We start from the raw sequence: 280,820 nt of genomic DNA, 5'->3' as shown, positions 1-280,820 counted from the left end.
GAAATAGACATGCAAGTCCAGGAAGCACAGAGAGCCCCAAACAAGAGGGACCCAAAGAGGCCCATTCCAAGATATATTGTAATTAAAATGCCAAAGAAATAAAGATAAAGTAGAATCTTAAGAGTGTCAAGAGAAAAGCAGTTAGTTACCTATAGGGGAGTTCTCATAAGACTGTCAGCTGATTTCTCAAAATAAATGCTGCAGGCTAGCAGAGATGGGCAAGAAATATTCAAAGTCATGAAAAGCAAGGACCTACAGCCAAGATAGATCTACCCAGAAAATCTCTCATTTAGAATCAAAAGGCAGATAAAGAGCTTCCAGGACAAGAAAAAAACTAAAGGAGTTCATCATCACCAAACCATTGTATGAAATGTAAGGGGGACTTATTTTAGAAAAAGAAGATCAAAACTATGAATAATAAAATGGCAATAAATACATATCTATCAACTTGAATCTAGAAAACAAACAAAGCAAACAAGAATAACAGAGACAAAAACATGGGTACGGAGAGCATTTTGATTGTTGTGAAGTGGGAGGGGTGTATGGGGGAATGGGTGAAGAGGTAAGGGGATTAAGAAGTACAAATGGGTAGTTACAGAATAGCCACGGGGATGTAAATTACAGTACAGGAAATGGAGTAGCCAAAGAACTTATACACATACCCATGGACATTTACGAAGCTGTGGGGATTTCCTGAGCAAATAGGGGGTTCTGGGTGGAAGGTGACAAAGGGGGAAAAATTGAGATAACTGTAAATAGCATAATCAAAATATAATTAAAATAGTATAAATAAAATTGTGGTAAAATACATATAACCTAAACTTTATCATTTTAATTGTTTTAAGGTAATAATTCAGTGGCATTAAGTATATTCACAATGTTGTGCAACCATCATCAGTATATATATCCAGAACTTTTTTATTATCTCAAAGTGGAACTTGTACCCATTAAACAATTACTCCCCATTTCACCCCTCCCCCATAACCTCTACTCTTCTTTCTGTCTCTGTGCTTTTGCTTTTCTAGGTATCTCATATAAGTGGAATCATACAGTGTTTGTCCTTCAGTGTCTGCCTTATTCCACTAAACATGTTTTAAAGATCATCTGTATTGTGGCTTTATCAGAATTTCATTCCTTTTTATGATTGAATAATATTCCACTCTATTGATCTATTATACCACATCTTGTTGATCTATTTATCTGTTGATAGGCACTTGGGATGTTTTCATGTTTTGGCTACCATAATAAAGTTACGAACATTGGTATACAAATATCTGAGTCCCTGCTTTCAATTCTTTGAGTATATGTCTCAGAGTGGAATTGCTCAATTATTAATATATGGTAATCTTATTTCAGGTGTTTGAAAAACTGCTACAGTGGTTTTTCCCTTTTTCCGAATGGCTGTACCATTTTACATTCCCATCAGCAGTGCACATGGATTCCAATTTCTCCTCACCTTGCCAACACTTATTTTTTTCTTGATTTGTTTTTGTTTTAATAACAGCCATCCTAATGGGTGTACAGTATATCTCATTGTGGTTTTGATTTGCATCTCCCTGATGATGAATGATTAATGATGAGCATCCTTTAATGTGCTTATTGAGAATTTGTGTATCTTCTTTGGAGAGATGTCTATTCAATAACTTTGAGTTGCATTTGGTTGTTGTTGTTCAGTTACAGGAAGTCAGTTTTTTCTATATTTCATATATTAACCCTTTATCAGATATATTATTTGCAAATATTTACTCCCACTTGTAGGTTTCCTCTTATTATTTTCCTTTTTCCCAATTAATTAGTAATTTATAGGGAGATGCTTAAAGATCATATATATATTCACCCTCTTTCTTACCAAGCTTTCACTTGCTAGTTTAAGCACTTATTAATGATTCTTTTTCAAATCAGTGGCAACTTTTTTGAACACCTACCATGTTCCAGCTGCTGCTGTAGGTGGCTAACATGTATTATTTCTATGTCACAGATTAGGAAACTGAAGCTGAAAAGGTGAAACAATGAGAGGAGGACTCAGTCAGCAAACAGTGGAAATTGGAAGTAGACTTCAGAATCATCTGCTTCAAGTTCACATGTTACAGGTTGGGAAGCAAGTATTAGCTGGAAACTTGGGACTCCATGCATCATGTCTATTGAGCAACCTGTTTCTGATGTTCCTCCCTTGTGCTTTCCAAACAACCCCCTACTTAGAGAGGGGGGTAAGGCAGGCAGACTTCAGGGCTGTGGGCTGGGAGAGGCTGGGTGTGTTCTGCAGTCAGGAGGCTATTCCCCACAGACAGTACCAGCTACTCAGACTGATTCCCTGTTTGCAACTTCATGTGCCACTTGTATCCGCAGTGCCCTGCAGGCATGGCTGGATCACTAGCTGGGTTCATAGAACCAGAAAGCCTAAGCTGTCTTTTCACAGGGCAGGAGATAGAAGGTCAAGACCTGGTAACCTGGCAGGTTCTGGGTTAAACATCCCCATTCTTCCCTCTTGTGGGTCCTTAGCTGAGGGGACCAGAACATAGGCAGGGTGGGGCCCAGGGCCAAGAGCCAGAGCCCTGAGTCATAGGGATACCAAAGAGTCAGGGCCAGGGCAAGACACGCTGAGCCAGAAAACCTGGAGGAAGGCCATGATATGAATGCTGCAGGGGAGGGAGAAGTCACCAGATGCAGGCAAGGTCACAGGAGGGGATAACAGTCAGGACTGGAGCAAAGAAGAAGCTGTAGCAGGTCAGGATCACACGGGGCTGCTATAGGAGATCCTGAACCTGTGTGTGGACATTGCCAGTGCTGGAGGCTTATTCTCCGGGCTGACAGTGCCTAAGCCTGGTAGATTGGCCCAGGCGGGGGATGTACAAAGCCAGAAGTATGCATTAGTTGCGGGAGCCCTCCTGGATCAGGCTTTGAGGTGGACATTCATCTCTTCAGTCACGATGGACATCTCTATTCCCACCTCAGCTACCTGGGGGTGCAGCCTCTGTGTCCTAACAGCTGGAGTCACCTAGCTCAGCACCTCATCTACTGTGATTATTCAGTCAGGCCCTGACCCTCGCTTTGGGTGAAAACTTCATTCTTCTGGAGCTTTAATCTGAGACTTTCCACATAGTGGCTCTTTTCTCTTTAAGCTATCTGGAAATAATTTCAAACTTACAAAAAGCTGTAAAAATAAAAGCAGCACAATATAAAAATACAGATTTTCCCCGAACCATCTTAAAGTGAGTTAAGTAGACTACAGCCATTTACCCCTAAATACTTCCCTGTATACAGCATTTTGCTGTGTATAATGCACACCCACATTTTTGGCCCAAATTTTAGGGGAAAAACTTTCATTTTAATTTTTAAATTCTATTTATTTATTTATTTATATTTAGAAACAAAACCAATTATATTCCAGGGCATTATTTTGCATATGGATATCACTATTGCTTTCTAGACTTACACTTTTAATGCATAAGCATCAATAAAAGAATTAAAAACATTTATATAGATATGGAATTAGTACGACCCATGTATAATGTGCATCCTTATTTTTCCCTCAAAAATTTAGCAAGATGTATGCATCATATGTGGCAAATATGGTCATCATCACTATTTTTTCTCCCTTGTAACTAGTAAGCAGCATGTGGAGACCATGCAAATGTTATGTTCTTTATCAACATGGCCCCCGGTTCAGCATCCCCTGATGATTGTTGCCTATGCCAAGCTTCTCAAACAGTGATTTGCTCACTGCAGGACTTCTCCATGCTTTCCATTCTGCCCTCAGTGTTCTTCTGTGAATGAGAGACCTTCTCCCATTTATGTATTTATACACTCATGGTATGGCCTCAGGAATTCCTATTTTTCCCATGGTTTACAATTTAATACTTAATTATTCTGGTGTTTAAATTGCCCCATATTTGCTAGTGGGAACTCTTTTGACCTTTCTCCTTTTTAAAAAAAGTTTATTTATTATTGATATTTAGCACTTCCTTACTTTCTGGTATAACAAGGAATTCCAAGCACATCTTGTACTAGCTCCAGACTCAGTCATTCCTCTGAGGAGCCTGATCCTTTTAGTGGTGATGGTATTCAAGATCAAGTCTGGGGTAGTAGGTGTCCTCATTGTTACTGAAGTGTCCTCGCTTTTTTGCTCTTTTAATGGACAGATCTAGGAAATGTATGTATGAATACACACATGTACATATGTGTATATATTTGCATATTCATAAATAAATGTGTGACATAAAACATGTCTATACATATTCATACACATCTTTTAGAAATCATGAATTTTCCCTGATACGTCCTCACAGGGTTATTTCTTGCCTTCCCCATTCCATATTTGTATGCCTCCTCTTCCTCAGTGAGAACCCTGGCCACCTAGCATAGCAGTACATTCGCTCAATTCTATGTTACATCTGAAACTGTTTATTGTATCTAAAATGGTTTCTCAGTTGTCCTCCCCACGTCATTACAAACAGCAGACCTACTAAAAAGAGTTCAGGATTTGCTTGTAATCCCTTCCCCTCCTCACCACATCTCTGTCCCCAGCTGAGTGAGGGTATGTTTCGTCAAATATTATTGTGTTCAATTTAGTCAAATTAGTTATTTATTCCTTCTTTCATTGTGGTTATAGTACTTACTTGAAATACAATTGGTTTCATTGTTTCAGTTTGCTTTCAGTTTTAACTTGCCTCCTTTCCATTCTTGTTGATTTAATTTTATATTTGGATATGTGGAATATAACCATACTTTTAAAACTATACAGAAAGGTATGTGCTCAGAGAAATATCATTTCCACCTATTCCTCTCTAACCCTTGTAGATAACCAACTGCATTATTCTCTGATTTATCCTGTTCATGTTTTATTTTGTAATGTTTAGCAATTATAATGGGTATATATTTATATTTTCCCTTCTTTCATGCAAAAGATAGCATACTATTACATGTATGGTGCAATAAGCAATACATTTGATCTTTGTCCTTTGTTCCTGGCACAGAGCCTCTTGAAACCCTTGGAATTTCCTGAGGGATGGCAGTGTCTTTAGTTACTCATATGGAGGGCCTCCTTCCCTTTAAAAGGGTTTTATTTATTTATTTTTAGAGAGGAAGAAAGGGAGGGAGAAAGAGAAGGAAACATTGATGTGCAAGAGAAACATCAATTGGTTGCCTCTCGCACGTCCCCAACTGGGCACCTGGCCTGAAACCCAGGCATGTGCCCTGACCAGGAATCGAAGGGATGACCTTTCACTTTGTGGGATGATGCTCAACTCACTGAGACACACCAGTCAGGGCAGGAGCTCTTTTTGAGCACACATGAGTTTATGCTAATGAGGTGACTTAATGTGGGGCCCTCAGATGGCCTCAGGATGGGTCACCAGAAAGACCAAGTGATTAGAAGTTTGGAAATTTCAGCCCCACCCACAGACCTCCTGAACCATGAGGTCAGTTGAGCTTGCTGGGTGGTGACTGTGCCCACATGACAGGACAGTGGCACACCCCAGTCCATGGGAACAGAGGCTCCTGTGCTTGGGACCTTCTGGACCTCACCCTACATACTTCTCATCTGGCTGTTCATCAGTATCAGTTATAATAAACTGGTAAACATAAATGTTTCTCCAAATTCTGTGAACTACTCTAGCGAATTAATCAAACCTGAGGAGAGGGATGAGGGAACCTCAAATTTAAAGCCCACTATGTGGGCTTTACCCAGTTTTCTGCTCAAAATATCACAAGAGTAATGTCAAGATGCGGCTGGGTTCTTACCTGGAGGCTCTAGTAAGAATTCACGTCCAAGGAAATTCAATGGCAGAATTCAGTTCCTAGGACTGAGGTCCCCATTTTGTTGTGGGCTCTCAGCTTCTAGTGGCTGCCCCCCATTCCTTGCCAAATGGCCCCTCCATCTCCAAACCAGCCACAGTGGGTCAAATCATTCTCACTTGGAATCTCTCTGACTTCTGTCAAAGATAAACAAAGGTGGATACTAATTAAAGTGTTCAGGACAGATTTTAATCAGTACCAACTATTGCAATAGGGAATAGAGTCCACCGTGAACTGAACTCAGCTCCAATTTGTACAGTGGGGATGGGGTTCTTAAAGGGAGGATGTGGCAGAGTGATGGGAATGAGGGTGTAAGCAGGGTTCGAGTAGTGTCAGGGAAGTAAAAAATTGCAAGGGGTCAGTTAGTGTAAATCAGTTAGACCAGCTATGCCTGCTAGCCGACAATTATTGACGTTGAGATTCTATTCTCCCAGAAAGACTGGGAGAGAGAGGCTCTACTCTCTGGTATTGGCTGAAACAAATAATTAATTCTTTTGGCAGGCTTGAGCTGTCTTGGGCAGGCACTTCAAGGGTGTGTAGGGTCATCCTAGGGATGTGGCCTTGAGCTGTTGGGAACTATGTTAGTGTTTGTTCAAGTCTTTGTAGGCCAAGGTTAATGCCTACTTCAGAGGAGGCTCAGTGGAGCATGGCTGGGCCTCACTGGATAATGCCCCTTTTTGTCATACAATATCATATAATCATGGGAATAACACCAGGGGGCTAAGTTTATAGGAACCATCTTAAAGTTCCCTCCTAGTAATTGCCCTGGCCAGCCCAGGATGAGAGGTCTAAACTGTCTGGGGCTCTGAGCAAAGCCACGGCTCACTCAGTCTCTGGTTACCATAAATGGGAAGAGCCTTAGGGTCCCAACAGGAACTTTTTTGGCACTTACAGTGTGGGAACAGTGATGGAGGCTACATATAATGTCTTAGAGAATGAAAGGGAGCGGAATCCCCATGAATTAAGTTAAGTAAAGGACAACTTCTGTGTGGCCAAATCCTGTATGTGCTTTTGTGCAAGAACATACACCTACCTCACATGGCCTTTAATGCTTACTTTGGTTTCAACCTTCTTTGAGTGACTTCTTGGCCCTTGCTTTTGGAAGCTACACCAGTGTGAGTGGCTGATAGGAGCACAAGCTGTAGGTCAGATGAGTCCAGACTCTGCCATTTGCTAGCTGTGGGACTTTGAAATGACTTAACTTCTTTGTGTATTGACTTATTTCTTCCTTTACAAAATGTGAATAATTATACTAGCTACTTCCTGGGATAGCTTGAGGGATAGAATGAAATCATGTTCATAGAGTGCTAATGCATTCCTGGCACATAGTAAATGCCTGACAAATGTTAGCTGTCTGAATTTGTCACTCTGTCTTGCTCATTTGTGGCTCTGTACCCCAAGTTCTTTTTGGCTTTTCTATGGTCCTTAGTGTTAGTCTCTGGATTCCCTCAGCACAATGGCTCTTGGCTCCTAAGTGTCCTGTCCTGGAGCTTGCCCTACTCTTATACCTGTTAAGGGTGGGAGTCTAAAAAGAAAGTACCCTGCATATCAGACGTCTGCTTTACGATAACCAGACAAACCCTGGCCAAGTAGCTCAGTTGGCGAGAGCATTGTCCTAATATGCCAAAGTTGTGGGTTCGATCCCCAGTTGGGGGATATACAAGAATCAACCAATGAATGCATAAATAAGTGGAACAACAAATCGATATTTCTCTCTCCCTCTCTCTCTAAAAATCAATAAATACAAATTTAAAAGTAAAGATACCCAGACAAGAAGCAACCCTCTTAGAAACTTGCATGGCACTGTCTGCTTAACTCAGTTCCAAATTCAAGAAAAGGCATCTCTTCTGTTTATTATTATGTAACAAAATACTTCAAAACTTGGTGGCTTAAAGTAACCATTTTATTTTTATCATGTTTTTGTGAGGCAGGAGAAGGTTTGGTTGGGTGGTCCATCTCCAGTCCACACTGGGGCAGCTGGGGCTGGAGGATCCTCTTGCAAGACAGCTTCTTCACTTCCATACGGAGCACCTGCACGTGCTGCTCCATCCTCCAGGGCCCTCAGGATGCTTATGCTTCTCACAGCATGGCTGACAGACTTCTCCCATGGCACCTGACTCCTGTGGAGTGAGCATTTCAAGAGGCCCAGGTAGAAGCCGCAAGACCTCTTATGAACTGCGCTCTAAGTTCGAGAACATCATTTCTGCTGCATTCTCTAGGACAAACAAGACTACAAAGCCAGATTGGTTTCTAGGGGAGGGGAATTAGATTCCACCTTTCAATGAGAGTAGCAAAGAATGTGTATGATCTTTAATCCACCATAGCCTCTGATGAGTGGAAGCTAAATCGCACCTGGAACCCTGCTTCAATGAGGCCTGGGAAATGTAATTTTAGGAGGATTTCTAGTCCCTGCAGCAATAAGGGGGATTGGGCACTGGAAGGAGGGTGAGGCTGTCACCATGGGCTCTCAGATCTCAGTATTCAGTCATGTTTTAGTAAATCAGATCCTGTAACCAGCTTCCCTTCATCTTTGGCATAGCATCCTTGAGTTCAAAAGGTCATCAGGAGCAGTCACTCCCTCAGTCTAGCCTGTTCTCTAGATCATAGTTTCATTTTTTTTTAAACTGAAACTCACAGTAATAAATAAATAAATAAATAAAAATACAGCTTATATCCATACATGGACATATGTATATGTAATTGAAACAAAAATTTCATGAAACAATCCTTATCTTTACCATGTGTGATATCCTTTTATAATTTTCTCTTCCATTTTATTGTTTTATTGTATTCTATTTCTTTGAAACAAAAATGCTGGTTGTATCACCACTAAATTTCATGACTCACTAATGAGTTGCCACTCATATTTGAAAAGTACTGCTGAAGACTTGGGTCTCTTCATTTAAATAGAGTCAAAGACTGAAAACTGAAAAGAAAGAAATGAGTCAATAAGAAAAAATTATGTAAGAACAAAGAAAAGTCCTCAAAGTAAATTTACTTAATTCAACAAAAGTGCAGGAAAGTACATCATTGTTTTACAATGACTCATTCCCTTCCCTATAAGGCAGTTACTCATACCCCGTCACTCAGTTCCATTGTGACGCTGAGCTATGTGACTTCTTTGGCCTTTATCACGTCTGAGCAGAGACTTTAAATGCCATTGCATGTTTTGGCTTGATCTCTAGTCATTCTGCCCTCTGCTGTGGGACCAGTGTGTTCCAGACAGGTCTGTTCCTTCGGCCTGCGTCTCTGAGTGAGAAAATGCACGGAACCAAATGCAGCCTTACCCTCCGCCTCCAAGTCACATGAGAAACAAATATTTGTTGTTATAAGCCACTGAGATCCAGTGTTGTTTATAACTGCAGCAAAAGCTGACTAATTTAAGAGGTAACTTAATGAAAAACAAACAAAAACTCAAAATACTCTTTTGAACATTTAAACAGTACAGAAGTATGTAAAGCAAAACATCCCGTTCCCCTGGGCCAACTCCTTGCTCCTTCAGGAGTCACCTTCGATGGCATTTTGGTGCATATTCTTTCAGAGAATGACATTTTTGAAATGGCTGGTTTCTAATTTTAATGCAATAAAATTAGTACGTAATGTTTCACAAATAAAGCTTTATTGAAACACAGCTAGGCCTATTGTTTATTTATTGCTTATGGCTGCTGTCACACTAATGCAGCAGAGCTGAGTGTTGCAACAGAGACTGTAATGTCGGATGTATTTACTATCTGGCTCTTCACAGAAAGAGATTGCTGACCCTTGATGTAGGTCTACTAAATGTTAATATTTACTATTTTGTCACGTTTGTTTTATTTCCCTCTCTTTTTAAAAATAAATTTCTTTTATTGATTTTAGAGAGTGGGAAGGGAGGGAAAGAAGGAGAGAAACATAGATGTGAGAGAAAAATATCAATCAGTTGCCTCCCACATGTACCTACCTGGGGACTGAACCCCCAACCCAGGCATGTGCCCTGAGTGGGAATCGAACCCATGAGCTTTCGGTCTGCAGGACAACACCTGACCAACTGAGCCACACTGGCCAGCACTGATTTTCCTCTCTTTTATATACGGATTTTTTTCCCAAAGTACTTAAAATGAACTGTAGATGTCATGACACTTTTATCTCTATATATTTCAGTATGTATCTCCTAAGAATAGTACTCCTCTCCATAAATGACATTATAATCATCACACCCAAAGCATTTAACATTAATACAATTCTATTAGCTAATAATTAAATTTCAAATTGTCTCGGAAATGCCCTTCATAGCCTTTTCCCTCTTAATTCAGTATGTAATAAAGATTTTCAATGCACTTAGTTATCATGTCTCTTTGGCTGCCTTTAATTTTAGAACGTTTCCTCATCCTTTTAGACTCTCATGAAACAAATGTTTTTGAAGAGTCCAGGGCAGGCTCTCAGTTTGGGTTTTTCTGTGTTGCCCCCCAGTATTAGATTCAGGTTAACCATTTTTGGCAAAATTCTACATACATGATTATCAGGAGGCTCATAATATCACTTTGCCCAATTATTTGTGATGTTTTGTCACCTGTTTATGTATTGTCTGCCAAATTTCCCTGCTGTAATGGTCATTTTTCCTCTTCATAATTAATAGGTGATCTGTGGGGAAATTCTTTGAGCTGTGTGAATAATGTATTTCTCAAAAACTTTTGCCCTGAGGTTTTAGGCTCCATGGATAACTCTTTCCTGAATCAATTTGGTCGTGGAAGATGTAAATGGCCATCAGTATTTTTTAAAATTGTCCTCAAGTGATTTTAAAGTACTGCGGGGTAGGGAGTGGGGGGGGGGGTTGGGGAGTGGGTTGGGAATCACTAGACCAGGGCTTCTCAATCCCTGTTGACAAATCTCCTGGGGATCTTATTAAAATGCACATTTGGATTTGGCAGGACTGGGGTGAAGGTGAGATTTAGCATTTGTAACAAGTTCCCATGGACCACCCTGCATCAAGGAGTCAGTTAAACTCCAGACAGCATCTACAATTCATTCTAGATACAATACCTGTCTTCCCTAATTTAGTTTTGTCTAGTCTATCGGTCAAGATCCTCAGCTACAAACATCAGAGCACATTCGAGTTATTCTGCACAGAAAAAGCATTTATTAATGGGCATTGGGGAGCACTCAGAAACTCTTGGAGCTGATCTCCCAGGAACAGTGACCAGACCATGTTATAAAGCTGACCTAAGGAGGAAACCAGTATTTCCCTGCCAGGCGCTGAGCCCATCTGCACTGATGCCAGGGATGCAAACCAACTGTACCCACAGCTGCCACCAGCACCAATGCCACACGTGCTGGAACTCAACCTCAGAGCTACCGCCAGTCCCCAAAGCCATTGTCGTTGTCTCCCTCATCAGCAAACCAATGTCACACAGAGCCCAGTTTTTCACGTTGTTTGTTTCTAAACTAAAGTTTCATACAACTATGTTGGATTGCTGGAACCTAAGTCATATCCCTATTCTTTAGCTGCAAGGGAGTCTGGGAAATCACATTTTTCTGGCTTCTCTCGTGGGGAATGGGGAAGGAGCAGGATTCATAAGGCAGAAAATGCTTCATCCCTGGTTGGTGTGGCTCAGTGGATTGAGCACCGGCCTGCAAATCAAAGGGTCATCGGTTTGATTCCCAGTCAGGGCATATACCTGGGTTGTGGGCCAGGTCCCCAGTAGGGGGCACTCCAGAGGCAACCACACATTGATGTTTCTCTCCCTCTCTTCCTCCCGTCTCCTCTCTAAAAAGAAATAAATAAAATCTTTAAAAAATATGCTTCAAGTGTCGCAGGTTCGATTCCCAGTCAGGGTACATGCCTGGGTTGCAGGCCATGACCCCCAGCAACTGCACATTGATGTTTCTCTCTCTCTCCCCCCCCCCAAAATAAATAAATAAATAAATAAAAATATGCTTAAAAAATGCAGCTCCAAAACATGACCAGTACACAATTCTTTGAAAGAATAAGACTTTTGAAGTAATGACTGCTGAGAAATCTATGAATAATAATAATAATAGAGACTTTCCCTCTTATATGGAAAATATACATATACTTTTGGGGGAAAATAGGGTTTAGTACTCAGACATTACATCAAAATTAATAATAGGTAGATTAAAGAGTTAAATTGATTTTTAATTCACTAAAATACTAGTGAAAAATATCATATTTCATGGTGGAAATGAACATTCTAAATTTAATAATATTGAAATAACTCACAAATAAAAATAGCTTTACTTGCATAAAACATAGAACTTATATATGTAAATAAATCACATGGGAAACATGTACAATAAATATAATAGATGCAGAGGCAATACTTTAATATATAAAAAATTTACATACATTGAAAAGCTGCTAAGAACCAATAGGTAAATAAGTAAAGGATATAGCTAGACAATTCATCAATAGGAATATACAAATCACTAAAGACATATATAAACTTTCAACCTGATTAGGAATGGGGGAAAAAAGCAAATCAACACACAGATGTCATTTAAAAAAATTCATCAATAGAACAAGAAAATTGATTGATACAGAAACAAAACTGATGGTTGCCAGAGGGGAGAGGATTCAGAAGTACACATTTCCAGCTGTGAAATAAGTCACAGAGATGTAATGTGCAGCATAGGGAATAGAGTCAATAATATCATAATAACTATGTACAGTGACAGATGCTTACTAGACTTATTGTGATGATCACTTAGTAAGGTTACACCTGAGACTAATATAATATGGTATATTAAATACAATTAAAAATAAATTTTAAGAAAGTTTCAAAACAAAATATATTTATTGATAGATTGATATAAATTTTTAACAAGAATATCCAGTGTTAATGAGAAAAGAAACAAATGGATTTTTTCACACATTGCCTGTTTGAAATAGTCCTATTCGAACTAAAAAGGGCACAATTTTGGCATTCAAGAAAATAAGGACCACATTTGCCCTGGCTGGTGTGGCTCAGTGGATTGAGTACTGGCCTATGAACCAAAAGGTCACCAGTTTGATTCCAGGGCACATGCCTGGGTTGCGGGCCATGTCCCCAGTAGGGGGTGGTTGAGAGGCAACCACACATTGATATTTCTCTCCATCTTCTTCTCCCTCCTTTCCCCTCTCTCTAAAAAATAAATAATAAAATCTTTTTTAAAAAAGACCACAGTGGGTTGATCCATATCAAGAATATAGTAACCTAAGCATTAATAATAAATATTTAAAAAAGAAAAGTAAAGTGTCATCTTTTGACATTTCTAGGATATCAAAGCATTCTGAACATTTGGTAAAGGAAGGAAAGAATTAGCATTTATTCTGCCTTTTCTTCTATAATTTAGGATACCCAAATGTTTGATGAAATAAAGTTTATATTTTATTTATTTTTTGAATTTGTATAAGAGTTTATTTGAGCCAAACTGACAACATATGCCAGGGAACAAGCTCTCAAATGTTTTAAAGAAAGTTCTTCTTTTAAAAGAACTACACTAAAGGAATTATAGGATTAGGAAAAATTTCTGTTTGCAATCTCTAATGAAATAACAAATTTAGTCAGTCATCATTAATGACTGACTAACACATTAGGTGGAATGTTGGTGGGAACTTTATAATGGATAAACCAAGCTGACCCTACTGGTCAATCTTCACATTGCCCCAAGGATGGACAAATGTTCTGGCCTTTTGCTGTGATACAATAAGAAGCATGCCATCCCCATTGAAATACTCTTGCCCCCACATGACCCCCCTTCAAAAAAAACACTGGTTGTGTTAATTTAATCAAGCATCTATTTGGAATATCAGAAAATATGGAAGCTAGAGAAATGTGTTAAATATCATAAGGATGCAATCAACCAATGCACAACTACATCAGAATTACAACTAAACTACAGGACCATTATTAAGAATCACCAGAAATTGGCCCTGGCTGGTGTAGCTCAGTGGATTGAGCTTGGGTTGCAAACCAAAGTATCGCAGGTTCGATTCCCAGCCAGGGCACATGTCAAGGTTGCAGGCCATGGCCCCCAGCAACCACACATTCATGTTTCTCTCTCTCTCTTCTCCTTCCCTTCTCTCTCTAAAAAATAAATAAATAAATCTTAGAAAAAAAAAAGAATCACCAGAAATCGAGCTGAATGTAGGTCCTACAACTATGGAATTAAAGAAGAAGTCATATTGAGACTGGTAGGATGGGCAGAGATGCAGAATGGGCTGGTTCCACATCCATGTGTGGCAGATAAAAATCAGGAGGAATATCTTGGGGGCAAGGGGTTTCAGCCCCACACCAGGCCCCCAAGCCCAGGGTTCTAGTACCAGAAAGATAACTCCCCATAACTTCCGGCTATAAAAACCAGTAGAGTTTGAGTCTGTGGAAGACAGAAGCTTTTGGATTCCCAGACAGTTCCTCTTAAAGGGCCCACGCACAGACTTACTCAAACTCACTCCCTCTGAGTTCCAGCAGTAGGGAAGCAGCTTGAAAGGCACCATAGGAATCCAGGAAGGAACTGAATTGTCTGGCGTGAGGGTGATAGCTGAGAGGCAGCTTTCTCTCAGACAGAAGTGCTGGCAGAGGCCACTGGTTCTTTTCTGAGGCCTCTCCCCACAGAATGGGCAGGTGAGCCCCATATCTGAAACTCCATCAGCTTGGCTCACACTGTTTGCCCCACCATGGTGATTTCCTGAGGCTCTGTGCCATCCAACTTTTGAATGCACACAAGCTGTTTCCAGTACCTTTTCCATAAGAATCGCTTGTCTTGGCTCATGCTTCCAATTTTCCCAAATCCTCTCAAACAAGCAGCATCTGGCCTCAGCAAGCCTGGTACCTCTTGCTAAGTGGCCCCAGGCATGGCATGCACAACAGTTGGCTTCAATTCACAGCTTGGCCTTTCTTGGGCACCTCCACGCCCAGCATAAGTAGCAGCCATCTGCAGATCATTTTGTAGCTAATGTCAATAGTCCCAGACAGAACACAGGTGGTGGCTGACCTTGGCCTGCACTTTCTGGGAGTCCAGAGCCAGTGTACCCAGTGGAGAGCTATAGACCATGTCAGAGCACCACTACCCAACCAAAACTCCAGAAAAAGGACTAAACAAAATGAAGACAAACAATCTACTGGTTGTAATGTTCAAAACACTGGTTATAAGGAAGCTGAATGAACTTAGAGGAAGAGCAGATGAACTCAGAATGTACTTCAACAGCATGAAAAAGCATGTGGAAACCATAAAAAAGAGCCAGTCAGAAATGAAGGATACACTAATTGAAATGAAGAGTAATTTACAGGAAATCAACAGTAGAATGTATGAAGCCAAGAACCATATTAGTAATGCGGAACATAAGGAAGAAAAAAAATGCCCAATCAGAATAGCAAGAAGAAGAAAGAATCCAAAAAATATGAGGACAGTGTAAGGAGCCTCTGGGACAACCTGAAGCATACCAACATTCACATCATGGGGGTAGGTGCCAGAAGGAGAACAGAGAGAGGAAGAAATTGAAAACCTATTTGAAAAAATAATGATAGAAAACTTCCTTAACTTGGTGAAGGAAATAGACATTCAAGTCCAGGAATTGCAGAGAATCCCAAACAAGATGAACACAGAGAGGCCCACAAAGAGAGAATCTTAAAAGCACCAAGAAAGAAGCAATTACCTATCTACAAGGGAGTTCTCATAAGACTGTCAGATGATTTCTCAAAATAAACTTTGCAGGCTAGAAGGAACGGAGAAGAAATATTTAAAGTGATAAAAAGCAAAGATTTACCATTAAGATTAGTCTATCCAGCAAAGCTATCATTTAGAATTAAAGGACAGACAAACAGCTTCTCAGACAAGAAAAAGCTAAAGGAGTTCATCGTCACCAAACCAGTATTATATGAAATGTTAGTCTTCTTTAAGAAGAAGAAGAAGAACAAAAATATAAACAATAAAATGGCAATAAGAACATATCTATCAACAATTGAATCTGAAAAACAAAATAAATAAGCAGAACAGAAACAGAATCATAGATATGAGAATGTTTTGGTGGTTGCCAGATGGAAGAGGGTCAGGGGAATGGGTGGAGAGGTGAGAGGGTTAAAAAGTACAAATTGGTAGTTACAGAATAGTCATGGAGATGTAAAGTGCAGCATAGGGAATATAGTAGCCAAAGAATACATATGTATGACTCATGGACATGGACAACAGTGTGGGGATTGCCTGAGGGAGTAGGGAGGGTTTGGGTGGAGGCGGGCAAAGGGAGAAAAATTTGGACAACTATAATAGGATGATCAATAAAATATAATTTAAAACATAAATAAAATAAAATATAGGAAAAATCTTTAAGCATAAAGATATCAATCCCACCAATATTATGAGTGCCGAAATGAAGAACAACCTAAATAGGGGAACAACTCTGCAAACTAGTTATGTTTTTCATGGGATGATAACGTGGCTGTTAGAAATGGATGTTTATGAAGAGTTGTAATCATATGACAAAGTGCTTATGTTAAAATATTAAGTGCAAAAAAATAGGTCACAGGATTTTATATAAATCAGTATGTAAGTCAGCTTTTGTCATGTAACAATTCCAAATTTAGTCAGTTAAGCAATAAGTACTTATTATTTCCCTTGTTTTGTGTATCTGGATGTTTTGTGGCAGGGTCTGGATAGTCTGGAATGACCTCACTCACATGACTGGTGATTGCCAGGCTAATTGGTATAATTGCTTCATCTGGGACAGTTTATCTCTGTTTCATGTGATCTCTCATCTTCCAAAAGACTTCTCATCGAAATTTCATGGTTCCAAAGAGCAGCAAAAACAAGCACCAAGGTACAAGCACTTTTCAAGCCTGTGCTTGTCTCACATTTGCCAATGTCCCATTGGCCACAGCAAGTCAGAATAACCAAGCCCAGAGTCAGTATGGGAGGGCATTAGACAACAGCTTGCATAGAGCTGTGATTTTTTTTCAACCTTTTTCATCTTGTGGCACACATAAACTAATTTCTTAAAATTCTGCAGCATATATACATGTATTTTTTCTTTGCTGCTCTGACAAAAAAATAGGTATAATATTGATTCAGTCACACAAGATAGCTCTCGTTGTGTTGGCTGTTGTCATTTTTTAAATTTGACAGTTTAAGGGAAAAGAGGTGAGTGCCCTCATTTTTAATTACAGTTTACTTTCAATATTATTTTGTATTAGTTTCAGGTTTACAGCATAGTAGTTAGACTATCATATACTTTACAAAGTGATCCCCTCAATATTTCCAGTACCTACCTGGCACTATACATATTGTAGTTGTTATAATATTATTGACTATATTTCCTGCACTGTACTTTATATCCTCATGACTGTTCTGTAACTACCAATCTGTATTTCTTATCCCTTCATCTCTTTTAACCAGTCCCCCAGTTGTCAGAGCACAGACTGATCATCTGCTGGCAACAACCAGTCTGTTCTCTCTCTGTGTATGAGTTTGGTTCAGTGTTTGTTTGTTTGTTTTTGTTCCTTAGATTCCACATATAAGTGAAATAAAAATGTTATTAAGTGATTGTCTATGAGATATTTTTCATTTAAATACTTTGCTGTGTATTCTAAACTATTTATGGTAAATATATATATATATATATATATATATATATATATATATTAGCATTAGAAAAAATAAAGTTAGAAGGAAGAGACAGAGAAAAAATGAGGATGGAGGGAGGGAGAGAGAGAAAAGGGAGGAAGGGAGGGAAAGAAGGAAAGAGAAGAGAAAGGAAGGACTCCTGACACTGATTATAGCTGGAAAGCTGGTTGTTTTCCAGGGGCTAAATTTTCCAGAAAAGTGAAACTGGGAAGTGCAATAAAATCTAAGTGGCCTCTTTCTTCTTACTCTCTTACTCCGGGCTTGTTAGATGTGCAGAGGGCCACAAACAGCATCCAGTCCAGTTCTTGTCTTCAGCATCACTTGAAGAGACTTCTGCTCAGAGCTCTATGTGTTGGGGTGTTGTTGTCCCCCAGAGCTTTGGATGTACTTATTCCAATCCAAGCTCCAAGGCTGGAGAGTTGTGCTGATAAAAGAATCCTTTTGTTTGGAGCTGAGTGTGTGGGAAATGCACATCTTCTTCTATAAAATTTCCTCCCAAAACATCTCTTTAAATCCAGTTGCCAATCTTTTTATACCTTTGTTGGGGCAAGAACTTGAGATTCAAGTAACTCCTGTTCAGAAAATTTATAAATTCTGCATTTGGTCTAACCTTAGAATTTCTCTACCTCAAAGCCACACACATTTTGGGCTGGATAATTCTTTGTTGTGGGGGTTATCCTTTGCATTGTAGGATGTTTAGCAGCATCCCTGGCCTCTACTGACTATGTGGTTAAACCTTCCCCTTCCCCAGTTGACAACCAAATGTGTCCCTGTACATTTCCCATTACCAAATGTTTCCTCAGGGTGGTGGTGGCCAAATCACTCCAGGTTAAGAATCACCTGGCTACTGAAAGTATGGATCATGGAACAGCAGCATATCACCAGGGAACTTGTTAGAAATGTAAACTGTCAGTCTCCACCCCAAATCTGCTGAATCAGAATCTGCATTTTAACACGATGTGATTTATATGCTCATTAAGATAAAAAGCCTGTGATTTGGGTGGTGGACACATAAGACAATATACAGATCATGTGTTTTGTACCTCTGAAACTTATATAATTTTATTAACCAATGTCACCTCCGTAAATTCAATAAGAAAGAAAAAAAGATGACAGGCCTGGTCTAGCACGCCTTGTAGAGGTAGCTTCTAATGTATTTTGGTGACTCACATGAAACTGACGTTTTTAACACAAAACAAAAAATAATCAAAGCTATGGTCTGGCCCCATCAACACATGTTCCTTTGCACTGCCCCTTAGCTCAGGGCATGCACTAGAATCTCCATCAACTTTCTCGATACATATGGGTCTGGGCCCCAGACTTTCTGGTTCTACAGGTCCAGAATGGAGGTCTAGGGTCTATGTATTCTGAAATGTCTCTCCAGGTGATGTGCTCCTAGTTAAGAACCCTTGATCTAACAGTACTGGATACTTAGCTGACTCATACCAATTATTCACATTGCAAAATCTCCTGAGATGAGTAATTGGATTTAAAAAATGAGCTATGGCCCTATTTGAAAAGTACAAGGGGAATGGGGTCATATTTGGATTCTGGAGGTGGATTCTATTCTTTGGCCTCCAAATCTGGAGGACTGTGGTCTCTGGAAGTGACCAGTTGCTGAATTTACCCCCTCTCTTACCTGGAGCTGCCCTTACTTTCATCACAACCTGCATTGCACGCACCCCTGCTGAAACTCTAACCACCAAGCTCAGATGTAGCTTCCCTTTCAAGAATACCCAAGCTTGCTTATTTTCCTCCATGGCCTCAAACAAGAATGGCTGGAAAAAGTGACAGGGCAGGGTTTCTTGGAAAGCAATCTGGCCTGCATCAGCATTAATGATTAAAATGTGTCCTCATGTGGTTATTCCCAACAGAAAGCACATTCCTAAACTATTGTAACTCATCATTTAGAGATTCTACTGTTACTTTCCTCAGTTCTTGAGCTTTAAATCCTTTTTGCCCTAGAGAAGCAGACCCAGACACCACTGACTACAGGGTTCTGTAAGTCCTATAGAATATGTATGTGTGTACGTATATATGTATGTATATATGTATCTGATACCTATCATCTCTCCTTTATCATCACACCATCTCTCTATTATCATCTAGATATAGCTAGATAGTTGTAGAGGTGTTTCCATTACAAACAAATATAACACAGACTTAGAAAAGTTTGGAACATAATGAAGCTTTTACAATCCTGTTAAAGTTTAGTGGCTAGGATGTTCTTGAAGTTGTCAGGGTAACATAGAAAAGGCCAAGAACAGGCTGCTCTGTAGAATATTAGAAAACTTGACTGGCTCTCCTGTGCTCTCAGGGCCCTGGAAGCAGGCCATGAACCATTTCAGGCCCCGTCCAAGGAATGCACTTTCCTAGAATCTACAGTGTCCTCCATTTTCCTACACAAGTAGATTTTTTACTTCATGAAGAACTACAAAATTAACTAGTTTCAGTGTGATGAACATCTAACTTAAAGCTAAAGATTTACCAATTTGAGCCCAGCTAATTATTCCCATTTTTGTGTCAACTTTAAGTTTATGAGATCTGTTTCTTCTCACTGATCAGTACCTTCATTTGCATATTTTCTATTCAATTAAATATTTAAATAATGACATCAATTGCTATACTGATAATGATGACTATCAGTAAATACCGTTGGCAGCTACATAGCACCCCAAGAGTTAGCCTGAAATCATCCTGAATTAGTTGAGAGTTAAAAGTTCACATTTGGCCTTTGAAAAGTGCACTGGGAAAGTAAAAGAATGGAAAAAGATATTTCATGCAAATGGAAACAAACAAACAAAAAACTGGGTAGCAATGTACATATCAGACAAAAGAGATGTTAAAACAGTGGTGTCCAACCCGTCCGTGGCTCTTGAGCTGCATGTGGCCCAGGATGGCTATGAACTGAGCCTAACACAAAATCATAAAGTTACTTAAAACATTATGAGATTTTTTTTGTGATTACATGTTGTAATATCATGTAAAATAAATGTACATATTCTCTCACTATTTGTACACATGCATGGCTTCAGTTTTACGGCGGTGTGCGGCTTCCAGTGTGTTATCTTCCAAGCCCAGGCAGCAGAATTGACACCATCAGACATTACGTGTGCTCGTGGTGACTTAGCGAGGCAGCGATTATCAATAATATTTCAACCTGCCATTGCAATGTTAGGCATTTAATGTTATTTAGAAGTCAGGTAACCTTTCTTATTTGATTATTAAAGATATTTCCACACCTCAGTGGTGCCTCACACATCGCCTGCTATGCTTTACAATCACCCCCCTGACCCCATCACCCTGCAGGGAAGCCGGGGGGTTGTGGAAGGGCCCAAACCTTGCTTTCTATTTTCCTGTCAATTGATTTTCATAAAGTAAATAACGTCCCTTATCTATTATTATTTTTTAATCCCAGCATAGCTTCTACAATGTATCAAAAGAAAAAAGAACCCCCCAAAAGAAAAATTATGGATAAAGGAAGATTGTTCAGTGAAAAGCAGACAGATGACTACTTTTTTGTCAAGGCAAATGGTAAAGCACTCTGCTTAATTTGTAGGGAATTTGTACAAGTTTTCAAAGACTAATTTGAAAAGGCATTATATGTAAAAGCCTACTGCCAGATTCAATGCATATGAAGGATTGTGTCATAAGGACAAAATAACAGAACTGAAAAAAAGTCTGTCTTCTTAATAAAATTTTTTCAAAAAGTTACAACTCAGGCAGATTCCATTGTAAAAGTTAGTTATGTAGTAGCTTTTGCTAATGATGAGTTTATTAAGCAATGTACAGAAAGCATGGCAGATATAATTTGCCATGAAAAAAAGGGGGATATTTCTAAAATCAGTTTGTCTCACCAGACTATAGCCAGGAGAATTGAAGAAACTGGGTAATTTATTGAAAGAAGTTTGGAGAGTAAAGCTGCTAATTTTAAGTTTTATGCTTTGGCGATGGGTGATAGCACTGATGCTACAGATACGGCTCAACTTGCTATTTTTATTAGAGGTATTGATGATGAATATAATGTCATTGAAGAAATGGCTTATTTAGTGCCATTGAAAGACACAACTAAATCAAGAGATTTATATGAAGCAGTAAAAAATATGTTAAAGCAATTTTCTTTGTCTGTTGTCCACATATCTGCTAGTTACCAATGGTCCCCCGGCGAAGGGAGGTAAAAGAGAAGGACTTGTAAAATTAACAAAAGACATGCAATTGCCACCCAAAACTCACATTTGATGAAGTATCTTTGCATAGTACAAGAAAATGAATGCACAAAAGCTTTAAAAATGGATAACATCATGCAAATCATCATCAAGACTGTGAATTTCTTAAGAATCAAGGGATTGAATCATTGCCAATTCCAGGAATTCCTTAAGAGCATCATGCCGACTATGGTGGCATCATTTATTTTTTTGGAAGTAAGATGGCTAAGTTGAGGCCAAATGTTGAAAATATTTTATGATTTTTGACATGTTATCAAGTCATTTATGGTATCAAAAAACAAATACGTGTCGGAACTTGATAATGAAAATTGGTTTACAGGCTTAGCATTTTCAGTGGATTTAATCACTCATTTAAATGGGTTAAACATGTGGCTTCAAGGTGAAAACCAACTTACCAATACCATGTTTCAAACCATAACAACACTCCAGATGAAACTGAAATTATGGCAAGCTCAAATTAAAGCAAACAATTTTATGCATTTCAACACATTGGCTAAACACAGTCCTGTGAACAGTAAAAAATATACAGTCTTGCTTTTTTAATTGATACAAGAATTTGAAAACAGATTTCAAGATTTCTGGGAAAATAACCAATATTTTGCTATATTTGCAACTCCATTTCAGTCTACATAAACATGTTACCTGCCAATTTTCAAATAGAATGCATAGAACTGCAATCTGACATTCAACTTAAAGAAAAATTTGATTGTGTCTTTGTACTGTACTTTATAGGTCCCATCTTCCCAGAGACAAATACCCCTTGCTTCACAATCATGCCTTATTCATGTCATTGCTATTTGGCAGCACTTACATTTGTGAACCACTGTTTTCAAGAAGGAAACACATTAATAGTAAATTAGAACCAAAATATCTGGTGACACCTTTAGAACTCAGTGAGGCTTGCAACTACTTCTATCAAATGAGATATTGATGCACTAGTTTCTCAAATTCAATGTCAACACCCCACTTGTTTTATGTTGCCCTCTTTTCTTTTACTTTTATAATAAAATATTAACAAATCAATAAGTTTTATTGATAAGTTTTATCAATATCTAAGTTTATTACTTAGAAATATGTGTTTTCTATATTAGTGATCACAAACTTGGGGCATGCTTGATGATTTTAAAAGATTATTGAAAGTACTGCTGCATAATTAGGGTTATTATGTGAGGACATTTTTGCTTATCTGTGCTGCCAGATATCATGAAAATTATGCAAAATTATGCACTTTTTTTGAATGTCAGTTTTCATTAGTGTTTGTGTATTTAATGTGTGGCCCAAGACAACTCTTCTTCCGGTGTGGCCCAGAGACACAAAAAGATTGGACACTCCTGCTTTAAAACAAGGTTATAATATAATAAGAGACAAAGATGGACATTACATAATGATAAAGGGACTGATCCAATGAGAGGATATAACTTGTAAATTTTTATGCACACACTATTGGAGCACTTAAATATATAAAGCAAATTTTGACTGACATGAAGGGAGATATCAACAGTAATACAGTGTAATAGGGCACTTTAACATCCTATTGACATCAATGGATAGATCATCCAGATGGAAAATCAACAAGGAAACATTGGCCTTAAATGACATTAGGCTAGATGGATTTAACTGATATTTTTAGAACTTCACTCAGAAGCAACAGAATATACATTCTTTTCAAGTGCACATGGAACATTTTCCAGGATAGACCACATGTTAGGACACAAAAAAAGTCTCAATAAATTTGAGAAGATTGAAATCATACCAAGCATCTTCTCTGATCACAATGGTATGAAACTAGAAATCAATTATAAGGAGAAAACTGAAACACACACACACACACATATGAGAAGAGCTTTGGGTCTGTCATTGTGTAGTATGTGAAATGTATGAAGGTGTAGACTTTAAGACTTGAATTTAGCAAAGCCGAGGACTGTCTGTATCACAGTATCTTCAAATCTTCCTTCTAGCCCTGACTAGTGTGGCTCAGTGAGTTGAGCATCATCGTGCAAACCAAAAGGTCACTGGTTCCATTCCTAATCAGGGCATATGCCTGGGTTATGGACCAGGTCCCCAGTTGAGGGTGTGTAAGAGGCAACCAATATTTCTCTCGTGTTCTCTCTCTCCATCCTTTCCCCTCTCTATATATGTAATAAATAAAATCTTTAAAAAAACTTCTTCCTTCTATTCTCCTCAAAATCCATAGCATTATCCTCCTATCACTATAACACCTCTTGCATCATAGTGTTTATAAAGAGAGGCAGAAGTGGTGAAGATTTTTATTAATCCTTTTGAAGTCCCATCTTGTTCTTGCCTCTTATTTTGAGTCCCCTTGGCATAGGTAGCACTTGCCAATTAGGCCTGTAATAGCCTTAGGGTGATCATTTGGGTAATTTAATGACAAATATGGTAATTAAATTCTGCCCAAAGTTTGGAATCCAAACATAAAAATAAGGCAAGTTTTTACATTAGATAAATTCTGCATTTAAAAAAAAAGGACAAAGAAGACCACTTCAGCTTACGTATACCAAGCAGATAAAATTCCTGCAGAGAAAGGGAACAAAGATTATATCTGCTGGTGACTGGCCTGTGTTAGACAAGGCTCTGCCTAACGCAGGGGTGTCCAACCTTTTGGCATCTCTGGGCCACAATGGAAGAAGAGTCATCTTGGTCCATACATTAAATACATTGCAACACATAATCACACACACACAAAATCTCATAACGTTTTAAGTAAATTTACAATTTTTTGTTGGGCCATGTTCATAGCCATCCTGAGCTGCATGTGGCTTGTGGGCCTCAGGTAGGACACCCCTGGTCTAGGGGCACCAAAGGGAGTAGAGCACAATCCAAACTGTGAGCCCGTTAAAGCCAGGTGTCCAGGCTGGCTCACCTGAAATCTATTTGAGAATATGGGTTTTTAAGACTATTCAACTGCATTAGTTAGGACTCTTGGTTGTGAGTGATAGAAAACCAACTCATACTAGTTTTAGCCTAAAGGTGGGTTTATTATAAGAAACAGTGGACCTTTGGAACCTATGTATCTCTTAGATCATGGGTCTTGGAACCCATGAGTAAGAATATAGTTGTGCCTCAGAAATTACATGGAGTTAGAGACTCAACCACCACCAGCCTCTCTGTCTTGACTCTGTGCCTCTCTGTACTTCACCCCTTTTTCTAGCAATGCATCTGCTTCCAATTCTCCAGTCCATATTACCTAAAACATGGTTGTAGAGCTCCTAAATTTTATATTTTAACAACTTCAGACACCAAAATGAGGGCCTGTTTCACCTCTGTTTCAGCCTTTGGTCCAAAAATCCATGAGAAGGCTCTCATTGGATCAGCTTTGTGTCTTCCCTTAAATCAATCAGCTGTGAGCAGGGGCCAAGGTCATGTGATAGCCTGGCAGCTTGGAAGCAGAAAGCAAGGTATGGGGGCAGCAACTAGAAGGTGAGTAGTGTCAGCCAGTCATTCCCATGGGCGTCCACTGAGTCAACAATGTCACCTTTAAAAAAAAATATATATATATATATTATTGATTATGCTACTATAGTTGTCCCATTTAGTCCCATATAGTTGTCCCATTTTCCCCTGCTTTATTCCCCTCTGCCCTACACATTCCCTCTCACCTGCATTCCCCCACTTTAATTCATGTCCATGGGTCGTACATATAATTTCTTTGGCTTCTACATTTCCTACACTATTCTTAACCTCCCCCTGTCTATTTTCTACCTACCATTTATGCTACTTATTCTCTGTATCTTTTCCCCCTCTCTCTCCCTCCCAATCCCACACTGATAACCCTCCATGTGATCTCCATTTCTGTGATTCTGTTCCTATTCTAGTTGTTTGCTTAGTTTTGTTTTTTTTTTAGGTTCAGTTGTTGATAGTTGTGAGTTTGTTGTCATTTTACTGTTCATAATTTTGACCTTCTTTTTCTTAGATAAGTCCCCTTAACATTTCACATAATAAGGGCTTGGTGATGATGAACTCCTTTAACTTGACTTTATCTGGGAAGCTCTTTATCTGCCCTTCCATTCTAAATGATAGCTTTGCTGGATAGAGTAATCTTGTAGGTCCTTACCTTTCTTGACTTCAAATACTTTTTTCCAGCCCCTTCCTGCCTGAAAGGTTTCTTTTGAGGAATCAGCTGATAGTCTTATGGGAACTCCTTTCTTTGTAGGCAACTCTTTCCTTTCCTCTTGCTGCTTTTAAGATTCTCTCCTTATCTTTAATCTTGGCTAATGTAATTATGGTGTGCCTTGATGTGTTCCTCCTTGGGTTCAACTTCTTTGGGACTCTCTGAGCTTCCTGGACTTCCTGAAAGTCTATTTCCTTTGCCAGATTGGGGAAGTTCTCCTTCATTATTTGTTCAAATAAGTTTTCAATTTCTTGGTCTTCCTCTTCTCCTTCTGGCACCCCAATGATTCAGATGTTGGAACATTTAAAGATGTCCTGGAGGTTCTTAAGCCTCCCCTCTTTTTTTTTGAATTCTTGTTTCTTCATTCTATTCTGGTTGAATGTTTCTTCCTTCTGCTTCAAACTGTTGATTTGAGTCCTAGTTTCCTTCCCATCATTGTTGGTTCCCTGTAGATTTTTCTTTATTTCACATAATGTGACCTTCATTGCTTCATGGAACTTTTCTATACTGTTGAAGTACCCAGTGAGTTCCTGGAGCATCTTGATAACCAGTGTTTTGATTTATGTATCTGATAGATTGGCCATCTCTTCATCGTTTAGTTGTATTTTTTCTGGAGCTTTGAACTGTTCTTTCATTTGGGCCTTTTTTTTTTTTTTTTGGTCTCAGTGCTCCTGTTACTAATAAGGGGCAGAGCCTCAGGTGTTCACCAGGGCAAGATAACCCACGTGGCTGGATTGTGACACTGTATGTGGGGGAGGGGTCTGAGAGGGAACAATGCCACTTGCTCCACTCTCTGCCAGTTTTCAGTCACTTCCCCCATTTCCCATAATAAAATCAGGCCCTTCTGGTGCTGATTCCTGGTGGATGGGCTTGTGTACATTCTAGGACCCTGTTGGTCTCTCCAACAAACTCTCCTGTGAGGCTGGGACTTTCTCTTGCTGCTGCCTCAATCCCCACAGGTGTTTTCAGTCAGAGGCTTTGAGGTTTTATTTCCCCGCGCTGGAACCCTGGGTTGTGCAGTCTATCTTGCTCCCTAGTTGTTCCTCCTGGTTTATCTGGACGTGAATGTGGGACCACCTGGTCTGCCAGCTGCCACCTTGCCTCGAGTCCTCTCCACCTGGCTTCCCATCTCTACCCCTCCTACAGGCCTGGATGAATATTTCTTCTTTAACTCCTTGGTTTTCAGACTTCCACACAGTACAATTTTCTGTTAGTTCTGGTTGTTTTTGTTTTTAAATTTGTTGTTGTCCTTCTTTTAGTTGTGTGAGTAGGCACAGTGTATCTCCCTGTGCCTCCATCTTGGCCAGAAGTTCAATTTTGTTTATTAATTAATTTACTCATTCAAAAATATATGAATGTCTTCTGAATATAAGAGACTCATCCTAGGCCTTTTTTTTGGTAAAAATTGATGATAATTATGCTTTGATCAGCACCCCGCTCAAGTGAACAGAGTTTAGTAGACTCCAGCAGGATCCAAGTGTGAGGTACCAGCAGTTAATGCCACCTTTCTGATGTCTTCTTTTTCATTCATTAATCTGTATATGAGTCTGGAGAAATATACCATGTTCATGGATTAGATAACTCAATATTGTAAAGATTAATTCTCCCCAAATTGATATCTAGATTATATATAGCCCTTATCAAAATCTCAACATGTTTCTTTATAGATCTTGACAAGATGATTCTAAATTTATGTAAAAGTGAAAAGGACCAAGAATAGCCAATATACTGGCCTATACTGGAAACTCTGGTCTATGAGATGATCCACTTCTTACTCAAGATGTGATTTTTAAAAAGCTAGAAAGAAAGAAAAACTAGCAGAATTCTACCCAGTTTTTACTCAAGAAATTCCTATTTGGCCATATAGCAGCTTTCAGTTTACTGCCAGAGCAAGGAAATTCACTCATCAGCTTTAGGTCTGTTTTAGGACAAATGGGGTAATTACCCAAAATATCCAGGATTTGGTCAAGAAACATTTGATGGGAACACAATGCGTTGCCCTACCTAAAGGAAAACTATTTCTCTATTCACCACACTTCTGACACATTATGTGTGGGTTTTCACACCAAGCAATTCTCCCATTCTCTATAGACAAAAATTGGGTGTCCTATAGTTTAATTCAGTTCTGACACTAACTACCTGGAGTTAGTGCAGATCCCACACATTAAGGGCTCAGTCCCACAAGACAGATCTCCATTTCAGACACCACTTTCGAGTCTGGGTCTTCCGTACTTCTGATCAACTGGCTTTTGATGATGGGTTTCCACAACCCCCTGCTCAGGTTAGATAACTTGCTAGAATGACTCACAGAACTGCAAGCCAAAATTAAGTTTAAACTATAATAAAGCATAAAAAAGCATTTTTATGAGCAAAAAGAGCTGCATCCCAGGAGACACAGATTCAGCTAGCAACCTAAATTGTGCTCTGCCAAGACAAAGGGGAGGCCACTTTTTACAGAAAGTTTCTGCCCAGGTTCCCAATTAGATACATTTTATGTAAATGAGGTACCCTAATTAGTACAATTCCAATTGGTCTGAATCATACAGTCCCGACTGGTCAGCATTATGCTTCCTGATTGGTCATTATGGAGAAGTTCTGATTGGACAGGGAAGGTCTGAGTACATTGGTCAAAAGGGGAAGGCAGGAACTCCCTCATAATAAGTCACTCATTTGGCATAAATGAGCAGGGCATAGTGAGGAAAGCCAAGAGTTCAGTCTGAGGTTCTTACCAGTATACAGAGTATGAGAGAAGCCCCTGTCAACAAAGGGTCGCTAGGTTCTTATTATGTAGGAAATTTACACCCTCAGTTGACTACGAGGAGTCCATGTCAGCAGATAAATTGCTTCTTGGGGTTCACATCAAATGAATATTTTTCATAGGGTTCATATTTCCTCCTATTGGTTGAAACCTATCAACAGATGGCATTGATGATCAATCAGTTTTGTCTTAGATGTGTTTTATCCCATGTTGATGCCAGAGCAGGTCCGGCTACCTACTCCAGGTCCATCTAGTCCCTCAGTGGGACTCTCACAGGTGGGCTATAGCCAACTGAGCAACTTGGGCTGTCTACATTTAAGGGTTTCCTTAGGTGCCTATTAAATTTGGAAGATTTCTGAGGCAGAGTTTGCAATGAAGTGTTGAATTAGTGAAGTTTTAGCAAGACCTCTGAACAATGTCCCACAAATGTCTGGAATAAACGATACAAAAGAAGTTGAAAAACAGTTACAGGCATTTATTTTGCAAATATGGAGTAAATCATGAACAATTGGCAAAAGACAACCAGACATAAGAGCCTTCATCTTCTTAATCCAGATGGATGTTCAAGCAATTTATGTAACAGAAAAAGAGTTCAAATCATTATGAATTAAAAAGAGGTAGTGACTTGGTGGATCATTTGTATTCTTTGGGCAAACATTAATTGAATCTTTATAGGGGGTTTTAGGCACCTGGTAATATAGAACATCAACAGCCTGACAATGAGGTACACAAAACAAATCAGGAAAAAGATGAATAGAACAATTTGCAGTCCAGACCTCAAAATAACCCTGAGCTCAGTTTAGAGCAAGGTGAAAATATGAGAAAATTTAAACCCTAAGAAGTTAAGGTACTTGTGGCAAAAGTAGAATGTCCCTTAAGAGATTTTGCAAATTTGAGAAATTTGGTTGTTTCTAATTCTGCCTAGAAAAAGGTGTTTAACCAGGGTCAGCAAGAGGTACTAGCCATGGCACAAATTCTGAGGGCTGCAAACAAATAATCTAAGTCTACCCTGTTGTTGAGGACTGCTCAAGCCAGGGGTTTCTAAAGAGCTTTGTCGAATTTGGATGGCTCTAGCGGCTGAGCAGGCTTTTTTTGTTAACTTTTCTGGTTAGGTTTCACATTGTTATATCTAATTTAGCGGTGCCAAGGCCAGTCCATAAGCCTACAGTTCTAAGGAAGTGATTGCTTCCATACTAATCTCAAAATTCTAATCTTGCAATGATCAAGAATTAGCTACCTCTGAGAAGAGGTCAAAGGAATGGGACTGACAGAAATCAGGAGCTGAAAAGGTACAGTATTACATACTTTCTATTGATGGCATTTCAATTATACAACTGTACTTATTTGCTGTATACATAAAATAGTGTTAGAATTGAAAAGAACCACTTATATCCTCAGAAGCACTAGAATTATATTCAGAGTTACAGAGACATAATAATCTGTTTCCTATGCAAATAGATGTTTGTGAAATTGTAATGGTTAATAGAACAAAATCCTATGAATATAGTACTAATGTGTAGCAAATTACATCAATTAAGTAAACAGCTCAAATTCATAAGGGTAAAGACCTAATATCCCTCAATTTCTAAGCAGCATTAACATGGTTTTACCTAAATCTTACTCCATTAGAAAAAAGATTTTAAATGTTCCGCCCTTTCCAATACATAACCATACTTTCACAGAGAAAAAGAAAACCATACATTTCTTTTCCATTCTTGCCCATTTTCATGAATCTGATATGGGGTTTTTATTTATTAATTTTAGAGAGAAAGGAAGGGAGGGAGGGAGGGAGGGAGAGAGAGAGAGAGAGAGAAGGAGAGGGGGGAGAGAAACATTGCTTTGTTGCTCCACTTATGCATTCATTGGTTGATCTTTGTATGTACCCTGATCAGATATTGTACCTGCAACTTTGGCATACAGGACAATGCTCCAACCAACTGAGCTACTTGGCCAGGGCCCTGTTATAATGTTATTATAGTGTTCAGGCAAAGGTAAGTGCTTTATAAGATCCAGTGAACTGAATCTTTAGGCTCCAGAACAATGATGGTATTGTACAATAAGCCTGTTTACCAGAAATTCGTGTCTTTGGTTGAAATATATTTCCTAATCAATGATTGAGAAGGCAAGACCAGCTGCCAATGAAGTCAGATTGTTCCGTAATTGTCAGATAACAGTTTGACCTTCTCTACTGAACTAAAAAATTTTAGTGGATAGGACCAGGTCTCATTTTTTCCCTATATCCTCTATAGCACCTACTAGACCATTGGACAAAGATATATTCTCAATGAAATAATTAATGATAAGGGCAGGTGCTGAAACAAGGGTGAATGTGGTTGTTGTGAACCTTTACTTCACCCATCACTCAAAGGCAGTCACCAGAGGAAATCTCTGATGTTGTCACTGAAGAGCCGATGGTTGCCCCCTACCCTTGTCTAAAGAAAGAACAAACCACTTGGATCTTTTTCTTTCTTTTTTGAGTCACTAAGAGATTATGCATGTGCACGAGTACCATAGGTCTATTATGTGAAGAAAAGGGTTTTTCTACCTCAAAGAAAGCACCAATCCATCCCATAGCACACTTTAACTCCAATAATACAATTTGTAGAATTATGAACTTTTAAAATTATGTTAAATGTTATCCATGCTAAGAGGTTTTTTTTAAATGGCAAGCTTATTCTTGTTGATATCACTTTAAATACATTAAAATTTTAAGACATTGACATGAGATAGAATACAAGGAACTCACAAAGGGAGGTAATCTTCAAAACACTGAACTTCTGCTCAATACAGTTAGCCCTGAGAGAGAAGTAAGAAAAGTTACAGGCTTAAGCTGACAGACTATTTACTGTCGAGATATTACTTCTATTTGCAAGAAATTTTTTTAGTTTTAAAATTGCCCCTTTTGTTTCCTTTTCATTTTAAGATATTAGAAAAAGAAAAATACATATTTGGAAATATTTTTAAAAAGATTTTACTTATTTATTTTTAGGGAGAAGGGAGGGGAGGGAGAAAGAGACAGAGAGAAATATCAATGTGTGGTTACCTGTTGTGTGCCACCAACTGGGGACCTGGCCTGCAACCCAGGCATATGCCCTGACTGGGAATTGAACCAGCAACTCTTTGGTTTGCAGGCCAACACTCAATCCACTGAGCCATACCAGGTAGGGCCACATTTGAAAATATTAATAAAGATTGCACAGGGGAAAGGAAAAGTAGGCTTATAGCTGTGAGTATGCAAAACACAGAGGTTATCCTTGTATTATTAATTATTAATTGTTGTATTATTTTCCATATGAACAGCTGTAAACCTACTTTTGCCTACCCCTGTATATAACAATGGCATATTACTCAGCTGTGAAAAAGAATAAAATCTTACTATTTGTGATGACATGGATGGACCTAGAGGGTAATATACTAAGTGAAATAAGTCAGGAAAAAAAGAGACAAATACCATATAATTTCACTTATATGTGGAATCCAAAAAACAAAACAAACAAGATGAAACAGAATCAAACTCATAGATATAGAGAACAAACAGATGGATGCCAGATGAGATGGGGATTCAGGGGCTGGGTGAAAAAGGTGAAGAGATTAAGAAGCACAAATTGGCAGTTACAAAATAGTCATGGGGACATAAAAACTACAGCATAGGAAATATCATTAATAATATTGCAATAACTACAATATCAGGTAGGTACTAGACTTACTGCGGGGATCACTTTGTGGGTTTGTGTGGATCTCTAACTGCTATTCTGTACACCTGAAATTAATGTAATATTCAATGTCAACTGTAACTGCATTTTTTTTAATTTTTAAAGAAAAAAGATTGTACATAACAGCTTTTCTTAGTCATCAATTTTTACTTTACCATGTTTCTTTAAATCACCTCAACTGAGATACAGGTCCTTTCCCCTTGAATATCCAATCAGATACCATTTTAGAGGTCAACATCCTTCTAGCATAAAAAGATGCTAGAAGGTAATGATTCTAGCATCATTACCATTTATCCCAAGATAAAAGGAATGATTCACATTTTAAATAATGTACTTTTCACAAAAACTAGCAGCACTTCATTTTACCAGGACATACAAATTTGGCTTTTTTGACTAGTCAGAAACAAAGGAAAATGCATGTAGATTCCAAAAAGCTCCTTGTATAAGAGAAATATTATGATAATTTTTTTTACAAAACTCAGAGGGTCTCTGTAATAAAACAGATTTATACATTCCCTTCTCTAGTCTCATAGGTTTTCCAGTAATTAGTTATAAAAGACACAATCAATGCTTACCAAAGAGAGTAGTTCTTGGGTTGAGCAATACCAAGGGAAGGGCTTTAGGCCAAGGAAGGTTAACAGATTCAATAAGTTTTGCCAGTTGAGCTTGACCATTTCATTGGTTTGTTCTACAAAGCCAGAGGACTGGAGATCAGTGCAATGGAAATGCTGCAATACTGGCCAAATTTTGTATATCTGGTTTAGAATTTGTCATGTAGGATGGGTTCACAGATCACTGTGAAGCTCTGTGGGGATTCCACCAGCAAGAAAAATGTTTTCTAGATGTATTATAGTGACTACTGGAAAGCATCATTAATACATACATATATCCTTGAGAAGGGGGCAATTGGATAAACTCTATTTTCCAAACCTCAAAATTCTAGCACATCAAATAGGCCTAATTAGTTTTATTCCTCCCTTTTTTTTAATGAGAAATTCCCTTACTTTAGTTATCTATTTTCTCATGGTAACAAAGACTTCACAAATACCAAAATAAATTGTTGGTATCAGGGTGACCACTTTGTAAATTATATAATTGTCTAACCATTATGCTGTATACCTAAAACTAATACAAAATAATACGGAATATCAACTATAATTAAAAAGTTACATTAAAAGTTAAATGACCCCTGGTTGGTGTAGCTCAGTGGATTGAGTATGGGCTGCAAACCAAAGGATCGCCAGTTCAATTCCCAGTCAGGGCATATGCCTGGGTTGTGCGCCAGGTCCCCAGTGGGGGCCACGCAAGAGGCAACCACACACTGATGTTTCACTCCCTCTCTTCCTCCCTTCCCCTTTCTAGAAAAATAAATAAATAAAACCTTTAAAAAAGACTTTTTAAAAAGTTAAATGACTGGAAGCAAAATTTATTAAGATAAATTATTAAGATGAATATTAAGAAGATATGGTTTAACCAAGTAATCAAAGATGTGATGATGCAAAGCACAGGAAATAATTTTAATAAAACATATGACTTTAATTTCTCTTTACAGTTTTTTATTAAGAGAATACCAGTAATATAGGAAAATTTATCCTTTTAACATAGAGACAAAACCAAATTTTAATTTTATATTATGTGCTCTTTATATTAAAAGAAAGTTAACTTAAGTAAATTCTTTCCAATCTTAGTTTGACAGTACATAAGCTCTCTTTTCCAAGATTCCTTTTCCCTAAAATTCTACAACCTTTACAACCCTTTCATATTTCATCCTATCTTTTTCCTTTCCTATTCTGGAATGATCATTTTGCTTTAGGACAAAACTACTTTCTTCCCCTCCAACAAATACACATTTCTATTTTTCATACCTTCTTTTACCAAGCATACATGCATTTTACTTTCTATTACAACCACCCTCAATCACATAGGAAGCTCCAGGTTGGCGTTTAACATAAAGACATGCTAGTAAGGGGATTTGGCCACACTGTTTATAGTGAGAGAGGAGTTACTTTGGTGTCTTTGAAAATCCTGCCATGAGGGTGGGCAGAGAGAGAGCTGGGCTGGTCTGCCATGGGGTAGTAAGGAAATAACAAGCAGCTGTGCCAGTCTGTAATGAAGAGGGCACCCATGTGAGTCAGAATTCAGCCCTGCTGCCTGTAGTGAGGGAGGAGCTATGTATGCTCCTTTGGGCAGGTAGCCATGAGGAAGAAGAAATGATGAATTTGGCCATGAGATCTGAGAAAGAAAGCCACAAGCAGCTATGCAGTTTGTAGTGAATCAGTCCACCATGAGGGCTGGTGTGTAAGGTAGAAGCCATGCTGACCAGGAGTTAGGACTCGGCCATGTCGCCTGTAGGGAAGGGAGGGAGGAACTATGTCTGCTCCTCCTGAGCAGGCAGCCAAGGGGAAATACAGCCATGCAGGCTATAGCCATTTGAGCTATAGTATAGGAAGCAGGCATGCAGTCTGTATTTAGGAAGGAGCTGGAGTAAGGAAAAGGAGAGCCACTGGGAAACCTGCCTGGAGAACACAGTGGCAAAGCAGATGGAGCTGGGAGTTGTGAGATCCTGCCTAATCAAGCATGGATTCATGGGGGAATGCCTCCAATGCTGAACTGTAAATGGCAAATGCCCCCAAGATTGTACACTTTTGTTTTTATGAAGGACATATGGAAAGGCCACTCTCTGTGTGCCTTCTCACACTTCACCATGATCCAGTGCAACACAGCACATGTTTTCCTGGACCTTTACATGAAGACTGAGGACAATGTACCTCAGATCCTAAAGGAGATAGCTCCTGTGAGGGGATGGTCATTTCAAACCCAAAGTGTACTTTCCAGGGAGGATGGAGATATGATTGCACAGCCAGCTTAAGAACAGATAAGGATATGGGGAACTATTGGGCTTGCTTTTGGCTTATAGCCTGGTGGGGAGCAAGGGTAGTGCTGGGATTCTTGGGAAAACAAGGCTCTGAGCAGGAGTGCTCCCAGCCCATCCCCCCAGGTTGGAATCTTGTAAATAAAAACCTGTTTCCCTCAACACTAATTGTTGAGTCATGCATCAAGGTGCCAAGTGCATGAACCCTGGTTTGCTCAGTTGCAGTCGTACCAGTCAGTATTCCCATCAACAGTGCACTATGGTTCCCTTTTCTCTTTCTTCTCCAGCACTTGTTTGTTGATTTATTAATGACAGCCATTCTGACAGGTGTAAGGTGATATAAATGATTTTCAGTATCCTGGTATTTCAGCATCCCTATACATTAATATATTTAAATAGAGTGAATGGTTTACAGAGAGATATTTGAAGTTATTTTCTCACCTTCTCCTAACAAATGAAGGATCAGAAAAACCCTTTCAGCAGCTGGAAATATTGCACAAAAATTAGGTTACAACTCCAGATCCTAATTATATTTTTAAATTGCTTTTAAAAAACCAAATAATATTATTTCATGATTAATGTTTCATGATTGTTTAATCTATTTTGTGTATTGTACCAACTTGATTATTTTAAGATAGTGCTTAATTTTCCTTACAGTAATGTGCTAATAATTTGCAGTAGAAATATAATGTATAATTAGTGTTGATATTTTATTTGATATTTGATAGTACAATATAACCACAAACTTCTGTATTAGAGATGTACTTGAGTAGTCTTATTTTTAAAAACCATTTTATTTCCTAACAGCTTGTAAAATACTAGTTGTATTAGTCATAGTTCATCCTCTCTCCAAAAATGTATGTGTATTTTTAAAATAATGTATTTGTGAAGGATTGCCTTATGCAGTGATGGGGACTGGCTAAACAGTCCACAGAATGGCAGGGAATCGGGATGCAAGGGTCAGAGGCAGACTGGAACCCCACAGGCACTGGTGGAAGCTTGTTCACAGGGAGAGGCGGGAGCTTGGTCACAGGCACAGGTGGAAGGTTGTTCACAGGCACTCAGGGAGGATGATCCAGAGGGATGAGAGAACAATTGCATGAATCACTAGAAGAAACTGTACTATGCTACAAAATGCTGCTGCCATCCTTCAATATTCTGACTCTCATGAGAGAATAGGCTTGTAGCCCACCCTAACTGGAATCACATTAGAAAGGGAATTATGGGGCCTGTAGCCTAGCCAAGTTACCACATCACACATCCAGCACACCAGTGGGAATGCAAGTTTCATAGATAATGCCATGATATTATATGGTGGACAGTCAGTAAATGTCAAATGAATGACTACAGCATATGCACACATTTTTGTAGTATGTATATGTGTTATATTTTGAGTGTGTGTGGCAAGGGAAGACAAAAATGTTTGGGTAGGGCCAAAACAGCCATCAGAGACTACTTTAATGACTTCTAACCACTTATATAAAATTTATTCAGAGAAACATGTGAAAAGTTAACATTGTGCAGAATGGAAGAGAGTACATGGATACCTCCTGTAGTGGGTTGAATGGTAGTCCCCCCAAAAATATGTACTGATTACCAGAACATGTGAATATAACCTTATTTGGAAAAAGGGTCTTTGCATATGTAATTAAGTTAAGGATCTCACTATAACATCATGCTGGATAATCTGGGTGTCCCCAGGATTCTTATACATTTCCTTATAAGACCTGGCTAATGTGGCTAAGTGGATTGAGTGCCACCTTGTGAACCAAAAGGTCTCTGGTTCAATTCCCAGTCAGGGCACATGCCTAGGTTGTGGGCTAGGTTCCCAGTAGGGGGTGTGTGAGAGGCAACCACACACTGATGTTTCTCTCCTTCCCTCTCTTCCTTCCTTCCCCTCTCTCTAAAAATAAATAAATAAAATATAGTTTTAAAAGATATTCTAAAAAAACAAATAAACAAAGTTTCCTTAGAGAGGAGAAGGCAATGTGAACACAGTGACAAAAAATGGAGAATGTTGTCAATAAAGGCAAGAGATGCTGCAGCCACCAGAAGCTGGAAGAGGTGAATATGGGTTCTCCTTAGAGTCTGCAGAAGGAGCACAGTCCTGGTGATACTTTGATTTCAGACTTCTGACCTTCAGAACTGTAAGAATAAATTCACATTATTTGATGTCACCTAGTTTGCAGTAATTTGTTATGGCAGCCACAGAAAACTAATACACCTTCTATCAGGCATTCAAGAACTCCTGGCCAACTTGTGCAGAGCTGTGTATGTCCTGTGGGTGTACACCTTCAACATTCCACCTTCTACTTCCTTGACTGGAAGCCCAGAGTTTTGTCCAACAGCACAGCAAATATATGCAAGGAGCAGAGCAAATAGGCAAGGGGTGTGTGGGGAGCCTGGCTAGAAGGGCCAGGCCAAGCCAGGCCCAGGTGGCTGGAACCCTTCAGATTCACTGGGCCTCACTGGGCCCCTAAACATATTCTGGAAATAGTACTACTGGGGCATCTCCCCATCACCCTCCACCATCTCTTTCTACCCCTCATCATCAGGGGCCACTAGGGAATAAGGAGAAAAGGAAAGTCCTCCTGTTTCCTGCAAGCTGGCCCTTCTCCAGAGCATGACCCTGGTGAAGGGCCAGCCCTTCTGGGGAAGCCCTGAGGTACCTGGTGGCAATGAAAGGGTGTGGGGTGCCTGCCACCCACAACTCAGTGAACTGCAGCTCAGCTCCCAGCACGGCATTCAGACAGACTTCCCTGCTCTCTGCACAGTTTTCTGTCCCAGTTGCTTTTTTTTCTCTGTCCAACCTGGCTCTGTGATCTCCAAGGCCTCAGCCCCTAGACGCAGGCCAACTGTACTTTCCTTGAATGACTGGCATGCATAGCAGAGCCAGGCAGAAATCATCATCAGACAGGAAAAAGGATATTTCCACAGTCTCTGAAATACTAATTTTAACAGATTACTTCTAAGTTACAAAAGGAAAAATGGTAACTTCACAGTGGAGAAAACTGGTAGACACCACCCTAACTAGATGATCGATCGACATTAACATCACCCATTGCTGATGGAACTGACCTGTGTGCCTCCTGCTGTGATGTACTGATAAAGGCACAACACCACTTCTGGGGCATTACTGTCTCCCAAATGCAAAACCTGAGACAGCAGACCAACTCAAGTTGATGGCTATTTTACAAAAAACTGGCATGACCCAAGAATGAAAGACAGAGAAAGATTGAGGAAGTATTCCAGATTAAAAGAGACTAAAGTGACATGATATAGCAACTAAGAGAGAGAAGAAGGGAGAGGAAGAGAAACATCGATTTGATTCTTATATATGCCCCGACTGGAGAACCAAACCCACAACCTTGGCATATAAGGACAACGCTCAAACCAACTGAGCTACCTGTCCAGGGCATAATAGTTTTGAAGGAAAAAAATACTAGGTGTAAAGGACATTTGAAAAAAATCTGAATATGCACTGTATATTAGATAATAATATTATATTGATATTAAGTTGCCTTCATTGGATCATTGTGCAAGAAAGTATCCCTGGCCCTGGCTGGTGTGACTCAGTTGGAGCATCGTCCCATACACTAACAGGGTGGAGGTTCGATTCCCGGTTGGAGCACCTATGAGAGGCAACCAATTGAAGTTTCTCTCTCACATCCATGTTTCCCTCGCTGTCTCTCATTCCCTCCCACTCTCTCTCTCTAAAACCAATAAACATGTTTTTTTTTTTTTAAAAAAAAACAAAGTGTCCTTGTTTTTAGGTGATACCAGTGAAATATTTAGGGGTAAAGGAACAGAAGACACAATGTCTGTAATTTATTCTCAAATGATTCAATAATAATACTGATAATTATACCTATCTATATATCTATCTATAGAGAGATTAAGCAAATGTTAATAATTGTTGAATCAATAGTTGGACACTTGGAGAAAGGTATATATATTGGAGTTAATTGTACTATACTCACTATTTTTTTTTCTATGTTTAAAAAGTTTCAAAATAAAGTTTAAAAAATCTCATAGGGCTTTTTCTATGAATTACAGAGGTGTAGAACAAAATGTCCCATCATTCAAATTGATCCATCTGAATGAACATTCAAAAGCCTCTTATAGGCCCAGAATAGTGTTGGGTCCTGCAAGGAACATGCAGGGAGTAAAATGCCCTTCCCCACCCAAGCAGCTTCCTTTCTCCTGGGGGTGAGGGAGGAGAAAGAGGTGAATACACAAAGAACAAGAATGCGAGGTGGAGTGGGAGAAGTGCCTTAAGAAAGGTGTAAATTGGAGCACAGGTCACACAAGTCACAGAGATGAGACCCTTTTGAGTAGAGTTGGCATTTGCAGTGTGATGTGAAAGTTGGCAGAGCTGGGTTGAGTTCAACACAGGTGGAAAGCAAAAGGAACAAACATGGAAACCTGGGCATGAAACAGAGTACAGAGCATGTTCCCCACAGCTCTTGGTTGAGGGAAGGGGAGAAGTGGATGATAAGGCTTAAGGTGATTTTCATAACAGTGGCAAGTGGATAGCCTTGTCTCCCTTGAAGGGAAGCTGTGCTACTGCCCCAGACAAAAGGTGCAAAAGGCTAGTACCTGACTTTAAGGGAGTATCCTGACAAATGATGTAGCCAGGGGAGGCAGAAGCCCCTGGATCACTGAGTCATTCTTGCCTTGACTGGGAATGGCAGCCCATAGAAGGTAGAAAGATAGAGAGAAACTGGCAAATGTAGCTCGTTGTGGGAGGAGTCGGAGATGAGGTCATGCAGGAGGCTGCAGGTCAGGATTTAAACCAAGAGGGGCAGCCATGAGGGGATTTGGCCATGCGGTTTGGAAGGGAATAGAAGAGCCATGAGGGAGGAATTATATAGCAGCCTTGTGAGACTGAGAAGTAAGCAAGCAACTATGTAGTTTGTAGTCAGGATGCGGTCATTCAGCCTGGTGTAGTAAGGAAGGAGACACGATGCTGCTCTAATTGTGCCCTCTCCAGCTGACTCCGAAGACTCTCCCTTGCAAGATGCTGACCTGCTGCCTTGCGAACCCAGACTCTATTTGGACTCTCGGGAATTATGACTTTCCTGAACTCCACCATGATCCAGAGCACCATGGCACATGCTTTCCTGGACTATTACATGAAGGCTGATGACAACGTACCCCAGATTCTGATGGAGAGAGCTGCTGTGAGACCGTCTGTGCAGCCAGCTTAAATTCAGATAAGGAGATGGGGAACTTTTGGCACTTTTGGCTTACAGCCTGGTGGGGAGCAAGGGAAGTGCAGGGTCTTGTGGGAGAAAGGGGCTCTTATCTGAAATGCTCCCAGCCACCACCACCCCAAAGTTTGGACTATTGTAAATAAAGACCTGTTCCTTCCAGCATTAATTGTTGAGTCATTCACCAAGGTGCCACATGGATGGACCCCTGTTTGCTTGGTTATAGTCACACTGTATGGTGAGCAAGTCTTCATTGCCCGAGTGCTTTTGTTAAGTACCATATTTTTCGGATTATATGACACACTTCCCCCCCAAATTTGGGAGGAATAATGGTTGTTAATGCTGCTGTTGAGTTCTGTTTACATTTACATTGGTGAAATATTGTGTTATTTATGATATTATATATTTTACCACATTTTTTGCTTCAAAATTTTTTTCCCTATTTTCCTTCTCTACAACCTATCTTATGGTCTGAAAAATACACAGTATATGTAGGAAAGGCAACACCTGTTTTCTGCTCTTACATTCAGTGGCCTGGCCTGAGAAACTAACAAACAACAGATTTACAGAGAAAAGATTAATGGCCCAGGAGCACAGGAAGTAACCAACAAAGGAAATATCTGGCTCCTTAAGTGGTTAGTTAAAGGTTTATATTCCTAACTTAATAGGGGAAAGGGAGAAGATTTTTGGCTTGTAGGGACTGTACAGAGTGGTAAATGCAATATATATGGGAAATTGTAGGGTCAAAGCTAGACAGGGCTCTCCTGCCATCCCTGATGAGGGCTGGCCAGAGGGCCCCTGGCCCAAAAGAATGTGTATTGTCTTGAGCAAATGGATTGTAACTCCCTCCCTATCACCCCTGGGGATCCAGGTTTCTTGCATGATGACTGCTTCTTGACCTTTCTGATGTAATATAGGTTAAAGCCACATGAAAACCTGTGCAGCTTGAACCCCTGCTGCCTTTGTCTGGGACCCCTCATAGTGGGTCTCGGACTGGGGAGAAGTGTGTTCCTGCTTTGCAGACCTGCCACCTTCAGTGCCCCCTGTAATGTGAGTAATAAGGGCTGTATCTGCTCCACCAGGTTCTCCTTATGGGTTTTTTGTTGGTTTTTTTTTTTTGGTTTACCTGAATGAGCAGTTGAGATCCCCAAGTTTGACTTCCTGCATTACAGAAACTAAGAGAAAATGAGGGTTAATTAGCAAGGTTTTTCGACATAAGAAATGTCCAAACCTGTAGAGAATTTTTATGAGTTTATTTGAGCCAAGCTGAGGACAATTTCCAGGAAACAAAGTCTTAACAGATTGAGAAAATACTCCAGAAAAATAGCTGTTTTACCACTTATTTTATACATTAGAATCAAAGGAGAAGACATTAGGGGGTCACATGAAATCCACTGGTGATAGATTAGGGAAGTGGGAAAAAGCAAAGTGGGGAAATCTCTGGGACTAGACAAAAAGTAAACCAAATATACACATACTTCTTGTACATTGGTGGTTATAGGATAGTTAACAATGAATGTTTACAGCACAGAGAGATGGTACACATGAGAACAAGATAACAATGAGGGGTTCCTGGTCTCCTCTTCCAGTGGGAGACTGTGGCCTGAGAGATCTGGACGAAAGGGATTACTCTGACATTCCAAAGGCATGTTGTCGTAGATTCAAAAGCACAATAAACAGGCTCAGTGAAGCAAAACATTGACCTTTGTCAAGGAAGATTCCGGCCTAGGACATGACTACCCCTCATGACTAGCTTTTAGTTAGGAAGTTTTAATTTCAGATCATCCTATGTGGATACTTCAGGTCTCTGAGTTTGTAAGGCCCACTATGCAGGCCTCCCCTGAGCTTGTCAGGGTTAGTGTGAGGCCCCTTTGTTCATCCACAGTTTGTTATGCAGCTTCAAGTGGTGATAGCTGATACGAATTATCTCCAAATTATTCTCCTCTTCCTGGTGAGGGGGGGGCACCTTTGTGTCACCTGACATTGAGTTGACTCCTGGTGGCTCTATGAATGATGTCCACAGTGTCCTATCCTCAGCAACCCAGCTCAGCTCCTGTACATCAATGTCTATGGCTTTTTTAATGGAGTCAATCCACCTCGTATTTGGTCTTCCTCTTTTCTTTTTGCCTTCTATTTTTCTCAGCATTATTGTCTTTTCCAAAGAACCCTGCCTTCTTATGATGGGTCTCAAGTAAGATAATATCAATTTTGTCATTTTTGCCTACAGTGATGTTGCAAGCTTAATTTGCTCTAGGATCTACTTGTTAGTCTTTCCATTGCTCCAAGGTATATGTGATGCTCTCTTCCAACACTATATTGCAAATGAATCAACCGTTTTCTTATCAGTTTATTACCAAACAGGGTACCTGGCCCTGAGTGGGTCTGCCTAGGGCCAGCTGTAGTGCGTGGGTTCTTGACTTCCTGTAGGAAAGATTTCACAACATGAGTCCAGGTGACTATGAGGATCCATTTATTAAAGCTGGGGACAGTGAAACAAGGAAGGTCCTGGCATAGAAGAAGCAACAGGAGAGCCTAGGCTGGACTGCCTGAGCTCACTGGGAAGTCAGAGAAAAGAAGACCTTAGGATATGTTCAGTGGATTAGCCTGGCATGAGCTGCTGCTGCCCATTGCTTCCCTAACTGCAAATCTTGGGGTTCCTTAGGGCTTAGGAGATGCACCTGTGGGGAAAGAAGTGGGGGAAGAAGAAGAGAATGGGAATGGTGTGGGCTACTGCCCAGAGGGAAGCCGTGCAAGGCTCCTTTGTCTTGTCTTGGGGCTTTTATCTCTCTCTTGCAGGCAGGAACCTTAGGGGTGGCCTCAGGGGAGGGTTTCAGTAGAATATTCATTCTCTAGGTCTGCTCTTTCAGGGTCATGGTCTCCACTTATCCATCAGTGACAGGGCAGGGGGTTGTAATTGTACTTGGTCCTGACATAGCCCACTTGGTTTTGCCACTTTTCTGGGCCTGGAGCTAAAATACAACCGGGGCCTAGAAATTATCTCTAGAAAGGTGACCCTGTGTATCTGACTGTAAATTGCTTGGACAGTTTGTTCAGCTCTCTGTCAGGTTCCCTGTTTTACCTGCCAAGGAATTTTCCTAGCTTCTTACTATCCTACCTCAAGCTCTCTTCACTGTCCAACTTTCACATCTGTACATAGTAACTGGGAAAATGAGGGTGCAGGTTATCTTAACCTTGGTATCTGATGATACCTCTTTGCTCTTGGTGGTCTTTTCCAATACTTCTGAATCTTAGCCCTCTCTTGATTTCTTGGCTGCAGTCTCCATTTGAATTGACTGAACCAAGGTAAACAAAATCTTTAACAATTTCATTGTCTTCATTGTCTATGTTAAAGTTGTGTGTTTCCTTTGTAGTCATGATTTTTGTCTTGGTGTTCAAATGTAGTCCTGTTTGGCACTTTCTTCTTCCACTTTCATCAGAAGTTGCTTCAGATCATAGCTCCTTTTTGCCAGTAAGAAGAACATATATGCATGGCACAGTGTAGTGATGTCCCAAGGGAAGGAGGGAGTGAGGGCTGGGTGGAGGCTGGCAAATGGGGCAAAATGGGGACATCTGTAATAGTGTCTATAATGAAATAAAATTTAAAAATGGTGTCTATTAGAAATGCGAGAGAAACAGAGGTGGGAGGAACCGGATGATCTAATCCAAGTGCCTTATTTGATGCTGCTATTACAGGAAGGCTGAGTTGGGATCAACTGCAGCTCCCAGTGAGGGAGGGGGGAGGCAGGAATGGAGTTTTTAAAAGAAAAAGTGTGGGGTTTGTGAGGAGCTAGGGGAGGGGCTATCTTAGCCTTGGTATCTTAGTTTCTTGTTCTTCCAGGCAGGTGCTTCAGAGTTCCAGGATGTGAGCTGGGACAATAGGTTAGGTAAAGGGCAGCGGTTTCCAGGTACAGAAGGGTTAGTCTGACCGCCAGTCACTGTGGTGGGCGCCAGGTGTCTATTGTGCACAGTGGGGGAGAGTTAAGCCTCTGGCTATTAATTGAGTGGAGATAACTGAGCCCTGGGCAGTCCAGCGGGTTGGAAACTGGCCTGACTGGGTCATGAGCAGCCTGGCAGGCTGGGAAACTGGCCTGACCCTTTCAGTATCATCTGCATATCTAAGTTATTGACGTTCCCTTCACCAATTTTCACTCCTTTCCCTGAGTCTAGCTCTTTACAAATGGAAACTTTCACGAAAGAGAAATTTATGCCTTGCACCAGGCAGAAGGACAAAGACCTCCTCCTGTGTTTTCTGTTTCTTAATTGCCTCCAGCTCAAAAGAATCCTTATGCCACAGTGGCATATTTTGAGGTGGAGAATTCTGATCCCCTTCAGTTGTAATTAAATGCCAGGCTCTATATTATAATATAAAAACCTATCAGTGCAGCAGGGACTGACTTGTTCACTGCTCTGTCCTTTGTGCCTAGAACTTGCCTGGTTCGGGATATTGGCAAATCTCATGTGCTGGAGTCACCCAGATCCTGCCAGGAGTAGCATATCCTCCATAGAAGCTGCTTTCCTTGGGAAAGGGACCTGAAAGGGTGGCTAGAATTTGGTAGCCTCTGCAGTCTCTTTAATCAGGGAGGGAAACCAAACCACTGGAGAAAATTGCCCTTTTGAATCAGGTCACAGGGGGCCTGGATAAGCTCTGTGCAAGAGGTGCGGTACAGGAGAGATCACTAGGCTTGGCAGCTGTTCCTGGTCTGCACTAGTACCACTAGTCAGCATCTGTGGGCAGAGAAGGGCTCCCTGGAGTACTTCCCCTCCCAGTCCTTCCCCTCCCTGGAGCTTGTCCCCCATATAGGCCAGACGTTTGCCCAAGAAGGGAGACAGACACCTGCAGCAACTCCAGCCCATACTCAACAGCACCCAGCACCTCTAGTGTATCCCAAGGCTCCCATCCTGGAGCTTTGACTCAGTGGTTCTCAAACACTGCCGGGGAGCAGAATTTACAACAAACACAGAAAAGTGCACATGTGTGAACAGTGTGATGAATTTTCACAAAGTGAACAAACCGGGTAATTCCCAGGACAGGAAACAGAATATCACCAACTAGCCTCTCTGAAGTCCTTCTCATGCCAACTCCCAGTCACTACCCCCTACTTGTCCCACGGAGTTTCTGCTTTATAAAACTGATGAAAAGTTTGGTGTCTAGTTTACAAAGCTGCACAGGTGGTTTATATGCATAGCTAGATTTGGAAACTACTCCTGGAAGTTATATAATCTCTTTTGTCATAAGTGGAGCTAGAGGATGCTTTTCTCCCAGTCTTAGGCTCAGCACCAGTAGCTGTCTGGCTGTGCTTACCCACTGAGCAAGAGGGCATTTCCTGTATCTGGGGTCTGCTGAGCATGTGAGTGCAGCTCCAGGGCTCAGGAAGCCCTACTGGTTGGTCACAGCCTGGGCATGTGGCCCTTCCTCCCTGGCAGGAGTTGGATGAAGAGGTATTTTTGGAAGGTGCAGGAATTCCGTAGCCATTTGGAAAATGCCTGCTCAGAGGCTCAGCTGGATTCTCATTTTAATATGATGATGTGGCTGAGGGGCCTGACCTAGTCAGTTTTCCTGGATCTAGAGGTGGGGAAAGTAAGGAGGCATGCTCCTTTCCCCCTGATTTTCTTAAAATTATATCACCATTTTCTTTTTGTCTCAAATCCCTTTATCCCACAGGCTTTGAGAGAATTGTGAGATGTCTCCTGAAACTCATTGGCTCTTTGATGCTGTTTTCAGGTAAGTGTTTAACTTGCTCTAAGTTAGCCAGGGCTTTTGTGTCACTTTAAGTCAAGCAAATGTTTAGTTTCAGTTCCCCAGCACGTATCTTTTGGCCCTGCAGCCCTCACCTGGAGTCTGTCTCCCTGCTTTTCCAGGCAGGACCCTAAGCACCCTGTTATTCTTTTCCCTGTGTCCCTTGCTGCTTTGCTCTGGTGGCCTTCATGGATAGTCACAGCTTTTGCTAATCATCTCTCCATTCATTCACCCGTCCATTCATTTAATTAGTGCCAGGCCCTGTGCAGGGGAAAGGATGGAGGTACTGGCAGATAAACCATCTCCTGTCATCATTATTTCTGCCCTTACCTTCAAGAACTTCCTTTTCCTACTTTTCCACTTCCTCTCACAGCCATGCCTGTGCTCTCTGAAAAATCTCTGCTCCTGTACTTGCCTTTCAAAGGTAGTCTGTCTATTCCTTTTTTCTGTGTCCAAACCCCTTGCTTCTAACTCTCATTTTTAGCTCCCTCAGGAAGCTAGAGAATAAAAAAATTGGACCTGGCATGATTCTCCTTCCCAATTTTCTGTGTCTGAGGGCTTCCCTGTCCCTTCCACCTCCACACCATCCTTATCGTCTCTCCATGCCAGATGTGGGAATGGAAATGCCATGACGGGAGATCTGCTGCACTTCTGTCCTTCCAAAAACCAAAGCACAGCCAACAACCCCTCAAAATAAAAGTGTGGGAGAGCTGTGCTTCCTCTTTAGTTCTCCTCAAAGCCTTAACATTCTTATGTGTGTTGCACAGAGACACACTTTCCTTCAGGAGGTGAGATCACTGTAGTAAGGGGTCTTCACTTACCCTTGGCCAGGCCTTCTTCCTGGAAGATGAATCCCCAAGGCAGAAGCTGCACAGAGGTTGGCCTAGAGGGCAGCGGCTTCCTGGCTCTCAGTAGGGTGTTGGTACTTGTCCACTTCTTCTCTTTTTCTTGAGGCTGCTGGGGCTGCTGGGCTGTTTGGAAGAAACAAGCTCTGAGCCCTTAGAATTGCCCATTGGTCAGGGGGCAGAGCTGCCTTTGCCCTCAGATGAGGTTATCCAAATCTGACCTCTACCACCTGGAAAAGGTAAATCTTGGGAGGGAAAAGAAATGCAGAGTGTTCAGAATATGTGTACTCAGTATGAGACATTAAACTACACGGAGAAGTACAAATGCCATGTGAACCACATGTCGGTAGAGGCTTAAACAGTGAGTTCTCCAGGAGAAAGTTTTTTATTAAAAAAATTAAATATTTATTCATTTTGAATAGGTAATCCAAATAAATGTCTCACACAAAATTTCAAAGGATACAGTGAAAAATAATTATCTTTCCCACTCTTGTGCTTAAGTCCTTCAGTTTTCCTCCCAGACACAACCACTGTTGCCTGTTTACTGTGCATACTTCTGGAGATCATCTCTGAAAATCAGGCACAGGTGTGCGTACATGTGTGTACTCAAAATACAATGGGCATATCACATACACTATGTTTAATTTTTTTATTTTCACCTAGAGTATATTTTGGAGTCTTTTTTCTTATTAGTTCTGTGAGGGAGGGGGAATTTTTTCTCTGAGTTCTTTTGGCTGGTCTAGTAATCCAATTGACATGAGACAGATTAACAGGAAAAAAAAACAACCAAAATTAATTTTATAGGAGAGTAACTTAAGAACATGGGGCCTGAGGACAAATTGTGCAGCTGAAGCTTATTTGCCATTTTGAGTTAAGGTGCTGGGGGGAGAGTTGTGGTTTGGGAATTCAAATGGGAAGAAGGCAATTCAAGTGTTCAGTAAACAAATGTTTTCTGGGCCATCTTGAACAATGGCACACAAAGAGATCTTTGATCAAAGGTCCCTCCCTGTCTATTACTTACTAGTTCGTGTGTGTGTGTGTGTGTGTGTGTGTAATTCTCACCCAAGGATATGTTTATTGATTTTAGAGAGAGAAGGAGCAGGAGAGAGAGAGTAATGCTGATGTGAGAGAAAAACATTGATCAGCTGCCTCCAGTACATGCCCAACCAGAGATTGAACACACCACCTAGGCATGTGCTCTGACCAGGGATAGAACCCACAAACTTCTGGTGTACAGGTCAACACTACAACCAACTGAGTCACCTGGTCAGTGCTATACTAGTTCATATAAAACTGTAGTTATCTATGATGATAGCTTTTTTCCTGGACCTATCTAACTTCTTTTAGGCATTTGATGGGAAGGTCAAAGTTTCTTTCTGAGCCTTTGGTTCTTAAAAATAACCAGCTTAAAATAATAAATATTGTAGGCACGCTCTCTGTCTTGGGAACATGCCTGCATCTTTCCCCTTCTCTCCTTCCCCCATAGGCCTGCATCTCCTAAACTGTAAGGGACCCCCAGAGACTTGCAACCAGGGGAGCAATGGGCAATGGCAGCTCCTCCTGGGCTAACACCCTGAACCTGCCCCTAAGGTTCCCTTTTCTCTGACTCTCCAGTGAGCTGACAGCAGCCCTGCTGTGGCTCACTTCTTTCCCATAACATTTCTAGAGAGCCAAAGCAGCCTGCTTAGTGTCTCTCCTGCTGTTTCTTCTTTCTTAAGCCCTTTCTTGTTTCATTGTTCCCAGCTTTAATTAATGTACTCAAATAAAAAAATCAATATCCCATAAAAGGCATATTTTGTTGTAGCAAAATTCTGCTCCTCTCAGTACATATACTATAGGGATTGGGGGTAGATTTAGAAAGCAGAACAAGCTTGTTTCCAAGTGACCCTGGGCTTTGTTTCAGATCAAGCTTCTGGCTGCTTGTGACAATGTGGCCCTGGAGCCACCTGAAGCTGTCTTGCTCAGGGAGACAGACATCCTGCCATGTGATGGGCAGGGAGCCAACCACCCTGCCAAGTTTTACTGAAGGGATTTGTGTACTCTGCTCTTGCCCTTATCTGGAATTTGTTCTCAGTTTAATACATGAGGTATAAGCGCTAGCCTCCCCCAACCCCACCTGGCTACTCAGTTCTTTTTTGAGATGTTATAGGTGGGCAACACATTTTCTAAGCAGTGCAGAGGTCATCTCAGAAAATTGTATTTCTGGTTTGTGGAGAGAGACTGGCAGGGGCTGTGTTTATGTGATTAATGCCCATTAGTGCTGGCAGTGGCTTCAGCTTACTCAGGTCATGGTGAGCTCTTTCCTTGAAGCATCTGGAATTTGGGAGGTGGCATGGGTCATAGCCCTTAATGATAAAAGCTGGTTGAATGACTTTGGATCCATTCATAATTACCTCGTAAAGTGCTATTTCCTTCCTTCCTTTCCCTTGCTCTCGACTACTGACCTTGCTCATTCTCTTTTGATGAATGTGTAATCCCCAAAATAGCTTGTGTCAAATCATCTTCATTTGATTGAGGTGTTCCAAAGAAAACTATCATGGTGAATATTTCTTTAAATTTCCTCAGATTTCAAACTGCTTACAAGATGTTGCCAGTTGAATAAAGAAAAAGACAAAGTTAGATATACTGAACCCTTGTTCTTAGAAAGTCACCATAGGCAGGGGCTTTCAGAGGTTTGTTAGCTCATCTGATCTTAAAAAACAAAAACAAAAACAAAACTCAGCTTTATTGAGATATAATTCACACACCATAAAATTTACCTACTTACATAATTCAGTGGTTTTTAGTATATTTATACAATTGTGCAATCATCACTACAATTGGTTTTAGAATATTTCATTAACCACCCCAAAAGAAACCCTATTCCCATTAGCAGTCACTTCCCATTTTCCCCCTTATCTCCTCAGCCTAAGGCATCTCCTACTTTCTGTCTGTATGGATTTGCCTATTCTGGACATTTCACATAAGTGGACCCATAATATGTGGTCTTCTGTGACTAGCTTATTTCACTTACTCTAGTATTTTTAAGATTCATCCATGTTGTAGCATGTATCATAACTTTATTCTTTTTCATGGCTGAATAATATTTCATTGTATAGGTATGACATTTTATCCATTAATTAGCTGATGGACATCTGGTTTGTTTCCACTTTACTGGCCATTATGAATAATGCTGCTATGAACATTTGTGCACATGTTTTTGTGTGGACTGCATTTGATTTTTACAGTAACTTTCTAAGGTTCATATTCTATAGACCTCATTCTGTACATAACAGGACATCCAGAATGGTAGACATCAAGTTTGAACACTGCTGTGAAATTCCTAAGTGCATGCTTTCTTTAGTGTATGTTCATAGAGTTGAAGAATTGCTTTAACAGAACCTGGTGTGGCCATGCCTATAAGAAGTGTCAACCTTAAAAATAAGGAGGTTATTTTACCAGTAAAATGGGTTTATTTGGGAATAGTAGAGGAATCTCAATCCAGGACATGCAAGCTATGGCAAACCACTGGCAAGAGAACAAAGAAGAAGAACCTTATAAAGGAAAGGAAATTGGGAGGGATGCTGTGAAGGAAAAGTCCATTGGAAGAGAGCCGGAGGTCAGGGTGGTGATGGCTACTAATTGGATGGGTTGTTGCTGGATAAGAAAATCTTCCTCCTGCTGGATTAGTAAAGTCAATTTCTTCCCTGTGAGAAACATTTTTTCTTCCTCTGGGAGTCTACAAGGTGCAATGAGTGATTAGTGCCTGAGCACTACCTCTTCAGGGTCTCCCGACTTCGTTTTAGATGAGATTTCCTTTATTCATTTTCACAGGAGTTATAAACTTGAACAGTTAATTTTCAGTTGTGAAATTTCAGCTCCCCTCCACCTCCACCCCATGTCTCCCTTCCCCCTCTGCCCTTTTCTCCTTTCCTAGTTTTCAGTTCTTTTTTTTATTCTTCAGGAATCAGTTCCCCATCCTTGTGGTGGAATTTACTCATTTACAGTTTTGTGTGGCGTAGAATATTGCTGGCATCAATTTTCATTTGAGTTATCGCCAATGAGATAAAAGCTCCTCTTCTGGTAGCGGGCACAGGGTTGGTATTTGAAGCAGTGAGCAAAGAGGGTGAACTTCCCGAAAAAGCTCATTTTCTTACCCTATTCCGGGGTTTCACGGATGAAGGCCATTCACGTGAATGGTTGGGGCTGAGCGCAGCCAGCCACCTCCATGTGGCTCCCCTCCATCCAGGCCACGCACACCTTTGCTCGAGCAACAACCTGCCCAGGCAGGTGGCACCCCAGTCCCTGCCAGGAGTGTTCGCCCTCTTGAAGCGGGTCGCCCCCGCCCCAACCACAACGTCAGACCCACCCCAGCCCCTCAGCGTTTGTGGGACAAGGCGCAATTCAGGGCCCCGCCTCCCTCAGTGGGGAGCCTGCGGAACCCACGAATCAGAGAGGCTGACTCATCGCCCGGGCCGGGGGCCGGGCAACCAATCCCCGCAGGCGTGTGATTCTACGCCTGTCTGGGAGGCTGGAGGCAGTCACCGAGGCGGCAACAGCGGGAGTCGCTGTTGAGGCGGCCGCTGGTGCGGGTCTGTTCTACGCTGCTCCGTGGGGCCAGGCAGGGCGGGCAGCTGCTGGCGTCTGGCCGTGAGGGAGGGCTCTTGGGGTGGGTGGAATGGCCCCCACCTAGGCGTTGGGAGAAGCGGCTGAGCCCAGGATGCTGGGGAGGTGGCGCGGTGGCTCCTCACTCATCCCAGGTAAGGGGGACGCCGCTTTCGCTGCGGCCCGCTGCCGGCCCGCCGCCGCCCACCTGGCTCTGAATCCCGCTGGCTCCGTCCTGGTCCTGGCATCCCTTGGCTCCACATCGCCTCACCCGCCTATATCCCGGTTTGCCCCTGGGCAGTGGTCCTGCCCCGCCCCACAAGCTCTGCGCCTCACGTTGTGGACAGGCCGACCCCTGCACGCACCCCACTTCCCCCAACGCCAGCGTTTCCGGGTCTCGGGGTTTGCGGTTGCCCAGCTCGCCCCCCGCTGGAGTCGGCCTCTTGCCCCCTCTTTGCCTCTCCCGTTTCCCTGCGTTGACACTACGTTTCAGCCCACCGCAGCCCTTCGGGGCGCCTTTCCCGGATGAGACACCCCACCCCCATCCCATGGGGTTAGGTCTTTTGCCCTTACCTCTACCTGGGTTTCGCTTCTGCAGGCTCATCCTCATCTCTGCCCCTTGTACCTCGTACTCTACATTTCAGCAACCCCCTCCCCCGCCCCGCATCCCCTAGGTGTCCAGGGTCTTGCCTGTTTGCTCCCAGATGCCTTCCTCTCCAAACTCACCTCTTCTCCCCTCTCTTTTCATCAACCATCGTAGCTAACACTCTCCTTTACACTAAACTTTCAGATACTAACTGTCCTGTATGCCACATCTACAGTTTTGACATCTTAATTTGTCTTTAAGTGAGCTGTAGCTAATATGTAAAGTGCCTTGCCTGGAGTCTGGCACACAGTAGGCCTGGCACATGGTGGATGATCACACATGTTAGTCTTTTAGACTTCCTTCTAGGCTTTGTACTTATTCTCCAGATGGTGGTGGCAAGAGGTCTAGTATCCAAAGGGATTACCCACTAACTTAGAGTGGTATGAGTGATAGCAAGATGAATTTGTGAACTCCAAATGTGATAAGGGGATTAAATTGTCAGTTATTTACTCACTGCATATATTCAGAAGAATTGAATAAATCTTTGTGTTATGTATTGTTCTAAATTTTATATGTATTGTTTTGTGCTATTTTATATTAACTGGCTTTGTTAGCCATTTTTAGTGAGATTTGCAGTATAATTACTCCCTTATTCCCCGCCTCCCCACCCCCATCTTTTTTAGGAAAGAGCTCCTACCTCTTAACTGAAATAGCATTGTATGTAAGAAATGTATAATGTGTTTGTCTCAGCTGGATAGTCCAGTCCTGCAGTGAATTTTCATTCTTTAAGAGTTAGGAGGAATCAGGTTTAGATTTCTTGGAATCAGCTACTGAAGGGATCAAAATTGCTTAGGAATGATGGTTTTGACAAGTTGTCTGAGAGTGAAAGAGTAGTAGCGGAACCCCTTGCCTCCACGCCTCCAAAACAGACTTGTCTATCAGAGGAAAGAGCTGCAGTCCATTTCCCAAAGAGTAATATAAATTTGACTTTTCAAAATTATAAAAGCAATGTTACTGGCCTCAAGCCATTCTTGCCACATTTGCTGTGATGGTCTCCAAGCCTGGATGAATCAAACAGTTGGCTTTTTTCCTGCTCTGGAATCTCCGGAGCAGGCTGGAGAAAATCATGTATCTCAGCTACTGGTGCGATTCTAAACTGGATTCCAACTTTACTCTCAATTGCCTGGACATGCTTTGACTTACCCCCTAAATTCCTCTTATGTACTAAAAACCTAAATGAATGTTTATAGATTTTCAGCATCTCCTCTGTTTGTCCTACTCTTGACTTCTTTTCATTGTTTATTTTGCTCCTACTTCACAGAAGAAATTGGTAGGCATGAGCCCTGAACCCTTAAGGGTCTGTCATTTTTTTGTGTGTGCCTGTATCTATCTGATTTCTGATCTTTTCTTTTATCAGAGTAAGTCCTCCTATCTAAGGCTAACATCTCTGATCTCCCTCTATATTCTTATTTTTTCCCCAGCCTTCATCCATACTCAGCTTTCTACCATCTGAAACAAAAATAAAAGCCTTCTCTTGATGCTTCCCCTTTTTCCCCTCAGATTAGTCTTTAGAGTTTCAGTAGTAGTCTTTAGAGTTTCATTTTTGGTTCTTCTGTTCTCTATAATTTCCTTATCTGGTTACACTTCCTCTCATGGCTTCAAATAACACCTGTATATTTATGGTTTTCAAAGATGTGTATCCAGTCCTGATTTTTTCTTGGACTTCAGGTGTTTCTTATTTTTATCTGTCTATTAGATAAATATACATGGATACTTGGTACTTCAAACTTGGTTATCTTTTCCTTTCCCTTCCCTCTACTCATAGCTCCCTCAAGCGTGTACACACGACTCCTTCTATTTTAAAGTCTGCTCTAGAAAGCTTAACATCCTCTTCTCTTCTGACATTAAGACTACGGTAGATCCTATTGTTCCTACCTGAAATCTTTATCTCTTCATTGCCAGAAGATTGGTTCAGGCCTGCACTATATTTCCCGTAAATATTGAGTCAGTCATTTTCAACCCAGACACTACTTTAAAACACCTTGGGAGCTTTTAAGAAGTAAGGATGAGCCCTGACAAGTGTAGTTCGGTTGGTTGAGCATTGTCCTGCAAAACAAAAAGTCACCTGTTTGATTCTGGTCAGAGCACATGCTTGGGTTGCTGATTCAGTGCCCAGGCACAAGCACGTGTGATGTTTTGTCTCCTCTATTTGTTCTTTGTTTCCTTCCTCCTTTCCCCTCTCTCTAAAAAAAATAGTAATAATAATAATAAGGATGAGGGGATCAAGGGACCCATAGAAGTTCTGATTCACTTGGTCTGGTGTGGGTTCAGACCTTGTCATTTATTTATTAATAAAAGTCAAACTCTTAATTTTTAAAAATTTTTTTCCATTACCGGTTATCCCCCTTATACCCTTTCCCACCTCCACCTATCCTGTCCAGACCTTGTCATTTAAAAAATACTTCCCATATGATGGCAATATGCAGCTAGTGCTGAGAACTGGGCTGAGCACTTGAAGAGGGAGTAGTAGAATCCTAAGGAATTTTAATATTTAACTCATCCTTTAAAAATCAGGATGAGTGCCACTTTGTTGGCATGGTTTGTTGCTTACTTTCCTGGTGCTTTGTACATGTACCTTATTAAAGTGCATGTATTTTTTATCACATTCTTTGTAAATTATTTCTCATGGGTCCATTTTTTCTCAAGACTAGGAATTTCTTGAGGTCTGGGACTATGCCTAAAGATAAACTACCATTTCTTCTACACTACACACAGCTTCTAACACAAAATATGTGGGTCTTCCTTTTATATTAAGCAAATCTTCAATTATCCAGACACCAACTAGATGTCCTACAATTTAACTCAATTATGATGCTACATTGAGTTAGTACAGACTGCACAGATTAAGGACTGTCAGTCCCACAAGACTGTGCCTCACTTAAGATGCCAGTTGCAAGTTCCAGGTTGTGACCTGTGCTTTAATTTATACCAACTCGCTATAAATTGGGGCTTCCCACAACCTCCTCCGCAAGTTGGTAATTTGCTGGAATGGCTCACAGAACTCAGAAAAGGTTATTACTTATCATTACTTGTTTTTTTATAAAGGCTGTAGCTCAGTAATAGCCAAATGGAAGAGATGCATAGGGCAAGGTATGCGGGAAATGACATGGAGTTTCCATGCTTTCTCTGGGCATGCCATCCTTCCAGCATCTCAGTGTGTTCACCAGTCTAGAAGGTCTCCAAAATCCTTCATTTAGGGTATATATGGAGGCTTTATTACACAGGTCTAACTGATTAAATCATTGACCACTGGTAATTAACTTAATCTACTGCCTCTTTCTCCTTGGAGGTTACCAACTCCACCCTCTAAAATATGGTTGAAAGAGGCTTATTATGTATAACAAAAGATGCTCCTCTCACCCCTTTCAAGAAATTCCAGTGATTATAGAGCTCTGTGCTAGGAGCCAGGGATGAAGACCCAATATACCATATATTCTAATCTATAATAATTATTGTATTACAGTATCACAATGCCTTATTTATCTCTTTGTCACTTTTTTACACATTTCTTGGTATATTTTAGAAATGATAAAAATTGGTTAAATGAGTCAGTTTGGTAAATAGTATAAAGCAGATCTTGAATTCACGGATTTGCAAGCTGACCAACTGTATCTTGGCTGCTTGACAGGTCACTCATACTTGCACAGTCATTCATTTTTTAAATGATTTTATTTATTTATTTTTAGAGAGAGGTGAAGGAAGGGAGAAAGAGAGGGAGAGAAATATTGATGTGGGAGAGAGACATCAATCGTCTCTTGTACATGCCCCAGCCAGGGACTGAACCCACAACCTAGGCATGTGCCCTGACTGGGAATTGAACCAGCAACCTTCCAGGTTGTGGGATGTGCCCAACCAACTGAGCCACACCAATCAGGGCTGCAGTCATTCTTGCCTCTTGGATGTCTTATCCATTTACATTTAATATAATTACTTGTCCATTAAGATTTACATTAGCCATTTTGCTATTTGTTTTCTGTATGTCTTACATCTTTTTAGTTCCTCTGTTCTTCCATTATTGCCTTCTTTTGTATTAAATATTTTCCAGTGTATATTTTAATTAGTTTAATATTTCTTTTATAATTTTCTTTATTTTCCTGGTGATTATAGTTAATATTTGAAAACCGTTTGCTTCTGATTTATACCAACTTAATTTCGGTAGTATGCAAGACCCTTGCCTAAATACAGTTCTGTTAATTATTGTCATTCAATAATTACATTGTCATTCAAATTACATATTTCACATTAAAAGCCCATTGACAGTTTTAAAATTATTGCTATATGCAGTTATCTTTTAATTCAGATAGGAACAGAAAAGAGTTACAAACATATTTATACTGTCTTTTGTGTTTGCATAGTTATCTTTATTGGTGCCGTTTATATTTTTCATGTGAATTTTGGTTACTGACTGGGGTCTTTTCATTTGAACCTTAAGGACTCCCTTTATTTTTTATATAACAGGTCTTTTCAGTTTTTACTGGGGGCATCCTAATTTCTCCTTCATTTTTAGAGGATAGTTTTGCTGGATATAGAATTTGTGTGTGTGTGTGTGTGTGTGTGTGTGTGTACGATAATGCTCCAACCAATGGAGCCAGCCAGCCAGGGCATGGATATGGAACTCTTGATCAATAGTCCTTTTCTCTTAGCACTTTGGCTATGTCATCCTACTACCTCTGGTCTGTTTTTTTTTTTTTTTAATTTTCTTCTTTTTACAATTATTTTTAAGTATATTTAGTGATTATGCTATTACACTTGTCCCAGTTTTTTTTCTCCTCTTTATCCCTCTTCTGCTCTACCCTCATTCTCTAGCATTCCCCACCTGCCCCTTACTTCATGTCCATGGATTGTACATATGTTCTTTGGCTTCTTTATTTCCTATACTATTCTTAACCTCCCTCAGTCTATTTTATACCTACCAATTATGCTTCTTATTCCCTGTAGCTTCCCCCCATTCTCCTGCTCCCCACTGATAACCCTCCATGTGATCTGCATTTCTGTGATTTTCTTCCTGTTCTAGTTGTTTGCTTAGTTTTTGTTTTTGTTTTTATAACAGTTGTTGGTAGTTGAGTTTGTTGTCATTTTACTGTTAATAGTTTTTGATCTTCTATTTCTTAGATAAGTTCCTTCAACTTTTCATATAATAAGGGCTTGGTGATGATGAACTCCTTTAACTTGACCTTATCTGGGAAGCACTTTATTTGCCCTTCTATTCTAAATGAAAGCTTTGCTGGATAGAGCAATCTGGGATGTAGGTCCTTGCCTTTCATGATTTCAAATACTTCTTTCCAGCCCCTTCCTGCCTGTAAGGTTTCTTTTGAGAAATTGGCTGTCAGTCTTATGGGAACTCCTTTCTTTGTAGATAACTCTTTCCTTTCCTTGTGCTGCTTTTAAGATTCTCTCTTTATCTTTAATCTTGGGTAACTTAATGATGATATGCCTTGATGTGTGCTTCCCTGGGTCAAGCCAATTTCTTTGGGACTCTGTGGGCTTCCTGGACTTCTGGAAGTCTATTTCCTTTGCCAGATTGAGGAAGTTTCCCTTCATTATTTGTTCAGATACGTTTTCAGTTTCTTGCTGTTCCTCTTCTCCTTCTGACATCCCAATGATTTGGATGTTGGAATGTTTAAAATTGTCCCTGTTCCTAAGCCTCTCCTCATTTTTTTGAATTCTTGTTTCTTCATTCTTTTCCAGTTGAATGCTTATTTCTTCCTTTTGTTTCAAATTATTGATTTGAGTCCTGGTTCCCTTCCCTTCCTCTTGGTTCTCTGTGTATTTTCCTTTATTTCACTTTGTATAGCCTTCATTTCTTCCTTCATTTTGCAACTGAGCACAATCAATTCTGTGAGCATCCTGATTACCAGTGTTTTGAACTCTGCATCAGATAGGTTGTCTGTCTCCTCACTGCTTAGCTGTTTTTCTGGAGTTTTGATCTCTCCTTTCATTTGAGCCATATTTCTTTGTCTCAGCATACCTGTTATGTTGTAAGGGACAGAGCCTTAAGTATTTGCCAGGGTGGGGCAACCCTCTTTGCTGTGTTGTGGAGCTGTATGTGAGGGAGGGGTCCCAGAGGGAACAGTGTCACTCGCTGCACTCTAGCTCCACTTTCTGTCACTTCCCTCACTTCTTACAAGCAGATTGTGCCCTTTCAGGTGATGATTCTCAGGCTGGCGGGTTTGTGTACATTCTAAGATACCTTGGACCTCCCCAACGAACTCTCCTGTGAGACTGGGAGTTTCTCCTGCCTTCACAACCCGCACAGAATTTTACAGCTAGAGGTTTTGAGTCTTTAGTTTCCCAATCAGCCAGCCCCCACCTTGCCCATGTGGTCTGCCGCCTTCCCCGGCTGCCTATCTCTTCCCCTCCTACCAGTCTGAATGAATCTTTAACTCCTTGGTTGTCAGTGTTCCATGAAGTTTGATTTTCTGGTAGTTCTGGTTGGCTATTGTTTTTAAATTGGTTGTTGTCCTTCTTTTGGTTGTGCGAGGAAGTGAAACATTTCTACCTGCACCTCCATCTTGGCCAGAACTCTCTGGTCTCTGGTTTTTCATGAGAAGTCAGTTGTTTGTCGTATTGAGGATTTTATATGTGATAAGTCACTTTTCTCTTGGTGCCTTCAAGATCCTCTGTCTTTGGCATTTAACAGCTTGACTCTAATGTGTCTAGGTACACATCTCTTTGAGTTTATCCTACTTGGAGTTTATCTAGTTTTTTGGATGTTTGATGTATTTCATTGAATGTAGGATGTTTTCAGCCATTTACTTATATAAATTTTACCTCCCCCCCTTCTGTCACCTCTGGGACTTCTTCATGCATATTTTCATATGCTTGATGATATCTCACAGGTCTGAGGCTTAGTTCATTTTTCTTCATTTTTTTCTTTTTGTTCTCCCTACTGAAAAAGTGATCTATCTATTTAAGTTTGCTGATTTTGTTCTGCTGCTGAGCCTGTCTGGTGAATTTTTCATTTCAATTGTACCTTTCAAATCTATAATTTTTTGTTGGTTCTTTTATTTGAAAGAACTAATTTTTATTCCTATATCAGTATTTCCTATTGGTGAAAAATTATTCTCATAATTTTCTTTAATTATTTAGACAGGGTCTTTGTTAGTTCTTTGAACATATTTACAGTAGCTGATTTAAAGTTTTTGTTTAGTAAGTCTGGCATCTGGACTTCCTCAGGGATAATTTATGTTGACTACCCTTTTCCCTCTGTGTATGGACAATACTTTCTTGTTTCTTTATGTTTCTCATAGTTTTTTTGTTGTTGTTGTTGAAAAATGACACTTTAAATAATATAATGTGGCTACTCTGGAAATCAAACCCTTCTCCTCCAAAATTTGTTGTTGTTGCTATTTGTTTTGTTACTTTTTGGATCTAACTCTATAAAGTCTGTATTCTTTGTCCCATGTAATCACTGAGTCTCTGCTTCATTAGCCTAGTGGTCATCTAATGATTGAACAGACTTCCTTGAATGTCTCGAAACTATACATCCCCTAGGTTTTGCTGAGGGGCTGTGTGTATGCATGTGTTTTGACTCCCTTCATACTCCACCAATTTATACTGTATCTTATCCTTCACTTCCTGCTTGTACAGAACATCATGGTCAGCCAGAGGTTAGAGGTGAGGGCCTTCCCAGGTCTTTCCTGGGCATATGCATGCCTTTTAGATTATCAAGAATATATTGGAGCTTTTCTAAGCCCTATATATACAATTAATCCTCAGTGTTTAATTTTAAGTTTTGGTCAATGTTTTGTTAGCTTCAACTATTATTGTTATTGAAGACAGCTAATTAAACAATTGTCTCCGTGTCTGGTCAAGATGGCATAGTAGTTAAATGCCTCCTCCCATGACCACATCAAAATTACAAATAATTATAGAGCAACCACCATTGAGAACCACCTAAAAACTAGCTCAACAGAGCTCTTATAAGTGAGGATGTAAAGAAGAAGCTATGTCAAGACTGGTAGGAAAGATAGAGATATGAAATGGTCTGGTCCCACACCCACATGTGGTAGTTAAGATTTAGGAGGGATATCTTGGTGGTGGAGTTACGCTCTGAGGAGCTAGGGGTCCCATCCACACACTGGGCTTCCCTGTCCAGAGCACCAGTACTGGGAACAGGAATCCCCATAGCATTTGGCCATGATAATCACCAGGGATTCCATCTGGGTGAGATAGAGGGCTTCTAGAGACCCAGGTGTTCCTCTTAAAGGGCATACACATGGACTTACTTAGTGACAGATGCACTCACTTTAAGGTCCAGTGCTGGGCAGCAGCTCAAAAAGCACCAGGGACATACTGGAAGAAACTTCATTGTCTGCCTATAGGGCAAGGGCTGGAAGGGCAGCTCCCTCAGCCATTTTGTTCCTTTCTTGAACCCTCACCCCACAGAGCTGACAGGTGCAGGTAGGCTCCAAATCTGCATGTCCATCAAACTCCCCACACTCTGGTGATTCCCTGAGAACCTGCCTCAACCAACTCATGCATAGGCTGAATCCTTTTAAGTGGCTGTTACAAATGGTGGCCTGTCTATACTTCAAATCTCTCAAAGTTTCATAAACCCCAAGCAGCACCTGGCCACAGCATGCCCTCTACCTCTTGCTAAGTGACTCCCATCTGGCACTAGTTGCAGCCAGCCTCAGATGGCAGCATAGCCTTTCTCAGGGACACCCAACTACCAACTACCAACACAGGCAACTACCAACTTCATCTGACTTTGTAGCTTCTACTAGGTGGCCCAGGCCAGGCAAGCAGCAAGAAGCAACTAATCTGGGACTGCACCAAGTTCTTCCTAAGAGGCCCCAGAATCAACAAACCTGGTGACTGGCTTCAGACCTCACAAGAGCACTATCCAATTAGCTCCACAAACAACACACACACAGAGTGGATTCAGCAGGCACCAGAGCCCTGCAACAGTGAATCCCACTTTGTGGAGTCAGCCCCCACACAACAACTCAACCATTATAGTAATGGCCAGTTCTCATAGCCAGTCGGCCTGAAGGTCAGTTGTACCCACTGATGTGCCAACAGCAATCAAGGTTCAACTACTACAGAAAGGTACACATAACCCACAGAAGGGGCATCCCAGAGCACCTTGCTCAGGTGACTAGGGAGACTGTACTACTGGGCCACTAAGGACACCTAATTCACCTAAGACTTTGAGATTTAGTAGATCTACTTAATATGTAAAAATAAAGAGAAGCAGCAAAATGGGGAGGCAAAGAAATATGTCCTAAATGAAAGGACAGGAAAAGAGATCTTGAAAAAGACCTAAACAAAATAGAGGCAAGCGATCTATCAGAGGCAGAGTTCAAAACACTGGTTATAGTTAACTTAGGGGAAGAACAGATGAACTCAGTGAGAACTTCAACAAAGATATAAAGATTATAAAAAGGACATAGAAATCATAAAAAAGAACTAGTCAGAAGTGAAAAATACAATAACTAAAATAAAGAATACATTAGAGGGAATCAGCATCAGAGTAGATGAAGCAGAGGATCAAGTCAGTGATTTGAAATAAAAGGTAGCAGAAAACACTCATTCAGAACAACAAAAAGAAAAAAGAAGAATAAAAAAAGGATAGTTTAAGGGTCCTCTGGGACAACATCAAGCATACCAACAATCTCACTGTATGGGTAAGCAAAAGAAGAAGAGAGAGAACATGGGATTGAAAACCTATTTGAATGAACACCTAAGGCTCCATCCCTCACTACATAACAGGCATGTTAAGACAAAAAACAAACAAACAGAAAAGGCACAAATGAAAGAACACATCAAAACTCCAGAAAAAAAGATAACTAATTGATGAAGAGGTAGCCAACCTATCAGATGCACAGTTCAAAACACTGATGATCAGGATGCTCACAGAATTGACTGAATTGGTCGAAAATTAGATGAAAACATGAAGGCTACGATAAGTGAAATAAAAGAAAATGTACAGAGAACCAATAGTGATGGGAAGGAAACTGGGACTCAAATCAATAGAGTGGAAAAGAAGGAAGAAAGAAACAACCAACCAGAAAAGAATGAAGAAATAAGAATTCAAAAAAATAAGGAGAGGCTTAGGAACCTCCAGGACATCTTTAAAGGTTCCAACATCTGAATTATAGGGGTACCAGAAGGGGAAGAGAAAACAACAAGTGGAAAAGTTATTTGAACAAATAATAAAGGAGAACTTCCCGAATCTAGCAAAGGAAATAGACTTCCAGGAGGTCCAGGAAGCTCAGAGTCCCAAAGAAGTTGGACCCAAGGAGAGACACACAAAGGCACATCATAATTACACTAGCCAAGGTACAAATGAAGGAGAGAATCCTAGAAGCAGCAAGAGATAAGGGGACAATCACCTACAAAGGAGTTCCCATCAGACTGTCAGCTGATTTCTCAAAAGAGACCTTATAGGCAAGAAGGGGCTGGAAAGAAGTATTCCAAGTCATGAAAGGCAAGGACCTACATCCAGGATTGCTCTATCCAGCAAAGCTTTCATTTAGAATGGAAGGGCAGATAAAGTGCTTCCCAGATAAGGTCAAGTTAAAGGAGCTCATCATCACCAAGCCCTTATTATATAGAATGTTAAAGGGACTTATCTAAGAAAAAAGATAAAAAACATGCACAGTAAAATGACAGCAACCTCACAATTATTAACAACCACACCTAAAACAAAAACAAACTAAGCAAACAACTAGAACAGGAACAGAACCACAGAAATGGAGATCACATGGAGGGTTAGCAACAGGGGAGTGGGAGGAGGAGAGAGGGGAAAAAGGTACAGAGAGTAAGTAGCATAGATGGTAGGTAGAAGATAGACAGGGGGAGGGTAAGAATAGTATGGGAAATGTAGAAGCCAAAGAACTAAGTATGACATATGGACATGAACTAAAGCAGGGGAGGGGGGATGTAGGTGGGAGACGATGTGCAGGGTGGAGGGGAATGAAGGGGGGGAATTTTCTCCCTTCACTCCCTTCCACCTTGCACACCCTCTCCCACCCACATTCCCCACCTTTGGTTCATGTCCATGTGTCGTAAGTTCTTTAGCTTCTACATTTCCCATACTATTTTTACCCTCCCCCTGTCTATTTTGTACCTACCATCTATGCTACTTATTCTCTGTACCTTTTTCCCCTCTCTCTTCCTCCCACTCCCCTGTTGCTATGTGCATATTTTTTATCTTTTTTCTTAGATAAGTCCTTTTAATATTCCATATAATAAGGGCTTGGTGATGATGAACTCCTTTAACTTGACCTTATCTGGGAAGCACTTTATCTGCCCTTCCATTCTAAATGAAAGCTTTGCTGGATAGAGCAATCTGGGATGTAGGTCCTTGCCTTTCATGACTTGGAATACTTCTTTCCAGCCCCTTCTTGCCTATAAGGTCTCTTTTGAGAAATCAGCTGACAGTCTGATGGGAACTCCTTTGTAGGTGATTGTCCCCTTATCTCTTGCTGCTTCTAGGATTCTCTCCTTCATTTGTACCTTGGCTAATGTAATTATGATGTGCCTTTGTGTGTTCCTCCTTGGGTCCAACTTCTTTGGGATTCTCTGAGCTTCCTGGACCCCCTGGAAGTCTATTTCCTTTGCTAGATTTGGGAAGTTCTCCTTTATTATTTGTTCAAATAACTTTTCCACTTTTTGCTCCTCCTCTTCCCCTTCTGGTACCCCTATAATTCAGATGTTGGAACCTTTAAAGATGTTCTGGAGGTTCCTAAGCCTCTCCTCATTTTTTTGAACTCTTATTTCTCCATTCTTTTCTGTTTGGTTGTTTCTTTCTTCCTTCTTTTCCACTCTATTGATTTGAGTCCCAGTTTCCTTCTCATCACTATTGGTTCTCTGTACATTTTCTTTTATTTCACTTATCGTAGCCTTCATGTTTTCATCTAATTTTCGACCAATTCAGTCAATTCTGTGAGCATCCTGATCATCAGTGTTTTGAACTGTGCATCTGATAGGTTGGCAATCTATTGGTTGCTTAGTTGTATTTGCTGTGGATCTTTGATCTGCTCTTCTGTTCGGACCATTTTTTTTTCCTTTGTCATGCCTGTTATGTATGAGGGATGGAGCTTTAGGTGTTCACCAGGGCAGGGCAACCCAGTTTGCTGGGTTGTGATGTTGTATGTGGGGACGGGGTCTAAGAGGGAACAATGGTGCTTCCTCTAGTCTCTGTCAGCCTGCAGTCCCTTCCACCGCTTTTCCCAAGCTAACTGGGCCCTTCTGGTGCTGGTTCCCATGTGGGTTGGCTTGTGCACATTCTAGGACCCCGTGGGTCTCCCAACACATTCTCCTGTGAGACTGGTAGTCTCTCCCTGTGCCTCAACCCCCACAGGTGTTTTCAATCAGTGTCCCGAGGTTCTATTTCCTGGTGCTGGGACCCTGGGTTGCACGGTCTGTCTTACTGCCCAATTTTACCTGGTTTATCTGTGTGGGAATGTGGGATTGCCTGGACCTCCAGGCACCTTACACACAGTGCCTTGCTTCACAGTCGCCACCTTGCTAGGCCTGGTAGCTGCCTGTGTGCCCAGAGTCTGCCTGCTGCGATCATGTACCTGGGATGCCTTACGTGCCTGGGATGCTTTATGCACGGGTGCCACTGCTTTTGTGCTGCAACCACTCTCCATTCTTCCTACCGGTCTGGATGAATGTGTATATTTTAACTCCTTGGTTGTCTGACTTCCATACAGTTTAGTTTTCTGTCAGATCTGGTTTCTGGTTATCTTGTTTCTAACTTGTTGCTGACCTTATTTTGGTTGTGTGAGGAGGCACAGTGGGTCTACCTACACCTCCATCTTGGCCAGAAGTCCCAGTAAAATATATTTTTAAAAAAGAAAACCTATTTGAAGAAATAATAATTAAAAATTTTCCTATCCTGGCAAAGGAAATAGACATACAAGTCCAGGAAGCCCAGAAAGTCCCAAATAAGATGAACCCACAGAAGTCCACACCAAGACACATCATAATTAAAATGCCAAAGGTTAAAGACAGAGAGAGAAACTTAAAAGCAGTAAGAGAAAAGCCGTTAGTTATGTACAGGGGAGCCCCAATAAGACTGTCAGCTGATTGGCACAAAATATTTAAAGTAATGAAAAGCAAGGAAACCAAGATTCAATCAAGATTACTCTACCAAGAAGGCTATCATTTAGAATTGAAGGAGAGATAAGAGCTTCCCATACAAGAAAACAAAACAAAAAAAACTAAAGGAATTCATTACCACAAAGCCAATATTTCAAGAAATGTTTAGGGGCCCTGGCCAGGTAGCTCGGTTGGTTAGAGCATCATACTGATATGCCAGTGTTTCAGGTTCAGTCACTGGTCAGGGTATGTACAAGAATCATCCAATGAATGTACAAATAGGTGGAACAAGAAGTCAATGTTTCTATCTCTTCCCCTGCCCCCTGTCTCCCACCCTCCCCACTTCTTTCTTCCTCCAAAATCAATAAGTACATTTAAAAAAAATGTTAAAGGGACTTCTTGAAGAAGAATAAATGATAAAAATATGAATAACAAAATACCTGTCAGTACCTATCAATACCTACATACCTATCAATAATTATTTTAACAGGAAATGCATTAAATGCTCCAATCAAAAGACATTGTGTGGCTGAATGAATAAGAAATCAAAACCTATACATATGAATTCAAACAAAAAAGTTTTTGCACAGCAAAGGAAACCATCTACAAAATGAAAAGACAACCTAAAGAATGGGAGAAGAATTTAGCAATGATACATCCAATAAGGGGTTAATATCCAAAATATAGATGGAACTCATACAACTTAACCCCAAAGACAAACAATCCAATTAAGAAGTGGGCAGAGGATGTGAATAGACTATTCCAAAGCATACATGCAAAATGCCAATAGACATGAAAAGATGCTGAGTGTCACTAATCAGCAGAGAAATGGAAATAAAACTGCAGTGAGGGATCCAAGATGGCAGAGGGGTAAGTGGAAACTACACTAACCTTCTCCCATGATCAGTTTTGAATTACAACTAAATTGTAGAGAAGTCATCCTGAATAACTAACAATACTAGCTGGAGAGAACCTTATAACCAAGAACAGACAGAAGAAATCACTTCCTCACAACATGACTAGTAGGGAGTGTGGAGAAAACATGAGAGGGCTGGCTGGGATCCACAGGTGGCAGCTAAAATTCCAGAGGGATATTTCAGTGGCAGGGGGGTTCTCCCTGAGAAGTGTGGGGTCTAAACCTCAAGCTGGGCTCCTCAGTCTGCAGCACCAAAGCCAGAAGGGAACCCAGATAACATCCAGCTGTGAAAAGGGTTTCTGTCTGTCAGGAAAAGATGGCTGGAGACTCAGAGAGTCTCTTCAGGGCCAACATGCAAAATTTCGTTTGCAGCCACTTACCCTGGGCTGTGGGAGAGTGAGTGCAGAGCAGATTAGAGATGCTTGAGAGGAGTCTGGGGCTGGTGGCTTAGGGGAGCAAACTGAACAAACAGCTATGAGGATTCCTGTGCTGAGTCATTCCCCATACTGCGGAGACCATCTTACTCAGGCAGAGCACTACTCTCTAAGTGACATCAGCCTGATGGGAAGCATTAGCCCCACCTGCAGGAATTACTCTGCCCCACCCCAGTTACTCAGTGGTGCTTAAGCTGGTTGCTGATTGGTTTAACAACAAAGGTGGAAAATACAAAGAAGCAGTCAAAATGGAAAGACAAAGAAACAGACCCTAAACGAAAGCACAAGAGAGTTCTCTAGAAGAACTAGATGAAGTGGAGGCAAGCAATTTATCAAATAGAGAGTTTAGAGTAATGATTGTAAGGATACTCAACAGCATGAAAAAAAAGACATAGAAACCATAAAAAAGGATCAGTCGGAAATAAAGAATGCAATACCTAAAATAAATAATACCCTGGAAAGAATAAAGAGTAGGTTAGATGAAGCAGAGGATCAAACCAGTGATTTGGAAGCCAAGGTAGAAAAATACACCCAGGCAGAGGAGCAAAAAGGAAAAAGAATCTTAAACAGTGAGAGAGCTTAAGAAACATTTTGGACAACATGAAGCATTAACAACATCCACAACATGGGAATACCAGAAGGAGAAGAGAGCAAGCAAGGGATCAAAAACCTATTTGAAGAAATAATGACCAAAAACTTTTCTATTCTGGTGAAGGAAAAAACAGGTCCAGGAAGCTCAGAGCATCCCAAACAAGTTGGACCCAAAGAGGCCTACACTGAGAGACATCTTAATTAAAGTGACAAGGCTTAAAGACAAGGAGAGAATCCTAAAAGCCACAAGAGAAAAGCAGGTAGTTACATACAAGGGAGCTCCAATTAGACTGTCATCTGATTTCTCTACAGAAACATTTCAGGCCAGAAGGGAGTGGCGTGAAATATGCAAGGTGATGAAAAGCAAGAACCTACAACCAAGGCTACTTCAACTAGCAAAGTTATTTAAAATAGAAAGAGAAATAAGGAGCTTCTTAGACAAGAAAAAGGGAAAGGAGTTTGTTAACACCAAGCCAGTACTACAACAAATATTAAAGAGCTTGCTTTAAGAAGAAGAAAAAGAGGAAGGGTGGAAAAAAAAAACAGAGGAAAACAGTCTAACAATACAATGGCACTACATATGTATCTACCAATAATCACCCTAAATTAACATGGCTTAAATGTTCCTACCAAGAGACATAGGGTAGCTGAATCAATAACAAAACAAGACCTCTATATATGTTGCCTCCAAGAGACCTATCTCAGATTAAAAGATACACACAGACTAAAAGTAAAGGGATGGAAAAAGATATTTCATGCAAATGGAAAGGAAAAAAAAAGGTAGGGTAGCAGTACTTATATCCACCAAAATAGACTTTAAAACCAAGGCTATAATAAGAGACAAAGAAGGATACTGCATAATGATACCGGGAACAATCCGACAAGAGGATATAACCCTAGTAAACATTTATGTACCCAACATAGACCACTTAAATATGTAAATCAAATCTTGATGGACAAAAGGGGAGAGATCAACAAAAATACAGTCATAGTTAGGGATTTTAACACCCCATTGACTTCAACAGATAGATCTTCCAGACAGAAAACCAGCAAGGAGACAGATAATCAACAAGCCTTAAATGACATACTAGATCAAATGGATTTAATTGGTATCTTCAGAGCATTTCACCCCAAAGCAGCAGAACATACCGATTTTGCCATGTATAATGCACACCCATGTTTTGGGCCCAAACTTTCCAGAAAAAATATTTTGTTTTAATTTTTAAATTCATTTCTTTCTTTCTTTATTTATATTTAGAAACTTTTTTTTGTATTATAAAGGAATTTTAGCATTTAGTTTTGAGCCTATGATGGTATTAGAAATCTTATGTAACAGATAATTACAAAACACAAGAACAGATACAAAGTAAAGAAATTTTATGTACTGGTAACAAACTTACGATATTTATACATAATAGAAGGCCAAGAACTCTTCATCGCTATCAATATTAGAAGTATCATGTTCAATTTCTACTTTATCAGTGTCTTCTAAAGAGTCACTCTCCTCATCCTAGGAAATTTCATTGTCCTCAGTTCCATTCATAGCTTTGCTGATGCTGCATTTTTAAAATGATTTCACAGCCACTTCCTTTTTGACACCATTCCATGATCTTAGGATCCAATCACAAACCTGGGTGATGGATGCTTTCTTGATCCTGCCTGTAGGTGTTAAATCATTACTCGCTGACTGCATTCACAATGTTCACTCTTCATTTGGGCCTAAAGGGATTGTTTACTGACAACAGGTTGTAGTTTGCTGGTTAGCTTACCAGGTATCAAAGCAAGTTAGGTTTTCAAGTCTGTTGCCATTGCTTTTGTACTTTATGTTGCATGGGCTTTGAAGTGATCAAAAACAAGCAAAGCTGTTTTTTTAAGTAATCCTCCAGGGCATCATGACCAGACTTTGTTAAACCAGATTTTCATGCCTTCTTCATTCATCCATCCTTTTTCATGCACGTGGACAATAACTTCACTTGGAATCTTTTTTTCTGAAACATTTTTCTTTTAAGGCTGATCATAGGTGGTAGCTTTGTCTCATTTGAACAACAGGCAAGAACAACAGTGAATGTGTTTTCACATGACCATTAGTTTTAACAGCCATGGTCTTTGCTCCTTTGACATTCACAGTTCTGTTGGATGGTATATCAAATATGAGTGGGATCTCATCTATATTCATGATTTGGGACAGCTCAAAGTTATAAATCTTTCAAAGATTGATAACATAAGAATGAAATTCCAAAACTTGATTCTCATAGGCTGCTGGAAGCTTTTGGGCAAATTTTGTTCATGTCCTCATGCTAAAACCTTCTCTTTGTGTGAAGCTAAAGCACCACTTAGGTGTCCCTGAGAAGTCATAATTTTTTTTATTGTGCAATGCTTTTACCTTTTTTGGTACCATCTTAGTCAAAACAGATATCCCAGTTTGACACTATTCCAGAATCCAGATCTTTACCTCCTCCACCTCTGGCCGCTTTGGAGATTCCCTTCCCGTTGTCTTCTGTCTTGGCATCTGAAGAAGCTTTTCTTCCTGTTGCCTCCACAATCTGATGACACTATCCATGTGAAGAGGTTCAAAGTGTTTCTCAGCAGCTCTGTTACCATGCTTTTTAGCATATTTAATAACTTTTAGCTTAAAGCTTGCAGTGTACAAAAACTGTCTTGACATTTTCCAAAAATTTCTCCTGCCTAAAATGTACAAAGAGAAATGTTGCATTGTTCACACTATGGTAATAAAGTACGAATCACCTATCTTACCAAGTGGATAAAAATTGGCATCATCAATCTTATCAAATGGATAACAGTCACATCATCTATCTTACTCTGTGGATAACAATACACAGCTCTTTGTTTCATTTCTTTGAATCACTGGCAAAACTGCTTTTGTTGCAAGTTTGTTGTAAGTTCAACAAAACTGGTTATTGTATTCCAGGGTATTATTTTGCATATGGATATCATTATTGCTTTCTAGAGTTAAACTTTAATGCATAAGCATAAATAAAAGAATTAAAATCAAAATGTGGAATTAGTACTACCCATGTATATTGTGCATCTTTATTTTTCCCCTCAAAGAATTGGGCAAAAAAGTACATGTTATACATTCAAAATACAGTACATACTTTTTAAGTGCACATGGAATGTTTTCTAGGATAGAACACATGTTAGGACACAAAACAAGTCTCAGTAAATTTAAAAAGATTAAAATCATATCAAGCATCTCTACCACAATACTATCAAACTAGAAGTCAGTCACAAAAACACTGAAAAACACACAAAGACATGATAGCTAAATAACATGTTATTAAACAATGAGTAGGTCAACAATGAGATCAAGGAAGAAATCAAAAGATACCTTGACACAAATGAAAATGAGGACACAGCAATCCACAATCTGTGGGACACTGGGAAAGTAATCCTAAGAGGGAAATTCATAGCATTACAGGCTTACTTCAAAAAACAATGAAAAGCTCAATAGTCTAACTTCATGACTAAAGGAACTTGAAAAAGCAACAAACAAAGCCCAAAGTGAGTAGAATGAATGAAATAATATCAGAGCAGAAATGAATGAAGTAGAGTAAAAAAAGATATAAAAGATTAATGAATCCAAGAGCTGGTTCTTTGAAAAGATAAACAGGATTGACAAACCTTTAACCAGACACATCAAGAGAAAAGACCCAAGTAAAGACAATCAGAAGTAAAAAAGAAATAACAATTGACACCAAAGAAATACAAAAGATTGTAAGAAAATATTATGAACTACTATATGCCAACAAACTGGACAACTTGGATGAAATGAATAAATTCCTAGAAACACACATTCTTCCAATTCTCAATCAAGAAGAATCAGAGAATCTGAATAGACAGATTACACCTAGTGAAATTAAAGCAGTGATAAAAAAATTCCCAACAGACAAAAGCCCTGGCCGGGGTGACTTCACATGTGAATTTTACCAAACATTCCAGGAAGAACTAACACCTCTCCTAAAACTATTCCATAAATATCACAAGGAGGGAAGGCTCCCAAACTCACTTTACAATGCCAGCATTATCCTAATTCTAAAACCAGATAGACACTACAAAGAAAGAAAATTATATGCCAATATCCCCAATGAACAAAGACGCTAAAATCCTCAACAAAATATTAGCAAACTGAAAACAGCAATGCATCAAAAAGGTCATATATCATGATGAAGTGGGGTTTATTCAGGAAGTGCAAAGTTGATACAACATTTGCAAATCAAATGAGATTCATCACATAAACAAAATGAAAGAAAAAAACCACATGATCATATCAATAGATGCAGAAAAAGCATTTGATAAAATCTAGCACCCATTTATCATAAAAACTCTCAGCAAGGTGGGATTAGAGATAACATACGTAAACATAATAAAGGCTGTATATGACAAACCCACTGCCAGCATCATATTCAATGAGCAAAAACTACAAGTGTTCCCTTCAAGACTGGGAATAAGACAGAGATGTAACCTTCACCTCTCTTATTCAACATAGTATTGGAACTCCTAGTCACATCAATCAGACAAGAAGAAGAAATGCATCCAAATTAGAAAGGATGAAGTACAACTGTCATTCTTTGCAGATGACATGATACTAAAGAACCCCAAAGATTCCACCTAGAAACTACTAGAACTGATCAATGAATTCCCCAAAGTAGCAGGATACAACAATTAATATCCAGGAATCAGTTGCACTTTTTAAAATGTATTTTAACGATTATGCTGTTACAGTTGTCCAATTTTTTCCCCTTTGTCCCCCACCCCCAGTACCTCCTTTCCCTCCAGCAGTTCCCTCTTAGTTCATGTCCATCAGTCGTGCATATAAGTTCTTTGGCTTCTCCATTTTCCATAGTATTCTTAACATTCCCCTGTCTATTTTGTACCTACCGATTATCTTTCTTCATCCTTGTACCTTTTCTCCCATTGTACCCCATGTCCTTCCTTGCTAATAATCCTCTGTGTGATCTCCATTTCTATGATTCTGTTCCTGTTGCAGTTGTTTGATTAATGTTTTTATTTTTTTAGATTCAGTTTTTGATAGTTGTGAGTTTGTTGTCATTTTAATGTTCATAGTTTTAATATTCTTTTTCTTAAATAAGTCCCTTTAACATTTTATATAATAAGGGCTTGGTGATGATAAACCCCTTTAGCTTTACCTTGTCTGGGAAGAACTTTATCTGCCCTTCTATTCTAGATGATAGCTTTGCTGAATAGAGTAATCTTGGATGTAGGTCCTTGCTTTTACATCACTTTGAATACTTCTTGCCAGTCTTTTCTTGCCTGCAGAGTTTCTTTTGAGAAATCAGCTGACAGTCTTAGGGGAACTCCTTTGTAGATAATTCTCTTTTCTCTTGCTGTTTTGAAGATTGTCTCTTTATCTTCAATGTTTGGCATTTTAGTTATGATGTACCTTGGTGTGTCCTCTTTTTGTCCAATTTGTTTGGGACTCTCTGTGCCTCTTGGACTTGTATGTCTGTTTGCTTTGCCAAATTAGGGAAGTTTTCTTTCATTATTTTTTCAACTTCTTACTCTTCTTATTCTCCTTCTGGCATCCGTTATGACTTGGATGTTGGCACATTTGGAGATGTCCAAGAATCTTCGTATTTTTTTGACTTCCTGTTTCTTCATTCTGTACTGGTTGACTATTTATTTTTCCTCATATTCCAAATCATTGATTGAACTCTGGCTTCCTTCCCTTCACTGTTGGTTCCCTGTGGATTTTTCTTTATTTAACTTAGTGTAGCCTTCATTTCCTCTTTTATGCATTTGCCATACTCCATGAGATTTCTAAGCATCTTTATCATCAGTGTTTTGAACTCTGCATCTAATAGGTTGGCTATCTCCATTTTGTTTAGTTCTATTTCTGGAGTTTTGATGTGTTCTTTCATTTGGGCCATATTTCTTTGTCTCCTGAATTTGGTAGCCTCCTTGTCTTTGTTTCTGTGTATTGGGTAGAGCTGCTTTGACTCTGTTTTGGTATACCTGTTATGTTGTGAGGGGCAGAGCATTAGGTTCTGTGTATAGGGCAACCCTCTTTTCCACTTTGTGATACTGTATTGGGGGAGGGATCTGAGATGAAACAAAGACACTTACTTTGCTCTCACTCTATTTCCACTCACTTCCCCCACTTCCTGTATGACCTTCTAGCTGCTTCCCTGATGCTAAATCCTGGAGTGGGAGGGTTCGGGTATGTTCTAGTGCCATGTGGTTCCTTTAAATGGACTCTCCTGAGAGACCAGCAGTTTCTTCTGATGCCCCACCCCCCACTGATTTTTACAGCTAGAAGTTATGAGGCTTTATTTTTCTGGTGCTGGAACCCTGGCCTGCGTCATCTGACCTGAAGCTGGGATGGTACACTCCCCAGGTGTCCCTTCCAGTTTTTATCTACCACATGTGAATGTGGGACTGCCTGTTCCATTGTCTGCTGCTCTCACTGCTTCACTGCCACTGCCATACCATATCCTCTCCACCCCGGTTCCCCAGTTATACCCCTCCTACCCATCTAGATAAACATGCTTTAAATCCTTGGTTGTCAGACTTCCATAGTTTGATTTTCTGGCAGTTCTGGTTGTATTTTGTTTTGAGATTAGTTGTAATCCTTCTTATGGTTGTTTGAAGAGGTGAAGCTTGTCTATGTAGCTATGCCTCCATCTTGGCCAGAAGTCTCAGATGCATTTTTGTATATCAACAACAAACTAACAGAAAGGGAAATTAAGAAAACAATCCCATTCACAATTGCTTCAAAAAGAATAAAATACCTAGGAATAAACCAAACCAAGCATGGAAAAGACCTGTACTTGGAAAATTGTAAGACACTGAAGAAAGAAATAGAAGAAGATACATGTAAGTGGAAGCACATACCATGTTCATGGATAGGAAGAATTAACATCATTAAAATGTCCATACTACCAAAAGCAATTTATAGATTCAATGTAATTCCTATCAAGATTCCAATGATGTATTTCACAGAACTAGAAGAAATATCTTAAAAATTCATATTGAACCACCAAAAGTCCCACATAGTAACAGTGATCTTGAGAAAGAAAAACAAAGTTGAAGGAATCATGTTACCTAATATGAAACTATACTATGAGGCCATAGTAATCAAAACAGCATGGTACTGACATAAGAACAGACACACAGAACAATAGATTGGAATAGAGAGCCCAGAAGTAAACTCACACCTTTCTAGTCAATATTTGACAGAGGAAGCAAACACACACAGTGGGCTAAAGACGGTTTATTCAATGAATGGTACTGGGAAAAATTGAACACTTATGTGCAGAATAATGAAACTAGACCACTTTCTTACACCACACACAAAAATAAATTTTAAAAAATCAAAGACTGAAATATTAGAACCATAACCATAAAAATCCTAGAAGAAAACATAGGCAGCAAAATCTCAGATATTGCTCATAGCACTATTTTATGGCATATATGTCCCCAGGCAAGGGAAAAAATAAATAAACAAATGGAACTATATCAAACTAAAAAGTTTTTGTACAGCAGAGGAAATCATCAACAAAATAAAAAGAGAACCCATAGAATGGGAAAACATATTCACCGATACATCTGATAAGAGGTTAATATCCAAAATTTGTAAAGAACTTACAAAACTCAATACCAAAAATATAAACAACTGAATTTAAAAATGGGCAAAGGGCCTGAATAGACACTTCTCCAAAGAGGACATACAGATTGCCAATAGGCATGTGAAAAGATGCTCAATGTCACTAATCACCAGAGAAATGCAAATAAAAACCACAGTGAGATATCACCTCACACCTGTCAAAATGGCTGTCATCAATAAATCAACAAACAACAAGCACTGCTGAGGCTGTTGAGAAAGGGGAACCCTTTTGTACTGTTGGTAAGAATGCAGATAGGTGCAGCCACTGTGGAAAGCGATATGGATATATCTCAAAAAATTAAAAATGGATTTGCCTTTTTACCCAGCAACCCCACTTCTGGGAATATATCTGACAGAACCCAAAACACTAATTTTAAAGAACATAAGCACTCCTATGTTCATTGCAGTGTTATTTACAATCACCATGATATGGAAGCAGCCCAAATGTCCATCAGTAGATGAGTGGATACAACTATGGACATTTACACAATGGAATACTACTTGATCATAAAAAAGAAGGAAGTTTTACCCTTTGTGATAGTACAGATGGACCTGGAGAAGATTATGCTGAGTGAAATAAGGTAGTCAGAGAAAGATAAATACAATATAATTTCACCCATCTGTAGAATCTAATGAACAAACTGAGCTAACAAGGAAAATAGGGACAGGCTCATAGATGGAGAGCAGGATGACAGCTATTGGAGGGGAACATAGTGGTTGGCGGGATCAAGCAAGAAGGAAAAAGGATTCATGGACATGGACAACAGTGTGGTGATTGCTGGAGAGAGAGGTATAAGGGGACTAAATGGTAATGGAAAAAGTAAAGGTAGAAAATTAAAAAGTAAAGAAAATTTAAATAACTGCAATGGAATATCACCTCACACCTGTCAAAATGGCTATTATCAATAAGTGAACGAAGAACTAGTTCTGGTTGAGGAGAAAAGGGAACCCTTGTGCACTTTTGGTGGGATTGCAAACTCGTGTAGCCACTATGGAAAACAGTATGGAGGTTCCTCAAAAAGTTAAAAATAGAACTACCTCCTGGCTGGCGTAGCTCAGTGGATTGAGCGCAGTCTGTGAACCAAAGTGTCGCGGGTTTGATTCCCAGTCAGGGTACATGCCTGGGTTGCAGGCCATGACTCCCAGCAACCGCATATTGATGTTTCCCTCTCTCTCTCTATCTCCCTCCCTTCCCTCTCTGGAAATAAAAATAAAAATAAAATATTTAAAAAAAGAACTACCTTATGACCTAGCAGTTCTACTTCTGGGTGTTTATTTGAAGAAATCCAAAGACACTTATTCAAAAAGATACATGCATCCTATATTTACTATGGTGTTATTTACAATAGCCAAGATATGGAAGCAACCTCAGTGTCCATCAATAGATGATTGGATAAAGAAGATATGATAATATATATAATGGAATATTACTTAGCCATAAAAAGAATGAAATCTTACTATTTATGACAGCATTGATGGATCTAGAAGTTATGGAAATAAATCAAATAGAGAAAGACAAATACTATATGATTTCACTTACATGTGGAATCTATAAACCCCAAATGAACAAACAGAAACAAAGTCATGTTTGCCAGATGAGATGGGGTTAGAGGGATGGGTGAAAAAGGTGAAGGGATTAAGTAGAAACTGGCAGTCACTAAATGATCATGGGCATGCAAAGTACACATAGGGAATATAGTCAATAATATTGTAATAACTACGATATCAGGCAGGTACTAGACTTACTGGGACTTCACTTCATAACTTATGTAACTGTGTAAACACTATATTATATACCTGATACTAATATAATATTGAGTGTCAATTGCAATTTAAATTTTAAAATTTTTAAATAAAAAGTTCAACATAGAAAACATTGCTTCTTTCCTCTCTCTCTCTCTCTCTCTCTCTCTTTCTCTCTGTCATATAGACATAGATATATACACACACATATACCTACATACATATATATGTATATTTTAAAGATTTTATGTATTCTATTTTTAGAGAGAGAGGAAGGGAGGGAGAAAGCGAGGGAGAAGAAACATTGTTGTGAGCAAGAAACATCCATAGGTTGCTTCTTATACGTGGCCTGTCCTGGGATTGAACCTGCAACCCAGGCACGTACCCTGACCAGGCATAGAATTTCTAACCTTTTGCTTTGCAACTTTGTGGACAATGCTCAACTAACATTGATATTAACATTTAATATTTTTAACAAATGTCCTGCTCCTATTCAGGTCCAATAAAGATAAGCCCTGAGAATGCAGCTTTTCCAGTGAGCAGCTAGATAGGTTAGTGATAGTTCATTGAAATAGGGTTTGGGGGAGCTCCTAAGCTGTTCTTTCTTAAATGCCTGCTGGGCTGCCATTGTTCTCAGCCACCATGTTTGCAGGTTGCTGCTTTCCAAGTCTTCCACAGAGTTGGGCAGAGGAAATAGGGAGAATTAAAATGCCATAAATCTCATTCTACTTACTGAAAGTCAGCTGTTTTTCTTGGACAAGTGTTTCTTGGATTGTTTTAAGTCTTTAGTTAATTTCCAGATTTCTGAAAAAGTTGATTCCGCCTTTTGTCAGTCTCCTTATTACTTTTATGGAGGATCAGACTTTTGGAGTTCCTTGCTCTCACATGCTGGATATACTTCCTTAAGCCTTCATTTTTTATGTAGTATAAGGAGTTTGTACATTAAATTTTAGCAGATTGTTTAGGTTACTGAGAACTCTAAGGTTATATAATTATGTTTTCACAGTTTTATGTGCAATTCCCCTGTACTCTAGTTAAGTGTATTGCTTAATATTTTCTGAATACATGCTATCCTCTTCCACTTTGAGGCTTCTTGTTATCTTATTTTCTCTGCTCAAAACACTCTTTTTTTCCCCTCACTCCCACAATGGGAGTCCTGCTTATCTTCTAAGATTCATTCTGATATAATTTTCTTTATGTAGCCTTTTATGAGCCCATGGATATAATCCTTTCTTGAAATTCCTGTATGTCTTTTTTTTATACCTTTTTGTATGACTATCTTATTGTTTCATCATGTAGTATGTATAGTTTCTTGTCTTCTTCCCCTGCTAAAGTTGCTAGGTGTTTGAAGGAACATGATGAATCATACCCCCTTATATGCTCAGTAAACTTTTGTTCATTGAAATGTAGGAGTAAGGTCATAGAAAGAATATGTGATATGTTAGGTATTATTAATGGGGATTGCATTTTATTCATCTATTATTGAACTGGAGGAAATTGTATACTCTGGAAAAAATTGAATAATAGTATACACACTACATTATATAATCATTGGAAAGGTATAGGAAGATAAAACAATAAAGACATAATTCAGTTTTTCCAATAGAGATTGTTATAATAATGGTTTTGTGATCACAGATTTGATGTCCAACTTTTGAGAGAGATCACAGAATTTCAGCTCTGCATAACTGTGTGAGAGGCATAATTTCTCATAAAGTGGGAACTTCCTTATATGTGAGAGTGACTATGCTAAAGCAAGACTAAACATAAAGAACACAGAAAAGGTCAAACTATGGTCCATGCTTATTTCCAGCCTCCTATCTTGTCTATTATCTCTTGGGACCAGATCTAGTTCTCCATTCTTAATCCCATCTAGATGAGATCTTCAGGGACTTGACAAAAGTGTGCAAATATGCATGCTGCTCGTTTATGCAAATAAAGCACAATGCATATATGGATTAAGAATTTTTCCCATCAGTCTAATTAGATCTGAGATGATCATAATAGGATAATTTAAAAGCTAGGTATGTTTTTTGGCTCCACACAGCCCCAGCAATGGACACTCTCATAGCATACATCACTGCCAACCAGTATCTGCAGCAGGTTTAAGAAACAATCGACACCAGAGACCAGGCATCTTGTGTGGAGCTGGTCTCTTTCAAGCATTGTTGTGTTGCCAGCCCATGGTTTCAGCTGGCCTCACCAGAAGAGAAGTGCCAACAAGCTTTGGAACCCCCTTATGAGGAAATGTCTGTGACTCATTTAAGGTTCACTTATAGGTTGGGGAACCATGACTTCGTAGAGGCATACAATGACAGACTGTCTTCATTGAGTCATTCTTGCAGGCATTTCAGGCCCACAAAGAAGAAAACTGGACTCTGCCTGCCATGTATGCAGTAGCACTTGACCTTCAAGTATTTGCTGGTAATACAGATCAGCAGTTGGTAAAGAAAGGAAAAAGCAAAGTCAGGGACATATTGGAAAAAGCAGATGAATTTTTAAAATTGAATTTATTATAAAGGTTATAAAAATAAGCTTTAATATCAATATTAAATTGCAACATTAAAACATAATTCTTTTTCATTTGTTAAAAGGAAAAGTTTTGTTAGTCTGTTGGTCTGGACTTTAGAGATTATAGAAGGTTTTTCTTTTATTATATTTTTTTCATTACCATTTATTCTCCCTATACCCTTTGCAACTTCCACCCACCACCCTCCCCCCTGCAATCACTACACTGTTGTCCATATGCGTGAGTTCTCTCTTTTCTTCATTCTTTTCTGCTGAATCCCTCAAAAGCAGATGAATTGATGAGCTGTTTTCTTGTCCGTGACAGTGACACTCGAGCTAGTATAGAGGATTCTAAAAAGTGGGTGATGCTGTTTTTGGTGAATCAGTTATTCAAGATTTACTTTAAGAGCAACAAACTCCGCTTGTGTAAACCCCTTATCAGAGCTACTGACAGCTCAAACCTGAAAGATGGTTGATTATAGCATGGCACAGAGGGTGACATATAGGTACTGTGTTGGATGAAAGGCCATGTTTGATAGTGAGTTTAAGCTGAGGAGTAGCTGTCTTTTGCATTTGAGCACTGTTACTTACCATTTAAGTCAAAAGAACAAAAGGATGATTCTGATATATTTAGTTTCAGTAAAAATGCCACTGAGTCATATTGAGCTTTTGAAAAATTATCATCTCATGCAGTTCGTTGAAGTAACCAAAGCTGTAAGTGAAGGCAGTCTCCTATTGAAAGAGGCTCTGATGAAACACAAGACCTTTTTGTATTTGCTGTGGTGTGTTCCTTATCCTTGAAAAGCTGAAGATCACCACCGAGAGGAATTTTTATAAGAAAATGTACTTGTTAAACATACCAGTTATTTTTGGATGCTTTTCTACTTGTTTTGAATTCATGCAAGTGGAAGATGTGGATATCAATGAAGTCCAGTGTATTCTGGCCAACCTGATATGCATAAGTCACATTAAAAGCTATATATCACATCATTATCAGAAGCAAATTGTTAGCCAGCAAAGCCCATTTGCTTTACTGTCTACAGTGTGTTGAATGTCTGAACAGTCCTGAGAAGGAGTGTGTTCTTGTAGTTTTTTATTGTACTGATGAAATAAGCCCTTTGCTGTGATGCTATTCTCTGCAGCCAGAATCTCTTTGGGGGCTCTTTTCCCAGGGATGTTGAGACTGAGTTTGCCAGCACACACAGATACCTTGAAATCTCTGTCATCACTCATAACGAATGTTGACCTCACAGACACCTGAAATTCCCTTTTTAGACATTGCAAACCCCTTCTTAGGCTCTAGAATGTTGGTAAAACTTCTGTGAAGGAGACTTTCTCCAAGGCAGCTGTAGTTTACTTCTCATAAGTGTTGTTTATAAATGCATCTTTGTAACTTTTCATATAACTCTTTTTATAAAAAAGACATCCTGAATTGAAAAAAAAAACAAAAGCTAGGTATATTTTAAAGCCATATGCTAATAAAAGCCTTATAACAATATCAGATAGTCTTAAATTCACCTAATTTGCACCATAGTTGTTACATACATGGTTTTTGGTTTATGCCAGGCCCAATTTCTGGGAAGTACCATGAAATAGCCATCATGGTTTTAGAATCAGACTGGGATTCTGTCTTGACCAACAATTTGCCAAGTATCAATACCTTAAATGAGCTACTTATCCTTTCTGAACTTGAATTTCCTCATATGTAAAGTGATTATAGGACAAAAATGTTTAACTTCTGATATTGTTGCAGTGAGTGCAACAAATTCTGATTCATTCATCAACTAGAGTGTGAAATGGTGGAGACAGATGAAATAGATCAATAAAGAGAGTAGATTAGAAGAGGTCCCTCTGAATCCACTTTCAGAGGATTCAGAGGGAGAGAAACAGGAGGTGAACTTTGTACTTTAGCCTTTCTAAATATAGTCAACCAATATTTTAACACTGGAATCAGGGGGGAAGATCATTCATTATTCTGATCATAGGAAAGTGTTAGCTCTCTGAAGTTTTAGTTGGAGTTTTAGTGGGGCCACTCAATGTGTATTATTGAGTGCTCAAAATGCATATAGCATTTTATGCTACATGCTATGGGGAAAACTGAAATGAATAAGATGTAGTCAATGCCTTCCAAAACCTCACAACTGATTACAATCATAGAATATAGTTACATTAACTTATTAGTAATCAAGAATCCATTAACACATTCAAGAGCTCCTACTTTCAATAGTTCACAATCTACTGAAAAAGAAACTTAACCATAAAATGTAAGAAGTAATATGATATGGGTAAGTACAAGGACAGTGGGAAGGACACTTGTGTCTTACAAGGCAGAAAGCTGTCAGGAAAGCTTCCTAGAAGAGATCCCATTAAAGCTGAATGTTGAAGGGTGAGTGGGAGTTATGCGTAAGAGATGCTACAGGTTGTTCAAGATGAAGGCAGCACTGGGTGAGTATGTGTGTGTATGGGGGCGCTGGTGATGGGGAGTGATCAAAGGAGAGGTTCAGGGGCAGGCAAGGGCTGAATTATGAAAGACCTTATATGTTATGGTGAGGATTTTTTTTCTGAGAGAAGTAGAAAGTCATTGCAGGGTTTTAAGCAAGGGAGTGTCTTAAGTATATTTACATTTTAGAAAGATCACTCCTGAAACAGGATAGTGAATGAACTGATTGAAGGAAGTCAGAGGCTGTGGAGTTATTCTTATGAGAAAGAATAAAGCTGAGGATTCATGCCAAAAGGGAAAGAGAAGGGAGGCAAATAGATTTAAGCCAATTGAAGGAGGAAGCACTAACAGGACTTCACCAGTTGCCTATGGAGAGGTTAATGGGGTGAGTACATAAAGGCTCTCAGATTTTTAGCCTGGACATCTGGGAGTACCAGTAAACAGGAGGAAAGATTTTTCCATTTGGTGTTTTTTTTTATTTTAACATGCTAGTGGAACATCCAGATAGAGTTCTTCCTTGGCCTTTGAATAGTCAGGTCTGAGATCTGGGACAGAAGTCTTGGTTGCAGATATATTTGAGAAGCATCAGAATATAACTAGGAGGTGACTGTAGATGAAGCAGGGTGAATGTAAGAGTGTGGATGTGGGAGCCCAATGCCTTCAATTCAATATTCTTCTGTGTGATGTTGGCTTTTGAAACATATTACATTTGTATGCATAGTTAAAGCTGTTTCCCCCCCTCTCCCTGGGCTTTCCACTATGAGTATCACAACCATTAAAATATTTTTGTTAATACTTTAATATGGGTATGTCTCTTTTTCCAAAGCCTTAGCAAAATTGTTTTTTCCACCTACTATACATTTTGTAGATTCAATTTAAAAAATCCTTTTGGGATAATATTGAGATTGCAAATTTTTTTCACGGTCTCCAGATTTTTGTTTTTGTTTATTTGTAGTTCCTTGTTTCATTTGACATTTTGTTTAGTATTGGCTTTGTTTCGGATGACTCTAGGTACTTTAAGGAAATTTAAGAGAGAAGATTTCACTAGGTGCTTATACATCTGTAAGTTCTTTACTTTATATCTGATATTCATGCACATACTGCATGGATGATGAATAGGTTATCTGTGCTTTAAAGGAGTTTATAGTGGGGTAAATTAACCACAATACAGTGCATGAGTGTGCAGACCAATGTGTTTTTACCAAATACTTGAGGTTACAGGAGACAGAACAGTTGGTTTCTGGGGGGAGGGAATTGGGAAAACAGCACTGAGGAGGTGTGTGTAAAAGGGAGAAAGAGCCATGACACAGGAGGCAGTAACATGAGCAGAGTCCAGGTGTGGAGGTACTTGGTGTGGATGGGAGTGTCCCTGCAGGGGACAGGCTGCTCAGGTGGAGTGCTGAGAGGTGAAGCTGGAGAATGAGCAGGAACCAGTGTGTGAAGGATGCCATAGGCACCTGTTCTTTAAAAGTGCTTTCACATGTTATCCACTCAGTTGTCATAGCTGCTCTGGGAAAGAAAAGAGAACTTGCAGGTGTTCCTTTATCCTTTGCATTTTTTCTCCACGTTACTTCTTTTCATAATTTCTACTCTAATTACATGTGAAAAAGTTTGATTATCATTTTTCCTATTTTATAGACAAGGGAACTAATGCTCAGTGATTTATCTAGATCAGTGATTTTCAATTTTATTAATCTCATGGCACACGTGAACTAATTATTAAAATTCTGCAGCACACCAAAAATATATATTTTTCTGATCTGATAAAAAAAGAGGTATAGTTTTGATTCATTTATACTGGACAGTTGTTGTGTTGACTGTTGTCATTTTTTATTTGACAGTTTAGGGGAAAAGAGGTCTGTACCTCTGACTAAATAGTCAGGTATTGCATGTTTTAAAATTTTTTGCAGCACACCAGTGCGCTTCTTGCAGCACACTAGTTGAAAATCACTGATCTAGATCCACATGGCTAAGAAAAGACTGATTTTAGACTAGAACCCAGGTCTTCTGACTAGACTTCTTTTACATTAATTCAATGCCATCTTCCTTTTTCCTTTTCCCATTCCAGTTATTTTAATTCTAAAACTTAAGAGAGTATATAATTTGAGTAAATATGCTTTCTTTTCTTTTTGTTTTCTCTCATGGGTGGTTTAGACAATAAACATTAGTGAAGAATCTAGAAGAGGAATGCTTAGCCTACCTTGACCCTCTGATTTGCAGGTCTGAGAAGGTTAGAACTTGGTAACTTAAGCTGGTTATTTTGTTTTATTTCACTTTAACTCTTTATTATGAAAATTTTCAAACATATCAAAAAATAGAGAAAATTAAAATGAACCCTTAACAGCTTCAACAGTTATTAATTCATAGCCACCCAATTTCATATATAATCCCCTCCTCATACACATATCTGCTTTCAAATATATTTGAGATAATTTAATTTAACTTGAACTATTAAAAAAGTTATGCCCGAGTTTAACTTGAACTCTTATCTCTATTTGTGTCCTAGGCATTAGGTCCAGTTCTTAGTATTTGACCAGCTCTTTTCCCTCCTGACCATGGTATTTATTGAAAATAAAATCTCAGTATACTGCTTCTTTAAGAAGATGTGTCCCGGCAGATTCCTGAAGATCATCAGTTGTGTATAACACAATCTTCTTGCCATTTGCTATTTATTGTCAGCGGTTCTTGTGTCAGCCTCCAACGTGTAGCTGGAGAAAGGTGTTCCCATGTTTGTACTTTGACCATGAGTTGACATAAGTATTATCTTGCAACAGTGGATTTATTTGAGGTTTTTACTGATTGGCAAAGCTGTCATTCAGATTAACCCCTGGGCACATTAGTTGGCAAATTCAGCATGTGATACAATTATTTTTCCTTTTTTAAAAAACTAGAAGTGAATAGAGAAAACAGCTGTACAGAGTGAAGCAAAAGTAGGTTTACAGTTGTGAGTATGCAAAACAGAGTTTATTTATTATTATTTATTAATGAATTTAATAATACTTTGTATTATTTTCCATATGAACAACTATAAACCTACTTCTTCTCCACTGTGTAGATTGGACTTTAGACAGCAGGCAAAGTAGCATTGGCTGTTGCTATTTGCCACATAGGTTGGCATCATGAATAGGCATGGGAAACAAGGAGTTAATGATTAACAAAAGAAAGTTTTTAGGGGATTGTTACATTCCTATAACTTATATTTTGCTGGAACATTTACCCAGCATCTCTTTGCACCTAAAACATGGCCAGTTTCAAGATTATAAAAGCACAGTGTGATGCATGTGCTCATAACTGCACGTGCCTAGACCTGTGTGTATGCACTGAGTATTGCACATCATCTTGCTGACTACCAAGCTCTGTACCCCTATGTTTGTTAAGTGATAATGAGTTTTTAAAATAGAAATATGTATAAAATTGGAAAAGATGCAAGTATGGAGGTATAATGTCAGCACTCTCTTCTGTAGAGCATTTGACTGCTGAGAAAGAGCAGTGCTATTAATAATGATTTCTCAGATATATTTGTTGTAGTGTTTCAATGCTTTTTGTTTCCCCTGGAGATAAAAACAAGACTAAAGTTTGCCATATTCCCTTCTAGCTCAGCCTTAGCTCTGTAAATGTCTCAGTTGAGAAAATATTGATACTGCTTGCCTGCAAATAAGTGAAATGGAATTTAAGGTAATGCAAAGAGGCCCACATGTGTGTGTTTTTATATGTGCACATGCATCTTCTTAGTGGTTGAATATATAAGGGTAATGGTCAGACCATCTTTTCCTGTAGAGTACTTCTTAAATTACAGTACACATTTTTTCAAGATTTTGAGGAGAGTTAGTAACAAGGTGTGAGTGGAGACCACAAGCTCCACAGCATCCCTCTTCTAGAGGCATATACTTCCCAGCTTGGTTAGTTTACTGAAGGCTCAGTGGACCTGGTGACCTGGTGCTCTGTTAAGCATGCCATGGTAGGGGAAAGGGATAAGATTTGTGAGCTTCAGGAACATAAAATCTTTTTGAGTAAGTAAAATATACACGATAAAATAAAAAGTGACCTTTGAAGAATAGGTAAGATTTAGAGTGGTGTGAGGAGAACCAGTTTGTATACCTACAAAAATGAGAATATTGGACCAAATGATTCGAAGGTCTCTTTAGCACTGATAATCTATGTTCTGTGATTTTGGATGTTTAGAAACATCCAAAGAGAGAATATTAGGCTTTTTAAGCTTAGTGAAAAGTAATGTGAATGTTTCTGAGGAAGGCAAAATCTCCTTCTTTTCCTTTTTAATATGCCCTCCAAGGCCTTTGATCACTGTCATACCTGCTTTTGAACATCTTGAAGGACTATATAGCATAATCTGCTGCCCTAAGTATGTTGGAAGAGACAGTGTTTAATTTAAAATACAACAGATATCAGGACTTCTGGTCAAGATGGAGGTGTAGGCAGATACACTTTGCCTCCTTGCACAACAAAAGGTAGGACAACAACAAATTTAAAAACAAAAAAATAATGAGAACTGCTAGAAAATTAAACTGTATGGAAGTCTGACAACCAATAAGTTAAAGAAGAAACATTTACCAAGACTGGTAAAAGGGGTGGAGATAGGCAGCCAGGGTGGAGAGGACTCATGACAAGGTGACTGGAGGACCAGGGTGGGCAAGGTGGCAGTTGGTGGACTGGGTGAGGCAATGGCTGGTCAAGCTGATGGTCCCACATTGGCATGCAGATAAACTGGGAGGAAAAACTGAGGAGAGAGACAGACCATGCAACCCAGGGTTCTAGTGTGGTGAAATAAAGCCTCAAAACCTCTAACTAAAAAAAACCTATGGGGTTTGAATCAGCAGGAGAAACCCCCAGCCTCATTACAGGAAAGTTCGTTGGTGAGACCCATGGGGTCGTAGAACATACACAAAACTGCCCACCTGGGAATCAGCACCAGAAGGGCCCAATTTGCCTGTGAGTAGTGGGGGAACTGACTGGGGAAGTGACTTGCCTGTGGGAAGTGGAGGTAGTGGAGGAAGTTGGCCCAGAGCTGAATAAGCAGCATTGTTCCCTCTCAGACACCTCCCCCACATACAGCACCACCATGGAGTGATGTGGTTTGCCCCACCCTGGTGAATACCTAAGGCTCCACTCCTTACTATGTAATAGGCCTGCCCAGACCAAAAAAAAAAAAAAAAAAATACGGCCCAAATGAAAAAACAGATCAAAGCTCCAGAAAAAATACAACTAAGTGATGAAGAGATAGCCAATGTATCAGATGCAGAGTTCAAAACACTGGTAATCAGAATGCTCACAGAAATGGTTGAGTATGGTCATGAAATAGAGGAAAAAGTGAAGGCTATGAAAAGTGAAATAAAGGAAATTGTTCAGGGAACCAACAGGGAAGGAAACCAGGACTCAGATCAACGGTTTGGATCAGAGGGAAGAAATAAACATTCAACCAGAACAGAATGAAGAAACAAGAATTCAAAAAAATGAGGAGAGGTTTAGGAACCTCCAGGACAATGTTAAACATTCCAATATCCAAATTATAGGGGTGCCAGAAAGAGAGCAAGAAATTGAAAACTTATTTTAAAACATAACGAAGGAGAATTTCCCCAATCTGGCAAAGGAAATAGACTTCCAGGAAGTCCAGGAAGCTCAGAGAGTCCCCAAAAAGTTGTACCCAAGGAAGCACACACCAAGGCACATCATAATTACATTACCCAAGATCAAAGATAAGGAGGGAGTCTTAAAAGCAGCAAGAGAAAAGGAGACAGTTACCTACAAAGGAGTTCCCGTAAGACTATCAACTGATTTCTCAGAAGAAATCTTACAGGCAAGAAAGGGCTGGAAAGAAGTATTCAAAGTCATGAAAGGCAAGGATCTATTTCCAAGATTACTCTATCCAGCAAAGGTATCATTTAGAATGGAAGGGCAGATAAAGTGCTTCCCAGATAAGGCCAAGTTAAAGGAGTTCTTCATCATCAAACCCTTATTGTATGAAATGTTAAAGGGACTTATCTAAGAAAAAGAAGATAAAAAATATGAACAGTAAGATGACAGCAAACTCACAACTATAAATAACCAAACCTCAAAAACAAAAACAAAAATGAACTAAGCAAATATTTAGAACAGGAACAGATTCACAGAAATAGAGATCATATGAACGGTTAGCAGTGGGGTGGGGAGAGAATGGGGGAAAAGGTACAGGGAATAAGACATAAATGGTAGGCACAAAGGAGACAGGAGAAGGTTAAGAGTAGCATGGGAAATGGGGAAGCCAAAGAATTTATATGTATGACCCATGGACATGAACTAAGGCGGGGGAATGCTGGTGAGAGGAGGGGATGCAGGGTGGAGGGGAATAAATGGGAGATAAAATGGAACAACTGTAATAGCATAATCAATAAAATAATTAAGAAAATAAAATACAAGCCCTGGCTGGCATAGCTCAGTGGATTGAGCACGAGCTGCGAACCAAAGTGTCTCAGGTTTGATTCCCAGTGAGGGTACATGCCTGGGTTGCAGGCCATGACCCCTAGCAACTGCACATTGATGTTTCTCTCTCTCTTTCTCCCTCCCTTCCTTCTCTAAAAATAAATAAATAAAATCTTAAAAAATAAAATAAAATACAACAGATATCAAAATTTGAAGATGGAGACACAGGTAAACATGCTTTGTCTCCTTGCACAACTACAGAAAAATTACAACTAGACTACAAAACAAATATCACCCAGATTTTTCAGGAAATAGAGCTGTACGGATGCTCAGCAACCAAGTATTTAAAGAAGGCACATTCAAACAGATGGGTAGGGGGGTCAGAGATGGGGAGATGTAGAGAGGCACAGAGACGCGGAATGGTCAGTCTCACATCTACATGTGGTGGATAAAAATCAGGAGGGACACCTTGGGAAAGAGGGATCCCAGCTCCAGACCAGACAACCAGCCCCAGGTCCTTGCACCAGGAAGATAAGCTCCCATAACTTCTGACTGTAAAAACCAGTGGGGGTTGGGACAGTGGAAGAAACTGCAGGATTCTCAGTATACTCCTCTTAAAGTGCCCACAATGCACTAAAGATTTACACAGACCCATCCCTTCTGGGATTCAGCACCATAGCAACAACTGGAAGGGCACCAGTGGCATATGGGAAGAAATTGAAGTGACTGGCAATAGGGCAAGTGCCAGGAGACAGCTTCCTCCTGGGCAAATCTCCAGAGGCCAGGCAGCAGTATTATCCCTTCTCAAGCTCTCCCCTACTTAGAGCCACAGAGATGTGACACAGGTTGCCCTGTTCTGACAATTACCTAAGGCCCTGACCCATACAACTTACAGATATGCTTTTCTACAATATGCCACACTATTAAGAAAGGGAGACTGCCAAATTGAAGAGGCAAATGAAAAAACAGAAGAAAACTCCAGAAAATGAACTAAATGAAATGGAGATAAGTAACCTATCAGAAATGGAGTTCAAAACACTGGTGGTAAGGATGCTCAGAGAACACATTGAGTATGGCAATGGCATAAAAAAGGCCCAGGCAGAAATGAAGATTGCATTGAATGAAATAAAAAAAAAATCTACCAGGAACCAACAGTGGAGGGGATGAAGCCAGGAATCAGATCAACAATTTGGAACATAAGAAAAAAGAAATCAATCAGAACAGTAAGAAGTAAAAAGAAACAATGAGGATAAGGTAAGGAGCCTCTGGGACATCTTCAAATGTACCAACATCCAAATCATGGGGGTGCCAGAAGAAGAGGAAGAGCAAGAAATTGAAAACTTACTTGAAAAAATAATCACGGAAAACTTCCCTAATTTGGTGAAAGAAATAGAAATACAAATCCAGGAAGTACAGACAATCCCAAACAAATTGGACCCAAAGAAGGCAACCTCAAGACACATCATGATTAAAATGTGAAAGGTTAAAGACAGACTCTTAAAAGCAGCAAGAGAAAAGCCATTAGTTACCTACAAAGGAGTTCCCATAAGACTATTAGCTGATTTCTCAAAAGAAACTCTGTAGGCTAGATGGTACTGGCAAGAAGTATTCAAAGTGGTGAAAAAGCAAGGACCTACAACCTTGATTACCCTATGCAGCAAAGCTATCATTTAAAATGGAAGAGCATATAAAGTGCTTTCCAGATAAGGTCAAGTTAAAGGAGTTCATCATCACCAAGCCCTTATTATATGAAATGTTAAAGGGACTTATTTAAGAAAAAGATGACAACTATGAACATTAAAATGACAATTCACAACTATGAACAATTATATCTAAAAAACAAGGTAAGCAAACAAGCAGAACGGAAACAGAATCATAGATATGGAGATCATTTGGATGCTTATCAGCTAGGAAGGGGAAGGAGGAGAATAGGGGAAAAGGTGCAGTGATTAAGAAGTACAAATTGGGGTATGAAATAGAGAGATGTTAAGAACAGTATAGGAAATGGAGAAGCCAAAGAACTTATATGTGTGACCCATGGTCATGAGCTAAGGGTTAGGGGATTGCTGGAAGGAATGGGGGTACCAGCTGGAGGGGGCAGAGGGGGAAAATTGGGACAGCTGTAATAGCATAGTCAATAAAGTATATTAAAAAATAAATAAAATACAACAGATGTCAAAACTTAAAGAAATCACCAAAAATTGTGTTTACACAACTTTCAGATATGCTTGGGAATATGGTAAGGTGTTCTTTTCCCCTGAATAAAGAGAGTTGTCTTCATTTGAGTCCTTATGAAAACATCTAATGGTAAGAGTTGCCCTCTCAATGACTTTACTTTGAACAACAGACATTCTTTTGGGGATGATGATATATTAACTTGACCTCAGTCAGTACTACTTTTGATACCTATAGAGATTTCTTGACAGATCAATAAAATCAGGGGGGAAAAGACAGAAATTTAACACAGATTTAGCATTGTATATCTTAAAATAAACTTTTTAAAGACTACTTTGAAAAACAATACCAGGCTTTGAGCAAAGGAATATGTTCTGACTTATATTTTAAAAAGATCCTTCTGGCCGTTCAATTTGAGAATAAATTCTAGGAGGGCAGGAATGGAAGTAAGGATTCTTTTCAATATTCCTTGTGAGAGATGCTGAGTTGCTAGTGAAAGTATTGAGAAGTGGTCAGATTCTAACTATGTTTTGAAGGTAGAACCAATAATTTTTTTGTCATTTTTGGATGCAGGGTATGAAAAAGAGATGAATCAAAAATGTATTAAATGCTTCAAAATCAAGCATACCCAACACCCGTTGACTTAGCAGTTCCTCTTCTAAAACTTTAGTTTAGGAAAATAATGTGTGCAAAGATGTTTGTGTATATAAGAATATCTCTCATGGTGTTGTTTATAGTTATGAAAATTTAAAAACAAGTAAATAATAACAGAGAATTGGCTAAACATTGGTAGATCCTATCAGTAAAGTATCACGCAACCATTCAAATGACTTATAAGTCTGCTTCTGGACAAGGAACTTAAGTGATCATATATTTTCAGTTTTTGTGTTTTTATGTATTTTATTGGGAATTTGGGGCATTTTAATGGAAGGTTATCAGATACTATTGGTTGCTGCTATAGTAAGTTAGAGGTTAACTTTTGACTGTGAATATTTTATATCTGGTATAATATCTTAAGAGTCTCTACTATATCATGGATACACTTTCCTGCATAGATATTTCAGTGCTGTATTGCTACCAATTATCTTAATGCTTTTTGTGCAGCCTTTTCTTATTAAGCTGATCTTTTCATCTCAATTTATTCTCACTTTGTGGTTCTTGGTTGCAGCTTTAGAATAAAGTACAGTACCAAGCACAATAATATGTTCAAATATGTAACTAAAGAAATGAATACATAAGTAAACAAAAAACAGATCTTGGTCGGTGTATCCTACTGTGACTATCAAAATATTTTTCTAGGAATGTATTCATAAGAAAAGAAAAAAAAAAACAGCTGTATTGCCCTGACTAGGTGGCTCAGTTGGTTGGAGTGTTGTCCCATATACCAAAAGGTTGAGGGTTCAATCCCCAGTCAGGGCACATATCTGGGTTACAGATTCCATTGCAGTCAGGGCACACATGGGAGGCAACCGATCTGTTTCTCTCTATCTCTCTGACTTCCTTTCTCTCTAAAAATCAATAAATATATCCTCTGGTGATGATTAAAAAAAAACAAAGAACAGGTATATTGAGGTATAACTTATGCACCATAAAGCCTACTCATTGTTAGGATACAATTCAGTGATTTTTGGATTTTATAGAGTTCTGCAACTACCACATCAGTTCATGTTTAGAACATTTCCATCACAGCAAAAAGTCCACTCATGTCTGTTTGCCTTTAAATTCCTGCTTCTACCCTCTGCTTTCTGTCTCTGTAAATCTGCCTTGTGTGGACATTTCATATAAATGTATACTGGTGTAGCTGCTCAGATACACACACACATGCAATTATTTTTATTTTTTTAAACATAGCTCTCTAGGGTTTTCTCCCTTATCTGTGTAGTTTAGGAAACAGTAGTTATGCTCAAACACCTTGAAACAGTAAGACTTTCCCTGTGCTGGTGGATCTGCATGTGGGTGGATAAGCACATTCAAAGTTTAGGCCATTTTCAAATCTGCCCTGACATTTACTTTCCATTCAGTCCTTTCATGTTTCTTCTTTGCCTATTTGCAGCCTCAGAATTGACCACAAGCTTGCCAACCATGACTTTAACCTTATCCTATTAGAGTTGTTCACCTTCCTTGCTCACCTGTCCCCTGGAACATCACTTACACTGACAGCACAGTACTCCAAATTGAGTGATCTCCCTTTGATCAAAAGCTGCCAGTCCTCATAGTTTGCTCTGCCTTGCCCTGACCTGCAAAGCCTCTGTACCTGGTAGGTGGGTGGTGAGGTGGGAATAGTCTCAGGCAAGAATGCCAGACACTCTGACTGTTCTTACTCAACATTTAGCAATTTTTCAAATGTAAATCCTTCTTAGGTTATTGTATTCTGGTAGATTTCCAGAAGACTGTGAAATAGTTTTTTGTCCATTTTATTCTACTTTATAATTGATTTTTTGGGAGAATTGGCTACCTTCTCACTAGTCCAAAGCTAGACATCCTGACTCTCAGAATGTATTATTTTGGTCATTTCCCCAGGTATACTTACTGTTAGTCTGTGTGTGTGTATTGTGTATATACACACACATACTTCGTATTCATATTGCATGGCCGGACACTTTCTGGACAGACCATACACACGTATGTGTGTGTATGTGTGTACATATACACATACATACCTGTGTATATGTGTGTGTGTGTGTGTGTGTGTATATATATATATATATATATATATATATATATGAGATTTTTATTCAGAAGTCAGTGGCATTTATATACACCAACAATGAACTATCAGAAAGAGAAACTAAGAAACAATCCCATTTACTATAGGAACAAGAAAAGTAAAGTACCTAGGAATAAATTTAACCAAGGTGGTAAAAGACTTATACTTGGAAAACTACAGAACACTGAAGAAAGAAAGTGAGGAAGATACAAATAAATGAAGTTTTAAGGAATTGGTTCATGAGATTGTGGTACTGGCATTTCTAAGATCCATAGAACAGCCAGGCAGGTAAGAGTTGATGTTAGCCTTGAGTCTGAATTCTGCAGGGCAGCAGGCAGGAAACACAGGCAGGACTTCTGTGTTGCAGCCTTGAGGAGAATTCCTTTTTCTTCAAGACATGTCCTTACTTAGTCTTAAGGACTTCAGTTGTTGGATGAGGCTCATTTATATTATGGAGGGTAATCTGCTTTACTCAAAGTCTGTTGATTTGTTAATTATATACAAAAAATTCCTCCACAGCAACATTGAGTGTTTTACCAAAAACTGCATGCCATAGCCTAGCCAAGTTGACATATAAAATTAATTATTACACTTGCCCTCTGAGGATTCAGGGTAAGTTTTTTTTAGTCTGTGTATAGTCTGCTTTCTGTCTACTTTGTAGCATGTAATCTTGTTTGAGTTAAGCTAGCAGTTCCATAGTATGTATATTTTATATAGGATGTATATTTTACGTACATGCTCTGCTTTTACACATTCACATCGTTGGTCATCTTCAGCTTAGAATGCTCTGTGTGCCCAAATCTTATCTGTGTTTCTGAAGGCTAGATCACACACACATACATTTTTCTTTGCACTCTATACACCAGTTCTCCAGAACTACTTCTTGTTAATTAATTACGCCATATTCTGTCATGCCATTGTGCTTTTGCACACAGGTTCCTACTGCTTAGAACAGCCGTCTCTCTTACTTTCTGTAAGGCCTTTATAGTGTTCTGAGGTAGATAGACCTATTTGTTCCTTTTTATTATACTCCCATTGTCCCCTGTGATTATTTCTACTAAGGTTTTTATCCCATATATTGTCATTGTTTGCATATCTGTCTGTTCATAAGACTTTTTTTCCTGAGAGCAGAGGTCACTGCACTCCTGTCCTTTTCAAAGCTTATCCTTAGCCAAGCCCAAGTATGTGGCCTGTAGTACCTAAGTAAATGATTTGCAGGATGAATAAACTGAATATGTGTTAAAGATTTAGAAGTTGTATTTCTTCTGTAATTTCTTTTTCTTGTAGAATGTGGAGATAATGACTTCTTGGGGATGAATCAAATCTAACTGTCAGAGAAGAGCCTTGGGTTAGACTCCTTATATCCTTGGGCACACTAAATATTCACTTGACTCATTGATAGAAATAGTTTTATTTAATTTTCCATTTTGTGCATAGCTTCAGAATTGTTAAGCAGGTGTTTTTGATTAGAAATGTTGATTTATTTTTGCTTGCATTTTTGTATATTTGCATTGTATGAATATCAAAGCATCTAAGACAGCTTCATATTCTTTCTAGCTAAAATGTTATAGTGATAACTGATGACTAATTTGTAAACAATATTAATGATGGTAAAATAACTTGTTCCTTTTCCTATTAGATGTTGATCATCTTTCTGAAGTAGAATCTCCATGGCCTGAACAGTTTCTGAAAATCATTTTGAGCAAAATATCTGTTTAATAGAAAGATAACCACATCAAGATGGTTGGAAAACTGAAGCAGAACTTACTATTGGCATGTCTGGTGATTAGTTCTGTGACTGTGTTTTACTTGGGCCAACACGCCATGGAATGCCATCACCGAATAGAGGAACGTAGTCAGCCTCTCAAATTGGAGAGCACAAAGACCACTGTACAAACTGGCCTGGACATCAAAGCCAATAAAACTTTCGCCTATCACAAAGATATGCCTTTAATTTTTATCGGAGGCGTGCCTCGGAGTGGAACCACACTCATGAGGGCCATGTTAGATGCACATCCTGATATTCGCTGTGGAGAGGAAACCAGAGTCATTCCCCGAATCCTGGCCCTGAAGCAGATGTGGTCACGGTCGAGTAAAGAGAAAATACGCTTGGATGAGGCTGGTGTCACTGATGAAGTGCTGGATTCTGCCATGCAAGCCTTCTTACTAGAAATCATTGTTAAACATGGGGAGCCAGCTCCTTATTTATGTAATAAAGATCCTTTTGCCCTGAAATCCTTAACTTACCTTGCTAGGTTATTTCCCAATGCCAAATTTCTCCTGATGGTTCGAGATGGCCGGGCATCAGTACATTCAATGATTTCTCGAAAAGTTACTATAGCTGGGTTTGACCTGAACAGTTACAGGGACTGTTTGACCAAGTGGAATCGTGCCATAGAAACCATGTATAACCAGTGTATGGAGGTTGGCTATAAAAAATGCATGTTAGTTCACTATGAACAACTTGTCTTACATCCTGAACGATGGATGAGAACCCTCTTAAAGTTCCTCCATATTCCGTGGAACTACTCCGTATTACACCATGAAGAGATGATTGGGAAAGCTGGGGGAGTATCTCTGTCAAAGTGAGTAGATGTCATGTTTTCTATTTCGACTCTGTTCAGCTAATAAAGATGTGTATGTGTATATGTATATATGTATATGTATATCTTAATATGTGTGTATATATGTATGTGTGTGCGTATAAACTGCAGACCTTTTCTTGAACAGATATAGCTTCATCACTGAGTTTTTTTTAAAAGTCTTTAGCCAATTTATTATAGACCCTTTCAATTACTTAATTAATTTATGAATTGTGGTTCTTTTTATTAGTTTAATGAAGGCAAATGCAATATGTAGCAGTGACCTTTATCATGGACCTCAGGCTTTAATGCCCATCATTCAATTTTAGTGGCTTCTGATTTCTAATTTCTAGATATTTTCATTAGTAAGAATAGTTGGCTTTTGCATAGATTAGGGTAAATATCAGGAGAAGCCTCTACCATGTTGGTGAGCATGTAGTAAATTCTGAGCATTTAGGAATTTTTAGTGATAAAGAAAAAATAAAGCTAAAATGATCTAACACAGTCTCTTCATTTTACAGATAGGAAGACTGAGTCAGAAAGATCAAAATGATTTACTCAAATTTAGATGTCAAGGCCAGAATCAGAGTCCATGCCTTGGTCTCAGTGGTTTAGTGCTTTTTTTGTGGCATGTTATTATATGCAGTGCTTCTGTTGTCACCTGGTGGATACTTCTTTTGTTCTTTACAACAAGCTGAAATTTGAGAGCTTAATCTATCATCCATACAGGAAGTTCCTTAGAATCAAATACTTCTAAAGCCATTGCATTTTTTTCCTTTCTCATGAAGTGATGACTAGTGTATTCTTACTTAATCTGATAACCTGACTTACATATCTAGAGTGAGGATATAAAAATGGAGACTACTCTCTTTGTACAGTAGTCTGAAAAACTGTTTTTTTTTCCCCCAGCAAGCCCATTGCTTTTTCTGAGCAGCTTGAGCTCTTTTTGTAAAATAATCTAAACACATTATTTGCATGCTATCTAAGAAATAAAAAATTCAGAATCCTTTTAAAAAGAGGAGAGTACTGTTAAATTCAGGTAGCATTTCCTTGTGAAGAAAAGTTGGTGAGAACAATTTTATCTCTTATTTTGTTATTTATAAAAATAATATATACCCCCTGTAAAAAACAAAAACAAACAAACAAAAAAACAGAAAAAGTGGTATACTTCCCTTGTGTAGCCTGCTTGCCCCTATAAAGGAATATCTTGATTTGTTTCTAATGTATAGAACTTGTACAGTAAGTATTGATTCTTCTTTTTATTTTCACATTTTTTATTGTTGTTCAAGTATAGTTGTCTCCGTTTTTCCCTCACCACTCCTCCCTACCCCAGCCATCCCCACTTCCCACCCTTGATCCTACTCCCCTTTGGTTTTGTCCATGTGACCTTTACATATGTTCCTGAGAACCTGTCCCCCTTTTCCCCCCATTTTCACCTCTTACCTCCCCTCTGGTTGCTGCCAGTTTGTTCTTAATTTCAATGTCTCTGGTTATATTTTGCTTGCTTGTTCCACTTATAGGTGAGATCATATGGTATTTGTCTTTCACTGCCTGACTTATTTCACTTAGCATAATGCTGTCCAGATCCATCCATGCTGTCCCAAAAGGGTAGGAGCTCCTTCTTTCTTTCTGCTGCATAGTATTCCATTCTTGAACAGATGCGTAAATGTACCATAGTTTTTTGATCCACTCATTTACTGATGGGCACTTAGGTTGCTTCCAGCACTTGGCTATGTAAATTGTGCTGCTATGAGAATTTTGAAAAGAACAGATACCTTTCTGCACCTAGCTTTCAGTTATTGATTACAGACTCCTAGGTTAATACCTATCACTCCAGTGGCTCTATGTTATTGGTATTGATTCAAACAAGTTATGGTTCTAGTTATTGTCATCACAGTTTATTGCTTTTTCCAGATAATAAACCATAACTAGTTTCTAATCACATGTATTCTTAGGTAAACATTTCACTTTGTGTGCTTATGTGTTGACATAGAGATTCTGATGCTAGTTCCTTCTGTTAATATAAAGTAAGTCTATTAGACCCCTCAGTCTTTCCAAGTAGGGACTAAAGAGGTATGATAAAGTTATATGTGGTAAAAATCAGGGAAGGATAATTTTGCATATATACTTACTATGTTTAAGTCAAACATGAAGACCAATAAAATTCATAGAAATTTTGAATTCATTGATTCCAGAAGGGAAAGAGACCTTAGCATTTCATATATGGTGTGAACATCCAGTGAGCTTCTATGCTTTATCAAGAAATGACAGAACCATGACTGAAATTTCCAATGCTTATTCCCAAGACATACCACTACATGAGTTTGTAAAAATTAAGGTATAACAGTGGATTGAACATGGGCTGCGAACTGAAGTGTCGCAGGTTCGATTCCCAGCCAGGATACATTCCTGAGTTGCAGGCCATAATCCCCAGCAACTGCACATTGATGTTTCTCTCTCTCTCTCTCTCTAGCTCCCTCCCTTCTCTCTCTAAAAATAAATAAATAAAACCTTTTTAAAAAATTAAGGTATAACATATAGTAAATGTGTAAATATTCAGTGTACAATTTGATGAATGTTTACATCTATATACATTTGTGTAATCATCCATAGCAAGATACAGAAACATACTAGCACCTGGTATGGATGCTAGTGAAAAAGGAGGCTCTTTTACACTCCTTATTCAATACCCTCCTCAACCCAAAAGTAACCACTATTCCAACCTCTGTTGCCAGAGGTGAAATGAAGGTTGTATGTGAAGTTCAAGAACAATCAATCTTGCTTGTTTTTAAACTTCATATGAATGCAATCATAACTATTATTTTGTGCCTAGCTTCTTTTATTTAACATGAGATTCACCTATAATATAGTAAATAGTAATAATTCATTCTTTTTCATTGCTGTGTTTTTTTAAACTTAACACAATTTATCCATTGTTCTATTGATGGACATCTGGTGGTGTTTCTAGTTTCTGGATATTATGGGTAAAGTTGCTAAGAATATTTTTGTACATTACTTTTGGTGGATATAAGCATTAATTTCTTTTGGGTATATACCAGTGAGTAGAATCACTGGATAAGATGTCTGTATATCTCTACATCTAGATCTAGATCTGTGTATCTTTAACAGATACTTCCTGTTTTCCAGAATATCTGAATCATTCATGTATGGCTGTACCATTCATGTATGTCTAGATGATACATTAATGTGTCCTAGTTGTTTCACAGTCTTTGCCAACACTTGGTATTATCAGTCTTTTTAGTGTTAGTGCGGTGTAAGAATTTTTTAAAACTTAAAAACAAAATAAAGTAATAGCACTTCAAATCCTGTTTGAAACAGTCATACCCAGAATTCCAATAAAAAATAGATAAGAGCAGAGCTACTTTGGCTGAGGCAGGTCTAATTTAGACCTTACTGCCTCTTTTAAGATGGAGTTCCTGCTCTCAAATAAGAGTTAATTGGGGAGTAAGGCAGAAACATATAAAATTATTCCATTAGTAAGTACCAAGTTCTTACTAATATTCCATGTTAGTTAGAATCATGACAGTAGGAATTTGCAGCCCTGAGTTGATGATCCTTTGCATTTACCATTCTATAAACATTTTTATTCTGGAAAAATTATTTAAAATAAGTACTTTAATACTTATTTTAGTATTATTTAGTACTAAAATACTGAAAATAGTCAGCCTTGAAGGCTTGAAAAGGTTACCAGACGACTCAGGAATGGTCTGTCCAGAAGGTATCCAACCATGTAATATGAAAAATAGGGATATGTATTGAAGAAGATACAAGATACAAAAAACATTGTACATAGGACAATGACACCTCAGTCCCCTTTCAAGTAGGCACCTTGGGACTTTACACAGTTTGGACAATCTCCATTAGCTGCCCCATCACATTTGCCTGAATCTCATGGAGGGTCTGAAATCTCTAACCTCTCAAAGGTAATTTTAGTTTTAGAAAAAGCCAGAAGTCACAGGATGCCAAATCTTGGCTGTAGTGGGGTGGGGGTGCTGCATCACCTGGTGATTTGATGTTCTGCCATAAAACTCTGCACCAGAGTGATGTCCTGATGAAGCTGCCAATCACCAGTGGCCCATAAATGTGGCCTTTTGAATCACCTGAATAGTTTTCATGAAGGAACATTCAAGTTTCACACAAAATTTGATGCAGATTCATTGCTCTCCTCGCTCAGTCAGTTTGAATGTGAGGGCTACACAGTACACATGCTCATTCAGTGGTATCTACCACTCCCACTGACTAGTACAGTGAAGTCATCATTGTTCACTCATGTGCATTCTAGCCCACTCTCCTTGGCTGCCAGTTTACATCAATGTCATGCGAGCCATCTCATTATATTAATGGTTGGCTGGACTTTTTCTGGACAGACCTTGTATATGCAGAAGTTGTTGAAGACAACAACAAGGAGGGTCTTCACAGTTCTACCTGCATTAACTTGTTAAGTATGAAACTTAAGCTTTTCTTGTGAATTTCCAGTTATGTTCGGTTTGGTTGGCACCTCTTACTTTCCTGGTCAGTTCCAGTTACAGAATAGTAGGAGGCATAGGGTAATCACCTATGAGCATGTAAATTCTATGAAAGAATTTTGTACAAGAAAACATACTTTCATTCTGGGGTGGTCCAGAAAGTCTTCCTTACAGACTAGTGTATATAAGCCAGACTTTTTAAAAACTGAAAATTGAAGCAAAGAATTTAATGAGTGGAAAAAGGAATGAAAACAGATAGCTTAAGCTAGCTGATAATTTAGTTTTAGTTCTACACTTAGGTACAACAATGGAATTTTAAATATACTATTTATCCTTCATGTTTTTAGGTAGTTATTTAAAGTCCAGTAGTAGCTCTAGTTTTTCCAGTGACTGGCCTTATAACTTTGATATTTTGAATATCATGTTCTGTTTTAATAAATTATTCAACCATTCTGTTCAACTTTACATTAAACTGAGTCATAGTCTTAAATATAATGGCTTCAAAAATTGATACAGAACTCACTAATCTAATTCTTCCAAACTAAGAGAGATTAGGGGAAAAAATCAAGGCATTTAAAAATGTGTTTTTTGCCTTTATCTTCCAAGATATGTTTGTGTAGAGGGCTTCCAGTCAGGATGGAGGTTTAGGTAGACAAGCTTCATCTCCTTGCACAACCACAAAAAAGAATTACAACTAAATCTCAAAACAAATAACATCTAGAACTGTCAGAAAATCAAACTATATGGATGTCTGACAACCAAGGCTTTAAAGAAGTCACATTCATCCAGACAGGTGCCTTTTACAGGGAGTCAAAGCAGCTTTACCTAATACACAGGAACAAACACAGGGAGGCTACCAAATTGAGGAAACAAAGAAATATGGCCCAAATGAAAGAAAAGAACAAAACACCAGAAAAAAAGTAAACAAAACAAGATAGCCAACCTATTATAGGCAGAGTTCAAAATACTGGTGTCAGGATGCTCCAAAAACTTATTGAGTATGGCAACATTGTCATGTTTTTCCCTTTTTTTGTTTGTTTAGTTTGTTTGTTGATGACTTTACATAAATGGCATCACAGTCTGTGTTTCTTTCTGTCAGTTGTCTTTTTCCCTTTTGCTTAACATTATCTTGAGATTTACCTATTTTGAAGTATATAGCTATCATTAATTTGTTTTTATTGCCACTATATTATAGGTATAATATAGCTTATTTATATATTTATACTGTTGCTGAACATTTGAGCTGTTTTTCGTTTGGGGCTATGCACATTTTTTAAGGTGTTCTCTTTAAGGGTTTCTCTAAGATATGCACTTAGGAATATAATTGCTGGATCATGGGAAAAGTACATAATTGAACTTCACTGGGTAATGCCAAATTGTTTTCCAAAACGTTTGCAGTAGTGTGTACTGCTACTATCAGAGTATAAAACTTTTATAAGGATCCATATTTTTACCACTAGGCTTTTCTTTTTTTCACTGTTAATATTTGATGTTACTTTCAGTTACATATATAAATATAGACATTTTTAAACTTTATGTAAATCAGCATCATATATTTAGATAATAAAAATTGGGATCATTTAGTGTACAGAATTATAATGCATTTTATAACCTTCTTAATTTAATTATATACTATGGCCTGGCTTTTTAATTTTTCTAATTGGGTAAGAGTAAATGATAACTCATGATTTTAATTTTTAATTACCTTATTAATGAGCTTGACTACTATATATTTTCACTGGCCATTTGTGGACTCTTCTGTGAAGTCTTGTTCATGACTTTTGCCCGTTTTTCTGACTGCTAAGGTTTGTCTTTCTTTTGGTAGCATTTATCTGATATATATGTTATAAATTGCTTATCTCATTAACTTGTCTTTTAACTTTACAATCTCTTTGATGAATCTAAATTTTTCCTTTTTATTAAATTTATTGGGGTGACTCTAGTTAACAAAACAATACAGGTTTTAGATGCACAATTCCATGATATAACATCTGTACACTGTATTGTGTATTTGTCACCCCAAGTCAAGACTCCTTCCATTGCCTTCCCCCCCCCCATAAGTTCCCCCACACCTCTCCTTTCCCTGGAAAATCATCACACAGTTGTTCATGTCCATGAGTTTTCTCTCTTTTTTTTTCTTTTGCTTAATCCCTTTACCCCACACAGAGCAAGCACCCCCTGCATAGCTGTCAGCCTGCTCTCTGTCTATGTATGGACCTGTCTCTGTGTCACTTGTTAGTTCCTTTTGTTCTTTAGATTCCATGTGTGAGTGAAATCATATGTTACTTGTCTTTCTCTGTTTGGCTTCTTTCACTTAGCATAATGCTCTCCAGGTCCATCCATGCTGTCACAAAGGGTAAGGTTCCCCCCCCCCCTTTTTTTCTTATGGCCGAGTAGTATTGATGAATAGAAGATTTAAACTTGTTGCATTTATCACTCTTCCATTATGGTTTTTGTGTTTTGTAAAGAAATTCTTTCTTATTCTAAGGTCATAAAAATAGTCTCCTATATTTTCCCAAAACTTAAAAAAAGTTCCATTCACAGTAATCAATCCAAAATTTATTAATCAGTGTGGAACTTATTTTTAAAAGTGAAATACATATTCATTTTCTATTTTTTTTCCTTATAGACAGCCAATTTCCCAGAACTATTTGTGGAGTAGTTACTTTTTTCTTAGTAATGTTTAGTACCAGCTAGGTTAAATATTAAATATCCATATATGCATTATTCTACTAGTGAGATCTCTCTCTTCAATTTTACTCTATTTGGGGGGGTTCATAGTTAGAAATGCTTTTGTTTTATTTTTTAAAGATATTTTATTGATTATGCTATTCCAATTGTCCTATTCCCCCCCTCCCCTTTATTCCTCTCTGCCCTGCACCCTCTCCTCCCACCAGCATTCCCTTACCTTAGTTCATGTCCATGGATCATACATGTAAATTCTTTGGCCTATATATTTCTTAAAATATTCTTAACCTCCCCCTGTCTATTTGGTGCCAACCATTTATGCTTCTTATTCCCTGTACCTTTTCCCCCTTTCCCAATCTTCCCTGCTGATAACTCTCTATGTGATCTCCATTTCATGATTCTGTTCCCATTCTGGTTGTTTGCTTAGTTCATTTTTGGTTTTTTGGTTTTTTTAGGTTCAGTTGTTGATAGTTGTGAATTTGTTGTCATTTTACTGTTCATATTTTTTATCTTCTTTTTCTTAGGTAAGTCCCTTTAACATTTCATACAATAAGGGTTTAGTGATGAACTCCTTTAACTTGACCTTATCTGAGAAGCACTTTATCTGCCCTTCCATTCTAAATGATACCTTTGCTGGATAGAGTAATCTTGGAAATAGATCCTTGCCTTTCATGACTTTGAATACTTCTTTCCAGCCCTTTCTTGCCTGTAAGATTTCTTCTGAGAAATCAGTTGATAGTCTTACGGGAACTCCTTTGTAGGTAACTGTCTCCTTTTCTCTTGCTGCTTTTAAGACTCCCTCCTTATCTTTGATCTTGGGTAATGTAATTATGATGTGCCTTGGTGTGCTTCCTTGGGTCCAACTTCTTTGGGACTCTCTGAGCTTCCTGGACTTCCTGGAAGTCTATTTCCTTCACCTGATTGAGAAAGTTCTCCTTCATTATGTTTTCAATTTCTTTCTACTCCTCTTCTCCTTCTGACACCCCTTGATTTGGATGTTGGAACACTTAAAAAAGTTGTCCCAGAGGTTCCTAAGCCTTTCCTCATTTTTTAAAATTCTTGTCTCATTATTCTGTTCTGGTTGAATGTTTATTTCTTCCTTCTGGTCCAAATCGTTGAGTCCAAGTTTCTTTCCCATCACTGTTGGTTCCCTGTACATTTTCCTTTATTTCACTTTTCATAGCCTTCACTTTTTCCTCTATTTTGTGACCATACTCAACCATTTCTGTGAGCATCCTCATAACCAGTGTTTTGAACTCTGCATCTGATATTTTGGCTATCTGCATCTGACACACTGCAAAATGTCTTCATTGCTTAGTTGTACTTTTTCTGGAGCTTTACTCTGTTCTTTCATTTGGGCCATTTTTTTTTTTTTTTGTCTCAGCAGAGTCTTAGGGGTGGAGCCTTAGGTATTGGCCAGTGCGGGGCAACCCACTTTGCTGCTTTGTGGTGTTGTATGTTGGGGAGGAGCCCAAAAGTGAACAATGCTGCTTGCTTAGCACTGGGCCAACTTTCAGTCATTTCCCCCACTATCCATAAGCAAATTGGCCTCTTCTGGTGCTGATTCCCAGGTGGGTGGGTTTGTGTATGTTCTAGGACCCTGTGGTTCTCTCCAATGAATTCTCCTGTGAGGCTGGGAGTTTGTTCCGCTTCCACAGCCCCCACAGATTTTTACTGCCAGAAGTTTTGAGGCTTTATTTCCCCACGCTGGAACCCCGGGTTGCATGGTCCATCTTGCTCCCCAGTTTTTCCTCCCAGTTTATCTGCATGCAAATGTGGGACCACCCGTCTGCCAGATGCCACCTTGCTGTGAGTCCTCTACACCCCAGCTGTCCATCTTCACCCCTCCTACCAGTCTGGATGAATATTACTTTAACTCCTTGGTTTTTGAACTTCCATACAGTTAAATTTTCTGGCAGTTCTGGTTGTTTTTTGTTTTTAAATTTGTTGTTGTCCTTTTCTTGGTGGTGCAAGGAGGCACAGTGTATCTACCTACTCCTCTATCCTGGTCAGAAGTCCAATTTTATTCTATTTTAATTATTACTATAGTTTTGCAAAACATCTTCATATCTTATAGAACACTGCTTAGTTCTTCCTTAGGATGTCTTGGTCCATTTTAGCCCTTTCTTCCTCCATATAAATCATACTTAAAGGTAATTTTGAGAACAATAGCCATTATTATGATATTGTCTTCCTACCAGTAACATAGTATGTTTCTCCATTTATTTAGTTATTCAGTATTTTTATATTATATAATGTTGTTTAGAAAAGAAATATTTCTTTTGATTAATTATTAAGTACCTTCTTATTGTTGTTAATGTAAATAATGTATGTGTTGTTTTTAAATTTTGTTAGTCATTCTTATATAGAAATGCAGATGACTTTTGTATACTTATATCTTGCAGTTTTCCTAAGGTATTGTGGTTTTGCCAAAGCTAGGACTTCTAATAATAACAAGCAACCTTGTTTTAAAGCAATAGGGGTCAATTTGCTCCCTGGGAGACATTTGGCAATGTCTGGAAATTTTGGTTGTCACAACGGTGGGGTGGTAGCACTACTGGCATCTAATGGGTAGAGGCCGGGGATTCTGCTGAACATTCTACAATGCACAGGACAACCCCCACAAAAAAGAAGTTATTCAGACCAGAGTGTCAGTAGTGCTAAGGTTGAAAAAACTAAAAATAAGTTTTTTCTTAAATTGTGAAAAATTTCAAATACAAAAATTATAATGGTATACAAAACCCCAATATATGACCACATACAATTATTACTGTAGGCTGACATTGATTGATTTAACTCTCTCTTTCTTCCCATTTCTGAATTATTTTAGAGAAAATCCAAGATATATCATTCATCTTGTTTTTAAAAATTAATGAATGATTTATTCAAGTAGACATCAAAGGTCTTAAATCAGGCAGTTATTTAAAAATAAAAACAACATTCTGATTGTAATTCACCTAAAGCTTTTTCCCCAATAAAGTATTTTATGTCATTAGTTCCTGTGAAGACATATTCAGTGAGTAAAATGGTTAAGATTTTGGTTTCTTAGTCAAATTTTCCTGGTATTGTCACTCTTGCTCCACCCACAAAGATAGAAATTGAGAGAGGAGGTGAGCCCTGGCTGGGTGGCCCAGTTGGTTAGAGCGTCATCCTTACATCTCGCTCACATCAATGTTTCTCTATCTCTCCCCCCTTCAAAATCTATGGAACATACTCTCGGGTGAGAATTAAAGAAAACGAGAGGAGGTGAAGCCGATTTAGAAGGAGAGGTTTACTGAAAACAAGATGGAGGGAAAAGAAAAAGGGAGCGAGCTTGATCAGTCAAGGGAGTGCACACTAAGAAGGAGAGTATGACTCCCTGAACTGCTGCCAGAGTCTGCCTTCTATTTCTTCATGCTTTCCAGGTTCTGCGTGGGCTGCATGCCCAGGTGCAGAGTGGAGCTCTTTAGGATGTGCCTAAAAAGAAACTTTAAACTTACCTTGGAGAAGCTTTAAAAAAATAACTGAAGAACATTCCCCTCCATTTAAGAGAGGCTCTGCCTGTCTCAGTTTAAATCCCAGCTCTGCCACTTACAAGTGGTGTGAACCTACACAAGTTACTTTATTTCTGTGAGTCTTGGTTTATTTCTTGTTTAAAAGGTTGCATCTAAGAGGGAAAACCTAGAGGCATTCTTATAAAGGCTACAGATGAACAGTCAGATAAAGAAGTACAATGGATGGGTCCAGAAGGGTCCCAAGAGAGACAGCTCTGGCGTGAAACTGGGATGCCCCAGCCCCCCAGCATGTGGATATGTTCATCAACCCAGGAGCTCCTTAAAGTGTAGTGACCTAAAACAGCAAACATTTTTTATATCATAGTTTCTATGGGTCAGGATAGAAAGCACAAGGGGAAAAACATTAGACATTCTTTGATTAAGTGCCAGTCAGATAGGGGAGTGTAAACTAGTACAGCCACTTGGGAAAAGTACTAGTTATAGCTACTTGGCAAAACTTATGCCTACCTTATGACAAGTCAGATATTCTCCTGGGTATACAGGCAACAGAAAAAAGTTGTGTGCATAAGAAAATTATACCAAAAGACTTATCCAAAAATATTTATAGCAGCACTATTTATAATAATAGCCAAAAGCTGGAAACAAATCCAGGTGCCCATCAACAAGGAAATAGAAAATGTGATATATTCATACAGTGAGTTACTACTCAGCAATAAAAAAGGAACAAACTTCTGGGACTGTTCTCTGTCTTCTTCTGGGTGGTAGTTACATGGGTGTATAAATAAAACTTTGAGTTAAACACTTAAAAAAGTTCCTGTTCATGAAGTTCTGTGTGTATTCCATCATATGAAAGAAAAGGTTAAGATCTTGAAGGAATATGTATCTTTATTTCTCTGTCAGTGTTGTTCAAATCAGGCATAAATAATACCATGTAATTAAAATCATTGTGGAAGGAAGTTCAACCACAGTTGTGTTGTTTCTAACTGCTAAAAACCTTAATTAAGATATAATATGTTAAAGCTATTTACTTTTGAGAAAAAAAAACATAAAGCCAGACCTAATGATGAATGTGTTGATTACAGTATTTGATTTTAGGTAATATTTTAATATTTCATAAATGTTATTTTGAAGTCCAGATTAAATAAGGGCAATTATTAGCAACATTTAACCATCTATGGGGTTATCTCATGCTGGAGATGAAGGTGGAATGAGCAAGTGAGGGGACTTGTGAGAAATTGAATGCCAGTGTTTTTACAACTACTTGTAGGCCATAAAAAAGAAATGAAATCTGTTCCTTGCAAAGAATGCAAGGCTGGCCAAACACCAAAATGTTGCTACACAGAGAAAATAAAACAAGCAGAGACAAAACCACAACAGAACTGCTTTCATCCCAGAATGTTTAAGGAACTGAAGAATAAGGAAACTGAGACATGACCAGGGCACAGGGGAGAGGAAGGTTAATCATGTGAGGAGAGAGATTTTTTTTCTTGACCTTGTACTACTAACTATTAAAGTTAGAATTAGAAACAGATTTCTCCTGCTTATTCATTTATTCAGCAAATATTTCTTGAACTTCTGCTAGGTGGTTAGCACCATTGTAGGCACTTGTGATACAGTAGTGAACAAGAGACAAAAATTCCTGTTTTTGTCAAACAAATACTGGAGATAGGAGAGGGGCAGGAATGTACACACACATTTTATATGTTGCAGTGAGTTTACATTAACTGGCTACTTTCTTGTTTATTGTTCTTGGTATTTGGTATGATGAGATATCATAGGGTCAGGTCAAATCAGGAATCAGTAATTTCTTCAACATGGCTTAGTTTCTCTTAGAGAAGTATGGTATTTCAGGACCACTGGATCAGGCTATCCCAGTCCTTTTTCAGTGCCCCCTAATTATTTTAGATGTCTGCAGCTCAGCTTTTAGTACAGGGATTGGCAAACTGTGACTCGCCACCTGTTTCTGTATGGCCTATGAGCTAAGAATGGTTTCTACAAAATTTTTAAATGTCGTAAAAGTAAGAAGGATGCGCAACAGAGACTAGCTTGAAAGCCACAAGATACTTGCTGTCTAGTCTTTCACAGAGTTTGCTGACCTGCATGCTAGTAGATTCTTCAGAACGTGTCTGTGGAAACAATATTCCCTGATTTCTTAATTTTGATAATATCTCTGTGCCCTTTGTACCTCAAAGTTAGTTTTGCTGGATATAATTTTTTGGCTCAGTTTTCCTCTATATGTATATTAAATAGATTGCTCCATTTTCTTTTGGCAAAAACTATTGATGTTGAAAAGTCTGATATCTAATTTTGATTCTTTTTAAAAATTTCTTCTTTTATTTTTCTCCTATAAAGCACTTGCCACTTTTGCCTAGATGCTCAAAGGATTTTTTTCCCTTGAAAGTCCCATAATTTTAACAGAATATGTCAATGTTGGTCACTATAAAGCACACATTCTGAGGAGGATTGTGCACTCTGTTAACATATACCAAATTGTTTTTTAAAGAATGTTTTCTTTGAATTTGGTTTTCAGTATCTCCTCTGTTACTTAAATTTCATTTTTATCCTTCTTCAGAGACTCTTATTGTTCATATGCTGGGTTTGTTTTGTTTTGTTTTGTTTTTGTTTTTGTTTATTTTGGCTTTAATATTTGGTCACTTTGACTCGAATTCATTTTATCTCTTAATTTACTTTTTATTTCAAAATGTTTCTTCTATTTCCAATTATTTTAAATCAGAAAATTCTACTCCATTTTTAATTTATTTTAAGAGTATCTGTTATATTTATTAACTCTTTTCTTTCTTCCAAGTTAGTCTTCATTTCTGAAATGATTTTTTTCTTTTGTTTCTGATTTTTTCCTGAGTTCTGTTATTTCATTTCTGAGTTTTTGTAATTATGATTTACAAGGTCTGTCCAGACAAAGTCCAGCCATTGTTAATATAACGAGAATGGTTTGCACAACACCAGTATAACCTGGTAGCCAAGAAGAGTGGACTGGAATGCACATATGTGAACAATGATGACTTCACTGTACTAGTCAGTGGGGGTGGTAGATGCCATTGAGTGAACATGTGTACTTTGTGGCAGTTACATTCAAGATGACTGAGTGAACAGAGCAACAAATCTGCATCAAATTTTGCATTGAGCTTGAACATTCCTCTATGGAAACTATTCAGATAATTCAGAAGGCCACAGCTGTGGGCAACTGGTGATTGACAGCTTCATCACGACAATGTGCGCACTCATGCATCACATCTCATGCAGTTTTTTGGGCAAAACATCAAATCACCCAGGTGACTCAGCCCTCTTACAGCCCAGGCGTGGTGTCCTGTGACTTCTGGCTTTTCCCAAAACTAGAATCACTTTTGAAAGGTTAGAGATTTCAGACCATTGATGAGATTCAGAAAAATATATGACAGGGCACCTGATCACCACTGGAAGAACTGTGTGAGGTCACAAGGTGCCTACTTGGAAGGGGATTGAGGCATCATTGTCCTGTGTACAATGTTTCTTGTATCTTGTATCTTCTTGAATAATGTCTCTTTTTCATAGTATGTGGCTGGACATCTTCTGGACAGACTTTGTATGTTCTTTTATGTCTTGTATCATTTTCTTAATATCTTTTAGCTTGTTTTAAAGTAATAACTTACTATTTTAATATGTTTTGTGGGCATGTCTTTCTGGCTGCTTTCCTTATCCCTAGGGAGAGGTTTTTTTTTTTTTTGCTTTTTTTTTTCCAAATTATAGAATAAAAGTTTCAGGGTGTGCAAAGGCATCTGCAGGCCTGTGGGGACACTGCTGACTGGTGTCAGAGTGAGACCAGTGTTAAGCAGGGGCCAGGTCATCAAGGGTCTCCATGGTCCTCCTTGGAATTTGGGTTTGTCCCTGAAAGCAGGAGGGAGCCTTTCTCTTCAGTAGAGTGACTTGGCTCAGAGTTTTATTTTAGGCGGGTCACAGTGGACAACTGATAATGCGCCCAGGGACTCTTTTTTTTTTCCTCATAATGACTTTGTATGAATTTTGACCTTATACTTTTCCTTACTTATTTGTGCGTGAAAGTTTTCTTGAACTTTCAGAAGGAGGAATGGTCCAGGATATCTTTATTAATTTCACAGATCTTCCTTTTCTGTTTTCTTTTTCATAAAGTATTAAATAATGGTGGCTTGCTTTCTGAAATTTTCTGGCTCTGTCACCTCCCTCAGTTGTACTGGCACCTTCTCCTTTGTCTCTGTCACTATTCTGATTCTACTTCAAGAAGTTTCTACTAAATATGATGCCCTGTCTTGGAAAGGAGCTTTGACAGGTTGGTTTCAGGGGTTCATGTTTCCCAGCCTTCTCTGACTCCTTTCAGACTTTACCCAGGGCCCCTTGAACACATCTTTTGGTTTGGTTGAAACCCATTCCAATTTCAACTGATGTTCTCAAGTAGGTCTGCTGTGATTTTTACAGTACATCTGTCTTTCAGAAGCCCTGTCACTTTCTTCTTCCACACAAACATCCGTTCTATGCAGGTATCATGGTTATGTTGGTTGCCTGCCTCTTGAACTTTGGGGTCTGTGGGGCTACTTTGTCACCTACTTTTGTATTAAATGTAATTATTAGTTTTGCTCTCTGGTTTTTTTATTCTCACGGAATGATTTGGTGAGATTCCTTCTCATTTTCAGAACTTGAACTTGAAACTCCTGGGAGGTGTTGCAGGATTTTGAGCAGAGGAGTGACATGATGTGACTTGTGTTTTTAAAGGCTCTGCCTGGCTTATGTACTGAGAGTAGACCACAGGGATGTAAAGAAAGAAGCAGGGAGGCTATTCGAATAATATTGTAGAAATCCAGGTAAGAGATAATGTTGGCTTGGACCAGGGGAATGGCAGTGGAGTTAATGAGAAGTGATAATATTCAGATATATTTTGAGGTATAGTTGATAAGATCTTTGAAGGATTAGATGTGGAGTATGAGGCAAAGAGAGTAGTCAGAAGACAGTTTCAGTTTTATTTTATCCTCTGCAGCCAGAAGAATGAAGTTGCTTTCAACTGAGGTGGGGAGGGCTATGGAAGTAGTAGATTCTGGAGGTAAGATCAGGAGTTCAGTTTGGACGATGTTGAGCTTCACAGTTTATTAGTCTTCTGAGTGAATCTAAGAAAATAAAAATCACTCTTAGTCATATCACTCTCAGTGTCAGCATTTTCAATATAAGTCTGTGCATATATGTATATATATGTAACATGTATATAACATTTTACAAAGTTGAATTTCTGTTGTGTGCACATTTTTAGATCCTTTTTCACAAGACATAACCTGTGTGTTTTCCAAGAGTAAAATAATCTTTGAAAACATGACTTTTAATGATATTTCATCCTTTTTACTGTAATATGTCTAACCACATAGATTATGTCCACTTTTACACATTCCTTTTAGCATGTCCATTCCAGTCCTGATGCTTTTGTCCAGAGGATTTGGTTTCCTGTAGTTGCTGTGTACCACAATTCCCACCTGTGGTTTGGCAGCTGGCCTGGATGTAGTGTTTAAGACTCATGGAAGATCATGCTTTTAAAATGAGTGTCTTGGAGGATTATATTCACCACAGTCATTCAAGACCTTGGCATTGTCCCCACTCTGTGAGGAGGAGTGCCTTCTATTATGAATGCTACAGTGAAAAGCAAGGGGAGAACCTGCAGATTCATAGGTATCTTGCCTGCAGTGCTGTGCCTGAGTTGTAGGTTTTGAAATATACCAGTCTGTCATGTTTTAAGGCCCCAGTGAGACTCGAGGCTACTGGAATGGTAACTAGTTTATACTTGAGTACAGTGATTTTCAACCAGCATGCTGCAAAAGCCACACGAGTGTGCAGCAAGATTTTTTGAAACATGCAAAACTGACTATTTAATAGGCGTACTGACCCTTTTTCCCTTAGACTGTCAAATAAAAAAATGACAGCAGTCAACACAACAATAGCTGTCAGTGTGAATGAATCGAAATTATACCTATTTTTTGTCATATCAGCAAAAAGTATATTTTTTGGTGCAGAATTTGGGGCTGCAGAATTTTAGTAATTAGTTTATGTGTGCCATGAGATGAAAAAAGTTGAAAATTGCTGCCATAGTATACTTCAGAACTAAATGCTGGTTAATTTCTTAAAGGACCAAAGGAATAAGAGAGATTGGATGAACTTCATCCAGTCTGCAGGTTGTTGTCAGGAAAGAAAATCAGGCTGTCTGGACCAGGCTCATTTCTCTCTAATAGCTCTATCCTTTTACCCAGAGAATGACAAACTTCCTGTAAAAGGTCAGACATATTTGGCTTTACAGACCCCATGATTTCTGTTGTAACTTATTCAGCTCTGACATTGTAAAACTAAAACAGCCATAGATAGTGCAGAAACAAGTGGGTGTGGCTACATGCCAGTAAATCTTAATTACAGATCAGGCAGCAGGTCAGATATGGGCCATTGATTGCCTATCTCTGCTTTTGAATAATTTTTTTGAAACTGTGCCTCTACCTGTTGGTGGTCATTACCCCCAGTCTCTGAGGACCAGTTTTCTTAGATCACAAAGCTAGGTCACACAAGCCCAACTTCCAAGCCCACATTAACCCTACTACACCTTGCTGCCTCTTAGAAAAAAAGCAAACTAAATAACTAGAACCCGTAGGAAGAAAGGAAAGTGAGCACAAATAGCTTCAAGAACTAAGAAGCAACTCGTAAGAGTTGAAAGAGTGAGCCCTGGCTAGTGTGCTCAGTGGGTTGAGCGCCAGCCTGCGAACAGAAAGGTCACCCATTCCATTCCTGGTCAGGGCACATGCCTGGGTTGTGGTCCAGGACCCTTTTTGGGGGCATGAGAGAGGCAGCCAATTGACGTTTCTCTCGCACGTTGATTCTTCTCTCCCTCTTTCTCTCCCCCTCCCCTTCTCTCTAAAAATAAATAAATAAAATATTTTTTTAAAGTTTAGAGTGAAAAACTTGTGTAGCTCACCAACAGTGACCTCCCACAGGATTGTTTTTTATTTTCTATTTAACTTTATTTTACTTATCCATTCTCATAGATCAGCAAATACCTTTCTTGAACCTGATAAGTGCAAAATAAACACTATTGTTTGTATATTTTCGCCCTCACTCTTCCCACCCAAGTAGCCTCAGTACATCTTTTACTCTCCTCACGTGCCATTTCTCTGAACTTGCTGGGTTCTCTCTTGGGTGTGAAAGTTGACTTGGCCCTTCTGTGAGGAAAGACATCAGCTGAGTCCCTTCCCCCTTTCACCAGATCTTACATGCCCTAAAGATACAGTCTTAGATTGGGGTTGACAGATTTTTTTCTGTAACGTGCTACATAGTAAATCTCTTAGGTTTCAGGAACCATGTGGTCTTTGTCTCAACTACTGACCTCTGTCCTTGCAGACAAGAACAGCCATAGACAGAATGTAAACTAATGAGCATGGCTACGTCCAGTAAAACTTACGACATTGAAATTTGATGTCATATGATTTTCATGTATTATGAAACGTTATTCTCTTGCTTTAAAAACTATTTAAATATGTAAAAGCCTTTCTTAGCTCAAAGGCCAGACAAAAACAGGCAGTGGACTAGCTTTGGCCTGTGACCCATAGATCGCTACCTTGCCTTAGCTGCTAGGTAATTTGCCCTGACACACATGTTCCCCGCCCTGGAGAAGAATTACCCTAGTTCTGTCACCTGCATTCCCATAATATGGTTTCTAACCATTGTCATTACATTTATCATGCTACATATTAATTACGTGTATATGTTATCTCCCTTACTGGACTTTGAGCTTCTTGAGAGGAGGGCTGTGGCCCTAGTTAGTCATCTTTGCATCTTCAGGATCCTGTACTTGATCTGACATTTGATAGTGGGTATTCAAAAAGTGTTTAATTTGAATTTTATGCTCACTAAATATAAAATGCCATTACTACTGTCTTAAAGAGAAGGACCTGATTGATATACAGTAGGTTTTCCAAGTTCTGCACCTAAGGAGTCCATAGCAACTGCATTTGCTGCCAGTGGATCTTGTAACTCAGTGGTTATATAAAAAAAACCTTCCACATTCTTTCATTTTAGAGTTCTGTCTTTCAGACAAGCGATGGTTGGACTTTATCTTTAAATCATTTCTTCAATCATAATGTAAATAGTGGCTTTCACTTTACTTATGAACCAGTGCTATAATCTGGATGAAAAAATAACAAATAGCTATTGTTTACTGAACACATACTACATTCCAGTCTCTAATTTTTCTGTAGACCTTTGTTAACCTTCTGACTACTAACAATTTACCTCATTTTCTTTTTTCCCTACACCTGAAAAAAAGCAAAGCAACATCATGTTTTTCCTCCATACTGTCTGTTGTAAGAACGATAACATCATCTACTCAGTCCTTCAAGACAAATCTCAATTCATCTGTCCCTGGCCTGGTAGCTCGGTTTGTTAGTGTGTCATCCTGATATGCCAAGGTTGCAGGTTGGATCCCCAGTCAGAGAACATACAAGAATCAACCAGTGAATGCATAAATAAGTGGAACAACAAATTGATCTCTCTCAAATCAGTCAATAAAAAAATTTTGAAAAAACTAAAAACAAATCTGATTTCATCTAGACTTCTTCCTCCCATGTGTAATTGACCACTAATTCTAATCAATTTCTTCTTCTTTTGTTTAATCTATGGAGCTCTAACTGGTGTGGCTCAGTGGGTTGGGCATCGACCTGAAAACTGAAAAGTTGCTGGTTTGATTCCCGGTTGGAGTACCTTTCTGGGTTGCAGGCCAAGTCCCCATTTGGGGATGTGCAAGAGGCAACCAATCCATGTTTCTCTCTGTCTCTTTCTCCCTCCCTTCCCCTCTCTCTAAAAATAAGTAAATAAAATATTTTTTAAAATCTGTGGAGATTTTCTTCCTTCTATCTCTATCTCGTTTGCTCTAGTTGGAACTTTAATCATTTCTCAACTCTTCCAATGTACAATTGAACATCTTTAGTATTTTTTCTGACTCCAGTTGTCCCATCTTTCAGTGGACTCTTCCCATAGTTATTAGCATTGAATACTGATAATGATATTCTGATCATATCACTCTAGTAATTAAAACCCTTTTCTTATTCCCCAACATTTTCAAGATAAAGCCAACTTTCCAATCATGACATACAAGACCTTATGTGTGACTCCAGTGCTTAACACAGATGTGTTTTAGAATTCAGAAAGTTTTGGATTTTAGAAAGGTCATATTATATACATATTATATAATGTATTATTATATAATACTATCTTCTATTTGTTCTGGATTAACACTCTATAATCAAACACATTAATATTTCCTCATCAGAGAGTATGATTGTTTATACCATGTAAAGACTATACATAGATTTTTATAAGTTCAAGTCACATTTTGCTGCTAAACAAGTTATAGGAATATGCTTAGTGTTTTTTTTAAGATTATATTTATTTATTTTTAGAGAGGGAAGGGAGGGAGAAAGAGAGAGAGAGGGAAACATCAATGTGCGGTTGCTGGGGGCCATGGCCTGCAACCCAGGCATGTGTCCTGACTGGGAATCGAACCCGCGACACTTTGGTTTGCAGCCCGCGCTCAATCCACTGAGCTATGCTAGCCAGGGCAGAATATGTTTAGTTTTTAGAGCCTTTTGGGTTTCAGAATTTGGAATGAGAGACTGTGGCCCTGTAGATGTTCAGTTGTCTGCTGGAGTTGGCTTGCCCCAGCTACAGAAAGCTCATTTTGAACATCTCTTCCCAACTCCACAGTTGGTGACTTCATGTTGGTAGCTTGAAAACAGCTTTGGTTGCAGTTTTTGCATCATAAACATCAGTAAATGCAACAAATCCTGGCATTTCTTCCTTGGAGAGCAGGTTGTTAAATGTTACCAGCACAGCACTTCAAATACGTGTTATGTGTATAGTACATTTATATGTTTTTACCATTGTGGCAACCAACTTGCTCACTCTGTGCAGGGCAAAAGGCCAGCATTTTCAGGGAGGCATACAATGGAAAGGTGGAGGTAATCAATATGATGGCAATAAAGAAACTGAGAAAAAATGGGAACTTTGAAGTCAGACAGACATGGGATCAAATTTTAACTTCACTATTTCCAGACTGTGTGACCCTGAGTAAATCACTTACTTCCTCTGGGTCTCAGTTTACATATTTGAAAAATGGGGATGTATGTCTTTCTCTAAAGGTTGTTTTAAGGATTAAATGAGGTATCATATAAAAAGTGCCTAACATAGAATGAAGAGAAAATGTTATTGTTTGATTACTATAAACCTTTTTAAAAAATTCTGGAGATGTGTCTGCAGACACGGCTCTCATTCTCCAATATTCCTAATTCACTCACAGTAAATTCCATGCAGTTTGTACCTGGATATTCTCTAGTTATTTCATCTTGTGTCAATTGATCTCCTTATGAAGGTATCATTCTTGACTTCTCTTGAGCATGTTTGTATAAAATAACTTTGTAGGGTTTCTATTCTATGAAAAGCTCTTATTTATTTAATAAACTTGTTTTGAGTATCTGTTTTACGGCCATGGCTGGGTGCTGGTAATAATGAGATTAATCAGGCATAGTTCCTCCTTATATTCCAGTGGAGTGATAGGTAGTTGGGCCTGAAAGCCAAATGTTTAAATGCAGTGAAATTAGGAGGCTTTTGTAGTAATCCAGGTGAGAAATGGTGGTAAAATGAATGAAATTAGCAGCAGTAGAAATGGAAGAGAGATGGTTCTACTCAAAGTCTGTTGAACTGGACCTAGTTTTTCTCTGTTCCACCCTAGATCCTGGATTTGCCTTGTGGATAGGTGGTGTGCCATTTATCAAGATAAGATGAACATGAAGAGAGGAATGAATTTTGAGCAGATGATGATGGTTCCAGTTTTGGGCCATCTTAGTTCTGTGGTGTGCATAGAGTATATGAATAGCATGACCGTATAATTTATTATACAGTTTGGACATTTATGAGAGTGAGATATACTATATTAATAATTAAGCTGGGGCAACAGGTATAAACAGGACCTGTCCTGGACAAACCACAATGTTTTTTACGCAGGTAAAAAAAAGTCAAGCAAAGATTATTAGAGATGAAGCCATCCAGGGAAAATGTATAGAGTGAAGAGAGCAATGTGTTAAGTCCTGGATGAAATTTTTAAGTTTATTTTATTGATTATGCTATTACAGTTGCCCATTTTTTTCTCCCCTTATCCTCCTCCCCTCCTCACTCCAGCATTCCCCCCTACCCCACCTTCATTCATGTCCATGGGTCATACATATAAGTTCTTTGGCTTCTCCATTTCCAAAACTATTCTTAACCTTCCCCTGTCTATTTTGTACCTACCATTTATGCTTCTTATTCCCTGTACCTTTTCTCCCTTTCTCCCCCTTCCTCTCCCTTGCTGATAATCCTCCACATGATCTCCATTAATGTGATTCTGTTCTTATTCTAGTTGTTTGCTTAATTTGTTTTTGTTTTTTAGGTTCAGTTATTGATTGTTGTTTGTTGTCATTTTACTGTTCATAGTTTTGATCTTCTTCTTTTTCTAGATAAGTCCCTTTGACATTTCCTATAATAAGGGCTGGATGATGATGAACTCCTTTAACTTGACCTTATCTGGGAAGCACTTTATCTGCCCTTCCATTCTAAATGATAGGATTGCTGGATAATCTTGGATGCAGGTCCTTGCCTTTCATAACTTTGAATACTTCTTTCCAACCCTTTCTTGCCTGCAAGGTTTCTTTTGAGAAATCAGCTGACAGTCTTATGGGAATTCCTTTGTAGGTAACTGTCTCCTTTCCTCTTGATGCTTTTAAGATTCTCTCTTTCTCTTTAATCTTGGGCAATGTAATTATGATGTGTCTTGCTGTGTGCTTCCTTGGGTCCAACTTCTTTGGGACTCTCTGAGCTTCCTGGACTTCCTAGAAGTCTATTTCCTTCACCAGATTGGGAAGGTTCTCCTTCATTATTTTTTCAAATAAGTTTTCAATTTCTTGCTCTTCCTCTTCTCCTTCTGGAAATTCTGATTCAGGTGCTGGAATGTTTAAAGTTGTCCCAGAGGTTCCTAAGCCCGTCCTAATTTTTTTGAATTCTTGTTTCTTCATTCTGTTCCAGTTGGATGTTTATTATCTTCCTTTTGTACCAAATAGTTGATTTGAGTCCCAATTTTCTTCCCTTCACTGTTGGTTCCCTGTATATTTTCCTTTATTTCACTCTACATAGCCTTCAATTTTTCCTCTATTTTATGTCAGTACTCAATCATTTCTATGAGCATCCTGATTACCAGTGTTTTGAACTATGCATCTGATAGGTTGGCTATCTCTTTGTCACTTAGTTGTTTTTCTGGAGTTTTCATCTGTTCTTTCATTTGGGCCATATTTCTTTGCCTCAGTGCACCAGTCTAGATGAATATTTCTTCTTTAACTCCTTTGTTCAATTTTCTAGCTGTTCTGTTTTTTTTTTTTAAATTTGTTGTTGTCCTTTTGGTTATGAAAGGAAGCAAAGCATATCTACCTACACCTCCATCTTGGCCAGTGTATACATTTTAATAGAGGAAAAAAGAATGTGGCTCTTGAGTCAGGAAGGAAACCTGGAGCTAGTGGCCTCACAGAATTCCAGAGAAGAATAAATTCATTTTCTCCTATCTGTTGTTTTAGGCAAGAAGTCTGTTTGGAGGATTCTTCATCAGATAGTGATAATTTGCAGTGAGAGTCACATACTTAAAGAAAAAGGATTTTTACCTTTATTAGAATACTATGTTTGAATGATTTATGTATTATGATACAAAACACTCTTCAGCACTTTTGTTTTACAGTCATTTGGCCAAAATCTACTAATTCAGAACCGGTTTTTATCTAGATGTCATTTCATGTTATATTTTTTTCCTAAACTTATGAGTTATTTAGTCAAATATAGTGAATATAATTACTACAAGCTAAAAGTAAATTTCTAGGTTAAAAGATAGACTACATTTATTCTGTAATATTGAAAGTCATAAACAGCACTTTTTCTTCCTTAGAAAATAGAGTTCTTCAGGCAGTCAAGAGAAAAATAGAACAAATGAATATTTTACAAGTTTAGTAGATTATGGTTAGCTGTTTTTTCTTCAATATTATGAAAATTTGAAATTAAAAAAAAAGAAAATTACATCCACTATCTTATACAATTAAAATTTACTTTTATACAATTAAGGCTTTGCTATATTTGTGCTGTCACGTATTTGTTCATCTAGTCATTCATCTGTCCATCTTATTTATTTTTGATGCATTTCAAGTAAGTTGACTGGTTATTTTACTAAGCAGTTGTATTTTTTTCAGAATGGTATAGTTAAAATGTTAATACATTTTGTGAAGATGGTGTCAACTGACCCTTTCTCCAATTTCTAGAAATCTGAGGTTGCCAGTAATTACTGTCAAATTTAGAACATTAAAAAATGTCTGGTAAATAGTGCTAAGCCTGATGAGTGGCTTCTGTCTCAATAGCTTTATAATTGAGACACTTACAACTTTTGAAGTTTTCAAAAATAATTTTCAGTGGCCTTTAACACTAGTTTTTGGTATTCTAAATAAATGTTTACTCATATTATATCGTTTTCAGAGTGGAGAGATCAACAGACCAAGTCATCAAACCAGTCAACGTGGCAGCGCTATCAAAATGGGTTGGGAAAATCCCCACAGATGTTTTACAAGACATGGCAGTGATTGCACCCATGCTCGCCAAACTCGGATATGACCCATATGCCAATCCACCTAACTACGGAAAACCTGATCCCAAAATCCTTGAAAACACCAGAAGAGTAAGTGAGACTTTTAAAGGGAGTTGAGAAACCTGAATATGAAATTTGGATCTTGAAAAGTTTTTATTTTTTAAATTTTGTTTCTTGCTTTTTTTATAATCAGAAAATTATTTTAAATTAAAAAAAACTCTATTTGTAGAATTCTTTATCATCATATGTCTTCCACTGCATTTTAAGGGAAATTGTGGCTCTTCCCAGGAACTATGGGGACCATTTTTTAAATATATTTTGCATAATTTCTGGGAATAGTGCATATTGTTGGGGAGATTTTTCCTTATAGCTGATTTACCACAAATTTGCTTAAATGCCAGAATTACTACCAACCTCACTTAATTCTAGTTTTTGTTTGAATCTAATGACTATACATTTAAGTCTTTGTTTAGATTAAGAATGATTTCTTAATACTTGAAAACTAAACATTGGCTACATTAGAATTATTAAACAGGTGCAATAAATTACCCTCTGACTGAGAAAAAGTTGCTATTAAAGTGTAATTATAGCTTTTCTTTTTAATAAGTTATACTCATATATTTATGAAATATTATTTTAGAAAAGATGAAAACTCAGAAAGCCAGTCTGAATATATTTCAACTTTACCAGTTGAATCTACTTCAAATCAGACCTTAATGCATTTATACTTTTGAAAAATTGTTATAAAATACACACAATGAAAGGGTTCTCAGAGAAAATTCCAACTCGTGTGTGGAGGCTTCCCCAGACCACCAGCCACTTCTCTGATGCCAAAGGGTGTCCAAAAATGCAACTCAATTCTGGCACCATCTATCCAGAGATAGAATCAGAGTCCACAGGTAAAGGGCTCTTTGCCACAAAACCACCCTCCAATTTAGATACCAGTTGCAAGCCCAGGTTATTCCGAACAACTACAAATCAGAGGTTCCCATGACCACCACCACCCCCAGGTTTGATTAATTTTGCTAGAATTAAATTCACAAAACTCAAGAAAGTTTACTCACTTATATTATGGATTTGCTACTAAGGACATTAAAGGATAGGAATGAATAGCCACAAGAAGAGGTGCATAGGGCAGGGTCCCTCATAAAGCAGTTTCTATCCTCATGAAGCTGAGGTCAAGCACATGGTAGTGTTCTGTGGTTCCCCTTGGTGGAAGCTCTCCAAAAAAAGGCCTAAGAGCTGTCCTTTTGTGTTTTTATGGTAGCTTCAATAGTCATGATTGACTAAGTCTTTGGTCACTGCTGATTGATTCAATCTTAAGCCCTCTCCCCTCCTTGAAAGTTAGGGTGGGACTGAAAGTTCCAAACCTCAGACCACATGGTTGGATCCTAGTGGCACCCAGCCCATATCCTTGGGTTGTGTCCAAAAGTCACATCACTAACATAACAAGAGACACCATTGTTCCTCTCATCACTTAGGAAGTCCCTAGGAATTGTGGAGCTAAACTCTGGAGGCAGAGGTTTGGTGAAAAAGGAGAAGGGTCATTTATTCAAAGACTACCCAGTTTTGAAAGAATGGTAGGTTCTGCTTCAGAGCCTATTCCCTCTAAAATACCCAAAGAAAAATAACCCTCCCAACTTTTAACAGATTAGTTTGAAGCTGAACCTGGAATTCCTTCTTCCATTTAAAATAGTGTCCCTTGGGAAATGCAAGTGACTGTAGCACCACCATCAAGGTGGCTTAGCTGGTTCCTGGTTGCAGTCCAGCTTCAGGCATCTTTTGGAGTCTCTGCACCCTGGTGGCCTATTTGCTGTGCACTGTTCTTTCCTCTGTGTCTACCCGCTGGCCCAGTGCTTGCACCCCATCCCTCCTGCCATTGGTTAGACAGTATGGGTACACCTGGTGGAGCAAGACTGTGCAGTGCAGCACCAGTCGCCTAGGCTGCCGCATGCTGGGAGGGGCACAGAGTCACCACCAGACCATGGTTTCCAGGGCCCACTGGTCGCAAGGCTTTGGCCTCAAGGCTAGTCTGGGAGGTCTGCACCTCCCCCTGACTGCCACGACAAACTCAATAGTACACATGCTGCTGTGACCTCTCCAGCTCATCAGCTCATGCACACTCTGTGTAAGCCTCCTCCTGCTGTGTCTCAAGACTAGCTAGTTTGTTTACCCTTCCCCAGGGGTTTGGAAATCTATCACACTCTGGCTGTAACTTCAGTCCCACTGCCTCTGGCACTTTCTGACCCTTCTCTTCTCCAGGGCCTGTGCAGACTCTTGCATTGCCTTGAGGGTCCCTCCCTGTTCCCCCATGATCTTGCCAGGTCCCCTGTAACAAAACTACAATATAAACAAGAAAACTTTGAGCATAAGTTCACTGATCAGTTATTCAATTTCAAAATGAAAATTTCTTGCCTTTCTTTGGCATTCTCATTTATGTCAGTGATCTCCCTACAACCTTATAACTACCCAAGCCTTTCTTCTTAATATTTACGAGCATTTTCTCATTGTGCACATGCTTTTTAAACATAAATTTTCATGGTTATGTGATATATCATTACATTAGCCACCTTAAGTCTTTTCTGAAAGAGTGAATAAGTGAGCAAATAAAATGTTTGTCTAGTATATGTTCTGTAGCTCATTTTACCATTTTCCTTTTGTTGTTTAAAGTTTTCTCTTTGACAAATTATGCTACAATGAATGCATCTTACATTTTAAGGTGTGTTTTTTTTAGGTTAGACTAATGTAAGTGGAATTAAACCAGGTCAAAGTACTTGATATTTTTTAAGGTGTTTGATATATGTTGATAAATTTTTTAAAATCTAACAACCAGTATAATATTCATTTTACTTTAGATGCTAAAGTAAATTGTTGCTAATTTTAATAGGTTTCATTGATTAATGTAATTGAAACTTCTGTAGTTTTACCTATATATTCTTTTATGAACCATCTTTTAAGTTTTAAAAAAGTTTTATATGTTAAAGCTTTGTGAGCTACATTCTTCTAAAGATTAATTGCATATCAGCCTAGCATCCATTATCACAGTGCTTGATTGTGTCTTGCTAATTGGTAATTCATAGCTTTTTCCTTTGTACAATACTGAAATGGTTTTTTATAAACCAAGCTGCATGTATAAATGATATTTAGAGGTTTCCCAGGCAGTAGACATGATAGTTTTCCTGCATTCAAATTGGCTGGCTAGATTATTCTTGGCTTGCTTGAGCAGTAGTTTGGGAAGAATGCTGTGGCTTGAATCCATGTGACTACAGAATTTGTTTCATACACATTGTAACTTTTAAAAGTGTTTCAAAATGCACACTGGAAAGAAAAACGTTCCCCCTTTCCCATCGCTGTCTATCTCTAAGGTGACAAATAATTTTGAGGAAAAAAAGATAAACTGTGAACCATAATCACATTTTTGAGCTCTTTGTGATAATTCTTGTTTTGTGGAGCTGGATTTCATAGCACTTCTTGCAGTCCAAATCCTATGTGTTTTCATAGCTTTTTTTTTGCCTGTAAAAACTCAGATGGTAAAAAATATTAATGATCATGAAGTTTCATAAAGTAATGCTTAAAAAGTGACCTTTGGTCGTGAGCTGTGACTTGAGATAGACTCCGGAGAAAGAAGGTGGCTGAGGAGATTGTACCCTTTATTTATGGGGTGAGAGTGGGTATAAAGTCATTTTTTGACTAGGAATATAGAATCCAAAACTCCAGGCTTATAATTGCTCATTTTTAATACAATTCTGGATAGTCTAGAAGTAGTGGTGTCTAAGTCAGCATGTTCTGAGGACACTCTGCCCAGGTTTGAGTAGAAATCATGTGCTTCATGGTTACTATGACTCAGATGGTAAACTGGAAATGAAATGCTAACACATTTCATATTCTTTCCCACTGTAGACTCTTAATTGTAGTATATTTCAGGGAATAGTGCCCTTTGGGTTGCATCTTTATTAGCTATCTCCCTACACCACAGGTTTTTAGTCTTTTTAGGTATACAGATATATTTGAGAATCCAATGAAACCTGTGGATCTCTACTCAGAAATACAGACACACGTATACACAAAATTTTACATCCAAGTTCCCTGGATTTATAGATGTCCCTGAACCACATCAGATTAATGACCTCTGTTTTATAGTCTCCTTGATCAAGCTGCATGGGCAGCTTGATTACAACCTATTTGCTGATGATCATAAATCTGTATCTCTCACTGGGTCTCTATCCTGAGCCCCAGGCTCAGAATTTCCAACTGCCTTCTGTATATTTCCATGTGGCTGTTCATGAGGACCTCAGACAATGTCCCAAATTGAACTTACTGTCCAAACTTCCCTGATAGGTAGAAACTAAATACTAGGATAGTAGAGTAGAAATGAGATAAGGCTGCTCATCTATATTTTCATGGTGTCTGACCCAATGAGCAGATAGAAGGAGCGGAGTCCTCAGTGCACATGGATCAAGAAAAAAAAAAACAACAACAAAAAACAGAAACAAAAAAACAAGTTCAAAGACCTGTTCACTAAACCTGAAGAGTGAGCTGAAAAGCAGATCCAAATATGAATGGAATATCCCATTAAAAACCTGAGTAGAGATTATCATGCTAAGTGAAATGAACCAGTCAGAGAAAGACAAATACCTTATTATCTCACTTACATGTGGAATTTAATGAACAAAATAAACTGACAAACAAAATAGTCTGTTCCATGTGTCCATGCATGGTAAGACTGTCCCAGTCTTACTATTATACATGGAACAGACTGACAGATCACAGAGGGGAGGCGGGTGGGGGAACTGGAAGAGATTATTAGCCAAAGAACATATATGCATATATGCATAGCCTATGGACATGGATAATAATGTGGTGAAGGCCGAAAGGGGGTGTGGGGGCTAGGTGGAGGGGGGCAAAGAGGAGGAAAATGGGGAACATGGGTAATACTATCAACAATAACAAAAAGAAAGGAGGAGAAAAAAGAAAACCTGAGTAGACAGCAAGTTGTCAAATGGGAAAGACAGGTATCAGGGTACAGAACCCATGGTAGGAACTTGAAGGATTAATCAAGTGAGCTCTGAGAGGTAGTTGGGTTAAATCCATGAACCAAATAGTAGGAAGCTACAGCAGTCAAAATTGATGCTTTTACATTAAAGGGAGAGTCTGTAATGCACACTTGTGATTTCTAGTTCTGATACACAGCAAAAACTGCTTCTTCTTCCCTGGCTGGTGTGGCTCAGTGGATTGAGTGCTGGCCTGTGAACCAAAGGGCCACCCGTTCAATTCCTAGTCAGGGCCCATGCCTGGGTTGTGGGCCAGGTACCCAGTAGGGGGGTGTGAGAGGTAATCACACATTAATGTTTCCTTCTTTCTCCCTCCCTTCCCTCTCTAAAAATAAATAAATAAAATCTTTTTTAAAACCCTGCTTCTTCTGGTTTCTTTTTTTCCTATCTCCATTCATAGCATTCCTATTTAGATCACATGTAATTAGTTGGTCACCAAGTCTCTTGATTCTACATTTGAAAATACCTTGATTCAATTGTATTTCCTTTCAACTGCCTTAAATCAGTTTCTCCTCATTTCTCCCATGAATTATGACTTATTTATCTTTTTGTATGTGAATGTATTGAGGCATTCTTCTAGTATATTTTTATATTCAATGAAAGTTATTTTTTAAAATCTCAATTCTGATGAATCATTCCCTCGTATAAAATCCTTGAATAGCTCCCCTGGTACTCCAGGATAAAGCCCAGACTTCTTTGAAAGACATTTACTTTTTAAATATTTGAAGATTTTCTAGTTATAATTTCATATAGCCAGGGGACACATTCAGTATGATTTCAGTCCTTTGAAATGTATTGAAAATTGCTTTATGGTTAGTATGTGACCTCACATCTTCACTTGTGAAAATGTGTATTTTGCAGTTATTGCAGAGTGTTTTAAATACCAATTAAGTCAAGTTGTTGCATAGTGTGGCTCAGATCTTTTCATTCTTATTGATTTTTTTGGTCTATTTTAACAATTTCAGGGAAAGTTGTGAATGTGTCTTTCTCCTTTTATTTCTATCAAATTTGCTTCATGTGTTTTGAATCTACATTATCAGGAGCATATCTTTTTACATCTTGAGGAATTAACTCTTTTATCACCATGAAATACTCTCATCATCTGATATTACTCTCGTGAAGTCTACTTTGATATAAACATAATCATATTGTTTTTCTGTATACTAGATACATGGTACATTTTTTTCCACCCTGTTACTCTCAATCTGCATCTTATATATGTACTTAAAGTATATTACTTATAAACAGATATAGCTGGTTTTGTTCATCGCATTTTATAATTTCTGGCTTTAAATAGAATATTTAACCCATTTACATTAATGTAATTACTCACATGGCTGGGTTTAAATCTACCACCTTGCTGTTTGTTTTCTGTTTGAACCATCTGTCTTTGTCCCTTTGTTTCTCTTTTCCTGCCTTCCTTTGCATTACTATATGAATATGTTTTACTTATTTATTTATTCACCTGAGAACATGCTTATTGTTCTTTGAGTTTTTTTTAGAGAGAGAAGGGAAGGAATAGAGAAACATTGATGTGAGAGAGAAACATCATTTAGTTGCCTCTTACATGTGCCCAGAACAGTGAACAAACCCACAACCTAGTGATGTGCCCTGACTGGGAATCAAATCCATGACCTTTCAGTTTACAGAATTACACTCCACCCAAGTGAGTCATATGGGCCAAGGCAATACTAATATATTTTAGTATTCCATTTTATCTCCCCTTATTAGCTATACTGTACCTCTTTTTTTGTTTGTTTGTTTATAGTAGTTGCTGTCTGACAAGAGCTGCACACTTTTTCTGCAAAAAGCCAGGTAGTTATGCTGTATGCCTTGTTGCCACAAATCTTTCCTAAATCTTTCCTGAAGATCCAAATTATCATCTGGAATCATTTCTCCCTCAGTCTGATGAACATCTTTTATTATTTCTTATAGTAGTTAAGAATATGCTGGCTACTAATTCTCTCAACTTTTATTTCTTTGAAAATGTCTTTATTTCTCCTTCATTCTATGAGAATATTTTGCTGGGTAGAGTTCTAGGTTGACAGATTTGGGGGATTTATTTTGTGTGTGGGGATATTGTTTCTTTGTTTACTTTTAGCACTTGAAAGATATTATTTTATTGGCTTCCATTGTTTTTGATGGAAAGTCATCTAAAATTCTCATGAATATAATAGTTTCTGTTTTGACTGCTATAAAATTTTTTGTTTATCTTTGGTTTTTCAGGAGTTTGAATATAATAAGCCAAATTCATTGATCCTGTCTTTTTACTATCTCCAGTCTGAGTCTCAGCTTTGACTAGTTTTTAATTAATCTACCTTTGAAAGCATTGATTCTTTCTACTATGTTACATCTGCTCTTGAACTCATCCAATGACTTCTTAATTTCTGATAATTTCTTATTTAGTTCTATAATTTCTGTTTCTCTGCTAGAATTCTCCATCTCTTCACCCCATTCTGTTCATTATTTTCTTCTAAATTCTTTTACCATATTTATAATATTATTTTAAAATTCTTGTGCATGGGTCTCTCTTGACTTTTTTCTTATTTATGAGTTATACTTATTTACTTCTTCATGTATCTTAGAAGTATTTATTTTATACTGGAACTTTTGTATAAAAGAAGAGTAGAGAATGAACTAGATAATATTTTTGTTTGTTCCCACAGGGAGCATATTCTTTCCTCTCTCAGGCAGCTAGGGCAGCTGGGTGGTCAGGCTGAACTGGGCTGAGCATGGTTTTAATTACAGTTTACCTCTAGATTTAAATGAGATTATGGAGATTTTACCTTTAGCCCAGCCCACAGCTTCCTTTGTGCTGTAGATAAAGGGTTGATTTCTTTTCTTTTCTTTTTTTTTCAAGATTTCAGCTGGCAGGGAGTTGGGTTAATGCTTTAATTTATTTTACTCCTGGATTGCAGCTGTAGCAGGTCCCTGAAAACTAAGTACCACATACGATTGGGAGGTCTCTCTGCTTCCTAGCTCTGCTCCCACTGTCTCTTACTCAGAAAAGTTCCCTTGGAGTATTTTTTAAAACAGTTTTCCAATTTTGTGCTCACTCTCCTCTTTCTGGCACCCCATTGATGGGAATGTTGGAACACTTAAATTTGCCCCACAGGCTCCTTATACCATCCTCATTTTTTTAAAGTTCTTTTTCTTTTTGCTGTTCTGATTGGGTATGTTATGCTTCCTTATATTTCAAATAATTGATTTGATTCTCATCTACTGTTGATACCCTGTAAATTATTCTTTTTTTCAGTTAGTATATCCTTCATTTCTGACTGGTTCTTTTATATGGTTTTCATGCCCTTTTTTATGCTGTTGACGTTCTCTCTAAGTTCATCTACTCTCTCTGAAGTTCATTGAGCATCCTTATAACCAGGGATTTGAATTTTACATGCGGTAGGTTGCTTGTCTTGGTTTTCTTTAGTTCTGTTTTGGAGTTTTGTTCTGTTCTTTCTTTTTTTTTTTAAGATTTTATTTATTTATTTTTAGGGAGGGAAGGGAGGGGGAGACAGACAGACAGACAGACAGACAGACAAAGAAACAGAAACATCAATGTGCGGTTGCTGGGGGTTATGGCCTACAACCCAGGAATGTACCCTGGCTGGGAATCGAACCTGGGACACTTTGGTTCCCAGCCTGCGCTCAATCCACTGAGCTACGCCAGCCAGGGCTTGTTCTGTTCTTTCACTTGGGATATGTTTCTTTGTGTTCTCATTTTGGCAGTCTTCCTGTGTTGTTTCTATGTATCAGACAGGGCTGCTATGTCTCCCAGCCTTGGTAGAGTGACCTAATATAGTAGGTGTCCAGAAGGTCCAGTGGCACAGCCTCCGCATTCATCCAAGCTGGGTACTCCAGGTGTACCCCCTCCACCATGTGGGCTATGTATACCTTCCTCTTGCAGGTGATCTTTAATTGCTATTGACCTGTCAATGGGAGGGATTTACCCCAAGGCAGATTGACTGGGAGGATTGGCTGGGACCAATGAGGAAGATCAGCTGTGCAGTGTCCCATCCCACAGAGCAGGACCTATTTCATTTGGGTTCTGGTGCCTGCTGAGTCCACCCCTTGAGTGTGGCACTTGTGGAAATGGTTGGGTGGTGCTTCAATATGGTCTGAAGCTGTCCACTGAATATGCTGACTCTGGGGCCTCCTAGGATGTACAGGCAGAGATCAGCTACTACATGTGTTCTACCTGGGGCCACCTGTCATGAGCTACAAAATGATCTGCAGATGGCTGCTACTTGTGCTGGGCTTGGAGGTGCCCAGGAGAGGCCAAGCTGTGAACCAAGGCCAGCTGCTGCTAGTGCCAGGCCTGGAGCCACTTAGTGAGAGGTACGGGACACAACAAAGCCAGTTGCTGCTTGTTTGAGATATTTTAGGAATGTCTCAACCATGAGCTGAGACAGGACATTCTCATGGAAAGCCTTTGGAAACAGCCTGAGTGGGCCCCTCAAGTTGATAGGGCATAGTCTCAGGGGATACCAGGATGGAATGAACAGTGTGAGCCAGGTTGATGGAGAGCCAGATATGGTATCCACCTGCTGGCTCTGTTTGGTGGGTCGGGGGTGTCTCAGAAAAGGAATGGTGCCCTCTGCCACCATTTCTGTCTGGGAGAAAGCTGTTCTCCAGTTATCCCCCTGATGCCAGATACTTTAGCTCCTCCCCATGTGTCTTTGATGTCTTCTGAGCTGCTGTCCCAATAGTGGAGCTCAGAGTAAATGAGTCTGAGTAAGTCTGTGTGTGAGCCCTTTGAGAGGAACTGCCTGGGATTCCAGGAGACCTAACTCACTCAGCCACAATCCCAACTGGTTTTTACAGCCAGAAGAACTTCACTCTCTGGCACTGGAACCCTGGGCTGAGGGGCCTGGTGTAGAGCTGGGACCCCTCATTCCTCAGGGGAGACCTCTGCAGCCAAGATATCCCTCTCAATTTTTATCTACCTCATGGCCCCAGCCTGTCCACATCTCGGCCCTTCCTATTAGTCTTCATATGGCTTCTTCTTTATATCCTTAGTTGTAGAATTTCCATTCAGCTAGATTTCAGGCAGTTCTGAATGATAGTTGTTCTGTAGTTTAGTTGTATTTTTTATGCTGTTTTGGGGATATGAGTACCACATTTTCCTACGTCGCCATCTTGACCAGAAACCGATAGATTTATTTTTATAATTGGGCTCTTCCAAATTCTAGCCCATCATACCAGCCCATGCTTTCATTAAGAGTTCAGCTTTTTTTTTTTTCCTTTCTTAGCTTTTTTCCTTACTGATGGTAAGCCTGCTTTTCTGTCCATGTATACCCAGACTAGGATAAAGGCTCTTTGATTACTTTTGAAGAACTTATCTGTCTCTGGAATTTGTTTCATTTGGACTTCTTTGTACCACTACTCTTTGATGGCTCTATTTTAAATAAAAATATGAAGTTTAGTTTATCTAGTATTTTCTTGTTTTGATGAGAGCTTTGGTCTTTGGAAATCCTTTGTATTCTAATCACAATGAAACTTCATAGAATAGCATTAAGACTTTTTTATTTTATGCTTTCAACCTTCCTTTTCAACCTCATCTCTTTTTATTCTTCTAGACACAACACACTACCTGCCTTTCATTCTCATGGCACATTTTTATACTGCCATACCTTTGCACTTGCAGTCCCTTCTGCCTTGGTTGTCCTGCTTCTCCTTCTCTTCATCTTACAGCTCTGTCCGTTAGGACCCCGTTCAAATGACACCTCTTCTACTCCAGACCTTTGTGCTATCCTTTGTACTGACCTTTATTCTTGTAGTTAAAACACTATATGATGTTTATGTATATTATATGCTTCTTTTAGACTAAGAATTTTTCAAAGGTAAGGACCACATCATATGCATTTTGTTTCCTAAGCACCAAAATTAATAGTACTTGACAATTAGTAGATGCTCAATTAAAATGATTTAATTATTATTTATTATTGTATTTTTACATTATCATGTATGAAAATGGCTGTAATTGGCAAAATAAACCTTAGACATAGGAAGAAGAATGTTTCTATAATCATAAATGTTGTATTCTGATGTGAGGCTCTTGTAAATACTAGTTGGAGTTATTGGCTCAGTTCACATGAGTTCTGCCTTATGTGAGAAATGCCCCGTTACATAGCAGTGAGTCTCCAGTAGCTGTGGCAGTGCCTTGACTCATTAGTCTGTGTGCACTTGAACAAAGGGAGATGGTGGATATAAATAACATAGGAGTGAGGGGTTTACTATATTCTCAAGGCTTACACAAATGTGGGAGCACTGGGAAAGTGAAGGTCTGGAAATTTTTTATTATATACTGGACATCCTGTTTAAAAGAAAAGTAGAGGATAAACTAGACATAGCTATTGTTGAAATGGCAGAAAAATAGGCATTCATGACTTAAGCCTGAAGTAGGTAGAAGGCCAGAGTTGTCAGAGAAGTCCCAGAAATGGCATCTTGCTGTCAGAGTGGGCCCCCAGTAAGGGAGCCTAAGGAAGGGCCTGTGAAACATGCCACATGGATGATGTGGAGCTTTAGGAGAGGTCTCTAGAAGCATAGCATCTCTTGAGAATAATGGCTTCTGCTTCATTTACACTTTTCAAATCTCATGTAAGTTTCTCTTATTGGCAGCCTTTTACTCAGAACCCCGCAGGAAAGGGAATTATGGGAGACCTAATTTCCTGCCCTAGACAGGAGTGGTGGCGCTGCCAGTTGGCCATGGACAGTCCAGCAAAGTCCATTTCTTTGCCAACCTCACAAACATACATACCCATTTTAACCATATTTTTCTTCCACATAAGACAATTATGCTTCCATTTAACATGATGCAGTGATCCCTTAACAGAATAGTTTGCTAGTATTTTGCTGAAGATTTTTGAGTACATATTCATAAGTAATATTGGTCTTTACTTTTATTTCTGGCACTTTTGTCTATCTTTGGTAATGCTGTACTTTCTGTTTCTTAGGAGAGTTTTGAGTAGGATTGTTAATTCTTCTGTAAATATTTCTTAGAATTTATTAGTGTAGACATCTGGTCTTGGGCTTTTCTCTTGGGAGATTATTACTAACTCATTCTCTTTACTTGTTACATGTCACTTGAGATTTTGTATTTTTTATGAGTCAGATTTGGTGATTTATTATGTGTTTTTCTAGGAATGTTTCCACTTTATCTACATTATTTTGGGACAGATAGTTGTTGTTATTTCCTTATAATACCTGTAATTTCTATAAGTTCAGTAGTATTGCCTCCACTTTCATAGAACATATAGAAACAAGTAGAAAAATGGCAGAAGTAAGCCCTGTAGTGTCAGTAGTAACTTAAAATGTGAATGGATTAAACTCATCAATTAAAAGATGGAGAGTGTGACAGTGGATTGAAAAACATGGTTCAACTATTTACTGCTTACAAGAGACTCACTTTAGATCCAAAGACACAAATAAGTTGAAAGTAAAAAGATGGAAAATATATTTTATGGAAATATTAACCTAAAAAGAGGTAAGGTTGCTGTACTACTATCAGACTAAATAGATTTTAAGTAAAAAACAGTCACTAATGACAAAAGAGAATATTATATATTGATAAAAGTTCATCAAGAAGATATAACAAGTATAAATGTATATACATCAAACAACAGATTCCCAAAATATATGGAGAACACATGGACAGAATTTCAATTTCAAATAGAACAACTGGACAGATCAATGTGGAAATACAGGACTTAAACAACACTGCAAACTCCTGAGACCTAGTAGGTGTACCCAGAGCACTCCGTCCAGTAACAGCAGGTTCTTCTCAAGTATACATGGAACATTTTCCACCACAGACCATATGTTAGGCCATAAAATAATTCAGTACATTTAAAATAATTTAAATCATACAAAGTATCTTCTCTAACCAACTGTATGGGAAAACATATTTGCCAATGATACCTCAGACAAGGGTTTAATCTCCAAAATATATAAAGAACTTATACGACTCCACTCTAAGAAGACAAGCAACCCAATTAAAAAATGGGAAAAGGACTTGAGCAGACACTTGTCCAAGGAGGACATACAGAGGATCCAGAGACACATGAAAAGATGCTCAGTATCACTAACTATCAGAGAGATGCAAATTAAAACCACAATGAGATACCACTTCACACCAGTCAGAATGGCCATCAAAAGCAACAAACAACAAGTGTTGGAGAGGTTGTGGAGAAAAGGGAACCTTAGTGCACTGTTGGTGGGATTGCAGTCTGGTACAATTATAGAAAACAGTATGGAATTTTCTCAGAAGACTAAAAATGTATCTGCTTTTTGACCCAGCAATTCTTCTGTTAGGATTATATCCTAAGAACCCTGAGACACTAATCCAAAAGGATCTATGCACCCCAATGTTCATAGCAGCACCATTTACAATAGCCAAGCATTGGAAACAACCTAAGTGCCCATCAGTAAATGAATGGAGCAAAAAACTATGGTACATTTACACAATGGAATTCTATGCAACAGAAAGAAAGAAGGAGCTCCTACCCTTTGTGACAGCATGGATGGAACTGGAAAGCATTATACTAAGTGAAATAAGCCAGGCAGTAAAAGACAAATACCATATGATCTCACTTTTAACAGGAACCTAATCAACAAAACAAATAAACAAGCAAAACATAACCAAAGACATTGAAATAGAGAACAGGCTGACAGTGACCAGAGGGGAGGGAAATTCAGGGGAAAAGGGGGAGGATTTGCAGGGACAAGTATAAAGGACACATGGACAAAAATGAGGTGGGGTGGAAATGGGAGGGAGGTGGGGAGAGCTGGGGGGGTGGGCTGGGATGGGAGTAAAAGGCAGAAAACTGTACTTGAACAACAATTAAAATTAAAAAATAAATAAAAAACAAAGTATCTTCTCTAACCACAACAGGTTGAGACTAGTAATTAATAACAGAAGGAAAACTGGATATTTTTCAAAAATGTGAAAATTAAACATTACACTCTTAACCAAATAAATTGTTAGGAAATTAGAAAATATTTTGAGATGAATGAAAATGAAAACAAACATACCAAAACATGTAGGATTCAGCAAAAGCTGTACTGACAGGGAGATTTATCTATATGTCCCTATGTTAAAAATGAAAGATCTGAAACTTAACACCTTGAGGAACTGGGAAAAGAACAGAAAACTATATGCAAGGCCAGCAGAAGAAAGGAAATTTAAAAGATTAGAGCAGGAATTGATGAAATAGAGAATCAAAAAAATAGAATAAACAAAACTAAAATAGGTTATTTAAGATGATGAAAGAAATTGTGCCTATAATGATGATTTCTGTTTCATTTATATAATTGGTTTTTTTTTCCAGTTTTGCCTGTAAAGTTTCTTAGTTTTTTTTAAACTGTAAGATAAGAAATGTATGTTCTAGTTAAGCCACCAAGATTGTGGTGACTTGTTTTGCAGGAATAGGAAACTAATACAGCATATTTCAAAGAGAAGAGGAAAATTTAGTGAGAAAAAATTGGCCTTATTTTACATGTTTGCAAATCCCTTTAATGTCTGATTTAGTGGAGGACAGCTGGATTCTTTTATCTCCTGTATTCAGTATCTTCAGATATCATACATGATGTAGCCTCTGGAAAATTCCACTGTACAGTTTTTTAGATTTTTAAAATCATCTTTTCGCTTTGCTAATTTTTATCTATTGTATCTGTGCTAATTTTCTATTTGATTGATTTCTACTTTTATCTTTATTTCCTCTTTTTATGTTTTTGGGTTGAATATGCTATTCTTAGTCTAACTTCCACCACTGGGTGCTTACTTAGATCGTTGGTATTGCCTTTATTTTGTTCTTAAAAATTCATTTAAGGCTACAAAGTTCCCTTTCAGCAAGGCTGTATCAGCATCCTCGCTGTTTTTATATGTAGTATTTTTTGTTGTTATTTAGTTTTAAATATTTGGTAATTTTCATTTTGATTGTGTTTGTCTCATGGACTATTTAGATGTTTATTCTTTAATTTCCAAGCATTTAGGAATGTTCTGGTTATGTTCTTGTAATTAATTTCTACCATAATATCAATATAACCAGAGAATCTTTCACTATTTTGGGGGGGTTTTTAGAAATTTATTAACACTTGCTTTTGACTGAACAAATTGGCACCATATTTTGCTGTGTATAATGGGTTCCCATGTAAAATGTGCACCCACATTTTTGGCCCAAACTTTCAGGAAAAAATCTTTTATTTTAATTTTTAAATTCAATTTATTAGTTATTTATATTTAGATAATTTTTATATTACAAAGGAATTTTAGCATTTATTTTGAACATATTATGGTACAAGAAATTTCATGTAACAAAAAATTACAAAACACAAGAACAGATGCAAGGTATTTCAGGTACTACCCATGTATAGTATGCATCCTAATTTTTCCCTAAAAAATTTGGGCAAAAAGTGTGCATTGTACATGGCAAAATATGGTAATTTCAGAAAGAAAATATCAATAGAATTAATTAAAATTCTAAGTTTCAGAAAGAAATTTTCACTTTATGATTTTAAAGGTTTTATTTACTTATTTTTTTAGACAGATGGGAAGGGAGGGAGAAAGATCAGTGTGTGGTTGCCTCTTGTGCACCCCATACTGGGGACCTGGTCGGCAACCCAGGCATGTGCCCTAACTGGGAATCCAACTGGTGACTCATTGTTTCACAGGCCGGTGCTAAATTCACTGAGCCACACCAGCCAGGGATCATTCACTTTAAAGGGATATTTATTCTGCAGTTTTTTGCTTATAACTATTATATTGTATTAGGTAAAGGTAGTTAACTGTGTATAATAATCTTCAATAACCTTACCAATTTTATTGTCACCTTGGTCTATCACTTACTGAGGTAAGTGAGTCAGATTGCTGACTATCACTGTGCTGTTTATCTTCTTTTAGGTCTGTCAGTCTTTGCTTTAGATATTTTGAGTATAGAATACTTAAAAATATTCAAATTAAGAATTGTTACATCTTTCCACTGAACTTAACCCATTATCATTTTGAAATGTCTCTCTTTATTTATAAATACTCATCTTGCCTTAATATCTATTCTGTCTGATGATAAACCAGATACATCAGCATTGTTTTGCATGATATGTTATGTTTGATCCTTTTACTTTTACTCTTCTTTTATACTTAAGATTTTATTTTTAATCCAGTCTGACATTTTATTTTATTTTATTTGAATTAGTTTGTTTTTATTTAATTTATTGGATCTTCTGAGAGACTGTTTCTTTTGTCTGCAATTTCCTGTTGGCATTTAGTTATATCACTCTTCTGTACTTGTGTATTTAAAAAGAAATACTAAATGTATTATTTGAAAATCTATAGAGCCAATTTGAAGTTTTAGATGGTATCTTCCTTTAAGGAAGATTTACTTATGTTTCTGGTAGGCAGTTAGGCTAAGTTAGGCTAAGGGTCCTGATCCTCTTAAGCCAGTGTGGAAATATGGTGATTTGAAGCTCTTTTGAAGTCCCTGTGAAGGCTTGTCTGTTTCCAGTTTATTTTTACTTCAGCACATACTCCTTTGGAATCCTAACCAAAAGCCTGAGGTGTTTACCTGTTCTGTGGTGGGTCCTAAAATCCAATTTTTAATGAAATTTATTGGGGTTACATTGTTTAATAACTTTATGTAAGTTTGCATGAAGACATTGTCTGCATATTGCATTGCATGCTCACCACCCTGAGTCTAGTCTCCTTCTGTCACCATGTATTTGACCTCCTTTGCCCTCTTCAATCTCCCCCCACCAGCTTTTCCTCTGGTGACCTCTGGTTATGAGTTTGTTCTGTCTGTTAGTTTGTCGCTTTCTGTTTTATACTCCACGTATGAGTGAAATCATATAGTTCTTTTCCTTTTAAGTCTGCCTTGTTTCACCTAGCATGATACTCTCAAGATCCATCCATGTTGTCACAAATGACAGTATTTCATCCTTCTTATAACCAAGTAGTATTCCATTGTATATAGATGTACCATATCTTCTTTATCCAATCATCCATCAAGGGACACTTAGATTGTTTTCATATTTAAGCAACTGTGGATAATACTGCAATGGACATAGGGGTACATATCTGTATGAATAAATGTTTTCAAGTTTTTCAGGTACCCAAAAGAGGGATTGCTGGGTCATATGCTAGCTCTATTTAAAAAAAAAATTAATCCTCACCTGACGACATTTTTTCATTGCTTTTAGAGAAAGAGGAGGGGAGAGAGAGAATGAGTGGGGGGGGTGAGAAACATCTATGTGGGAAAGAAACATCATTCAGTTGCCTCCCATATACATACTGACTAGTGATTGAACCCACAACCCAAGTATATGCCCTGACTAGGAATCAAACCCACAACCTTTTGGTATACAGGATGATGCTCCAACCAATGGAACCACACCATCCAGTGTAACAGCTTTATTTTTTTTAATTTTTGAGGAACCTCCATACTTTATTCTATAGTGGCTGTTTCAGTTTATATTCCCACCAGCAAACTATGAGGATTCCTTTCCTCCACATCCCCTTCAACACTTGCAATTTTTTTTGTCTTATTTGATAATAGTCATTCTGACAGGTGTAAGGTGGTATCTCCCAGTATTTTTTCTTTTCTTTTTTTATTGTTTACTCTATTACAGTTGTCTCAACTTTTTTCCCTTTTGCCCCTGCTCCATCCAGTCTACCTCTCTGGCTCCCACTGTCTTTAATACATTTATTTATTTGGTCAGTCTCCCCATATGTAATGAATCTCTCGTCTCTGCTGCCTTCTTCCTTTTGGAAATACTCTACTCACCCCTCCCTGGCCCTGATATACTATGTTGGGCCTCTCCAAAGTGACTTGTCACCTTACCCAGTCTCTGACTCCGTGCCAGTGCACTCCCTCACATGGGCACTCTGCTCACACTCACTCAGAATGCATCACTTTGTGCCAGATTGTTCCTTTGCTCCTGCTTGAAAGACCTCTTCACCCTGCTAGGGTTACAACATCCCAACTGCCCACCCTCTTAAGTGGACACCTTCCTAACTCTGCCTTGTTGCTTTCCTCACTCTTTGTGTTGGTGTGCTTTTTAAAACTCAAACCTAGTTAAAAACTGTTTGATGGGGCTTTTCTGTTAGTTGTATTTCTTTCTATTAATAAGGTGTGACCTGTCTTGGTGAATGTTAAAGGTGAGCTTGAGAAGTGTGTTCTGCTGTTGCTGGATGAAGTAGTCTTTAGGTGTCAGTTATATCCAGTTAATTGATGATGTTGAGTTCAACTGTGGTCTTACTGATTTTCGGCCTGTTGCATCTGTCCATTTCTGCTAGAAGGGTCTGAAGTCTCCAACTATGGTAGCAGATTTATCTCTTTCTTCTCGCAATTTTTGCTTCATGTAGGTTGATGCTCTGCTGTAAGGCATATACACATTAAGGATTATTATTCCTTCTTGGGGAACTGACTCCTTTTTCATTACGTGTTACTCTTATTTATCCTTGATATCTTCACTTGCATTGCAGTGTGCTCTGTCTGATATTAATATAGCTAGCTACACTTGCTTTCTTTTGATTAGAATTAGTATAGAATATTTGTTCCATTTACTTTTAATTTATATGTGCCTTTATAAAATGGTGTTTTGGACACAACATAGAGTTGGGTCCTGTTTTTTGTCCATTCTGACAATCTCTGTCTCAGACCATTTTGACTATCAATGTTCAAAGCAACTTTTGGTATACTCGAGTTAATATCTAAAATATTTGTTATTGTTTTCTGTTTGTAACCCATTTTTATTTCTATTTGCCACTTTTTCTGCCTTGTATGGTTTTAATTAAACATCTTATATGATTTCATTTTCTCTCATTTTTTTAGCTTATTAATTATACTTTTTTCTTTTGACCTGAGCACACTTTCTGGTGCATGATCATTTTCTCTGTCCTGGTACCAAGCTAGCATTTGGCCAGGACTAGAATAAATTTCCTCATCATAATTTGAATTGGAGATGACTCCTGTACATATTCATTGAGACCTGTAAGTCTGAACAGTGGGTGTTTCACATCAGGAGATGTCTTCATTGTCGAGTGAGTGATTTAATTAAATTATTTGAATAATTTATCTTCTGTGTTTGCATGTCAAAAATATAACTCTTTAACTATTACAAATAATTTCAGTTAAACTCTTAAATTATAAAATAATGTACAATTGTAAGTACAATATTGTTGCTCTAATAAGGAAAGATAATTGCCATTAAGTAGAACTTAATGACTAATGACCTTATAATTAATTAATTATTTCTCTTTCTCACTTCCTTTTTTAAATTTGCAGCACAGTTTATCTCTTTGCTTGAACTTCCTTTTTGTTGTCTGAATTTCTAGTTAACCTACATTTATATTTTGTGCCAGGTCACAAAGGAGATCTCAGAGCTCTTATATGTTAGAATCCCTTGGCAAATTATCTTCAGCAAACTTTCTGTGCTGCAGATAGAGTATAACCTTTAAAGGCATTATTTAAATAGATTTATCCCCATTTTTTTTTAAGTTTTTTATTGATTATGCTATTATACTTGCCCCAGGTTTTCCACCTTTGCCCCCCTCCACGCAGTACCCTCCACTCCCTCTGGTGATTCCCCCCTCTTTGTTCATGTCCATGGGTCATGTCCATGGGACATGAACAAAAATATAAGTTCTTTGGCAACTTCATTTCCTATACTTGCTCTTAATACCCCCTGCTTATTCTATAACTACCAATTTGTGCTTTTTAATACTTTCTTTCACCTTTTCCCCCATTCCCCTAGACTGTCCCACTGGCCACCATCCCAATGTTCTCCACAATCTATGGTTCTGTTTCTGTTCTGCTTGTTTGCTTAATTTGTTTTATAGATTCAATTGTTAATAGTTAAGTATTTATTGCCATTTAATGTTCATAGTTTTTATCTTCTTTTTCTTAAATAAGTCCCTTTAACATTTTATATAATAATGGTTGGGTGATGATAAATTCTTTAGCTTTACCTTGTTTGGGAAACACTTCATCTGCCCTGCAAATCTAAATGATAGCTTTGCTGGATAGAGTAATCTAGGTTGGAGGTCCTTGCTTTTCATCACTTTGAATACTTCTTGCCAATCCCTGCTAGCCTGCAAAGTTTCTTTTGATAAATCAGCTGACAGTCTTATGGGAACTCCTTTATAGGTATTTACCTGCTTTTCTCTTGCTGCTTTTAAGATTCTATCTTTATTTTTACCCTTTGCCATTTTAATTATGATGTGCCTTGGTGTTGTCCTCTTTCTGTCCATCTTGTTTGATACTCTGTACTTCCTGGTCTTGTATGTCTGTTTCCTTCACCAAACTAGGGAAGTTTTCTTTTATTGTTTTTTTAAATAGGTTTCTAATTTCTTGATCTTTCTCTTCTTCATCTGGCATACCTATGATGTGAATGTTGGAATGCTTGAACTTGTCCCAGAAGCTCCTCACAATACCCTTGTATTTTGGGACTCTTTTTTCTTCTTCTTATTCTGATTGGATGTCTTTTTCTTCCTTATGTTCCAAATAATTGATGTGATTCTCGGCTTTATCCACTCTGCTGTTGATTCCATGTAAATTGTTCTTTATTTCAATTACTGTCTCCTTCACTTTTGATGATGTTGATGTGCCCACTGAGTTCCTTGAGCATCCTTGTAACCAGTGTTTTGACCTCTGCATCTGATAGATTGCTTAACTCCATTTTGTTTAATTCTTTCTCTGGAGTTTTGTTCTATTCTTTCATTTCAGCCATATATCTTTGTCTCCTCACTTTGGCAGCCTCCCTATGTTTGTTTTATTGTATTAGGTGGAGGTGCTTTGACTACATGTCTTGGTCCATGTTTTTATGTAGTAGGTGTCATGTAGGGTCCAGTGGTACAACCTCCCATATTCCTCAAGCTATACTGAAAGTGCACCCTCCATACTCCCTCCTCTTCTAGTTGAGTCTTGATTGCTATAAGCAGGTCATTGGGAGGGATTTACCAGTCCAGACAGCTGATGGAACTGGCTGTGACCGCTAGACAGCAACCACATCTCTGCATGGCTTGTGGAGGTGGTGGTGCTTTGGTGTGGTCTGTAACTGTGCTGGGGTGTATAGGCTCTGGAGTTTCCTTGGTGGTACAAGCCAAGGTCAGCCTCCACAGTGTTATCTCTGGGGTCCTTTGCATAAGCTATAAAGTGATCTGTAGATGGCTGCTGCTAGTGTTGGGCCTGGGGCCACTCAGCAAGAGGTATGAGGGCTAGGCTCAACTGTTGCTTGTTTGAATGTATTTAGGAAGATCTGATGGTTCTTAGTGATATTTGTCCTGTAGTTTAGCTATAATTTTGATGTGGTTGTGCAAGGAGGTGAGCTGCATTTACCTATGCCTCCATCTTGACCTGAAGTCCCAATTAACTATTTCTTAGTAGTTTCTCTTGAACACAGTCATGAGATTACTACTCCCCAAGAGCATTTTCTACTTTGATTTATAATTTTTCCAAATTGGGTTCAAAAACATCCAAATTTCAGAATTCTTAAAATTTTTTAAGCATACATTTCAATTTGAAATGCTTTTGAACAGAAATTTGATGGCAGATACTGAGACTTACTATGGAGCCTCTAGTAGTCTTTGGGAAGTAATTATTTTATATAGAGAGAAAAGAGTGAGTAATTTAGATAAAAAATTGTAACTCCTCACTGATCATAATCTAGTTAAGCAGTTCCCACATTTTTTAGTAGTAGGACCAAAATTATTAAAAATTATCAGAGACTCCTAAGAGCTTTTGTTTACATATATTATATTTATATAAATGTTTACTGTATGCAGAGTTAAGATTGAATTTTTTTAATATTTTAAATAAATTTAGAAATAATAAGAAATGTATTGTATATGAAACAGAATGTAGCATATTTTTTTGAAAATTAAAAACACTTTGCCAAGTGAAATAAGCTAGACACAAAAGGGAAAATATACTTATAGGTGGATGAATAGGCAAATTCATAGAAACAAAAAGTAGAATAAAGATTATCAGGGGCTGGGCTATGATTCCATTTTTATAAAGTTCAAAGTCATTCTTATTAGGGGAGAGACACAGTATGACTAGAAGCAGCCACAAAAGAGACTGCTGGGCCATTTTCTATTTCCCAATCTATGTTTATTCTATAGTTTCATTGAGCTGTTTATCCATAATTTGCACATTTTCTTTTATATGTTATACTCTGGTTACAGTCTATTTAAAATTGGGGGAGAGATATCTGGATTTCAGTTTTATTTATTTTTAAATTTTTTATCCTCGGGGACATGCCTATTGATTTTAGAGAGAGGGGAAGAGAGAGAGAGAGAGAAAGAGAGAGAAAACATTGATGCCAGAGGGACACGTCAGTTGGTTGCCTCTTATATGCTCCTGGACCAGCGACTGAACTCACTACATGGGTATGTGCCCTGATAAGGAATTGAACCTGCAGCCTTCCAGTTTATGGGATAACCCTCCAGCCAGCTGAGCTATACCAGCCAGGGCGGGACTTCAGGTTTTAAAAGTTGGACTAAAGGTAGCTATTTTTCCTCATCTTAGAAATCATCTAAAAACAATAACCATGACAAAAAAATAGAGCCATAAATTCAATTTTTGACACTTCGAGAAATCTGTGCTCCCAAATCAGGCACTGAGAAAGAGAGGACAAATGCAGTGAAGATCAAACAAAAATGAGATGGACTCATTGAGAGAAAACAGTGAGGAATGGTCAACAAATGCGGGGAAGGTCAAAGGTGAGGAGGACAGCAGCTCAGACACTTTAGGCAAGAACCCAGCTTTCCACAGAATTGGCCAGACCTGAGAGCGGTACCAACAGCCTCCTGTCTGTAATAAAACAATGTGCAGTAAATAACCAGCAGATCCCTAGACAGGGTTTGACATGAAATATCAAGAAGCCGGGAAGTGGGAAGGACACAGACCATCAGCCATATTGGTCAGACCATGCTGCCTGTGGTGAAAAGTAGGTTGAAGGAGAGATTTAGCAATGAAAGTAGCCCTACACTGCAGACCTTGGTTAGTGGTGGAGAAGTAAAGTAAATAACCCAATTCTCATATATAAATTGTGTCATAAAGAGAATTCCTGATAACTTGGAATGTAGCCCGGGCCCTTCTTCAATGTGATATATGACATTATTTTCATATCCTATATATCAAGTATAAATATTTGAAATGTAAATAACTTTTCTCTTTCAAAATGAGTAATCAGAAGGGAGTCAGTACTAGATAGAAATCTGACCAAACATGTACCACTGAATTTTAAAAAATAAGGAAACAATCACATTTACAAATATTATTATTCAGAAGGAGATATGAAGCATGTGCAAGTTATTTTCAGCTTTCACATAGGAAACAGGATTTGTTGTGTATAAGACATATTTATATATGACACAAGACTCTTGAGGTGAGGAATTTCTCAAATATAGGAAGGAGATTTTAATCCTGTGAAGCCAAAAGAGTACAAATATCACTACATGGAGATCTGTACGGGAGGCAAAGAACAAAAAACAAAAAAATGCCTGCTCTCTTTCTCTCTCTCTCTCTCACACACACACATATACACACAGAGCTTGAAAGTCTCCTTTTAATTGAACTCAACAGTTATCAATCTCTTTCTTAAACCAGCCTTTACTGTCTGCTTTAAGGAAACTTTGAACCTTATCTTTATGCTTCAATATTGATTTCCAATATACAAAGTCTTCAATCTATTTTAACTGAACATCATAACAGAGTGAAGGTGTGAAATTTTTCCTTTTTCTTAATCTCCTTTTCTCTTTAGGACCTTCTTTTCTACAGGGAATACAGTAGCCCCAGCCCAGCTTTCCTTTTCTCATCATGTCCACTTTTGAAAAAGAAAAAACAAATAAAAGAAAGAATGACTAGGCAAAGCATTTATATCTGCAATGTGATTCTTCTAGAATGGTCTTCCAGGTAGGAAAAAAAGATCATGATAGATTTTTTTGCTTTTCATTGGTTCTTTCATGAACATTTCAAAATGCAGTTAAGCAAAAGAATAATTTTTAAGCTATATAATGTTTTTATCAAATAGTTTAAAATTCTTAAGTTCTTTTATATCTAAGAGTAGGATTGAAAAGAATGATAGAATGAGGGACACTGTTCTATAAAATAATGTCCTATGTAGCCCTGAAGGTTCTGCAGCTTTAAATCAGGGAAGTGGCAACAGAGTCACTTTTTCTGCTTTTCTGTGCTCATTAGAAACTATTCTCAGGCCTTCAGCTGTGAAAATGGAGACCATTATGAAAGGATTGCATTCATTTATTTATTTTTTTCAGCCCACTCTCTACTCGTTTCTGCATCCAAGATATAAGGATGATTAATTCTCTGTCCTTCCCCTCAAGAAGTATGGTGAAGATAGATTTGCAATTAACTGTTTCTAGTTCACAGCTACTACACATTCCCAATTCAACTCACATTCCAGTCCACCTTGTCCAACTTCAAACTTCACCCAAAAGTCAACACACTGAAACAATTCTTAAAAACATTGTTTCAGTAGAATGTTATGCCTCTGAGCTAATATTTTTTCTTAATATAGGGAATATAACATTTATTCTGTTGTTTCTGGACAGCACAAGACTATTGAACTCTCCAAGAGCCCAGTTGGAGATTTGCAAAGCTGCCAAAATATTTTTAGACAAACGAGAATCTGTAAACATACATGTCACCAGCTGTTTCATGTTTGTTCTGTGGAGATAATGAGTCTCTAGTGGGCCACAAGAACCCAGTGGGACTCAAGATGTAAATTTCAAAATCTAGATTCCTTCCTGTATTATCATATCTAGCTGGTGTTGTGTTTCCTCTGCATGTGTAACTATCAAGTCATAACTTCTTAAAGGGGAATGGTTAATACATTATTAAAAATATTGGATTACATTACAAAATAAATAACAGCAGGCCAAGCATGGGTCAATGATGAAAGCTTGTCTGAACTAAGGATTATGATTAATCCACTTTTGTGTACTTGAATACAATTCGAAAGAAGAAGAAAGGGAGGGGTTGTGAGACTAATCTTTTAACTTTTGAAATCTATATATATATGTATATATATATATATATGGATGCTTAACACATAGTATGATCATTAGTAAATGTTTCTAGAGATTGTTTAAAATTCTCTTATTTCAAAAGAATGCTTTGAGTTAAGTCAAGGATTGGCACTTATACCCTACAGGCCAAATCTGGCCTACCACCTGTTTTTGGAAATAAAGTTTTATTAGAACATACTATGCTGATTTATTTACATCTTGGCTGTGTCTGTTTTCTTACTGCAATAGCAGAGTTGAGTATTGGAAAAGTGCCTGTAGGGTCCACAAAGCCTAAAATATTTATTCTCTGGTCTTTTACAGAGCAGGTTGCCAACCTCTGACTTTAATCCTAACTTCCACTATTATCAAATTATATAGTTCTTATACTCCAGTGAGCTTCGTAAGGTTAATATATTGATGGTGTTGAAAAATGTTTTGATCTCCCTGATTTTTTCTCAATTTTTTCATATTTATAGAAAAATCTGAAGAACAGCTGTATAACTTTAACATTATTCATCAGTTAAAATATCGCCATATTTGCTTCATTGCTTCATTTGTATGTATACGTATACCCAGATGTTTTGCTGCTGCTGCTGTTGAATTCCTTGACAGTTGTAAATATTATGCTTCTTCAGCACACATATCTAAGAATAAGAACATCCCCCTACATCACCCATTGTTTTAAAATTTAAAGACACATGTAGAGATTTTTGTTTGTGTGTAAGGGCTACACAACTATTGTTTCTATAGCACTTTGTTCATCCCTGTGTTCCTGTTTATAAACTGTAAAAAATCTAACTGTAATGCATTAGTTATCTAAGTATAATGCATTATCTATTGCTTACATGTGTCAGATGCCCTGCTAAAGATCTCCATGTCCTAATCCCTGGAATCCGAATTTGCTATATACATGTAGATGTGAGTAGGGAATTTAAAATTAATTGTCTGGTATTATCTGGGTGGGTCCATTATAATCACAAGGATCTTCATAGAGGGAAGCAGGAGAGTTAGAAGCAGAAAAGGTGATGTGGCATTGGGGTAGGGATAGGAGAAGAGGGTAAAGGGGGATAATGGGTGATGGGAAGACACTTGCCTTTGATGATAAACACACAATACAATGTACAGATGATATATTATAATTTTATTAACCAATGTCACTGCAATAAATTCAGTAGAAAAATTTTAAAAATAGCCCTGGTTGGTGTGGCTCAGTGGATGGAGCATCACCCTTCGAACTGAAAGGCTGCTGGTTGGATTCCCAGTTAGGGCACATGCGTAGGTTGCGGGCCAGGCCCCCAGGTGGGGGCGTGCAAGAGGCAACCGATCCATGTATCTCTTGTACATCAGTGCTTCTCTGCACCTCTTTCTCCCTCCCTCCCTCCCTTCCCCTCTCTCTAAAAATAAGTAAAGTTTTTTTTAAGTTAAAAAAAAGGCCTCTGTACTGTTAAAAAAACAAGTAACATCCCATTATTTTTGTCATATTCCAGTTCTTAGAAGCAAGTCACCAGACCTAGCTCATACTTAAAGGAAAGGGATTGCACAAAGTGAGGAATTTCAGAGGCAAAGGATCATAGGGACTCAATCTCAGACAGAGGCTGCCTGCCACAAATAATGGGGCATAGAATGTCTCAGAATGTGGCCACTAATACTTTTAGCACAGAAGTCATTTTTCAAAGAGATTTTATTTATTTATTTTTAGAGGGGAAAGGAGGGAGAAAAAGAGGGAGAGAAACATTGATCAGTTGCCTGTTGCACACCCCACAACTGGAGACCTGGCCTGTAACCCAGGCAAGTGCCCTGGCCAGGAATCAAACCAGCAACCTTTTGACTCATGAAGGCTGGTGTTCAGTCCACTGAGCCACACCAACCAGGGCTCATTTAGAAAGAGTTTAATATTCTCCATAAGATCAAGCTAAGTTCAGATTGGCCTCATAACATTTCTGACAGTTTCTCACATAACTTACACAAGCTTGACTGAAACCTTTGGGGGAATCTGTCATTCTAGAGTCAAGTTTCTGGATAGATTTGTCCTATTAAGGATCAAATCTTAATAACTTGGTGATCACATACCTTTTTACCTTCTTAAATAAATTACTGATCATAATTTGAAATTTTATTTCATAAAAAAGTAATTATGCATTATAAAGAGAAGTGCCTGTCTTTTCTTTGCATAGGATATAGAACTGTCTCTTTCTTAAAGAATTTAAGGCTTCCTGTCTGCCTTTTGTAATGTCTGTGTCTTCTGTTATTTTGTTTGTCACTTCTTAGTTATCAGTACTTACCCATTGTCCTGTCAGCTGTATCTAGTTGCTGCAAGTTAACAGTTAAAACTATGTGCAAAGGAAAAGGGACCTGTAGAGGTTTGGACCTGCAGTCTGCAAGTCATGTTACTGATATCATCCGTTTTACCTCCTGTGAGATTTTTGCTTATATCTTAATTGTAAATGTTCCTATAGGGCCATAGTAACAGGTGAAATGATATTGGGCTTTTAATTAATTAAAACTCTCTAATTAATCTTATAAGAAACCTGAAAGTGACCCTGGCCATGTAGCTCAGTTGGTTAGAGTGTCATCCTGATACACCAAGGCTGCAGGTTCCATTCCTGTGCAGGTCTCATTCCTGGTCAGGGCGCATACAAGAAGCAACCAATAGATATATAAATAAATGGAACAACAAATCAATTTCTCTCTTTCTCTCTCCCCTCATCTTTCTCCCTCCCTACCTCTCTCTCAAATCAATTAAAAAATTTTTTTTAATAAAAAGAAAGCTGCAAGTGGTCCTGGACACAAGAATGATGCATTGCTCACTTCAGCCAGTATTCAGAAACTTTTTTTCTTTCTGAAACTTCAGGAGCCACGTAGACAAATTCTCCTTTCTTCTCTAGCTCTGTATTCTAGGTATTTCTACAATGAAGGATGTACTTATAATGGAGTTAATTATACTTCACTCCAAAAATTAGAACCTGATTTCAGCCTAAACTTAAAGCAGCAAATATAATTTACTTTTCTGTTTCTTTTGAACTGGTATCTGTTGCCAGCTAAGGCTTCTCACAAGGAAACATACTATCACTACTACAAGTGAAAACTATAGAGCAGTGTTAAATATGTGGAACTGACATTTTTGTATGCATTTCTTTTCTATCTTATTTAGCGTTTTTCTCTGTGAGAGGATCAAGAACAGTGCATTAACCTTTATAACTTGTTAGATACAGACCTAGGAGGCCTGCTAGAAGGGACACATGTGAGACTGAAAAAGTAATTCTTGTGATACTCAGGCTTTGAAAAACTTCCTTCAAAATCACAAAATATTAGAACTTGCAGGAGAGTGGTTTAAATCCCCCTAGTCCTCCCCCCCCCCCACCACCACCTGCCTGGTCTGGTCTCCTGAAAATAATTAACAGTAAAGCTAAAGATTATGTGAATTAATGCTGTGTCTCCCCTACTTATCTTTTCCCCTGTGCAACATAGAATTTATTTTTCAGTAGTGGTGTGCTCCTCTATTAAGCAATCCCATAAATGGTGGGAAAGAAACCCACTTTATATATAAAAACACATATAGATTAATAGTAAAGGGGTGTCAAGACTTACGGTTAAGAATAGGTAAACATAGCTCATCACTGTGCACAACCACATCAAAATTTCAACTAAATTATAGAACAACCATTACCCAGAACTGGTAGATATTGAGTTGAATGGAAGTCCGATAACTACAAAATTACAGAAACCACATCCATCCAGACTGGTAGGAGGGGAAGAGATGCGGAATGGGCTGGTCCCACATCCACATGTGGTAGATAAAGATTTGGGAAGGATATCTTGGGAGTGAGGAGCCCCAGCACCATACCAGGCCCCCAGCCCAGGGTGCCAGTGCCAGGAAGATAAGTCCCCATAACTTCTGGCTGCAAAAACCAGCAGGGATTGAGTTGGTGGAAGAAACTTCTAGAGTCCCAAGCAGTTCCTCTTAAAGGATCCACACATGAACTTACTCTGACTCCCTCTGAGCTCCAGAACCACTAAGGTAGCAGCTTGAAAGGCACCAGTGGCATACAGGGAGGAACTTAAGTGGCAGGCATCAAGGCAAGAGCTGGGGGACAGCTTTCTGTTAGACAGAAAGGTTGGCAGAGCCACAGAACCTGCAGGCTGGTGCCATATCTGAGACACCATCAACCTAGTTAACACTGTTTGCCCCACCCTGGAGATCCCCTGAACTTCCATTCCACCCAACTTACAGCTGTTAACAGTAGCTTTTCCATATGAATGGCTGGCCTTTGCTCAAGCTTCACAACTGCCTAAATCCTTTCAAACAAGCAACAACTGGCCTCAGTGAGCACGCAGCCCCTGTTTCTCTTACTAAGTGGCACCAGGCATGGAACTAGCAGTTGTCAGCCTAGATTCACAGCTCGGCTATGCCTGGGAATCTCCAAGCCCAACATAAGTAGCAGCCATCTCAGATTACTTTATAGCTCAGGAAGGCTGGCCCCAGGCAAAACACAGGTTGGGGCTGACCTTGGCCTTACCACCTGGGAAACTCCAGGGCCAGCACACCCAGTGGACAGCTACAGACCACATCAAAGCACCACCACCCTGCCTGGCATTGCACAGCTGATCCTCTATGGAGGGTGGAGGTTGGTGGTAAGTGGTCACAGCCAGTCCTTGCATCTGACTGGCCTGGGTAAATCCCTCCCATTGATCTGCTAACAGCAACCAAGACTCAACTACAAGAGGTGTACTCAGCCTGCATGAAGGGTGCACCTCCAGTACTCAGCTTGGGAGATAGGGGAGGCTCTGCCACTGGACCCTACAGGACACCTGGTACATTAGGCCACATACCAAGACAGGGAATCATAGCAGTTCTACCTAATACATAGAAACAAACACAGGGAGACTGCCAAATAAGACACAGGGAGACTGACAATAAGCCAAAGAACATGGCCCAAATGAAAGAACAGATTAAAACTCCAGAGAAAGAACTGAACAAAAAGGAAATAAGCAATAGATCAGATGCAGAGGTCAAAACACTGGTTATAAGGATGCTCAAGGAACTCAGTGAGGACCTTAACAGAATAAAAAAAGATCCAGTCAGAAATGAAGGATACACTAATTGAAATAAAGAATAATTTACAGGGAAACAACAGTGGAGTGAATAAAGCCAAGAATCAAATCAATGATTTGGAACATAAGAAAGCAAAAACAACCAATCAGAACAACAAGACAATCCAAAAAAAAATGAGGATAGTGTAAGCAGCCTCTGGGAGTACTTCGAGCATTTCAATGTTTGAATCATAGGGGTGCCAGAAGGAGAAGAGAAAGAGGAAGAAATTGGAAATCTATTTGAAAAACTAATGAAAGAAAACTTCCCTAATTTGGTGAAGGAAATAGACATGCAAGTCCAGGAAGCACAGAGAGTCCCAAACAAGATATAAAGGAGCCCACTTCAAAACATGTCAAAATGAAAATGCCAAAAGTTAAAGAGAAAATCTTTAAAATTTTTTTTCTATTTTAATTGTTGTTCAAGTACAGTTTTCTGCCTTTTACCTCCATCCCAGCCCACCCCCCCAGCCCTCTCTCCCCACCTCCCTCCCATTTCCACTGTGCCTCTTGTTTTTGTCCATGTGTCCTTTATATTTGTTCCTGCAAACCCTTCACCCTTTTACTCTGAAGTTCCCTCCCCTCTCCCCTCTGGTCACTGTCAGCCTGTTCTCAATTTCAGTGTCTTTGGTTATATTTTGCTTGGCTTTTTTGGTGATTAAGTTCCTGTTAAAGGTGAGATCATATGATATTTGTCTTTCACTGCCTGGCTTATTTCGCTTAGCATAATGCTTTCCAGTTCCATCCATGCTGTCCCAAAGGGTAGGTGCTCCTTTTAAAGGGAAAATCTTAAAAACAGCAAGAGAAAAGAAGTTAATTAGCTAGAGAGGAGTTCTATAATACTGTCAACTGATTTCTCAAAAGACACTTTGCAGGCTAGAAGGGAGTGGCAAGGAATATTCAGGTGATGAAAAGCAGGGGCCTATAGCAAAGATCGCTCTACCTAGAGGAAAGGGGGAAACATTTGGAAAACTGTAATAGCATAATCAATAAAATATAATTAAAAAGTAAAAGGGTAAATAAAGATATTGATAATACTAATAACAGAAAAACTAGAAAAGCTTTCAAACAAAGCAAAAAACTTTGTTAAGAGAATGAAAAGACAGGCCACAGTCTGGAGAAATTCTTTGCAAAACACATATCCAATAAAGGACCAGCATTCAAAATTTGCAAATAATTCGATGGAGGAATAGGTGGTCGCACCGTACCTCCTCGTACAACCAAGATTAGAAAACCAATAATTTACAACAATAATTTACTATCAGAATAACACCCAGATCCGGCAGAGGATTTATCTGAATGGAAGTCGGGCAGCCAAGAAGTTGAAGTAGACGCGTTCATCCAGACTGGTAGGAGAAGACGAGCCGGTGGGCGCGGGGCTGGCTTGGGTCCGCAGCGCGCAGAGGTCGGGGGAAGGTTTGGCGCGAAATCGGCACAAAAGCCATCGGGCGAGTAAGAAGGCAGCGGTGATCCCTGAGTACGCAAGCTGCGGCTGGCAGACCCAGAGGGGCAGCGATTGTGGACCAGGGCAGAGCTCGCGGCCCAGAAGCCCAGACAAGGGTCTGAGTCCAGGGGAACGGAACTACCGCCATTGTTTTCTCCCGCCCCCACATATAACATCACAATCTAGCGACCGGGGTGCCCAGCCCTGGTGAGCACCTAAGGCTCCGCCCCCCACCGTAACAAGAGCAACCAGACCGGAAAAAAAAAAAAAAAAAAAAAAAAAGGAGAGACGGGGGGAAAAAAACCCATGTTTTCAACAGAGCAAATCAGTCCCCCAGGACTCATCCTTTTGAGCGACCAAGAATTAGCCAATCTATCAGATGCGCAGTTCAAAACACTGGTGATCAGAAAGCTCACGGAACTGGTGGATTTTGGACGAAATTTAGATGAAAGAATGCAGAGTACCATAAAACAGATGCAGGAAGACACGCGGAGGAGAGCCAATAGTGAAAGGAAGGAATATGAGTCTCAAAACAATACAGTGGACCAGAAGGAAGATAGAAACAACCAAGCAGGAAAGCATGATGAAATAAGAATTCAAAAAATTGAGGAAAAGATTAAGAGCATCCAAGACACCTTTAAACGTTCCAATATCCGAATTATAGGGGTACCAGAATTGGAAGGGGAAAAGCAACAGATTGAGCACGTATTTGAACAAATAATAAAGGAGAACTTCCCCAATTTGGCAAAGGGAACAGTCTTCCAAGAAATCCAAGAAGCTCAGAGAGCCCCAAAGAAGTTGGACCCAAGAAGAAACACACCAAGGCACATCATAATTACATTAGCCAAGGTAAAAACGAAGGAGAGAATCCTAGAAGCAGCAAGAGGTAAGGGGACAGTAACCTACAAAGGAGTTCCCATCAGACTGTCAGCTGATTTCTCCAAAGAGACCTTACAGGCAAGAAGGGGCTGGAAAGAAGTATTCCAAGTCATGAAAGACAAGGACCTACATCCCAGATTGCTCTATCCAGCAAAGCTCTCATTTAGAATGGAAGGGCAGATAAAGTGCTTCTCATATAAGTTCAAGTTAAACGAGTTCATCATCACCAAGCCCTTATTTTATGAAATGCTAAAGGGACTTATCTAAGAAAAGAAGATAAAGAAAAGACATGTATAGTAAAAGGACAGCAAACTCACAAATATCAACAACCACACCTAAAGCAAAACCAAAAGAAACTAAGTAAACAATTAGAACAGGAACAGAACCACAGAAATGGAGGGCACATGGAGGGTTAGCAGCAGGAGGGTGGGAGGAGGAGAGAGGGGGAAAAGGTATAGAGAATAAGTAGCATAGAATGTAGGTTGAAAATAGATAGGGGGAGGGCAAGAATAGTACGGGAAATGTAGAAACTAAAGAACTCATAAATATGACACATGGACATGAACTAAAGGGGGAAATGTGGGTGGGAAGGGGAGTACAGGGTGGAGGGGAGAGAAGGGGGGAAATGGGACAACTGTAATAGCATAATCAATAAAATATATTAAAAAAATTTGCAAAGAATTCTTAAAACTCAAAATTAAGAAACAACCCAATGAAAAAAATGGGCTAAAGATCTGAACAGACACCTTGCCAAAGAAATTATACCAGTGGCATATAAAAATGTGTTCAATGATATGTCATTAGGAAAATGCAAATGAACAGAACAATGAGATACCACTACACACCTATCAGAGTGGCCAAAATCCAGAACACAGACAACATCACATGACTGTAAGGATGTGGAGCAATAGGAGCACTCATACATTGCAAAATGGTGAGGCCACTTGGAAGGCAGGTTGGCAGTTTTTTATAAAAGTAAACATATTTTTATCATACAATCCAGCACTCCAACTCCTTGGTATTAACCCGAATGAGTTGAAACTTACGCTCATGCAAAACCTGTACACAGATGCTTATAGCAGCTTTATTCATGATTACTCAAATTTGTAAGCCACCAAGATTTCCTTCAGTAGGTATATGGATAAACTGCTGTGTATTCATACAATGGAACTTTATTCAGTAGTTTAAAGAAATGAACTATCAAGGCACAAAAAGACATGGAGGAAACTGAAGTGTCTATTGCTAACTGAAAAAAGAAGCTGATATGAAAAAGCCACATACTGTATGATTCTAACTCTGTGACATTCTAATAAAAGCAAAACTGTGGAGATAGTAAAAAGCTAGGGGAAGGGGGACATTAATAGGTGGCGGTACACAGGAGACTTTTATGATAGTGGAACTATTCTATGTACTACTGTAATGGTGAATATGTGTCAAAACCCACAGAAAGTACAATACAAATAGTGAACCCTAGTGAAAACTGAACACTTTATTAATAACAGTGTATTAATACTGATTCATTCATTGTAATATGTTCTATAGTCATGCAAGATATCAATAACAGGAAACTGTGGAAGGAGAGCAAGTACATGGGACTGACTCTGTACTTCCTGCTCAATTTTTCTGTAAACCTAACACTGCTCTAAAAAATAAATTATATTAATATAAAAATCTGAGGCAATTAACTTCAGCTAAAACACACACAAGTTGTGTAAAAGAAGTAAATATGTGATATTTATATTGACATTTCATAGAAATATTTATATTGCAGTAATAATGAAAATTTAAAGAATGTGGCTTTAACCAAAAAGCATTATGTAATTGTTGAGAGGCTAGAGGAAGGAGGTGGTTTAGACCTGATATCCTCATCTATCATAATAGAAAGTCAGTGTAACAGAAGTGAACATCCATGTGCCTGTCTGAAGGTGTGCCCAAGCCATCTCCCCATTTCCCCTGCATCATCAGATTTTCCTCTCCTACAGGATCTTTCCCATCAATAAACAAATATGCCCTTGGGTTGGGTTTTTTTTTTTTTTTCATTTAATACACACTCACATACACACACTTCTTTTTTTTTTTTTTTAGATTTTGTTTATTTTTTTTTGGAGGGAGGGGAAGGGAGAGAGAAAGAGAGGGAGAAAAACATCAATGTTTGGTTGCCTCTTGCACAACCTCTACTGGGGACCTGATCCACAACCCAGGCGTGTGCCCTGACTGGGAATCAAACCAGCGACACTTTGGTTCACAGGCTGGCACTCAATCCACTGAGCCACACCAGCCAGGGCCACACACCACTTCTTGATCCCAGTTGCCCTGCCACTTTCATTCCATTTCTGTGCTGCCCTTTACATCAAAACTCAAGTTATCTCTACTCCCTTCTCCCATTCCTTCCTCTCTATTCTGTTTTACATTCACTCCATTCAGAATTTCACAACTACCATTCTACTTAATTTACTTTTGGCAAGGTCACAGTGACCTTCATGTTTCCAAATCCAATGGTCAATTATTATTTTATCTCTCAGTCTCTTTTGATAAAATTGATTACTCCCCCTTAATATGTTTCCTTCACTTGGCTTCTAGGATACCACTTTTTATAAACTTTTTTCTTCTGTCATTAGTAGTTTCTTAGTCGTCTTCTCTGGTTCTTCTTTTCCTTGATTTCTGAATGTTGGAATGTCTCCATATCTTAATCTGAAGTCCTCTGCCCTACTCTGTCTACTCTGAGCCCCTGGGTTATCTCATTAGGGATCAAGGCTTTGTGTGCCATCTATAAGTTGATGATTCTCAAATTTATACATTCCAGCCCAGAGCTCTTCCATAAACTACAGAATTATATGTCTAACTGGCTACTTGACATTTTCATTTATTTAAAGTTTAGCTGCTATTCTTTTTATTTTTATTTCCAGTACCCCCTCCAAATCAAAAGCTTGTGTGGTCTCCTTGTCATGTCACCTATTGTCTAACAGGCATCTCAAGCCTAACATATCCAAAACAGAACTACTGATCTTCTGAAAATCTGCAATACACAGAACCTTTCCCACCTGAGCTGATAGCAACTTCCTATTTCCAATTGATAGTTACTTAGGCCAAAAACCTTGGAGTCATCCTTGATGCCCTTCTGATATGTCACATCCCATTTCCAGCCTGTTAGGAAATCTGGGTGTAATTAGAAAAAAGAATTCACAAACCTACCACTTCTTACCACCTCTACTGCTGCCTCCTTTTCGTCCTCTTCTGTCTGGATTACTGCTGTAACCTCCATACTTCAGTCTCAACAACAATCAGGATGATCCTTTTTTTTTTTTTAAGATTTTATTTATTTTTAGAGAGAGGGGAAGGGAGGGAGAAAGAAAGGGAAACATCAATGTGTGGTTGCCTCTCTCACATCCCCTGTTGGGGACCTAACCTGGCCTGCAACCCAGGCACCTACCCTGACTGGGGCTCAATCCACTGAGCCACACCAGCCAGGGCAGGATGATCTGCCCTGAAGTCTGAGGGTGGTACTTAGTAGCTTCCCATTTCACTACATTGAACAAATTACTTACTTTCTTTTTGCCTCAGTTGCTTTCTCTCCAAAAAGATAATACCTCCTTCAGGAGACTGTGGTATTCAGTGAGATCATTAATACATATGAAGCCCTTACTTAACAGTAACCTGGTGCAAAGAAAATAATGAAGTTTAGTTGCTGTTCTTTTTTTTTTTTTAACTTCCAAGGCACCCTCCAAATCAAAAGCCTACTTTTGTCTCCTTGTCATTTCTTCAGTGCTTGAGATGGGAGGGTTCTGTAGGAAGGTTTGGAATCTGGGTACCTAGCTCACCGCTGTTAGGCAAAATCCTCAATCCATTAGAGCCAGAGAATAGTATGTCCAGAAACACTGTTCATTTAACCAAAGGAAATTCCATTCCTAACTTGGCTGTTTTTGTAAGCAATGTGGGACTTGGTGTCCTGCGCTAAATAGAAATTGCTTTGTCAGTAATAGTGTTCTTTTTGTCAGTACCATAGTTCCTAATTTTTGAAGCATTTGTTCCCTGAAGGATAATGAAAGGAGACACTACTTTTTGATTAGGCCTTTTATCTGCAATTTTATCCTGACCCCTTTTAAATTATTTATTACATATGTGACATCGCATATTTAGGGCTCTTTTCCCCTTCGTATAAGCCTCACCTCTCTGAAAGTGTTGGTACCTGGGAGACACTTATATTTACTGTTCCTACTCATATTTTCTGTCATGCCTGGCTGGTTTTTACAGTGAACAAAAAAGAGAAGGAAAGATTCAATTGGAAGATTTGCTAACGGTAATGAAATGCAGAGTGTGGAATACAGTGGGAGAGTGCAGAAGCAGCTAGCTGCGAGTCAGGAAATTAAGCTTCTAAGAGTCTGAGAAAATGTGGGGAATATAAGGAAAGTTTCTGGGGACCTAACCCACGAACAGTGGAAGAGGGACTGGGGTAAAATGAACTCGTTCTGGGTCAGTAAAGGTGCCAGAGCACAAAACCTAGGCCTGGGCAGCTTATGCCCCAGAGGCTTGGAGGATGGGTTTGGGACTTAAGGGCAAAGGAAAGACACTTGAGAATCTGGTAAAACACAAAAACGAAAAAAAACCTTCTAAGTGGCTTGAGTCCCTGTGTTGAATGTAGTATCTACTTGCCCCACAGATAGTAGACAGGTGCAAAGGGAGTGAGTGTTAATATAATATCCAGTTCCAGGGGTTTAGACACTTCCTACAGAGAAGGCTGGAACAACCTCTGGACTGTTGTGTTAAGGAAGAACAAACAGTGTTTTTACCTGCAAATTCTTTAAGGAGCAGCTAAGCCAGTCCCCCAGTGACCTGAGACAATTTGAGGGTATGAAAGAGATGGTGGTAGCTTTTGAGACACTTCTAGCAGCTGCAGTGTTATCTTGCATCTACCTCAGCCTGAAGAAGAAATGCCTTATCCATAAGTCTGATATCTCTCTTGCAATTTAAGTTGCAATCATACAACTTAACACCACAATCTCTCTCTTTACAGTCCCAGGACTATAGCAGAGTCCCCAAGGAAGAGACTGGGTTTTAGAAATTGCAGAGAAAGAGATAGGAAAAAAAAAAATACATTCATTCTCTGAATCTCAGAAGGAATGCTGCTACTTTTAGAAGTGGATCAGTTGTCTTACAACCAAGTGAAAATCCTTTAGGTTGGTAGGCTTTAGGGTTCACCAGAAGATTTCTTTGTCCTCTGAGGGACTACCCAGTGACTCTCCTGCCAATAACAATCAATAGTTTCTCACTGTAGTTTCTCCACTTCTGATTACCATGAGTAGTTTCCAAGCTGTTACAGTGTTGAAACAAAAATCTTTGTACTTAACAAAATGTGTGTGTGGTAAATTTCTAGCATTAAACTACTGAATTAATTTGTTTATTCAGTTTTGTTATTAAAGTACATAACACATATATAGCAAAGTACACGAATCATAGCTCAATAGGTGATCATAAAATGAACACACCTTCATAATCACTACCTGTGGCAAAACAGAATTGTCAGCTCCCTTGAAACGTCCCTCATGCCCCCTCCCCGTCACTACCACTGCCCTCCTCCCCAGAGTAAATGGTATCTTGATTTATACCAGAGTTATTTTGCCTATTTATGGTCTTTAAAAGTTTTAAATTGATGCATGTAGTGTATTATTTTGGGGGGGAGGTCTGGCATTTTTCCTCTCATCATTATGTGTTGGGAATTCATACATGTTATCAGTAGACTAGGAGTTCATTTTTTATTGCTGTATAGTATATAATATATACATAAACCACATATATTGATATTTATTCATTCTAATTACACTGTTCAATACTGCCATGGCTGTCTGAAACCAAGCATCTGTATATGGGGGGCTATTTCTAGACACTTTATTCTGCTTAATTAACATATTTGTATATCCTTGTGCCAAAACTTTACTGTCTTAAATATATATATTTAAGAATATATATATACGAGAGGGAAGTTTATATATGGAAATATATAAACTATATCATATATATAATATAGTATAATTATAGCTGTATAATAATGTCTTAATGTCTGATAGAATAAGCCCCCTCCCTCTTTGTTCTTTTTAAGATTACCTTGATTATATTTGGTCTTAAGAATTTTCATATAACTTTTACAATCAGCTTCAAATTACCTCTTCCTTTTTCAAAAAAAGCATGCTAGAATTTTTAGCAGAAATCTTTTGGGGAGAATGGACATCTTCACTATATTTAATCTTTCAATCCCTGAAAGTAGTTTGTCTCTCTATTTATTTGGTTTTTAATTTCTTTCAATAGTGTTTTCTAGTTTTTTGTTTTACACATTTTTTGTTAGATTTATTCTCAGGTATTTGGTGGGGGGCTTTGATGTTATTATAAGTGGTATTTTTAAAATTATTTTCTAATTGCTGGCATTAGAAACATAATTTTACATATAGAAAAGAGTAGATTTTTAATTATAAGATTTTATGAGGTTAAAGGTATCATTTTAAGAATTATCTAATATTTGCCCTGACTGGTGTGGCTCAGTGGGTTGGGTATTGTCCCGCAGACCCAAAGGTCGCCAGTTCAGTTCCTGGTCAGGGCACATGCCTGGGTTGCTGGCCAGGTCCCCAGTTGGGGTGTGTGTAAGAGGCAATCAATCAATGTCTCCCTTGCATGTTGATGTTTCTTTTCCTCTGTTTCTCCCACTCTTCCCCTCTCTCTAAAAATAAATAAATAAAATAAAACCTGAGCCATACCAGCCAGGGCAATAAGTAAAATAATAAGAAAAAACATCTAAAAAAAATCTAATATTCAAATTAGTAGGGCATCTTGGGTACATTAAGAAAAGTTGGGTTAAATCCAGGGTTTTAAGGATGGAGATTTCAAAGGGAAATCAAGAGGAACCTGTTCCTAAATTGCGGGAGTTCTGTGTTGGTTGCTTGAGAGAGATGGCCTAGGACTTGCTTTCTCTCTCAGCTAAAATGATTGGAACTTGGAATGTTGGGGTGTTGGTTTTTCTTCTTTATAAATGGGGATTTCACTCAGCTTTTCAGCTCTGGCTGCCCTTGACCTGACAGGCTTCCCTCTCATTCTAAACTCACCAAGAACGAAGCAGTGAGCCTGTCCACCCTCAGGTATTGCAGGCGTTCTGAAGTGATGATGCCAGAAGGTGTTTAAACTCATACTTGGCTTTGTTTTTCCAGGTCTACAAAGGAGAATTTCAGCTACCTGAATTTCTTAAAGAAAAACCTCAGGTACTGTATCTGTTTTCTCCTCTTGATGAATAACAGATGGACTGCTGTGTTGAAGTGGTCTTTTTAGAGATAATGAGGTGTGCTGGCAGCAGAAAGATTGGCCTCTGGTAATTGTTGGTTTTAACAGTAATTTAAAACAGGGTGAAAGGAGGAAAAAGAGGATAAAGGGGGGATAGTGATGGAAGGAGACTTGACTTGGGGTGGTAAACACTCTATACAATATGCAGATATGCATTAATAGAATTGTATACCTGAAACCTATATATTTTTATTAACTAATGTCACCCCAATAAATTTAATAAATAAAAATACAATAAAATTTTTAAAAACAACTATAATTTAACATAGCCTTAATTTCAGAGACCTCAGTATCTTTCAAAACTAGGGGAATACTTTATTAGTAACTGAGATCCAGTTGCCTGAGGTCTTCCAAACCACACAGTATTCCATGTATGAGGAGCCTGCCCTGTGTATCTGCTGCAGGCTTCTCACATCTGCCTTGAAATAAAATGTACAGCTGCCCTTTCTTTCTATTACACACAGACTGATGGCCTTTTAACTGTTCTCATTTGGAGCCTACAATAGTTGTGAATACATTATATGCACAGCCATTGGCCCTCGACTGCTAAGTCCCCCAAGTTGGGAAAGGAGGGTGGGAGTTTGAAGCTTATAACTTTTACTTTTTAAAAATTTAATTAGAACAAATTGAGAGTTATCCTTGTAATGTCAGACTGTCACTCAGATTCCAATATTGTTTCCTGAGCTGGAGAGAAACAGGTAGTATCATGGCTGGTGAACCCAGAGTGTCCTGTGTCTGAGCCTCACCTGCCATTCCTCTGCAGCAGTGGGGAAAGTGATAACTATTTCTTGAGCCCAGCAGAACACTTCCCCTTCTAGCACAGTGATAATACATGTTGCCTCCAGGCTGCTGCTGTCAGTGATCAGCTTGTTAATAGGAAATGAAGACTCAGCACTGAACTCCATTTCCAAAAATGTCCAGATAAGGGTTGGTGAGGCAAACATACCACCCCACAGACTCTGTGAAGTCATGCTGTCTGAAGTAAGCCTCAGTAAATGGCCGGGCTCCCTAAGAGAGGCTCCCCTCAGGGTTGGTGGCTCTGGCTTCTCAGACCCTTGCCTGATAACAGTCAGCCCTCAGACCCTTGCCTGATAACAGTCAGATGTGTATTACTTAAGAATTTCAATCTACTTTCAAGGCATGTTCTTATTAACATCTATTTAACTTTAATCCATCCATTCATTTATTTAAAATTTTCAACAAATGTTTACTGAACTTCTGTGATGGGTGAGAAATTAGAATAAGTCCTCAGGAGTCAGAGGGACAAAAGAAAAGATCTTCTCAAGAAAGATGCTTGCCAATGATACATCCAGTAAAGAGCTAATGTCCAAAATATATAAGAAAATCATACAACTTACACCACAAAAAACAAACAATTCTATTTTTAAAAAATGGACCCTGGCTGGTGTGGCTCAGTGGATTGAGTGCCAGTGGCCTGTGAAACTAAAGGCCACTGGTTTGATTCCTAGTCAGGACACATGCCTGGGTTGCAGGTCAGGTCCCCGGGGCGGGGTGGGGGGCGGGTTGTGTGGGAGAGGCAACCAATTGATGTTTCTCTTGCACATCAATATTTCTCTCCCCCTCTTTCTCCCTCCCTTCTCTTCTCTCTGAAAATAAATAAATAAATAAAATCTTTTTTTTTAAATGGGCAGAAGACCTGCATAGCTATTTCTCCAAAGGGGACACACAGACATATGGCCAATAGACATATGAAAAGATGCTCAGTGTCACTAATCATTAGAAAAAACACAAATTAAAACCATAATGAGATATCACCTCATACCTGTCAGCATGACTGTCATCAATAAATCAACAAACAGCAAGTGTTGGTGAGGATGTAGAGAAAAGGGAACCCTCCTCGTTCCTTGTTGGTGGGATTGAAAATTGGTTCAGTCACTATGGAAAACAGTATGGAGGTTGCTCAAAAAATTAAAAGTAGAACTACCATATCACCCAGCAATTCCTCTTTTGGGTATTTATCCAAAGAAATCCAGAACACTAATTCAGAAGCACATATGCATCCCTATATTCATTGCAGCACTATTTACAATGGCCAAGATATGAAACAACCCAAGTGTCCATTGATAGACAAATGGATAAAGAAGAATAGTACTATATGCAATGGAGTATTACACAACCCTAAAAAAGAATGGAATCTTGCCATTTGAGACAACATGGATGGACCTAAAGGGTATGATGCTAAGTTAAATAAGTCAGACAAAGACAAATGTCATATGATTGTACTTATATGTGGAATCTAAAATACAAAATAAATGAACAAACAAAACAGAAACTCACAGATACAGAAAATATTTTGGTGGTTGCCTGATGGGAGGGTGATTGGGGATGGGAGAGGGGTGAAAAGGGAAGGGATTAGGATATACAAATTGCACATTATAAAAATAGGGATATAAAGTACAGCATAGGAAATATAGTCAATAATATTTTAATTAATTATATGTGGTATTATATGGGTACTTAGACTTACTGGGATGATCACTTTGTAAGTTATGTAAATTATATCAATGTCTAATCACTATATTATACACCTGAAACTAATATAATATGGTACCTCAACTGTAATTAAATTTTTTAAAATTCTTAAACCTTCTCAAGCAACTCTTTATCTATCCAAAAGACTCTGGTTGACTTTTGCATGGAAGGGGGTGCAGGGCCCTGAGCCTGGCTGGGCATGAATTCTCAGAGACCTAGATGGACTCAGGACCAGGCTGTCACTCCCTTATAGGCTAAGGTTCTTGGAGCCAGAGAATAATCCAAGATGCAGTGTCTTGAAGGAATGTTAAAACATAAGGCTATTTGGCATAATAAATCTGAAAGAGTCAAGAAAAGATATTTAAGACTAAAACTAAAGGGACTCCCCTGCTTCACAACATACACAAAAATCATTTCCAGGTGGATTATAGACCTAAATATGAAAGGAAAAAATCATAATTTTTTAGGAGACAAGAGGAGTATATCTTTATGACCGTAAAAAGGGAAGAATTTCTTTAAAAAAACATTTTATTTATTTATAAACATCCATGGGTTGCCTCTTGCCTGCCCCCAGCCGAGGACTGGCCTAGCAATCCAGGCATGTACCCTGACCAGGAATCAAACCTGTGACCTTTTGGTTTGTAGGACACGGTTCAACCAACTGAGCCATAATGGTCAGGGCAAGAGGGAAGGATTTCTTAAAGTCATTAAAAACACTAATCATTTATTTCAAAGTGACTACAGTAAGTTGGACTACATTAAAACTGAAAATGTTTACTTGTTAGAAAGCATCATAAAGAGAGCAATAAAAGTATGCCTTCAGTGGGAGAAAATATTTGAAACAAATGGCTCAACTGTGGAATGTAGATAATTTCTGCAAATAAATAAGAAAAAGATTTCTTAAATTGGGCAAAATAGCATCAGACACTTTGAGCCCCTTATTCTGGTAGTTTCATGTAATGCATCACACACACGTACTTAGAAAAGGGTCTAAGTAAAAGACTTTGATTTCATTTTTTCTTCTTTCTCTTTTCTTCAATTTCTTTTTTAGAGAGAGAGCGGGAAAGGGAGGGAGAAAGAGAGGGACAGAAACGTCAATGTGAGAGAGAAACATGAATCAGTTACCTCTTGCACTTCCCGGGGACTGAACCAGCAACCCAGGCGTGTGCCCTGACCAAGAATCAAACCGGCAACCTTTCACTTTGTGAGACAAAGCCCAACCCACTGAACCACACCAGTCAGGGCTTAACTGCTAAAAATGAGAAAATTGGAGCCCACAGAACCCTCAGGTTTGATATTTAGCTAGAATGGCTCAAAGAACTCAGGAAGCACTGTACTTGCAATTACAGTTTTATACTTATAAGGGCACAAATCAAGAGCAGCTGAAGGAAGAGGCAAAGAGGACAGTGTCTGTGAGGGTCTCAAACACAGTTTCTGTGCCCATTCCCCACGGAACCAGGGTGCTTCTCTCTCCTGCACTTCCATGTGGAGCCAACCAGGAAGCTCCACTGAACTTCGGCATCCAGAGTTTTTCTTGGGTTCTAATTACATAGGCAACATTGATTGAATCGGTGGCCATGTGACTGAGCCTAATCGGCCAACTTCCCCCATCCAGAAGTTAGGCTGGCTGAAAGCCCCAGCCCTCTAATTAGGGTTGGTCTTTCCGCTGAACAGCCCCCATCCTGAGTCATCTCATCCCTTGGAGTAAACTCATGTGTGATCCAAGGGGCTCATCAATAACAGAGACACTCCCATTGCAAGGAAAATTCTAAGGAGTTGGTCTCCTGATGACCAACCAGGGACAAAGTCCAAATTATTTATTACATGACGGTAGCAGACTAAATTCATTAGAAAGTCTAATCAGAGCCTGCAAGCTACATCTATTTTGACTGGAGCAGTCACTTCCCATGCTGACTAGCTCTGAGGACTTTAAAACACCTTTTGCTTTCTTTGACAGACTGAGCAAGTGGAGTAGCAGAGCCAGGAACCTCCTCCACACACCAGGTGAGGGTTGGGGGGCATTGCTGGGTCTTGGAGCAGGGCGGCGTAGCCAGGGTGGAGAACACAGCTCTGGAGTCGGTCTGCCTGGGTTGACTCTCGGCTCTGTGTGGTACTGAGCAAATAACTGAACTTCTCTGTTTCCTAGTTCCTCATCTGTAAAATGAGGACAGTATTAATAAGAGAGTGGTTAAGAATTAACCATAATAGTGCCTGCAAAAAGCCGGGTACATAGTAAGCTTCCTATTGTTCCTATTGTACTGATGAGAAAATTGAGATTGAGTAATTTGACTAGGAGATTTTTATGACATGCTGTGCATTAGTGGAGTATAGGTAGAAAAAGCACATGAACACAGCTATGCTATGTCAACATCACGATGGCAGTGAGCCAACAGCGTGAATGGGTCTCAGGACTTACGATTGCCAATGAGCAAACACCAAACGTGAGACTGACATCCTGGGGGTGTGCACATCCGACAGCATCTATCGGGCCTTGGACAACTCTGTATATCCAAAGTACTTCCAAAATGTGTAATCCCCTCCCCAAAACACACACACACAGGGCTTTGTTTATTGACCAGGTATTTTATAATACATGTTCAGACAAAATTCTCTAGTGACACACTATCGAAATGGCCCCTGAAAGTATAGTCTTTACTTTACAAGACAAAATACAGTGTCAGGTTGACCCCAGCCTTCAAGTTGCTCCACAGCAGCATTGTGTTCTTGGTTGCTTCCCGAGGCCTGGGGCTGCCACAGAGCGTCTCAGGACAGATGCCAGTCCGTCTTCTTGTATGTTCCCTTTGGCATTTGAATACGGTCACTGTGTTATCTAAAACTTCCTTCACAGAACCTTAGCATCCACTTTCTCAAAAGAAAAGTCAGCACATTGGAGCCCTGGACATTTGATGTCACTACCTGTGCCCAGGCAGTGGCTTCAGATGCTCTGACAGTTGCAGTCATTTAGAAGCGAGCAGGAGCAGCCCTTGGTTGGCTGCAATACGTTGTTTTGCCTGTTGAAGCTATGGGCAGGCGTCTCCAAGGACCTCGGACTAAGGGAGAGTGTGCCTCTGCAGAGGCCCTGAGGCAGCTGTTCTCATAATTGTCAATCCCCCCCGCCCCCTCCCCCGGGCTCCCCCCCCAACCATTGTCCTGGCTTATGGGAAGGAGGCCTCATGGTGCAGGGGAAGGAGGAACTGTGACTCCGCACCTGTAACCACATTCCTTTTGTTTGCCCTAGGGAAGACCGATGCCTATTCCACGGAAGGGAACTTTGTAGGACTGGCTGTCACCTGCTGAGATCTGTGGAGTGTGTGTGCTGTGGCCCAGGCTCCTGCTCCTTTACCAGACTCCTCCCACTGAGAGGGTGAACGTCAATCACCACCAGGCCCTCCTGAGTGATATTTTCTGAGCGCAGCGCCCTTGACCCTAATTGCATGCACAACCCAGTGGAAAAGGAGCCCTGGAGGGACATGTGCTTTCTGTTAAAACTGCTCTGGTCCCTGTCTTTTCTTACCAGATTCCAAACTTTGTTTTCAAGGGGAGGGTTTAGAAGTGGGATTCTGTAAGCAAAATTGGGCAGTTGCATCTTGGAATAGGTCACGGGTACATGTTCTGATGTTTTGTAGAACAGCTGTACCTGTTTGAATGTACTGATGTGGATAATACGGAATATCTTAATTATTTAAATAATTCATTGTATTGTTTCTGAGAAGTTGAAGAATTACCATATACATTTACAACTTAATGACTTTTGTATTTTATTTTTCAGAATAAAAGCTTTAAATGTGAAGCATTCTGGTAGTGTACATGCTTTCATTACTGTGATTTCAGAGAAGCAGTAAGACCTTATCGGATGGTGATCTGATGAACTGTTTGTTGGCTGGGCTATATTTGGTTGGCTGTATTCCTCTCTGTGCATCATACTTTCTTAGCGAAGTTTTTGTGTAATTTATTTCAGAGAGACCAGCTACCATCCACTTGTCTCAAAATCCTGTTCTTCTATTTCATGCTTCCATATGCTATATTTAAGGTCAGAGAAGTTACTGTTACTAGCTATTTTCTAGAATCCTTTGTTATAGAATATGGAATGACCAGCTACTAATAGTAATTCACGTTTATTGAGGGTCTTCTGTGTGCCAGGTACTGAACAAGGTGTTTTATTTACATTTTCTCACCCCAGCCTGAAAACTGCACCCCCTCCAGTCTTACCCATGGCAGTAATTATATTTTCTACCCAGTTACTCAAGCCAGAAACCTGAAAGTCACACTTGATTTTACCCTTTTCCTCCCTTTTCTCACCCACATACAAAATCTTTGATTGAATTTAAAAGGAATACATCTGCCAGATCAATTCTTTCTTCAAAATATTTCTTGAATCCATCCCCTTCTCTTCGGCTCCACTGCCCCCACCCTAATCTAGGACATCACCATCTGTCGCCTGGACTATTGCGATAGCCAGCCTCCTAAACAATGCCTTGTCCCTACTCTTGCCCCTTCGAATTCTGTTTAGTACACAGAGGAGGAAGAGTTTTACAGTGCACATCTGGACACGACCCTCCCACGTCCCATTTCACATAGAATAGAATCCAGACTCCTGCTGAGACCCAGCCACTGCCCTCCTCCCCCTCCCATTGCAGGCCAGCCTCCTCCACCCGCCGCCTGTGCTCTAGAGTTCTTTGCATTTCCTGGCACACGCCAAGCTTTTCCTGCCTCTGCACATAGTATTCTTCTCCCTGGAACTTTCTTCCCTTTGTTCTCCTTCTCCATTCTCTGGTCTCGTTAAATTCCACTTCCTTAGAGAGACTTTCCCTGACCCCTTGAACTGAAAACTAGGGGCCCGGCCTGCCTACATTCCTTGGCAGTGTCACTTATCACACTCTGCAGTTTTTAATGTCTTGTTGACTTTTTCTATTGTCTATCTTCCACACTAGATGGTAGTTTCCGGGAAGACAGGACTATGTCTTTCCTTGTCCATTTTTGTAGCTCTGACACCTAGCAAAGTGCCTAACACATTCTAACAACCCTGTAAAATATTTGGTGAATGGTAATCTTCCCAGAAACCTCTGACACATCATTTTACAGATGAGGAGACAGAGGCTCAGGCAAGTCAGGTCCCTCACACAAGTCCCCTCATCTAGTGCCCCAGTGGTGACCTGACATCTAGGCCCAAGCCTGACCCGAACAGCATTCTTTCCATGCCATTCCCTTAACCCCGTCCCCTTCAATTTAAAATGAATGCCACTGCCACATCAATTCTTTGTTCAGCACTAAGCCTTCTCACTCCTTTGTTCAAAAACTGCCTTTGATTCTGTAATGTGAACACATTACGCCGAAGCTCTTCTGTTCCCACAGTAGAGCCTCACTACTCCCTGGTGTTCAGTGTACTTCTTCCCTCTCTCTTCACAGACTCTTCACTTCCCGCTTCTCCCAGATGCCTATAAACACAACCCCTCTCCCCGCTGCCTGGGAAATCCCAGCCCCATTAATGGCTCAGCTGTCTTTAAGTCCCATTTCTTATTACTCAACTGCTCTGACCTCCAAATAACAATGAAATCAGCTTTAGCTTAGCTTTTTTTTGGCTTACTTCCTGTTAGTCTTATGTCACCAACTCTGTGGGGAGGAGGTCACATACCCATCTAGAGCCTCTTTCAATGGGAGAGAAGGACATTTTCAAACTACCCCAGCCTGACTCCGATACTTGCCCCTCAGGAACATATACTTTCTGTTCCCTGTGCCTGTCCACTGTGAATGGATGGGGGTGTACTGGCCCAGGAAAAGTCAGAGACCCACTGCATAAAGTGGTTGACTCAAGAAAGAAGAAACCACTGCCCAAGTAGCCCAAAGAAGCATATGCTATGCTGTCTCCATCTTTACTAACATCCCTCCTTTCACAAAGCTTTACTTCTTTTGATCTGAGCACATGTCTTTTGAGCCCTGGGAAGAAAAGCATTTCTGTTCCATACGATACCTTGGATCACCTCTCTGAAGAGGATTGTATTGGTGAAATGTGGTTTGATGGAATCACATGGAACTCCTGCTGAACACATGAAAGATGGCAGGAGTAAAACTTATAAAGGGGTGATGGCGTGAGGGACCAGGGCAGGCGTACGGCCTGTGACATCAGAGAGCTCCCTGCAGCAGCACTGCCAAGGCCACAATCAGCAGGTGGATGCGAAGCCAGGGAGGAGCTGGTGCTCTCAGCAGCTCCTGGAGGAGCTTGTGGAGAGCATCAGGCCAGGAGGAATCATGGGATTTAAAAATGAAAGGAAAAATCTCAGTAATTACTCGGTCAAGTAATCATTCTGGTAACGTTTATCAAGACCTTCTCATGGTCCGGGCCCTGTGTTAACCTCTTTACATGTTTAAACTTATTTAATTCTCATAATTACTACCTGAGGTAGACACCCTTATTACCTACATTTTAAAAACATTGGCTTAGGGAGGTAAAATACCTAGTACAGCTAGTGAGTGCCAGTCAGGATACAAATAAAAGCAACCTGGTTCCAGAGCCTACACCCTTAACCACTGCGTCTCAATAATCATCTGGATTTACACTAGAATAGAAAATTGTCATTAGCATCGAGTGGCAACCTTTAACTACCTCCCTTGAATTTAGTAATCTGCAAGGTGTAATTAAAATTGGGTATGCCAACAGTATAGCAGATCACTACCCTTGGGAATTTTTGGTCTTGGTGAAAATCAAGAAAAAGGTTCCAAAAACAATTATTTCAAGCTCTAACTAAATCTATGAAACCTGACTGGTAAGTGATAGATAAGGAATGGTCGAGGCAAGACTCCATTCAGTGTTGCCCCCAGTCTGTATTACTAGGGAGCCACAGATTCTGGGCTTCTCTCTGGCAAGGTCAGAGTGTTCTCATTGAGTTCCCTTCCCTGTCTGTTTGTCACTGTTCAACAAGGCTTCTGCAGGGATGTTCGGTCTTTGCATAAAGCATGGCACTCCCTTAGTTATTTGGAATTGGGTAAAAGAGATCATTTTTATTCATTTTGGGTTTACGTCCTAACAAAGCAGTTCATTGAGTGTTGTGTGTGTTTATCGTCTTGCTAGACATAATAAATGACTGATTCACCTTTTGGGGTTTATTGATTATTACTGAAGATCCAAAATTAAGTCAGTTTCACAATAAAACCACTATTTTTGATGTTACATACTGTAGAAATGGCTGTATGGCCTTGCCCTGAGAAGGAAAGCCTAAAATGCCCTCTATTGGCCAAACGTGGAATGACTGTTGATGAGTTGAAAACCATAAGGAAATCCATCATGAATGTGTGCCAAAGTTTCTCTACAAAGATGTTTACTACAATGCAGTTTATAGACACAAAATATTAGAAATAACCTAAAAAAGGGGGGGACTGGTTAAATGAATTATGGTACATTCACATCATATTGTAGAATACTACTCAGCTAATAAATATGATATTGAAAAAAATTTACTGTCAAAAATATTTATGTCGTAGTAAATAAAAACCTGAGCTCACAAAGCTGTTTATTATGATTCCATTTTTTATTGTATTTTTTTCCACTAACATTTAGCCCCCTTACACCTTCCTCCCCTCCATAATCAGCCCCAGCTGTCCTTTTCTTTTCTGCTCAATCCCTCCACCCCCTGTGGGGAGAAAGGTCCAGGCTGAAGAATAGCAGTGATTAATGAATGCAGGGGTGGGGCATCAGAGGCTGGAGAGAAAGCTGAGCTGGGCCTTGGGAAGCTGCTGGCAAACACTGTCCTCTTCAAGGCTGGGAGTGGGAGGGAAGGCCAACCCTCCACCACCCTCTCAGTCATGATATTGCTCCCTTTGTACCTTATAGATGAGGAACAAGGAACTGAGAGAATTAGGGGAAATAAAGGAGGATGGAAACATTTGGTGGGACATGCTAAGTTAGGGTTTGGACATGTTAAGTTTAAAGTGGCCTTGGGGACATCCAGTTAGAGATATCAAATAGTTTTATATAAGATAAGGATCTGAAGTTTTAGATTTGGAAGTCTTAATGCAGTTGAATCCATGGAGGTAGACAGACTCATTTGAGAGCACGTGTAGAATAGGAAAGAAGCAAACCGAGTGCTAGTTCTGGGGTCCAACGCCCCTGGAGAGACCAGAGGGTGAATGGGGTCTGCAAAGGAGTTGGAACAGAGATGGAGAGGCGAGGAAAGCCACAAGAGGATTGTGGACTTCAAAGGAGGATGGAGCTTTACAGTAGAGAAAAACTGGTCAACAGTGACATGCTTCAGAGGGTTCAAAAAGGACAAATTGTTTGGCATGGTCATCAGGAGGCCACACAGATCTTGGTGAGAGCAGTTTCAGTCAAGTGACGGGTCAGAAATCTAACTTGCAATGAGGGTAGGGAAGTAGAGGAAACAGGTGTGGACTATGTGAGGATATTGATGGCAGAGGGACAGAGGAAAGTGTGCTACCTAGAGAAGCATGCAGGACTGAGGAAGAACTTTTATTTGTTCTGATGGGAGAAACTGGGAGATCAATAGGCTGCCCCAAGGAAAACAATATAAAGGGAGAGATGGAAAATTCAGGAGAAAGAAATGTTAACTGATGGAGCCAAGTACAAGCCTGGAAAAGCAAGAGCCTCCTTAGAGGAATTAGCCCCAAACCCAGAGAAGAGAAACTTCCTGCTAGCTGGAAGGAGAGAGAGATTTTGCAGATACAGTTAACCCGTAGGTGAGCTGGTAAGACATTGAGGTAATTCTTCATGCCAATAGCTTCCATTTCTCTATGCAATACAAAAGCCAAATTGCCATGTGCCATAAGGAGGGGGGGGTTTCCTGAAGTAAGGAGGGATCTTGAAAAGAATGGTAATAGAAATTAGAAATAGAATTGGAAATAGAAAAGCTAGCAGAATTGGGTGTTGATTAGATTTATTGTGGTAATCCTTTCAGAATATAGAATGTATCAAATCATTATGTTGTACACTTGAAACTAATATTACATGTCAGTTACATCTCAAACATTTAAGGAGGAAAGAAAAGAGAACTAACCCATGGATGGGTGCCCCATGGCGCCAAGAGTTTATCATGCATTATAGCGGGATCATTTCCTGCGGTGGTGCACTCACCCAGAGCTAGAGCACAGAGGCTGATGGGTTGGTCTAAGGCTATTGGTTTTGGGTGGTTGCACAAGTGTTCCCTAGAGAGGTGTTTACATGTATGCATAGGGTCTTGGGAGGATCAGGGAGAAAACACAATCAAGAGATTAGATACCTGAGAGAAAAGGGTGGGTAGGCAAGGAACTATCAGCCGTAAGGAAGTAGAAAATCAGGTAAACCAGGTTAAGGGAAAGAGAAGGAAGGATAGAGCTTAGTGGTAAAAGACTGTTGTATTAGAGTTTCAGACTTGGGAGATAGAAGAGTTCTGGTGCTAGCAAAACTCGTCCACAGAGTATTTGCACTTGGTTGTTTTCTCTTTCTTGCTGCACGTTCTCCTCTCACCCTGATCAGAACCAAACTTTTCCTCACCCCTCCCTGAAACAAGGAAACCCTTGAAAAGTTTTAAACAAAGGAATGACATAATCTGTGACATAAAATATTCAGATCAGCATGAGACATAAAAAGAAAGTTCACAGAAGCACTATTTGTCATAGAACCCTGAGAAATAATTAAATATTCATCAATAGTGACATGGATAATATTCCATTCATTTAAAGTAAAAAAACAGCTAATTTTAAATGGCATTGCTGAGAGATGCATACACATGTGGTTAAACTTGGAAAACAAGAAAATGATTTTCAGAAAAGTGAGCACAGTGGTGGCCTCTGGGAGAATGGAAGTGTCTTTGTCAGGGAGGAGCCCTTTGAGAGCACGGGCTTTGACAATATTCCATTTCTTAACTGAGTGGTGGTTACATGGGCATCTCCTTTATAGCTATTCCTCAAACTGTACATATATGATTTGGCACTTTTTTTGCACTACATATCCCAAGTCAATAGAAAACATGCATGGAATGTCACATGCCATGTTTAGGGGGAAGAGGAGATTAGGAAGGAATGTGCAGACACAATTGTGTTTGTATAAATTGTGTTTTATGGCTGGGAGGTGAGTACATAAGTTTTATTATTTTTAATGATTTTTTATTTTTCAATTATAGTTGACATACATTATTATATTAGTTTCAGGCATAAATTTAGATGGTTATAAATGTATATAACTTATGAAGTGATCACCCTGATCTGACACCATACATAGTTATTACAATATTATTGACTATATTCCACTATACTTTATGTCCCTGTGGCTGTTTTTGTAACTGGCAATATGCACATCTTAACCTCTCTGCCTTGACTTCCCCAACCCCCTCCAATCTGGCAACCATCAAAATGTTCTCTGTATCTATGAGTTTGTTTCTGTTTTCTTTGTTCATTTCTATTGTTTTCTTTAGATTCCATGTATAAGTGGAATCATATAGTATTTGTCTTTCTTTGTTAAACTTATTTTACTCAGCACAATACCCTCTAGATCCATCCACATTGTTGCAGATGGCAAGAGTTCATTCTTTTTTATGACTGACTAATACTCCATTGTATACATGTACCACATCTTCTTTATTCATTCATCTGTTGATGAACACTTGGGTTGCTTCTGTATATTGGCTACTAAATAATGCTGTGATAAACATAAACATGTATGCCGTTTCTAATTAGTATTTTGGGTTTCTTCAAATAAATACATAGAAGTGGAATTGCTGGATGGTGCTTTGTGTCTTGTAATAGCCTTTTTTTTAGTCTATTTTGTCTCGTATAAGTATTGCTACCCTAGCTTTTTTAAAATTTCTGTTTCCATGAAAGATCTTTTTCCATCCCTTTACTTTCAGTCTGTGTATGTCTTTGGATCCGAAATGGGTCTCTTCTAGACAGCATATATATGGGTCCTGTTTTCTTATCCATTCAGTCACTGTATGTCTTTTGACTGGAACATTTAATCTATTTACACTTAAAGTAATTATTGACAGGTATGTAGGTATTGCCATTTTACTTTTCATATCTTTGATCTTTTTTCTTATTCTTAAAGAAGTTCCTGTAATATTTCTTATAATACTGGTTTGATGGTGATAAACTCTTTTAGCTTTTTTTGGGAGGGGGGTCTTGAAAGCTATCTATCTACCCTTCCATTCCAAGTGACAGTTTTGCTGAAAAGAGTAATTTTGGTTACAGGTCCTTGCTTTTCATCACTTTGAATATTCTGTGGCAATCCCTGCAGGCCTGTAAAGTTTCTGTTGCAAAGTCAGCTACAGTCTTATCGGAGCTCCCTTGTACATAACTGATTTTCTCTTGCTACTTTTAAAATTCTTTCTTTGTGTTTAAATTTTGGTGTTACAATTATGATGTGTCTTGTTATTGGCCTCTTTGGGTTCATCTTGTTTGAGACTCTGCACTTCCTGGAATTGAATGTCTATTTTCCTCACCAGGTTAGGAAAGTTTTTCATCATTACTTTTTCAAATAGGTTCTCAATTCCTTGTTCTTTCTCTTCTTCTTCTGGTACCCCTATGATGTAAATGTTGTTATACTTGATGATGCCCCAGAGGCTCCTTAAACAATCCCCATTTTTTAAAATTCTTTTTCCTTTTTTGTTGTTCATTTGGGTGTTTTCCACTATGTTATCTTCCAAATAACTTATTCAGTCCTCTGCTTCATCTAATAAACTGTTTATTTCCTCTAATGTAGTCTTCATTTCAGTTACTGTATTCTTCATTTCTGATTGGTTCTCTTTTTATGTTTTGTATCTCCATCTGTTTTCTATCTCTTTGTTAAGGTTCTCACTGACTTCATTTACTCTTCCCCTAAATTCTTTAAGCATCCTTATAACCAGTATATTGAACACAGCATCTGGTAGATCGCTTGTCTTCATTCTGTTTAGTTGATTTTCTGGAGTTTCATTCTGTTCTTTCATTTGGGGCAGGTTTCTTTTTTTTTTCTCATTTTGGCTGGTTCTCTGTGTCTGTTTCTATATATTATGTATACTTACTATGTGCACTAGTCTTGATAGTATAGTCAGTGTCCTGTGGGGCCCAGTGGCACATCTCCTAGTCACGTGAGCCAGCTGCTCCAGGTGTGACCTGGTATGTGCCTTTTTATTGTAGTTGAACTTTGGTTGTTGTTGGAATGTCAATGGGAGGGATTGACCCTAAAGCTGATTGCTGTAAGGCCTGGCCATGACTATAGTGGAGGAGCTGTTGTGCTGGGGCTGACCCCACAGAGCAGGATTCCATTTATCAGGCCTCTGGTGCCCTCCAAGTCCACCCTTTGGGTGTGTTGTTTGTGGAGGTGGTTGGGCTCTGGTGTGGTGTGGCTACCAGGTATGATGCTTCTGAGGCCTTTTGGAACGGGCTCTGGTGCGGGCCAAGGTCAGCTGCTGTCTGTGCCTGGCCCAGAACCACCAGATATGAGCTACAAAATTATCTGCAGATGGTTTCTACTTGTGCTCAGTTTGGAGGAGTCTGGGAGAAGCTAAGATGCAAACTGAGGCTGGTTGCCACTAGTGCCAGGCTTGGGGCTGCTTAGCAAGAGGTCCAGGGCATACTGAGGCCAGACACTGCTTGTTTGGGGTTTTGGAACCTTTGAGAGATTTTAGAAAACTCCACAGTACCATTTGCATGGAATAGCCTCTAGAAGCAGTTTGAGTGGGCCTGCAAGTTGGGCAGAGCAGGGCCTTAGGGAATCATCAGCGTAGGGCAAATGGTGTTAGCCAGGCTGATGGAGACTCAGACTTGGCATCTGCCTGTGCCTGTAGGCTAGCTGGGGGGAGGGTTCAACAAAGGAATGAATGGCAACTGCCAGCACTTCTGTCTAGGAGAATGCTGCCCCTCCTGTCCTTGTCCTGAAGCCAGACAATTTAATTCCTCCTTGTATATCCCCGGGGCCTTTCAAGGGGCTGCCTCAGTGCTGGATCTCAGATCGAGTAAGTCCATCAAGTTTGTGCTTGGGACCTTTAAGAGGAACACCTAGGACTCCAGAAATCTCTATCTCACTCAGCCATAATCCCTGCTGGGTTTCACAGCTGGAAGTTATGGAGACTTCTATTCCCAGCACTGGAACCCTGGGCTGCGGAGCTCACTATGAATACAGGACCCCTCATTCCTTAGGAGGAGCCTCTGAGGCTGAGATATCCCTCCCATTTTTAACCACCACATGTGGGTGTGGGATCAGCTCCTTCACCATCTCTGCCCCTCCTACCAGTCTTCACATGGCTTCCTCTATATACCCTTAGTTATAGGATTTTTGTTCAGCTAGTCTTCAGGTGGTTCTTAATGATGGTTGTTCTGTAGTTTAATTGTAATTTGATGTGGTTGTGGGAGGAGGTGAGCACATCATTTACCTATTTGGCCACCTTGACTGGAATTCTCCCCAGTTTCTGAGTAAATTGGTTTTAACTTAATGTATTTACAATTGCTTTTATATGTCTAAAATACTTAAATAAGAATTAAAATGTAAAGAAGGTAATGTGGAAAAGAAGGTGCATAGTTTTTTTCCTGCTTTCATTTCCTTTATTTTCGTTAAATTATTCATTCACTTAATTAGAATCAGGAGAGAACATTCAGTAGCTGAATGAGTACTTTGCAGATTTGTCAGCATTCAAAAGTTCTTTTCTTTGAGAAGGCATTGAAAATAGAATCCAGTTTATGAATCTCAGGGCTTGATGCCTATAGAACTATTTATTCAGTTGACTTAGAAAAGTAATCCCTGGGCTAAAACTGCCTGTGTTCAGAGAGCAGCTGCCACGTCTGCATGGACAATCCCTCCCTCAAAGGCTCACTGACCGTTCCCTGCAGGCCTCATGTGAACTGGCCTGGAAGTCATTCCACTGGGGGGTGGCCACAGCAGCTGCCAGCAAACTGCCCTGCTTTCCCAGAAAGCCTGCTCCAGCCCCTTCCTACTCACTCACCAAGTCCTCATTCCAGGCTGCTGACCTTGGATTTCTCCCCACCGTGTAAACACAACCAACTGGGAAACTACATTCCTGAAGGAAATTCTCAGCAGAAATAGAAGATGAAAACTCCAACACATTCAGCAACCTAAAACTATTTACACATGGATTTTCCTATCTCCTGAGCCTCTGGGCTCCCTTCTCATTTTCTGTATACAGCCTTGCTTTAAGGTGTTGAAATAAATGTTCCCCAGATAGCCCTTAGTCCTGTGGTTTTTTCATATGGATTCCTAGGGAAGGAGAGGCCATCTGGCAGAGTGGATAAATGGAAGGAAGCTGGTCCAGGTAACTCCTTGTTAAGTTACTTAATGAACCAAACAAGGATCTACTCAGACTTTTTATGTAAGATGATAAAAGTCTTTTATTATTGAAGCCACTTTTGGTTGAGGTTTCTGTCATAGCTGAAATATCCTAACTGTAATAGGATGGAAAGGAAATTTTGTTATAGATTTGTTGTTGTTGTTGTTGTTGTTATAGATGTTTTTGAGAAGGACTGGATCAGGTAGTGATAGAGAGAAGTTGTCTGGGGGCCAAGGTGGTGCTACTCAGAGTGTGGTTCAAGGACCCGCAGGTTCAGAACTGCCTAGGAGTTTGTTAGGAATGCAAATTCAAGGGCTATGCCTCAGACCTACCAGATCAGATTCCCTAGAAGTGGGGCTGGGAATCTGCATTTTAACAAGGTTTCCTGCTGTAATTTTGATGCAATTAACATTGGAGAAAACACTAACCAAGGAAGCACCTACAGCTGGCAGGGTGATTGGTGCAACAGAGGAAGTGCTGTGACTCTGGCCCATTACTGGCCTTCCAGATGCTGATCTAATCCTCTAGGCCTCATTTTTCTTTTCTGTCACAACAGTGTGAGCATCAGATGAGGGACTGGGTGTAAAAATGGTTTGAGAGAGCTAAAACCTTGAGCCCCAGGAGAGTTGTGAGCTGACCCAGCTGTATCAATGGACACAGTGTCCAAGGCTGCAGACAGATATATGGGTTCAGACTGGACTCCTCCTCATCAGCTTGAGCTTTGTGCAGGACCCACCGCCATCTGCGTGTCCAGGTGCCCAGTGAGAGAGCTGGCAGGGAGCCCGTGGAGACTCACTGTCATTCTTAATTGAATTCAATTGCCCCTATTTTGAGGTTTCTTTTTCAGATTCCTGCAATCCAGAAAAACAGGAAACCCAGGTTTTACCCTGAGGCTTAAGGAGGGGCAGCCTATGTCCCAGTGCTGTCCTTCCTCTCTCACAAACTCAATGACCTCAGCCATCCTCCCCATCACCTCTGTCGAAGTGACCCACCCATCTCCACCCCTATTTCCCTGGCCTTCCGTGTCTGAGGAGGCACAGGACCTGCTGCCCTGGAGACAGACCAACCATTACGTCTTGAGCCCTTCCACATCTCAAGTTACTGAAGTTACCTGAAGGGGCTTGTTTCCCTGTGAGCATGAGAGCCCAGCAAGAAATGAACAGGAGTTTGAAGCCAAGAAAACAGGTATTTGTTAAGGAGATGGCACCATGCCCAGAGTCACAGGTAGATAATGCTTAAATACCTGGATTCCCCTATGACTTCCAAGGGATGGGGGTATACAGGGGGGTGGGGAGGGATCATTAATCATGGTGACTAAGGGAGATAAGTTAGGGTCATGGTCAGGGTCGTGGTCTCTAGGGATTGGTCAGCAACTAGGATAGAGGCATAGTTGAACATTGCACATCTGGTCTTGAGGTCAGCCATGGCATTGCTTTATCTGGTTTGCAAGGGTTGGGTTGGTGGGGTGTTGTGGAGCTGAAACACAGCTGAGGCCTAGATATTACCTCTAGATTGGGAAGCTGTCTCTGCAGTCAGTAGAACCAAGGCTTTGTTTCTAAGAGCACTGGCTGCCGACCAGAACCTCATTGTCCTGAGGCCTAATGATCAAGCAAGGAGAAGGAGGTAGGTGGGTCAGGGGCTAAGTGAGACCAGTTTGAGTCAAAGGAAAAAAAATAATAAAAATAAAAAATAATAAATAATAAAAGGGCAGAGTAAAGAAAATAAAGTCCCTAGGTTACAGAGAGAGCTACCCTCACTGCTAACCAGGAGGCCCCACTTAGACATGGTACCCTCCTCCCCCGCACCCCCCCAGCTTGGGGTACCACTGTTAGGGGAGGAGAGGGCGTATCCGCTGGTCAGAAGTCCAATCAGAGCAGGGCAGGCAAACCAGGCCGGCCCCAGTGGCCACTCAGGCGCAGGCTGACAGCATTGCCTGCTTGAGGACTGGGCGAGCTTCTTGCCAATCAGGGGCGGGGCAAGCGGGGGCTCGGCGGGAGGCAGCCGCGTCAGGCCCGGCCGGCGATCGCAGCGGTGGCCGGGCTATCTCGTCTCGTGGGCTGAGGGCGGGGCGGCTTTCAGCACTGCTGCTGCTCTCTCAACCCCCCTCACCCGACCCCGCTCCCGTGGCCGCCCGCGTCATGCCAGGCGGTGCTCCACGCTAGTGCTGCCGCCGGGTCTGTTGCCCGCCTGCCTGAAGCCGCGCCCACTGCCCAGAGCCAGAGGGATGGTGGTAGTCACGGGGCGGGAGCCAGACAGCCGTCGTCCGGACGGTGCCATGTCCAGCTCCGACGCCGAAGACGACTTTTTGGAGCCGGCCACCCCGACGGCCACGCAGGCGGGGCACGCGCTGCCCCTGCTGCCCCAAGAGGTACCAGAGCCGAGGCGGGGGGCGTGGGAAGGGGCGCAGAGGTAAAAGTAGGTGCTGGGCGGAGCTGACCTTGGGAGGTAAGCACAGCTGGGTTTGGAGATCAAGGGTCTGGCTGAGGGCGGCGCCGGAGGAGCTGGGCTCCCCAGCTCACCAGCCCCCTCCCCATCGTAAAATGCACCAGGTGTCTCTTCCCTGCCCCAGAGGTCACCTGGCCCCAAAACCCCCTCCCTTCAGTACTCACTACCTACAAGGTTGATTTACTTCGTGGAAAGGATAACTTGGAGCCCCAAGACATGATAGTGCCTTCTAGAAAATCCAAGAGGCCTTGGTGGTTACCCAAACCTGATCTCCAGCTGCTCTGAGAGTGGAGTAAGGGACTGTGTACAGGTAAGAAGCAGGCCAATTGGTAGATGTGTCCAAACACACCCGACAACTCCCTGGCTTTCCCTCACTAGCTGCTATGCTGTGATGCATGGTGGCTTCCACTCGTCTTAATGTGTATGACAGTATCATATTAACACCTGAAATGACCCTTAAGAGAAGGGGAAAGAGGAGGAAAAGTGGGGTTGCTTAGGGCACCGCAGATAGACTAGGAAGGAGGAGCTAAGGTAGTGCCAGATAGGGGAACATGTGATGTGTAGAGATGGGAGAATGGACGAGCCCCAGAGGGGCAGGGCAGGGCAGGGCTGGGTGAGGCTTTGGGGAAGCAGATGGTGTTATCTGGGGGTTAGAAGTTCATACAGTTAATATCATGGGGCACTTGGGAAAATGAGCAAAACTCAATATGGAGCAAGCACTTGGATCGGTATGGGTATGAGGTATCCTTGGGAAAGGTTTAAATGAAATGTAGAGTTATCCCCAAACAATATTTGAGTTCTTGGTATGCACATAGAATAGTTTCAGAGGAGCTGTAGACAAGCAGAAGGCATTTCCTGTCCTGTGGGTGCAGAGGAGTAACAGTACATATATACATGGAACTGTAAATACTTACCTATTTCATTCATTCATTCAATGAATATTTGAGTCAGGCACTGCACAAGGTCCTGGGTAACTTTTAGGTAATGTATATTGACCCTACTTTATGCACAAAGAATTTGAAAGTTGGGTAAAATGGCTTACTAGATGAATATACATAGACTCTCACTGGAGCCACTGAGATGTTGTAATATAGAAAAGTATGCACTGGGACAAATTTTTATTTGATCTGGAGGAGAAGAATTGGAAAATTAGAGAGAACAGGCCTTGTTTCTTTCAAAATCACAAGGAGTGACAGATGTCAAAAAAGGAAAAATAAAAAGAACAGAAAAGGTCCCGAGCATTTTAGGGAGAACCTAGAGCTTCTCAGGGTAAATCTGTTCCTTCATTCCCTGTTCTTCACCCTGCCCTTGCCTCCAGAACCTTAGCTGGACTGGGGATTAATCTAACTCCAGGTTAAGAAGGAATTATTCTACAAACATCCATGAGCCCTGCTGTGGGCGGCCTCATGATTGGTGAACAAGATGTCATCCCTGTCCTCGGGAAGCTTGGGGTCTAGGAGGTTGGGTAGACAGAAGAAAATAACCACCAATGTATTGTGTTAGGCACAGTGGAGGGACTGTTTAGTTAATTCCATCTTGGGAGCTGGCAAGGGACAACAGAGCAGAAATGCTCAGAGTAATGGAACTTGAATAGAAACTCTTTGAATGAATGGATGCTGTTAACCTATATGGTGCCTTGGTGTGAGAATTAGAAAAAGGGCACACATCTGGGCTAGCAGATCCCTCTCATCTAGGCACCCTTGTGCAGTGAACAATGTGCACCACCTGAGAGGGTGCTTGTGTTTGCTAGATGGACGAAGAGAGAGTGGTACGAGCATTTTGTACAGAGAAGACAGCATGACCAAGGGCATAAAAAGTGGAAAATTCAGGAAGTAAAAGGAGGACAAGTGAATGAAGGCTTTGAACTATAGAGCAGAGATAGTAGGATTGGGGTGGAGAGACCTGATTTAGGAGCTATCTGGGTGGGGGATTCATAGGACGTGGCCACTGGTGAATGTGGGGAAAGGGAGGAGAGAGAAGAGGGTTCGGAAAGACTCCTGGGTTTTGGTTTTGGGTGACTGAGTGAATGGTGAGGCTTTAATCAGACCCAAGAAGACTGCAGACGGAGCAGCCTGGCTCTTATTTTTCTTCTCTGGCTGAACATGCAGCTGTTTTTTTCCAGTTTCCTGAGGTTGTTCCCCTTAACATCGGAGGAGCTCACTTCACCACACGCCTGTCCACCCTGCGGCGCTATGAAGACACCATGCTGGCGGCCATGTTCAGCGGGCGTCATTACATCCCCACCGACGCTGAGGGCCGGTACTTCATTGATCGGGATGGCACACACTTTGGGTATGTTTCTCCCTCTACGCTCATCTTTGTAGTCCTAGCAAGTGAGTGGCCTGGGCTTGGGCATGGGGCTGTAGTATCTTCCATAGTACCTGAAGAGGAGATAACATACAGACAGAATTTAACAAATGTGCCTGTTAAATTGGATCAAAATGTTTAGTTTCTTTTCCAGAGGAGACAAGGACATCTGGAGAAATCCCGGGTAATACATACTGGCTGAATGTGATGAAACTGCTTCTACCCTATGTAATTTAAGACTGTAAAGTTATCAGTCTTTGTGGAAAGGAGTAGGTGTGATCCCACCTAGAGGTGGGGGAGTTCCAAAACAACTTCTCAGAGAGTACCCTCAGGTCAGATTCTGGACTCAGCATTGCCGTTAGGGAGGAGGTGTGGTGTGTGGCAGAGGGTCCCAGACCTCCTTCAACAGTTTAAAACAAAGAGACAACAAAGGTGAGGGAAGGGCCAGCATGGGGTTGCCATCCTTTAATATTGCCAAGGAAAGTCTTAAAAAAAAACAAAACAACCTTCAATTATTACTGTCATTTTAACACTAAAACATGGAAAGACAGAATCTCAAAAAGTAGATAGCCTTTCCCAAGAAAGGACTTCTGACAATCTTACCCATGCACAATGTAAAGACTTTTTATTTCAGTTTCCTTGCTTGTTCCTTGTCTCAATTCCTTGAATGAGAAATAATTACAGCTGCCTTGCAGGCCTGTCATGTGGATGAGATAAAGAGCTGTGGTGTGACCCCTGGCCAGGTTCTTCCAGAGTATAGGCTGAAGCTCTTTTCCCCTTCAGTCTAACTTTGGAGATGACTAGAGAATGAACATGGTCCTTGACCTTGAACAAAATGACCAGGGAGGCAGAGGCTCTCCAATTACTACACCTCTGTGATGGCCTCCAAGTAAGATTTTTCACATTGGGAGAAAGGTCATTTTTATCCTCCGAAGGAACCTCAGATCAAATAATTTGCTTTGAATCTGGGTTTCCCCATTGGGTTGTCAGCTGCCTCCAGTGCTGAGAAAACAAAGTGTCACATCGCCCTGCAGAGCTATAAAAAGGTTTTTGTTTGCAGGCTGTTTGGGGGGAGGAAAGTGCTGGCCCCAGCTGGCAGCTTCCACAACACTCCTGGCTGGGCCTTGCCTTGAGGGTATGTTTTTCAGAACTTACCAAGCTTTGCTTAAGATCCTAGAGGACCAATTTCAGAAGGGATTGTGGGGAGGCAGAATAGGGTTTGGCTTTAAGCTGACGTGCCCTTGCTCAGGTGGCTGTAGTTGGAGAGTGGTGAGCCAGGCGAGGGTGTGGGGCAGAAAGCAGGATATTGTGGCATTTATCCTCAGACGGCTGGGCTCCAGTGGCCTATGATTCATCATCAGCAGATGAAGTTGGTAAAGGACTCAGATAAAGTAAAATAGGAATTTAGGGCATTTGGTGAAGTAAATTTCTCTGCTGGCCCCCAGCATCCACCACGGAGGCTGCTCGGGCCTCCACTGGGGCAGTTTCCCATTGTGATTAGTGAAGAGCTCTTTGGACTACAGCCTGGACTGTGTCTACATGTGCAGGCTAACTGTGGCTCCTTGAGCAAGGATATTCCTTACGCTCTTTGAGTCCCACATTTCTCTCATAAAATGGATACAAGATAGCACTTACTCCATATTATTGAAAGGATTCAGTGGGATAACACATAAATATTAGCTGACACAAATTAATACTAAGTGAGTGTTAGCTGGTGTTGCATTATGGTCATAGACTAACTATAGAGGTAACAGCTTAATCTTAGTGTTTACTCATGTATCCTTATAGAAATGCCCTTCCCACACCATCCATTGATGGATCTGATTATTCTTAGCACTAAAGAATCTGAAAAGAGAATTGAAAGAACTGAATTTTTAATTTAATTTTATTTTTAAAAGATTCTATTTATTTATTTTAGAGAGAGGGGAGGGTGGAAGAGAGGGAAGCATCAATGTGTGGATGCCACTTGAGCACCCTCTACTGGGGACCTGGCCTGCAACCCAAGCACGTGCCCTAGACTGGGAATCAAACCAGCGACCCTTTTGTTCCCAGGCTGGCACTCAATCCACTGAGCCACAACAGCCAGGGAAAGAACTGATTTTTTTTTTTTAAAGAAAATGTGGAATGTGATTTTATTCACTCCTGGAACCAATTTTTCAGATGTTAGTTTCAGGCATTTGATCTCTATATAGCTACAGAATAATAGTAATGACACAGATTTATAGAAGATGTGGAAGTCTTCGACCTTGCTAGTGGGAATGTAAAACACTACAATCACTTTGTTAAACATCACCATGACCGAACAAGTCTACTAATATTTACCTAGGAGAAACGTGCATGTGTTCACAGCAAATCTTATAAAGGAATGTTTATCACAGCTTTACTCCTAAGAGCCCCAGATTGTCCTAATGTCCATTAGCAGGAGAATGGGTAAATAAGTTATAGTACATATATCCATATAATGGTATGCTGCTTAGCAATACAAAGCAACAAACTACTATTACACACAAGATAAATATCAAAAATATTAGGTTGAGGGAAAGAAGCCAGACACAAAAGAGAACATACTGTGTGATTCTACTTATATGAATTTCAAGAGGAGATAAATCAGCCCTGGCCAGGTAGCTCAGTTGGTTAGAGAATCATCCCACTAGGCCAAGATTGTGGGTTCAATCTCTGGTCAGAGCACATATAAGAATCAACCAAGGAATGCATAAGTAAGTGCAACAGCAAATTGGTGTTCTCTCTCTCAAATCAATAAAAAAAAGAGGCAAAATGAATCAGTAGAGTAGTTGCCTCTGAAGAAGTGACTGGGAAGAGGCATGAGGAAAATGGAAGGAGATGGAAATGTTCTATATCTTGAGCTAGGTGGTAATTGTATGGGTATGTCCATCCATTTATTGAATATTACTTACCTCAATTAAAATATATACAGGGTGGGGCAAAAGTAGGTTTACAATTGTTTGTATAGAAAATAATACAATGGTAAATAATAACACAAGAATAAACTGTGTTTTGTATACAGTTTATACAAAATTGTATAACCTACAATTGTATAACCTCAAAATTGTAAACCTACTTTTGCCCCACCCTGTGTATTAAGAGGCTAGTAATGTCTTTTCATTATTCCTATATACACTTAATAATAATATAGAATATACCTAGTAATAATTGTAATTATAATAATGATACAGCTAAAAAGAACTATTAACACTTATGGAGGACTTACTCTGTGCCAGGTATTTTCTAAGCACTTTTTATATACTAGTTCATTTAATCCTGCTAACATTATGGAGTAGTTTTCTTATTTTCCCCCATTTTACAGATGAGAAAATCCAGGCACCGAAAGGTTAAGTTTACTTACCTAAGGCTACATGGCTGGCGTTCTGGTTCCAGGTTCTGTGCTCTAACCACTATGTGGCGCTGCCCAGTTCCCTTAGCTGTTTCTTACCAACACCCTTTTCTTCCTGCTCAGAGATGTGCTGAATTTCCTGCGCTCAGGGGACCTGCCGCCCCGGGAACGTGTGCGGGCTGTGTACAAAGAGGCCCAATACTACGCCATCGGGCCCCTCTTGGAGCAGCTGGAGAACATGCAGCCACTGAAGGGGGAGAAAGTGCGCCAAGCCTTTCTGGGGCTCATGCCCTATTACAAAGGTGAGGGGTCAGCTGACCAGAACAGTAAGGGGAGGGGAAGGAGGATCGCAAGGCATCTGTCAGTGCCTAGCTCTCCACCAGAACAAGTGAGTCCAGGGTTCACATGTATTACTCAAGAAGGGAGAAAATCCCACTCCCTTTCTGTCCTTCCCTCTTGGTCACACTGGGAAGATACAGGTTCAGGAGGGCTTGCCTTGCCTGCGATGGTTGTCAAATCACATTTCAAACGGACAGTCCCCATCTGTCCCCTTGGTTTCCTTGTGCGGTAGAGAACCATGATCCCTCTTTAAGTCTTTATCCTGCGTAGGCCCACAGAGTCCCTTCCCCCAGGAATCTGTCTCTTCCCTCTTGGATCCTGCTGTCACTTGGCCTGTGTGTGCCTTCCCACTGCTTTGCCCCACTCCCCGTCTGCCAACCCCCATCACAGTGATGGCTGCTGTGTTCAACCCCATAGACCATTTGGAGCGGATTGTGGAGATTGCCCGGCTGCGTGCAGTACAGCGGAAGGCCCGCTTTGCCAAGCTCAAGGTCTGTGTCTTCAAAGAGGAGATGCCCATCACCCCCTATGAGTGTCCACTTCTCAACTCTCTGCGCTTTGAGCGGAGCGAGAGTGACGGGCAGCTGTTTGAGCACCACTGTGAAGTGGATGTGTCTTTTGGGCCCTGGGAGGCTGTGGCTGATGTTTATGACCTGCTGCACTGCCTGGTCACAGACCTCTCAGCCCAGGGCCTCATCGTGGACCACCAGTGCATTGGGGTGTGTGACAAACACCTCATCAACCACTACTACTGCAAGCGCCCCATCTATGAGTTCAAGATCACATGGTGGTGAGTAGTCGGGGTAGGGAATAGAGTCCCTTCAGGGAAGGTGTCCTTTCCCCTTAGTGGCTCTGGGAGTCCGATCCCTAGAAGGGCTACTGATTGCTCAGAGCTGACAGAGGGGAAGACTGAGTCCAGAGGCACAGCTCCAGTGGGCGGAGGTGCAGCAGCGTTAGTCTCCCCTGCCGTTCCTTGGGGTCAGGCTTAGGGCTGTGGCCAGTGGGGACTTGGTACTTGCACTCACCTGGCCTTTCCTCCAGACACGACAGTCTTTTCCTGAGGCCAGTGGGGTCTGGCTAGCTAGGGCTCGGCTAGGAAGTGCAGAGAGGTTTTGTCACTCTCTTGACCTTGCAAGAGAGTGTCTGCCCTTTTTAGAACCACATTATCAAAATAATTTAGGTATAATCACTTCCTGAACCCTGTTCAGGCATTCCTTCCTTGTTCCTTCCTTGTGCTCAGTGTATGGGTTTAAACATAGAACATGATGGGGGATCTATCCAAGTAGCCACTCCACAGTCCCTGGCTGAGGAAGGAGTGTCTCCTCTCCCTCTTCCCCAAGAATAGTTCCATGCTTTGTTTTAAGATGTGAAAGACTCTTTTTCTCATGAAACATATTCACCACTTTTTGGAGATGTAACTATAATTGCCAAAACATATACCAGGTTGGCCTTAGAAAAGCACAATGTTTACAGCCCTGCTTTGGGCCTCAGCTTCTCCTATGTTCCACCAACCTTCCTTGCGCGAAGGGTTATCCTCTCAGAGGGCTGGCTTATAAATTTCAGAGGCACAAGGTAACAGATATCTACATCTGTTATCCTTGAGATGTAACATCCTTCCTGGAGGCCCAGAATACCCCCTTGGCTGCTGTTTCATCTGTCAGAATCCAGTTTGTGGTGAACCTCCTTGATGGGGACCCCCTCTTTTTTAAAAAAAATTTCTTTTTATTTTTCAGTTACAGTTGACATGCAATATTAAATCAATTTCAGATGTATAGCATAGTAGTTAGACATTTACCTACCTTACAAAGTACCCACATAATACCATAGTTATTACAATATTATTGACTATATGCCCTATGCTGTACTTTAGATCTCCATGACTATTTTTTTTCAATACAGTTTACATTCTATATTATTTTGTATTAGTTTCAGCTATACAACATAGTGGAACCACCCCCTCTTTTTTAAAAAAAGATTTTATTTATTTTTAGAGAGAGGGAGAGGGAGGGAGAAAGAAAGGGAGAGAAACATCAGTGTGTGGTTGCCTCTTCTGCGCCCCCTACTGGGGACCTGGCAGACAACCCAGCGTGTGCCCTGACTGGGAATTGAACCAGTTACCTTTTGGTTTGCAGGCTGGCACTCAATCCACTGACACCAGCCAGGGCTTTTTTTTTTTTTTTAATTTAATCTTTATTGTATTTGTTTCTGTTACCATTTAATCCCCTTATATCTCCCTCTCCTCCCTTCCTCTTCTTAAACCTTGCTTTATCCCACTAACATTCTGCTTCTAGTAGAGAGTCTGTCCTGAAGAAGTAAAGAAAGGGCTGGGTGAGAGGCACAGCTATCCCTGGAGCTGTAGAAAGACAGCAGCAAACCCCTGTTATGTTTTACTGCTAATATTTCAGAGAGAGAAAGGTCTGCAAGGGTCTGCTCCCACTGCATTTTCTTCTTGCTTTATCTGCAGCCCGGGCAGCTAGTCAGGGTGTGGACATGCATCTCCTAGAGGAAGACTACAGCACCAGTAATGACAATGTGACACTTGTGTGCTGCATGCAGTAAGGGCTTCTCCTTGTATTCATGTCGTACTTGACCATTTCCAGCTGTTCACATAGGGAGAGTTTTTTAGATGTGAAAAGCTAGCGAGGACAGCCTCACTGGTCTCAGCCTTACAAGAACAGATTGGCAAGGTAGGGAAGAAGCAACCGAAAATGTCTTCATCCTTCTGAGGAAGAGAAGGTCCAACCCTGGGACCTTGGCTGAATTCCTTCCTGGGGCAGTGACCTCCTGACCCTTGTGTGGGAACGGAGATTCCAGGGCATGTTTTTACACTCTTGTATTGTATTCTTGTATGAGGGGAGCAGAGGTATAGACTGGGATCTAAGGAAAGTACAGTTAGTTGTGCTGGTTCCGAGATATGTGTTCTCTCTACTGTTCTCATCCACAATGGGTGTGCTTTCCTGGAGCTGATGTCCCTGCTTCAGCTTTAGCCCAACAGCACAGCTCTTGCCTTGTTCTAACAGTAAAGTCTTTCATTTAAGTTGCTCTGATTGGTGTCACTGCCTACTACAAGTTCATGTTTTGACAGACACTGAGGCAAGCTGTTCAGGAGAAAGTGAGTGTGAGTAGAGAGCACATAATTAAGCCCATTGCTTTCAGTAACCTGGCCTCGATGCCCCTTCTCCTCCTACCCCCAGCACAGCACATCACAGTGCTTGGTTTTTTAGAGCCTGTACATGTAGGACTGGGAGTGGCTGGTATTTGAGGAAACGCAGGTTTGCTCAAACACAGGCTCTGGAAGACTTTCTTGGGGCTACAGGGATGCTGTCCCTGTGCTTCTCCCTAGAGACACCCCTGTTTCTCTGTCCCCCTGTGATGTCCTCAAGGTAGTGTGCTCTGTGCCATCTGTGGGGAAGTGAGGTTCTCGGCCAGTAGACCAGGAAGAGCAGGGACACTGGTATCCAGCTTAGAGCCCCTTCTAAATGGAGTCAAAGAATTCAGTGGCCCGGTTTGGCCCTTCTCTTATAAGAAGCCGAGACCAGTCTTCAGAGTGCTTTTGGATGTAGCGGGCTGTGGCAGTGCCCTCCAAACGCAGGTTGTCTCTGAGGAAGTGGCTTCTCCCCGTCAGATCCCTTTTTACCTCTAAATGGCCAGCCCAGAGTGTTAGAAGGGTTGGATCAGGACGGAAGGTTCCAAAGCTTGAATGCTTCTCTCTCATCCTGACAAGGGACTAGATTCATCCTGCTGTGAGACAGCCCAGTGGTTATCGATGGGTCAAAGCGCCTGCCTCTGGAGCTTCTTCCCTTTTGATTTTGAGCACCTTTTCTCCCAGGTTCCATGCTCACTGACTGGGGAGGTGAAAGTTTTAGGGGATAGGACTAATGGCAACAAAAAAGATGGAAACAAAACCACATGAAATACATTATATCACACCAGTAGAGGACTTCTGTGGGTAACGCTCTAAATAGAAGAATCAATACCATCCTTACTTTACCTCTAGTAGGTAAAGTAAGTTCACCAGGCTGTCCAGTGTTTACTGTTTGGAAAGCAGTCAGCTGTGCTCTGAAAAGCTTCCATTCTTTCTTCCTGGAGTTTAGGATGTTCTGGGAGCTGTGGGAGCCTTGTGCCTCAAGCTAGTCAGGTGTTAACAATGTTCCTGTCCTGGGTTGCTCATTAGAGGACTAGGAAATGGACATTTGCAAGCCACAAAGTGGGTGGGGGTGTGCCTCAGTGTGTGATCTTGGTCTCAGCTGGATCCTAAAGAGGTTGATACACAATGGAACAAAAACCATTCCCACTGAGCATTTTGATCCTGGTTAGAATTTCAAATATCATCCTCCTGCATACCTCCTAATTCTGATATAAGTGATTAAGCTTTCTTGGGCACCATTTTTGCTGGGGCTCTTTCAGGAAGGTGGTCCCTGCCTCATGCATGATCCTTAAGAGAGAGAGGCTTTATTCATCAGAGGCAGAGTACTGGGAGCTGGGGTGGGAGAAGCACTTTTTGGAACCCTGGAAGAAACATATGTATACATGTTAATGGGGGGAAGGGTGGGTTGGCAGGGGGCTGGAGGAGGTGGGAACAAAGACTGGGTGTAGTAACAGGCAGTTGCCTCTGGAGTGTGGGAGGTCCCCAAATGCATTGTCTTCTGTATAGTGTTGGGTTTCTGTACACAGTAAACACTTCCCGTGTTCTTCCATTACTGTCTGTAAGCACTTTGGTGCATGGAGCCGCCATGCCCTCCCGTGGCATTAAAGTCGACAATGAGAACCTGGGTGCTGTGCCTTTCTTTTTTTGAGACTTACTCTCATCCCTCCTTGGCCCCTCACTTTGCTAGGAAACATGTGTTCATTTCTTCTTAAATTGTGGTGTGTTTAGGGGTGCCACACTTAACAAACAGGCTCTTCCCTGAGATTAGCAGAGGAACTTCTGCCCTGACTTGAAGTTAAAGGGGATGGGCCTGTGGAGCCCCTTCTGTGGTTGCTCCAGCCTTGACTGTGTTCCAGGGAGGAGTGTGCCTAGGCAAACAGCTCTGCCCTCTTCTGTTGAGAGGGCTCCGGGGGAAGACGATGGCGTAGCCGCACAGTCACTTGGACAATTCACAACTGTGTCAGTAGCTCTGACAGACATCCCTCCTATTGGATCACCACTTTTTACTGCAGGGGAGATGAGTGGCTCTAAGTGTACGTGAGTTAAGACCCTTCCTTGAGGAAAATGGGTATCAGTTGCGCTTCCTCTGAAAGTGCAGTTTTGACACCTTCCTGGCTAATGAGTGTCCTCATCAGGATGCCCTTGGAGTCACGTCATGGATTCACCCAGAAAGGGGAGCTCTGCAGTGCTGGGCAGCTGTGCCACCCTCCCACTGCTTCCCTTAAATCTCTGGTTATTCTAGCTTTTAAACAAAAACACCGTAGCATCTGTGCCAAATGTATTCCCTGACCTAATTACTGTACAACACTCACATAGTAATAATACACTGATAATATCTTACAAATTGGGAACTGAAGAGGTACAATTTCCCTGAGGGCATATAAGCAGTAAGTGGCAGAGCTGGGATGCAAACTCAGAGCCCTTTTCTGAAATCCTCATGGGTGTTCGCCAGCAGATCCCTCCCTTCCGCCTGGCAGCTCACTGTCCCACCTCTGAGGCTCAGGGTTTCACCCTGCCTAACCTATAAAGATTTGCAAAGCAAATACTCTAGAAGGAATACTAATTTCCTTAGACATGTGGTCTTAGGTAGCCTGCAGCATTGAGATAGATGGGGCCCCCAATAGTGGAGGATGACGTAGCAGCCGGGGTGGAGACTCCCTGGCTGGACACGGTGTGGTGGGATAATCTGAGACAGCCCAAGGGAATCCAACTCGTGCAGCCTACAGGACTAACCACACACATAGGCTGTGCAGCTTGACCTTGGGAGGTGCACCCAGGGTCATGGCCCTTCTTCAGGGACCCCTGGTAGGTTGAGAGAATCATTGAGTGGGAGACTCTAGTTTAGCTCAGGGGACATCAGGTGCCTGACTTGGGGCTCATGGCCCTTGGACTCCAGGTGCCTGTGTGTCCTTTGTTGTCATTTTGAAGATGATGACCTTTCAGCTGGCTTTACACACTTTTTCGTTTTGCTCTGCTTAACTTACAGCCTGTTCCTTTGGCTCTTACTTAACTTGCTGTCCTTTGACTCCTTACTATTGTGTTTCTCCCACCATGTACGTTAGTTTTCTCTATTTTTGAAACAATTTTAAACTTTTTTTTAAAGTCAAGGTTTATGCTTATGCTTTTAAAAAATTCTTATAGTTGCCATTCAATATTAGTTTCAGGTGTACAACATAGTGGTTAGCTAGTTATACACCTTATGAAGCGATCCTCAGGAAATCTGGCACCCACCTGACACCATGTGTAGTTACGATGTCAGTGAGCACACTTCCTCAGCTGCATTTTACATCCCTGTGACTATTTGGCAGCTGACAATAGGTACTTCTTAATCCCTTCTGCTTCTCCACTCCACCCTTACCCTTCCCATCTGGCAACCATTTGTTCTGTCTATGAGTTTGTTTCTGTTTTGTTCATTCATTCAGTTTTCTAGATTCCATGTAAGTGAAATGCTATGGTATTTGTCTTTCTTTGGTTTATTTTACTAAACTTTATTTCTAACATAACTTCTAAGTGAAGTACATGTACGAATAGGATGCCAATGAAGGTAGCTCTTGTTCAGAGCAAGAGTAATTATGTGCTTTTTTCCCCCCCTTCTCTAGTCATTTCTACAGTGATCTTACTAGCTGTGAACATTAGGTACTTCCTTTTTCCCTTTAGAGGAATAACTTCTAAAATCTAAATACAAGGAAAAATGGACAGGGCTATTATCAAACTTTTACCTTTCCCTCCAAAATGTCCCCTCACCCTCTACACAAAATTGCAGTAAATGCAGCCTTAGGAACAGGGCATTTCCATTTTGGGGGCCACTAAGGACTTCTCCCTCACACACTTGACATGATCAGAGATTTCACCTCCTTGAACCACCTAGCAGGAAGAGGACTGTTGTATACCAGGAAGAATTCCAACACAGCTGCGAGGAAGACTTTGGATTGAACCCTCTTGAGCCATCCAGAAGCACTTCACAAGGGGTCCCACAGTCAGGTTATGATGCACATTTTCTAGCATTCTGGGATCTCAGTAGCAGCCTGATTTACACCCTTCAAGCCATGACCTTCAGAGACATCTAATGTATTACAGACCCTGATGTTTTCTTGTGTCATGGATCTCACCAGGTGACCTGGCTCTGGCAGATCTTTGGAATAAACGTGCCCATACTTCTTTTAGTTATTACTAAAATCAAGAAATAAAACCCCAACATACCACAAAACTTGGAGCTTGACGTCCATTAGAAGAAACTTACAAGTTGGGTCAAATCTTACACATTTGTCATTTTTGTAAAGGGAGTGGGATGGTGTCATGAGTGGGCTTAAGTGTGTATCAACCTCTATACATGCCTTTATCAGTGTGTTTCTCAGCATTACACCTGATCGCCAGCTGCACCTTGGCTAATTGTCTGCCCAGGGGCCCACTACACATGTGCACGTTGTGGATACTTGCTTCCCCTTCTCACACAACGTCATTTCCACCTCCTCCCTCTGCTCCTGACTGCCCTGTCTTCAGCATGTCATAGCTGATTGGCCACTTCCGGCCATGTATCATTAGCATCTGGTAGCCAGCTGTGGCAGAGACCCTGTGCCTCTTATTCTCAGGTGAGTAAGTGCTTTTTGCATTGGGATCCCTGGCCTTCCATTTCAGCTTTCTCATCTGGCCTGCTAGGTTTCAGAGAGCATTCTTAGCCCCTCTCTAAGCTCTGTATCCACCTCCACAGGTGCAGTAGAGGATACCCACAGGACCCACTGAGCAGACAAGTTGGTTTCACCCTCCTCCACCCCAGGAGCAGGGAACTGAAGTACTTGACCCGAAAACCGAGTTTACCTAACAAAAATACGAACTTCCCTGGTGGCTGACCACATCACTCTTAGCTGAAATGAGGGTGGCATTATTCACTTAGCACTCCCACATCAAGACAGAACGTATCTGCTTCCAGGCATATTCAGGGAACGTTCCACCCAGCTGCCTAACATTATTCTTCAAAGTGCAGCGCTATTTGGAAACCCACTGGTCCAGAGAGACAGGACACTGAGTCCGCTCTGTAGTCACCTGCAGGAATATTCCGCCACTTCCCTTAGCCGGGCCTTTAGCCCAGAGGATACCATGGGGTGGGATTTACCATCTGATTCTGAACCCTTGTCAGTGACTTCCCTGTTGGGATGACTACCCTGATCCCTTTTTGGCAGCAGCACCCAAGGGTTAACCTGAATTTGCGGATTAAGGTCGGATGTGGAATTCCCAGATAAGTCCAACCAAGGTATGACACAAGAGTGTCATTTAGGTGAAAGGCTTTTCAGGTGTCTGGGTCTTATAGGCAGTACTGGTTCATGACCCTCAGCTTCCTCACCTGACCATTCTGTCGTTTTAGGAGGTGGGTTCCCCGATCCTCCCTCGCTAAGGACCCAGCATTCCAATAGCTGCAAACCCTGCGCATCTTTTCTCCTACCCTGGTCTTACACCACCAGGGCACCTTCAACACCTTGGTAGTGTCACAAGGAGGCACAAGCATAGACAATGTCTGTCCCTTGTTTCTACAACACATCTCCTTGATGCTGGTACTGGCCAAGGCCAACAACGCTTGTGGATCTAAGAGTTGCGATATCAACAGATTCAAGGTCTAGAGGTAACATCTGAAAGAACCCCTTCAGGGATGTCTGTTTACAACAGCCTGGAGCTGTCAAGGTAAAACTGGAAGCTTGGTCCACACGGTGAAGGCTGGCTATGTGTTTCAAACATTTTGACTTCAGAAGATGCTTCATTACATATGCCAGAGCCCAAGAAGCCAGCAGAGGAATTCCTGCTTTGGTTGTAGCTGACAGAGAGAAGCCACTGCAAACTGCAGGCAGGACTCCCTGGCAGCAGAGGCCAGCCGAAACCAAGCTTCTGAAGGTGGATACAAAAAGTAATTGTATCCCCCTACAGTGGCCGAGAGGTGTGCCAGGAGAACAAACTACTTGCATGCTCCTGATCCACCTTATTTTCATCTCACCTGTGTCTTTACTTCCTCACCCATTCAAAATGGAAAAATAACCTAGAGACTTCTTGGTACTTTACATCCAAGATAGCAACCTATTGTGTCTCCTTGGGTGATCTTGCCTGAATTATATTTAGAGTTATTTGTATTAGGAGTAAAAAAACAGCTCACTAATTTGAACAATTTATATCTTCAATATAAAGAACAATTATAATGGTATTGGAGTAACGATGAATTGACTAATGAAGAGTAGCGAAAACTATAAAGAATATAGGAGTAGCACATATAAGAAACAGACACTACCCTTAGGGCTGAGATAGAGGATCCAGGAAAGAACAGCCTGAGCTGACATTCAGACCTCTTTGGAGAGGGCATGACCATGGCTCAATGAATGGCAGAAAAGTCACAGGGAGTGCTGTGCTGTTGGAACTTGCTGGAAAACTACCCTGGAGGGTGTGGGGGAAATCTGTTCATGGGAACTGTCTTGCCAGAGGCACTCCACTAAAAAACCCAAGGGGAGAGCTGGGGCAAGCTGTTGGCCTCTTTGTGCTGACAAGCATGCACTGCAGGAGCTGGGTGCTGGAGAAGCTCTGAGCAAGGACACCTGAACCAAAAAGGAAAATATCTTCCCTCTTGCAATCTTTCACCAGTGGTCTCTACTAACCAAGGTTTAATATGTTCATTGGCAAAGGAAACATTTTCAAAGGTCCCAACCCAATTTTTGCTGAGATGATGAAGTGGAGCTAAGAGACAATAACTGGTACATCATCTATATGCAGACAAATACCAAGTTATACTCCTGCCCAGCCTTCTTTCCTCTGCCTCAAATTATGCACCTAATGACCTGCTCAATACTGCCACTGAAATATGTTAGCCACCTCAAACTTAATACATCCAGGTGGAATTCCTTATTTCCCCTCCCCTCCCCAAATATCTTCCTCATTTCATCTTCTCTGTCTCAAGAAATGTCACCACCATCCACCCAGTCAAGGAAAACTTGAGCATCATCTTTGACTCCCCTCCTTACCTCACCTACTACTTGCAATCCATCACCAATACTTGAATCCACCTTCAGGATGTATTTTGAAATCATTCACAAATTTACATGTTACATACTCAGTGACATCAATAGTAATTATTTTTTGCTTATGTCTATTTCCTTTCAAATAAGCTTCCTGAGCCCTGGCCAGGTGGCTCAGTTACTTGAAGCATCCTTCTGTACACCAAAAGGTTGCAGGTTCAATTCCTGGTCAGAGCACATACCTAGGTTGCAGGTACCATCCTCAGTTGGGGCACATATGGGAAGCAATTGATTTTTCTCTTCCTTCCTCTTACTCAAATCAATTAGACATTTCCTCAGGTAAGGGTTTAATAAAAAAAGCTCCCTGAGGGCAGAGATTTTGTCTCTATTCACAACTTTATCCCAATGCTTAAAACCACCTGGAAAAGTGCTCATTCAAGGTCTGTCAAATGACTTTCCAGTATATGGACAGGAGACCTAGGGCATCTTAGTGTTACCATGTCTTGTGATTAAAATCAGTGGAAAACTACAACTCCATGTGGGCAGGATAATCACCCTTCATGAATGAAAGTTTGGGTCACCCCACCAGATAAAGAGATTAAATATGGAGATTAAGTATGATTTACAGAGATGCATATGGGTGTCAAGTTGGTAATGGATATAGTTGTGTGGTTAATTTTTTTGAAGATTTATTTTTAGAGAGAGGAAGGGAAGGAGAAAAAAAGAAAGGGAAACATTGATGTTTGAGAGAAACATAGATCAGTTGCCTCTCACACCCTCCCACCCAGGGACCTGGCTCACAACCCAGACAGATGCCTTGATTGGGAATCAAACCAGTGACCTTTAGGTTTGCAGGATGATGCCCAATCCACTGAGCCACACCAGTCAGGTCTATGATGGATAATTTTGTTTCAATTTGGTTGGGTCATGGTGCTCAGATACTTGGTCAAACACTATTCTGGATGTTTGTGTAACAGTATTTTTACATGAGATTTACATTCAATCAGTGGCCTCTGAGTAAAGCAGATTACCTGCCATAATGTGAGTGGAATTCATCCAATCTAGTTGCTGCTAGGAATAATGACTCAATATTGTATAAAGTTAAAATTCCTGTCTTAGGCACACATTACAGTTTGAAACTATAGTAATGTATTATAACCCACTGAATAAAATAAGAATACATGTTTTCATTTTTACACAAGTAATTATAAAAAGAGGTAGAAAAGAAAATTCTTAATTAGAGTAAAATCTCAGCTAAGAAATACAGAAGGAATGACAGGGTTAGAAAATATCCACTGTCTAGCAACCCTTATGACTGACTAGTTAAGAATCATCAATGGATTTTAAAGCTAATTGGTAAAATTTTAAAGAAAAACAGGATATTTACATAGTGTCAAAGTATTCCCATACAAACCACTAATTAATTATAAAGGTAAAAATAGTAACTTTAAAGTGGAGACACCTGAAAGACTCAAACTTAATCATGTAACCAAAGTCGACATTAGCCAAATGGGACACACCAACGTCATGGGCACCACCTATCTTGCCCTGAGGACACAACATTATTTCTGTGATTTTTTTGTTTTGGTCAAAAATGAATAACCTGGGTCTAATCATGAAAAAACATCAGACAAACCAAGGTAACCACTAAATATACACAAAAATGAAAGAAGGCAATCAAAATGGTAGGCTACAGATATACAACTGAATACCAAAAAATTCAGTAATGGGTGAATTGAGGAACAAAAACAGATAAGGCACATAAGAAACAAGTGGCAAAATGGCGGAAATAAAGAATTAGTAATTTTATTATCAATTACTTCCAATTAAAAGCCAGATAGATATTGGCAGAATGTATTTTCTAAAACATTCCATCTATAGGCTGTCTGATTCACTTTACATACAAAGTTACAAAGGAGTTGAAAGTAAGAGGATGAAAAAAATCCATGCAAACATTGAAGGATAGCTGAGGTGGCTATATTACTAGACAGAACAGATTTTATATAAAGTGGTTATGAGACAAGAAGGACATTAAACACTGAAAAGAACTGAATCCAAGGATGATATTACAATTATAAGTATATATACACATACAACAGAGCCATAGGGGACAGAATTAAGGGAGAAATTGATATTTCTATGATAATAGTTGGAGACTTTACTATCCTACTTTCAATAATAACTAGAACCAGAGACCAGATTAATAAGGAGAGAGTAGTTGAGCGACCCTATAATCCAATCAGACCTAACAAACGTGTAGAATGCTTTACCCAACAATAATGGATTATACATTCTCCTCAAGTGTACAGAGAACACTGTCCAGGCTACAACATTTGTTAGGCCACAAAACAAGTCTTAAATTTTGAAAGACTGAAATCAAAATCTATTCTAATCACAATGGAATGAAACTAGAAATCAGTTACACAAGAAAAATTCACAAAAATGTGGAGATTAAAAAATAGGCTGTTAAACAACCAATGGTCAAAGAAGAAATCACATGGGAAGTTAGAAAATACTTTGAGAAATATGAAAATAAAAACAATATACAAAACCTAAGGAATGCAGTGAAAACAGTGCATTAAAAAAGATCTCAAAAAAGATCCTAAATCAATAACCTCACTATATATCTTAAAGGAATTAGAAGAGAAAACTGAACCAAAGCTAAATGAAGGAAATAAGGAAATAAGAGAGGAGATATATGAAATCAGAATAGGAAAACAAGAGAATATAGAAAATCATCAAAATCATCAAAACTAAAACTTAGTTCTTTAAAAGGACAGCAAAATTGACAGCCTTGGCTGGTATGGCTCAGTGGATTGAGTACCAGCCTGCAAACCAAAGGGTCATGGGTTCGATTCCAGGTCAGGGCATGTGCAGGCCAGGTCCCCAGTACAGGGCGCACAAGAGGCAAACACGCACACACACTGATGTTTCTTTCCCCCCTCTCTCCCTTTCCCTCTAAAAATAAATAAATAAAAATCTTAAAAAATATATATAAGGACAGTAAAATTGACAAATCCTTAGCTAGACTGACTGAGAAGGGGATGGGTAGAGATTGAGGCCTTTCTTCCAGGTTCTAAGTTTCCTGCCTCAGAACAAGAATAGAATCATTTCCTCATGCCTCAACCTACTTGATTTTAGTAATTTAGCAGCTTGACTACAGTTCTCAACAAACTAGGAACTGAGGGAAACTACCTCCTAAGAAAGACACAAATGAAAAACCCACAGCTAACATTATTCTCAGTGGTGAAAGACTGAAAGCTTTCCTACTAAAACCGGGAACAAGAAAAGGTTGCCCATTTTTGCCCATTCTATTTAACATAGTACTGGAAGTCCTAGCCAGAGCAACTAGGCAAGGAAAAAAAGGCATCCAAATTAGGAATAAAATCATCTGTGTTCAAAGATAATATAATCTATGTAGAAAACCCTTAGGATTCTACACACATGGAATAAACTCTTAGAATTAATAAATGCAGGAAAATAGCAAGATACAAAGCAACACACAAAAATCAGTTGCATTTCTATACACTAACAACAAACAATCTGAAAAGGAAATCAAAAAATTCCCTTTACAATAGCATCAAAAAGAATAAAATACTTAGGAATTAACTTAAGGTGAATGATTTGTACACTGAAAACTACTGAACATTTCTTAAAGAAGTAAAAAAATGGAAAGACATCTTATGGAACCTGCATTTGCTGTGGAGTTTTAGGAGTTCTCTATATAACCCGGATAACTTTCCCGTAGCAGATGGGTGATTTGCAAATTCTTTGTTCTATTCTGTGAGATTCTGTGAGTTGCCTTTTTCCTCTGTGGATTGTGGCCTTTGAGGCACAAAACTTTTTAATCTTGGTAAATCCAACATGTCTGTTTTTTTTCTTTTATTACCTATGCCTTTGCTGTCATATCTAAGCAATTATTGCCAAATAATTTCTTGTATTTTATTCTAAATTTTATCACTCACATTTAGGTCTTTGATCTATTTTATTTTTGTACATGGTGTTAGACAAGGGACAAACTTCATTCTTTTGCAGGTAAATCTTATTATATATATTATATAAGTTATATATATAATTATATAATATATATTATAAAATTATATATATTTTACAATAAAAAAGTAAATTAACTTTAAAAAAATTTCATACCCTTTCATGATGAAAATACCCCATAAGCTAGGAATAGCAGGGAACTACCTCAACACGATAAAGTTTATATATACAAAACCCACAGGTAACATCATACTCAATGGTCAAAGACAAAGTTTTTTCACTAAGACCAGGAACAAGACAAGGGTGTTTTCACCACTTCAATTAATGTTTTCATTTTTGTTGGGTAGATTCATCATATCTAACCTTTCTATGGAATCTCTTTTGACCAACCCCTTGGCTTTCTTTCTCCCTTAGCTTCCATAATACTCCTTTTTTAGTTTTCCTCTTGCTTTCATTTTTTTTTAACTTTAACAAGACTTACTGGTTTTCCTTCATTCCCTCTGCCCCACCTTTGGGAGGGCTCTCTGCATTTGTCTGGCCTAGTTTCCAGGCTGTTGCGGCTTTTAAGTCCCTTTTCTTGTTTCTTCAGCTTTTGAGCCTCCTGGAAAACCCCAGTGCACCGCCCCTTCTTGTTTCTTCTTGTTCACCCAGCAGTGGTGGCTTTTTGGTGCTAGAGAGGGAACGGTGTACTTAATCCTCAGCTCCTTGCGTGTCTTCTCAGACTTCATAGTTGGCCTTAAGGTTTTGGTCCTCTTTTTCCTCTGGTCAAGGCTCATCACCAGATAGTGCTTATCAAGAACATATGCAGAAATTTCAAAAGGACAAAACCCAAATGCTAGCTATCTGCCCTCTTTTATCATCACTTTGATGAGTCTCTTGTGATTTAGAGCCATCCTCTTCTAGTTACAGAGGAGACACCTTTATAAATGGAGATTTCCTTTATAAGTATATATTCTCTTATAAAAGGATAACTTCTAGTTTGCTTTCAGAGCATCTGAAACTTATGCTAAAGAGGTATATTTTGGGGAGATATATTCTGCTACCCTCCAGTGTTTAGGAAGAATTTGAGGAACTGGTCAATCTCCAGTTTGCAAATAATGATCAAGGTTGGTCAAAATGGGGGGGGGGTGGGCAAGAGCCTTTATTGTGGTTTCCATGGAAGGACGGGGTGAGGCGGGATAGAGGGGTTTAGGATTGGCTATTCAAAATAATTTCAGCAAGCTCTGGGGCAGAGAGGTTGTCCCAGTTGTCTGGTGCCTGCTCCTGGGGTGGCTGGTGTCCTGGGGTGGCTGGTGTCCTGGGGTATGAGCACCCAAGAAAGGATTTGCTGTGGGTGTGAACTCTGGGTTCCTTGGTTTGCATTTGAAAGCATGCTGGGTGGCAAGTTGTTTACTATTACTAGGAATTGGTAATGCTAGGGGTTGGGAGTGGGGCAGTCTCTCCAGAGTCAGCAAGACCCCAGATGTCAAAGCACCAGAATCCCAGCATTTAGTAAAGATGGGATTCCAACCCAGGACTATCTCCAAGACAAGGTTCTTCCTTCCTTCCCTTCTTTCTTTACTTTCTTCTTTCTTTTCTTGTCTTCCCTCCCTCCTCCTTCCCTTCTTTTTCCTATTGTGACTGTACTTTATGCCGTAGGTAGTATCCAGGTGAGAAATGGAGGGAAGAAATAAAATCGAGTCACTATAGTCAAGCTGCTAAATTACTAAAATCAAGTAGGTTGAGGCATGAGTAAATGATTCTTTTAACAGAGGCAGTAAAGTTAGAACAGGGAATAAAGGTCTCAAGCTCTGCCCCTCCCCTTCTCCATTTTAGCTAGAACATCACAGACACAACCTTCACTGACCACTTGTTCCCCTGCTTTCTCCTCCTCAGTTTCTTGTAATTGAGAGGAACGCCCCCCGCCCCGCCCCGCAAATTGATATCTGCAGAGAAGGGACGAGGATGAGGGGCATAGGCAGTCACCCCACCAGTGTCAGAAGCAGAGGACTGCCCTATCTTCTCTCAACCATGTGTAATAAAAACCTTCCACTCATACCCCATCACCCAGCATGTCTCATTTTCCAAGACTGCCTGCTCTTCTCAAGTGCGTACTATGGCTTTAATAAATGTACTGTGCTTTGATAAATCTGTCACACTCATGTTCTTGAATTCTTTCTTGTTCTGTGACAAGGACCTGGGTCAGTGGAGGCCTCCCCTTGTGACAGAAAAGAACCTGTGGTGGGGGCCCAGGTACAGTTATTGAAATAAGCCCCCTCCCCCGAGGTCCCTCTGTCACTGTGGGTTCTTTGCCTGCCACCGTGTGTTAGGAATTATGGCTCTCAATGCCAGAGTTTGGTGAAAAGTGAAGGAACTATTTGTTCCAAGTTAGACAGGTTTAGAGTAATGGTAGAATGTCGCCATTAAAAATCCCAAAGTTCTTTTAAAACACCCACAAACACACATACACAATCCTACCTTCCCCTTGTCCAACCAGGCCAGTCAAGGGTATCCTTTCTCAGGAAAAAGAAATATAAGTCTGCAGCTCATCTGGACTCCCGGTTCCTCCCAATAATCTGTGCTTGGCTGGCACGTCTCCCACCATCCCAGCACCATCAGCCATGTTGCCGCGATCTCTAGTTCTTAATCCAAAACCACGTGGCACCTCCTCATGGCCCACTAGCAAGAGTCCTTTCACCCCTTTTCTTCTGGCATGGTTTCCCATTGTCCTGCATTGTCTCTCCTGCATTCTTTCAAATTGCTAAGAGAGAGCTCTGAATGGCTGCTACCTCTTGCTTTCCTGCTTCCTAAGCCACACGGTCAAGGGGGTATCCTCTCTGTGCCCAGAACCCTGTGGTTAAGATCCAGCACAGCTGCTGCGCCTGGGTATAAATCCCAGACTGGAACCTCCTCTCTAACCCCATTTCTGACTCCTCTCACAACTGGCTACACCAGCGAGCACACTCCCATTTTCAGCCTTTATGGGCTGCCAAGGTAAGTCCTGGTAGGTATGGCCCTGTGGTGTGGAGGGAATCATCTCCAAGCTCTCACACAGGCACTGTAACCAGGGGGACCTGCCTCCCAGTTTTGTCATGGGTCAAAGTTATGTATACCTTCTGGTTCTATTCAGGTTGGAAGACTAGTCTATTATTGATACACAAAATAACCATTTTTGCATAGCAGGTATAAAGCTGGCCTGTAATTATTGATATGCAAAATAACTCTCAATGGCCCTGCTCCATGTGTCCCATCCCCCAACCAGACAGACTTTTGGGGGTGGGGATATTCTATATTCTTGGACATCCCAAGTTCCGGACCCTGTTACAAAACCCCTCTTTGGGGGGAGGCCTGGTGCACCCCATTACACCTTGGCTTCCCTGGGTGCCCCCTGGCATAACTAGCCTGGGAACTTAAACTTTTGAGCTTCCCAGTTAATGGGTGGACATATATTGAACCTTTAGATAACCCTCTGATTACCCCCTGAACTAAGGAAAGAATGTCATGTATCCTGACTACCTGACATCCATCACTCAGACCACCAGTCATCTAGAGGATTTCCATCTCAGGTCAATCCAAATGCTAAGAATGCAGGACTGATTCTTCTCAATGTACCTTTTTGTTACAAGAACTCATAGTCTTTCTTTCTTCTACAAAACACTTTGGGTATTGCCTCACTGTGTATCCCATTTGCAAACCCTAAGACCCTTGAATAAATCTGTCTAACCAAAGGCTCCACTCTTTTTGAGTTCGTTTGGCACAGGATACAAAGGTAGCTGCTGTTTCCAACTATTAAAAGTAAAAACCACAGGCCCAATATAATGTCATTTGTCCTAAAAGCCCACGATACCAAAGTAGATTTAATGTCTGCTTGATGTAATTGCAGTATCAACCTCTCCCAGAAACAATTATCTGGCCTAAAATTTTCTGGTCCAGCAACAGTAAGGTAATCTGTCACAAGGGCCCTCCCCATCCCCCATCCCTTATAGAAAGAAGAGGGAATCTTAATGATAAAATCTCTTCTCATTCTCTTTCCCGAAAGATGTACAGGCCCCAAAATAATCCTGTCTTTTCTTTTGTTAATAGCGCCCCTGTTCCATCCACCATTTTTCCTATAAAACCCTTCCGTTTTATACAACTCCTCAGAGCACCTTTCTAGTTAGCTAGATAAGATACTGCTCTACCCATGGACCACTGTATAAAGCAAATTAGATATTCGAATTTTACTCGTTTGAATTTTGTTTCCCAACACAACATTCCTAAAATAGGAATTACACGAACTAGACTGCATTTATGACTCTTAGTCTCACTTATGCTCAAGTACTAAAAAACAGCTTCTAGATCAACCAATCTCTTCAAGGTCCTTTAATTTGATCACTTTTAAAAGCCTAAGATCCCTGAAGGGATGGAATTCTTCACACCCTATGGGATGGCACAATCTTCTGGGCCAAATACTCGTCTCCCGAGCCTTTACAACCTCGCGCCTCCCATTCCACGTTACTTCAGCGACCCAGGCGCAGGCAATTGTCCTCACGCTATTGCAAGTGGGATCCCAGAAGCAAGGACAGAGAAACGCCCGTTTCTCCGCTGGCTCCCGGACGCTCAAGGTCAGCGTCCCAGGCCGCCACTTTCACCTGGTCCTTCAGCATTACCAGCGCAATCTATCATTCGCTCCTCGCCCGAGCCTCGCCCCACCCAGCGCAGATTCCACAGGAACTAACAAGGGTAACCTCCCACGGAAAGTCCAGGGCCCAGGAAGTGACGTTTGTGCGTGCGTGACGTGAGCTCACGCCGCCGGAGGCGGGGCGTGAGAGAGGGTGGGCCGGTGTGAGGGCGGGCTGTGGACTGGCGGAGCCGGGACTACTGGAACGACGCGGGGAGAGTGGCGGTCTCGACGCCGGAGGTTCCGCGGACGAGGTATGGAACTGACGGACGGGGACCGAGGACAGCGCTGCTCTTGGCTCCGGGCTGTGGGCGGCGCCGACCGGGCGGGGGCTTTTGGTCATTTGTCCGTGCCGTCCACCCGGCCGGGCCGTTCGCTTCGGAGTCCATAGTCCTCCGTCCCACCCCGGGCCCGGCAGCGCAGCCCTGGTTGGTCCCCTTAATCCTCTTAGTGCTGAGCCTACTGGTGTCAGGCTCTTGTCGCCAAGTTGTCCACGGCCCAACCCAACTCCGACAGACAGACGCTTATCATTTCCTGGCCGCCTCCTGCCACTGGTCATCCGCTTGCAGGTTGGCTTCCCTCTGGCCGGCTGCCTCCACACTCTTCGGCCCGCGGAGTCAGAAGGGGCACCTGTAGTGGCGGCGGGTCGTGTCGTGCCCTGGGGCCCTTGGGCATTCGTTTGGATGAAAGCTCGGACCCATTTCGCAGTCCGGCGATGGCAGGGAGCCGGCACTTCACGAGCCCGTGTCGTTCTTGGGGAGGGATACCTCTCGGAGTGGGGGAGTGGTGACTTTTGTGGTGCGGAGACTCGAAGACTGGTCCTATCTAACTTTCGTCCCGTCATTGAGGACCCGTGGTTAGGAGCAGAAGTCCCTGCTTCCAAACTGTCTTGGAGGAGAGCAGAGGTGATGCCCTTTACGGAAGTTTAGGAGCGAGGGAGGGAGGGACAGAGCCGCTTTAGAGAGTAGGTCATAGACAGCCGGTGGTGTCTCAGCGCTGGTGACCAAGCCCGGTGTTTGGGAAGTGTGTCCGTGGGCGCTGGTGGGCTCTGTTGTCCTTGAGATTAGATGTGAAAACTTGCCAGTACGAGTTTACAGCATCACCTGGGGAGCTTGCTCTCGATCTCTTTTTCTTTGAGTTTTGTTTTTTGAGAAGAAAAATAGTTGTACTTTTTTCAGTAAACTCAGAACTTCTTAAAGTCTATTAATTAAAGGAGTTGTGTCAAGAAAGCCTGCCAGAGGTGCAAGATTTCATTACATTGTTAGTTCATTTAATAAATAACGTTAACATTTAAGAGTTACTAGTTCTTATGCGGAATATTAAGAAGTGTTCAGGATCTGAATTTTTACTAACCTTCGAAGCAATCATGTTTCGTCTCTCTAGAAGTTAGCCAACTTAGAAGGGAGGGGAAAAAAGGGGGAGGAAGGGGCACTGGAAGGGAAGAGGGGAGAGAGAGACAGACAGACTGCAAAAATAGTTTGAATACAAGGTGGTAAATAGTGTAAGCTAAGTTAGAGCACCTTAAGTGGCCCCCCTCACCCGAGAGATTGCAGTGTGTGAGGGTGAAGAAAGATATCAGGGAATACCTTTCTGGGAGTATCAGGAAGAATGAGTAACATTCAGACTAAGTGGGGCGGGGAATGTGGGGATGGGGCAACTGGTGGAAAAGAGGCTAATGGCTACTTGGAGGTGGTTTTTGAAAAGTGAAAAAGTGCAGGACAGAGCGTGGTGACAGGTAGGGGCAGAGATTCTGGAGCTTGGCCCTTTATCTGATGATGACAGACCCAGGGAAGGGTTTTAGAGAGTGTTATTGTGTAGTTAAAAAGAAATTTTATGTAGATCTTAACACACAGGCTGCTATGTGGCTGGTGAGGATTGTGCCCAATAGTGTTTGCTGTCCTGTATTTTAATCTTTTCTGCTTGTTAAATGTTTGAGTTAAATTGCATATTCATTTATTCTTTATGTATGAGTGACTTCCCCTGCTAATTTTTAAGCTTCTGTAAACAAGAATTCTATTCTGTGTTCTAAATCCAAGTTGGGCGTTCACAGATGTTTCATGAGTACCTGTTGACTCGATGAGAAGTCATTGATTTCTGATGTTATTGTTCAGTGGGAAAATTACAATCAGTACTTAACTTATTTTAATATCTACATACTGAAGAACTAAGATCCTATTTGATTTACTGTGTCAGTCTCTAGCCAGAGACATAGAATTTCAGTCTTGACAGTGTGAGTTTGATTTTTGGCACATGGGTTTTTATTGGTTGCAGGGTAAACATCTCCGGCAGAGATGACCAATCCCTAAAATGTAGGCAATACCTGCATAATACAATACCTGTCTGTTCTGTGACTCAGAATAGAAATGCTATTAATGGCTTCTTACCCCCTAAATAAAGTTATCACACTAAAAACAAGTTTCACAATAGAGGCTAAACATTTTGAAAGTCTTATTAAATGCTCATTTCTTTCATAAAGCACTGTAGAAATATTGTGTTGTTTCATATGTGTGAATACCTTGATATAATAAACTAGACTTATTGAATAAACAGGAATAAACACTTAATATTATGTAACTCATATTTTATCTGCATGGTATTTGGGTAAGGCTAACATGCTTTCAGGAAAGGCTGTGCATTTATGGTGCTGCTTTCAGATTACCCAGTGAGACTCCTGCTTTTGACAAAGTTTCTATCTGGCCAGAAAGTGTCATTTTTTTTTCATATAATGAACATTTTTTTCATGTTTCTGTTAGCTGAAGAACTGTAATTATAGTCAATTAATTAGATATATATGAAGTTAAAAGCCAGAAGCTTTGATCCAAATGACAAGTGTGAGTTCATGAATGTGCAAATTTTTTATACGCTAAGAGAGTCCTAAGCTGTTTATTTTCCTTGCGTGACAGCAAGGAGATTGCTGACATGTCTGAATCGGGCATGTAGGAAGAGCCTTTAGGGCCCTAAATTCTGTGCTGCCTCACATTCAGGAGCGGTTGGCAGCACTCTCAGTGCTCGGCACAGGGCAACTCAGAAGGAGTTGTACAAAAATCTTACGAATCATTTTTGAAGCAAGTCTAGTAAGTTTGCATTCAGAATAAATAATCAACTATAGTACATTTACAGTGATTTGTTCTGTACTTTAAATTAGAAAAATGAGTTTAGGGGATTTTTACACAAGGATATATTTATAATATTCCGTGTGCCTCAACGTTAAAAATACACATACATAATGAAAGTGTTTTATTTTTGTATTTCCTTTGTTGTTAGAATTTGCTAATTTTAGGTATAATATTTGGTAAAGGATTTTTTCTTTTGAAGCACAAAAATAATGCCTTTAGAAATTGAACTTATAAAATGTTTGTTAATGGATGAAAATATTTTATTGTACTATAATGTTTTTTAACTGGAGCATATCATTTACTTATATCATAGCTTGTTCCAGAAAGGATTCATAACAACTTATAAAGATACATGTGGCATATTGTTGGTAACATACAGAAATAAGGGTTGGCTACTTCAGGACTGAGGGAGAAAGCTTAAGATGGAAACAGGAAAAAGCCCTGTACACAAAGTATGTGGACTGAAGTCATAAGTATTTGTTGGAGGATCACAGATTTGACTCTGCTTTTTAGTAGCCAGTTCAGAGAGAAGTACAGGGTAAGACAAAGGTTGGTTTACAGTTGTGAGGATGCAAAACACAGAGTTTATTGTATTATTATTTGCTAATTATTGTATTATTTTCTGTACGAACAACTGTAAACCTGTTTTTGCCCCACCGTGTATAATCAGTTATGGTTCAGTGACCATAAGAGAAAACACTAATTTCTTCCTTAGGATTCCCAAAGACTCCTTGTATTGAGAAACTCAAATACATCCTTAAGGAGATACACCATGCATTTCAAAGGACTGTGTTGTGTTTTACGTTGTTTTCCAGTAAAATTCTTCATTGTCTTCTTGTGTAGGTTGATGACATAATATCAAAACATAATTCAGTAAAGGCAGTTCCTTCCAATGCTGGCAAAATAATGTGGTCTAAGTGCTTAGAACTCTAGACTGATTTACCGGTAATGTAAGGACCTGTTTTAGATTATCTAGATAAGTAGGTGGGGATTGCACATTCTTCCCGTTACCTTCCATAAATATCTTGTTTCTCAGTGGAGCTTTTGTTAAGAATTTATCATTGGTGGGATTTGAGTTTGTGCTTCCTGACAAGTTTTTTGAGTATATCTACTTTTTATATTATTGGTTAATCGTAGAGCCGTATTTTTAGCAGGCATGCTTATCAAGTTGGTGGGGGTGGGGAGGGGTATGAAGATGGAGGAATCTGACAAGGACAAATGTTTAAATTAAATGAAAGTCACTTAACCTCCCCACAGAGATGGACTAAGGGGAATACTAAACTGCAGACCTAAGATTCACTCCTGGAAGTATGTTTGGGGTGTTAGCTTGGCACAGACAGCATTGGCTTGAAAAGTCCAGGCATGTAATTTATTTTTAAGAAGGTAACAGCACTGGCCGGGTGGCTTGTTTGATTAGAGCGTCGTCCCGGATATGCCAATGTTGTGGGTTGCATCCGGGGTCAGGGCACATGTAAGAGTTATCCAATGAATGCATAAATAAGTGGAACAACAAATCGATGTCTCTCTCTCTCACACACACACACATACTCAACCTCTCTCTCAAAAAGTCTATAAAAAAAAAAAAAGAAGGAAACAGATCCGCTTATCTTAGATTGAATGCCTAGTAAACTAAATTAATATATCTGTATTTTGCCTAGGCTAAAAAGTTGCCCTTTTCAGTAATAGTAGTTCAGATTTATCAAGTGCTATTGTGGGCCAGGCACTGTGCTAATAATAAGCTCTTGACATTGCATTATCCTGCTATCATCTCTCCTCTCCCCTTAAAAGAAAAATAAAAACAAATGTCATTCATAGCAGTAACTTGTTCAAGGTCACACAGAAGGTGATAGAGATTTGAACTCAGGTAGTCTGACCCGACTCAGTGTTTGTACCTGACTTTATACTCCCTGAGGTGGACTAGACTTCGCCTTCAAGATGGGACTGGACTCATACAGTTAACAGAAGGAAACACATCGGCAAGTATCAGAACTCACCATTACAAAAGGGCCTTGAATGGTTACGATCTTTCCATTCAGAAGATGGGCTGGGAGCTACAAGTTCAGGGTATTTGGCTATGGTTTGTAAGGCTGGAGAAAAATATACATATCGTATGCCTATTCTAGGCATCCATCAGGACTGGAGAAGTGGGAATATTTTTTTTATGTATTTGTACCTAAAATGCATATATTTTTTTCTTTCCATTTGCTATAAATTTGTCTCATGAGATTAGGAAATCCACAATGGTATTTATAGTGTGCCATTCTGGAAAAAGAGGTTTGTATTTATATATCACAGTAAAATTTTACCTGGTGATCTCACTGCTATGATGTGGGATGAATTTGGGTTATACTTTTTAAAAAATATTTATTTATTTTTAGACAGAGGGGAAGGGAAGGAGAAAGAGAGGGAAAGAACCATCAATGTGTAGTTTCCCCTCACGCCACCCCCACTGGGGACCTGGCCCACAAACCAGGCATGTGCCCTTGACTGGGGATTGAACTGGTAACCCTTTGGTTCACAGGCCTGTGCTCAATCCACTGAGCCACACCAGCCAGGGTGGTTATACTTTTGTAGTGATATCGCTGGGTATTTGTGTCTCATTCTGTTTTTTATCAGGAATTTTATTGCATTACAGTTGTACAAATAAGTAAACCATTATTTATTGTGAGTTTTCCTATGAAACTATTCTAGGTAATTCCAAACAATTTGATTGTGAAGTATTAGAGTTTCTGTGGAGAGTAGAGAACACCCTTATTCATCTTTAATCGGTAAACAATGAGTAGAGCTGTCCTTGCCTAAATATAGTTATGCAACACGGTGGCTCCTAATTGCATTTCCATACAGCTTTTGACATTGTTTTTTAAATGTGTTCCTGAAAAATGAGTTGGGCTAGTGACCAAAGTTTTGAGTAGGATATTGTTAAGAATGTACAAGTTAAAAATTATGAAAGCAAAATAAAAACTGTTGGTTGATGGAATAGAATGTCTAAAGTCCATTATAATTAGTGTCTCAGGAAGTGATAGGCTTGGTTTCTATTTAGCGGATTAAATTCTTTTTATTTGTATAATTTTATTAGCCATTGCAGTTAGGATTGTAGTGCGGTTAGTGTGTAGATTCTGTTTGTGTAGGGTTTCAAATGTTACATAGTTATGAATGGACACATCTTAAATATCATCGCTGAGAAATAATCAGGTGGCAGTGTTTTCATACTTATGTGCTAACTGCTGATGCTTCTGCAGAACATCATTATATGTTATCTGCTCCAGGAAATAGAATGGCTGATGATAGAGACTATACTGAAATTTAGTGTTTAAGTCCTCTGAATATCGGCTGTATTAAGAAGACACAGCCTTCTCCCAAGGGCCTACTTTCGTTCTTGTACATGTTTGGGAACAAATTACAGATAGAAGTTTTTTGTTCCCTGTTAAGAAGTTGTAGGCTGTTTCCTTAAAGAATTTTTGCCTTTTCAGTACTTTGGTCTGTTAACTGAATAAATGTATCACATATATTTATGTAAAGAATCCCAACTTTTTTCCTTATTTATATAAAAATAAAATAGTGCTTGCGAAATAAGTTGATTCAATTGAATTTTACAGTTCTTAGATTCTGACCGAAAAATTGAGCAGGCAATCGGATTTTCTACTGCTACCTTCATTGGGCCCGCAAGAGTGTATAAGGGACAAAAGTGAAAGAAACCTGTCTGTGCAGGTACTTTGTCAGTGTTCTGAATAAACCCTTCAGTACATTTAGAAAGCATCTGTTGAGTATTCTCACTCTGTTCCTGGCACTGTGCTTGTGGCTATCAACATGGAGTGGACACGTAAGCAAGTATTTATGAGAAATAATCACAGGGCATTATTTTCATACCTGTGTGCTAACTGCTGTAAGTAAGTAGAATGTAAGCATTTTAATAGCTGTATTTATAAAATGCTGTAGGAGTCAGAGAGAGAATTATTCTGTCAGTGGGAAAGGGGAATTAGATGTTATTTGAACAAGGTGGGATTTGAAGGTAGACAAACACAAGGGTATTCTAGGCTTATTCATAAATTAGTCAACCGTGTAAGTAAATTATTATCCAGAGCAGGTTGCTTTGGAGAATCAAAGAGGCTCCAGAGCAATAAGGCTTATGCCAGGACTGTTCTTACTAACTGGGATGTATGGTTACCCTACGGGTGAAGAGCAGGCGGTGCTGTGAACCCACAGTTCTTTTTGAGCTTGTGGAAAACTCATATAGAGTTTACAGCAATTCTTATTGGATGGTTTATTGTATTATACTGTGGTAATCTGTTACAGGGATGCTGTAACAGATTACCACAGTCTGGGCGGTTTAAAACAACAGAAATTTATTCTCTCACAGTGCTGGAGGCTACAAGTCTGAAATCAAGGTGTCAGCAGAGCAGTACTCTCTCTGAAGCCTCTAGGGAAGGTGATTGCAGCTGTCCTTGGAGTTCCTTGGCTTGCAGCTGCATCACACGCCCCCTGTGTGTGTCTCTCTTGGGCCTTGTCCCAGGCAATCCCAGTTATTGGATTTAGGGCCCCACCCCCCCAACTTAGTATGACCTCATTTTAAATCCTTACATCTGCAAAGATCCTGTTTCCAAATCAGGTCACATTCACAGTATTGGGGTGCAGTCTATCCTTTGGGAAGGACACAATTCAGCCTACAACAGATGGGATGGTTTTAGCAGCTTTTGAAAATTTCTACAGTTTAATTGAATTCAAGTTTTGTCACAAGGAACTTCTCAAAAGCTTAAAACATAATACAAATATTTATTTGAGCTTTCTAACAAATCTGAATGTTAACTGTATTTCCAGCCCAGGCCATTGCTTTTTCTTTTCCCTGTCTCAGAGACGTATCACTTGGCCCAGCCACAGCAACTGGCTAAGGGTAAAATAGCTGCAGCTAAAAACTAAGGTGTGACTTTGAAAAAAACAACTTTAATTGTTGAAGCCACTTTGTGTATTACAGTTTTTGTTATTTGAAGTGGAGTTACAAGATAATTTTTGGTCAGTTACTTATCAAATAAATCTGCCTTTTGGGGAATTGGCAATGATTTTGTGGGAGAGTGGAGCATGGTTGAAGTAGACTTATGCAGCCAGGTTTCTTTGCATGTAATTTTGAGTTATTAGCCTGGAGACTGGCATGTCAGATTAGAGTTATGATTTTATTTAACTTGAAGAGGGTGTGAGTTAGTATAATAGAAGATTGTTGTTTAGAACTCATTCCTTAAGAATGCTGCCCTGCTGGCTCTGCTCATTCCAGCAGCATAAACTCCACATTCTGTGCCAGGGGTCTGATTATCATTTGCAATTATTTGGGCAGCCTAGTGTTTGGATACTTTGTTTTGTTATATTTAACATTGGAACTCTGCCATTGATTCTCTGTGTGATATTCATATTCATTTTGGAAGCAATGTATTAAATGATACGAAATTTGGTGAAATTCAGGTACAGATTTGAAACACTAAGTCTTTGATTCAGACTATGGGTCTTTATTACATAAAGTCAAGGACTAAAAGATAACATAAAAAGAGCACCTATAAAAAGAAAAAGAAGATGACATAGAAAAATGAGCAGAGAATATGACAGTTAAATTCCTCAAGGAAGATACAATAGTGGCCAATAAATATCTGTAAAGATGGTTAACCTTTTTAAAGAAATGCATATTAAAACAAGAAGTGAGTTATTGTTTTACTTATTATTTTTGCCTTTGAAATTGGCAAACATTAAAGGTTAATAATGCATTGTTTATGAGTTTGTGGGAAAGTAGATTCACGCACTGTAGGTGGGAATGTAAGTAGGTACAGTCTTTTTGTGAGGCCAGTTTGGTAGTATATATCAAGATTTAAAATGCACAAACCCTTTGACGTTCCATTTCTGTTTCTAGGAACCTGTTCCCATTTCGTGAATGAATGGTCTGCTCGTATCCTTATCCTGCATTCAGAGATTTATAAATCCTTTCTAAGTATGATAAAATACTTCATTGTCCTATTTACTGATGCCTAGTTTGGTTCTCAGTGGGGCTTTTAAAAAACTAGATAGAAGTTTCAATTTATATGTTGAAATCTGTTTCCATTTTGATTTCTCCTGTAGCTTGTAAGCTTAGATAGCCCTCTCCTCTTTAGAAGTTTCATAAATACTTGATTTTAGTTCTTTCTCTTTTGTCATTTGTCCTGAAAAACTTTGTTTGAGATAATTTTAGGACTGTAATTAATTTTAGGACTGCCAGATTGCTGACCAGTTATTACATCCTGTTTCTTGAAAATTCTTCCCTTTTCCCGCTTCCTCTAATATTAAATTATTTCATATATTAGCATTTATTTTTGGGTCGGTTTGTTCTGGGTGATTTGCCAGTTTTGTTGTTAACTTCACAGTACTTTACTACAGTAGTCTGAAGAAAATTTAAATCAGTATGTTAAATTAACTTAGAAATTTTAAAAACCTTGCCTGTTTATTATTGCTGATGAACTGTGGCATAATTTTGTCAAGTTCAATGAAGTCTTTTGTATTTTTGTTGTCATTTGCAGTAAACATAAATTTTGAAATATTTGCCATTTTGATAATATTTAATTTTCTAATCCTGTGTCCTAATATATGCCTTACCAACTATTCAGACCTTCTTTATATTTCAATATTTTTGTGTAGCTCACATAATTTTTTTATTAAGATATTTTCTAGGTGTTTTAAAATTCTGATACTATTGTGAATGAGATCTCTCTTTGTATTTCCTAACTTGTTAGGCTATCATAAGAGTTCTGTAAATGCATGTAAACATATTTTGCTTGTTTTATATAAACTATCCTTTTATAAATTCTTTTGTGAAACTTTATAATTATAAATTAATAATTTTAAAATAAATTATTTTGTGAAACTTTAAAGTTACTCATTGTTTGTAGTGATTTAATTTCTTCTTTGGCATATAGAGTTAGTTGTATCCTTCATACTAGACAGTAAGTGCCATGGGGAGTGGAACTGGTTTTACTTATATTTATATCCCAAGTGCCCCTTGTATAGTGTAAATCAGTGTATAAATATTTGCTGAATAGATGAAGAGTGATGAGTAGGGAAAGCACTGCAAGAATGTAATGACTTCTCAGGGCAATGTTTTAATTTTCTTTCTCTTTTATTATGTATTTGTATAGGTCAGATGTTTTTAGAATAAACATTTTACTTTTTATAATTGGAAAAAAGCAAATTTAAGGAAAAAGGTTTTCCTTTGTTTTCTTTTTGTTTTTGCTGGGGGACCTGGTGTGGGACAGTGACTCCTCGCTCGGGAGACATTCCTCCCCAGAAGTTTTAATTCTTAACTGAGGTCAAAGGATAGTTACTTTGGTCAGTTGATTGGATGTTTCCTGTGAATCCCATGTAAGTTACCCAGAGGAATGATCTGTGATGACATGACATTGAACTGAAGAATAGAAAGGAAGCAGGACTCTAACAAGGAAGATAATAGGAAGCTACTTAAATTCACAAGATTTTTTCCTTTTTTTTTTCTTTTTGATGAGACAAATCTGGTTTACATGCAGAGCCTTACAGAAGAACACACACGTAAAACTCTAGGCTTTGTATTCCTCTGGCCCTTTTTAGTGAACTTCAACCCAGATTAAATCCTAGGCCTGGCACAGAATTCACAGGAATCTCAACTGTCTCAGCAGTAGAGATCGGGGTTTTTTACTCTGTCCTCCCTAATGTGAGTGGGCTAATTGAATTATGCATTCCCTGTGCCCAGGTTGCTCAGTAAAAGCCTACTTGGAATGCGGTGCTCAAAGGGGAACTGGGTGTGGCTCCTCTGATCTTTCTTGCCACAGTGGTTACAGGAGCTTGCCTCTGGATTGTGACCTCACTGAATAGGGATAGGTCTTTTCTGCCTAGAAAAGACAGAATTGAGTTTCAGTGTTGATTTCCCCTGATTCTTCCTAACTGAAAAGTACATGCTGTCTGTAAAGCTCTGATGCCTGACTGGCTGTGCTGACTGTACCTGCTTTGCCCACTGAGACACAGCCGTCCTCACTACTACACAGCCTTTCTCGTCATGGCCTGCGCTTTCGGTGGTTCCCTTGCTTGCTCTGTTTTCCATATGTAGAAATGATGTAAGTTATATGTTTAATGGTCTGGTACACACTGGTTCAGTCATAGGTGTTTTTATGTTAAATACAGTTTTAAGTGGAATTTGGAAAAAACTAATTTGAAATTACAGATTAATAGGAAGTTGCAAAGACAATACAGAGAGGTACTGTGGATGCGTCATTCAGTGTCCCCCAGTGGTTACATCTTACATAACCAAGAATTTGACACCTATACAATGTGTGTGTATGGTTCCATGTCATTTCATCACATACGTAGATTCCTGTAACCACTGAGATAGTCAAGATCCAGAACCATTCTATTATTAGTAGGATCCCCCTCATGCTGCCCCTTTGTAATCACACTCTGTGTCAGTAGGCCCCAAGACTGCCCCAGGCTTGCTACTTTGCTAGAAGTACTCTTGGCAATATTTTATTACAGCAAAATGATACAAAAGCAGGATGAATAAAGGAAAATGGTGTAGTTAGCAGAGTTTGGAGGATAACAGGTGTGAACTTCCAGGAGTCTTTTCAGACCAATGAAGTTGCACAGGGTGCATTTAATCCTCCAGCAACAAACTGTAGTAGCATGTGTGATGTGTTTTTTCTGTTAGGGAAGCTGACTTAAACCTAGGATTCCAGGGTTTTTATTGGAGGCTGGTCACATAGGCACAAGTGCCTTCGTGATGGACTATAGTTGCTATTACTTCAGGCCCCAGAAGGAAAGCATTACACTGTTTATACAGACTATCTAGGCAAGTTGGTACAGTGTAGTTTAAGGCCTCACGCAAGTAAAACACCCTTATCAGTTAGTATATAAGGACACTTCAAGGCCTCAGTTCCCTGGAGCTGGCCAAGAGCCAGTCACTCAGCTTGCCCTTCTGAGAATATATACATGATTCATGTAACTCAGGTCTGCTTAGCTAACTCTTTACTGCACACCTTTCCTTATTCTCTCTTGTTAGAAACAGATAGGATGTGGAGAAACAGTGCTGGGCCCAGGGTAGAGGTGAGGGTTGGGTAGCTTGGGGTAGGTACTACTTTTATTTTTTATATATTAGGTAAAGCTACCCCATCTCCCAGGCTTGAGAGAGTGGCTTAATGTAGCAGGTTTCCTGTAATGTCTACTGGCACAGCCTCCTCTTTTACCCAAGCCGGGTACCTAAGGTGTACCCATTGTGTAGGCTGAGTACACCCTCCTGTTGTAGTTGAGCCTTGATTGCTGTTGGCATGTTCAAGGTCAGCCACTGCCTTTATTCTGTCCAGGTTCACTCAGCAGTAGTTACAGAGCAATCTGCAGATGGCTGCTACTTGTGTTGGGCTTGGAGGTGCCCAGGAGAGGCCAACCTGTGATCCAAGGCTGGCTGGTGCTAGTCCTGGGCCTGGGGCAACTTAGTGAGAGATTTGGGGATTGCTGAAGCCAGGTCCTGCTTGTTTGAGAAAATTTAAGAAAGGCTGAAGCATGGGCCAAGACAAGCCATTCAGATGGAAAAGCCACTGGAAACAGCTTGGGTAGGCCTGAAAGTTGGGTGTGGTAGGGCCTCAGGGAATCATCAGGATGGGCAAACAGTATGAGCCTGGTTGATGATGTCTTAGATACTGTGTTTGCCTGCCAGCTTTGTGACTCTGTTGGGGGAGGACTCAGAAAAGGAACAGTGGCCTCTGACAGCACCTCTGTCTGGGAGAAAGCTGGCGCCCCAGCTCTTACTCTGATGCTGGACAATTCATTTCCTCCCTGTTTGTCTCTGACGCCTTCCCATTTGCTGCCCTGGCACTGAATCTCAGGGGGAGTGAGTCTGAGTAAGTCTGTGCTCAGGCCCTTTGAATAAAATTGCTTAGGAGTCTGGCAGTTTCTGCCATCCACAGTCTCAGTCCCTGCTGGTTTTTACAGCCAAAAGTTAGGGAGTCTTCTCCTCCTGGCAGTGGAACCCTGGCCTGAGTCGTAGTGTGGGGCTGGGACCCCTCAATCCTGAGATATCCCTCCCAATTTTTATCTGCTGCATGCGGGTGTGGAACCAGCCCATTTACATTCTCCACCCCCCCCCCCCCCCCCCCCGCCCTTCAAGGTTAGGTACTGCTTTACATAGAGTGGCCAGGGAAGGCCTTTCTGATAGTGTGATGTGAAAACTGAGGCCTAAATGATGAGAGAGAAATCACCTGAACAGCTAAGAAATCATATGAACAGCTAAGGGTACAGCATTCTAGGCATTAAAACACCTGTGCGAAGGCCAGAGAAATGTAACAGAGGCCTGTAACAGTTTTCTGTTGTGGTAACAAATTACTACCAACTTAGCAGCTTTACACAACACCCATTTATTATCTTGAAGTCCTGTAAGAACTCCAGCTCAGCTGGGTACTGTGTTAAGGATATCAAGAGGTCAAAGGTAAGGGATTCACCAGCCTGGGCTCTTATCCGTAGACTGTGGGGAGAATCTGCTTCCAGACATACTCACTTTGGCAGAATTGAGTTCCAAGTAGATACAGGACTGAATTCTTCATTTCTTTGCTGGCTATCAGCCATGGGTCATTCTCAGCTTCTAGAAGCTACCCACATTCTTTCAAAGAATTATAATTCAAAGAGACTTTGAAAGTCTCTTCACCTTCAGTGCCAACATTAGTGCCCTGATATTCCATTATGCCCTCCTCTTCTGATTTTCATTTTATAAACAATTTTATGGAGGTATAATTCATCCACCTAAAGGGCATAATTCAGTGGCAACCACCAGCATGGCCAACTTCAGAACATGTTCATCACCTCAGAAACCCCATAACCTTTAGCTATCTCCTACACTCATTCCCCTCCTTCCCACTTCATCCTAAACAACCACTCTAAAGACTTTCTGTCTTTGTAGAGTTCCCTGTTCTGGACGTTCATGTGAATGGGATCATATGATATGTGATCTTTATAACTGGCTGCTTTCACTTAGCATCATGTTTTCAAGGTTAATTGTGGCATATCAGTTCTTTTCTCTTTATTACTAATACCTGCATTGTGTGATACACTACATTTTGTTTAGCCATTTGTCAGTTGATGGACATTTGGGTGTTTCCACCTTTTGGCTATTACGAATAGCGCTGCTATAAACGCTCATGTACAAGTTTCTGTGTAGACATAAGTTTTTATTTCTTTTGGGTAAAAACCTTGGAGTGGAATCACTGGGTCATATCATAACTCTGTTTAATCATTTGAGGAACTGTCAGATGGTTTCCAAAGGTGGCTGCGCCATTTTACATTCCCACCAGCAGTGCATGGGGGTTCTAATTTTTCCACATCTTTATTAACACTTCTTTTTTAAAAATTGTTTTCTTTTTTGCTTTTTATTTATTTTTAGATTTTAAATTGTTTTCTTTTTTATTTTATTTATTTTTAGAGAGAGGGGAAGGGAAGGAAAAAGAGAGAGAAACATCAGTGTGTGGTTGCCCCTTGTGTGCCCCCTATTGGGGACCTGGCCTGCAATCTAGGCTTGTGCCCTGACTGGAAATTGAATTGGCAACCCTTTGGTTTGCAAGCCTGTGCTCAATCCACTGAACTACACCAGCCAGGGTTTTGTTAACCTTATTACCTGACTTTGTTATCTTACTGGATGTGAAGTGGTATCTGGTTGTGGGTTTTTGATTTACATTTCACTGATGACTGATGAAGTCAAACATATTTTTTGTGTGTGCTTATTGACCATTTGTATGTCTTCCTTGGGGAAGTGTCTATTCAGATCTTTTTACCCATTAAAATTAGGTTATTTATTTTTTAAATATTGAGTTATAACAGTTCTTTATATAGGCGTGGGCAAAAGTAGTTTTATAGTTTATACAGAAAATAATACAATAATGAACAGATAATAATACAAAAATAAACTGTTTTGTATACCCACAACTGTAAACCTACTTTTGTCCTCCCTTATATATTCTTCATACAAATTCTCTATCAGATACATAATTTGCAAATATTTTGTCCCACTCTTTGGGTTATCTTTTTTTTCTTGATGAGGTCTTTGGAAACACAAAAGTTTTAGTTTTGATGAAGTACAGTTTATATTTCTTTTGTTGCTCTTGATTTTGGTGTCATCTAAGAATTCTTTTCTAAGAGTTTTTATGGTTTTAGCTTTTGCATGTAGGTCTTTGATACATTTTGAGTTGTTTTTTGTATATGGTGTGAGGTAAAGGCCTGACTTCATTCTTTTGCACCTGGCTACCCAATTGTCCCAGTGCCATGTACTGAAAGATTCTTCCGTTTTCATCGGATAGTCTTGGCACCCTTATGGTAATGTAAATGTGTGGGTTTATTTTTGGTCTCAATTCTGTTCCATTGATCCATATGTCTGTCCTTGTACTAGTACCACACTGCTTTGATTTATCATGGCTTCATGGTAAGTTTTGAAATTGGAAACTATAAGTCCTCCTATATTCTTTTTCAAGATTGTTTTGACTGCTCTGGGTTCCTGTCCTCTTTTGCCTTTAGGGCTAATGTGCTTATGTTGTGCCCACCTGGATAATCCAGAACAATCTCCCTATTTTAAGGTCTGCTGATTAGTGACCATAATTTTCTGCAAATCTTTTTTTTTTGCCATGTAAGGTAATATAATCACAGGTGTAACACCAGAGAGCAAAAGTCACGGGAGCACAAAGGCTGTGGGGCTTAGATTTGTGAAAAGGTTGAGAATGATAGGAGTAGAAGTTGGACAGAGAGCTATGAGTGGAAGTTTCAGAAATATTAATTGGTCTGAAGTCATGTTTCTGATAAGTGGCAGAGCTGGTATTTGAATGCAGATTTGACTGATCATTATGATCTGATGTCCACACCAAATTGGTCTTCATAGACTCATAGCTACTCTTACTGTTTTTAGCTTAATACCTATTGAGCTCTTAGTTATATGTTGAGTAGTCACAGCAATCCTGTTATATTTTTCTAGCCCTAGAATAGCACCTGGACAAGTCTTTGGGTGCAGATAAATAAACTTTATTGGAACAAGTATAAGAAGAAAAGGAAAGAACAGTGAGGGATCAAGGAGTGTGTCTCAGAATCTGAGGGTAGGCAGGCAGCTGAACCTTGGAATGGACTGAAACTGAGAAATGGAAATTTCTCAACATCTAGAGAGTGTTTTTCTTCTGCCTCTTTTCTCTGCTTCTTGGTGTGCATCTACTCACTCTTCAGACTGGTTATCCTGTTACTCAGGTCATTTGAAGGAAGGTGGTCATGGCATACCTCCTCCATCACTCAACAGAACAGCCCAGATTAAATTCACTTCCAAAACTCCAGTTTGAGTCACATACCCATTTCTGGTTCAGTCAGTTCTGGCCCTGAAGTGGCAGGTAGACAAACATGGCTACTGGCAGTCTACCGTGGGTTGGGGTAACATTTGCCCAAGAAAAGGGAGGTTGCTGACTCATGTGCTAGTCAGGCTCACTAAAATGTTTTCATTTTAGTGACACAGACCTGTGCTATAGTATTTGTAGTGTTAAAATTTAAAAACTTACTGAATTATTTTTTTCTTTACAAAAGTTTATTCTTAAATGTACAGCAGGCTCCCAGATGACACTTTGTTCTAGCTACAGGTGGCAAGAGATGTTATGACAAGGAATCCAGATGTTAAAGCAGGAAGGGAATGAAGGATCACCAGTGCCCCAGTCACAGGAACAGCTCACTTTTTGCCAGATTTCTTAATTCCACCTGTGGCCAGGGGGCCCTTCCTCGCAGCCTTCACTTTTAGCTCCTCAAGTTTCTTCTGCTCCTCTTTTTGCTTCTGCTTGAATGCCTTATCTTTCTTGTCCATCTCCTTGGCCTGCTTCTTGGGCTGTTTCAGGGGCTTCTTCTTGCCACCTTCGCGGCCGGACATGGTGCTTGCCGCTCCTTCCCCAGACCCTGCCACCGTTACTGAATTCTGATATAAGGAAAATGGACATTTCTTTTTGCCCATTCCTTTTGGAATTGAAAAAAGGGACTACAGGATGATAATAGTGAAAGATTAGTTCAGACTCTCAAAATAGTTTGATGGAACTCTAGGACTTAGTATTACAGGCTCTAGTGCTGTCCCTGTCACTTACTACCTTTTGATTGACCAAACTGTAACTTCTCAGTCTCAGTGTCTTCATCTTTATTGTAAGAGGAGTAAGTAGATGGTCTTTAAAGTTTCTTCAACGTAACATCTAGACTCTGGCTAGATTTAGTTATTCTTCTTTCTATCTCAGCCTCATCTACTAAATAAGTATGTTAAATCTAAATACTGGAGGGCTTCCTGGCTGGTGTGGCTCAGGATCGAGTGCCGACCTGAGAACCGAAAGGTCACGGGTCATGGGTTTTATTCCTGGTCAGGGCACATGCCTGGGTTGTAGGCCAGGTCCCCATTTGGCGGCATGCAAAAGGCAATCGATTGATGTTTCTCTTGTTCATCCGTGTTTCTCTCCCTCTTGTTCTCCCTCCTTTCCCCTCTTTCTGAAAATAAATAAATAAAATCTTTTTTAAAAAGCTAAACTAATAAGAAACAAACAAACAAATACTGGAAGGCTTTAATCTTGTAGAGGCAGTAAAGAGCATTTATAAACTTGCAAGTCTCCCTGCCATGCCTCATTTGTTAACTGTTAGCCATCTCACCTGCAAAGTGCATTGCCACCATCCCCTTCCCATTCCCACTGTATTACTGACACCTCTGTTATTATAACTTCTTACTGTAGTTGTCTCTTGGTCATGATCCCTGTCTCCTGTTCTGCACTTTCCCCTCAATCCAACCTAGAAATTGCCTCTCGAGTTTTTTGTTTTTTTTTTTAAATCATACAGTAAAATTGAATTTGGGGGGAGTGCATGGTTCTGTGAATTTTAAAACATTTATAGATTTATGTAAACACCTGAATACAGAATAGTTCTATCACCTCCCAAAAATGTAATTTTTTATAATGTAATTTTTGGTGTAATTTTTTTATAGATACCCTCCCCCCAGTCTTAATTCCTAAAGAAACACTGATCATACAATATGTGAACTTTTACAACTGGCTTCATTCACCCAACATAAAGCCTTTGAGATTCATCCAAGTTGATGCCTGGGTAGGTACTGCCCCCCATTCTTTTTTTGCTGAGGAGCGTCCATTGCATGGCTGTACTACACAGTGTGTTTATCGATTCACTCATTGAAGGATAATTTGGTAGTTTCCTTTTTTTAATGGTCCTGAGAAATGATGCTGGAAATATTTATGTATAGAGTTTTGAGTGAACATCAGTTGCTTCTCTGGAGGAAATAACCAGGAGCAGGATTGCTGGGTTGTATGGTAAGTGCATGTTTAACTTTTATGAAAATGTCATACTGTTTTTCATGATAGCTATGCTGTTCGCATTCCACTAGGGATGTGAGTGTTTAGTTGCTGCATCCTGGCTGCTGTTTGGTATTGTTGATATTTTAAATTTTAGCCATTCTAGTAAGTGTATAGTGATATCTCATGGTGGTTTTAATGTGCATTTCTGTCATGGATGATGATGTTGAGCAACTTTCCACGTGCTTATTTGCCATGTCATCAAGAACTGTGAAGGACCCGAGTTTTCACCCTGCTTGCAGGTAACTTGATCCTGCCATAGATTCATGGATGCTGGCAGAAGACATGAGATTCTGAGTCAGAGACAAAGTACTTAATCATTCACAGGACTTCAACAAAACAAACTTCATCTTCACGTGGTCTACCTTTACTCCCAAGTCCCATGAGGGTGATGTCACAGCTGAGGAACCCAAGCTTAGAGAATCCAAATCTGTTATAAAAGGCAGAAAACAGATCTGCTCAAACTCTGACCTGAGGGAAACATTTTATCTATTGTACTAGACAGTAAACAAACTTGCCCTAGGCTCCAGAGGGAGATAATTATGTGTTTCTTTTAAGAATATTAGATATGAGGATGTTTGCAGAGGCCTCTTGGACTGAAATGTGAGAATTGTCTCCCAGCACATTGGTCTTCTTTAGATTACTGTCTTTCAGGTCTTTTGCCCATTTTGTAATTGGGTGGTTTTTCTTACTGTTAACATTTGAGCGTTCTTATATTTTCTAGATGCAACTCTTTTGTCAAATATGTGATCTCAAGTATTTTCTACCAGTCTGTAGTATGTTGTTTTATTTTCTTTAGTGGTGTCATTTGCAGAGCAAATGTTTCTAGTTTTGTTGCCCAATTGGGCTGCAAGTTCTAATCCACTTTCTGTGGGCCATGTTCCCAATGTCAGTTCGTTTTTCAAGGCCTTTGCAGTAGTCCATCTGTGTTATGACTGTGCCAATCTGAAACTTGTGTGGTGGTCTCTGTTAGTTTGAATTTTAGTCTTTTGTCCTGAATAGCATCAGATGTCCAATGCACAGCCAGGGGTGAGCCCTGGAGTTCACCAACAACCTTTTTAGGTTGCTTTTTCAAGTTCTCCTTGTCAGTGCCTTCTCCTACACTTTTTTTTTGTTAATTTCCTAGATTCTCATCTTTCTTTTCCTCTGGCCAGAAAACGGTACAGTTAGTTACCCCACTATCTCATGAACATTGTATTTCCACAACTGTTTGCACATTTGGGGCCAAGAAATGGGGAGGATGGAGAGTTGGAAAAATAGATAGTTCCCCTTCCTTGGAGTTTCATTTCTACAGTCTGCCTTTCCAGCCAGTTCTGCATGTGGTTGCTTGGGTGCTATGGCTCAAGAGAAGGGGAAAAACAATTAAATGGAGGGACTTTCATATTTTCTCTCAGTGTTAGGAGTTTCCCTTTCTTTGTCCTTGAGCCTGAACTAGAGGCACTGTGTCTGTGCCTTGGTGTGCATTTTTGGATTGGCTTGGTGATACTGGAGGAGAGAATGGTAAACTCACTGAGAGTTTGGTGATATGTTGAATTCTGGTCTTCTTCCCCAATTCTTCTCTCTTTTGCTTTTGAGACTCCCCCAAAGTAGTGCTCAGTGTGTACCATCAAGTTTTATAGCTGGACTAAATCTGTGGTATCTCTGGAGAGATTTCATATGGCCCCTGATGTCTTTGTTCAGTTTTTTTTTCTTGTTTTTATTTTTAAACTTGACTTCCTTCTAAGGGTCACCCCTGTGCTTACATACCGTAATACCTTAATGGTCAGCCCAAGGTTGTTTGTTTAGACAAAGAATTTGTGTGCAAACACTGCCAGCCTGTAAGGTTTCCTTCCACTCTGGCCAACAGAGCCTGTGCATACACGGAGGAGCCATGAGAGAGGCCAGCAGAACTGGTGGCCTGGAGCTAAATGCATTCCTTGGCCAACACATTGATTTGTCAGCAGAGAGGAAGTTTTGTCCATTTTTATAGCTGATTTTGGAGGTGATTATTTATTGTCCATCTCACTTTATGTGATACAAGACAGAACTTCATCTCTCAAGTTTTAATGTCTTAAAATAGAGATCTTATCATGCTTTCCAAGAGCTTCCAGTGATGCTTCAATCTAGACTCTGTAGCCCAGAATTTTAAAAAGCAGTCATGTTTGACCTCACACCTAACTTCTTCAGTTAACCTCCTACTTATACCACATTGTTCATGCTCCATTTGCCTTCCTGTTTCCGAGCTTTATGTAAAAGATGTTCTTCCTGTCTAGAATGTCCCTCTACTTTTATATCATTCTTCCAAGACCCTCTTAAGTTGCAAAGCTTTTTCAGGTCTATACCTGCATCCCCTGGCCCAAGTGGTCTACTTGTACTCCCTAAGTCAGAATTACCTTACCTTTTCCTTCCCCTCAATTTCAAAGTCTGTGTCTTTCTGCATTGCTCAGTATGCTTGGCTTTTTGGAGGGGAGGGGCCTGTGGGGAAGAGTATGTTCTGTCATTTGTATTAACAGTGGTGTCTACCTTGTTCTGTGCACACACTTGGCACTTAGTAAATAGTTGTGTTAAATTATTGTAGGATCCCCAACATACAAGACTTAATTTTGTCTGGACATGTGAGTTTCATGAATACATGTTGTGGAGTGCCCCTTTTTTCTGTGCTTGTTTGGCGGTTTATTTACAGGAAGAAGAATGGGAACCATTTTATTCTATGAATTTAAATGAAACTTGTTGGGTAGCAATTTATAATATAATCCTGGTGGTATGAGCAAATAACATATGGTGTAGAAAAGAAGTCAGACTTAGAAACTTGTTAAAGTATTATTTCAAATCTTAATTGTAACATGTGTGACCTTAGACAGTTGTCTGACCTCTTCAAGCTTTGTTTACTCAACTTAGAATGAAGATACTAATTTTTTGGCTTTGATGAATAATTGGTTTACGTTTTATAAGTATTTGACACAAGTAGGTTCTCTACAACTGTTTATCTCTCTCTGTGCAAACCAGTATTATCTGTTCCTATATACTAGCAGAGAGAAAGAGCCACCCCCCCAACCCCCACCCCCTCTTACAGAACTCTTAGTGGTTCTTCCTCACTCCCTTAACAACTATAACGTGGCAGCAGCAAGAATAAAATAGTGAGTGGTAAAATGAATCAACCTAACAGGATTGACAAGATCCAGTCGATTGCCAGAGATAAGACTACCTTAACACATTTAACTTGCCAAGTAAGGAATCTTGTTAGATAATAGCTGTGCAGAAAACTCAGATTATTTTGCTGATAGTCTAAAAAGGAAAATCACAGCTAAAAATTTCTCTTCAATGTAACATACTTTTAAATTGGCTTCTCGTTCTTATATCTAACATAAGTCTTTAAGTTTGTTATCAAATCTGAAAGGAAAGCTTATTCACTGTTCAAATAAAGACTGAGTGGAGAATAGCCCTGCCTCCCTTAGCACACACTGTGTTCTGTTGGGGATATAAAGCAGCTCCTCAAGATGCTTCTAGTCTAGGTGGGAGGAGGTCAGACATAGAAATGACTCTGTGATGAAGCAGAATGGATATAACTGGTTCCTAAATAAGCAGTATTATGAGAATGGAGGGTCAAGGTTAATTCTGGATGGAAAGAAGCTCATGGGAAGCTTATGAGCTTCGAATAGTGAATCATCTTTGAAAAAGCAGAAGAAAACTATAGGCAGGAATTCTAGGCTAAGGCACAAACATCCATGGTTTGTTTAGGAGATGGTCGCATGATTGAATATTGCTGTGCTCAGGGATGTGAGCAGAGTTTGGACAAGTAGGTTGGGTACAATTGTGGTATAAGGATTTTGGGAGCTCACCTTGTTTTGAATCCTTTCTCTTTTGCTCATTTTCAGTGGTATTTATGTACTTTTGAAAATGTCTCTCAACCTCAGGTTTCACATCTAATAAAATGAAGATAATGTCTGCTTGGGTTTTGGTGGGGGTTTTTTGCTATAAATAATTATATTAAGTACCTGTCATAATATTGTGTATGTAGTGAGTGGTAGCAAAAAGTAGTCTCATGTTAATTTGTCCTAGATTTCTGAGGGCCTTGAGTGCTTTCTCAGAGAGTTTAGATTGTTCTGATGCTTTAATTATACTCATTTTCTTGGTAAATGTTGAATTAATTTATGTGAGACAAAATGTCATTCTAGTGCCACTCTAGTGTTTTCTGCATAGAACACAGGTGGCAAACACAAGGTCCTCAGGCCGAATCTGGCCCTCCTCCTGGTTTTATCTGGCTCAGCATCTTGTTTCTACCTGGCGGCAACACCAAGCTCTTGCTTAACTGTTATGGAATAGTTGCTTTTATACAGTCCTAAAATTACATTCTGCCATTTGAAGGCAACTGCAAGGCTGATGTGGCCCCTGGTGAAAATGAGTTTGACACCCCTGGTGTAGAAGTTTTTAAGTTTGCTCCAGTCTCATTTGTCTACTTTTGCTTTTGTTACTTGTGTTTTTGGTGTAATATCCAAGAAATCATTGCCAAATCCAATGTCATGAAGTTTTTCCCCTGTGTTTTCTTCTGGAAGTTTTGTAGTTTTATGTTTTATGGTTAGGTCTTTAATACCATATTAGGCCTTTCTTACAGTGTTTGTTATATTATTGGACGGGGAAGAAGAAGTCTTTTCTCTAACATGACTGTCAGGAATTTGCTGTATTTAAACCGTCTTTTCCCTTCCCTTTTCCTCCTCTACCTCCTCTCTCTTTTCTTCCTTCACTTCTTCCCTCCTCCCCTCCTCTATAGCTGTAAGATACGGACCAATTTTGTGTGTCTTAATGGCTGTGCTGATAAAGTAATTCATTTTCAACACTTTCCTGTTTGTTACTTCATTAACAGGAAGAAGATGAGCCTTAAGTCTGAACGCAGAGGAATTCATGTGGATCAATCAGAGCTCCTATGCAAGAAAGGATGTGGTTACTATGGCAACCCCGCTTGGCATGGTTTCTGTTCCAAGTGCTGGAGGGAGGAGTACCACAAAGCCAGGCAGAAGCAGATTCAGGAGGACTGGGAACTGGCAGAGCGGTAAATGGACTTAACTCGGGATGGTTTTACAGTGATATAGCTGGATACATAATACTGTCATTGTCAGAATACATTTTTTCCCTTCGGCTTTGTGCTCTTAGCAAGTCAGCCTAATATTAACAGAATAGATTTTTCCCCTCATCTTCTCAGTCAGCATTTAATGAATACCTTTCAGTGACTTAATTTTCTCTTTTGTCTCACCATTTAAGTATTTTGTGTTTGAGGTGTGTTAGTTCCCTAATACAGACATTAAGGTTTTTGGAGTAGAAGAGTAGAGATAAACACCCTTCATGGTAGAGGCTAAATGAGGTAATATATACGATGTATTCAGGTGGCCAAAAAGTCTGTTACATTTTTTTCTGTAAATTAAAGGACATTTTTCGTTTTCACCAATGACTATTGATTTGGATATTTTATGTATGTCAGCTATCTCTCACTATTGGTTTCAAATGAGTAGAGGCCAGCGGTGCTGCTAAACATCTTCCAATGCATCAGACAGTCCCACGGCAAAGAATTACTTGTCCAAAATGTCAGTAGTACCAAGAAACTTCACAAACCACTTTTGACACATTCTATCAGTCACAGCACCTTCTCCACACACTGCACAAACCTTTTTTTTTTTTGCATTTCAGTTGCATTTTTACCTTTCTTGAAATAATATGCTGAAAATGTTGCGTATTTTTATTCATCTTTAATATTAAAATGGCTGCACAAAAATCACCAATTCTGATAAGTTTTTTTAAATGCATCTGATATGACAGCTGTCACAATACATTCTAATAGAATTGTTTTGCATGAAGTTAAAGACAGCTAAGCACTACTAGAACCATCATACAGAAAAATCCAAATGGACTTTTTGGCTAGCCCAGTACCTAGCACAGGGCTTGGCAAGTGGCCCTCGTCAAGCATTGTTTTCTCCCGTGTTTGATGTATTCTGCATGGCATCTGTTGCAGTCATAAGCATGTAGTAGGAGAAATCTGTTGACTTTTGTATATAGTTCTTAAATTATAAAAATTTAATTTTTCCAAAATGGGGTTTGTAAGTCAGAAGTATTACTTAAGTTTGTATGATATAGAAATATGATTATGGTAAAATAAAAGTTGGCATAGCTGGTAAAGATAGGAACTAATAAAATGCCACAAATAATGTTAATCCTTTGCCAGAATATCCTAGTTACTAAAACTTCTCAATAAAAGAAAGTCAAACTGAACTCTGACAACTTCTGCTAGTTTTATATCTGATCAGCCACATTTGCTGGGTTACTGTTTGGCTAGCGTCTGTGGTGAACTCAGAGAATTACGAAGTACACTCACTGCCTTCAGTGACTTTATGGTCGATCAGAGAGAACATACACAGAACATTCACTATCTCCTCCGGGCTCTCTCTGCTTTCCTGATATTCTTAGAGGCTGATCCTATTTCATAAAGAAATTGGAGGCTCCTAAGCGAGATTCTCTTAGCTTTCTCACCTCTTCACATCAGACTGTCTTAATATATGTAGTACCTTCTATCTTGTCCCTATTCCATTCTCAGACTAACACCTTTCCCTGTGACTTTGTTGCTGTTTGTTACTCCTTCCAATTGTAACCTTGCTTGAGGTTTCCTACAGCACAATTTCTCAAATTTGAACAGGAATGAACATCACCTGGAGATCTTGTAAAAACAGATTGCCGGACCTCACCCCCAGAGCTTCTGACTTGGTGAAGTTGGGAGTGAGGCCTGAAAATTTGCATTTCCAACAGGTTCCTAGGTGACGCTGATGCTGTTGTCTGGGGACCACACTTTGAGAACCATTGTTCTGTAGATAGCCTTTGAGGTTTATTATAAATACCTCAAATTCAGCTGGTCAAGGCCAAAGTTACTGGTTTTATTTACTCTAATCCCCATTTTCAACATTTCCTCCTAAATCTTTTCTTGTATCAGTTGATGACATCACTTCAGTTTATTCAGGTGACTAAAAAACAGTGGAGTCATTCTTAATTTCTCCTTCACCTCTCACACTCTTGACAACTAATTGCACAAGTTTTATTTTTCTGAGCTTAGAATGATAGTCTTTTGAATTTCACCTTCTCCTGTTTTCCAGGTCCCTATTTTCTCTCATTTAAATCTTTGTCATGTATTTTTTTTTTTTAAGATTTTATTTTATATATTTTTAGAGAGGGAAGGGAAGGAGATAGAGAGAGAGAAACATCAGTGTGCGGTTGCTGGGGGTCATGGCCTACAACCCAGGCATGTACCCTGACTGAGAATCGAACCTGCGACATTTTGATTCACAGCCCGCGCTCAATCCACTGAGCTAAGCCAGCCAGGGCTATGTATTCTTAATTATTGTTCCTGTCTCTAGTCTCTTTGCCCCTCAAGTTGTCCCACAGCTACCTGTATTATCTTTTTAAAGCACAGATCTGATAATGGTAACTCATTGGATTGACAGTCTTTTTTGGTTTCCTACCACATGATGAAATCCAGGATGATAGTGGGTTGTCAGTCAAGGTTTCTTACCACCTGGCACATCTAGCAGTATAGTCCACCACACCATCAGTGCTCTGACTGCATCGAACTTAGTTGATAACAAGAATGGCATGCCTTCACATTTGTAGTTCCTTCTCCCTGGAATGTCCTCTGACTTGGCAGAATCTTATTAATCCTGTAGGACAGACCTAAATGTCACCAGTGTGAAACCTTCCTGGACTCCTCCAGCAGATTCAGTTCTTTCCTGTGTTCTCTTAGCGCTTGTGCTTTACCCTCTACCATGGGGGCTGTCATGTTGAATTGTGATTATTTACTTCTCTTTTTCTATCTTATGACCTTGAGCTTATTAGGTAAAAGGACCAGACTTTATTTCATTTGTGTAACCCTAGTAAAATTGCTGAATGAACATGATTGTGGAGAAAGTCCCTTTTAAAGTCTGCAGTAACACCCTAACCAGTGTGGCTCAACTGGTTGGGCATCATGCCACAAAGCAAAAGGTCTCCAATTCAGTTCCCATTCGGGGTACATGTCTGGGTTGCAGGTTTGTTACTTGATTGGGGCATGTGCAAGAGGCAACTGATCAGTGTTTCTTCCTTACCTCAGCATTTCTCTCCTTCTCTTTTTCCCTTCCTTCCCCTCTCTCTAAAAAAAATAAATATGCTCTGGCTGGCATAGCTCAGTGGATTGAGCGCGGGCTGTGAACCAAAGCATCACAGGTTCAATTCCCAGTCAGGGTACATGCTTGGGTTGCAGGCCACGGCCCCCAGCAACTGCACATTGATGTTTCTCTCTCTCTCTCTCTCTTTCTCCCTCCCTTCCCTCTCTAAAAATAAATAAATAAAATCTTTTTTAAAAGTCTGTAGTTGCATGTAAGATAGTTACAAATCAGAGACCTCAGACTCATGTGGTGTGTTTAGCCTCTAGTTCTAAAAACCCCATTTGAGATCCTCCTCAATTTAGAGCAATAACCTTTAGATACAAGGAAAACTTGGAGAATGTGTGGGTCAGTAATCCTCTCTTGAATTGCAGACTGCAGCGGGAAGAGGAGGAGGCCTTTGCCAGTAGTCAGAGCAGCCAAGGGGCTCAGTCCCTCACATTTTCCAAGTTCGAAGAAAAGAAAACCAATGAGAAGACCCGCAAGGTCACCACAGTGAAGAAGTTCTTCAGTGCTTCATCCAGGGTTGGATCAAAGAAGGGTAATTTTATGATTCTCTTGTCTTCTTCCCTGCTCAAATGAAGTACTGAGTAGATCCACAATGCATGTGGGCCCAGCCCTCTGATTTCTCTAAGCTTTTAAAGACTGTCAACTCAGATTTGAGACTGAAATTGGGTTTGAGGGTTAGGCAATAAATGAAACCAAAAATCTATTTGGTCAGATGACATATTCTAGAGAAGCTTGTTTATTCTAGGAGAAATAAAGATAATTGAAATACATAGTTTTCTTTATAAGTAAATACATAGTTTTCTTTATAAAATTCATTCCATCTAAACTGCTATCTTTTTGGTTGTCTTATATTTTGTGCCTTTAATTTTTGGATGCTGCTTTAATCCTCTTTATATAATATCTTCACCATCCATGCCTTAACAGAAATAGCTGTTTTTAGGCTTGCAGTCATCTAAAAAGGAAGTTTTCTGAGAGCTTATCTGAGAGACAGTATCTTGAGGAAATATATAGAGAACATATGCAAAAAGGGTCCCTTTGGGCTTTTAGAGTGGTGAATGTAATCCTTATTGTGCATTTTCTAGTGCATGGATTTATATATACTTGACCTTATTCATCCTACTTCTTAAAATGATGTATAACCAGCAAAAGGATTATCACTAAAATCATACTTGTTCTGCCAGTCAGCAGACAAGCTGGTTGACATGGCCCAGCAGGAAGCAAGAAGGAATGTCTGTTGTTAGGATTCGGTCTCTGAACCTTTATATTGGTGGTCTGTTGTGCAGTGAATTGGGAATGGTGAGAGGACTGGGAACCAACACTGATGGTACAGAGAGCTCTTGTCTCGGAGTCCCTGTCTGGCTCCCAACCCCTCAGCCTGGGGTAGTTGTGACGAGGGGGTTTTTTGGCCTGCCTAAAGGCAGGGTAATGAATAACATCACCCCTTAAGATCTTTGCTGATCTTTTGGATTCAATGACTATTGTTTTGTTTTGTTAAAGGGAAAGGTTACTTATAACTAGAAACATAGCATTTCTCTTATAAATGCAAGCCTTTAAATAATCTTTTAGTTTACATGATAAATTTGGAGTTGTTTCTTATTTGGCTATTAACTGGAAGCAATTTTCTCTCCTGCAGTAGAAGGGGATTAATCGTTATTGGCCAGAGATTAATTGAAGAATGTATTGGGCTCATGATTTGTTTATCAGAAGGTAGCGTGGTTAAGAGCATAAGCTTTAGGATCACCCTGGTTGAGTCTCAGCTTTATAGGTTCACTAGCTGTATGACTGAGGGCAAGCTAATCTCTTTAAGCCTTGTCTGTTCTGAGGGACTTTAATACTTACCGTAAGCATGTCTTGAGGATTAAATGAGTTGATACATCTAAAGAGTTTAGCACAGTACCTGGGAAACATTGTAAGTCTCCAGTAAGTGTTAATTATTTTAAAATGTTTTTCTGAGAGAATAGTCTCTGCTAGTAAGGAGCTCAAGGGCATTGATCAAAGCCATTTGTTCTGATAGCTTACATTCCATTCCCTGCTTTTGGAAGGCCTCACTAACCTTATGAATTTATGATAGATGATGAAATGGTATATGACAACAGATGAAATAGTAAAGCAATTATAAAACCATCAGCTCTGACTGCCTCATTTTACAAATGACATGATAGCCCATAAAGGTTAACTAATTTACTTAAGGTTATATGAGTTGATGTATTAGAACTCAGGTCTTCTAACTCCTGGTGTAGTTTTTTCCCTTGACCTGGTGTGTGTGTTTGTACGTATGTCTGTATCTATATCTATATATGTATATGATGAGGTTCCCATTACTGAAGTGCGTAAGAGTCATGTGCGCTCACTGACCATCCTGGACAGTTTTAGAAAAATGTTCTAAGAAAGAAAATTTGTACTTTAAAAGAAATAGCTCCAAGTTATTTTTATTTAAAAAATTTTTATACAGAGTATTTCTTACCATTTTTCTTTTCTTTTAGAATGATAGGTTTTTACCTTAAATTTTTTACCTTTAGTTGATTTTTGTTTGTTTGTTTGTTTGTTTATAGAAAGCATACAGGGATAAAGACCTCAAAGTATTGAACAAATGAATGTGTGTGTATTAGTGAAGAGGATGCGGTTGTATCTGTCTCTCACATGTTGCTTATGTAGCTTTGACAGATGAACTTCGTACTTTAGACTGATGATTTGGCCTTTGCATGTGGATAAGGTTTGCCTGTACTAAATACAGTTTTAATTTATTGGGTCTGGACTTAAATAGACTTTTTGCATTCTGTGTTCTTTTTTTTAATAAAGAACCTTATTTTTTAAAGATTTTATTTATTTTTAGAGAGGGAAGGGGGGGGAAAGAGAGGGAGAAACATCAATATTTGGTTGCTGGGGGTCATGGCCTGCAACCCAGGCATGTACCCTGACTGGGAATCGAACCTGTGACACTTTGGTTCACAGCCTGCGCTCAATCCACTGAGCTACGCCAGCCAGGGCTGCATTCTGTGTTCTTTATTTTACTTCATTAATGCATGATGCCTTTGCTCTTGATATTGTACTTGGGTAGTGCAAAAGAAAGCTCTTAAGCCGGGGCAGCTTGGTAATAAACAGAACACAAATAACTTTCTAAGGGATTTGAAGACTATTTTAACAACAGTTGGATGCCTCTTCAGAGAGGGTGATAGAACAGCTTGACTGTAAAAACTCAGAAAGTTTACTTGCAGTTTTCTAATTTCCAAAAGTAAGGTTGAGTCAGCTGTAGTTTACAGAGTAAATTATGGTGGGTTGGCCCAGTGGGAATAATTGCTCATCCATTAAAAAATGCCCCCTTTTTTAAGAGCTCAAATAGATGTTGTCACCCTGAGTAGAAACTTGTGTACATCTTTTACAAATTACTCTGGAGGCTGTGCTCCTAGAATTAAAATACTGGTCTTCCACCCAATTCTTAGACTCGAATACTGTTCTTCACTAGGGCTCCTTGGAGAAGTGACTGATTCCAGGGCTGGAACAGGGAAAGAAAGTCCCCCTAAAATGTTGGGGACATGTCAAAGACCCAGAAGCCAGCTTGAAGGGGTTCCCACTGGCCATGTTAGCATATCAAACAAATAAGAACAATCAGTGGAGTATAACTGAATAAAATAATAATACATTAGTCCATCCACTAATAAAGAAGATAATATTAAATAAAAGAGAAGGGAAAGTTCTTTTTTACCAAAGAATGTTGACTAATCAATATAGAAGGGATGATGGAAATAGAAAATCACTATTTTGCAGTCATCATAATGAGGATTAATTCAGGCAAGTTTCATCAATTGGTGCTAAAGCTGGGTTGAGGGGCGGAACAAGTTATGAACGTGGTCTCAAGTGAACTCCCATAACTTATTTATTAATTACAAATAGAGAAATGGTATCCGTATAACTATGGGGGAAGATGGACATTATGTGCCTCCAGATTTGATACTTTGAAAAGAGCACAACAAGAAGTAGGTAGTATTTATAACCTGAAAATTTATAACCTGAATTCAGTCATGAGGAAACAGCAGAGAAACCCAAACTGAGTGGCATTCAACAAAACAACTGGCCTGTATTCTTCAAAATTCTGAATGTCTTGAAAAACAAAGGAAGGCTGTGGAACGTTTCCAGATTAAAGAAGATTTAAGTATATGTGACCAGTAAATAAATGTATGACCCTCAGTTGTATCCTGTTTTAAAAAAATCACACAAGTTTTAAAAATAGCTGTATTGTAGTTATGTAAAAGAATGCCTTTGTTATAAGGAAATACTCATATTAAGAGGCTAAAGAGCATGATATGTACAATCTACTCTGACAAAATATTAGAAAGAATAATACACAAATGTGTAGCAAATAAATAGGTACAATTTAATTCAAAGTAACAACTGGCAGTATTTTTTCTGAAACATTTTTTTATCAGTATGGAAAACCAAAAATGTATTTGTGTGTAACTAAAAACCATTCTTCAGTACATGGAATTTAATCTTTCACTCAGTCTGATAATTTCACTCCCAGTCCTGATGGAATAACAAGGGTTGGGCTTACTCTACTCCCTTAACAGCTAGAAAATCAGACAAAATACATGACATAATAGTTTTCATACATTGGCCAACAGGCAGTTGGGTGAGGAACACCTGAGAGAGGGTACAAACGTGATAAGTCCTGTGAGTGCCCCAGCTCACTGTAGGGAGAGGTTTTAAGCCGTGGCACAGGGAGACACAACTGGAACTCCCCGAATTTGGGAAATGAGTTTAGAGCACAGTGAGTCACATGCCACTGCGTTGTGGCATGACACGACGCAGAGAGGATGCGACTGCACTGAAAAACTCCAGATAGCTGCACATGCATGTGAGAGAACGGCCCAAGACTGGGTGAAGGATCAAGGAGTGAGCAGAACAACCCCCAGAGTACCCGTGGCTGGAAAAAAACTCATGTTCCCAACAGCCAGGAACAAAGCAGCAGCATGGGCAAATAGGTAGTGCATCCAAATGACTCAAAAAATAAAAGGGACATAGTCCCTGGCTCATTCAGTTTACAACTTACCACCACATTCAGACAACCTTTATTACTGTTTTTTTGTGTATCCTTTTGTGCTTTTATTTTCATTTATAAATGCATATATTCTTATTCTAGTTCCCCTATTTTACATAAAAGATAGAACACTACCCATACCCTACTTGTTTAACTTTGCAATACATTTAAGAACTCTTTCCTTATCAGTACATAAAAGCATACTTTTTTGTTTTAAAATTATACATTCTGTTTTGTGAATCAAGCCATACTTTAGTCACTTAATCACCATTTTGTGCAGTTGTAGTATTGTGTTAACAGGAGTAGCACTGCACATATTTTATTTTGTACATGTGCAGTGATGTGAGTAGAAAATTTCTGAGAAATGGAATTGTTTGGTTGTGGGGTGTTTTTTTAAAATTTTGATGATTATTGCCAGATTGCACCTCATTGCAGTTACATCATTTTACATTCGCACCCCTATAGTATGAGCACCCCCCCATATCCTCATCAACGTCAAACTTCAGGTTTTTGTCTATTTATTACTTTTTTAAAAGGCATCTCATAGTAGTATTAATTCGAATATTTGTTGACACAAGTAAGATTGAACATATTTCCTGCTTAAGATCCATGTTCATTTCTTGTATTCTTGACCAATTTTCATATTGAACTGTTAAGAATTTTTTCTTCTCAAGTTATAGGAGTCTTTTTGTGATATAATGTACAAACAGTTGTTTTTGGTTTGCTGTCTGACTTTTGAATGATGTGTTTGCACTATACATATTGAGGGGGGTTGTGTTTTGTTTCTTCCCTATTTTTTTCTCTTAATGTAGTTGAATTCTTTAAGGGCTTCCACATGTTGAATCATAATTAGGAAGCACTGATAAAAGATGGGCAAATGCTTGATTTTTGGAAAGATACCTAAAATGCAATTTTGTTCTTCCAATTACTTGATAGTACAGTTTGCAGGGTCAGGGGAGGGTGTTTTTGCTTTAATTTGAGTTTAAGTCAAGCAATTAAGTAACACAATTTAATAACCTAGTATGTAACAAATGAGATGTGGGGTCTTGAGTTTGCTACAGTTAATAGTATATTCTTGTAGGTAATCTACAATGTTTGTCTCACTTTGAATAAACCAGGCACTCTAATAGGAATAGTGCCTTTATATTAAAACTTTATTTCAACTTCATCGTTAAAGTGTACATCAGATACTGACTGAAGTTCCAAAAATAAGATTATAAGAAACTACTCTGAGAAACATGTAATGGGTTGATTTTAATACCTTTGAAAAATACTTTTTCTTCTTAATTGTCTTTCTTTTTGTGTTAAAAGGGAATCATGGGTTTATGAGGTACTTAGTTGACCTAATTACTTACACCAGGGATGTCAAACCCATTTTCACTGGGGGCCACATCAGTCTCATGGTTACCTTAAAAGGGCCAAATGTAATCTCAACTCCTTAACAGTTAAGGAGTAGTTACATTTATACAGTCCTAAAATTATTTCAGCTCTTTGAAGGCAACTGTGAGGCTAATATGACCCCCAGCAAAAATGAATTTGACACCCCAGCCTTAACAGGTATTGAATTAGGGAGCACAGTTCAAAGTTAGGAGGCTTAGAATGTGGTAAGAGACCAAGTGATAGTTCCTGCTTTTCTTATATCTCCCTTACCTCTGGGAAGGTCCCGTTGTCCTTTCAGTGTATTTATAGAAGGCAGGAGGAGTTGTGTGGCCAGCTGAGTTGCCGGTGCTTTCAGCTGAGTTGCTTTATGCACTTCCGCTGCCCTTGTGCTGTGTGCTCTGTCACTATCGGCATGCTGCTTTGAATGTCACTTTTTCCCTTGAGCAGTCTGACTTGAAAACTGAATGGTAGATAAATATTTGTTAATCTCCACATAAATAAATTAGCCTATGCCTTTTGGGCAAGTAAAATGGATTTGAAAATTCTGTTTAACATTTTAAAAGTCATGGAACATTTTTGTGCTTCTGCTGATTATTTTACTTGATTAGTTTTATAAACTCATTCAGACCTTTGAGGAAGTTGTTCAAGATAGTGGTGTCATTTTAGTGTTAATAATTACATGGATCAAAGAATGATGTGTTTTGTCTAAGAAAATCCAAATAGAGCAACTTAAATTTGAATAGGGATGTCTTTTAGGGCATGTAGTTTTATCTATTTGTATTCCTACTCATAAACAAGATTTAGCTTACTTATAGGAAAGTTGCCCAAATATTGAAGCATAAAATAATTTAAACTCAAACTTAACTTTGATTAAATATCATTTAAATAATCTTAAATTAGATACTTAAAGTAATTTTATGCATGGCTCTTCTGTGTAATGAAACTTATTTTTAATTTTCCCAGCAGAAATTCAGGAAGCAAAAGCTCCCAGTCCTTCCATAAACCGGCAAACCAGCATTGAAACGGATAGAGTGTCTAAAGAGTTCATAGAATTTCTCAAGACCTTCCACAAGACAGGCCAAGAAATCTATAAGCAGACCAAGCTGTTTTTGGAAGCAATGCATTACAAAAGGGTAGGTTGAGAATAACCACTTAGAAACAGAGTTTTGGTTTTAGGAAGGGTCTTAAGAGATAATCTAGTGCAACTTTGTCACTTGACACCTGAGAAAATCAAGACCCAGACGTGTTAAGTTACCTAAGAAATATACCCCTGAACCAAGTTAAAACCTGATTCCCCAGCTAGTGCTTTTCCACTGCAACTCAGCGGTGTTTGGATCATCATTGCGTGGAAAGTGTGACGCCCAAGCCACTTCTCTGGCACACTTGAGTGCTAAGCCTTCCTACCTCGTCGGCTTGTAAACATTATGAACTACCACAGTTAGTAGATCTTGGACTCTGAAGTAACAATTGTTCGATTTGTAGCAATCATTTCAGGGTATTTTTGTTTATATTTTGTTTTGCATTTGATTTTTAATTTTCCTCTCCTTGCTGAGGTAGAGAAGGGAAAGCTAGAATTTATTGAAAGGGACCACAGTGATTATCTGGTTTTAGTCCTCTTGTTTTAAACGGGGAAGTCAAGAGCCAGAGAGGATAAGTTGTTTGTCCAAGGTTACACAGCTAGATTTTGCCAGTGTCAGAACTAGAACTTGTGTTTTCCACATGGTATCTTTAACCTCTAATTTCTAAGTGATGATTTTAGTTACAGTAATTCATAAGACTACTTGTGATGGGATTCATTTTGTAAATAGTGATTAGTTCATTTGTGATATACCTCACCCATTAAACTTAGAATTAGCTCTGTCAAAGTATTTTTTAAATAGTGAATTCAATTAGTGAAGGAGAAAATAAGCTCATTTTCTTGGTTTTTGGTGTGCAATTACACTGACGATAAATAAGCAGCCTCTTTTTTCCCCTTAAAGTGTTTGTAAGCAAATAGTGATATTTAGAGTTAAATAAAGCCAGCAAGCTATCACTGACATTTTGAGTTAGAAGCAATGATAGACTTCTTTAATATGAAAAAATTCAGGTTTCATACGATACGCAACTTTCAATTTTTAGCAAAAGTAAAAACTAAGTTTTGTAGTTATTTACTCTTCATCCCTATGAACTGTTTGCAGGATATCTATTCTATATCTATTCTATATTGGCATATATACTATATAGTGCATGTAGGAATTCACTGTATAATACTATATTTTTAAAAACTCAGCTCAGATTTGTTCATTTTTCTTTTGCTCAGAAGTGTAATGTGCCCTTGTTCTATAATACGTTGGTTGACTTTTGAATCAATATACTAAAGTAAAGAAGTAATTAACTGACACAGATATTGTCATACTTAATTGTTTTTAAGGCATCACTAATTGATATCAGAAACCTGGATATGGCCTCAGAGTCTTCCTTGTTTAAGAACCATTGTACACCTATTTTCCATTTCTACATCAGCACTACATGTTTTATGGTTAAATGGTCAAGCCCTATGCATGTGCACTCAGCATCTAGCATGATGCCTAGCACATACCTGATACTTGAACAGATGTTTGTGAAACTTAATGTCTCTGGGGGAGCCCTTCTTGTCTTTAGCTCCAAGTTAATGGTGTTTCAAATACATAAAACAGCTATTACACCTGAATGAAGCAACCTTACCTAACTAGCTTCAAATCATTCAATTATATACATTTCTTGAGAGAATGTGATCAAGTACAGATTGGGATAGTTCCTGTGAGGTAAGGAAATGTGTTACAGTGCAAGTTGCTCTCTGTACTCAATTCATCAAAACTGTTTAAAAATCTAAAGTTAATATATTCTCGCCAACTAAACTTTCTAGGTATCTTATTCTTATGAACTACTCTATGAAAATTCATTCTTTTCTGTTTGAAATCGCCTTGTTGACATTTGCCATTAACTGATAATTCTTCCTACTGCACATACAGTAGTATTCTTCCCTAATTTGGGAGTTTGAGAACATGAGCCACTCTTGCCTACGTCTTTTTCCACTTCATTCTTGTTTTCTCCAGTCCTGGTGTATGCCAGGGATGAGCAACCTTTTCTGCATATAGGTCAAGTCTAGAAAATGAAATACATGTTTTCAGGATTCTGTTAAAAATTTTTCAGCCATTTTATCTTTATCAAGAAGCACTTTACCTACACTTAGACTTTAAAAATTTTTTTCTCATCCCAAAAGAGAAATTTGGCTAAAATTTCATTCACACAACACTGCATTATTGCAATATGATGCTTTACTATTCAACAGATATTGTTTACTAAGACTCTTCTGAAACTGATGTATTTTCCTTTTTTTTTTCTTTTTGCTTAATCCTATTAGATACTTAATATTAAGATATATGTTGTCTTTTAGTCCCTTTTCATATTTTTAATGTAAAATATATTTCTGTTGCAAATGAGGCAGCTACATTATTAATGCAAAACCCATTCATACTGAACATACAGCTGTTTTCAGCTGTTTTCTTTTTTTAGAAGTCACCATAGTAAGAATTTATATTTCACTGTAGAAATGGCCAGGGGTTTGGGGAGGGGCTATGAAGAAGCTAAGAATTTACAAGGTTTAGTTTTTTAAACTTATCATTACGAAATGACTATCAGAATCTCACTGTAAGAACCAAACTTCAATTAGACCTAAGTATAGCTGCAGATCCAGAGGTGTATATGGTTACCATGAAAAGAAGGATGTATAAATTTCTTTCGTCATTTAGACCAAGCCTTATATGCCCAGGGTAATTTTATTTTTTAAAGTATATTGTGTTGATTACACTATTGCAGTGGTCCCAATTTTTTTCTTTATTCCCCTCCTCTCTGTACCACCCCACCCTCCAACATTCCCCCCACTTCCTTAGTTCATGTCCATGGGTTGTACATACAAGTTCTTTGACTTCTCCATTTCCTATACTATTCGTAACCTCCCCCTGTCTATTTTGTACCTGTCAATTATACTTTTTATTCCTTGTACCTTTTCCCCCATTCTCCTCCCTCCCTCCCCGCTGATAACCCTCCATGTGATCTCCTTTTCCATGATTCTGTTCCTGTTCTGTTTGCTTAGTTGTTTGGGGTTTTTTTTAGGTTCATTTGTTGATACTTGTGAATTTGTTGTCATTTTAATGTTCATAGTTTTTTATCATTTTCTATTTCTTAGATAAGTCCCTTTAACATTTCCTATAATAAGGGCTTGGTGATGATGAACTCCTTTAACTTGACCTTATCTGCCCTTTCATTCTAAATGATAGCTTTGCTGGATAGAGTCATCTTGGATGTAGGTCCTTGCCTTTCATGGCTTCAAATACTTCTTTCCAGCCCCTTCTTGCCTGGAAGGTTTCTTTTGAGAAATAGTCTGATAGTTTTATGGGAATGCCTTTGTAGGTAACTGTCTCCTTTTCTCTTACTGCTTTTAAGATTCTCTCCTTATGTTTAATCTTGGCTACTGTAATTATGATATGCCTTGGTGTGTGTTCCCTTGGGTCCAACTTCTTTGGGACTCTGTGAGCTTCCTATATTTCCTAGAAGTCTATTTCCTTCACCAGATTGGGGAAGTTCTCCATTATGTTTTTCAAATAAGTTTTTGATTTCTTGCTCCTCCTCTTCTCCTTCTGGCACCCCTATGATGATTCAGATGTTGGAATGTTTAAAGTTGTCCTGGAGGTTCCTAAGCCTCCCCTCATTTTTTTGAATTCTTGTTTCTTCATTCTGTTCTGGTTGAATGTTTGTTTCTTTCTTTTGTTTCAAATCATTAATTTGAGTCCCAGTTTTCTTCCCTTCACTGTTGGTTCCCTGTATATTTTTCTGTATTTCACTTTGCATAACCTTCACTTTTTTCTCTGTTTTGTGAACCATACTCAACCATTTCTGTGAGCATCCAGATTATCAGTGTTTTGAACTCTGCTATCTCTTCGTTGCTTATGTTGGCAGTCTCTTCATTGCTTAGTTCTGTTTTTAGAGCTCAAAGGATCTGATCTTTCATTTGGACCATATTTTTTTGTCTCAAGGCTTGTGATGGTGTTAGAGGCGGAGCTTTAGGTATTTGCCAGGGCAGGGCAACCCATGTTGCTGCGTTGTGGTGCTATATGAGGGGAGGGGTCTGAGAGGGAACAGTGTCACTTGCTTAGCCCTTTGTAGGCTTTCAGTCACTTCCTCTGCTACCCACGAGCAAATTGGACCCTTCTGGTGCTGATTCCTGGGTGGGTGGGTTTATGTATGTTCTAGGACCCTGTGGGTCTATCCAGTGCACTCTCCTGTGAGTCTGGGAGTATCTCCTGCCACTACACCCTCCGCAGTTTTTTACCAGACATTTTGAGGCTTTATTTCCCCATGCTGGAACCCTGGGTTGTGCAGTCTGTCTGGCTCCCTAGTTGTTCCTCCCAGTTTATGTGCATGGGAATGTGGGACAGCCCAGTCCTCCAGCCACTGCCTTGCCACACGTCCTCTCCACCCCTGCTGCCCATCTCCACCCCTCCTACCAGTCCGAATGAATGTTTCTTCTTTAACTCCTTGGTTGTTGGACTTCCATACAGTTCAGTTTTCTGGCGGTTCTGGTCATTTTTTTGTTTTTAAATTTGTGGTTGCCCTTCTTTTGGTTGTGTGAGGAGACAGAGTGTATCCACCTACACCTGCATCTTGGCTGGAACTCCCCAATTTTAAAATTAGAAGCAGCATGGATGAGAAGTGAGGCCAAAGACAATGGGAAAACACCTAAGCTGCTGGAATCTGTGCATCATAAGAAACAAAAATAGATAAAAGAGTGAGTTGATAACTATATTGAAAGTTAGGAATGAACAAAATAATTAAAAATACATTGATGTCTGAAAGCAAACTTAAAACATTAATGAGGGGCAGCTGGAATGGCAAACTTAAAACATTAATGAGGGTGGCTTGGTGGTGAAGCTGGCAAGACGCAGTCTCCCAGGTTTGGCCTTTTCTCTCAGGCCCTCTCCTGTTGTGCACAGATACAAAACAGAACAACAGTGGCCACAGTCAAGGGGATATGGGTCAAAATGGCACCAGAGAGAAATACTCCCTCTATAGAGGAGTTATTCATGGAACAGAAAGTCAAGTTAGAAGAACAGCTAAAAGAGCCTGTGGAAAAATGTAAACAAGCTTTGACAGATACTGGGAACTTAAAGAGAAGCCAAAAATGGTGGAGGTGGCAGATTGCATGTTATTTAGGGCTTCTGCAAGGACATGTTAGAGGTTGTAGACATTTTGGAGAAGGCAACACAATGTATTCCAAAAGTAGAAATTAAGGGCAATATGCACCTGAAACACCTCATGATGACTGAAGGCCACATTCAGAAGGTAGTCATAAAGCAGGACTTACTCAAGTTGAACAATTCATGATTCAAACTGAACCAGGTTTGACCCTTACATGCCTAAGGCCTTGTTCTCCACACTGGTTGAGAGCAAAGTGCTGGGCACAGTAATCTAGTTAACAGTCTGCGTGGGCACACTCTAAGACCCACCCTGGGGCATATGGTGGAAGAAACCTAGCTGCCTCCTGAAGAGTTGTTTGGTTTTTTTTAACTAGCTGCTGTAACTCTTGAAAGTCTTTTTTACTTTGCTTACCTGTGAATGCTTTTGACCTTTTCTCAAACGTTGTGGGGAAACTCAAGTAACCAGTGGCTAAACACACATTTACACAATTGCATTCATGAACTGTGATTCGGGATCCTGTTCATTGATTTTCAAGACTACAATCTTAATAGCTTAACATACTCACCGAAGAGTCTAGTAGGATACTACTTAACCTCAGTATCATGAATAACACTGTATCTGCTTAAACTCTGGTGACATTAAAGTATTTTAAATTAATGCAGTGTCTTTGGGAATTCTGATCTTTGGCTACATGACAAAAGACTAGAATTCCCACATTATTTCTGCATCTCACTGCACTATAGCTTATGAGTTACTAGAATTCTTAGCCCATAACATATTTCATTCAATGAAAGAAAAGTAAGAATTTAAACATTATTTTGCTAAAAAAATTTTTTTACAGTGACCTTTATGAAGAACATAGGTAAATTCATTTGTAATTAGTAACTATCCAGATGCTAAAAATGATCAACTACTGGATTTTCCTTAAAGATAGAAAAGGAACATATGTACCTTATTCTTACCACCTATATTTTGCCAGTAATTGAATTTGACAGTCATTTACTTTTGTCCTGTTTTGCCTGTCTAAATGTAAAAGTATTTTAATATATATTAGCAAGCTGTTAATGAACCCAGAGTATATTCCCTTGTGACGGATACTGGCCAGCAGTATCCATTGCTGCTGCAGATGCTCAAGTTACTAGAGAAATACACACAGACTACAGAGTCCTGTGGAGGAATAGGAATGGCATGGCTACTCTCTCTAGTGGAGAGTGCCCGAGACGCCGCCTGAGTAGGCTTTTTATTAGGCAGTATTGGGTAGGGGTACAGATACAGTTTGTGGGTTATAGTCTGGCAGGGAAGATCAAACGAGTAGGTATCTTTCAAAGAATTGACAGAGCTCACGCTGAGTTTGGGGTTTTATCACTTAAAAAGCTACAGGGCTAGTTTTGTTTCCTGCCCTTGCCTTCATATTTCAAGAGCATCCTCAGCAAGCAGGTCTCACAGTAACTTGCATATCCTATGCCTCAGGTCTAACTACCCTGGGGGTCCATAGACTCTGGTCTGGACTGCACTGCATTTGTTATTTCTGCAGGTCTGGGTAGGGCAGAGGAGACAAAGGCAGCCAGGAGACTTGGATTTCTCACAGCCAGAAGAAGGACTCAGGCTTTGTCAAAGCCACGGTTGATTATCCCCTCATTTCCACAGCCCCCCAAGTCCTTCCCTGGGGCCTCCATGTGATCATGCCTGTCTTAGATGATCCCCCCCCTTGGGGAATCTTACCCGTCATTGGTTAACTGTTCAAGCACTGGGGGCCAGGCAAGGAGCAGAAGCAGTGCTTCTGCCAGGGAGATAAGCTTGTCTCCTTAGTGGCTCCTGGTCCGGAGGTCTCTCACTCAGCCTTAGCCACGGGGGATCACAGCTTCCTGAGACCAGGCAGGGCGAACTCCAACATTCTCTGGTAAGATAGGCTATCTTTAAATATGAGGACTGCATACTTGATACACTTTAAATGTTAATGTTTGGTTTTGAAATTTTATTTAAGAGGATTAAAGCCCAAATATTGCAGCGGAAACCAGCAATACAGAAAGTGTGGACATGAAAGCTAAAATCTAAATCCTATTAAAACAGTCAACTGTAGTGCAACAGAAACTTAATGAATTCAGGACATGGTCACGGAGATCCAGTTCCGGTCAGTAGGAGTTCCAGATGAAATACACAGAAAACATAATTACGGAAATAGTCAAATAAAGGTTTTATTAACTGGAAGTGGGAAAAAAAGACTTCAGCCAGATGATTTAAAAAGTATAGAGAGAACCTCTCAGTATTAATATTCAAAGGAATATGCCCACTGTCAAACCTTTTAAACTACAAAGAAAAAAATTAAGAAAAAAAGTAAAATGGTTTTATACAGGCTTTATAGAAAGGATAATCCCAGGCAATGGTTAGAGAATACTTAAAGAAAAGGGTTGCTTTACACTGTTACACTGTGTTTTTCTTATAAAGCTATGCCCTCCAAAATTTGGGATTTTGTAGAGCCTAAAATAATTAACCAGCACAAATCTGCTGTCATTTAGCCCTTTGGGCAGAACTGTGAAGGATCTGAGATTTACCCTACTTGTGAGTTAACAAATCAGCCTGCCATGGTTTCATGGATTCTGGCAGAAGACACAGGTCTCCTGAGTCAGGAAGAAGGGTGAGTTCATAACAACAGTAGGGGTAGCCAGAGTGTATCAGCATTTGCACCAATTTCCTGAGTGTCATTTCCCACAGGGCAATGCCTGTGAATGCAGTGAGTTACATTACAGAAAAGGATCTTTTATAGTGGGCATAAGCTTGCCTGACCTTTGCCCCAAAGGGAAGCATTGTACTGGGCAGTAAACAGTTTACCGTTTTTCACTTGAGGGAAGTGAGGGAGGCGCTCTCCTTGTGTTTCAAGGCTGTTAGTTCTACAGCTGTTCTTGAATAGAGTACTGAAGAAAGGCAGTCAGTGCCTCTCGTCACAAGATGTGTGGAAGTATAAGAGATCTATGTAGAATTGTCTTCAACATCTTTCTAGTATTATAAAGGGAAGAGCTATACTAGCCACATTCATTCCTTCTTCCACTCAGTTAGCATTTAGCCCTAGCTCGCCCTGTGCATGGCTCTGTTACAGGCACTGGGGATGCCGTGGAGAGCAGGGCCCTCAGGGGGCCTACACGTTGGTGGAGGAGATGGACGATAAACTGATTTATAATATAGCACAGTGGTAAGTCCTAGGAGGAATCTAAAGCAGGATAAAAGGACAGAGTAGAAGGGGAGTTATTTTACATTCTAAAATAAACACTAATGAAGTGTGAATCTGCATACAAATAGAAATATTAAAAGGAATTTTCTGAACTATAAAATTATAGTGATTGTGTGGCACCAGTGAAACAGACCACAGTCTTTCTAGTTAAAAGTGAGCACTAGTGATAGTCATAAGAATGAAATGAATGTAGTTTGTTCTAAATTAAGTGTTACAATTTGCTGCAAATGAAGGGTAGGCACCTAAGTAGATAAAAAGAATAACAAGTTGTAGAAAGTATATAAATAAAGGAATAACAAGTAAAATTACAGCATAGTAAAGGCAAGTTAAAATACTATAATTAAAATGTTAAGCCCCCCATATAAAAATACAATTAAATTAATAGGTTTAATATTTTTTAAAATTTTGTTTCATAAACACCATAATGGTAGTCTATCTTTTGTTTATTTCAAACCTAATTTGCTTATTGGGAGGACTTGAACTTTATAAAGTGATTTAAAATAAGAATCAGAGAACAGAAGAATCATTTGATGTTAGAATTTATAAACATGTGCTTATGGACATATTCTTCATGAAGCTACTGCTATGACTGTCCACTTTGAAATCCAGGCATAATATTAAAACTAGTTATCTGAGGAAATGTTTTCAGTGGGCCTAAAATTGTTTTGTCAGTACATACGAGTATATTTGTCTGGAGATCAAGTTTTGTACAAAGGTGAAGCTTAAAGAATTTACAATATAAATCTTTTTGATCAATTCATATTAGTGCTATATAAGAAACAAAAGATTGAGGTCTCATTGGGAATTGACAACACTAACTGGAAAGCCATGTATTTGACCTACTGAGCACGCTCACAAAGAGACCCACCGTTCCCTTCCCATAGAGGCAGCAGCAGGGGTGTATAGGTCAGGACTTTCCTCATAGATTAGCTGTGGGTCTACTTGGGTTCACACCCCAGAGCATGGAGGAAACGGCCTTTCTCATGAGTGCCACTGTCATGTTGTACAGGAACTGGCATGAAACAAAAATACGTACTACTGCTACCACCATCCTTGTTTCAAGATGATCGTTGGTGATTGATGGAATAAGAAAAAGAAGTGAGAGATTCCCTGCATGCCCCATGACACTTTATCCTTTTGGCTTATGTTTGTCATGGAAGAAGATAATCATTTATTTTCATTGTCTTCTCATTTAAGCTGAATGCTTTCTGAGCATTTTATTAATCTTCTATATTGTTGCTTATACAGTGTCTGACAATTCTATAATTTTAGAATAGATGGAACTAAATTTTCAGTAAATTCAGGAAAAATAATCTTATTAGGAAAATTTAAGGGAAAGCAATACTAACAGAGGTAAAAATTTAGCAACATGCCAACATAGCAAGGTAAAGTCCATAAAATTCAGTTACAGTATGATGTGCCAGTGATAAAAAGCCTAGCACAGTCTTAAAAAATAGCAATTTTAAAGACAATAGCAATAAATAAGATTACATTTTAATAACTTTATTATAGAAAGTTAGAGTTATTTCAGTAAAAGACTAAGGATTGTATCTGGGATCTAGCTGAGAAAAATAAGTTTACAAATACTCTGCAGGTTAATAATATGAACACTTAAAATATTTAAATTACAATGTTGTTTATTCTAGAAAACAAGGGAGCAAATATACCGTATAATTTTTGTGGGGCAGAGAATGCAAGGATTTGGGAGAGAAGGTTTTGAAATTTAGCAAACTTCAAAGTCTATTTTGAAATGAAGTAATCACAACGTTATGTGATTTATTTTACAAAGTTTTTAAATAAGAAATAGGCAAAGCCAGGTTTTTTCAGAACCAATACGCAGAACAAATGGAAAAAGTACAGTATTTAACCTTAACAAGTTTGAGCCTTCACAGCTATATGGCATTTCAATGTTAAAAACTATGTATTATATAGATTCCAGAAATAGATTTAGTTCCTCAGGAGCAAATTATGCGACAATGGGAAAGCAGAGGAGAGCAGGATTGTGTTTTATTAATTGCTGCTAAAAGGACAGGAAACTTGTATACAGATTATTTAAGGTCTTGTGTTTCATATTATGCACCTTACATGCCAGCCAAATAAAAGAGCTAAACATGAAAAAACTTAGAAGAAAGTAGATTAGAATATTTATTTCACCTGTGCACCTGTGACAAGGAGCTGAAATTGAACCATTGAAGAATTGTTCTTAAAAAAAATTTGTTCTTTCTTACCAAGTGAAGTGTTGAATGCTATTAATTTTTAAACATCTGTGCAATGAAAAAGTCGGGTAAAGTGGAAGGAAATGGTGGGAAGTTGTGGTAAATATAAATAAAAGCTTAACATTACAAAATTTCTTAAGGTTAGTGCCTAGTCCTTACCAGACAAAGCATCAATTCTTTTTTTTTTTTTTTGGATAAGCTAATTTTATTAGGTTTTCAGGCATTCCTTTTTGTACTTTATTGCTTATAGATTATTAACCTAGAAAAGTGATACCCAAAATACTTTTCTTAAAAGTTCTTATCATTATAAAAAGTGTTTATTAAAATTATGTTCCTTAAATACTCCACCTTCATATAACAGAAGTAAACTTGTTACATGTATTTTAGTTTTCTACATCAACCAGTGGCTCTTACATAAATAGCTGGGAAAGTAACGAGAGCTGTTGTCAAAGGTGGTCACAGAGTGCTATAAGTGCCGTGAGCCCTACACGGTTTTTTCAGACTGAGGGAATGAGAGACAGCTTCTTAGAGGAGATAAGAGATGAACTGAGCCTAAATGGTGGTAATTATTGACTTTTTGGACAGCTTTTGAAGACAGCGTCCATCTATGGACCACTGTTGGAGGTTCGAGGCAATCGAATTTAGGGGTGGATGATCAGCTGGACTGTAGTGTGTAAAAGATGGGTTGAAAGTCAGAGAGATCAAAGGTGGGGAGAGCAGCTAAATAGGTGAGAGGCCATGAAGGCCCAAACTAGGAGAGAATGTAAGGGGGAGACATTGTAAAGGCAGATAAGGCGAGGTTTGTCACTGCCTCTGATACCAGGACATCCTTTCTGAATGAGGCCAGAGTGTAGGGTCTTATGCTTTACCAGGGCTTTATTAGCCCTTGGTATATGAGGTCTGTCCTGAAACAGTCCAGCCACTGTTAATATAATGAGAACAGTTTACAAGACATCAGCATAACCTGGTAGCCAAGGAGAGTGGACTGGAATGTGAATGTGTGAACAATGATGACTTCACTGCACTGGTCAGTGGGTGTGGTAGACGCTGTTGAGTGAGTATGTGTACTGTGTGGCTGTCTCATTCAAAATGACTGAGTGAGTAGAGCAATGAATCTGCATCAGATTTTGTGTTAAGCTTGAACATTTCTCCATGGAAACTATTCCAGTGATTCATAAGGCCACAGCCTTGGACAACTGGTGACTGGCAGCTTCATCACGACAACACTCCTGCTCCTGCATCATGTCTCATGCAGAGTCTTTTGGCAAAACATCAAATCAGCCAGGTGACTCAGGCCTGCTACAGCCCAAATTTGGTGCCCTGTGACTTCTGGCTTCTCCAAAACTAAAATCACCTTTGCAAAGGAAGAGATTTCAGACCATCAGTGAGATTCAGGAAAATAAGACAGGGTAGCTAATGGAGATTGGGCAAGGGTGAGGTCCAAAGGTACCTACTTTGAAGGGGGACTAAGGTATCACTGTCCTATGTACAGTATTTCTTGTATCTTATATCTTAAATAAATGTCTCTATTTTTCATATCACATGGCTGGGTACTTTGTGGGCAACCTTGTATGGCATTGGCCTGTCTAGAGGTAGTCTGTGAGAAACAGTCCTATGGGATTTGTCTTTCTACAGTAACATCTTTATGAGAATGCCTGGGAGAAGTTTCTGACTTTGGTGTCACAATTCCACCTAAAGAATGTTTGCTTTTTTATATTTTGGGCTCTTACTTATGTGACTTTTTTCATCATAGTGGGGATTGCTAGCAAGTTTAGTTAGAGACATTTATGGATTGACTATTGACTAACTCTTGTATCTTCAAGGAATACATTTTTGTGTCACCATTCCTGGTTCTGTATTTTTTTTAATTATATTTTATTGATTATGCTATTACAATTGTCTCAATTTTTCCCTCTTTGCCCCCCTCCATCCAGCACCTGCCAGTCCCTCAAGCAATCCCCTCACTGTTGTTCATGTCCATGGGTCAGGTGTATAAGTTCTTTTTGGCCACTCCTTTTCCTATACTGTATGGTACATCCCCATGGCTATTCTATAACTAAGTATTTGTACTTCTTAATCCCCTCACCTCCTCACCCATTTTCCTACACCCCCCTCCCATCTGACAGCCATCAAAAACTCTCTATAGCCATTATTCTGTCTCTGTCCTTGTTTGCTTAGTTTTTTTCAGATTCAGTTGTTAATAAATACATATTTATTTCCATTTTATTGTTCATAGTGTTGACCTTCTCTTTCTTAAATAAGTCCCTTTAACATTTCATGTAGTAATGGTTTGGTGATGATGAACTTTCTTCAGTTTTCTGGTTCCTGGGAAACTCTTTATCTGCCCTTTGATTCTAAATGATAGCTTTGCTGGGTAGAATAATATTGGCTGTAGGTACCTGCTTTTCATGACTTTGAATATGTCTTGCCAATACCTTCTAGCCTGCAAAGTTTCTTTTGAGAAATCTTCTAACAGTCTTATGGGAACCTCCCTGTAGGTAACTAATTGCTTTTCTATCACTGCTTTTAAGATTCTCTGTTTATCTTTAATGTTTGACATTTTAATTATTATGTATCTTGGAGTGGGCCTCTTTGCATCCCTTTTGGAGACTCCCTTTGTTTGGGACTCTTTATGGTTCCTGGACTTGCATGTCCATTTTCTTCACCAAATTAGGGAAGTGTTCTTTCATTATTTTTTCAAATAGATTGTCAATTTCTTGCTCTTTCTGTTTTCCTTCTGGCACCCCTATGATGAGATTGTAGGAATGCTTGAAGTTCTCCCAGAGGCTGCTTACACTATCCCTACTTTTTTAGTCTTTTTCCTTCGTATTATTCTGCTTGGTTGTTTTTGTTTCCTTATGTTCCAAATCATTGATTTGACTCTTGGCTTTCTCCAGTTTATTGTTGTTTCCCAGTAAATTGTTCTTTATTTCAATTAGTACATCTTCCATTTCTGACTGGATCTTTTTTATGCTGTTGAGATCCTCCTTAAGTTCCTTGAGTATCCTTATAACCAGTGTTTTGAGCTCTGCATCTAAAAGATTGCTTATCTCCATTTCATTTAGCTCTTTTCCTGGAGTTTTGCTCTGTTTTGGGGCCATGTTTCTTTGTCTCCTCATTTTGGCAGCCTCCCTGTGTTTGTTTCTATGTATTTAGAACTGCTATGATTCCCTGTCTTGGTAGCATGGCCTAATATAGTAGCTGTCCTATAGAGTGCAGTGGCACAACTTCCATATCACCCAAGCTGGGTACTTGGGATGTGCCCTTTGTGTGGGCTGAATATACCCTCCTCAGTTGAGCCTTGGTTGCTGTTGGCAGGTCAATGGGAGGGATTTACCCAGGCCAGTCAGATGCAAGGATTGGCTCTGACCACTGACCACCAACCTCTCTGCCTTGTGTGGAGGATCAGCTGTGTGCAGGGGCAGGGTGGTGGTGCTCTGACCTGGTCTGTAGCTGTCCACTGGGTGCACAGACTCTGGGGTTTCTTCAGTGATGCAGGCCAAGGTCAGCAATTGGTTTTTGCCTGGGGCATCCTGCCTGAGCTATAAAGCAATCTGAAATGGCTGCTACTTCTGCTGGGCTTGGAGATTCCTAGGTGAAGCCAAGCTGTGAATCTAGGCTGGCTGCTACTAGTGCCGTGCCTGGGGCCACTTAGCAAGAGGTACAGGGGACTGGGGGCTCACTGATGCCAGCTGTTCCTTGTTCAAAAAGATTTAGGAAGTTGTGAAGTTGAGCCAAGACCAGCCATTCATGTGGAAAAGCCACTGTTAACAGCTGTAAGTTGGGTAGGAGGGAGTTTCAGGGTATCTCCAGGGTGGGGCAAACTGTGTTAGGTTGATGAAGTCTCAGATATGGCACCAGCCTACTGGCTCTATGGCTCTGTGGGAAGAGGGTTCAGAAAAGGAACAATGGCCTCTGCTCACCTTGATCACAGACACTTCAGGTTCTCCCTGTATGCTTCTGGTACCTTTCAAGCTGCTACCCCAGTGCTTGAACTCAGAGGGAGTGAGTCTGAGTAGGTGAGTCTCTGTGTGAGTTATTTAAGAGGAACTACTTGGGACTGGAGCTATTTCTTCCACTCACTCAATCTGGGCTGGTTATTGCAGCCAGAAGTTATGTGGTCTTATATTCCTGTCACTGGAACCCTGGGCTGGGGGACCTGATGTGAGGCTGGGACTCCTTACTCCCAAGATATCCCTCCTGAACTTTTTATCCACCACACGTGGATATGAGACTGGCCTGTTCAGCATCTCTGCCCCTCAGACCAGTCTGGATGGATGTGATTTCTTAAAGTTTTTAGTTGTCAGACTTCCATTCAACTTGATTTCTGGTGTTCTGAGTGATGGTTGTTCTATAATTTAGTTGTAATTTTGATGTGGTTGTGCGAGGAGCTGAGCCTTGTTTACCTATATATTCTGGCTCTACTTTCTTCTTTTTTTCCTTGTTTTTTCTTTTTTATCTCCTAGTTTATTGTGCTGAACTGTGTTTATCTTTTATGTAGATGTCACATATTCTTTGGAAGAAAGTGGGAGATAAATATATGTATTTACACCTAAAGATAAGTGAAACCAAATAAAAACTATAAAGCCGAATGTTGTAGGGACTATGGAGAAATAAGCACACATAGGACTGTACATAGTGGTTTCTGAGGATTGTATCTAGCAATAGATATTCGAGGCTATAAAGTACTATTAGTGCCACTTTTGAAAATGTATCACAAAGAAATAACCCAAAAGAAACAGTTTTCACTTAGTAATTTATAGCTATAATACATAATAGTGGAAAAAGGGAAGGAACCCAAATGCACAGTGGTAGAGGATGGTTTTAAAAATTGGTTAATATTCTCATATAATGGAATATTATAAAGCCATCAAAATAGCCAAGTAGATTAGATAAATAGAAATGTACATAAACATGTGAATTATCAAAATATGCATTATATCCATTCAAGAATATGTATATTACAGTACATAGAAATGAGAACATGGGTATTTTAATTAGTATTTATGAATAGGCTTTGCTAAGAACTTGTAAGTACTTTTTGAGATTAGTACCAGTTTAAGGAGTGGGTTTTAGTGACTTTGTGGAATTTAAAGCTTTATTCCTGATCATGCTTCAGCTACCAATCAGCTTCTCTGTCCCCTTTGTTTCAGGATTTAAGCATTGAGGAACAATCAGAGTGTACTCAGGATTTTTACCAAAATGTGGCCGAAAGAATGCAGACTCGAGGAAAAGGTAATACTTTGTTAGCCAGCCCAAACTGAGGGGTTGCTGGTGGTTGCACAGGGCCAGGCTGCTGAGTCTCTGAAGGTCTGGTTGCTGTACCCACCCCATCCCATAAACTACTCCAGCATTTCGGTAGCTGGTCGGGTACTTAGCAATGCCTTTGAATACCACCATGTATATTGTTTCAAAATAATAAGAGTGATTGGATAATGTTTTGAGTAATGTTTAATAACTTCGTTAGGAGTTGAGGCAGTCAATTAAAACTCTTTGGGAGGCTTCTAATTGAAGCCCCAACTTTGGAATTACCATCTTGGTGAGTGTTTTGTTCATGATTAATATATTCCTTATGGGTTAGGGAAGGAAGAAAATTGAGAACCTTTGATTTACACCTTTAGGTTTTTAGGCATTCTTCTTGAATTTGACTTCCTTTGGTGCTAGACTTTAGGATGTATTTAACATACATGTGTACCTGAGAAATCTGCCCCATATATGTACTTTGAAGAGATCTCTAAGGTTTTATAGTAAAGGGCGAGTCTTGCCAGCATTTATCAGTTTGGGAATTTCAAGTGTTTTTCTAATGTATTGGGCTGGCCAAAAAGTCTGTTACATTTTTTCTGTATGATGGCTCTAATAGTGCTTAGTTGTCTGTAATGTCATTTGAAACAATTTTGGTATATTCTATTGTGATGGCTATCATATCAGTGTGCATTTAAAATAAAACATCAAAATTGGTAAATCTGTGTGCAGCCATTTTAATATTGAAGATGGAAGAAGATATGCCGCATTTTCCGTTTATTATACTTTATTTCAAGAAAGGCAAAGACACAACTTAAACGCTAAAAAAGATTTGTGCAGTGTATGGAGAAGGTGCTGTGACTGACTGAACATGTCAAAAGTGGTTTGCAAAGTTTCTTGGTACTGCTGACATTTTGGCCAAATAATTCTTTGCTGTGGAGCTGTCTTATGCATTGGAAGATGTTTAACAACACCCCTGGCCTCTACCCACTAGAAGCCAATAGTGGATGGGAGTTATCTGATACACTGAAAATATCCAAATTAATAAAGTGACTGGTGAAAATTAAAAACGTGTCATTCATTTTACGGAGGAAAACATAACAGGCTTTTTGGTCAAACCAAAACAATAGAGAGTGAGTGACCTGTGCTGAGGCCTTCTCACTTAGGTGTTAGGAAGACCTGTCATCTGTCAGGTCCTGCCAAAACAGGTAAGTTAGAAGTGGGGATTCTGTAAAAGGGAGTCTTAAAGGTAAGGTAATTTTTTAAAGGTATTTTTCAATGTAACATCTTATACAATACTTGTCTTTTGAGATGTGCTTAATAAATTTTTAGCACAGTAGTTTTCTTCTATATAGAATGTACTATGAAAATAATTAATAATTTTAATTTCATAATTTTAAAGTTAATTTTAAATGTCCATCCTCATCTTGAGCTTTTATATTCATGTGGATATTTCAGTGTCTCCAGAAAGAGTTGAGAAGATAATGGATCAGATTGAAAAGTACATCATGACTCGTCTCTACAAGTACGTGTTCTGTCCAGAAACTACTGATGATGAGAAGAAAGACCTCGCTATTCAAAAGAGGATCAGGTAGTTGATCATTTGGCTTTGTCTTGTTGTAAAGTCATCCCCGCTTCTCTGCAGGGATTTGTTCTCAGACCCCAACTGATGCCTGAAGCTGCAGATAGTTCCAAACCCTATATATACGTTTTCTTCCTATACACATACACCTATGATAAAGTTTAATTTATATATTAGGTACCATAAGAGATTAATAAGGATAACTAATAAAACAACAATTTATAACAATGTACTATAATAAAAATTAGGTGAATGGGGTCTTTCTCTGTCCCAATATATTTTACTAAGTTGAAACTTCCACCTTTTCACTTAAAGGAAGAACTTTATGGCTTCTCTTGGGCATTTCTGAATTGCCAGCATCACTACTCTTGTGCACTGAGGCCATTATTAAGTAAAATAAGAGTGACTTGAACACAAGCACTGGGATGCCGTAACAGTAGATCTGATCACTGGCACACCTGCATAGTGACCACACTCAGTGACTAATGGGTGGCCAGAGCACACAGTGTGGGTACAGTGGACAAAGGGGCGATTCACACCTCAGATGGAGCAGTTTGAGGTTTCATCACACTACTCAGAACAGCAGTTTAAAACTTGTGAATTATTTCTGCAATTTTCCATTTAGTTTTCTTGGATCACAGTTCACCATGGGTAACTGAAACTGTGGAAAGTGAAACTGAATCAGGAAGGACTTAACTTATTACTGTATTTACTGCCACCTCTTGGGAGAACACATTCTAGGAAAACAGGGCACTTGAATTTCAGACTTTGAGAGCAAGTAACAGCCAGGGTGCCCGCCATTCTTAGCATGTAAGCTGCTTTGTGGTGTCAGAGAGAAAAGGAATATGGGGCATTGATAGGAGGAAAGAGCTCAAATCACCCTCCTGCTTATCCATCTGACTCCAAGCAGCTTTAGGTAAGAACCACTTTTGATGTTTCAGATTGCCTAAAAACTCCAAATTTTCTAAGGAGGGAATTTCATTATTCTCCCATTTCATTGTCAGGCAGGAAGCTGTAAATATCCACATCAAGGCACTGGGGGTCACTTTTCCTTATCTCTACCAGGGGTGCTCATTGTTCAGCCATTTCTCCAGTCACATCTTTCTACCAGCACTGGGTTGACAGTAGTTTGCAGAATGCCCAATCTTTCACGGCCAGTGGGGTGAGCCTCAGTGCTCTGTATTCCAGTGGCAGTGAAGCACTTAAAAATAGGCAATCAGATTTGGGAACCACACAAAGGCTGAGCATGAGGAGGTGTTTCCCGAGGAGAGGGGCCCACGAATTTCACATGGGGTTTCCAGACAATGGGGCTGGCGATTGGCAGTACTCTCTGGTGTCACACTAGAAGGGAGAAGGTGATCTGGGGAAAATGGAGGATACAGCAGAAGTAACTAGATGGGCTTTGGGCTGAGACGCAGGCTGCAAACAGTAACCACATGGTGAGCGTAGGCAGCAGAATCTCAGGAATGAATTAACAATGTGATCAGTGATGCAAACTGAGGCAACACATGCTTGTTGGCCTGTTACACAAGCTGTGGTAGGCTTCAGAAGTTGAGGGCAAAGCCTGAAGGGACAGTAATGGTGGTGGACACTGAGGACGGGGAGCAGCAGTGTTAGGATGGGGAGAGAGACACCCGAGTCAAGAGGCCTTCCCCCCCGCCTCCATTCTTGTCTCGCTGCAAGGGAATAGTTCAAGCTACACACAAACATATGGTGGAAACGAGATAGCAAGTTTGTTTATGAAACACATGCGAGCACAAAGCTGCAGGCGGGCACCCATAAATTTGTTAGTGAGTTTTTTAGTAAGTTTGTTAACAAGTTTGCCCATACATTTGACCTGAGGCTGCACGTGGGTACTTAGCTATCTAAGCATGCCAACTGTTGGGGCTCAGGGGTTATGTACCTCAGCTGGCTTCTAGGCTCCCCCACTTCTTCCCTGCGGGAATAATGCACGGCTACAAAGGCTTTCTTTCTCAGTAAAGCTCCTTTGTCTTAGTGAAATCATTACAGAGGCCCTGTTTCCCAGCACAGGCCCCCCTCTTCCTCCTGTGCAGCTCCTACTTGTGATGTTCAGAACACCTGGCAATCTTAGAAAGATTGTTCCAGAAGCCCCTTTTCTCAGCAGTCTCAAGGACTCTCTTCTCCTCCTGTGCTATTTTGCCTGCAATGCTCGGGACACCTGGCAATCTTACCAACCCGAGCTCAGGACTACTGAGTTAATTGGTGAGACACATTTTCCTATTGCTTCTAGCCTCCTCCTTTGTTAGATTGTAATGGCAAGGGCCCTGCCTTTATTTCCCCTTGGGCCACTTATTCCTAGCTCCTACCTAACAGCAAGCTCTTCTCAAATCTTCATTCTCAAATATGGAGGGCTTTTCAGACTTAGTATAACCAGTAAAACTGCCTTATGCTTTTCTAGTGATGAGTACAGAAGAGAAGCCTCATTTTAGGATTCTCGTTACTTTGGCACGTCCTCTGAGCTCCTAATATGTGCAGGGGTGATATGCTTGAGCCTAGGATTGCCTGATTAGTCAGTGTCCCTTATTTTCCCATAACTGAAAGAAATGACAAGATAAATGACCACAGTCCATTCTACGAAGTCGTTTTTACTGTCCTTCTCTCTGCAGAGCCCTTCACTGGGTTACACCTCAGATGCTTTGTGTCCCTGTTAATGAAGAAATTCCTGAAGTGTCTGATATGGTGGTGAAAGCAATTACAGGTCAGTGAAACTGAGAACATTGTATTTGGGTGTTTTTCCCTTTAACATTATGTTTTATAAACCCATACTTATTTCAGAGAGCAAAAAGATAGTAAAGTATTTCTGAAATACTGACTACCAAAGATATATTGGAATGTGGTGAAAGTGATTTGCAAGACTTTTATGAATTTAAAGCATTCTGATTAAGATAAGCTACTTTTCGTCTTCATTTTTTATGACACAGGTCTCTTGTTCCTTGGATATTGAACTAAAGTAAGATCAAATATAACTTGGGTAAATTTCTTAAAACTCAGTTGCATTTACATATTCAAAATAAGGTTGGAGAGAGGGAGGGAATTGGTGAGGCAAGGTAATCCCCAACCCAGATCGGTTGCCTCTAATTGGTTGTTAGTCAGAGATGAGCTTTGAGTTATTTTTCTGGTATGTTCAGGAAATATATGAAGCACCCTAAATTGATGTGGCTTTGTCCTTCTGGACAGATCCAGGCACCTAATAAGGTTTTTCTTATTCATAGGAATAATCCAGCAGAAGTGCAACACAAACACTTAAAAAACAAAAGCAAGAAAGAAACAAAAAGAACTCCTAATGGAGAAGACATCTAACCCTGGCCAACTTCTTCTCCATTAAGGAGAAGATTGGAAAGACTCACTCATTTAGATAGAGATTGTTAATGAAATTCTGCTAGGAAGGAAAGTGGGCCAGCTGATAGTTGCAGTATTGGAGGCAGGCTATTAAGTAGGTTAATTTCGTTATAAGACTCAGAGTCACTCAAGTAACAGGAAGAAATGGGGATTTGCTTACAATACTGTTGGGGTTGAAGGCAAGACAGGATTCACTGAAATAGCTCCATGGCCTCTCTGGATACTGGGTTATCTGCTGTTAACGTGATTTTTTTCCACTTTCTCAGGTTCTGCTTCTTTTTGTATATTTTTGCATTTCAACTCCTATTATTAAATGAATTACTGCCTTAAATTTGCCATGTATAGTCTAATTGGCATAGCTAAATACTGTCATTTTTGTTGTTCAAAGCTTCTTCTGCCAGGCTGTGTCATATGGCCAATGAATTGAGTTCTTTGGATCAAGGCCCACCCCCACCCCTACTTTTTGCTCAGGGAACATTATAAGAGATTGAAGGTGACAGCCTCTCAAACCCCAGATGTGGACCTTTTAGTCTTTTATCAAGTTCAAGACCAACTGGTTTATGTGTAAATACTCTGCAGGAATTTATGTTGAGAACCCTTTTCTGAAAAGCCACAGGACAGACAGACTTTGCAAAACCAGAAACTACAAGTATCCAACTGTTATTTACTTAAAAACAGGACTAAGAAAGAGGATTTCAATACATAAACAGTTTGTTAATAGAATTTGAAAGGTAAAACTTTTCTCTCAAGGCAGTGGAGATGGAGTTTCAAGAGATCGTTTTGATAGTAAAAATGTAGCCACAAAATTGTAAAAACCTTTTCACTTTTTCTCATTTTTTGGATTTGATATTTTGCCAATCCAGGTGCAGACATACTCTGCCTCTTTGAAGACCAAAGGTTATATGATCACTTTCTTCCTAATTAAAAATTGTCAGCCTAAGCACAGGAGTATTTAGAGAGGACAGTCTATAATAACCATCTTTTGTAATAAAAGTAACTGTCTTAAATATGGAGAAACCAGTTAAATATCTCCAAGTTGTCCCTTGTGCTGCTAATCTGCACTGTCAGTTTGGTTTATAAACATTGCATGAGGCCTTTCCGTTTTAGTGGACATTGGCGTCTAGAGGGCGGAGGCCAGAGGCCTGCTAAACATCCTGCAGTGCACAGGACAGCCCCACAGCCAGAGCTTTCCACCCCCAAATGTCAGCAGTGCCCAGGCTGAGAAAACATAACCTAGAAGCACAGGTTACTTTGTTTCAAAACTCCATTAAAAATAAGTCTGGATATCTGCTAAGATAGAGTAGCCACACTCAACCTGATCATTCCTACTCATTATAAGTAAAATCCTTGGCCAGCAGACAAAACAATTGTCTGAGAACTCTGAAAAGCAAACCCTGTAGTAGCAGGCAGATTGGGGAGGGAGATCTTTAATAGAAGATCAATTAATACAATGGTGAGTTTCCTGTTTTGTTTGTTTTTCTTCTTGTATCTCCCAGATTAGACTTCAGGGCAGTACAGATCGTGGAAGTGCATGCCAGGCTGTGTGGGTCCAAAAGAGTTGCAACAGGAAAGTTCCTTTCAGGCTGAAGGATATTTAGGAAGGAGGTGGAGGAGTTGCTGCAGGAGAAAGAGTCTCAGGAAAATCCCTTGGATTTGGGGGATTTTTTCCCTTTTGATCTCTTCCTCTCTGTACTCCTGGCCCTTGTCCTTGGCAGTGGAAACTACACGTACATACAGATAAAAACATAATTTATTTTTTATTTACTTTAAAACATAAACAAGAAAATGTTTAAAATAGACAGTAAACATGATTTTATTGTTGAATTAAAATCAACAATAAAAGGCTAAGTAGGGTAGATGAAAGTGGAAAAAAACGGTAAAAATAAAATCTTCCCCAGTATCTTTTTTGTAGTAAGTTCTAAATAGAAAAAGAAAAATACTGGCTGAGATGGAGGTGTAGGTAGATACACTCTGCCTCCTTGCACAACCAAAAAGAAGGGCAGCAACAAATTTAAAAACAAAATAACCAGAACTGCCAGAAAATCAAACTGCATGGAAGTCTAACAACCAAAGAGTTAAAGAAGAAACATTCATGCAGACTGGTAGGAGGCGCAGAGATGGGCAGCAGCGGGTAGAGAGGACGTGTGGCAAGGCGGTAGCTGGAGGACCAGGCATTCCCACATTTGTGTGCAGATAAACTGGGAGAAACAACGGGGCAGCCAGACAGACTGCACAGCCCAGGGTTCTAACACAGGGAAATAAAGCCTCAAAACGTCTGACTGAAAAAATCTGTGGGGGTTGCAGAGGCAGGAGATACTCCCAGACTCACAGGAGAATTTGTTGGAGAGCCACTGGGACCTAGAATGTACACAAGCCCACCAAACCAGGAATCAGCACCAGAAGGGCCCAATTTGCTTGTGGATAGCAGGGGAAGTGAGTGAAGGCTGACTGAGGGCGGAGCAAGTGGCATTGTTCCCCTCAGACCCCTCCCCAACATACAGAGCCACAGCGCAGTGATGCATGTTGCCTTGCTTTGGCGAATACCTAAGGCTCCACCTCTTACTACATAATGGCTGTGCCAAAACAAACAAAAAAAAATATGGCTCAAATGAAAGAACAGATCAAAGCTCCAAAAATAGCATTAAGTGAGGAAGAGATAGCCAACGTATCAAATTCAGAATGCAGAACACTGGTAATCAGGATGCTCACAGAAATGGTTCAGTATGGTCACAAAATAGAGGAAAAAAATGAAGGCTATGCAAAGTGAAATAAAGAAAAATATACGGGGAACCAGTAGTGAAGGGAAGGAAACCGAGACTCAGATCGTTGATTTGGAGCAGAAGGAAGAAATAAACATTCAACCAAAACAGAATAAAGAAAAAAGAATTCCAAAAAAAATGAAGAGAGGCTTAGGAACCTCTGGGACAACTTAAACATTACAACGTCTGAATCATAGGGGTGCCAGAAAGAGAATAGGGAGAGGAGAGCAAGAAATTGAAAACTTATTTGAAAAAATCGTGGAGAACTTCCCCGATCTGGCAAAGGTAATAGACTTCCAGGAGTCCAGGAATCTTAGAGTCCCAAAGAAGTTGAGCCCAAGGAAGCACACACCAAGGTACATCATAATTACATTAGCCAAGATTAAAGATAAGGAGAGAATCTTAAAAGCAACACCAGAAAAGGAGATAGTTGCCTACAAAGGAGTTCCCATAAGACTATCAGCTGATTTCTCAAAGTAAACCTTGCAGGCAAGAAGGGGCTAGAAAGAAGTATTCAAAGTCTTGAAAAAGCAAGAACCTACATCCAAGATTACTCTATCCAGCAAAGCTGTCATTTAGAATGGAAGGGCAGATAAAGAGCTTCCCAGATAAGGTCAAGTTAAAGGAATTCATCATCAGCAAACCCTTAATATATGAAATCTTTTTTTTCTTTTTTTCTTTTTTTTTTTAATATATGAAATCTTAAAAGGAATTATCTAAGAAAAAAAAAGATCAAAACTAGGAACATTAAAATGACAACAAACTCACATCTATCAACAACTGAACCTAAAAAAAAAACAAAAACAAAGTAAACAATTAGAACAGGAAGGGAATCACAGAAATGGAGATCATGTGGAGGGATATCAGTTGGGGAGGGGGAATGGGGGAAAAGGTACAAGGAATAAGAAGCATAAATGGTAGATGCAAAATAGATGGGGGGAGGTTAAAAGTAGTATAGGAAATGGAGAAGTGAAAGAAGTTATTTGTACAACCATGGACATGAACCAAGGGGATGGGAATGTTTGTAGGTGGGGCAGTACAAGGTAAAGCGGAATAAAGGGGAGAAAAAAACGGGACGTCTGTAATAGCATAATAAAATACATTTTAAAAAAAGAAAAATAGGCTGCGAACCAAAGTGTCACAGGTTCGATTCCCAGCCAGGGTACATGCCTGGGTTGCAGGCCATGGCCCCCAGCAACCGCACATTGTTGTTTCTCTCCCTCTCCCTCTCCCTGCCTCTCTCTCTCTCTCTCTCTCTCTCTCTCTCTCTCTCTCTCTCCCCCCTCCCTCCCTCCGTCCCTCCCTCCCTTCCCTCTCTAAAAATAAGTAAATAAAATAAAAAGAAAAATAGACTGAGACATAGTAATAATTACAATCCAGAAATAAAAAACTAAAGGAACTAATAATAAAATAAGTGAAGATTATATAATTCACAAAATAGGTGTATAAGTAGAGGGAGTAAAAGCCTTAGTGAGTTAAAATAAAGTTTCTGCACTGCCCACTGTTTCTGTCCCTCACATGTAGCTGGTGGTCCTGTAAGGGTCCTCGGGTAGCTTACCTCAGGGATAGGAGCTGACCCATACCACCCTATCACCTAAATCAGAAACTTTTATTCCTGCTCATGGCAAGAATTGCTGTCAAGTTCAGCTGCCCCAGCTATTTTCTTTGACCATATTCCAGGTGGCAAGCATAAATGTGCCTCCAAAGGCACATTCCCTCCCCCTTGTTTGCATTGTTCTGGCACTGAGCTTGTACCCAGCTTTTCCTCACCACCTCCTGGTCCTTGTGACAGTGATGTGTACATGTGAGGGCCCAGCAGTTGGACTTAGTGGCAGTGAAGAGCAGTGAAATAATTTTTTTCTGGTAAATAAAATGTTTATCAGACTAAATTTATACCCTTGCTTTATCCTCTCTGCTAGTGGAGATTTCCATGCTGTAAGGATTGGCCACAGAGGTGTGATGGGTTTCATTCAGCAGCTGTATTTTTATATTGAGTACAAAGATGACTTGTATTAGTAGCCACATTGCTAAAAATCAGTATGCAAATTGAGGATTTCTAAACTGAGTTTTACAGTGTATTAAGAAGCAGTAAAGAGATTCTTTATTTCTCTATGGAACTTATAAGGAGTTTGACTCATGGTCATGAGTTCTATGAGCTGGTATGTACTGTTTTAGCGATCTGAGTTTTTTATGCACTACGTTAACTGGTAGAGGGGACTTAGCGAGGTTACCCCTGCAACTTAATAGGAAAAAGTGATTTTTCTAATGCATTTTTTGCGTAATTATTTTCTCATTGGAAGCAGTGTCTTTTCTGTTTTATAGATATTATTGAAATGGATTCGAAGCGTGTGCCTAGAGATAAGCTGGCCTGCATCACCAAGTGCAGCAAGCACATCTTCAATGCCATCAAGATCACCAAAAACGAGCCGGCCTCAGCCGATGACTTCCTACCCACTCTCATCTACATTGTGCTGAAGGGTAACCCCCCGCGCCTTCAATCTAATATTCAGTATATCACCCGCTTCTGCAACCCAAGCCGATTGATGACTGGGGAGGATGGCTACTATTTCACCAATCTGGTAAGTATTTTTTGGTGTTGTGTAGAAGGATCATGAAGGTAATTATTTTAGGGATATGATGGGTCACTCACAGGCCATGACAGGTTAACGCTCCTGAGTTGCAGAGTCAGCATAACTGCAGGTGCTTGCTTGGTGTCACAGAGCACATGTGACCAGGCCATGCAGACACCCCACCTCCTGGCACTTGACCAGAGACCATGGCACTCTTACAGGAAACATGACAGCCACACGGAGGGACTCCGCTGCTGTTGGCCATCACTCTGCAGGGCCCTGGGTGTCAGAGCCATTCACTAAGTGGGTTGTTTCAACCATGAATAAGTCAGATCCTGAACTTTGATTCCTTTTATTAAAAGATTTAACATTTATTTCTACAAGGTACCTCCTAGAACTAAATACTGAGATATTTAGATATTTTTAAGAAAAGTCCAGTTTAGTGGATGTGAAATGATTTTCAACTATTGTTTTGCTACAGTACTAATTGATTCTAGTCGAGGCAATAGTAAAATATATATATATATAAATTATAAGGCCAAATACTTCTTTGCTGACTGCTATACTGCATGTTTGCTTAGACTAGATTTACCGTCAAGCCAATGAATTTGAGCCTCAGACACCTCATGTGTTTATGTCCTGTACTGGACGTTGTTCACGGTGATGGGAGAGGAAGCTGGGGGATGTACAGAATTGCTTCTGGTACATTGTCTAAAAAGACAGGTACTTGAATCTCCAAGTCTCCAGAAATTTGTTGTGATTTATTTGTACATCCTAAATATGTATTCACTTTTGTGCCTAATTTTGTTTGTCTTCTTTTTCCCTTTTAAGTGGGTTTCCAAAAGCATATGAGCTTCAGGTCCCTCAAAACCTGGGCCTGCTCTTGTTACTCATCACCCTCAGCCATTGTGCCCCACCACCGGCACCTGGGGAGTGTGTTTGCAAGCGGAGGGACTTAGGAATGCTTTTTCCAAATGGATGCTTGCACCATTATTTGGAGCACTCATATTTCTTAACATAAGTAAAATATGCACTTGATTACTAGAAAAGAGCCTTTTGGACTCAGCTGTTATCTAGAGAGAATTAGACAATCTGGAAATCCCGAGAAGCCTGGAGAGACAAGGTAGTAGGAGGAAATGAAGCAAGACCAGGAGATGTTTGGGGGAGCCCTTGTTGTTGAAACTGGAGGTTACTGGTTCACTTACACTCTGCAGCTTCCCGGTGGGCCCTTGACCTACAGCCTTTACTATGTTTGCACCGTCTCTCTTTCTCCTGTTTTTGCCTGACTCAGTCAGCTTCTATTCTCCTTTCTCCCATGAAACTGCTCTGGCAAAAGTACGAAATCTGCCAGTTGCCAAACCCCATGGGGAACTCTCAGTCTTCATGTCACTTTAACGCTCTTGATGTCTCTGTTGCTGTTGAATTTAGGTCCGTTGGGCTTCCATAGTGCCACCCCTTCTTGTCTCTCTGTGGGATTTGTGTCCTCTGCTTCCTCTTGAGTTGTGTTGCTCCCAGGGGTTCTGTTCCCTGTGCATCTCTCTGCCTAGGCTGTCTCCTCTGGTCATAGCTCTGCTGGTCACCTATGTAGCAATGACCCACAGGCTTATGTCACCTGTTTTGACCTTGCACTGAGTTCCACTTCCAGGTACTTGTTTCTCAGATTTAATTTGTTCAAAACTGAAACTGCTTCCCCATCAGATGGTTTTTTTCTTTTCTATATACAGTTGATCCTTGAACAATGTGGGTTTGAAATGCATGGGTCTACTTACATGCAGATTTTTGCAATAAATATTGTGACTGAATTTTCTCTTCCTTACAGTTTTCTTAATACAATTTTTTCTCTAATTTACTTTATTGTGAGAATATAGTACATGCTATATGTAACATACAACGTATGTGTTAATCGACTGTTTATGTTATGGGTAAGGCATCTAGTCAACAGCAGGCTATTAGTAGTTAAGTTTGGGGGTACTCAAAAGTTATACATGGATTTTTTACTTCATGGTGGTTGGTGCCCCTAACCCTACATTGTTCGAGGATCAACTGTGTACTCTTTCACTAGTGGCAGTGTTATATATTCATTCACCCAAACCAAGAGTGTTAGGGTTGTCTTAGATTCCTCCTCTCTCCAGGTCATGGGCTTCAGTGAGTCCACAGACACAGTTCAAATGGAACCCATTTGGAAGGGTCAGATGGACACATTCTCATCAGATGAATCAATTATAATAGATTTGCTGAATATTTCTTAAAGAGATGATTTGCTTTTTTATGAGTAATAATGTGGGATCCTGTGAATGAGTTTCTCACCTGCCTATTTCCCTGTTTATAGTGCACATTTTTCTTGTGAAAATAACTTGTTTTAAATGTGAAAATGATACATGCTTCTTATAGAAAGGTTTAAATCAATATAAGAAGGTATAACTGGCAGATACCTTTTTCACTGACTGCTTATCCTGGTATTTCTGTAATAATAATTGTTGCCACTTATTCATTGCTTATGAATGAAGCATGCTACATGTGTTATGGTGTTTAATTCTCAGAATAAATCTGGGTGGAATTTCCCCCATTTTCCTCATATGGAAATCTCACAGAGCTTAGGTAATTTTCCTAGCGTCCCACAGTTCTTGGCTACCAAGTGACAGAGGTAACAACTCAGGCTGTCTTGTTTCAAAACTTGTTCTTTTAACCATGTGATTACAATAGCTCTTTGAGGACTGGTGATCTGTGTGCCACAGTGGTCCCTGGGGACACACCCAGTGTCTGGCCCCTGCCCAAGTAGGCACCGTGGGCTGGCAAGACCTCAGAAGGGAATGGTGTGTATTCTTTTTTCTTATTGCTGCTCTGATTGGGTGTTTTTTGCTTCCTTATGTTCAAAGTTACTGATTTGATTCTCAGCTCCATCCATTCTACTGTTGATTCCCTGTAAATGATCTTTATTTCAGTTAGTGTATCCTTCATTTCTGATTGGTCCTTTTTCATGTTGTTGAGGTCTTCATTAAGTTCATTGAGCATCCTTATAACCAGTATTATATAAAATGTTAAAGGGTCTTCTTTAAGAAGAAGATAATAAAAACTATGAACAATAAAATAGCAATAAATACATATTTGTCAACAATTGAATCTAAAAAACAAAATAAGTGAACAAGCGAAACAGAAGCAGAATCATAGATACAGTGAACATTTCTTTTTTTTTTTTTTTTTTAATATATTTTATTGATTATGCTATTACAGTTGTCCCATTTCCCCCTTCACTCCCCTCCACCCTGTGCCCCCTCTCCCACCCACCTTCCCCCCCTTTAGTCCATGTCCATATGTAATACTTATAAGTTCTTTAGCTTCTACATTTCCCGTACTATTCTTGCCCTCCCCCGATCTATTTTCAACCTACATTCTATGCTACTTATTCTCTATACCTTTTCCCCCTCTCTCCTCCTCCCATCCCTACTGCTAGCCCCCCCTTGTGCCCTCTATTTCTGTGGTTCTGTTCCTATTCTAGTTGTTTACTTAGTTTCTTTTGGTTTTGCTTTAGGTGTGGTTGTTAATAATTGTGAGTTTGCTGTCCTTTCACTATACATGTCTTTTCTTTATCTTCTTTTCTTAGATAAGTCCCTTTAGCATTTCATAAAGTAAGGGCTTGGTGATGATGAACTCCTTTAATTTGACCTTATCTGAAAAGCACTTTATCTTCTCTTCCATTCTAAATGAGAGCTTTGCTGGATAGAGCAATCTGGGATGTAGGTCCTTGTCTTTCATGACTTGGAATATTTCTTTCCAGCCCCTTCTTGCCTGTAAGGTCTCTCTGGAGAAATCAGCTGACAGTCTGATGGGAACTCCTTTGTAGGTTACTGTCCCCTTATCTCTTGCTGCTTCTAGGATTCTCTCCTTCGTTTTTACCTTGCTAATGTAATTATGATGTGCCTTGGTGTGTTTCTTCTTGGGTCCAACTTCTTTGGGGCTCTCTGCGCTCCTTGGATTTCTTGGAAGACTGTTCCCTTTGCCAGTTTGGGGAAGTTCTCCTTTATTATTTGTTCAAATAACTTTTCCACTTGTTGGTCTTCCCCTTCTGGTACCCCTATAATTCGGATGTTGGAACGTTTAAAGGTGTCCTCGATGGTCTTAAGCTTTTCTTCGATTTTTTGAATTCTTATTTCATCATGCTCTCCTGCTTGGTTGATTCTATCTTCCTTCTGGTCCACTGTGTTGTTTTGAGATTCAGATTCCTTCCTTTCACAATTGGCTCTTCTCCGTGTGTCTTCCTGCATCCCTTTTATGGTAATCTGCATTTTTTCATGTAATTTGGATCCAAAATCCACCAGTTCCGTGAGCTTCCTGATCACCAGTGTTTTGAACTGTGCATCTGATAGATTGGCTATTTCTTGGTCACTCAAAAGAATGAGTCCTGGGGGTCTGATCTGTTCTGCTGGAAACATATCTTACGTCTTTCCCCGTCTCTCCTATTATTTTACTTATTTATTTATTTTTTCTCCGGTCTGGTCGCTCTTGTTACGGTGGGGGGCGGAGCCTTAGGTGTTCACCGGTGCTGGGCGCCGCAGTCGCTAGCTTGTGACGTTATATGTGGGGGCAGGGGCGGGAGCGGGGACAGGAGGGATCAATGGCGACCCTTCCGTTCTCCTGGAGTCAGACACTTCCCTGGGCTTCTGGGCTGTGAGCTCTGCCCTGATCCCTAGTCGCTGCCCCACTGATTACCCCAGCCGCCGCTTGCGTACTCAGGGATCACCGCTACACCACTGTGCTCGCTCCTGCGTCCCGGATTGCTGTTGCGCCGATTCTGCGCCAAATTTCCCCCGACCTCCGCGCGCCTGCGACCCGCGCCAGCCCCACGCCTGCTCGCTCGGCTCGTACTCCCCTACCAGTCTGGATGTACGGGTCTACTTCAACTTCTAGGCTGTCCGTCTTCCATTTAGATAAATCCTCTGACAGTTCTGATATTATGACTGCAAATCATTGTTGTAAATTATTGTTGCTCTGTTCTTGGTTGTGCGAGGAGGTACGGTGCGCCCACCTATTCCTCCATCTTCAGTTTCCTAGCCTTTCCTTGTACTGCTGCTGGTTAGCTACTGAGAAAGGCACGTGTACCCGAGTACGGCCAATTTTTCCAGGACAGGAGGACTTGTGCCGTGGGGCAGTGGGTGCACAGGTCCGGGCGGGAGCACAAAGTTCCGAGGCTCTGAATGTGGGGACCTTAGACTCTTTTCCCAGTCCGTTTCAGAGGTTCGTGCTCCCGGGCGACACTTCCTGGGCCGGAGAAAGGGCCGCGAAAAGACCCCCTACAGTGAACATTTTGATGGTTGTCAAATGGGAGGCGGTTGGGAGATGGGTGAAAAGGTTGAGGGGTTCAGAAGTGCACATTGGTGGTTAAAGAACTGTCACAAGTATAAAGTACAGCATGGGGGCATATAGTCAGTAATAGTCTAATAACTGTGTATGGTGTCAGATGGGTGTGAGATTTATCAGGATAATCACGTATATAAGTATGTAATGTCTGATTACTGGGTGTATACTGAAGCTAATACAGGGTCCGACACAAACACCCCCCCCTTTAATTACAAAATCCTTTATTACAAAATCATAAGCACATGAGTCTGTAACATAACAATATCACATTCAAGCCCACCATATGACATTTTAGGTGAAATGTTCAAATTAAAACTATAAATTATTACACCCATGGTATTACCCTACCAACCACACTGAAGCAGGCATTACTTCTGCGGTATAATCATGTATGCCAATTATAATTGATAATAAAAAAAACAATTAAGTAAATAAATAAATTTTTAAAAAACGGGAATAGTTTTATAGAGTGTTCCCCCCACCCCCAGGTACTTGGCCTTGGAGCTCCTCCTAGCTACAACAATGGTTCCTTTGCCCCGCAACATGGCAGGGAAGCAGAGCGTCTCTGGCTTCAAGGAATTGTTTAGTTTTTGTCTGCAGGAAGCTCTGTAGCAGCCAGTGTAGAACAAGCGCTGAAGGTGCCTCCTCAAATACTTCACTCTGTTCAAGACCTTAGCACCTTTGAACAACCTAAGTAGAGAACAAAATTCCCGACAGTTGAGTTCAATGGGTGTTAGCAATTAGATTTTCTTTTTAAGGAAGAAATGTATTGTTTCACATGAGAGCATAAAGGAAATGTGATTGGCTATGAGTTGGTAGTTTTTAAAACTAAAGTCCATGGAGTTCATTAGACTATTTTGTCTACTTTTGCTTCAGTTTGAAATTTTCCATAGTAAGAGGATTTTAAAAAATCTGTTTAAATGTTTGTAGCTTTCCTTATATGACTATAATAAATAACATTCTTTTCTTTTTTGTAGTGCTGCGCTGTGGCTTTCATTGAGAAATTAGATGCCCAGTCTTTGAATTTAAGTCAGGAAGATTTTGATAGATACATGTCTGGCCAGACTTCTCCCAGAAAGCAAGAATCTGAGAATTGGTCTCCTGATGCTTGTTTAGGTGTCAAGCAAATGTATAAGAACTTGGATCTCCTGTCTCAGTTGAATGAACGACAGGAAAGGATTATGAATGAAGCCAAGAAACTTGAAAAAGATCTAATAGATTGGACAGATGGAATTGCAAAAAAGGTTCAAGACATTGTTGAGAAATGTCCACTTGAAATTAAGCCCCCAAATCAGTCTTTAGCAGCTATTGACTCTGAAAATGTTGAAAATGATAAACTTCCTCCACCATTGCAACCTCAGGTTTATGCAGGATGATAAAAATGCACATGGATAGTATTTATTTGAACCTAAATTGTAGCTAGCCCTTACTACAGTCCACTGACCGAGTTATAGAATATAACTTAATTGTTTATAAATGTCAGAGAATTTTTAAAGGTACAGTTTGTAAGGATTGTTTTTGTTTTGTTTTGTTTTGTTTTTCCTGGCAGGGGAAGCTTAGTAAATAATAAAGTACTATTTATTTGAGTTACTGAAATAGATTCATTTAAGGCTTGTGTGAAGATTCTGTCTAAACCTGTTTTTTCCACGGTTTCCCTCTGTGCTTCCTCGTGGTGGTCAGTGTGGGGTAGACTGGGGTAAATAATTGACTCTTTAAGGGTAAAACAAATGAATGCTACAAAAATGTATGTTTAAGGGAATTCAATGGTACCACTACTCTGTAAGTTGAAATAATTTTATAATTGTAAAGATAGAAGATATATTGATAAGTAAGTATATAAAATTGTAAATATGTAAAGAAAAGGAATGGTGTGTGCTGTGCATGGCATTTCATGTGTTCATTGTCTTTGTTTAAAATAGTAGATTGAATGTTCGCCTTTAACACCATTGTATTTGGTTTGCCCACTAAAGTGAATGTTGAAGAGTGTAGACATACTCCCCTTAAAGTGTTGATTCCATCTTTAACAATATGGTAACCCTGACTTTGAGGTCCTATATAGCCAGAAACTATGACACTATTGGGGTTTGGGATAACTTAAGTCATATAAAATTGCTGCTCAGTATAGTCAATTGAAGGCTTTGATCCATGCTTCTCATACTTCTTTCCTCTCTGTATTCAGCAAATATTTATTGAGCTTGCCCTGGGTCAAAGGGCAGAGGCGTGAGTGGGGCCCTGCTGGTGAGAGCTAAAGTGCAGGGGGTACCTTTCACTTCCATAGTAGACTTTTGACTTTATGGACAAGCCAGACACATGTCATATAAACCTCTTTTGGGGTTCCTCAGTCTCAATACTGTTGACATTTGGGGCCTGAAGGGTTTTTGTTATGGGGGCTGCCCTGTGAATTATGGAATGTTTAGCAACATCTCTAGTCTCCATACCCACTAGATGCTAGTAGTACCCCCCATGGTAGTGAAAAATCATCTTCAGACATTGTTACCCAGTGGGGCAGGTTGGGGAGCTCAATTAACCACTGATCTCTTTTGTAAGCAAGAGAGTACTCCTGGCAGTTAATATTGACGGAACCAAAGAATACTGCATTGAATGCACAGTATAATGTTAACTGATACTGTTTCAATGAGGCTTTATAGCCACCGTCAGTGTGAAACTTCTTCTAATTCTAATGCAGCCTCTCATAACCTGAATATGCCGTTTATGATCCTCCTTCCCATCAGTGATTTCTGCACATCATCAGTGTGCCTGTGAAACGGCGTCATTCTTAGAGCACCATTCTTGAACAAGGTCGTGTCACGCAAAGAAAGTTTCCTTTGCTTTCCCAGTATACCTTGCTAATCATGTACCACAAATTCGTAGTGCAGTAACTTTGGAATAAAGCTAGGGTAAGCATAAGGCTTTTTATCCTTAAATTTACATATAAAATCCATGAAGTTGACACATCCATTGTCATAAAGCACTGAAGACATGAAGTGGTTCACTGAGTCAGCTGATCACCAAGTTCAAATAGAATGGAATGAGTTACTATCAAATACCAATGAGAATTCGTTCACAGAGTCTGCTCTTAGAAACATGGGCCCAATTGATTTTCATAGAGAGCTTTCCCCCTTTTTTCTTTTCTATGTACTTTCTAGGTGCTAATCCAGATATGCACATTCTTAATTCTCCTGGGAATAAATAGTTCTTTCAGTCATTGTATATTATGTTTGTTAAATAAAATGTGCATATCTGCCTCCCACTAAAGCTGTCTTTTGGTTTCTTACATATCTTTAAAGCAATTTGTTGAATTGACTTTTTTGCATATATTTATATTGGTTGAATACTTCAGGTATGGACTCTTTCTTGCCTAGGTAGAGGCTTAAACTTCTCTTAAGTTAGCATCAGTACTACGGCCAGAGTTTCTGTTTTCTTATCCAGAAAGTACTGATATTTTATGTACTATAAATATGATTACAATAAATCTTTGGAACAGAAGTCCTTATCAATAAAGTTTCATGATCCATTCCTCTTCCAGATTTTGGTTCTTCATCTTAGGAAAATGTACATTATTTTCATGTTAAAAAGATTTCCCTTTTTATCCACAGACATCATTGCCATACTTTGAGAAATTAGAGACATCCTATTTAAAAAAAAAATAGAAAGAGAAGGATGTTTGCTATCGCTACAGTTACACTGCTCTGGAAGGTTTACCCAAGGTGCTCAGTCTTCAGGCAGAAATAAAGGTAGAGGAGGAAAGAGTTAATCTAATAGAGAGCTGTTATAGCCTGGTGGTTGAGGACATAAACTTGAGCTAGAAGGCTTGAATTTGGTTTTGAATTTTGACTCTGCCACTTACCTTACTAGCTCTTTGGCCTTGGGCAGGTCTCTCCTGTTTCACATACCTTATCTGTGAACTGGGGATAAGAATAGTCCATGCTTCAGGGGGTGGTTGTGAGAAATAAATGACTTAGGACACTACCTAGCATTGCTAAGTGCTCAAGTGATAGCGATTATTTGTAGGTGATTTTTCTATGTAGGATACTTAACAATTGATATTGAAACTATTACCAAATTTCACTAGTGAGATATGAAATGTTAAAATAGCCATTAAAAGTAACTTTAGTATTCCCAGATAAGGTCAGGTTAAAGGAGTTCATCATCACCAAGCCATTATTATATGAAAGGAACTTATTAAAGGAACTTATCTAAGAAAAAGACAAAAAACATGAACACTAAAATAACAAACTCACAACTATCAACAAATGAACTTAAAAGAAAAGTACAACAATGAAAACAAAAACTAAGGAAACAACCGGAACAGGAACAGAATGAGAGAGATGGACATCACATGTTGGGAGTTCAGTGGGGAGGGGGAAGGGAGGAATAGGTGGGGGGAAAGGTACAGGGAAGAAGAAGCTTCTTAGATATAGGAAACAGAAGACTCAAAACTTATGCAACCCATGGACATAAACTAAGGTGGGGGATGCTGGAGGGTTGGGGGTGGAGCGGGGTAAAGGGAAAAATTGGGATAACTGTAATAGTATAATCAATAATAAAAAAAAAAACTAAAACACTCAGCAAAGTGGGAGTAGAGGGAGCATTCCTCAACATAATAAAGGCCATATATGAGAGACCTACAGCCAACATCATACTCAATGGGCAAAAATTAAAATCTTTTCCACTAAGATCAGGAACAAGATAAGGCTGTCCACTTTCACCATTTCTATTCAATATAGTACTGGAAGTTTTAGCCACAGCAATCAGACAAGAAAAAGAAATAAAAGGCATCCAAATCGGAAAGGAGGAAACAAAACTGTCACTGTTTGCAGATGACATGATAGTATACATAGAAAATTCTATAGACTCCACAAAAAACTGCTTGACCTAATAAATGAATTTGGCAAAACAGCGGTATACAAAGTCAATATCCAGAAATCAAAGGCATTTCTGTACACCAACAATGAAACAGCAGAAGCAGAGATCAAGAAAAAAATCCCATTTGAAATAGCAAAAAGAAAAATAAAATATTATTTTGGTTAGGACTAAACCTAACCAAAGAGGTAAAAGACCTGTATTCAGAAAACTACATAACACTCAGGAAAGAAATCAAGGAAGACACAAACAAATGGAAACATATACCGTGTTCATGGATTGGAAGAATTAATATCATCAAAATGTCCATACTACCCAAAGCAATTTACACATTCAATGCAATTCCTATTAAAGTACCAATGGCATATTTCACAGACATAGAACAAACACTTCAAAAATTTATATGGAATCAGAGACTTCCGGCAAGATGGAGGCATAGGTGGACGCACTGTACCTCCACGCACAACCAAGATTAGAACAACAACAATTTAGAGGCAGAATAACACCCAGAACTGATAGAGAATTTATCTGAATGGAAGTCGGACAGCCAAGAAGTTGAAGTAGACCCGTTCATCCAGACTGGTGGGAGGAGCTGAGACGAGTGCGGGTTGCAGCGTGTGGAGTGCGGGGAGAGCTGGGTGCCTAAGGCAACCAGGAGCGAGTAAGCCATCCAGGGAATGCAGCGGTGGACCCTGAGTATGCAAGCAGCAGCTGGCAGACCCAGTGAGGCTGCGATTGTGGAGCAGGGCAGAGCGCGCAGCCCAGGATCCCAGGGAAGGGATTGAGATCCTAGGAGAGTGGGACTGTTGCCATTGTTCCCTGCCGCCCCCGCCCCCACATGCAACGTCACAACCTAGCAACTGGGGTGCCCAGCCCCGGTGAGCACCTAAGGCTCCACCCCTCACTGTAACAAGAGCAACCAGACCAGAAAGAAAAAAAAGAGCAATGGCTCAAATAGAAGAACAAATCAGTGCCCCAGAACTCATCCTTTTGAGCGACCAAGAAATAGCTAACCTATCAGATGCACAGTTCAAAACACTGGTGATCAGGAAGCTCACAGAATTGGTTGGTTTTGGGCGCAAATTAGATGAAAAAATGCAGGTTACCATAAAAGAGATGAAGGAAGATGCACAGAGAACCAACAGTGATAAGAAGGAAACTGGGACTCAATAGAGTGGACCAGAAGGAAGAAAAAAGAAACCAAACAGGAAATAATGAAGAAATAAGAATTTTAAAAAATGGGGAGAAGCTTAAGAACCTCCAGGACATCTTTAAACGTCCCAACATCCGAATTATAGGGGTACCAGAAGGAGAAGAGGAAAAGCAACAGATAGAGCACATATTTCAACAAATAATAAAGGAGAACTTCCCCATTCTGGCAAAGGAAATCCAGGAAGCTCAGAGAGCCCCAAAGAAGTTGGACCCAAGAAGAAACACATCAAGGCACATCATAATTACATTAGCCAAGGTAAAAACGACGGAGAGAATCCTAGAAGCAGCAAGAGATAAGGGGACAGTAACCTACAAAGGAGTTCCCATCAGACTGTCAGCTGATTTCTCAAAAGAGACCTTACAGGCAAACAGGGGCTGGAAAGAAATATTCCAAGTCATGAAAGACAAGGACCTACATCCCAGATTGCTCTATCCAGCAAAGCTATCATTTAGAATGGAAGGGCAGATAAAGTGCTTCTCAGATAAGGTCAAGTTGAAGGAGTTCATCATCACCAAGCCCTTATTTTATGAAATGTTAAAGGAACTTACCTGAGAAAAGAAGATAAAGAAAAAACATGAATAGTAAAATGACAGCAAACTCACAATTATTAACAACCACACCTAAAGCAAAACCAAAAGAAACTAAGCAAACAACTAGAACAGGAGCAGAACCACAGAAATGGAGATCTCATGGAGGGTTAGCAACAGGGGAGTGGGAGGAGGAGAGGGGGGAAAAGGTACAGAGAATAAGTAGCATAGATTGTAGGTTGAAAATAGATAGGGGGAGGGTAAGGTTAGTATGGGAAATGTAGAAGCTAAAGAACTTATAAGTATGACACATGGACATGAACTAAAGGGGGGAAGGTGGGTGGGAGAGGGTGTACAGGGGGGGGAATGGGACAACTGGAATAGCATAATCAATAAAATATATTTAAAAAAATTATATGGGATCATAAACGACCCCAAATAGCTGCTGCAGTTTGGAGAAAGAAGAGTAAAATAGGAGGGATCACAATACCCGACACTAAACTATACTACAAGGCCACTGTAATCAAAACAGCCTGGTACTGGCATAAAAACAGGCACATAGACCAATGGAACAGAACAGAGAACCCAGAAATAAACCCAAGTCTCTATGGTCAATTAATATTTGACAAAGGAGGCAGCAACATAAAATGGAGTAAAAATAGCCTCTTCAACAAATGGTGTTGGGAGAACTGGACAGCCATGTGCAAAAAAATGAAACTTGAGCACCAACTTACACCATATACAAAAATAAAGTCAAGGTGGATAAAAGACTTAAATATAAAACATGACACCATTAAAATCCTAGAGGAGAACGTAGGTAGGAAAATCTCAGATATTTCACACAGAAACTTTTTTACTGACTTGTCCCCTAGAGCAAAGGATGTAAAGGAAAGAATAAACAAATGGGACCTCATCAAAATTAAAAGCTTCTGCACAGCTAAAGAAAACTATCAAAATTAAAAGAGAACCAACTCTATGGGAAAACATATTTGCCAATGATACCTCAGACAAGGATTTAATCTCCAAAATATATAAAGAACTCACACGACTGCACTCTAAGAAGACAAGGAATCCAATTAAAAAATGGGCAAAGGACTTGAACAAACACTTCTCCAAGGAGGACATACAGAAAATCCAAAGACACATGAAACGATGTTCAATATCGCTAGCTATCAGAGAGATGCAAATTAAAACCACAATGAGATACCACTTCACACCAGTCAGAATGGCCATCATAAACAAAGCAACAAACAACAAGTGTTGGAGAGGTTGTGGAGAAAAGGGGTCCCTAGTGCACTGTTGGTGGGACTGCAGACTGGTACAACCATTATGGAAAGCAGTATGGAACTTTCTCAGAAAACTAAAAATGGACCTGCCTTTTGACCCAGCAATTCCACTGCTGGGACTCTATCCTAAGAATACTAAAACACCAATCCAAAAGAACCTATGCATCCCAATGTTCATAGCAGCACAATTTACAATAGCTAGATGCTGGAAGCAACCAAGATGCCCATCAGTAAATGAATGGATCAAAAAACTATGGTACATTTACACAATGGGATTTTATGCAGCAGAAAGAAAGAAGGAGCTCCTACCCTTTGCAACAGCTTGGATGGAGCTGGAAACCATTATGCTAAGCGAAACAAGCCAGGCAGTGAAAGACAAATACCATATGATCTCACCTTTAACAGGAACCTAAACAACAAAACAAAGAAACAAGCAAAATATAACCAAAGACACTGAAATAGAGGACAGGCTGACAGTGACCACAGGGGAGAGTAGAGGGAATTTCAGGGGACAGTGGGAAGGGTTCACAGGAACAAACTTAAAGGACACACGGACAAAAACTAGGGGGAGGGTGGTAATGGGAGGGAAGGGGGGAGGGTTGGGAGGTGGGGCTGGATTGGGAGTAAAAGGGAGAAAACTATTTGAACAACGATTAAAATAATTTTTTTAAAAATAAGCTTTAAAAAAGATGGGGGAGAGGGACTGGTACATCTAAGGAACATGAAGAAATTGAGTCAAGACTCCGGAGTGTGACAGAAGGCTTAAGAGGCATAAAGGAAGCAGATGTTTGGGGTCCCTAGAAGCCACACTGAAGGTTGGACTTCACTTGGCAGGCACTGGGCAACCAGTGAAACCTCTCACCAGCACGGGGACAGCTTTGTGTTTGGAGAGATCTTGGTCAGCAGAGGATGGGCTGGATGTGGAGGCTGCTGCAGTGATGCAAGTAGGTGATGCTGGTGGCCTGGACACTGGCTATGAGGGTGAGACATTGGGAGGAGAAGCAACAGGATGTAGGAATGAAAAGAGTGAAGACGGTGCTTCTACTTTTCGCAGTTGGTTGGCTGGTTCTGTTCATATAATGGGGAACCAAGAGCAGGCTTGTGGGGGAGATCATTTGGGCAATGTGAAGTACTGGTGAGGCTCCCAAGGGGAGGTATGGACTGGGCAGTGGATGCATGGGTCTGAAGCTCAGGAGAGAGGTCTGGGATACAGACGTGGGGCCATCAGGACTTTAAAGCTTGTGAGAGCTGCTGGAAGAGATGACATCCAAGGGAAGATGGCCTGGGACAGAACCCCGAGGAGCACCACCAGTATTTCAGAATCAAATAGAATTGGAGACAGGATATCCTGAAAGCTGAGAGAGAAGTAGTCAGCATCAAAAGCAGATGAGACTCAAAAGGTTAAACAGTTACCATTTGAACTGGCAATTCCATTCCCAGCTGTATACACAAGAGAACTGAAAACATAGGTTCAGTTCTCAGGACTGAAAGCACAGAAGTTTATACACAGACATTCATAGCAGCATTATTTGTAATAACTGAAAAGTGGAAACAACCCAAAGGTCCAACAGCAGATGAGAAAATACACTGAATGTGGTCTTATCCATACAGTGGTGTATTACTGAGTCATAAAAAGGGATGAAGTACTGACACATACTATAATGTGGATGAACCTTGGAAACATATTAAATGAAAGTTGCCAGTCAAAAAAAAATTGTTATCAAAGAGTACAAATATAAATGGAAAGTAAATAAGCACTTTTCAGTGAAGGATGATAAATATTTGGTCTTTCTTTGCTTAAATAAAAATAGTTATGTAGTGCAAAAAAATATATTGTATATAAACCATCAATGAACAGGTAGAGACCAAATATGGAATGCAATATTATTTACAAATACTCAAGAATCAACATATTAATGCAGTAATTTTCAACCCTTTCTATTTCATGGCATACATATACATTATTAACATTCTGCAGCACACCAAAAAACTTGTTTGCCAATCCAACAACAACAAAAAAGGTACAATTTTTATTTATTCACCCTGGACAGCTACTGTTGTGTTGGCTGTTGCCATTTTTTAAATTTGACAATCTAAGGGAAAAGAGGTCAGTGCCCCTGACTAAATAGTCAGGTGTTGCATGTTTTAAAAAATCTTACAGCACACCAGTGTCTACAGTACACCAGTTGAAAATTGCTGTATTAAGGTATAAATATAATAAGGCGTGATATACTTCTGATGAAGATGGTGGAGTAGGTAAATGCTGAACTTGCCTCCTTTCACAGCTACATCAAAATTACAATGAAATTATAGAACAATCATCACTGAGAACCACCTGAAGGCTAGCTGAACAGAAGTCCTATTACTAAGGATATAAAGAAGAAGCCACATCAAGACTGGTAATGTGACAGGGTGCAGCCAAGGGGGGGCCTCAAATAGGGATTTGTAATGGGATCCAGAACTCAAGGTGTCCAGGAAATATTAGAAAAATATATATAGGATGTCCTCACTCCCACAAGTCTGAGCTGGGGGATGGGACACACAGAGCAGGGTCATTGAGAGCTGTTTTGTACAGCAACAGCTTTGCAGCTAACCTCTGGCATGGTCATTTAACACATCTATAACCTTTAACTGGTTTTATGGCTATGTTAAATAGCTGTGGCCATGCTTTGAGTCAGGGGAATGGAAGTGACTTCCACCCAAGATGTAACTGGGGGGGCCCACTCCCCCTGGTTACAGCACCTGCATGAGAGCTTGCAGAAGATTTGTTCCACACCATGAGACCACACCTGCCCAGACTCACTATAGCAGCTGGAAGAATACAGGAATGCTGGCAGGTGTGGCCAATTGTGAAAGGAGTTGGAGGTGGGGCTGCAGAGGAAGATCGGTGTGGGGATTTAAACCCAGGCACAGCAGCCATGTGAGAGAGGATCACTCGGCTGTGACAGTAGAAAAGAGAACCACTCAGCTTTGGCAGAGTGGGGACCCTGTAGCTTTGGGGTGCTCCCTTTTGCCACGTGGCTTAGGAAGCAGGAGAGACTTTGCCTGGAAGAAAAGGGGTGAAAGGACTCTTGCTGGTTGGCCATGAGAAGACGCCACATGGCTTTGGATTGACTTCAGATTGTGGTGGTGACACAGCTGATGGTGCCAGGAGCCCAAATCATGGACTTTGGCTTCTTTTCCTGAGATACGGTACCCCGGACTAGGGCAGGGGGAGAAGGAGGGACTGCGTGCATCTGTGGGTATTCTAAAGGACTTTAGTATTTTAATGAAGACATTAAGTCACTACTCTAAGTCTGTATAGCTTTAAATAAATATTTTCTTTCCTTTTCACAAATCTCTGGCATTGAGAGACTTCTTTCCTCTGGCGGTGGGCATAGCGAACCTAGTGGGGGGTCCTTTTGATACTAGTATGTTGTATGTTGTACCCCCCTTTGGCTCTGTTCTGTAACAGTAAGAGGGTAGAGACCCAGAACAGGCAGGTGCCATGCCCATGGTGTGGCAATTAAGAACTAGGAGGGACATAGCCTCTGTGAATATACCTCCTGAGGAGCAGGGATTCCCAGCCCCACACTCAGTTCCCCATCCTGTGACAGCAGTGTTGGGAAGGAGAGTCCCCAGAACAGCTGGCAGTAAAACCCAGCAGGAACTGTGGCTGAGTGAGACAGAGGACTGCTAAAGACTAAGGTATTGCATGTCTTACAGGGACCGTGCACAAACTCAGGCAGTCTGAGCTCCAGCAAATGGACAGTAGCTTAAAAAGGACCATGAGTATATGGGGAGATGAACTGACTAGCTTTAGAGTGAGGGTTGGAGGGGCAGAGGTCTGAGCAACACTGTTTGGGACAGAGGTGCTGACAGTCACCATTGCTACTTTGATGAGTGTCCCCTGCCACCCAGCCAGTCAGATACAGACAGGCCCCAAATCTGAG

At 39.8% G+C, this 280,820-nt stretch overlaps 3 protein-coding genes, 1 long non-coding RNA gene and 1 pseudogene across 18 annotated transcripts; 4 read left to right on the top strand and 1 right to left on the bottom strand.

Moving 5' to 3' along the window:
• Positions 1 to 12,445: 12,445 nt before the first annotated feature.
• On the top strand, positions 12,446 to 22,627 carry LOC118499554. Its single transcript, XR_004902049.1, has 3 exons — positions 12,446 to 12,458; positions 13,947 to 13,948; positions 22,041 to 22,627. It is a non-coding gene; the product is annotated as an uncharacterized LOC118499554 (long non-coding RNA).
• Positions 22,628 to 45,894: 23,267 nt separating this feature from the next.
• Positions 45,895 to 177,067, top strand: TPST1 (tyrosylprotein sulfotransferase 1). 5 transcript variants are annotated; one of them, XM_028523584.2, is made up of 6 exons: positions 51,372 to 51,617; positions 94,377 to 95,322; positions 119,570 to 119,768; positions 159,351 to 159,401; positions 163,931 to 163,977; positions 165,212 to 165,768. In XM_028523584.2, exons 2-5 carry the CDS (start codon positions 94,478 to 94,480, stop codon positions 163,946 to 163,948), a joined length of 1,113 nt encoding a protein of 370 aa, XP_028379385.1. In that variant the 5' UTR covers positions 51,372 to 51,617; positions 94,377 to 94,477; the 3' UTR covers positions 163,949 to 163,977; positions 165,212 to 165,768. The 5 variants fall into 5 exon arrangements, with proteins under 5 accessions (XP_035876755.1, XP_028379385.1, XP_035876754.1 ...); XM_036020864.1 differs by lacking the exon at positions 165,212 to 165,768 and adding an exon at positions 175,891 to 177,067 and having other exon boundaries at positions 51,405 to 51,617; XM_036020862.1 differs by lacking the exons at positions 51,372 to 51,617; positions 159,351 to 159,401; positions 163,931 to 163,977; positions 165,212 to 165,768 and adding exons at positions 45,895 to 46,018; positions 139,083 to 139,193.
• Positions 78,621 to 80,846, top strand: LOC114506077 (annotated as a pseudogene).
• Positions 177,068 to 178,212: 1,145 nt separating the features above from the next.
• On the top strand, positions 178,213 to 272,518 carry LOC114491624 (BTB/POZ domain-containing protein KCTD7). Of its 11 annotated transcripts, XM_036020855.1 has the most exons (13): positions 178,482 to 178,584; positions 178,819 to 178,971; positions 180,784 to 180,953; positions 184,444 to 184,622; positions 185,077 to 185,449; positions 226,741 to 226,926; positions 230,425 to 230,591; positions 237,438 to 237,607; positions 253,286 to 253,367; positions 254,832 to 254,964; positions 257,583 to 257,674; positions 263,397 to 263,653; positions 269,977 to 272,518. In XM_036020855.1, the coding sequence occupies exons 3-13, from the start codon at positions 180,865 to 180,867 to the stop codon at positions 270,373 to 270,375; spliced, it is 2,127 nt and encodes a 708-aa protein (XP_035876748.1). In that variant the 5' UTR covers positions 178,482 to 178,584; positions 178,819 to 178,971; positions 180,784 to 180,864; the 3' UTR covers positions 270,376 to 272,518. The 11 variants fall into 11 exon arrangements, with proteins under 11 accessions (XP_035876753.1, XP_035876751.1, XP_035876752.1 ...); XM_036020854.1 differs by lacking the exon at positions 178,819 to 178,971 and having other exon boundaries at positions 178,222 to 178,584; positions 237,441 to 237,607; XM_028505721.2 differs by lacking the exon at positions 178,819 to 178,971 and having other exon boundaries at positions 178,222 to 178,584.
• On the bottom strand, positions 220,092 to 220,464 carry LOC114491639 (translation machinery-associated protein 7). Its single transcript, XM_028505760.2, has one exon. The coding sequence runs from the start codon at positions 220,433 to 220,435 to the stop codon at positions 220,241 to 220,243; it is 195 nt and encodes a 64-aa protein (XP_028361561.1). The 5' UTR covers positions 220,436 to 220,464; the 3' UTR covers positions 220,092 to 220,240.
• Positions 272,519 to 280,820: the final 8,302 nt, after the last annotated feature.

The sequence above is a fragment of the Phyllostomus discolor genome, chromosome 3, assembly GCF_004126475.2.
Source record: "Phyllostomus discolor isolate MPI-MPIP mPhyDis1 chromosome 3, mPhyDis1.pri.v3, whole genome shotgun sequence".
NCBI classification, from domain to species: domain Eukaryota; kingdom Metazoa; phylum Chordata; class Mammalia; order Chiroptera; family Phyllostomidae; genus Phyllostomus; species Phyllostomus discolor.
Note: the sequence above shows the minus strand (reverse complement) of the source record. Positions and strands in the feature narration are given on the sequence as shown.

Bases quoted from the DNA above. Each gene is read 5' to 3' on its own strand.
- LOC114491639 (XM_028505760.2), bottom strand. From the start codon at position 220,435: ATGTCCGGCCGCGAAGGTGGCAAGAAGAAGCCCCTGAAACAGCCCAAG.
- TPST1 (XM_036020862.1), top strand. From the start codon at position 94,478: ATGGTTGGAAAACTGAAGCAGAACTTACTATTGGCATGTCTGGTGATT. The intron at 95,323-119,569 runs GTGAGTAGATGT...TATCGTTTTCAG, and splicing joins GGGGGAGTATCTCTGTCAAA to AGTGGAGAGATCAACAGACC. The intron at 119,769-139,082 runs GTAAGTGAGACT...ATTTTGTGCCAG, and splicing joins TCCTTGAAAACACCAGAAGA to GTCACAAAGGAGATCTCAGA.
- LOC114491624 (XM_028505721.2), top strand. From the start codon at position 178,441: ATGGTGGTAGTCACGGGGCGGGAGCCAGACAGCCGTCGTCCGGACGGT. The intron at 237,608-253,285 runs GTAGGTTGAGAA...CCTTTGTTTCAG, and splicing joins AAGCAATGCATTACAAAAGG to GATTTAAGCATTGAGGAACA. The intron at 253,368-254,831 runs GTAATACTTTGT...TGGATATTTCAG, and splicing joins AATGCAGACTCGAGGAAAAG to TGTCTCCAGAAAGAGTTGAG.